The 288,358-nt window shown below is 43.9% G+C and overlaps 3 protein-coding genes across 7 annotated transcripts; 1 reads left to right on the top strand and 2 right to left on the bottom strand.

Moving 5' to 3' along the window:
• Positions 1–127,475: 127,475 nt before the first annotated feature.
• Positions 127,476–151,603, bottom strand: MKI67 (marker of proliferation Ki-67). The gene is made up of 16 exons (XM_075424399.1): positions 151,512–151,603; positions 149,816–149,897; positions 149,618–149,733; positions 149,052–149,121; positions 148,094–148,172; positions 144,048–145,562; positions 143,490–143,723; positions 142,330–142,758; positions 140,118–140,233; positions 139,721–139,892; positions 139,495–139,629; positions 134,956–135,605; positions 134,224–134,895; positions 132,989–133,064; positions 129,466–132,396; positions 127,476–127,972 (listed from the first exon to the last, which is right to left on the bottom strand). Exons 1-16 carry the CDS (start codon positions 151,601–151,603, stop codon positions 127,824–127,826), a joined length of 7,518 nt encoding a protein of 2,505 aa, XP_075280514.1. The 3' UTR covers positions 127,476–127,823.
• A 10,004-nt stretch (positions 151,604–161,607) lies between these two features.
• Positions 161,608–268,475, bottom strand: PTPRE (protein tyrosine phosphatase receptor type E). 5 transcript variants are annotated; one of them, XM_075423924.1, is made up of 20 exons: positions 268,395–268,475; positions 198,974–199,083; positions 190,679–190,781; positions 190,340–190,413; positions 188,287–188,423; positions 183,918–184,008; positions 183,318–183,394; positions 183,162–183,198; positions 182,238–182,335; positions 181,079–181,198; positions 178,543–178,703; positions 175,212–175,347; positions 173,895–174,044; positions 171,538–171,631; positions 170,639–170,715; positions 169,552–169,686; positions 168,627–168,752; positions 167,048–167,208; positions 166,074–166,209; positions 161,608–164,658 (listed from the first exon to the last, which is right to left on the bottom strand). In XM_075423924.1, exons 2-20 carry the CDS (start codon positions 199,074–199,076, stop codon positions 164,584–164,586), a joined length of 2,091 nt encoding a protein of 696 aa, XP_075280039.1. In that variant the 5' UTR covers positions 199,077–199,083; positions 268,395–268,475; the 3' UTR covers positions 161,608–164,583. The 5 variants fall into 5 exon arrangements, with proteins under 5 accessions (XP_075280039.1, XP_075280041.1, XP_075280042.1 ...); XM_075423926.1 differs by lacking the exon at positions 268,395–268,475 and adding an exon at positions 268,051–268,088; XM_075423927.1 differs by lacking the exon at positions 268,395–268,475 and adding an exon at positions 267,754–267,788.
• Positions 268,476–277,211: 8,736 nt separating this feature from the next.
• Positions 277,212–286,810, top strand: CLRN3 (clarin 3). The gene is made up of 3 exons (XM_009943907.2): positions 277,212–277,553; positions 283,211–283,390; positions 285,308–286,810. Exons 1-3 carry the CDS (start codon positions 277,325–277,327, stop codon positions 285,580–285,582), a joined length of 684 nt encoding a protein of 227 aa, XP_009942209.2. The 5' UTR covers positions 277,212–277,324; the 3' UTR covers positions 285,583–286,810.
• Positions 286,811–288,358: the final 1,548 nt, after the last annotated feature.

The following is a 288,358-nucleotide window of genomic DNA, read 5'->3' as shown; positions in this document are numbered from 1 at the left end:
TGCAAAAATACTCATTGCGTATTACCAGCATCCAGTGCTCCAAGAGAGACCACTTTGACTGTGACAGAAAATTGCAGAGTCTTACACGTCTGCTTATTCCATAAATTCTCATCTACATCCGCAGGGTCACCCGTTGTTCGTGGCACACCTGACGGGGAGCAGCTCCACGTAGTTGGGTATACGGGCTCTGCTCTGACCATTGCTGTGCTCAAAAAGCCGGCACGGTGCAAAATTGCCCACACCTCCTTGATGGCATTTCCAAAATCACCAACTACAGCCAGTTGTAACGACAGAGTCTGTGTGGAGGGAAAAAAACCCAATATTGTGATTGATTATTTGGTGCAAAAAAAGGAGGAAAATTATCACAGGTGGTGATGGCAGATGTGACAGCCCAGGATACTTGGCAAAATATGGAGTATATTTGATTACTGATCTGGATGCTTCTATGGTGTTGACCGTTCAACTTCTTCTAAGCCCTTTCAACAGTAAGCAGTTACACAGAATCATAAAAACCTGCAGTTACTGGGGGGGGATCTTTTTTTTTTTAAATACCTAAATCATTGCGATCAATAGCAGCTGCTGTGAGATATTAGCTGGCTAAGCAAGGCTATAAAATCCCTTCAGTAAAACAATGGCAGCAATTAAATGTTTAAAAACTGATCGTCACTGTCAGGTCTCAGAATGGATGCGTGGCCACATCAAAGGCAGCAGTCATACATATCATATCATGGCACGGGGCCAAAGCTACTATATTTCCAGGCAGTGATTCTAAATGGTATTATTACAGTAATTAGTAATTGCTAATTAATTTTAATGGATTTTTTTTTCCATGGTTCCCCAATACTTTAAGATTTTTGCTTGTTGGAGTTTTAGGGAGAAGGTGGTGGTCCCCTGGGAGTGAAACCCCCTCTGGGGAGAGAGCCTTTGCCCTGATGGTGCAGCCTGCCCAACTATCCCATTCTCAAATGAGTCAAGAATGGAGATGGTGGTGACGGCTTTGCCAACTCCATCTCACGACCTGAGGAAGCACCACTGCTGTCTGAGGTTACAAATTGCCATCCAGTTATGTGCAGAGGGAAGGTGCACAGTGACATGCATTTGCAAAGATGTTTTGGCACACACTGATCTCTAACATGACTCTTTTTGCCTATTTTCAAGCCATGGAAAATCACACTGCTGCTTTTCTTCCAAACCCATGAAGAAAAAAAAATGGTTGTGAGCATATGATGCAATTGCTGCTTGGAAAACAGAAGCAGCAGTGAAAAACCTCACCATCTCTGCAGCAGCAGGACAGACCCAGCTGAGCAAAGTGGCCTTTTTTCCAAGCAGCTTCCACCACACGTGCTCCTCTGCATCTGATAAAGGAACGAACAGTCCACTCTGACTTCCGAACAGGATGACCAGAAGCCCTTTATGCTAACAGACAGTACAGAGACAGTAACTAAAAACGCATTGTCTTTTTTTGGCCAAGGAAGCCTTCACATGTGTTCTACACCATGAAGCTGGGTAGACAGCATTGATCTCCACTGTGTTGCACATTTGGAAACAAAATAATCAATATAGACTAAGGTTGTTCAACCTTTCAAGTGATGCGTGGATAAAAAAAAAATAGTTGTAAGACAGAATGACGACACAAATTAATTGTTTTCAGTAACAAACCTTTTCAAGGCCAGCATGTCCAGGCAAATTAATCTCTCCCACACTTTTTGTGTACCTACAAGCAAAGAGTATGCAGTCACAGAATCACAGAATCACAGAATGGTCGGGGTTGGGAGGGACCTCTGTGTGTCATCTAGTCCAACCCTCCTGCCAAAGCAGGGTCACCTACAGCAGGCTGCACAGGAAGTCATGAAGGGTTTATGTTCAGAATATCTACATCATCTTGCAGCACCAGTGCAATTACTATTTTTAGGACATTTTACTGATCTACAGACAGAAGCAAGTATGGGAAGCACGAGAGCATCATGCAAACAGTGAAGAGGACTTGAGTAAGGGCTGCGTCAGGACAGGCACATGATGAGGTTTAAAAACAAATGACTGAAAGACCCAGAAGCTGTGCTCACCGGCTTCATCTGTCTTTGCCTTTGTTAAGAGCAAACAAATTGTTCTTCATATAGCTTTGGCTTCACCCTTAACCTCCTGAAAGATCACAAAGGAAATATGCCACCAGTACCCAGGAAAACTCCCACGGCGGTTTATCCGTACTAGGTTCAGCATTTTATTTTACCTCTCTGAAATATAGACCAAATATGAGCCCCTGCCTCATACAAATCTTCTACAAATCTCCTTTTGTTCAGAGCCTTTAGACAAAACGGGAAATTTAGTACAGTAAATCTCCAGGGAGAAAGGGGAGGTGGAATGGCCCCAGAACAACAAAAAAAGGTATTTCCAGGCCACATTTCCAGGCCTGTGTCCATTCCTTTGCCACCAAGGGTTGTCCACCTGGGCTTGAAGGAGACTGCTGAGCAGGACAGGCAGACGGCGGTGGGCTAATCACACTCCCACAAGAAAGTCTTCCAAGATACCACATTGGCCTGGACATCAGAATACCTCCAACTCCAAAGAAATGCTCCTGTTGCAAAGAATGGAAATAAATGCATAAATATTTCTATTTCAAAAAATTAAAACTTTCAAGCCATCCCTCCCCTTGCAAGCAATCAAGATGCTTTCTCTTTTATGCTCGGCTTTTCTTTTTTGTGCCATGAATTTTCTAGTCTGTCTAATTCTAGCTACATTTTTGTGTTTGTTTTTAATATAAAATCTCTATGGTTGGTGAAGAAGTAGGAAAGACAAGATGTATTTCAATCCTTCACATGTTTTCAGCATCCTTGTGGTGGTATTGGCTCCTCAGAGAGTCATCTTCTGAATTGCTACCAGTTTCTCTTCACAAGGAGAAATAAATAAGGAGCCAAAATGCCCCATTTTTACTGCATCACTCATTTGACCCTAAATGTGCTTTATTTAATTTAATTGTTTACAAACACAAGGACCCTCACTCCAGCCCACCTCCCACATTCAGCATTTACACCAACATTTATACCATTAAGCCATAAAAGATGCTTTTAAACCCCATCCTTTCCAACCATTACCTTTTTCACCCAGAGACTGAATCCCTATTACACAAGGACACTTGCAGGAGCTTGTCCCCAACCTCACCCACATCCCAGCCCAGATCCTTTGACAGCAATGCAGGTGGAAAGGGTGGTGTCTCCTGGAAATCAGTTTTTACCCACCAATTCTGGACCATCCTTTATCCTAGAAGCCACACATCAATATCATTGATATGAAGGGTTAGCATGAGAGAGACAAACACAGAAAAAATATCTACAAACAGGGGCTACAATACTGCATGAGCTATTATCTTTCCCTTTATTTAAGCACATCTGGAAACATTGCTCAAAACCACTGCATACGTTTCATAAGCCCCTGGTTCACCTCTTGCTTTGTTGCATCTGTGTCTTTCCTGCCAGCATCCCGCTTGCAACTCCATCTCATCCACGCACAGCCATTCGTTCAACAGACAAACATTTTGTGGTGCAAAAACAAGCTGTGATTTTAAACCAATTTGCTAAGAAGTATTTTCCGAGTGCTAGGTAGAGTCCCTGCGCATAGGAACGGTCACTGTTTCACCATTCACTGACAAACGGCATCAGATTAGCGGTAATCAAATCAGTGCTTCAGCTGGTACCAAACTGTCAACTACGCACCAGTACTGTACATCACTAAGGGATGGCCAAGACAAAGAAAAGGCAGAAAATAAGAAAAAAAAAAGAAAAAAGTGTTCATTTTCTCTGAATAAAGAACTATTTTCTCTTCAGCCTCCTGCCAAGCACAAACCTGCTGTAAGTACAGCATAAGCAACGTGTAGCATACGTTGTCTTGCGGGCAAGTCAAACTGGTTGAATTCAACCTGCCACTGCAATCTGTTTTGGTCAGCTTTCCTCTCCCTTTCTCAAGCATAAGATTTTCAGTACACCCATAGCTCAGCACACCTAATTTAGAGGTAGCAACAGCTACTAGATAAACCTATTCAGTAAGAGGGCATAAATATTGCTGTAAATTAAAATTCTTCTGCTCCTCATTATGCTTTTGATGCTGGAGGGAAAAAAGAAAGAAAAGGAGAGAGAAGCACCTTTTTCACTTTGCTACGCAGACCAAGAGCTTGCTGGCTCTGTCGAAGCATTTGGGGAAAGAGGAGATGCTCGTCATTGCCCCATAACTCCTCTCGCTGACTGCTCACCCTGATTCTTCTTAGGACACCTTGAGCAAATCCTTGGATGGATTAGCTGGAGTAACACACATCAACCTGGATGCTGACGTTTCCGGAGACAAATTCTTGTCTGATTTGTCACAGGACTGTTGCAACTGATTTTTTCCCCGTGTATTTGGGGAATAGTATCTACAGCTCAGCTGATCAAAATTCCTCAGAGGCGGGTAACAGCACACAAGGTAAAGCAAGGCCATTAACCAGCCACTGCTAGGAGGCATCCAAAAGGATTCGAAATCCTTAACACAGGGCTCAAAATAATGCAGTAACCCCAGATTTTGAATCGCAGCCTCCTCAGACAAGCAAGAAGGATTCTGTGTTTATTTTCCTGTATCCATGATGAAGAAACCCCTTTGTGCTGACCCTGTGTCACTTCTCTCCTTCCCCACGCTGGAGCGTGTCCGTGTTGAGCAAGGCGCTGTGCGTGCATCCAGGGATTATCGCTGGTGCATTGGTCCCTGTGCTGCACAGGAATCTGTCCCCTTCCACCAAGGCCACCTGCACAGCAAGGAACGAACAGCGATCGCTGTCACAGGTCCCCTTCCCACCCTGCCTGGCCCCAAAGCTCCCCATGCTGAGACAGAAGCCCTGATGTCACGTTTGCACCAACGGCAGGAGGAGGAAATAAGGAAGGGCTGAAGACGGGAGGCGTTTTCAAAAATATGAAGCAAGGTTTTCCAGTATAAACAGATTTCATTATAAAGTGCCCAAAATGAAGTATTCCACATAGAAATTCTAAAAAAAGTCATTCTTCTTTTTTAACACAGCCTCCTAACCTTCAGTTTCAAAATGACATTTTTCCCCACTTAAAAATGCCTAAATAGGAAGGAAAATAGGCAAATAAAAAGCTTAAATAGCACAAAATTAAAATCTGTGTATTTGTAAGGGTTTATAACAACATTTGTTTTTTTGCTTGTGGGTTGTTTTTTTTTAATTGCTGAACTCAATACAGTTGCATTTGCATCCACCAGCTCTGAAATGGGCTCAGGAAGAGTTTATGCAGGGAGCAGTCATACCTCAAAAAGTCCCCTGCTTAAGGCTGCAGGCAGAACTGTGGAAAATCTGCCTAGAAAAATACTTGCAAATATTTTAATAGTTGCCAACTTTCATAATGTTATAGCAAGTCTGACTGAGGCTGGAGATTTTCTTAAAGCCTCAGCTTTCACAAACAGAGATTAAAAGAAACTAGCAATTAAATGAGAATCAGGGCCTTCCTTCGGAGAACTAAGAAGGTCACTAGTCCCCATAGTTGCAAAAATTCTTATCAATGTGTTCCAACTACAATACATGGACTGAGAAAAAAAAAGTTAAACCTTAAAAAAAAACAAAACAAAAAACAAAAAACAAAACACACAACCTCATTTGTTATGATTAACCTGAATTATTTTTTTCTGTAAACTATTGTTGGCAGTCCTTTCCCCTCAACTTATTGTAAGCATTTTTGATTTCGCTTGCAGTATGCAATTATCCACATAGAAAATAAAAATCAGGCCAAGTACAGCAGTTACTTAGTAAAGAAACTTGTCCCCATGAACCAGAAATGAGAGATTTTCATCCCCTTGTTTCTTCTTCTGTGTACAGGGCTTGTGCTCTACCACTTATCTTGGGCTTTCATTGTCGAAGGGGAAAGGGGAAGGGAGAGGACTCTCTACAGAGCAAGATTCACAGCACCAGCAGAAGGAGAAACCTCCACCTAAAGCTGCTTCTCTCCTTCTCCCTGCTGACTGCAGAAGCAGCATCAATGAGAAGCTGAAATCACAGCTCTAATTGCTAACTTTCCAACTCCCAGCTGGAGGGACTGCGCCTCAGCACTACCTGGCACAAATTAACGAGGATTAAATTATCCAATCTGGGGCCAAGAAGTCGCTGCGCAGTTTAAGTAAACCAAGGCACAGCCCAGGCAACGACACCTGAGTTGGAATTGAGAAACACAGCTAATCTGAAATAATCAATAGGCAGAAAAATCACATAAATTAATTCTTCAGGCAATTTCAGTAGTACACAGCAGTACGCATAGCTTGGCGGATGACTACAATGACAATTAAAATGCCTTTCCCTTTTTCTCCCCCCCCCAATCTCTGTATTTATCAACTCAAAAAGTCCAAAGACCATATGAATTTGCAAGACCCCGGTGACAAGGGAACTTGGAGCAAGCTCTGCCATCCCGTCCCTGGTGCGGGCACTCGATGGCATTGGGGCGGGCTGGGGGGACGTCGGGGGAGACGCCTGGAAGTCATTGCCTTCTGGCTCACCTCCAGCCATCCACTAAAACTCAGCCCTGGTAAAGTTCACGCCGTGAGCACCGTGATGCGTTGTGAAGTGTGGGGAAAACAACACTGGAAATGTTACATGTGCAGGGAAGGGATTTAATAAATGTTTAAGGAAACGACTGCTCTCACAGTTCCGCTCTTCCCCATAAAATTGAGATCTTGCTTAGACGTCTGTCACTGAGCATGTTGTCTCCAAAACTGCAGTTGTCTCCACGCGTTTGTGGGGTCCTGTGTGATCTTCGCATGTTTACACGTCCCACGTTGCCTTGTGATTTACCTTGAATCTTTTCCAAACCTCTTTCCCTGCTCCTCCGCAGCAAACACAAAAAACATTTTTAGCAGGCGCCTTTATTTTCAGTTCAGTTTACGCTGAGCCAGTCTGATGACCGCATTCAAAATGCAAAGGGAAGAGTATTTTCAGAAACGCCTTTTGCAGCTTCTACCTCTTGCCACTGCATGTGAGTCCTTCTGCTCATTGTTAGGCAAAGAGCAAGGCATTTATGAGAAAACTTAAAAAGCACGATCTGAACCCAAGAGAGCACAGTGGATGGCCCTGTGTATCCCCAAGAAGCCGCATTGCACAGAGCTGTTGCACGGACCCGCGCAGCAAGCCCGTGCCACCAGCCAGCACCACGTTCTCCTACCACTCGTGTTAGTTTTCCAGCCAGAGAGGCTTACAAGCTGCAGCACTGATCTAAAAAAATCCTCTCCAGCTTATTCCTGTATAGTGAGTGTCTCCATTTAAAGCATTAAAACAACCCTACTGGATATCCTTCTATACTGCTAGTCATGGGCACAGGCTTGCGCGCGCCGCTGTGAACGGCCCTGAGCGTTGAGCATTTCCTTGTAGGTCAAGAGTTTAAACACAGCCCATGTCAGAAGTAAGCAAAAGTCGTTTACCTGCTGACAGTTGTGTGAATCGAGCTAGCAGTTCAAGTCCTGCTCATGCGAGAGTCCAGGTGACAACAACCGCTGCGGGGACTGCTGCTGTCTGCACCCCTGGCCAGCAGCCTCGGCAGGGAGCTCGGAAATGGGGAGCTCCCACCTGATCCCTAACGTCTGCTCCTTTAAGGAGCTAGCCTAGCCAAATTATTCATTCATCTTCTAAAGCAAGGAGACCAACTACTCTAAGCTACGACGATGAGATAGATTTCATTCCTGAATTCACTAGAAAAAACAAAAATCAGGGAAGATCCATCATTAAAGTTTGCCTAAAAGGTACAAGCATTGCAGCCGACAACTCAAGAACAGCCCTGACTACACTTTACTCCTGCTCCCAGAGCCAACCTCTGCAACCCACCTCCGGCCAAGACACCAAGGTCCCTGTCCACCCTGATGTCATGGATGTGTCTGAGGCTTTAGGACTTCATGACCTCTCTGGTTAGTAAAAACAGAATACCACGTCTTTGACTTGCATGCAGAGATAAAGCAATATTCGGAGCAAGTTGTGTCTGATAAACACAACAGAATACTACCAACAGCCAAGGAACGTGCAATCAGCAACTAGGACTATTTAAAGCTCCCAGAAATAAAGAAAAAAAATCTCACACAGAAAAGTGAGATTTATGAGGCAGTTAATTGCCAAGCATTTAAATTTAAGAGTTGGGAAACTGTAATTTTAATTATTACTGCATTATGCACTCGTACATTTTCATGCTCATGTAATATAAGAATCTCAGAATGACATGACACAGTTTAATTAAAACACAATTATTTATTGGCGATTAGATCTATTCAAATCGCGTCTACTTTTCATCACCTTTTGCTGTTTTCTTCAATAGCAAATGACACATCAGAAACAAATAGCTCAGATGTGACCTGTCTATTTGTTTTGACGCATGCTTTTTTTACATTTCATGTGATATTTGCTTTTCTTTGTGAGTTTCCTTTCTTAAAGTTGTCTCTCTGTATCTCTGGAATTACATAATTTGCTCTGCAGAGAGTGACACAGTAATGATTTTGTACAGCTCCTAAATAACACATGGCTTTCCTTCAGTCACTGTATAATTTGTGACTTAGTTTCCCTTTTTGTCACCTACACAAGGAAAAATCACTGCAGTCTTTCATTTGTTCATCAGACTGAGCACAGGAACCATCATAAACTTTCCAGCACTGTCCTTACACTTTTCCCAGTTAACCTTACCATTCATAAACCGGACATGAACCAATTTAAGCTTTTAGCAGGGGGACAGCTTTGAGCTGAAACAAAAGATCCGCTGTGTTCTGGAAAGACGTTTCTCCATAAAAGTGTGCACCAACCATGCTGGTTGCCCTTTGTCACCTTCCTTGGTGAATTCCTCCATCTCTCCAGTCAGAAATCTATTTTAGATTTTCTTCCTGAGCACACAAAAGAGTAAGTTTGAAATTTAGCAGCAAAACTAACCAAAACAGTTTTAAAACTATGTACAAACCAACATAACTTACTTGTTTCCTAGCTTTAAACATAGCAAAGGAGAGAAGCCATCATAATTTTAACCAAATTTTCCCACTTAATATGCTATAGAGTGCTTAAAATATCAAGATGGGAAAACCAAACCAAAACAGGTTACAGCAAGTGGACTTGAAATCCAACACACAAATGCAGTAGCCCTCTGAATCCCAAGGTAGCTAAAAGCTGGCCTTCACGTTGTCCACCATATTTTAAGGCTGCAAACCAAAGCTTAATTTTGGGGGTAAACAGGTGCTCTTTTCTACTAAAGTGTTATGTTTTGTTGTGAACTAATGAAAGGAGCAAGAATAAAAGTAACTATTTCCTCATTTACCTCTTGCACTCAGAATTCTCCCTGATGACAGCTGTATTCAAGTTCCACCACCTACATACTTGGGTGTGTGGTTTCCTCTAATTAAGGATTTGTTACCCCTAATTAAGGCAGGTTCAGGCTCCTAGCCATTCCCAGTCAATCAAGGTAACGAGCAGGCCCTACCCCTCTGCTCAGAGAGGAACACAATTTCAGTCTTGGAACAAAAACCTCAGGTCCGCTGGCTCTGAAGGGCTTTGTTGCCCCAAGCTGGGAGTTCATGCAGTGCACGGCACAAAACTCGGTACCAAAATAGACATCATCTACAGAGGGAGGTGGTATCCAAAATATTAATTTCAGAAGGGAACACTAGCAGCACATGTTGGATCAGCAGATCCACAAAACATGTCTAAAACACTGGGACAGACAGCGTAGATAAAGGTCTCGTGGGCAAGTGAGCTCCTCATACCAAATCCAGCATCTGTCAGGTCTAGATATCTTCAGATATTCAGGAACTGCGAATTGCACCCCTGCAGCAGCCTGGCAGTCTCTGAAAATACTGCCTGAAACTGCCCTGAAAATTGCAGTTGTGGAAAAATCTGATGTTAATAAAATCTCCCTTAAACCCATATTTTCCTAATGTTAGACTTCTCATCAGTTAAAAATCTTTATTTTCTTTCTTTGTTTCATTGTTTTTTTCATATGGCAACATGTTAGCCTGGCATATTGGATGGGTTGCTAGTATTCACAAAAGATGGCCTGTGAGAGCCTCTGGTCTTTGTAATTAAATGTACCCGGGATGAAAATAAACTATTTTTAATATTTTTAAATATGTTTTTTGGAAGCTCACACTTAAATTTCATCCCACCTTTCTTCACTTTTGGAAAATGAGATTTTTATTCCTTGTATCACTCTTTGTTTTAGACATCTTTTATGTGGTTATTTGCCAGATACTGTGGTGATCAACCCCTGCAAGGCCACCCCAGGCAGGAGACAGCAGTAAAGCAGCAGCCTCCGCCCTGCGCCTCACCTCCTGCACACCTGCTTCGAGAGCGGGACTTCTATGACCTCCATCATAAATTCAAGGTTTACTCTGTAGGGAAAACATTTATGAAACTGTAGAGCTATTCTGGGGTAAACGATAAAATATAACTTCCCAGTGACTCCTACAACCTCGGCCAAAGTTGTCCTAATTAGGAAACAGGTAATTGTATTTCCTTGAGAGGTGGCAGCTGTATCATAAGGCCAGAAACGCATCTTTCCTAGGTTGCTGCAAACCATTCTCCCCTACTCTTCCTGCTCTCCCAGAGAAAACTTGGGAAGCCACAATGCAGCCGGGCAAGCGGAAGACACGCACATTCCCAAGGCCCAAAAAGGGGATTTCTCCAAGACCATCGCAGGTCCACTGTGTACCTGGCAGCAAAAAAGTGCAAAGGGAGTGCAACGCGGTGGAAGCCTCTCAAGGCATCAAGGAGCAAAGCAGCAGTTTTCCAGGGTGATTGGCAAGAGGTAGGTTATCTTCAAGCTGTTGCCAAGGACTAGGACGTAATTAGATGTCAAGCACAATGCAGCGACTGCCACCAGCTCCCCTCACCGCTCCAGCCTGAGCCGCGCAGTGCTGGGCCCCTGGCTGGGGATCGTTAGGAGCATCGCACGGGAGCGGGCTGGGAAATTCTTTGCCTGTAGGCACTAATTTTAAACTGCTATCACCAATATCCAGGGGGTAGGCACGCAGAATTTAGGGCAAAGGGAAAAAAATAAATAAATAGAAGGTGGGGGAGAGATTGAAGCATATAGAATATATTAATTTTTAAGATTCACAAAGGGGGAGATGAGAAGACTATACCCTAGCTGTTTTCAACAGTGCAGCAATGCTTATCAATATGGTTGCGCATTCTCCATGTGCTAGTTTGCTGAGAAGGCCATTTCTAGGTGCAGAGTACGCACCATGAAATGATGTGTTTGTGGGGACTGCATTTCTTAAAGGAAGACAAAACCAATCAACAGTTAATATATAAAAGCCTGACAGTCCATATAGGAACAGAAAAGAAACGACAAGCTCCCGGTATGCAAAACCTGCGAGAAAGCTCTTCAGTCTCAGCAGCGTGAATAAACTGGTGTAGAATACTACCTAAAATCTGGTTACAGATATTTATTTCAAGCTCCTCTGAAAATTTTGATGCAGTCCATGCTCTTTTCCTGGGTTTCTTTAATTTTAGTGTCTCTTGAATCACTGATGCAGAATTTTCCTCATGTATTCTAAGAGCGGCATGGCTTGGTTGGGATCTGCACGATTCCCTGATACGACAGCCAGCTTTCAGCCCTTCTGCAGGAGGAAAGCCTTCCTATGGCAGTTGTGTGGGGTATTATTGGGATATTTCGTAGTTTTCAGGCAATTAATTTAATGCACCTGTAAAGAAAGGGTCACATTAATGTCGTCTGAGGATTCTGCCTGACATGAGCACGTGCAAACACACACACAATATTTTACTCAACTGAATGTTTCATTTGAAGGGATTCTAGACTTCATGTGTGAGAGAAATGGGATTACTGAAAAACGTACTTTTTGATACTTGAGGACAAAAATGGTTGTGCTAGTTGGGATATTACATCACAGCTGTCTAAAGGAGATGTGATGTCACACTTTCTCTTCTCTACACCCTACCATACTCCTGCTACTCCCTAAATTATGTGCCTTACTCAAAAGGAGCAACAGAAGATGGTAACTTTTTCTTTATTCACATTGTGCAAATGATCACAAAACTCCCTTTTGCAACCCACCTTGTGACAATAAATATGATTTGAGTGACGGTTCACCCGAGGTTACATGGTCTTTGCCCTTTTTTTGATAGGTGTTTGAGTTTCGGATAAAAGATATCTGGAGTAATTCCCCTGCGAGCAATCTCCAGAGCTCTCTGTGGAGACTGGGGTCTCCTGCCATACTGTTTCAGATAATATTACTCAAAAAAAGAATGAGACTTTATTTAAATTCAAGTGAAGAGATAGTTAAAGACCCTGTTCTGGGGGGAAATGGAAAGAGGCATTTCTGCCCCATCGATAGATCTGTTAGCTGGGAGCGCACAGGACACTGAGCCAGCAGACCCAGCTCCACGCTGCCTGGCTCTGTGACCCAGAAAAAAAGGAAAAAAGGGAGGGAAAAAAAGACCACTTTCTTCCTCCCTGCCTCAGTTTTGCCACTGATTAAAACAAGTGGATAAAATGACTCTTCCCTTTGCGTGGGATGAATGTAAACCATGGCGTAGCAGGCAGGAGGCAGCGATCTCTGCTGGTGGCTTGCGTGGCTTGGTGGTGCGGAGCAGAAGACCCTGGACCCGCCGCAGGCACCGCAGAGGCCGTGCATTGATTTTCACTGAGCACTGACCTGCAGCTCATGGAGAGTATTACGTCTGTGCCTCCCCAACAGCAGAACTTCGCCCTTTGTCTCTTTGTTATGAATTGGGTAAAAAAAATAAAACATTACCTGAAAGCACTGTTTTGGCTCTCCATCAGTGTCACCTGTGATCCCTTTCATATTCTTTGTCATTGATCTGGCCTCCAGCTCCCTCACTTTGCAGTTTGTAGGGAAAATAGTTTGCTGCAGCACTAGATGTAATAAATCCTTCAAGGAGACCGTTGCAGTGGGGGGGACTGACAGCCACCTTGGGCAGCACTAGGCGTTGCCACCACCATGCTGAGACATCACCAGAACCTCCTGGACATGGGACAGGCTCCAAACCTCACAGATGTTCACCTAAACCATTCAGGTTCAATATTCAATAGAGGCATGGATAGGAGAGAGAGCAGAGATGATCAAAATGCTTTGAATAAAAAAATTTGACAGCAAGAGTTAATATTTCTAATTGGATTTAATTAAAAAGGAGAAATATGTCCAAATAACCCCCCATCCCACTTCTGTACTGGCTGGGGAAGGGGAACATCACTCTCACTCACTTAGTGGATAACTCTTGGGAATGCTCTACCTGAGCAAAGTCTTTGAGAGATGCTTGCAACTATTCGCAATTTTCAGATTTTTCACTGTGCAGCCGTGGATTTGAGCGAGATCCTTCCAGAGGTTAAAAGTGGTCTCTAAGCAACCAGCACTAAAATGTTTTCAGATCTTTTTTACTTGACCCAGGATTTGTGCTGAGTTAGATGAGTAAATACTGGCATGATGTGACATTCTTGTTATTTATGTTACATCCAAATAAGTGGAAGATAACCAAGGAAAATTTCCATTATCTAATTATAAAAACCTCCTCATATTCCCATGAAACTAATTTTAATTTGATGAAAAACAGACAACTTGGAAATGGATTTCCTATGATTCGAGTGATAAGATTCTTTCTCAGTATGTTCTCAATTTACCAAGGACTCCAAAATTGGAGATCTCTATTAATAAACATTGCTGGTTGCTAATGCAGTGAGTTGATGTTATGACAAAAAAAGAAAAAAGGGAAAAATATTGCTAGACTGAGCAGCTCCTCTGCTGCATTCGGGGGAAAGAGGGAGGGTCCGCACTGTGCTTTTTTTAGGAGGGGGTGGTGAAGCAGGCTGAGGTGCCCCATAACGGCTCCTCAGATAGCAGGCAAAGCTCCTGCTCTCTTAGAAGCTACTTGAGCCATGTCATGGTCATGTGTGTCTAACATTGATAATCAAGACTTCGACCAAAAGTTGTCTTTGGAGCACTGAGAAAGCGAATTTCAGGGAATATATTATAATCATACTGCGCAGGCGATTAGCTGCAGTGGAAACAAAGTGTGCTTTGATCCCCATTTCCTATTAAAGGACAAAACCCTGCTATTCCTTACACAAGAAAACAGCGTAGGAGAATTCATTGCATGAGTGAGGGTTACTGTGAAGACTACCAGAGCCTCTCCTGAAACTTCTGACATGAGACAATGTGTAAAATGACCACGAATAAGGAACAGCACGAGAAACCTCAGCTCCGTATCTAACACGCACCAGTTCAGACCCAGGTTTGACCGCTTTTCCTGAAAACTAAGCCACACAACCCCCCGATTTCAACCAAAATCTAACAGGAAGATCAATTTAACTAATGATGTGGGGGTTCTGTGTCCCCGTGGACCTCACACATATTATTTATAGAATGCATTAATATTTCATTTTTCCCATCCCTAAACAGTCTTTGAGGGTGAAAAAAAGAGATAGCTTGAGACAGGTAACATTTTAATTGAAATTAATGGGATTGGTTTGATTTCACCTCTGAGAATATGAAAATCATTCATTTTTTTGTCATGAAAAGAATCTTGAAGTCTCACCGGTACCCTGACAAGCACGACGAACGGTGGATCACACTGAGAATCCACCTCCCGCCTCTCACTAACCTGTGCTGTCCCGACCATCGCCCTGCAGTTCATGACAAACTAGCAGGAAAAAAAACGCATAGATCATGAAAAGGCAGAGCTAAACCTCTGCTCTTTCTTCCTTTTTTACTGTTGGTATTGGTCTGCATGGGAAAATGCTGGCCCTTGGATCAGACGGTGCACGGGCAGCTGTATTGCCGTCTTTTCAACACTGCCTGTCGATGACTCTAACCTCTGACCGGGAGCAGTAAGGATAAGAAGCCTTTACGCTACCTCTGCGTTGAGCCAGACCTGGGCTGCTAAACGTGCCAGATTAATGCGCTGTACAGATTGCTGTTCTCCAAAGGCTTCGCTGGAGCGTTGTTGGACCGTTTACAAGAGGTTTGCCAAATCGCTGCAAAACTGAAGTAGTACCAAAACCGAGAGTGCCGGCCAGCGGCAAGAGTCGTTTCATTACTATCCTTTTATTCATCCGTTTCGTGCTGCCGAAGTAGGTGCATGAACCTTTCTGCTTTATTTTCTATTATTAGTATTTATTTTTTCTATAAAGCGTCAGAATAAGATTGTGTTTTCCAAAGCACCTAAGTTGCTTAGGCGCACAAATACACTGGGGTTTGTGCTTTGAACTCATTTCTGTGCTTGAAAAGCTGAGTCAATGGACCTCACGCTCCTAAGTCACTTCAGAGCTTTGGAAATCTCTACTAAATCCTTTCATAAGCTCAAAATGGAAAACAAATGGATCACCACCCTCGAGCCCAGGTTACCTTGCAGTTCAGTCCCAATTTTCCTCCGAGTGCCCTCCTTCTCAATGTCCATTACAAAATAATTTTCCTTTTTTCATGAAAATCTCTTCTGTGAAAGCTTCTTACCATACATTTTACAACCAAAGGCCAGAAGCTGCCTGGTGCCTTTGCTGAGATGCACCGCACATGTGAACTCAGTGCCGACACAGAGAAAGGTCTTGAAATTATTTATCTTTTATGGTGATTTGCAAATTACAAATGGGAAAGTGAAATCCAACTTGCAGACCGAGGCGAGGAGCGAGTAAAATCCCATAGAAGCTGCAGGAGAGTAGATGGACAAGTCAAATATGGCATTGTCCCCTTAGAAAGTGTAAAGAGGGCTGCAAGATTTACTTAAAATTTATTTTTATTGCCAGCAAATGACACTGAGTACAGAAAGGAATCCTATAGGATTTTCTGTTATCTTATTTAGACCTTTTTTTTTTGATTGGGAAAGCCCTTCAAATACACATAAAAGGACTTCAGGAATTCTGTGAGAATATCAGCCTGTCATTTCCTCAGTCATCCTTGGCTGGGTTTGCCAGCGTCGGGCCGGATCCGGGGCACACAGCACAGCGAGTGAAACACGCTGCCCGTGGCCTGCTATCCCAGAAAACAGGGTAAAAGGATGGTACGAAGACTCTACACGCATTTTTTTCGATTTCAAGCCAAGGAGCAGGTTAGGCTGGTTCCTTTCAAGGAATTCACAATAACAGTGAGGTGCCTGCTTCTTACGAGGAAAAACGACCTATATTCCAGGTAAGGGAATATCCCAATGACGCACGGGATAGATACTGGCACGAAAGGCTCTGCTAATAGCTACGGTTGTCTTGTTTCTCATCCAGGTGCCCAAAGGATCTTCCTTTCCTATTCATGCCCAGCGCAGGGCCGCCCTTTGTTACAACATTAAAATCTCCTTCATATTTCTTATCATTTCACATCACAGCCACAGTAATTGCACCCTCAGGAGCAAGCCTTCTTCCTGCATAGGCTTTTCAGTCTTATTGGCACCTTCCTCATTTGGGGACCTGGAATGATCTTTTTTGCATTTTCCCCGTGAAATGACAAACACGGCTGGTTGTGGCTCAAGCACTATTTGGAGCATGACCCCCTCGGCTCCTGGTGTTATCCAAATTAGATTTTGATCTTTGTCAATTAGGCTTTGCCACTGTGGACCTGCTGTGCCATTATCAGGAGAATCACTGTCAGGGTTGGTAAGTCAGTGAACTTTGGAAGCCTTTCTGCCACCTTCCAGGGATGCAGCTTTTACAATTAGCACTACTTTAAAAAATAACAATGAAAGAAAAATTTCCGTCTACCACCTTATTTCTGGCAAGCTTTGCACTGTTTGTCCTTAAACCAAGAATCACTTGCAGCACTGAGAACTCTGCCTTCCCGTGGCAAAATAAAAAAACAAGTAATCTTCATTTCTGCAAGAAATTTTGCTTTGCTTTTGCTCTGTTTAATGTCCCTGGCTTTGTAACATACCCTGTGACAGATTTGTCTGGGGGCTGGTTGTGCTTCTGGGGAAAAAAATAAAAGTGGCCAACCGAACAGAGGAGACAAACGCCAGGAAATCTTCGCCAGTTGTCGCACGGCAGGGCTGTGACGCTGCTCCAGCCCAAGTGTTTCGTAGCTGGGTTGGTCTGGGGCATTGAAACTGGGCAACTAATGGGAGGATGTTGGTCCTGGCGTACTTACTGGTCTTACATCTAGTCACCTCCCGCTACACGGTGTGCCTCGAGCGCCATGCCAAGTCGTTCAACATGAGTAGGTCGGCTGCCAAAGTCTTCATTTTCATTCTCATGTTTAAACTCTGGCTCAGCGTTTCAGCAAAGGTGCACTTGCAGAGTTTCTTATCAAATTGCACTGCGTGGGACATGGGATCCGCTGCATGGTCTGAGGGGAAGGAGGAACCTTCCTGGCGTGAAGAGAAACCTGGATTTTCCAGCGGGAGATGCCTTTTCATAGGTTTTAAGGCCAGGAAGAGCTGCAATGATCATCAGGTCTGACCCTGTGAGCACCAAAGGCCAAGGTCTCTGCTGAGTCAGTGCCCGTCTGAATTACAGCATCTCTCGACAAACTAGTTACGAGCAAAACCTTCCCAGGATGAAAAGTCCTGTATCGACCCACTCATAGCTTGCGGTGCTAAAGACTGCGGCACAGTTAAAGGTTGCTCCCGTTGCCTTGCAGGCAGCAATTCCCCCTCCTGCACCCCGGTCTCCGGTGCAGATCCGGGGCTGCTTCTGCCCCGAAGGTTTCCAGCACTCAGAGGTGCAAAAAAGCCCCCGGACTCCCAGGCTTGGCAGCTGCTCTTCCATATATTGCCTCCAGAGAAAATGCTCTCCTGCATGCAACTGGAAGTTGATAGGTGGCCTGTCTGGTTCCTACAACAACAGCAGCAAGAGAATAAAAATAACAGATAGAAATAATATACAAAAGGACAATAAGAAGCTATGGGGTAAAGAGAGAATACAGGTAAAATCTGAAGTCTGGTAGTATAAAGCGCATTAAGGAAAAAAATACAGGAACCTATATCTAATAGTTTAAAAATAATATCACGGAAAGGTAGGAAAAGGCACCACTAACACAGAAGGTAGAAATGTTACAGCGTACAGAATACAGCTCAAACAAGAGGAAAATCAGTAATTTTCAATCTCCAGAAAGATATATGATTTTCCAAACTTATCAAACTTACTATGAAACACTGGGAAAAATAGAAAACAGATATAGAGAAGCACATAAAACACTGCAGTATCACAAACACATAAAACAAATAAAAATAAATATGTCATATTACTATATTTACTTCCTCCTCCTTCTTACACCGGCTGGCTGAGTTATAAATTGAATATGGATGAAGGAGAAGGTAACATATCCTCAGATTTCAAATATAAATATGTAGCTGTAGAACAAGAACAACCCACAAGCACATATGCCATCCACCTGTCTCCGAGAAGTGCGTATGTCCTAGAAACACATGTACTTTTAGCACAAGTTATGAAACATTTATAGCTTGTGAGGGGAAATGGCATGAACCTTCCTTCTGGGGGCCAGGGCCAGCTTTGCAAGAGCGGGACCCACGCGCACTTCCATGTAAGCAGCTGGATTGTCACCCACAGGGCTCCTGAGCTCAGGATGTTTTCAGGGCACGTTTTGGAGACGCGGAAGTCGTTCCCCAACCCCGTCCCCATGTGATGTCCATGTCGGGTTATGAACCCTCCAGCACATCTATCTCCAACATCGGGGTGATGCAGCTTTTGGCAATTTTCCACCTGCAGCAATGATTTCGGAATTAGACATAACATAAGTGTTTGCTTTCTTTTACCACATCCGATTACTTTTTCCATGCCGGATCCAACATTTCCCCCACGCTTTTTTTCCAGGTGCTTGAAGTAAGAGCAAGGTGGTGGGAGCAGAAGAGCCGTGTGCAGCCCCAGGAGCTCAGCTTCTTTCACAGTGACTTTCTTGGGGATGCTGGTGTTAATCTAGCGACAGCAAAATGAGCCCAGGCAACTTGGATGGGTTTGGTCCCTTGCTGCTCCATCAGCAGACAACGCTGGGCGACTAAAGAGAGGAGGTCGGGCTCTCGGCTTGCAGCTCCTCTGACCGGCACACAGAGAATTTGTGAGGGTGGTGAGGACAGCAGAGTTTCTGATACCTATCAGGAGGGAACTAAATGTGGGAAGAGCCCCGAGAGTCCTTGCACACAGAAAGGCTCTGGATAAAAAAGGAGATGAGAAGGCTGCTAGGGAAAATGGTTGCCACAAGCTGCCTTGGATGGAAAGAATTGATTTTAGTAAGAGTATTTATAAGGCAGGTTGCAGGAATGGTTTGCAATGGTTTCAGGTATTCTCACCTCCTTGTAACTTCCTTTTTTTGACCAAGACAATTTCGCCTCAATTTTTCCGTATTTTGCCTTCAGTTTTAATCAGAACAAAACCTGTTAATCTTTCTGCAGGCACAGAGAGCAAGAAAATAATTTTTTTGAGTTATTTTTGATAATGAAAACAATTTATCAGTTCTGAAAGACCTGAGCTCTGCAAGGTAAAAATTTGGCATCACAGCAAACCATGCAGAGTAAAGCAAGGCCAGAGTTTGAAGAAACATGATTTCTAATTGATCAGCTTATTAGAGTTTGATTCAATGCACTTTGACACTGAAAAGTTTTGGGCCAAGTCCTTGAACACACTGCTGATAGTTTTCTATTTCTCAGCTTATTCAGCATGTTTAAGAACATGTACTAAGCTGGCTTGAACACAAATTAGCTCGCTAGAGAAAGCCAGTACTACATTTTTAGGATATTTTATTGTATAGCCTGTCTAAGAAGTCAGGCACAGATTATGAAGTTCATATATCATTTTGCAGGATTTATTTATTCTTTCTTGCCAATCCAGCTCCATAACCCAGAGGTCAAATCCTACAGATCTTGAAGTCCATAGTTTTGCCACTGACTTCACTGATGGCGTAATTTCAGACATGAAGACTAAGTTCTTGTTTGAGGATAATTTTCTTGTTTTAGCTGTGCTTCCAAAAAAATCTCTATAAAAAGACTGTAATGGGTATTCATTAAAAAGGCATTCCCAACTCATAAAACCAACCAACTATCCAAAAAATGTATCAAAGAAAATGACTGGAAACATATATACAAGCCTGACTTTGTCATCTAGTGCTCAAAGTTTATGGCATGTTTCTTCTAATCACCCAGAGAACTACTGCAATACACCGCTGTACTTTTCATTCTTCAGTGTTTTTAGCTACTTATGACAATGTGTGATATCAATAGTCATGCGGTAAGATTATACTGCTGCAAATTAAAGTATGTCTTGCCTTCCTAGCTAGCTCCAGCCAACACAAGCAATTGCACGGGATGCCAATACAAGACTTTTGTCCTGCTTAAATCCTACTTATGCCCCACACCATGCTCCAAAGCGGACAGCAGACCTTTTGCTGGCCTCCTGCATAGGACCACTGTCACCCAGTGTAATTCCCGCCCCACGTCCTGGCCAAAATAGCATTCATGGGGTAAGCATCTTTCCAGATATGGATGTGGACAGATGAGAATAATAAATGCAGTGTACGACTCATTAAATGTAAAGCTCATTTTCTCACACACCTGCAAATACTTGTGTGCGTAAAGTTCTGGAGAACAAAGCCAAGTTAAAGGCAACTTCCAAATATCCAAGTGGAACTCATTAATGTGGAGGCGAAGACTTTGCCCATGGTATGTAAATTGAAAGAAAAGCACCTCATTTAATGGAAATAATATTTTATTCTCATTTTACATGTGTTGAAGACATGTAGAGCTATTAAGAAATTGCATACTGCATAAGAGATGTTATATTAACTAATGTTATGAAATGAAGATTGGAGGTCATTGGCTACTGTGGCATGCACAGAACCTCCTTCTGACTTGCATTGATAAATGATATAGGAAGTTCTTTTAATGAGGTCTGATCTTAGATATTGAAATACACACCATTTTAATCTCCACAGGACTCTGCATGCATATCCATATGTTCCTGTAGCAGAGAGTAGGTGACGGCAATTTGCAAGGGCAAACAGGCCTGTCCACATACACACACACGTAACTCTGCGGCAGGAGGCACATGCAATTGTCACTTAAGCCTACCATAACTTCTACAAAATTTCACACTTGCTACAACAACTGAAGCTTTACAGCTGAATTCTACAGGACTGGCAATTTCTGGCCTAATACAAAAAACACAGCCAATTGTAGCAGAGCACTTGGAACACCAGCACTGAGCAGTGACCGATGAGTGCAGCAGCATTCACGCTCCCCGTTTCACCACCGCCAGTTACAGGGGCAATTTCTTGTCTCTAAAGCTGGCAACAACCCACTGTCATCTGCCCCTTTTGCCGATTCGCCTCAGTTTTCCCATCTGTAAAATGGAGACGGTAAAGACTTACCTTTCTGAACAGGTATTCAAAGAAAGCTTTGGATGCTAGTTTATTAATGAGCATAAAATAGTGGCTTTAGAGAAGGCAAGGTATTACACATTTATCTAAAGCCTTTGTTTACTAACAAAATTCTTTTACTAGAATTGCTGATATGGGTGCTTATGTACACACATACATGCACATTTAGACCCTAGTTAATCTAGGACCACACTAAAACATAGGGTTAAACTCTAGTTCTGATTCTATTTCTGCATTTTGCTGATAAACAGGGCTGAATCCACTTGTATCTGCTTGGTCTCAGTGGCAGGTCAGCAGCAAAACCAGTTGTAGAACTGCACCAGCACAGGCTACAACAAGCATAAAATGACCTAATTCTGTTCCCACTAAGTTCAAAAGACTGGATATTTATGACAACATCCTGACCCATGCTGGGTCAGTAGGGATTTTGCCACTGCCAGCAATGAAACCAAGATTTTGGAATAAGGACCTGATCCTGCCATTGATTTGTGTGATCTACAGGAACAATTACCTCCTGAGAAGAGAATGAAAGTTGGTGAACCTGGCTACAAGTCAAATTCTGCCTAGGCTGATCTGACAGCATAATCAAAGCTATGCTAGAAAGCATGTAATATTATACAAATATATATATATTTCCTCAAATGACTCTACGAACCCACAGGAAATTTTTTTACTTAAATGGGATAGAGAAAATCTATATCTTGGAGAGTGAAAAACAAATTAAAGGTTCTTGAAGGGTGTTTCTTAACATTTACCAGTGTTTTTCCCCACGGAAAAGATGAAAAATTAGCTTGAACCCTAGAGCTTTTGGTCTTTTGTAATCTTTTCCTTTTTTTTTCCCCCACAATGAATATAGATTTTTTAATCCTGTATACAGAGATTTCACATATTTAGATTTGAAAGCTTTGTTATTGTTAGATGAGATTGTTTTAAATTAAAAATGCATACGGGACTTACCTGTAAAACCAGAATGTACCAGCATGCAGGCACAAGCAAACAGCGCGTGAATCAGAGTAATTTTTGGAGTGTGCTTTTAGAGTCTATAACAAAATAATCCTGGCATCAAGAGAAATACTCTGCTGTCAGGCTTCCCGTGATAAGATAAGAATCTTTGCTGTCTGCTTCTATTAGGCTACATGGAGGAAAACATCAGCAGTCATTAAGAAGAGCTTTGCCATCTCCCATCTGGGTCTCATCACGGCCTCACGTATCGCAGAGGACCCTGGAAAGTGCAAGAGGAAATAACGCTCTGTGCCTCGGCACAGCAGCATCGCTCTGGGCCGGGGAGAGACATATTCTGATTTTACTGCTCTGTGCTGCTCTTCAGGGCTAGAGTTTGCTCGGCTTGGACTCATCCACTCGCCGTCTCATTTATGATTTTTCGGGCTTTTAGGTTTCCCTTTGCACACCTCCAGTTTAGGGGAGGTCATCACCGCGCTCACCGTGAATAAAATCCTTCCTGCACTTCCACGAGGGCTACAACACAGGGAAACCTGACGCTCCTGCTGCCCAGCGTGGGGAAAAGGTGCTACTTTCCATGGAACAAACCAGCAAATTCTAGAAAAAAATATTTTATTGCTTCCTCACCTATTTTAAGGGTGCTATCAGCCAAATCACTTCGGAAGTATAATCTTAAGGTTAAAACAATGAACCGGGACTCAAAAACCTGGGTTACATTTTTTCAGCATAAATGACTTAACCTTCAAAACACTCAATTCTCTGTTGCTAAAGCAGGGATGGTGTTATTTCCTCCCTCTCCCACCCTTTCCCTGCAATACCTGTTCAAATGTAAAAATCCAGAGGAAGAACCTTCTCAGTTTCTATGTTTGTGACACGTCACTTGTGGCCAAATGCTTATTTGAAGCCTAGAAACACAAGGCAAATAACATTAGCAAGGCAGATTTATGATGCCCCTGATTAAAAACAAGAGCATTGACTGGTTAGAATAATTCAAATAATCAAGCAGTAATAGCTAAATTAGCTAAAAATAACAAAATTCTTACTTATATATTTACTGTTTGCTTTTTCACACATTCTTGAACACCCATTTCAAACCCATGTTTTGATGAGAAATCCTCTTCGAGATTTCCTCCAGGGATATTTGTGGAAAATGAAGACCAAAAATGTTAAAAATTAATTCATTTAGAAAGATCTATGAACATTTGTGAAAAAATGCTTTACTTCAAATATTTCAGCTACAGGTCATTAACTGAAAACCAGGTATTCTGTAAATAGTTAATGAAAGGTTTGTTTACTTAGGAAAAAATTGAGAATAGTGTTTGTAATCCTAACTCGCCTAATTCCCTCGAATGTGTGACTGACTTCTGTGGTTTCCATATTTTTGCAATTCTGCTTTTGAGAAGAGTCCAGTGGAGGGCTTACGAGGATGGTGAGGGGACTGGAGCATCTCTCCTACGAGGAGAGGCTGAGGGAGCTGGGCTTGTTCAGCCTGAAGAAGAGAAGGCTGCGAGGGGACCTAATATATGCTTACAAATATCTGCAGGGTGGGTGTCAGGAGGATGGGGCCAAGCACTTTTCAGTAGTGCCCAGTGACAGGACAAGGGACATTGGGCACAAAATGAAGCAGAGGAAGTTCCGTCTGAACATGAGGAAGAACTTCTTCCCTCTGAGGGTGACGGAGCACTGAAACAGGCTGCCCAGGGAGGTTGTGGAGTCTCCTTCTCTGGAGATATTCAAGACCCGCCTGGACAAGGTCCTCTGCGGCCTGCTGTAGGTGACCCTGCTTCGGCAGGAGGGTTGGACTGGGTGACCCACAGAGGTCCCTTCCAACCCCAAACATTCTATGATTCTGTGATTCTGTGAGGAGTTCCTATTGACATTAAACAACTGGTTTTGTGAGTCTTGCCCGACACTCCAAATATTTGAAGAGAGCTACACCATATTCTTCTGCTAACCCTCAGAAATGCCCTCCTTGCCAGAGCCCCATCCCACAAACGCGTGAAACTGCCGAGGTTTCGCTGCTGCTGTGAACTGCAGCAAGGGGCCCACCCATCGGTGCCAGGATTTGGCACTACTCACCTCTGTCACCGGGAGCGCGTCACCGCGACTGGAATGATACAGGGGACAGAAGGTGCTTTGGGACCATTCACCAATGCAGAAAGAGACCTAAGATGAGACCTGGATGAAAATAAAGCTGAGATTTTGCATTTTTTCATGCATTATTAAAATGGAGGTTTTAAAAATTAAAACTTTATTTTTCCTTTCAAAAATGCAACAGATGTGTGTGAGGACAAAGCCGGTGCCTCCGCTACCTCATGGAAGCCGCTTTATTGTTATGTTAAGCAGTTACCGGAGGAGAGCACAGTGGAATGACTGCATGTATCTGTCATATGTTAATTAGGGGAATCTGTACAGAGCCAAGTTTTATAACCTTCTTCAATTTTAAGAGGTTTTCACAGTTACTGAATGCATTAAAAACCAGCAAATGTTATGGGGATTGTCCATTGAGTTCTACACACTGGAAAGCTCACTTGTTGGGCCTGCGGGGAGAGCTGATTCCGTTTTGCTATATAGCCACATGAATACAACAAGCAAAACAACGTACAAAGCTGTGCAAATCAGAGTTGGTGTAAACCACAAGACACTCAGCAATAAACCTTAATTTGACTGCAAAAAGCAACTTATAAAAGAGTGATCTTGAACAGCTCTTGTTCCTCTAATCATATCTAGTTATGGATAGATATGTTCTGTATGCAGAGCATCGGGAGAGACGCTGAATGCTCTCAAGCTGCAGTGGCGAGCGCTGGAGACCACACTCGGGCAGAATTCCCCCTGAAAGCCAGTCTGTTTTGCCTCAGGACTGCAGGTCAGATCCCAAGAAAAAGAGATTTTGGTGAAATGCCTTAGATAAGCAGAGGGATTGCCCTGTGAGTAACAGCAGCAGAGAATAAAATGCTGTACCTTCCATGTGGTGGTTTGGTGGCTGTAGCAGAACTGACCACATCCACTTTATTTTACAGATAGGAGCCATCTAATTAGCTTCAATAGGGCTACAGCACCTGCACACCTGCGGAGAGCATAAATACCCTCTCTCTTCTGCCTGAGCTCCTTCCCACACAGGTCAGTCCTGCAAAGTGCAGAGAGGACCCCACCTCCACAACCGCCACCACCACACAGGGCAGCAGATCCTCCGGAGTGCTGTGGGATACCTCCACAAATCACAGCCAAGGTGCCTGGCAGCTCCTGGAGTGGTTTCTTCTCTGCCTTTTCACCACCAGGCCTCCAAAATGATCATTTAATTCCCAGCCCGAAACTGTCTGGGATTTTGCAAGGAAGCTGGAGACGAGGGCAGGACCTTCTCCCCAGGACTGACTGCAGGTTGCTCTGATGAGCTGTTCAGGGACAGCAGAGGGGGACCATGTTGAGGGTCTTCATGGCCAACGAGGCTGGTGGAGGCAAGAGCAGAAAGGAGACGGTCAAACCTTGGGATTCACAACACACCCCTGAGGGCCACCCAGAAGCATGGGGCTGGTGGCAGCACGCACCATCAGCGAGGAAGAAAGTGGCCACGGTGTGAATTATCACTGCACAGTTCCCAGATAAATTGAGTTAATAAAGCTGTGGCCTAATTAAACCCTGTCATTTGCTCCTTCTCTTCTTCTCGAGACAGTGTGAATCCATGCAGTGTTTTCACTTCTGGGCAGAGAATCCTGGAGCCTTTTCCCAGAAAAAAAAAAGGATAATTCCCATTAAAGTGTAACTGTGTTTCTGCAAGCTGGGCCCTGCAAGACCTTCAGGTGAAATAGTGTGGATAAGCAGAGAAGGTAACAGCAAGCAAAATCAACACAGGATCAAAAATTTTTTGTCACGCAGTTCCTTAGTAATGATGTCAGAAACAGGCCAGGTTATCCCACTAAACCCACCGAAACTGTTCAGAGCAGAGAGACAAACAAGATTTGAATGAGCATAAATTTTAAAACGAACAGGGTTGAATGCACAAATCAGGGTAGTGATATACTATGGAAATTTCATATATCTGAAATATATTCCCACAACAAACACAACTAAGATGTGGCACACCACCCTTATTTCAGGAGACTTAAAACGTAGCAGCAACAAATAACATGTTTTCCACAAGAAGAATGTGAATCAGCAGCTTGATCTGTTCCCAGTTTTCACAAGCAAAGTCTCGTCTATTATAATCTTGTTTTTCTCAGCCATAAACACAGTGTGAAAAAAAAGATAAATTTATGTTGAATATGGTTATAGTTATTATTTCCCTTCTGGGGATTTATTAAGCATGTGTTAGGAGTTTAGGTATAAAATGAAATTGTTTTTTCGCTACATGGATGTCTTCTGTGGCTATCTGTAAAATTTCATTAAGGTGTTAGACTTGATATTGCAGATCAAAGTAATCCCACGAGATTAAGGAGACCCTGCTAATTGACTAAGGTCATGTACTGCACTTCCCACTGGCACTTTGGCCTACGTTGACAACAGAGGAGCAGTCCCATCTCAAAGGACCATTCTATAAAAATACCATTTTCTTTATCCGTAGTCCAGTTTTCACACCGCTGTGATAACAAGGGATTTCATAAATCCAGGTGGACTGATTAGAGTTTTGAGTATGTAACTTTCTGAGTAAAAAATATACATGATACTTTTGAACAATTTTGACATTTTATCTTACCCTTTAAAACTCGCGGGAACGTATTGCACGTTAGGTGTTTAAGAATAAAAAGTGTCAGCATCTATAGCAAGTTCCATCATTCAAACTTGGCACTAAAGAGGATGTTGAAAGCGTTGCTGCAGACCATTAAAACCAGCTAATTTACAACCAAAGACATTGTTGCATGAAGTGCCAACTTGGTCAATAATTAGAGCTTGGAACATATATCCAGCTTTGACAAGAGAAAGTTCCTAAAAACCTTTCCCTGTTGATCAAAACATACAATATATTACTCTCAATTGGACAGTCACTGTTAGTTCCACATTGTGATATTATTGAAAATTATGGACTATCGAGGGGGCGTGGTGAGGAATTATTACTGCTGCCAGCAAGATTTGTGAACCCATTGCTGAGATATGTGCTCCCTCTTGAATCCTGCACTTTGAAATGTGAATGCTGGAAAAGTTGGAGGGAATTCAGAAAAGAACTACAGAAATGAAGCACGATTTGGAAAATATGCCTCTTTTCTGCCTTCATCATGGGAGAAGTAAGGAACTCACAGCCAATTGACTAGAAGTTTAAGGGTAAGATTTACAGTTGCATGGAAATAAACAGGAGAGCTCAGATCATACAGCTCATTAATTTAGAAGACTTTGAATAAGGATGACTGACAACAGCAAGCTGAGTGAGAAAGGCGCAAATTAGAAATTAGCTGCCATTTTTTAACTCAGTAAGTTATATACCAAATGATTTTGCCAGTGTTCTTTCACTAAAAGTCTTAAAATAAAATGATTTTTTTTTCCCCCAGAAAGTCTGCTGTTTCCAATAGAGATTTTTTAGATTTGATTCAGTCATTGGTTTTCCTCAAGTTTATCCATGTTCTTCTTGAAGGGAAGCTTCAAACTTGAGGCAATGTCACAAGCAATGGGTTTACTGGGTACATTTTAACGACGTTAATGGATGTAACAACCACCCTTCCATTCACCGGCTGAAATCCCCATCTAAGCAGAAGGATAGTAGAAGGCTTATGACATACATAAAATGTGTGTCGTTTGCATGGAGATGAATTTCAGACTTTAGAAGCCAACAGAATCACATTTTCCATTATGTTCACCCAGCAGAACGGATTTCATTAATCAGCCTATCATCAAGGGCTCAGTCCTACCACATTACTCACACTAAGTAATACCTAAGATGCAAATAGGTCCACTAAAGCAAAGGACGCATCTGGAGAAGTTGTGTCGTTCTATAAGGTGCTTTAATGGACTTTGAGAAATCCCTAGTTTGCAAATGAAATTCTCATACCCTTTCAGCTCTTCAGAAAGGTCTTGAATATATAAGCTATTCAACAGAAGTATTTATACGCTTACAGCACTGGAGAACTATGAAAAAAGTGAAGCTGTTGAATGATGTACCTGATGAAAACAGGTAAAATTTACAATACACTACTTCTTTAGTTCAAATAGACAGTTTGAAATTCTTTTTCATTCAGCAATTGACGTTGAACTCTTTACGCCACCATATTGAGTAAGATGCAGGAGACAAGAAGTCCTAGTGATATGGAAAGACTTGGTATAGAGGAGGATTTTTTTTGATTCATTGGAATTCAGCACGCTGCCAGTATTTTTAATGTTCCATATAGCTGTTTAGCCATCCTATAACTAGGGGAGGCTAGGTTTATCTGTAAGTAATACCTGTCTTTATACAGAATAAAAGCTTTGGTTTTTGTCTCATTAAAATTTTCCTGAAGTTGGCCAGAAGCTATATCTTCCTTGCTTTATACGCTAAACAGTAATATAAAGTTTGAGTGACCAAATTGACTAAACAAAGCATGAGAAACCCCAGCTTTTCTATTTGCATTGCATTTCCCTTTGGTAAATTCCATGAAGTTCTTTGACCTTCCTTTTCTCCAAATGCAAATAAAATGTAAAATATTTTATTCTTCCCACTGAATCGAGTACCTGTGTATTATTCCTTGCAAAATGCCTAATAGATGTTAGATGATTTTTGTACCTTTTTGTATAGCTAGTTTGTTAGTTGTTTCCTACTGAGATCGGTGGTACGTGTATCATTTGAAAGACTCCTTGCAATAAAATGTGGAAAAAGAATGATATATTTGTTAATTGTTGTTGCCGTTCTTGCTATGATCTTTGGCAACACCTACTGGTGGTTGTATGCAGTGCTGTAGCCACTCTACATATATGCCTTCAACATATAGACCTTCAACTGGCTGCACAATCACTCTACAACTACAAAGAGAATGGACTCAGTCAGCGGGCTTAAAAACATCACGCCAAGTTCATGAAAGCATTTGCATAGGCTTTACAGGCTCTAACATTCTTTCATATTAAAATGTGCCTGATTTTGTTTATCAGTGAATCCTCCGTGATTTGTAAAAGTTGCGATTTTACGGTAACTTACTCCAAAGAGAATTTTGTACAGAACATCTTCTGTACGCTTTCAAGTAACAAGATATTTTGAGCAGTAAGATAAATAACATTTAGGCATCTAATAAAAACTGTCTGGGGTTTTTTGGTCTCAAATCCTCTTTTTTACATAGTACAGCAGCAAAGCCTTGTTTTGTAGGTGAAAGTCTGTAAATCTGCAGTAACTGAAAAATAACAGAAGGCGCAGCAGCATTCTTTATGTTAGTCTATATTGATCGGCTCTAATGAGCACCAGTGGAGCTGTAGCTAATGGTGGTATGTCTGGTGTTAAGGGCAAATGTGGGAGAAGATTATCAACCCAAGGGGTTTAACAGTTGCTGGACTGCCCTCAGCCCTCAGGGCAATGATGCACTTGAGAGGTCACTGTATCAAATGAGGGAAAAGATTCAGCTTGTGCTGCTGGAAGAAATGCAGCAGGAGCTGTATTTTAGCCGAGACTACAGGCATCAACAAAACAGTTACTATCTGCCATTCGTTTCTTCCCCTCTCCTTTCCCCGACCACCATCTACCTAGCGTTGCGTTTCTAATTAAGAATCATAACACCAGCGATCCGGTAAGGGATAGCGCAGAGCCGCTCTGAATTAGTCAGGCTTGAATATGCACACGGACAAAGTAGGCGCCTTGGCACAACCGGAGCAAGGGACCCGCTCAGACGCCGAGGAGAATGACAAGTTACGGGGCAGAACGCTGTTACACCTGATGCCTGTTTATTACCTGGGGGGGTCACGCTGCCATTTGATGTGAATTTGCTTGATATTTCATTCACTGTGTTGCTTGCCACCCCCTTCCGAGATCTGAGAGGGGCGAGATGAGTGACCACCAGAGCAGAGAAGGCCACTGGGCTTCAAGGGAAAGCTAACTGGCAGATACGAGAGAATGCTTGCAGTAAAATGTTAGTGCAGAGAGGAAGCTACAGGTATTCTAAAAGATAAAAATGAACTGAGAAGTGCCTTGAGGTGGATGGCATGTTGCACATTCTATGCTTTAATAGCGTAATGGAATAATTTTAACTGTGTGAGGCTCCAAAACATACCAAGAAGGTCTGTCGAGAACCGAGCAGTGAGATTTCAAATATTTATCACAATAAATACTAATATATACTCCCATAAAAAGAAACAGAATATTTTACTTAATGTTGTAAATAAGCAAATTAAATATTACCTTAGCTCCATTATGCCATGGTACCCTGTGGTTATGGCAAATTATTTATTAGGTCTTTAAAAATTCTAAGATATGAATTCCTCTTGTTCCTTAGAGACCAATGATGGGTCAAATTATTAAAAAAATCTTCACAGTTCTAATTTTTTTGTGGTGTTAATATCCAGTAAGGCTGAATCTAGCATTCTTTGTTCCAGGGATTTCAACCAGAGTTTTGCCTGAACCAGAATGAAACAAGTCAGGATTTGGTAAAAGAGGAACAAGATTTCCTACCAAAAAATGATTCTTTAGACTGTTATCGGGATGTTGACACAAAAATACCTGAAATAAGTGGAGCAGGCACTAAAGCTGGCATGCACACTCACTGGGAGCAATGAGGCTGGAGACGATAAGAAACATTTTCTGCGAAGAAGCAGAGGCTGACACATCCGACGCTCGCTGCCTGATGGGCTCCAGCTCAGGGGTTTTATGTCTGCCGGCTCCCACCACTGTCCATTAGACAGGCGCCCGCACCAGGGACACTGCAGCCACAAGTGACACTAATGTGCTCAACTGTCGGCACTGGGGAACCCACAGAAAAATGTGTTCATACCCGCGGCTGCGTGCGCTGTTAAAAAGTGAACTAGTCTGGCAAAACGGAACGAGGGAGTTTGCATCCCTCGCCTCTTCATCTGTCCCCATCCTCTCACCCTGGTAATGCTGAAATTTCCAAATATGCCAGCAAAAACACGACCCACGTTATTGTTAAAGTACATCCCAAGAAGTATTTCTGCATTTCCTGCTGTACTTTGAATTCATACCTGGTTTAGGCAACACCATGTTGTTTCTTTATAATGTGAACCTATGAGCAGACTATGTGCAAATTCATGACATTTATTTTCTGCAGACTTGAGCTCATAAGCAGCTCGAGTGGGCTTTCTCATTTCTACAGTTACTGAGATTTCTTCCAATTGGAAACTCTGTGCAGCCCGAGCAGAAGATTACCATGTCCGCTGAGCCTGCAGAAACGTTACTGTAGTGCTGACTTCTTGGCAAGGCCAAGGCTGGATTTAGAAGCTTCAGAGAAAAAATATTGCCAGCTCAAGACGAAGCAAAGAGCTAGACAGCATGTTTCAAGTGAGTGCTCATCCTCATTGAGTGTTTTTTATGTCAAGACATGTGTTTAAGTATGTGTTATTGTCCTGCTCATATTTCCGTTTTAAGAGCTCGTTACCCGTGTAGAACAGAAACACAAAGGACTGTTCAAGTTCGAGAGGTGGGACCTTGTTTTCCCTCATGGGCTCCTAATACTCCAAACCACTTCCACACCCTTTGTTATTAAATTTTAGTTTTGGACGTATTTGATCTTTAGAAGGTCATAGATAAACTTTCAGATGAATTTATTCTGCTAATGACAGAAGTCACAATCCAATTCCTGTCTATATAGTAGCAAACTCCATAGTACAGGAGGACAAGTTTCAAAATACATTTTAAAATCTCTACGCACCTAAGTGAAACATTTTGGTGAAATGTTTCTCTGAAAGGATGATGTGAATAATAGAAGAAGAACAGTTCTGTGATGACTTTTTTCTTAAGGAGACTTTACAGTTTTGCAATGCATTATTTAATTTCTTTCATACCTTTTGTTCGACACGATGTACCTTTGGACAGATGAATGTCTGGGATTTGAAATCAGCATTTATTGGCTTCGCTGAACTGGCAAGTGGTGTCCAGGAAGGAACAAGTGTTGTTGAATCATTTGATATTTCTCTTTCCACAGCTGCATCTCTTTGGCTAGAGGTAAGTATGGTGTTCATTAGAGTTCATCAAAGCCTGTGGAAGAATGAAGTGGAAATGTGCATCACTGCACTGGCAGGACACTGGTTCTATATGGGGCTTACTTGGGACCCTGCTATATTTACCCGTATCAAGGATGTTAACTCCAAAATCTAATTAGTCCAAAATGCCCCTTCCAAAGCAAATACAAAAATGCAAACGAGCACAAACATTAATGTTACCAAAAAGCTAAAACAAATAACTCAGTGATCATGACATTTAGATAGCAGCTTTAGGAGTGATTGTTTTACTCGGATCTTTTGCCGTGACAGGTGTATAATGGCAGGATCTTGCTCTGCAACATCTGCAACAAAACTCCCTCAGAGTTTAATGATGTGGGAGTCCAGCTAAGGGACCTATCTTTTTTTTTTTAATAGTTGGTATTGACTAGTCATTTTGAAATGTTTGCTTTGAAAAGGACATGCTATTTATTTTATCTTTCCATTTAAATATCAGAAATAAAAGATCTTGCTCTACCGCAAAAAAATAATCCATACAATGACTAACCACTCGGCAGCATAACAAGTTTCTTCACTCAAATGAAGAAATATTTTCAGCTCTGAGACTGAGTAGCCACAAAATTTACCCCTTACCCAGCAGTCCTCAAAAAATTCTACCAAGTCTTTATAACCTAGGCAGTAAACAAAATTTTTCTGCTTTATTTTTTCCGCTCATACATTTCAAGCACTTAAATGAAATGCAGCTATTTCAGGGATTTATAGGAAATGCACCTTATTTTCTTTGCACTGGAGGTTTTCAGTTTACAGTATCCTAGCCTTCACCCTTTAAACACCACTAAATCCCATAAGTGATCCCAAGATGATGCTGTTTAGCACAGTACTATTATTTTCAATGAAGCAGCAAGTACTGCTGCATGAGCACTTGAAAATACATGAGCCTTGCCAGGTTGCGAGAGGAACCCAAAACTTGAACCTTGTACATTTTAGAGAAAAAATAAGAGGGGAACACCTCCAAAACCAAAACTTGTGCGAATTTAAAGCCACTTTTGAAATTAGCTTGTATTATCATAGAGTCTGTTTCATAACCACAGAGCCCATGGAAATCCGCTCTTAAGGAAACAGCCCCTTTGCTACTTACTTGCTGACCCCCTCTTGGACAGCATTGGCTCTGCTCTCCTCATCCTAACTTCTTCCTCACATCTCCTGGAGAATAAAGCCGCAAGGATCCTACCGTACACCTCCCTTATGGAAATACATCCGTAATCCATGCCAGCCATGGTGGGCTGAGAAAGCTTCCTGGTCCTAACTGTCCTGCCTGGAGCATCTTGCTGATGATTTAAAATAGGTAAAGTGCCGATTAAACCTTTCAAACTGAGAACAGCACAGCTGGCCACAGCTTCTAAGTCAAGCGGTTCTGCCTTTTACTGCAAGAGGAGCTTGGCTGAACTTCCAGCACATTTCCCCTATCACAAGGCACTCTGTGAGACCTGAGGGTGGTGCAAAGCTTTGAACCTCAAAAAGTTCTCACGGGTCATTTGAAGGATATTTAATAACAACATTCTTTGCTTGCTATTGGAGTGAAATAGCCAAAAAATGCCGAATTGTCTCAGTGAAACACGACCCAGCCAACAATTTCCACTCCCTGGCTTCACAGGACTTATAGGATGCTCTTCTTTTTCTTTTTAACTCTGTGCATCTTTCTGTCTCTGCAGTTCAAGCCCAACGCAACCCAGAAAAGGAACCTTTGTGCTGTGGTATTTCCTAAGTATCAGAATATTACATTTCTAGGAATTCAGCTAGGTCTTTCCTGGCTGAATTCTCCTCTCTGGCTGATGGTTTCAGGCCAGGTCTGCAGGGGGTCTCACCCAGTGCAGCTTTTCTGACTTTAACAGAGCTTGACTAAATTACTTGAGCCAAATCTTAGGCTTCTTGTTTAAATAAAGCTTTTAAATTGCTTGAGAACAATATAATCACACGGTGGAAAAGATGCATTTCTGTAAGTATTCATTTACTGTCTTTAAGATCAAAATATTAAATGTCGTCTCAGCTCTGAGACTTCCAGGACTTCAGCCTTCAGTGGAGTGCATTATGTGACCAGACTTTGTGGTAAGAGGATGAGATATTCCTCTTTTCAGGAACTTTTTTTCCATTTTGACTTCTCATTGACAAAAGGACAAGGTTTAGCGTACCCGTTAAACCTTGTTGTGATGAACTCTGTTAGCAGATCTGTTAAAAGAAATTACTACCACTAGTTCCCTCCACTAGTTTAGACCAACAGCTTTCTGTCTTCAAGATTTATTCCTAAATTACTCCTTCAAAACTGTTTCTTTTTTTTTTTGGTGGACCATGCCTGCACTGCTTTTATCTCCATCCACATCAGCTCCATTTCCGCTTTTACCCTCTCCTTTTGTCCTCCATCATAATCTTTTCAGTCAATAGCCCTTCCGTGACTATTAATCTGCTTTTCTGGCAGGTTTCTTTACATCCTTGCTTCATATTTATGCCAACTGCCACTTGGTTTGGTCATTGTGTTACCAACTTCAACCACACCTTAATTTATGTTTATTTGTCCAGAGAAAGAGCAGATTAAAAACCATTTCTTTCAAAAAATAATCGCACAACATTCAAGCATGTACATGATGCCTTCGCACAATACAAGCCTGGTTCCCCAATACCGAAAGGCTGCTATGCCTAAAATTGAAGAGTGATGGTTTCATATTTAAAGAATTATCAACAGTGGGGTTTCTAATAGTGCCTTCACACAGAAGACAGCAAAACCTAATTCAATATGGAGAAAACTTTGTTGATTGAAAAACAAAGAAACATACCATTTCGTTACCTGATCATATAAAATCATTAGCAGTATAAGGACAGCAAGGAGAGAAAAATCACGTGCTGAATCATGAAAAGAGTCAGCAGATCAAGGTCTTTCTTCTAAAAAATATTTGGCAGGGAAAAGAAGAAACAGTGGATATTATTTCCAATTATTCCTCAAATTAGAGCAGAGAAAGGAAAATAAAAAATACACACGTGCACACACACACATACACACACAGAGAAAAAAATCCTGACTTGGTGCTACTGGAGTTTGTAGCTGGAAGGAAAGTCCGTGCTTATATTGAAGTAAAGTTCTGAAAATAAGCAAAGAACAGATTTATTGATTTTTGGTGAAGTCTGGGTGTAAAAAAGAGAAAGAATAAAGAAGTGCTCTTTGCCCGCTATGTCCAAATGACATCCCCAGTGGCCTTCTTAATGGTGGGGGAGGGGAGGGGGCAGGTGCCTACCCCGGCACATGGACACAACTGCCCTTAGGCTAGGGCTAATGGTATTGGCTGAGCCTGCTGTAAGCCTCTCTTTTCTAATAGCCAACTTTCTCTGTGCGAGAAGACAGACAGATATTGATTGGTCCAAATGCCCTTGAGTTGACAACATCTGAAATGAAAATCCACAAGGCTAGCACAAACTTTCTGCAAGTTCAATTTCTGGAATCTGATTATCAGGCTGGACTGCGAAACCGTTCAGACATGTAAAAGGTCTCCTTTTGTCGCTGCCTTTGCACGTGTCATTATTGGGAGGCAAGCGACTTCGTCAGATTTGCTAGACAAATGGCAATTTTAAGAGGCAATTTAAGGGTAATAGTGTTTTGATTAAAGGAAGAAAGCAAGCCAGCTCCGTCGTGAAGTTTAACGACAAAGGATCTAATTCGCAAAGACACGGGTCGCATTTCCTACCTCTAAGCAATAATTAGGTATAAATAAATAAAATATGCATTCCCTTTTCATCTGCTGCTACGAGGGGGGCTTTCAAAAGTTCCTGAATGGTGTTAGAGAAGGCTGTACATTTTAAAATGAGTTCAGCTTTCAGGGAAGTTACTTCATCCATGCAAAGTCTAAGGTTCAAACTAACATTGACTACCAGCAAGTCTGGTTTTATTTTCTAAGGACTTTGTACTCCAAAATTAAAATATTGAAGTCACAGTTTGCAAATGTTAAGGATGGGGAATGGAGGAGTTTATTTGTACCTTGTTAAGCATTCTTTTTTTATTCTACAAATTCCTCCTAAATCAATACATTGACTGCTGTATAAACCTTAAATAAAGCATTATTAAAGTGGAAGCAGTGTTCCTGTCTTAGTGGGTTATTTAGAAGCATAAAAGATACACTCTTAAGAATCAGTCTCATGCCAGGTTAAGTACAGCTGGAATACACATTAAATTTATTCAGTCATTGATTTGTAATGTTGATCCTCCATGGCTTCATGTTTCTTTTCTCATTAATCTTAGTTAACCCTCTCAAAACAATGCCAACATTGTCGTTTGATGTATTGAAGATCCAGCATGCAGAGAATGCTGCTTTCTGGACTGTGATTCCTGACATCAGTAGGGCTAAAGTCACAGAACCAGAGATTGTTTTCATGTTAAAAATTAAAAAAACAAAAAAGTTTTCTCTCAAAGGAAGAAAAATGAAATAAAACAGAAGCTGTCCTGAGACAGGGCATCTGAGTGGTTAGGTTGCAGATATTAATAGATCTGCTGGAGGTCTCCAATGGGACAAGGAGCAAATGGCTGCGGTGTTTCCACTAATAAAGAATCAACTCCAGAAGAAAATCACAACAGAGGAAGGCAGAAAGCTGCAAAGAACGATCTTAATTTAGAAATTAATATCTCTGCCTAGAAGGTGCCATTAACTATTTTAATTTGTGGTTCTACTTTTTAAAGTATTTTCATCTTCTACCTGCACCTCCTTCCTATCCACCTGATATTGGTGCTTTTGTAGAGAAGCTGGTTGAAGAGGAGGTTGAGAGGCAATTTTCGGAGGAACTGACAGCTAATATGCACAGGTGTGCAGACATGCAGGATGCTCGAGCATGTACCACCCTGCAGGAGGTGGCACTCGTCATTAAACCCTGTCCTTTCCTGGGTGGAATGAACTGGGCTCAACCCAGCATTCCTGTGGACTTCACGTTGAGCATGCAGAAACTGAACCGCAGCCATTACTAACCACTTCTGAAAATTTTGTCTGATGTCTCTTCGGCAAGTATAGATAACAATATGTTTGTCATCATAGGTCATGATGCATGTGACAAATGTTGGCTCTTCAGACTAAATGGCCTACTTATATCTTTCGCTGCGAAACCATAACAGGGTTCATAGTTGTTCCTGAGGATGCAAGTGCTTCTCTCACATGTTAGCTCTAGGGGCTTTGATTTTAGCATCCAGCTTTCTTTAAAATCTGTCTGTCTTTTAATTATCATGTCCAGCCTTCCCCATCCGACTTTTTAACAAGCTCTGCATCCCAACAATATATTACCAATACAGGACAAAAATCAAAAAATAATTCCCAAGCTTCCATTTTGCCCGTAATTACTTACAGACTGTAGGAGATCAAGGCACAGATAAAGAATGGACATCCCCTTTCATATCCATAGAAGTTACGTTCAGCATCAAGGGGGAAATGTTTTAGCTGATGATAGACTATGAAGTAAATGTTCGCAGGAAATGTGAGTCTTGTTTTCAGTAAATCCATCCCTTGAAACTGTTTCTTCCTTCAGCACCAAATAGTCTTTCTAATCTTTTGTCTTTTCAAATAGCTGTGATAATATTAAAACCATGCTTCACAGCAAACAGCATTTCTGGGATTTTCCTAAGAGATGTGGTTTTGGATAAGAAAGTGCAATTGAGTTAAAGCAGTAGGAGAGCCCAGAGTCAGTGGGGTTTGCTGTGATCAGTTGACCACTTCCCAGTAGGCATCTCTGCAGTCGCGGAGAGTTACTAAATACCATTTCTAGGAATATAGGTAATTCAGTCAACCAAAAAACCAAACAAAATAACTCCAGCATAAAATACATTTTAAAATAACCCTACTGGCATCTGAAAAGCGGAAATCTGCCGAGCCTGCTTTGAATCATTCCTGTTGTACTTAGCTAAGGAAAAATCAGATGGACATAATGTCAGAATGGGCACACAGGTTAGAAAGCAGATATTTCCACAACCACTGAAACACTTTTGAGATAGAGAAATGACAAAGCTGACTTTTTTTCCCCCGGTACTTAGAACATATCACTCCTGTCGCGCAAGTATGTCACAGCACTTTCGAGACCATAGAAGAACGCACTATTTGATATGACAATTCAGAGAAAACATTACAACCGAAGAACTTCCTTGCTGTCAGATAAAAGCGTGTTAGGTTTGCTCTGCACCAAGCACAGCTCTTTGTGGCATGGCCGTGATTTTTCCTGGGGTGCTTAGAAAAAAATCTTTGTAATCCCTGCCATATTTTCCTACAGATTTTCGTGGTGAATTGAAGCTGGCTGATAAGAGCCAGGACAAGCAACTGCGGAGCGCTCAGGTATTGCTCGCACAGTTCTCAGGCAGGTGTCTTTTCACTTAGAGTCCCTGATTGATCACCAAAAAAATTCTGTAAAAAATTCTTAGCAGGACTTTCACAGCCACTATTGACAAGTAAATACATGTATATATGTCCACACAGATGCCACACGCTTTTCTAAAATACCGGCGCATGCAAAACTGAACGAACGAGATCTGTTCGTATTTTATCATTATTGCACTTCTAAGACAATACTCTGCTACCTCTATAAAGAGTGATAGGACAGGCAGGCTGGAGTAGCTGCAGGGGATCCTACGCCTGTTGACTGCCAAAGCTGCTTACTACTTAACAACTGATCAACTGGCCCCCAAGGCAACAGCTTAACAAGCCCCAGTAGAAGTGGACTCGAGATTTCTTCCTCAGCAAAGAAAATGAAACCATTTACCAGGTATGACCAATATCTAGGAATCAAGGGTAGCGGCACCAGCAACACTTCAGCTCCCCATCTCTTTAGAAATAGCAAGGTACCTTTAGTCTGAAGTTGAGCAGGGCTTACTAACATTGCAAGAAGAGAAGGGAACGTGGTGCGGGGCTGTTTTGCAGAGACAGAGCTTGGCTTTCTGTGCCTTGCACACTTACTGCCTCCAACACCGCCAGCAAGAAGGGATGCTCATGGGTGCTCCAGGGCAGTACCATGTCGTATGTGTGTGTGAGAGAGAGAGAGAGAGCGAGCTTCAGTACTGAAATGCAGCAATTCCTCTGGGGTGAGATGTGGCAGCTGTTTACCAGCACAAAGCAATTCTGTACAGCAGTTTCGGAGAGGAAATGAAGAATACTGTACTCGGCTGAAACTACAGGGGGGATTTTAGGAAGGCAGAATTTAATTACCCGAGCTGGAATTCGGCCAGGACACCAGGGCTCACACCTCTGCTCTCGTGAAAAGTGCCAAGGGGTCTTTAATAGTAACAAACGGTCAAGATTTTGGGTTAGTGTTTCACTTGAACAACAACGCCTTCAATAACATTTTGCTCCTTAACAGCACTTTAATAAAACTTTATCCAAAAGTCTTTGGTTTTGCAGTGGACAACACTGTGAAGAACAGCTTTTCTTATGAAATTTCTGTTTATCTCAGGATCATCTAGAAAAAGCCACCTTGTAACACGTCTTCAGGTCCACTGCAGGAAATGAAAGGAATATTTGCCATTTTCAGGTGAGGTGGACCACAGAGACTGCCACCTAATATACCCAGATTAGCTGAATCAGCTCCATAACCCACCAATAGCCTGACACATTTCCTAAAGCATCCATACTCTAGTTCTCCTATCCCTCAAGTCAGCAATGTTCTTCTTAGGAGATTTTTTTTTTAAGCAATTTTTCAAAAGGAAACTTGAAGCTAGAGGGAAGGTTGGCATTTTTCAATTTGTTTCTATGACTTGCTTTTATACAGTTTTACTCCTGGCAGCCATCAGGAGAGGTGTGAAGAAAACCTGCAAGGACAGACCTTATTTGAAAATTGGAACAACCTGTTGACAACTCACCTTCCTGCACACAGATTTATTAGCATATGTTACTTGGCGTGTTTAGTGGGGCAGGTTACTTGGATGACTGGGTGAGCATTCTCCACTTCAAATTTCTCCTCTGGTTTCACTTCTGCCCTTTCTTCCTTAGCCATATTCTCCAAATTGAACTTGCAGCTTTCTAAATGTTGTTTGATTCATGCCTCCAACTCTTTATTTCTAGCTTATTCTTCACATTCTCCCTTTATGAATATATGAAAGAACTTGACAATAAGGAGGCTGCAGATTGCTGAAGCTACCCTGTATAAAGTTAACCAGTAAGTGTCACATCATTTCTTTGTATTTTCTACTTGTGATAGACTCTTCATGCTTCGACCGGAACAAGAACTGTTTTCTGCTCCATGTGTATGCGTTGCCCTGTGTAGAAAGGCCCATAAACATTTTTGTAATGACCAAATTACTACTATTAATGAACAAGATAGCAACTCCGGAAGCCTATTAAGTGCCCAGATGCTCTGCCATTTGAAAATGCTTCTTGGAAAATGTGAGGGTTCAAAAACCCTGGCTAACTCCAAAATGTTTGTGACAGCTGCTAAGAAGGTCAGAGCCCGCAAGAAGATGAAACTGTATAATCTTGGGGTCCTAAGTCTTTGGAAGAGCTGTGTCAGACCTTCAGAGGCAGCTGTCAGGTTTACCAGCAAGCTCCAGCTTTTCCCAGGTATGCTCAATCCTACACATTGCAATCAGGTTTGCAAATGCTAATCAATCACACATTACAGCACCCTCAATCTGTAGAGAGAAGGAAGGATGGTCTTTAGGACACACGTCAATGGGGTCTGACAAGCAGAAATTGAGCATCGAAGCAGGAAACCAGTATAATGTCATACCCAGTACCCCATTCAACACATGAGAAAATGGATGACATCTCATGCACATGTGACGTGATCTCTGAAATAACCTAAGTACAAAAGAAAGGAACAAAATAGTGTGGATTTTCTCAACAATAATATAAACAAAATCTTTTACTTGAAATTCTTGGCATGACTGCTCTTGCGACGCTGCAACAGTATGTGAAATGTGAGCTCCATGTCTGCCAGCACCAAGAGGATTTCAATATCACAAGTCCTAATGATTTCTATTGCCTTATTGTAGCATCCTCTGAAAGAAAGCACAGGACTGGATCAATGTAGTCATTGACTGCCTCAGTGTATGGATAACTGATGCACATTAATACAGTCCACATTCAACTGGAGTGTTCCTCAGAATTACAACTAAAGGTAGAGCAATGCAATCTTCTGGGATGCATATAGGATTTTCTCCAAAGCTATAAAACTCCTCATTCTCTCAACCACAACGAACTTGCCTGTAGCGCATAACAATTCTGCAACTTTACGGCATCCTTTTTTTCATCCCTTTGTTTGTTTTACTGACCCAGTATCACCCCTGTAACACAGAAACCCACAAAAACCATCAAGTCCTGCTTTCTGACACAGCAGAGCAAAGGGATTAGAGAATAACTGTTCAGCCTGTAAAATTAAATTACATATACTGTACATGCCATACCCCATTTTATGTGCTGCAGAAGAGATCTTGTCAGTGCAGCTGAGGTCTGAGCTGGGTCCTGGGTATTGCATTGTTTCCTTCAAGGGAAAAGTGACCAGAAGGAGGAAATCCCTACGACCAATAAAATTAACACCGTAGTTCACTAGTACCCAGAGGCCAATGGCAAACCGTAGGTTTTAGATGTTTTGGAGGATGAACAGCTAGCAACCAATACTTCGTCCAGCCAAGATAACTATTCAAAGTAAACAGAGTCCCACATACAGGCTTTACAAGAAATGAAGCCCTCATATCTTCCTCCCAAGTGTTCATCTTAAACACTGATTAGTATGGTTGGTCCATTTTTTTTGCACAGAAAACCAAGAATAAGCTAATTCTGTGCCAGGCAACTATTTTTAAAGAGAAATAAGAGGAAGTTTACAGAAAGAGTTTAATCTTTCAAGACCCCGAATTTCAGAAAACAGGATTACATATTCTGCTTCAGTGTGATTAAGTTGTATTTTTGGATGTTAGTTTGATACATTTCGACAGAAAAACTTCTGTCTAATGAACTGAGAGTGTAAATTAGCAGGGTAATGCCACACGTGATTACTCATAGTAGATCTGCTAAAAAAACTACTGTTGTAGAATTTCTTATTTGGTATATATCTTCTATGTTACTTGATGATGTCATTTAGAAATTAACAGGTAAATGCCTCAAAATAATGTTAACCTTTGAATATTTGAAAAATATTTCTGAATACTTTGAAAAAAATTCTTTTTTCTTTTTCCTGGTTTTCCTTTATGGGTTCCAGTAATTCTAATTTCACCATTAGAAAACAGATCAATCACGAAAGTCAATTCTACTACTTAGTTCATTCAGCATGGACTAGCTCTAAATTTGAGGCAGAGACCTCTACTTTTTTGATGCAACACAAAGTCTACCAGGGTTAAGCAAGAATACAAGACGTAACTGTGACTTCTTAGAAATAAAATAAAAACTTTCCCTGTGTTAACTTATTTAGCACACAGTCATCACAGCTCTTTGGGGAATCATGTTTTCATTTAGGTACCATTAGCCAGAGATTTATCAAGTAACAGTGTACACAGGGTACAAACTTCAGCTCCATTATTCTTTCTAAGGAATGCTGAGAAATAATTTATTATGATCTAAGCTATAAAAGCTTTTCTTTCTTAAAAAGTCTCCTCACAGCCCTTAATTTTCTACTTGATGTAATTTCTGAAGTTCTCAGTAACCATTTCCCAGTTATTAGCAACCCTCAAATGAGAAAAAGTGCAGTCACACATATATAACTGTGGTATCTTCAAGGCTAAAATACAGTTTAAAATCATATACTTAAAAATCAGTATCTAAATACTTATAGATATTCTTACATTTTTGCTTCTGTATCTTCCTTCACAATGAAAAACTTCCAGAATATCTGTTATTAAGTAGTCTAGACAAATGTTAGATATGTTGAAAACTTTTTGGGGATTTTAATTCTAGCCACTAAGAAAAGTTCATGAATATTTTCGTGTCTAGGACAACCAACAATTTCTCTTTTCCAGTGAAAGAATTTCGCTTAACATCATGGGTCAATCAAGTGGTTTAGTCTCAGGAGAAAGTGGAAGAAATCACTTGAAAATGGCTGGAAAAAAATCTTAGTTCCAGAAGGAGTTTTGAAAAGGTGGACTCAAGGTCAGTAAAGTGCTAAATGCTGTTTCTGACTCTCACCAATCCCTTGGTGATCCAGTTCATACAACAAGTTGATTAGAACAAGCAGAGCTGACTGCCGTAAAGATGCCTTGTAATTGGTCACGGTGCATCTGTTAGACTTGTAAAAATAAGGTATATCTTATGGAAAGCCAAGGCATACTTGTTTATACATCTTAGAAGAGGAAGAGCAGCTGGTCAGTGCCTTAAAAGACATAAATACATATGTTGTGATCTAAGTCATAAAGATGCATGGCACAAACACATATTTTTACACATCATTCTCAATTTCCCTTAAAGATCTGAAGAGCTGTGCAACTTCTACGTCTAACCAAAGTAGATAGCAGCCTTTCTATGATAAAAATATTTTTCAGAACAGAACTTAACCATACAGCAGAAGCATTTCTGAGTTGGGTTAGTCCTGTTCTGTTAAGCCTGTATGCGTGAAGCACGATGATCAAATTAGTGAATATCATAGTGTTTTGGAGGTGACTCTTCCATCCAGAGAACAAATACTATTATTGACCTGAATCCCAATAAACTGACATTATTATGTGCCAACCAGTCATTTTTATATTAAGAATAAGCTAGCACATGTAGAATTGATTATAAAAGCTAAACGCTCTTGGGATCTCCTATGCTGAAATTAAGCTCAACAAGCTCCTAGGAAAGCTAAACAAACTGTCCAAGCTTGTGAAGCTTTGTTTAGTCTGGGGATACTGAAAAAAAAGGAAAACAGGATTTTAAGATTTTTAAGCAGGTCTTCCAAACAGATCATCTTGCTTGTTAAAGCACCTGCTGGATTCCCTAGCTAGAAAGAGGCTTATTTTCATGTGGGTTTTTTTTTCCTTAACAATATATTTATTAATTTACTATATTCAGACACAGTTCAGAACATTTTAGACTGTAATAGCTGACCTAGCCATTACCTGACCGTACTAAGTCTCTGACTTTAACACCATCTTCTCTTCTTGTTTAACAACTTCAAGAATATTTTTTTTACATCTGTAGATCATCAAAGGTGAAGTCATGTACAGAAGACTGTGAGATAGAAGAGGTGAAATTTTTAAATGATAGCAACATAATATAAAATAACAATTACATTCAGGGAGAAATCTATATTTGTTTTACATCCATCCGTATATATGTTTTCTAGACACAATACGTATGTAGCTTTCAACAATAATTTCAGATTTTTTTGTCTTGTAAAGTTTCAAAATATATTAAGAGAATCAAATACAATAAAATTAAGTTTTTAACAGAATTGTACCTGTAGAAAGAAATTTATGGTTTAAACAACTGGAGTCACTGGGATTTACTACGTGAGAAATGGGATGCTTTATCAAAAATATAAATTAATGTTACTGCATTTTATAACTACTAATTCAAATGTAATAATAATCCACTAGAACTGTTTATCCGACTTTGTAACACAGCTGTCTGACAAACGAAGTCAAACCTCTATTTCAAATCAAAGTTCTGTGATCCACATACCATAAAAATCATACAACAGAGCTGTCACGGTGTTGGGTGAACCAGAAAAACAGAAAGTGGACTGGAAACCAAGCAACCAAGCTCACTTTTATAACTTTGTAAACTTGCACAGAGAGCCCTATTTTGACCCTAACAAGAAAGACAATTTGATGCTTTCCCTGTTAGCAGTACTAAAAACCACTTCACCAGGACTGCAAAAGTTCAGGAAATACCTCGGCAGCAGTTGTACTTGTGCAAACCTTATCTTATGCTCTGCTTAGAACTTCTCTACTTCTACAGATTTTCTATGTAATAAGATTACAAAGACTACAAAGTCACTGTAAGCTTTTCAATTTGTATGGATTTCTTCTAAAAATAGCAGTTGAATGCATGAATTACTTGGTGGAATTCCATGACCGCTTATGCAGAAGGCCAGACTGGATGACCATAATAGTCCCTGTTCGTCTTAAAATCCATGAGTCAATTAATATATGAATCTGATATAATTTAGAGGCTTGTTTTCATGGATCCACTTGAGATTAAATATAAATGGCTAAGCTTTAATTGTTTTAACATCTGATATTTGTCAAGCAAATTACTGCAAAATCAAACCATGACTTTCCATTCTGGTGAAAACATTTAATTACACTAACTACTAGTAAAATTAGTTCAATCTGGTCTCAAATGCTTTTGGTTAGTGTTAAATACTGACATGTCTATTTATCATCCCTCTGGGTTCTAACACTCAGCAACATTTCCCAGTTACACCAAGGAAACTGTTCACGCGCTCACCTGCAACAGAGGCAAGAAAAGCAGTTACCTGGGCCTGGTGATCTAGTAAGCGTTTCCAGAGAGCTGAAAAGTGATAAATACAGTTATTATAGAAATCATAGAAAGTTTTGGGTCGCAAGGGACCCCTAGAGGTCATCTAGTCCAACCCCTCCGCAGCGAGCAGGGACACCGCTAACTAGATCAGGTTGCTCAGAGCCCTGTCCAACCTGGTCTTGAATATGAATGTGAAAACATTTTAGAAGAGCGAAAACCATGGATTTTTGTATAAGCTTAAGAACTTCTTTTAAAAGCCCTCAAACCAGTAAAGAGGTCAATAACGCATTTGTCAGAGACAAGATACCTGCAAAGGCAGCTACTCCGTTCTAGTAGAAGGCAGGAGTTTGGGCACGCAACCAACGGAAGCTATTCTGATTACTGAGAAATCACCTTTCTGCTGAGGACCTGACAATTTTTCGATATCATGCTTCACATGGAGAAGATGTTGGAACAGAGAGAAACGTATTTTCATGCATTCTTTGCTTCGCAAATTTCTGTAGTAAAGTTCTCTCACATTGCAAAGATAATTTTGGAAGCGGACCGACAGTGAGCTAAGCCAAGAAACAGCAGAAGCAAATTGTCTGCTTCGAAGCAGAGTACTGTTTAAAAATGGAAAGTTTAGAAACATCAGCATTAAGTTTCACTTCTTGTTATCAATATGAGGGTGATCACAATAAGCTGAGGTAGCAATATTGCTTGCATTTGTGCATACTGCACATTTTCTTCCTGACAGTAAAAATGGTCCCCTGGAATAGCTCTAGCACTGTGATAGCTGGAAGTGGTAAGGCAAAATATGGCAGAAAAATAACATTCTGCCAAACAATGTGTAACTGAACACTATGACAAAACCAGAGCTTGATTTCAATAAGGTCACGTCTTTAAAAAATCACACATCCTGAACGCGCAACAACTCATTCTTACACTCTTGGGCTTCACTTATATGGGAAGGCGGCCTGCTAAAACCCATTTTAAATTCACAAGCTGCCAAAAATTCATGTTGTTGCTTTAACATGAAGAATTCTACAAACGCAAATCCTGCTCAAAGCCCACCATCACCTGAGCAGCTGACTCAGAGTGTGGACAATCGTTCGTGTGCTCATGCAGAGTCAGCTATAACGTATCCAACCACCTGAGGTGAGCAGGTCACGTGGAGAGATAGTTAAGCTAATTTGTACCTGTGTAGAACTGAACAATATTAAACGTGAGCATTTTAATACTGCAGAAAAAAACCCGTATGTTCTGTTTGTCCAAAACAAGTATGAGATAACTTCATTTAGGATTTTACGGATATATTAAAATGTATAAGGGTAGAGTTAAGGTTGCATACATAACCTCACCTTGAGAACTTCTCTCTGTGGAGATCGGAGCGGAAGCTTCTCCTAAGAGCTTATGTTTGCCTGCATGGTTTTTTTCTAGGACAATACACATGCAGCAGTAGAAGGGTGTCGTCAAATGCAAAATGCTCTTCAGGCTGGTTGTTCTGATCTCCTTTAATCTTCCTCTCTTGATTAACAGTAAGGGCTTCCGTGAAGGGCGATTGACATGGTGCAATAGGTCGTGTTCCAGTCTCAACCTTGACTGTGTAATCAGATACACGGCATGCTTAATAGAGGTCAGTTAATGCAAAGATTAAAATTAACTGGAAGTCAATAAGGGAATAATAAAGGAAAATGATCGCCCTGTTGCTCCTACGTCGTAAGAGTAAACCTTACATTGCAGGCCACTAGTAAAAAAAAAAAATTTACTCGCAAGCGATCCAATAGGCCTTCATAAGCCCTCCAGCAAACAATTTAATGATTTCAGGTACCCTTTAAACTAAGTGGCCAATCACTGTTAAATCCTTTGGTATTCATTGTAATAACATTGATCATGATGAACTCTTTTGGTATTAATGTGGATGTAATATATACCTTTTTAATTATAGAACAAGAAAATCCAATTACCCCTTTGCCTCATCAAAGTTCTTTGCTAGCCGCGACTATTTAAACATACATTATGAAACATTCAGACTGAAAGAGATTTTTGTGCAAAGCAAGGGCCAAATCCTGCCAGATGCTGACCAGCCTTAACTGGCAGGAATCACGGGAGAAAGCGAGTGTGCCGAGCACCGCTGAGGAGATGCGGGGCTCTTTGCAGGATCAGGCCTTGATAGCACACGGGAAGGCAGAGGATGCAGCCAGCAGCTTCAGGAAGACCCGGATTAAAAAGGCAGAAAGCATTTGTTTGATGGATGGAAGCTGCTATGAAGAGTTAACGTGTTTAGTAGTTGGGACACAGTTTATCCCATGGAAACAGGAAGAAAAAATGGTGAACTGAGTGAACGCATTTGGTTTTATTCTACGTGACACCAGCTGAACGCTCCACATTTTTTGACCTGGCTCCCGGAAACAAGCTGTATTCCAGCCCAAGTCAACTGGAAGCAGAAGCTCGTGTCCTCTGATGCCACTAGCCTACTTTGCAGCCAAGTAGCCCAGATGAGCAGATATGTCTTGCTGGCCTTTCTTACACAGGTAGAGATCTGCTCCCCAGTCACTACGCTGTGTGAGCGGGGACTATTTACATGGGTAAGATCACCAGGATTTTCCTCTGCATCAATAACCAGAAAGAATTATCTGGAGGAAAAAAAACAGCCTTCCTAAGAGATGGAGTCCTGCTTTCTTATTCTGTTCCTACTTTGGGAAAGCTCTGACCGGCTGAACATAGAGTTCAAAATTTAACTACTGGGAAATAAAAGCAAAAAAAATTAAAGTTCTAGAATTAAGTAGTCATTATGGAGCTGATCCTCTGCTGTAAATAAAGCTAGCTTCAGGAATACATAATTACACGATGTATCAGTCCAGTTCCCACATGCAGTGGGAGTCAACCTTTTTGAAGGACGAGATCAGCCTATGCCAAATAATTACACTTCATTAGTTAATCAAAAATGGGGGGTTTTCTCAAATACACTCATTGTTGTCCCTTCCTAGCAACTGGCCAAACAAACCTCATATCAGAAATGTAATTATTTTTTAAATTTTTTTTTGGCCACCCAGTCAGCTCAGTCCCATAAAAGCAATGTTTGCCAGGACAGTTCCAGCAGAACTTCATAATGTCACCAAGAATCGCGGAAATCTGCTATCGAGGGGAACCTGTTAGACGTTTTCTCTTAGTGCTGTTGAAAAAGACCACAAAATCACACAAAAAATGAAAATTCTAATGACACCTCCAGCAGATTAATCCAGGCATAGTTGTCCCAAATGGCGAGCTATAACAGAGGTAGCCCAGCACCCTGCTTGTAGGTGGGTGTACTGTCTGCTGGGGGGATCAGGGGAGTTCTGTACTACTGCGGTATACAAATATACTTCAACAATACATGCTTTTATGGCAAAATGGCACTGTAATCATGTCAGACTGTAATTTGTAAGGTATCACTGAACATTTACGAGATAATTGTCTGATTTCTATAGCTCCATTGCAACTAGAACCTGGTAATCTCAAAAGTAACATTCGGAAGGAACAATACCAAATTTTCACAATTCTTTAATGCTACATGAGGCAGTATAGGATTAATAAAGATGTTTTAAATTTATTAAATATTGCTCTTTCTTTAAAAACTACATTACAAAATTTTTTTCTTAAAGAGTATTTGAATAAAGCCTCATTACTCACAGTCCAAAGAAGTTCATTAGGAGAAGATCACTTTGGAAAGCATTCAACTAACTAGCCTTTCTTCTCAGCAGTGAATTACATTAGCTACTTCCTAGTTATTTAAATCTTGAAATAAAAGATGTAAACGCTACAGTGACATCTTAAGATCATTGGTAAGGCAGGTCTTGCATGCACAAAAATGCCCAGCTGGTCTGGAGATAAAACAGATTGATAATTAGTTGCAAAATGTAACATTTCATCAGGAATATTTTGAATAATCCAATTTATCTTTGTCAGATATGCGGCACATATTTTTCTTTGGAGACCCTTTGTTCTTTAACACAATATTATAATTTCAGCCTCCTAATTAAAGCGCCAGTCGGTCGGACCTGCCTTGATGTCACGCCGCGGATCGGAGGCTGACTGCACTGCGCGGAGATAAGGTGCCTGCCCTAAGCCACACGCCACCGCTAACTACCGCGGCGCCCGCTGCCTCCCACCACCCTACTGAGGCTGTGACTGGTTTGATACGGGGAAGATCAAAGCCAGACAGTTTGAAGGGAGGAGGGCCCGACTCTGCTGGCTGGTCTGCGCGAGCGGGGCCGGCGTGCAGCAGCTGGGACTGCTGTTTCTGCGCGATCTCAAAGCGGGAACAGCAGCCCGACAGCGCCGGCTCCTACCGGCTCGGCTTTCTAATTAACTGATAAAAATGTTCTGTACCCCCTCACTGCCCCAGCCGGCTCCGGCTGTGGAGGGGTCCCACGCCTGCCCTGCCACCACTCCCCGATTTTCCTTATCCCGGCGGTGCCGTGTTCACCTCCAAAACTATGGCTTGGTGTGTGAGGGCTCCCGGCGCCGTGTTCACCTCCAAAATGATGGCTCGGTGAGTGAGGGCTCCCGGTGCCCTGCTAGCCCCCAAAATGATGGCTTGGTGGGTGAGGGCTGTCGGCGCCGTGTTCACCCCCAAAACGATGGTTTGTTGGGTGAGGGCTCCCAGTGTCCTGTTTTCCCCCAAAACGATGGCTTGGTGGGTGAGGGCTGCCCGGTTTTACTGGGAGGAGGGTGGCAAGGAGGCTGAGTGGCACAGGAGGGGATGCGAACGCATCCGACGGTGCTGCCCATGCCATCTCCACCAGTTCCCCCAGCACGACGCAGCCCCAGCCTGACGTGCTGGTACCACAGAATCACAGAACTTTCGGGGTTGGAAGGGACCTCTGTGGGTCATCTAGTCCAACCCTCCTGCCGAAGCAAGGTCACCCAGAGCAGGCTGCACAGCACCGCATCCAGGCGGGTCTGGAATATCTCCAGAGAAGGAGACTCCACAGCCTCCCTGGGCAGCCTGGGCCAGGGCTCTGTCACCCTCAGAGGGAAGAAGTTTTTCCTTGTGTTCAGACGGAACTTCCTCTGCTTCAGTTTGTGTCCATTGCCCTTGACCTCTCCCGTCGTAACCTCACACGTCGCCTGTGGGAAAAGGAGGACTCTGCGTCTGCGCGGCTTGGACAAGCTCCTTCACATTTGCGATGGGAACGGCGATGCTTTTCACAGGAGCGTAGCATCTTCGAAACCGAGCTGCAGCTGGACCAGCTGGCGGCAAGCACAGGGCAGAGCAGAGGTAAACCTGACCATTCAGGTACCTTCTACCGCTCTTTTCAGTGGTCTTTCTGCCTGAGAGCAGGCTGCCATGTTGGAAACACAACGGCGCAGAGGTCACGCTGGCTCCGCTGCAGTCACAGTTAAACGCCCGCTGTCTTTCGCTGCTCCAGACTTCAGCCCCGAAGCAGATAAGGGCACTTCTTCAGCAAATGCTGCTTTTAAATGCACCCAGCGTGGAGGCCGGGATTACTTCAGAGGTATCAAATACACCAACAGAGCTGCTCCCACAGAGGCACCGAGTGCCTTTGGGACCGTCCTGCCCAGCACAGCCTCACTTCCCAGCCTCCATCCACACGTGCACGAGGGAGAGTTTCCAGCCAAATGTTTGCCGAGCTGTTTTCTCAGAAGCAATACAATAACCAAATATCTCAGAGACAAGGCTGAATGGTTTTCCATTAGCTCTTGTGCTAGAACAGCCCTGCTCCCTCCCTGCCTCGCAATTTAAGACTAGTGGGAAGTGCTTCGCAGCCAGCATGGCTGCATCTCGCCATGTCAAGGGCTGAACAAGCGTTTGTGACCTGCAGCCACAACAACTCATGCCCACCCCATGCCCTTCAAAACGTTCATCACGCCCTTGGCTATAACTTGTGCAATTCATGAATCGAATCCTTTTGTACATGCAACTCTTTGACTTTTTTAATTTCAGACGGCATTCATGAAAAAAAAATTAATTTGTGGACCTAGATTAAAGTTTCGTGCTCGTTCTTTGCCAAGCTGTCTTCAATAAGAGATGGAAGTCATGTAGTCTTATCAGACTGCACCTCTGATGTGATAATGATAGCTGTACCGCCCAGAAAGTAGGTCACACTAATTCTTCGTAGCAGTTTTTGTAACCTACTCAGGGACTACAAGGCCAGCTATTTTAAAGATAATTCTGCATTTCTTTAATAAGATTTTATTGGATTCAGATAATTGATCCGATTATTGAAACCTGGGGAAAGTGCTATTGACCTGAATATATACGTCAGTAATTCTCTTTTTTAAATGAATTTAGGTCATTACTAACTTTTTGTCTCTGCTTAACGCCAGGCACGGCGCTCACTACAGGCCTGACAAACAGACACAGGCCCCGTGCTTGCGCACGTCCCATGGTCCTCTCCTGTGTTGGCAAGCACTGCCCAGACTACGCGGGCAACTCCTTCCTCCCAGTCTCATGACGGGCCGGGAGTCTGGTAGCCGGAGTTACGCACATGGGGACTGGTTTCACTTTGACAATGAGAATCATGTATTTTTGCTTTCTTTAAACCTTTTTTCCCTTTTTTTTTCTCGGTAGGCAGCATCAGCACATGTCCAAACTTCTGCAGCTGCCTGTCATCTTGTTTCTGGTCCTCCAACTATTTCTGACCATTCAATGCTAGACAACTCCAATTTATTTTCCAGCTTATTCTTTGCTTAATTTTCATACCGTCATCGATAAAACTTTTTTCCATAACCTTTGAAATATCTGTTTCCACAGAACTTAGCCCAACCATCCCTCCTACACTTCTCCCCTCGAAGAAGGAGAACCACATCTTGGAAGCCATTTGTAATTACATCTCCTCATAGTCCCTTCTTGTTCGTTACCTGCCTCGTTGCCCACTCTGCTGCAGTGTCATGAAGAGGAGACATCAACTCCACCACACGGGTCCTTCTGCAGAGCCAGATGGTTCAGAGCAGATGGTCCACGGCGATCCCTCCTGCTCCAGGTGGGTGGAAGAGCTCTGTCTGCCCTCCCTTTCCCCACCTGCTCGATGCTCTGAGGACTCACACATCCAAGCAGATGAGGGCTTTACCTAGGTAGGAAAAAATGACATTTCTCCACTTCTTGCAGTTTATCAAGTCTCAGTTCAGGGCGGCCGGGCTGTGCTGATTGCCTGGGTATGCCCCACTGCTGGGCTGTTGCTCACCCTATTTCTTTGCTTTAATGCAATGCACTTGATTAGATCTCACACACCAGTTGCAGCAGTGATGGGCATGACAGAAATACGCACAGAGATAGAAAGCTGGAACAGTCTCATTCCCACCGGTCACATACAATATTACTGAAATTATTTGTACAGCCGTGTTGTGGACCTACCGCTATCATCGTGGATCAGTGCCTGATGACTGACCTTCCGCAGAAGCAGAGAGCTGCATTCAGGAGGACTTAGAACAAAACAGTCATGATTTTTAATTTTTTTTTTCTTTTTTTACACTGTGTACTTCTCAAAACAAAACTTTTCCTTGACCATAATAACCTCACTTTTAATTTGACTATGCTGAGAGCCTTTACTTGGATTTCGCTTTTTGCAAGTATATTTTTTCTTTCTCCTCTACAAACTCCAAGCCCTGCTTTTGCTACTTTAAGCATTCTTTCTTCAGCTAGTATCTGTCCTGAAGCAAAGGACTTCCTGCAAATACTACAGTTCTAGCCTGACTGCAGCTCCCAGTTGGTAGCGGTATTACCCTTCCTTCTTCAGCCAAACTCTTTGAATTACTAGAAGCTCTTCAACAATAGGAAGGCTTTGTCTATGTGGGGATGAACACCAACCTGTAAAGCAGTAAGTAATTACCAAGTTAAAAATAAAGGCAACTATCATGTCTTCTATTGCAAACAAATGGACAACACTCTCTAAAGCACGGTCCTCAGAGATCTACCAGACTGGTCAGCAGCTCAGCAGCTTCTCCCTCAGGTGCATGTAGTGCTGGTGGTGGAAATCTCTGCACAGCATTTGGGTACCTGAGCAGGAGATGACACTTCCCATCCACGTCAGAGACCAGATGGGGATCGCCAGCTGCTGAGCCGAAGCCACCCTGAGCTTGCAGCCTTGCAGGTCCACCAGAGCCTTACTCCAGTCCGTGATAACCAGCCTATTTTGTTGTGCCTTTATGTGATTTTTTTTCTTTCCTTTGTCGCTGCTTTTTATTTCTCTTTGGGTTGTTGTGGAATTACGTGCTCTAATTATGTAAACAAAGAGCCAGAAACCAACCCAAACCGCTGGGAGTCCTGAGGGGTTTCCCTTCCCTGCAGACACACTGTCCATTTTCAGATTCCCACTATCTTTGCTTTTCTCCTTTTATTCCTTCTTGTGCTGCCTAGAGGGGAGAATTCATCACTAAGAGAGAGCAAATCTCTCAAATTTCTAAGAAAATCGTAAACAGACTGCAGTCCCTTATGAAAGTGAAGAAAACAAATGTGTGAAAGGCAAAATCAACTATCTTTAATTTATTTATCAGTGAAAAGCTAATTGCATTCCTTCTCAGAAGCATCAAAATCGCCTCAAAGTCTTGCAAAACACACGAGTGTTTAGGCCATCCCTTGGGATTCCTCCAGCTGGCTCCTGCTACCCTCCGTCTGATGCTGAAGCGGATGGCTCGACCCCACAGGCTTCATCCCCCTAAAAGTCCCAGGCTGGGGTGCAGCTCCCCATCCCTCTCAGGTCAGGGAGTGGCAGAGGCTGTGTTCTTCACTAAGTTCCCATAAAATATAATTTCTTCCCCCCCCCCCCCCCCCCCAAGACACTGTCCGGTTATATGTGAAAAAAGAAAAGTCTTCAACATCGTAAGGGGATTCAAGATATTTCCAAACCTCTTCACAGAATCACAGAATGGTCGGGATTGGAAGGGACCTCTGTGGATCATCTAGTCCAACCCTCCTGCCGAAGCAGGGTCACCTACAGCAGGCTGCAGAGAACCTTGTCCAGGCAGGTCTTGAATACCTCCAGAGAAGGAGACTCCACGGCCTCCCTGGGCAGCCTGTTTCAGTGCTCCGTCACCCTCAGAGGGAAGAAGTTCTTCCTCATGTTCAGACAGCACTTCCTATGCTTCAGTTTGTGCTGAAGGAACTAGAGGAACTCTTGAGGAACTAGATTTGCACTTGGAGGAGTCCTGTGGCATTCAACAGGTGCGGCTCCTGAAAACACCAGAATAAAAACAGAGTAAATTCCGAGAGACATCACTTAAAAGTGGGACTGAACAGAAATGATAATGTTACCTGGGATTTTTACAAAAAAATTAAATTTCTACAGTAAGATAAAACCCTCGATTAAATTTTACAGTCTGGCATAAAAAGCGCTGTGTAAAGCTTGTTATTTTCTATTAACAAGAAGGTTGTTCTTGAAGGCTTTCAGATAGCTCAGCAGGCTTTGTCTCCGGCCCGATTTCAGAAAGCCAGAGCTGAGACCCAGCCAGCGAGGCGAATTTTCCTGGAAGCCGAGGGAAACCTCGGGTCAGCAGAGGTTTCCCTCTCCCTGTTCCAAGACACGCAGCACAGGGACGCGCGGAAGCTGGACCTGTCCGTGGCCGCTGCCAAAGGAAGGAGCTGCATCTCCACCGGGACAGCAGCCGGATTGCGGCCTGGAGCAACTTGAAAAAAACGTAATCAAACACATTTTGTGTCTTCTACAAATACTGGCGTCCAGCTATGAAGATTAGCAGGATTACTGTGAGTTCACAGAACTTTTGTTTGTCTTTGTGCATTTTGGTAGTTTAAAAAAAAAAATAGTTAAATATGTGCTGTACCAAACCATATCTAATACAACTAGCATAGAAATTCTGGTTTTGTCAGTTTTATCTACCTATCATTTTGCTGTAAGACTCCCTAGAAAGATATCTACAAATCTCTAAATCTGAAACTGGGATTTTTACTTTTTTTTTGTTGATCCTTTCCAGTGAAATAATTGCACGCAGAGTTAGTTTGTGTATAATCAATACCCTCCTGCCAGGTTAATGCAACACGTGATAACATAAAGACGGTCCCTCTCCAAAATAAATTACTGACCCTTACAATTAATCAGTTCTGAAGGGTATTTTTTTTTCTCCAAACCAGAGATAAGCAAGGAGTATGTTCTTTATATGCACAATCCTAAAGTGGTCATTTGAGAGAGCTATAGATTATCTGTGTATAACATAACCTTTCATCACAGGTTGAATTTGGATGGTCTGCAAGATTTTATATAAACTGAAAACGGTATCTAACTCAGCTGCATGCTGAGATGTGTTGTCAAGTTTGCAGATTAACAAAGTAAATGTATGAGTAGAGGAAAACACCCCTTTTTCACCAGACAGAAGCCATTCTCTTTTCATAAGCTGAATAAATACGCCATTTCCAGTCTGAAAACCACCACAGCAGCAAATTCTCCGAGCACAAACAACAAGATGCCTTCAAAAAAATTATCTGTAACATTGGGATGTCTTAGCTGTCCTCTTTCAAAAAATTCTTCTTTTCTTTTTTTTTTAACAAAAAAAAAGTTTCATCTACTTCAACAAAACCGTATTTTAATTCATCCATTTAAGAAACGGGAAAAGAAATATTATTTATGCGAAACAGAGCCGAGCTACTCCCTGCAATAGACACTAAACTTGGAGTCTTGAATTAATCCTAAAGCAAAAGTAAGTTAAAGTCAGTGTGAAAAGGACAAAGTCGGAAAGAAAACACCACCTGAGCTAAAGCGCTCTTTCTCTCCAGCAGTTTGGTCGGCAGCTCTGACTGTCATCAGGGGATAAATCAATTTGCAGCAGCCGCGGACAGCTGTGTAAGTGTGAGCCCCGAACAGCTTAGTTGGGGAGGGGTGTGCAAAGTTGCGGGCGCAGAGTCACGCGTGCGCTCGTATGAGGTCCTTCAGAAAGCCTCTTGCCCTGGATTCCTGGAGTCCGCAGTCACGATCCGCCTGTCTCTCTGCATCAGCGAAGCTCCCAGATATCGCTGTTACCTGATTCGCAGGGTTTTCTCAATGAGGGGAAAATGATCATGCAGAGGGGATTATGGGACTCATTTAAAAGTTAAATTTTAACTTCTAAACAGAGCTGGGCCTGTTGTCTCCTTTCAGGACGGTGGTGCAGGAGACAGGAGGGCTGGTGGTAGGGGGCACATCCAGCTCTGGCAACAACTTCCAAAAACCTTGGAAAAGGTTCAAGACACACCGCAAAGGGACGGTGGAACCCTGGGAAAGACTCTCCTCAGTCCTAGCAGCTACTGGAGAATGAGATTACGCATCCCTTAGCTTTACCTCATCTAATGCAAATATTGCTAGCCAAATCTCTGACTGCTCATTTTTTAAACCCGTGACCCTCCAGACTTCTTGAACTCTTGTTCAAGAGTCCTGCAACCCATCTGCAAAACGTCCTTCTCTTGTCGACAGCCTGAGATGAGGGCCCTGCCACGTCCTTTGGTCGTTCCTGTATTCTTGCATCAGCAGAAAGGGAGGAAGAAGGTATCCTCAACAATTTCCTGAGTGCTGTTCATTATTTGATGCCTCTTTACCGTTTTCATTCTTGTTAGCCACAAAATTCGTCCTCCAATCTTGACAGGCTCTCGTCACGCACAAATCTCGCCCTCTGTCTAATCATTTCCATCCACTGTCTATGAACTTTTTACATTTCAGCTGTACCGTTTCTGAAATGGAAATGAATACAGCGTTCAAGGCAAAGGCACATCACCTCTTTATGTAACAGCATTCAAATATTTCAGTACTATTTTCTCTCCTGTATTTGCATACATAGTATGCTGGTTTTTGCTTTTTATCACAGAGAAAATGGTTTCAATGAAGGGAGTGCGACGGGACGCTGAAGGGTTGGACTTGGTGGAGAGCCTTCAGCTGGTTATCGCTGTTGCTGACCTAGGGTGGGTCATCCATTTTCTCCACACTGCAATTATGACCCCATAGGTGACATGAAGATGAAACCTCGTTAGTAATGCACGCTAGACCTCTCTCCTATTGGGCTGTGTAGGATACACTCCTCACACGTCCTGAGGCGAGTAAGTTCCTCTACGCAACGTCAGCACTTACACTGAAGTCCTTGAGGCATTTGGCCAGGTGGGGATCGCAAGCCAAGGCTGCACAGTTTCTCGATTCAAGTACTCGGATCTTCCTCTCACGTGACTCCAGCATCCGAATGAATGTGCTGCACTGGGCACTGCAAGGAACCATTCAGACTGCTCAAAAATATTAACAATATAGCATAAATAACACTTACTCTGCTTGTTAGGAGACCATGCTTGCTCTGTCTGAATCCATTTGCTTTCGAATGTTTAATAACGGGACTTCAAAAGCTGGTTTTTTTTACTCATGAATGGAAGTGACAAAATGGTATTATTTTTGCAAATATTGGAACCTCAGTAATATATCACGCTAATCTCCTAGCCACAAAGGTATTTTATAACTAAAGCAGGGTGGTTTTTATGGGTCAGATGTTGTTGTCCTACTGTACCACAGCTTGTATCCTCCTGATACCACACATGTTTGTTCTCTACTTAATTTTTAATGTATGAATTTGTTTTTATATTAAAATTCAATAAAATTTTAATTATAAAACATAATATATCACACTGAAGTATATATATCTGTAGAGACACACATCTGTGCTTTTACAACAGATGCGTGTATCTCTGCAAATATTTAAGATGCAGATTTTACTGCTAAACCGAACACATATCCAGCTTGCCTACAGATGAAAATTTCAGGTAGGCCCAGGTTGAATGCACCTAAACAGGTCCCTGATCTCAGCAGAAGCGTAAAGTTGATAACTAGATACTGAATGTCACCAGGGACCAGGAGGAAAAGGCAGAATTAGAGTCACAAGGAGCCAAAAGAACTGGAGAACATCTAACATGCTGAACTAGTTTTTCCAAAAATGTGTTTTTATAGATCTGAATACTTTCTAATTTGTTTGGGTGTTGCTCTTTATCACTAAGAGCATCTTTCACCCCGCTTTTTCTGAAACGTAGATCTACTTAGTGTTCACTGGCAAAGGAAACATTTTTCTGTAGGTGTCTCACGTAAAGTATGCACAGCATATTTTGTGAAAGTGGCTTTTCGGCAGGACTCCGAATATGCAGAAATCCTCTGTTTCCTTTTGATTTGTAAACCAGAATTTATTCTGCTGCCATTGACATGAATAGGTGTACGCATCTGCCGTAGTACTCTAACTTCTTTCTTATAATCACTTCATAGATGCAAGAGCAGAGTGTAACCCACAGTTCAGAAGAAACCTGGGATGAGAGGGAGGGAATGAAAATAATAATGAAAGATCAAAATTAAAAGCTTGTTTCGGCGCTTGTTTAAAGTAGCCCCAAGTTTTGTCCAGTGGTTATGTGGATATAAATCAAGTAGCCCCAGTGAAAATAATAAATGTAATGGGAGGAGAAGTGGGCCATATGGAGTGCAGTAATGCAGAATTTATCAGATCAAAACTATGTCAAGATGGTTTTTTTCGCTTAAACACCAGCATTCCCAGTTTTGCCTGTGCAATTTCGGAGTGGCTCTTACGGTGTTGATGGAGCGCTCCGGGTTTGCACCGACATAAGCAGGTGCTAAATCTGGTTCGTGACATTCAGGGAGGCAGCCCTGGGACGTAACGTGAGCCCACACCATCGCAGCAGCCTGCAGAGCAGCCGTGACAAGCCCCTCGCACCGTCCAAATCACATCGAGGTTTGAAGTCGACAAAAAGCCACCACGGATTCGGGGCTTGGCCAGGACAGACGGGCCGTTCAAAGTTCCTCTCTCAGCTCCTTCATCTCTCTTATCTCACAGCAAACTTTCAGTTTCTCAGCTTGCACTTTCAAATGAGAATGTGGAATATTTAAATCCTCACCTGAATAATAAATAAAAACAAATCCCCATAAATTATCCAGAGGACCCTACAACAGCACGCTACAACTTGCTTTGCAGTACCTCGTGCACATAGAAATGCTTAAATGGGCATCTTCTACTTTGTGGCACTAAGCATTACCCACACTTTCTTTAAAGACATATAAAATTCAGTTCCTGAAATGTAGCATATTTTCCTATTCATTGCCCACATCATAAGGTTGACCCACATAATTTTGAGCAAGAAGCTGAAATCTTAACCAAACTCCACAGAGATTCCACACTATACTGTTTTAACTGTTTGCTGAACTCTTTCTAGTATTATTTGTCCTTAATTTTGGTTAAATGAAATGAATAAATTATCTTGTTTCACCTGCAAGTATGAAATTCTAACAATGTGTTCTTAGTAACGAAACCATTTTTTGGGAGGGATAAGAGAGAAATCTGAGTCTGAGAGCAAGGTCTGCAGGTTGTCTACGTGTTTAAAATATTAATCAGTTGGCAACCTTTCTCCTCTGGAACAAAAAAAAAAAAAAAAGAAGAAAAAAAGACATGCTGCACAGAGCCAATAACACTCACAACTTGAGAAACCGTAAGATGATCCTTTCCTCAGAAAAATCCGTCAGCAGTTTAACTCCTGAAACAGAGTTAGTTCTCAGGGTAGTTTTTTTTAAACAAACGAAATAGCTGCTCGTTTTCCTAAAAGTAAGAAGCAGCTGATGCTAATGATGAGTTTCTGTCATAATTGCAGCAAGCTGTCATCAACCAGAAAGGGCAACGAAGACCTGGAGTCGGCAGAACTCTCGGGAAGAGCAGCAAAAGAGCGAAACCTTCCGCGTCAGCCTCCTGCAGACGGCGCGGATTTATGCTGTCTGTTAGACTCCAGTATAACATGCTGTCTTTCACCCTTTTTTTATTAAAAAAAAAAATAAAGTTCTTGTTAATAATCTCCTTGGCATTTACCACTCTGAGATTCGCTTTTTAAAATGATGACTCTAAACTAAGTTTTTAACACCATAAATAAACCAAAACCTTTATGCTTCAGGAATGCCAGTGTTGTTTGTGCGGAGCTCTCCCTTTCCTCCTTGCCTTTTCCTTCTTTCGGACAAAGCCTGAACACACCATCTTTTTAGACTTCCAAATACGGCACACAGAGCTATTTTTAAGCTACTATTTTCAGATGCAGAAATAAACTCTTTCCTTATTAGTGTGCTTTTTTTTATTATTATTATTATGGGAAAAAAGCCTGATGTTACGTTCCCTTCATTCTCAGCACTCCCAGCTGAGTTCTTTGCTGTTCATACTGGAGACACTGGGAACTCTGAATGTGCGATGAGAGCACGTCAAGCCCAAAGTTCAGTCTCCCTCTGCCCTCACGGACTAGAAATTGAGTTTTGGTATCATACTTCTTGCTTCAAGAATCACTGTGTTATAGGTGCCTCTCTTCTGTAAACCTTCGATTTTGTATTTCTTTTGCTTATAAGAATGAAAACTGGACACTTCAAACTCTTTGTAATTCAGTCTAGCAGCCATGAACATACAAATATTTCCATAATCTGAGTATGAATTAAAAGTCAAATTACTTTATGGATTTATTTATATTTGTACACAAGGGATTTAATCAAAAGAGACCTCAAGAGCTGAAAAACAATTCTTTTTCTTAAGCACAGCTTTTCACTCTCGGTGTTAGGTTAACAAGTTCAACTTTGTGATATTCTAAAGCCAAAAGGGGCAAAGGAACTGCACTCTGTGAATTTAATGAATTCACCACTTGCGGTACAAGGCATCTAAATGCATGTGAAAGAAGCGTGAACATGTTACAACAGCATTTTAGTGACAAAGCTCTTCTCGGAGTCGTCTGGACAAGAGTGTAGGTGAGATTTGCGTGAGGCCGGGCCGTACATCCAGTTGGGTACAACCCAGTGGCCGTGCACCTCCAAGAGCTTGGTCCCCGTGGCAGAGGGACTGAGCGGTCAGGGTATGTTCCCCTTCTCTGCTGCATAGTGACAACGCGATTTTAATCATGGCTTTGTGGTGAGTTTGCTGCTTTTTTTTTTTTTCATTAGCTAGCCTTTCACCTTTGGGGGAATCTCGTCTTTTTACTGATTAAAATTTGGGATTCTGAAAAAAAATAGTGACCTTTTGATGCAGTCTACAAAGTACTCCCACTAAACAGGCAATAAGTGAATCTAATAGACACCCCAACCCACGCCAAGTCCCATAAAATCAGGGTGTGAAGCATAAGGGAGAGAGGGATTCATATTAATAATTCATTCCAAGCAACCCCCTGGAGCAGTTTTACTATGATATGCTATGCAGAATGCTTCAACACACTAATTAATATTTTCAAAGTGTTCCACGAGCCCCTTTTAAAAGCACTTTTGCCATTCATTGAGCATTCTGCATTTTATAAGGGAAAGATCAGTTCTGCCCCCCAAACCAACCGATGAACTGCCCTCTTCAACCGAGACTCGCGGAGCCGAGGAAAGCTTTGCAAACACCAACATACACAGCCCCAAAATTTTACATTTGCCAGATTAATCGCCTGTGCATCTTTGCTCCTCAAATCCAAAATTAACTGGAATAAATTATGCTCCCTTTGCAAGACATGTAACCGAAAACGCAGGTGACCTCAAGAGAGCTCTCGTAATTGCAGTGAAGAGTCTCTGCTGCATTCCTCTTTCCAGCTGACGTGGAAAGAAAAACGCTGTCAACAACTTGGTATTGGTACAACACTAACTACTTCTTATGCACGTATCTATTATTTCTTGCAAGAAGTTAGAGCATATCTACTACATATTTACAAAACAGCCTGATTTCTTACTCCTGTTAACAAGAGAATATAGTAAGGTGTGCCCGTTGATGCAAAAAAGTGGAGTTTTATGAGTAATGGACTTAACCCAGTATCTGCACATCAGTAAAAAAATACATCTGTAGCAATACCTCAGCATAGGTCTCTCCATCATATTTTTATTAAATGCACTATAATACTTAAAAAAAACAAAAAAAAAAGAGCCAGGGATGACGCATGACCTGCTCGTGCTCCAAAGTCATAACAAAAGAATTCCCTCAGTAAAAATGAGGCAGAACCTACTCTGTGAGCAAACTCTGCCCAGATGATTGTTTCCTGGTTTCTACAAATAATCTCTTGTCTAATTAAGCGCTGAAGAATCCAACGAATGAATTATTTTTAACCTCTGCCGTGCCAGGGAATGTTTTGCAAAGGTTGGGGGGGGGCTTCTAAAAAAATGACCCAGGACTAAGTTTCAGCAAAAATCGACTGGTTATAGATGGAACAGACAGAGAACTAAGCTGCCTCTGATACCTAGGAGTGCAGGCCAAATATGCACGGATCTCCCGCACCCATCTAAAATACAGGTAGGTCCTCCTTGTCCTTTGAAGATCCAGTTTTTGCAGGCTATCTGCAGAGGGATCACTGGATCTCATTCTGGGGCAACTGTCGGGATTTGACCGAGAAGAGGTGCTGTCAGCCAGCCACTAATACAGACTGCACATTAAACGATCTTGACATTTATGAAAAAGCAAAAAAAATAAGATCATCCACCATGTAGATGGATTAGCTGCTGCTCAACGGGCTCTGCAGACGTGCGGCAATAAGCAGTGGAGGGACTGTGTTTCTCCACACAAATCTACAGTAGTTCTGCCAATGCAAATAGTAATAATCAAGATAATCGTGTTGATTCTGGACACTCCCTTGAGAATGCCCTCTAACCCTAGCTTGGCAATTTTCAAAAGATGTAATCTAGCACAGCTTTGAGACCTCTCTCTCCCCAGCCACTCTCAAAACTGCCCCCGTGGGTGCTTGGCGATGGCAAGAACAGGACCCCGCAGCCCACCAACACCCAGAAAGCAGGAGAAATCATCAGCAAGAAGCCAAGGGCAGGTAGGGGCTGGGTACCACTGCTCCCAGCTCCTGCCCTGTCCCAAACCGCCTCACTTTGCATCCCCAGAATCACAGAATCACAGAATGGTCGGGGTTGGAAGGGACCTCTGTGGGTCATCTAGTCCAACCCTCCTGCCGAAGCAGGGTCACCTACAATAGGTTGTAGAGGACCTTGTCCAGGCAGGTCTTGAATATCTCCAGAGAAGGAGACTCCACAACCTCCCTGGGCAGCCTGTTCCAGTGCTCCCAGCCTGGCTGCCCTCGCCATCCCAGTATCCACCGGTATACCAGACACCCCAACAAGAAGGTAGGACATCTTCTGCCTGCAGAGATCCCAAGTCCAGTGCTCCCCCCTTTCCCACTGTGCTGGCACCTTTAGGATGTGCATTACATCGGTACCTGGGGAGCATCCCTGCAGAGGGCTCATCTGGTGTGCGAGGCGCCAGGAATTTGTCCCTTTTGCAACACGTGCTGTGGCTGCCCTTGGTTTTGCGACGCAGTGACCCTTCGCTACTTCGTTTTTAATAAGGGGTTGTTCACAATTTTGCAAGATTAAACCCGATTCCGGCAACATGGGCTGGTTGACGTGAGGATGGCTGCAGTGGGGGTTACACTGAAGGCCCTTGGAGCTTCACTCCTGGTCCAGCTGGACCCTGCCTGGTGATGATATAGCCATTTTTTTTTGCGTCAGTGAAATGGTGATGTGAAACTCTCCTCCCATGAAAAGCGGGTCGGCACAGGCTGCCCCAGCAGCAGTGGTGTTGTGAAGGGCTGGTGGTCAAGACCTGACGGAGAAGTTTGGAGCTCTGTATGCAGCAGGTAGATGATACCTTCAGGTGAAGAAGGGAACAAAGGAGCAAGGTCTTGTTTTCTCCCCTGCCAGGAAAACACATCAGGTCAGCGACCTGTACACAAATCCAGGGCAAGCCGCTGCCTGTGCAACCACCACGTACCCTGAGGCTGCAGACCCGGAAAATCCTGCCAGACCCCTGACCACAATACCCAAACCCACCTGGCAGGCGGGGAGAAAGGAGCAGAAATTGCTTCCACGGCTGTGCTGGTGTGCGGTGACGTGCTGACTTTCCCGACAGGCGCACGCATACCTCCCAGACAGGGTGATACAGCCACCGGAACAACCGCGCTGAGAAGGACAGGATCTGACCCCCCCACCTTCCTCCCCTCCCACACGCTCTTTAATGTGGAGCAAATTTAGCCCTCCTAGAACTTGCCAGATTTATAGCAATTAATTCCTATTTTTAAGACGCTTAATAGCTAAAACTGCTCAAGAAAACAGCCCGCACTCCTGATTTTTGTACAGCCTAGGCTGCACGAATAAGCTACAAACCAAAAAATATGACCTTTTTCCCCCATAAATGTCCAAACATGAGCTTGCTTTTGGGCTGCAGGGTTTCCAGCCTCCTTGCCACGCAGAAGGGCTTTTTTTAACAGGTTTTTCTGGTGCATCTAAAACAGCGTTTCCAGCTGCTCTCCATCGCCCTGCAGCCACCCAAGGGACTGAGCGCTCTCCCTGCTTGCGAGCGCGGTGGGTGCCCCACTCGCTGCCAGACCCGGCCCGTGGTGGTGGCACTTGGGGTGCAGCCCACAAGGTCACGGCGTGGGGTGGGCTGGGGACAACCTGGGACATTTGGATTTCAAGGGGGACACCGAGTTGTGTGTGCTGTGTGTCCCCCCCTCCTGCTCCGCCAACTCCTCCTTGGCTTTTGGCAGGGGAAAAAAAATAGGTTTCACATCAAATGAAATGAAATGAAATTATTTGAAAGCTTAAGAGTGCCATCGTGTGGAGAACGGACTCGGTGTCCCTGCTCCGTGGGCCTGGGGTAGGAGCGAGGTCCGGGTTGTCCCCACAGCCCCACTCCCGGGTGGCCCTGGCTGGGGCCATCAGGCACCATCCCCAAAAACCCAGGGACGAGGGATCCGGACCCCGGCTTACCCAACACGGGGAGGTTTTGCTTGGGAAACAGAGCGCTCCTCGGTGTTCTCAGTGTTCCCACACGGAGCATCTCAGGGCCGGTGGGATTTGGCAGCGGTCAAAAATGTCCCCAAGTGGCGGAGCATCGGCCAGACAACCCTTCTGAAACGGCCGAGGGATTTGTGAGCACAAAGCCCAGCAGCTTCCAAGGGAGCCTGTCAGCCCGGGAAACGCAGAAATGGTTCCGAAGCCTCTTCTTCCCCCACCAAATAGTTATCTTTAATTTCCTAATGACTCTAATTTGGGGTACCACTGACTCACCCACTCCGTACTTGCAATACTCTTCACCCTTCTTTTTTTTCCTTTTTTAATCATCACTTTTTTTTTATCATCATTATATTTTATTATCATTGCACTTCATTACTGGTTTAATCTTTTCCCTTTTTTTGTTTACAGAACACACTTTGTCCTGGCACAAATCACATGAAGCTAAATAAACCAGGTTACAGGGCTGCAAGAAGAAAATAAATGTCTTCATTCTGAAGCCATTTTCTTCATGCTTGTGAACTCCGGGGCTGTTTGCATCTCAGAGTTTCATGTTTTATGTGATTTTAATTGCCAAATTACAAAAAAAAATATATATATATAAAAACTGCTATTTGTGCCTGTGGTTTAGTAATATGCAAAAGATTATATTTCTAATATTAAAAATCTGTAAGGTTTTAAATTCCGTACATCTTTCAGTAAAAAATGGAAACAACTGAGATTTCCTAAAGCAGGTTTCATTTGCACAAACAAACCTACAGGTAAGGATTTTTCTTTTCCAGATTTGAATGGTCATGGGCAAGCAAAGACATTTTTCCTTGTTATTAAAGTAACTGATGTTAATTAATGAAATACTGTTAAGAAGCTACATAAAGGTATGGGACTGATCCTTCCCTGAACTTGATGGCCTAATTCCTGCTCAGCGCAGTAGGTCTGGGCTAAATATCTGTTTGTTTGGTGTTTTTTTGTCAGAGTTTTTAATCCAGGTCCATGGAAGTCAACAGAATGACTCACCTTGCCTTGACGAGGGTGGCATCAAGCCCCCAGAGAACATCTTGTCCTTATTATACCCATTATTAAACAATTCAGGCCCCAAATTTGACCTGCCTGCCTGGAAACTGCTACGCTCTGATACAGAGCAGCCTCCAGACCCCATGTATTTGCTTCTTTTTTAAAGAACTTCTGCGTTCAAATGCTGCGGGGGGGGGGGGGGTTAAAAAAAAACAACACCCAAAGCCACGTTCAGAAAAAGAAAAAAAGCAGCATTCTACCCAAAATGCTGGTGGGGGCTTATGCTCCCAAGTGTGAAGTAGCAGCTCGACGGCTTCCCACCACCCGGCTCTGTTACCAGGGCAGGTGAGGCACGTGGACCTGCAGATTACAACAACACGCAGCAAAACAGAAAGTGAGCACATCAGGGTAGAAAAATTGCCTCTAATCGGTTTAAAATTCACAGAAGTCTGAATCTTTTGGGATATATTTTTACTTTACATATTTGTGAATGCGAAATGTTCTCGTTGCCAAATATGCTTAATATGGGAGTGGAAACCAATTCTGCTTTCGCCTCCTTACTCTTCCTAAACAAAAAATAAATCTGATTTTGCATCGCACAGGTTTCCCTCGCACACCCACCCTTTAAAATGCCAGCTGAGAAAGTAGAAGCACAAATGTCACCGGGCGGGCGGGATTTTCCTTTGTGGTAAAAAATGTTGTGTCAGAAAATTCCTGTTTTCCTAAACCGATCTTGTTGTGGATTTGGGAGAAATGGGACAAAGCTTTCAGGCAGAGCACATATATTTTGAGTGTTAAATCTCCGCAACTGAAAGTGGTTCTTATAAACTTCATTTTAAAAGCAGACTAGGAACAGGCTATTACAGCCCTGAAATTGAATATTTCATATTATTCGCTATCATTTAGGAAAGCTGCTGAATGCGAACGAATCAATATTTTGAAAAGTACTGAAATCTGTCCTTCAGCGACAGGGGAAGAGAGACGTACCCGCAGCGAGGAAGAAGAGCAGCTCTGTGTCAAACAAGGGCATTCTGCTGCGCGGCAGCAGGAGTAAAGGGCCGCTTTAGAGATCATCCACCCAGCTCTGCCAAAGAAAAAGTCCGGTAGGAAATCCTCTCTGGACGATCTTAAATAAGTCTCCCTTCTCCAGGGGCCTGAATCAGACAGGGAAACCCCCAAGCAAGGGAAAAGGCTTCCCCAGGAAAAGCAGCAGCTGGCCTAAAAGGTCCCAGTGACCCCCCCACCACTGGTAAAGCTTTATCTGTGCAGACCAGTCCAAAGCACAAAGCTATTTAGGGTCTGGAACGAGCCCTCCCTAACAGGCATTACTTCTATTACTGCCTTTGTCATCAGTCATATGATGGTAATAAAATTTGTAACTGTTTCACTTACACCAGTGCTGCGATTTACCTAGTCTAATAGACAATGCAAATGCTAAAAGACACATATACATCTTCATTATATAAGCTGGTGCCTGAGTCATTTTCCTCCAGAGACAGTTTTATTCATTTTTATACAATTTGCCTACTGTACAGTGCAGATGGTTTCTATTAAGTAAAATATCTGTTTGCTTCCAAATTTTTAGTTTTCATGATTAAATTACTTTAAAATGATGGTACATTGTATTATCCTCTTTCATGACTTAATTTAGTTGCAAGAGCACAAGTACAAACTCTAAAACCCAGTTTCACCCACTCAGAAAATGGATATTTTGACCAAACGCTGAGAATTCCTTGGGTCTGGTTTATACGCGCTGCAGCGTTTTCCGTGTGAGCCTAAACTAGGAGAATTATTTACTAAGTATACATCTTAATGAAGGATTTAAACAAAAGCACTGGGCAATACGACAAGGCCGGGGGGGAAAAGCACAAACAAAATGTGGAATGATGTTTGGATCGTGGGGCAGGAGGAAGGCGGCGTCCGCCGCCATGCTGCCATCGGGTGGATGGCCGGGAAAGATGCACGCTCCCACCGGGGTCCACCAAGGACCACCACCACCCAGGCCGGCCCTGCGACCGCCACTTCCCTGCGAGCCGGGTCATCTCCCTCTGCAGCAGGGGTCTTGGTGTCTGTCTTTTTCCCCTCCCGAATAATGATGGTGTCCTGGGGTCGCGTCTCGCTGTCAAGGCACCCCCAGGACTCCTGCGCGAATCTTTACGGCAAGCCCTCGCGCCCAGGTACTGCTGCGCCGAGCAGACCTCAACGCACACGGCAAAGCCCATCACCAGGGTTTCTCCCAGGTCTCCCGAGCCCCCCTGCTCCCCCGCTAACACACAGCCGGGTTCAGGTGACCACACCGCAGCCTGGGGCTTTGCACAGGGCCACCCCACACATGCAGCTTCAGCGTGATCTCTCCAAAGGTCAGACCATGCCGGCACGTGCAGAAAGAAGCACCAGGCTCCTGTCAAACAGCGTAAACAGCAACTCTGGGACCTAAATCTACTGTGTTTCACTGCTTTTGAAATTCATAGAAGTGGAAAGAGGTGCAGGAACCCGACTGTGGGGTGGGGATGGGGGAGAGCCGTGCCCTGGCCAGGGTCCGCTCCCTCGGCACATACCCCCGCGCTGACTTTGGGGCCAGCAGAAAAGCCGCTGGCATGAAAGGCTGGCACAAACAAATAAATAAAAACAGATTACAGGGTGTCTCATAGCCAGTCCTTGATGCCAAACACAACCTTAAGCTGAGCTGGCAAAGCTTTCAGACGTACGTGGAGCTTTACTAAACGCTGGCAATGCAAGCAAGGAAAACTGGTAAGGGATGGAGCGACCCAGTGTCGTGATCTGGACAGTGACCCAGTGTCATGAGGTTGTGGAGTCTCCTTCTCTGGAGATATTCCAGACCAACCTGGACAAGGTCCTGTGCAGCCTGCTCTGGGTGACCCTGCTTCAGCAGGGGGTTGGACTGGGTGACCCACAGAGGTCCCTTCCAACCCCGACCATTCTGTGATTCTGTGATCTGCATTGGCAATAGAAGTTCCCTCCCCAGGACAGGAGGAGAGAAGCCAATCCTAAACAAGTGGCAAGCCCAAAGAAAACTGATACATTTCTGGAGGCTCGTGCAAACAGTAGCATAAGCCCTTCCTGTCCTCTTCCCAGCCCAAAACGAAAGCTTGCCATGTGTGCCAGAACGTACAAATCTTCTGGAGGAAGATAAGAGAAAGAAACACACTTCTCTAACAAGTCTCCGCAGCATCAAGTAAAAATCCATTATCAGTCCAGATAATCTACTGGTAATGGCAACACATACCCATAAATCAGACAAAGCAAAATATTGCTTTCATATCCTTTTGAGATGTTCAGGGAAATACAGATCTCATCTCTTCAGCTGACACAAAAATTATTTGTCATATCAGAAAAGGCGGATTTTGAACGTCAGCAAAAGCAAGAAGAGCATCTATTAAGTTCAGCTTGTCCACTGGCTTTGTCCTCGATAGCAGCCGGCAGAGAAAACCTTACAGCAACCCACAGCAGCTTCTGCTGCAGTCAGAGAGGGGCACGCAACAGACATCTCACCAGAAAAGTTCTCTGAATGCCCGCTCCGCATCCCCAAACACCAGCAAGGTAGCAGCACCCTGACACCAACAGCAGACCACTGGCTCAAAACACTGACAGTGGCCAGAAATACGATACGTCACAGGAAAGCAGAAGTGGAAGTCAAACCTTCACCTACATCTCCAAACTGGCAGGAAAAATTAGTGGCACAAATGCACCGATGGGTCCGGGAAACGCGGTCACACACGTACAGAAAGGAAAGCAACCACAAACACAGATCATGATACTGGTTGTAACCTTACCACTGTCTCACCTCTAAATTTTAGACATCTGTTGAAGATGGGAAGCAGGACATTAATGTATACAACATGCCACGTTTCACTGAAACATAAAATTCCTGGTTTTCCATCTGCCATCTCTCCTACAACACACGAACAGTCTTCTGTTTTATAGGTTTTTAATGGAAAGCAAATAAAAAGTCTCAAATTTAGAATTTATCAGAACCATCTTGAACAGTCTTTCAAAAGTCACCCTTTCCGAAAGTTGCACCAGCTGCACCTAATCATGCCAAATAATTCATTCGCAGACATCCAGTGAGCCTCGGGGAGTAACCAGAGCAACAGCAGTTCACATCCACCCGGCGATTTTCTGTGGCTGATAACACAGGGAAACGTGGATGCCAACTGAAACAACGCTGGGAACAAATTGCAGGTAACCAGTTTAAGTAAGGCAAACATTTTTTTCAGAATGAAGTCCCACCATCTGACAACCACAGAGTTAAACAATTTCCCGGCTCCTAACACAAGACCTCATTCTCCCGCTACACCGGATTTTTGCAAGTGCCATACTCATAACGCGCACCTGTAGAGTTGCCGTCGGAAGGACGATGTCATGGCTTCCACCAGCGCTCAGTGCGAACCACATCACTAAAGAGGAGGTGATTGTGCTGGGCTGATATGCAGTTAGCAAGAAAAAGCGTTGACCTCAAATTCCGAAGACACCACTTCAAGATTTTCATTTTTGAGCCTCTGTGATCTTACGACACATTTCCATTAGCAATTAAATGCCCTCCCAGAAGAGGACAGAACTGCAATGCTTGTGAAGGTTTCTGGTCCCTAGAGTCAGCAGCAGTTTGAATTTGAAGATCGCCGGGAAGTTTTGAACAGACTGCAAAAATGGATCCTGCAGAATAAATGGAATATACTGAGGTGCCACAGCAAAAGTACTAAAGCAAATGAAGTGTTCAAACGACACTGCAAAGAGTAGGCAAAACCAGAATCTTAAAGTACAGAGGTCTCAGAGAAATATCCAGTAATTTCTTAGGGCAAATGAAAGGGAAAGAGAGAGACACAGCAATTTTAAAAGGTACAATGATTTTCAGATAACAAGCAAAATTATGATGAACGAAGGAATCAGGACTATTAAAAAAAAAATGTAGAGGGTGGAAGATGGTGATCCACAAGGACTCAGCTCTTCCAGTAGCCCAACACCACCAGAGTCCCTGGGTAAGGAACACCACAGAAACAAGACCTGAGCACAAGTGTTGACAGGTGGTTCATCTAGAAAAGAAATGTCGTGTCTGTTCTGGAATCAATTTCTCTCTTGAATATGAGGGTACAAAATAAAAACCTGATGGCAAAAGGCAACAATGCTATCAAACCATCCAACCACGGGAAAGGCATAAGAAAAACACCCCAGTCATTCCCCTTCCCCACACAACCAGAGGACAGAGTCTCTCATAGCAAGCCAAAATTGGTACGGAAACAAACTCTTACCCTGAGAGTGCAGTGGGCTTCCGAGCAGCTTCAAGTCTAGAATGACCATAATGCAGTATCCAGTCGAACTTTAAATGCATCGAAACATGACCAAAGCAGAAACGCTCTCTCCTGCTTGGTTCAAAGGGCAGAGAACAAAATAGCTGGCGAAGTGTTAGTGATATAAAACACAGTCACCCCAACAAAAACTCTTACCAACAGAAACACTTTACACAAAGTTGCCTTCATGGTTGCTGTCATTTCATTTGAAGTGTTTTTAATGCACAATGGTTACTCATACTTCAGTGGAACGGGAAAGAAAAGGAGTGTTGGGGTTTAATATTGTTCATTTTCTGTTACGTCAGAGTGAAAGTCCATCTTCTAACGAAGCACGAGCACTTGTCCCAAAAACATTTAATTGCACAGACTTCCTATGGTGCTATATCAGGATGAGGCTTTGGAGTAATAATGCATAAATTGGAATGTAAATGTAATATTTCAGAGGTGGAGGAGAAAAACCGAAGAACAGAGGAAAAAGGAAAACTATTCTTTTTGTGGAGGAAAAAAGAAAAACTTTCAAAATATTTTAGTAAAATACATGTTTTAAACCAAACGAGTGCCGTAATGTCTAACAACTAGCACCAATGCAAATGGCAAGGCAGTGCACTAATCCTCAATTCATAAAAATCCTCAAACTAATCTCAGCAGGACCATTCATGCACCTTTGGGATCAAGTTCTTAAAGGGGAGGTAAGTCTTGATATTAAAGTACTGGAGTATGAGTCAAGAAACATACTTTTCAGGCTCTGCTTCAACATGACCAAGTCGCCTACACAGTCTGGGCATCAGTTAAAACCTTCTCAAACAATTCATCACTTCTGTGTTTGAGGATAAAACCGTGGAAGCTCTGAGATGGTCAGCAGGCTTTTAAGGCACCTGATATATGGAGATCCAATTTTGGTTGAAACTGCAACACAGATAATAGCTGCTCATAGATATTCACAGATCAAGGTAAATAGACCATTAGACCAGTTCTGCTATCGCATCCAGAAAACTAAATACGCACCTTTGTTCACTGAAGTTAACCCAGATTTATATCTCCTGTAATCAAAACCGTGATTTTAGCTTCAGCCAGGTGGCCAGGCCAGCCAGTGTATTTTCTGTATCTTACAGGGCAGCAGTCATTAAACCTGATGATGGACTAACGGTTCAACAGTAAAGAACTTGCCCCATCTGCTGAGTAGCTCAGGTTCCAGTAAAACAAGTGGATCCCTCCTGGCTGCAGGCCAGCTGAGAAGTAGAAAGATTTATGAAAACTCTGAAGAAAACATTTCAAACAGCTGTAACAGAAAGGAAATCCATGCACCATCTGAATCGCAGAGTTATTACCCTGCCACTCCGTACAGTACTGCCAGGGTCTCTCCAGCAAGCCCATTATTTAATAGACCATTTAATAGACTATTAGGTCCCCAGTCGTCTTCGTTACGGCAAAGAGGCAAATGCACGGATAACGGAGCTGTCTTGCGAGTGGAACAACTGCTCGGAACGAAAGGTGAGACAACACGCTGATAAGCAGAGAAGTCTCGCAACTGGTGGAAGTAAGAATGCATTACACAGGCCAAAAACAAAAACTTCAGATACTAAACATCTTCATTCAAAAATAAATACATCAATAAATACAAATGGGAGTGGGGAGGCACGTGGTGCAAATTACCTGATGTGTATCACGTTTTAAAGTGCTTGCACAGATGGTGAACATTTTTTAGGATGAGTCAAGACACTGACGTTCTTCAGGACAACCCCAACATCTGCAAACAATCAAGACGGAGACAAGGTCCAGCATTTCACATCTTTCTTACAGAACACGGTGATTTAATATTTGTAGAGTCATGATTCAATTCTGAAAGAGACCGAGTGTGGATGAGCCACGTGGTGTCTGCTCCGAGGAGGTACCGGACACATGAAGGAGAAGAGAGAGCAGCATGCTCAGGAGCAGGCAGGAGCGCTCAGCACTTCCCAGCATCAGTTCCTAAATCAGCCCTGCCCGCCACCCTGCTGAAGCATCGCTGGCGGGGCTGGGTTCCCTGGCTGGAAATCACCAGGAAAACCCACGAAAGCAGTGCTGAACCAAAACGCCTGGATAAGGCAGGCGGCTGGGGTAGGCTGGGAACTGTTCTCCATAATGCAAAAACTTCAACGTTTAAAAAAAAGGGAGTCTTTTCAAAGACCAAAGTTGCAGCACTTCTCACAATGAGAATTTTAAAGATTGTTGAGGAAATACATGCAAAAATACAAATTACTTCAGTTTTAGTACTTCATAAAGCACATACAAGTTTACCTTAGTATTTGCTACATTTTAATGAAGCAAAATTCAGGGAACTTACAGAACTCACTTGTTCCTACAACAAATGATGCAACTTCTTTTTCTAGATCTAAAATATTCACACATTTTATGTCTGAACTCTCAAGCTTTTCCAAGTCTAGGAGTAACCACTGGGTCTAACTGGGATCTCTCCCTCTGTGTTTTATACTGGGGTTCCTGATGGGTGCAGACCCATGCCCAGATGTCCCGGGGCTGCTGCCAGCGCAGATCCCGCACTTGAGGACAAAGCACGATTTTTTTGTCATTTTTAAAAAGCAGCGTTTCAAAAGAGTTCCAAATGGTTATGTATTGCTAGAATAAATTTAGCCACTAATCTTGCTTTTCCACTCTCCGTGGCGTAAATTCAAGCTGCTCGAAGACGGTTTCCTTCGGGAAGACTACCGGTGGTAGTAACAAGCCATTTACAGCCCCCAACCTGAAATAAACAATTTGGACGTTTTGATTCTCCACACACTTCAGCTTGAAAGGAAAGTCAAATAAGCATGTGGACTTGCAGCTCTGCCCATGTGCAAACAGTTTTAAAGACAATTAACCTTTCAGCTATAGGACTAAAATACTGCACTGTGTTAGAGCAACCTCTTGTGCCCGTGCTTAGAACCTACCACATCCAGCAGCTCTCACTTCTGGAGATAACTTCGGGAAAAAGCAAGTCCACTTTTCCAGAGCTCCTGGGGTGGCTTGAAACAAAAAGGAATCCACTATTATTCACATTAAATATGCTAATATAATCTGAACAGAAAATCGGATGGCTAGGAAAAATGCATTCGTATATGAAAATTTTACCACAGCCATCATTAACGCAGATCAGGATGTCTAATGTAAAGCGTGAGCTCCAGTGGTCTTAAATACAAGAAAAAGTATGTCTTGGTAAATTAGTTCTCTGGAGGCCAAAGTTGAGCACAGAATAAGAGCATCTCTTCATTTTCAGCAAACATCAATTCTTTTTCATGGTAATATCATTAAACAATCCTGTCAGTGCAAAGTTTCTCGGGGAGTGTTCCAGGACAAAAGTACTTTTTCCTCGGGGATTTTTATCCTGCCAAGCAATCAATATTTCAGCAACGTTTCACCCATTTAAGTGCGAGCCTTGCCACTGCAGGCAGATGATATCCCATCCACCCGTGGCAGAGTTCGAGGCGTTTCCAGGGCAGGTTGTTGTCACCTGGTGGGTCACTGCGATGGGGGCATGGGCTTTTGTTTTCAGTCACCGGGAGTTAGCACAGCGTAGGGTGCCAAAACTGGGTATGTAACACACAGGAATTTTTCCTGAGGTTATGGAAAATTTTAGTTCCACCAGCTTCCCTAGCAGGACTGGGCTTGGTCACCAGTTCCTGCTGAGGACTGGTGGGTGCGGCGTGACCTCATCCATGGGAAAGATGGGAACCCAGGGCTTGGAGTCAGATCTCACCATCGAACCAGGAAGCTATGTTCCCGTCTGGACACTAAATAAGGAAGCAGACCTCTGTTTCGAATGAAAACAACATCCAGATATTACTGCGCCAAGCAGATTAACTAAATTTTGCTTTTTCCAATTTTACAGAACATCAAAACAGACAAAAAACGATCTAGATTACCAACACAAAATTGTAACCTGCTCTAGAGCTGACGACAGAGCCCTATAATTTCCCAGGAAACACACAGCTTTCACCAGAACCAATAAAATGTTAAATTTGTGCCAGGAATTCTACCGGCATGCAGGGTGCAGGCACTGCCTAGTGGAGAGAGAGCAGTGAGAGAAGAAAAGATGAGAGGAGAAAATGGAAAGGTTTCTTTGCAGCTAGGCTTCAACCTCCACCAGTTGAAAACTATCTCAAGATTATTTCAAGAGAAAGTAAGTTCAGGAGACGGGCTTTGAAAAAAATAAAATTAAACTAAAAGTTATCACCACCTCCATGTAGCTAAATGAACTTGCTTACCTTGTGGTGCCCAATAAACGTTAAAACTTTGGCTTTTATTTGTCCCAGTTGTAATCCGCGAAGTGCTACCACGTTTCTTCAACATCTGGGACTCATCTTATCTCTCCTAATGACTCAGTGGTCTGCAGAAAAGGCATGCTGAGGCGCAGATGTGCGGTGTCACGCAGGCTTAATGGCATGCAAAGGGAACAAATAAAAAAGGTATGTGTTAACGATTAGGGTGGTAAGTGCAGGCGGTTCAGAAGGTGGAGGATTTACATTGGGAGCCTGGAGGCAGCCAGCAAAGAGGAGCAATCAAGAGCAAACAGGCCTGACTTTCTCACTTAGCCATGGTTATTAGGCTGGGTCCTGCTGCAAGCTAATGGGCTTCATTAGGGAGAGGAGCCGCTCAAGTTCTCCGAGTCTTCTCCCTTCCCGGCACCACCAGCCGCACACTGCCGGCGCTGCACGCGGCGCGAGGCTGCAGATGGGTTGGGTGTTTATAAGGCATTTATCGCTGCGGCGTGCAAGGACACATCAGTCAAATCCTCTTTCTGCTGAAAGAGAAGGCGGACTTGTTCTGGAGCGGTTTGCTAATAGAAATATGACTTTGTGGAAGACATGCATCTTTAAACCACGCCGCCGGAGAAAAGCTATTTCAGCAAGTACATCTTTTATAATAAATACAAGGAGATTCACAACCAGAAAGGAAATTGTATTTAAGAATAAATTCGTGTTAGGATTTTATTACTAGTTCATTACATTCTTAATCTGAAAAATCCTGAAGCAGCACAACTACTTTTGAATTATCATTAATAATTACATTGATACTGAATTCTTTTATGCAAACAGTACAGTAGACTTAGAGATAGGACTCTGTGTAAACCTCCTGAGTGTTTGCAGGAAGTTTAATTCATTTCATATCTCCTTTAATTTGCAAATGAGGTGTGAAACAATTGTCTGTTTCTAGAAGGTGTCGGCATTCAAGTGCCACACATCGTACCTAGGCAGCTCTGTTAAGCTAATGGATCGGCGTATACGCTCATCCAATATATCCAATGTCACGCAGTCATCGAGTGAGGTCAGCCAGATACTATTAATTATTGGAATTTATGGAGTGCTGACAGTGGGCTTGGCACTGTCTGGCTGGCCCGTGTCACTTTGCAGCCAGCCCTGGGTCTGCAGCTCCCCGTTGGTCCCGCCAGGAGAGCAGGCGACGCGCGGCGTCACCCGGGGGACGCGGGGCCGGGCTGCGGCCGAGCAGAACGACACCGGGACCCATCCGACAAACCAGGGAAAATCTCCGGCCCATCATTAGCAACTCCTCTGCCGCCTTCCCCAAGGAGGGAAGAGCACCGGAGCACGTAAACATCGGGATGGCTGATTAATGAGATGCTGTAACCTCCCAGATACTTTTTTTTTTTCCTAAAGGAAGGCACGCTGTTGCCAAACATTTCTGAGAAGGAAACAAAACAATTTTACTAAAGAGATTTCATTTGAGCATGTTGTGTCTGAGCCTCATCCTGGAGTATCTCAGCTTTCGTATCAGTCTCTGCTAATGAGTTTAGCTCCCTGGGTAGTATATGTCTGGTAAATTTTTCAGGAACCGATCATTAGCAATGTTTTGTATATTTTATTTTCTTGTTTTCACTGTATATAGAGTTGTCATTTTTAATTCATTGCCCACTGGAATTTTATGAAGGAAAACTTACATTCTCTTAAAAATAATATGAGCACGTTGGCACAGATTTTAATAGATGCATGCTATGCTGCAGGTGAAATTTTTCGACTCCAGTACAAGTACGTGAGAAACAACACAAGGCGGACCGTGCTGAGAAAGCACAACGGTTACAGAGATAAGCAACTTGCTCTTCCCATGGCAGAAGAAATAGCACGCTGATAGCTTAGAAAAAAAGTCCTAATTCTTCCCCGTGCATAATACGGCCATCGCCGTTTCTGAAGCGCATCGCTACTTCTGGCCTCTGGCTTGAGATTAGAGAATTTGAGCTCAGCAAATTGGGGATTTTGTTGGCACAAAAACCTGAAAAAGCAAGCTTAATCCTGATTTATGGGGAAGGGGGTAACATAATCTTCTTACTTTATGGCATTTAAAAGTGCATAGCAGAATCAAGTGGTTTAGCCTAATTTAGCTGTTTTTCTATTAGATTTCTAAACAAAAACTAAATAAAATTAGTGTGTCCACGCACAGCTTCTTTTCATAATGTTTCAAGAACGATTCTGGCAAAGAAAGTCCCACACTGTAACACAGTGTTACAATGTAATACAGTGCTCACAGTTAACGGACTCTGATTTTTTAGTTTTCTACGCCACGATGACATCGCAACACTGACTTTTTTCTGCATTAAGTCATACAGAAGTCGGTCTACACTTTGCTGCAGCGTCTCCCAAGTTGCAGTTGAGTCCCTGAAGTGGGCTCACGCTGTGGTGCCAAAGGAGATCAGCCCTTCAGTGACGCCGTGGTGAACCTCCTGTTCAGCTTACCCCCTCTATAACACTAATCCTAGGTTTTCTAGCCATTTTTAACATGATCAAGGAGGAGGAACTTCTCCTACTGCAGATCTGTCCCTTTAAATCAGGGTTGAAATAAGACACTCACCATTCTCCAAAGCCTGTCGTAACAGAAGGCTTTTCCCTCTCCTCTGCTTTCCTCACCCTTTTGGCCTGCAGAGAAACTCTGATCTCCATGGAAGCATGAAGAGCTCAAACCCCAACTTCTTTCCATGGCATGGAAGACCACAGAGAAGTCCTGCTGATGAATCCCATGTCTATAAAGCTCAGAAGGTGGTGGGACTCAGTCATATCTTCCTCCCCCTGAAGTAAACTTCATAACCAGAAACTTGAGGTCTCCTCCCAGGACAAACAGTTCCATTCGTGGAGAGGGAAGATTCCTACCAGCTCTGTAAAAATTATCTCAGAAACATACTGACATGCGTGAGTCGCTTAGTGGCCACCACTAAATGTGAAAATTAATTTATCAATCATTTTCCCTGTCTCCACACAGCAAGGGATAATGCAGCCTGGCCTGAGGATGTCAGTACCCAAAGCACTCCCATCGTGCAATGTCGATCTGCTCTTATCACATCTCATCCAAACGTCTTCCCAAGTTAAAGAATCCAATTTTTGCATCTCTCAAAGCATCACAAATTAAAAGAAAAGCGGCCACAACTTCATGCAGAGCATCTCCTGACTTGCTACTTGAAATCACAGCTGTATTTGCTATGATGCTCGTTGATCCTGAGGCCAAACATTTAAAATACTGCAACAACACACACTGACAACTCCAGTGTCTCTGAAGGAACATGCAGAGCAGAACAATACAGACATTTTGCTGAAAACCACGCTTATTAAACGACAGCGCGTTTATCTGCTTTTGTTCATCCTTTGAAAACACGCTTTATTGTGACTAAAGAAGATCGATCGGCAGAATAAGTTATTGGGTAACTAAGACCAGATATCAGATGACAAGGAAATATTTGACATCTTAGTGGTAAATTTTAATCAGAAAACCTGCACAAAAGAGAAAGGAATAAAATGATTCCACAGCAGAAAAATGTATGACTTCAGCCCTACCCATAACATTATAAATGGATTTTGTCAGCTTGCAGTCTTACAGGGCTCGTTGACAGTAAATTAAATTTGGTCAGTTTATAAAGGTATTGCTTTCATGTTTCTCTCATAAGATCTTACATTCCTCCGAGGTTTAGAATCACCTTGCTTCTCCTAGCTTGTCTTCTGTCTTCTATTCTTCATTACACAACAGATGACCTATCAGATATTCTTCTTCTACTCCAACAGATTTCCCGTTGCCAACCTTCAATGAGAATAAAGCCTGCAACCCTTTTTATCTTCATTCCGCTGCTGTTTCCATCGGGTTTGGGTTTTTTTTTTTTCCTAAAGATCGTTTGCCAGCATTGCTTTCTCAGTTTTACCCAGTGGAACAAGCAGTGTCTTCTGAACTGACAATTCTGACTTTTTGCTGCTTGTGATTTTTCTAAAGCATGACAACTACTCGCATGAAGACATGGTAAACCTTTTCAGATAAGGAACTCAAAAATGAACGGCCTTTCAAAGAACAGCAGTAGTTTCTGCAGAACGAAACAAGTCTCCTATGTATTAATTTAATTCAGTCATAGCTTTTCCATGGCAAGAACAATTAGAATCATGACTTTTTAACACATTAATTATTTCTTTTTTAAGAAAAAGTGTACCATTACACAAAACAAAATCTTCTCTTTCCTAGCAACATAAACCAGCTTACTAACCTTTGATATATTTTGTTCTGTATGAGAAATAAAAACAGAAATAAATTGGAAATGGATCACTGCCACTCTATTACAAGTAAAGGCAGGTCTGGGGCAATATTTAAAAAAAACCAAAATCATCCACTGTGTATATCTCGTCTTCCACTTTGCAAATTAATTATTGGTTTATGGTTAGTCACAGGAGACTACAGAGGGGTGTAATGTTTGTTACTGGCTGTTGTGGTTTTTTGGTAACTGAGCATAAAAGGGCCAGCCAAGACCCAGCAGCATGTTCGAGCTCTCCGTCAGACGCAGGAATGGATGAAGCTGCAGAAGGGAAGAGCATCCACCCCCATGGAGCGGCTTTTCTCTTGCAGAATACGTTTACTCCTGACTTCCCCACCCCAAAGGACTTCCACACAGGCTGAAATGGAGGGGCGACCAATGCAAAACCTCCGAGATTTTCACAGAATCATAGAATGGTTTGGGATGGAAGGGACCTTATAGATCACCTAGTTTCCCCCCTCTTGCTTTTAAATAGCAGGGAAATTAGCTCTCTATCTCATCAGGGCCTGCCGTTATGCAGCAGGACATAGTGTCTATTCTTCTAAAGACTGCCCCAAACTAAGTATTAAAAGAAAAGCAATGGTTTCTGAGTGGAAGACAAGGGTTCTTGAGTACATGCCTAGGAACTGTCTCTTTAAAGCTCTTGGTGTGTCTAATCTGAGAGTAACGAGGCCAGGAACAGAGCCGGGGCATGGGGGAAACGTGCTCGAGCTGACTCCACGGAGCTGCCTAAGGCAACAGTGCATCAAGAAGAGTGCACCAAGAAGAGTTTGGCCAGCAGGTCAAGGGAGGTTCTCCTTCCCCTCTACACTGCCCTAGTGAGGCCTCATCTGGAGTACTCTGTCCAGTTCTGGGCTCCCCAGTTCAAGAAAGACGAAGAGCTACTGGAGAGAGTCCTGTGGAGGGCTACAGAGATGATGAGGGGACTGGAACATCTCTCCTACGAGGAGAGGCTGAGGGAGCTGGGCTTGTTCAGCCTGAAGAAGAGAAGGCTGCGAGGGGACCTAATATATACTTACAAATATCTGAAGGGTGGGTGTCAGGAGGACGGGGCCAGACTCTTTTCAGTGGTGCCCAGTGACAGGACAAGGGGCAATGGGCACAAATTGAAGCAGAGGAAGTTCCAGCTGAACATGAGGAAGAATTTCTTCCCTCTGAGGGTGACGGAGCCCTGGCCCAGGCTGCCCAGAGGGGCTGTGGAGTCTCTTTCTCTGGAGATATTCCAGACCTGCCTGGACAAGGTCCTGTCCAGCCTATTGTAGGCGACCCTGCTTCGGCAGGAGAGTTGGACTAGATGACCCACAGGGGTCCCTTCCAACCCCGACTATTCTGTAATTCTGTGAACAGCTGTGTGTTGGGGTGAGACGAGACAGGCTTACAGTCATACCTGAAATAAATGAGCAGTTCTCAAGTCCACAAGTCAGCCTGGATGGTCAGATCACCTGCCTGCTGTGCAGACAGTGAGCTGTGCTGGAGCTCGGATGTGGATGGTGTGGCTGAAGGCCAGGCTTGGGGAGCCTCCGGCAATGCTGATGGAGCAGGGATGCTGCCAGGAGAAGACTTACTCAGGTTTGCAGCCCGAGAACTGTAAAAGACTGATTAATGGTGATGATAGAGGTAGCGTTTGTTTTGCACAGTCCTTAATACAGCTAATAGAAGTTCAAGGGGAAAAGCTGGGTTCCTTTTTAGTGCAAAAGGCATCCCCCATGCCTTTATCTCTGCTCTTCAGTGGGAGCTTCCATCAATACTCCACCTAGGTGAAACACTATTAAGACATACAGTACTGAAGACAGCAACTGCTACGAATGCATCTGAGGAGAGTAAGTCAATAGATCCTTACAGACAGAAACAAAACTATTTTATCCCTCTTCTATAATGGATTGGGAGAGCAGCTATCAGGTTATATTATCTTATTGTAAATGTGAATGGAGGCTAATAGCCTCCTCTCATGCTAAATTAAAAGGAGGATTGAATCAATATATGCAAGAAGATGAATCAAGGGTCCATTTCCTTGAACTGATCGCAAAAATAATGTGATAATGCATGAGAAGCCCTGCTCTAACATTGCTAGCATGTAAGTGCAGAGTTTTCACTCAGCGCCAGCGAGAGAATGAGGCTTTTCTGACTCGGGAAGTCAAAAGTAAGACGTGATGTAAAATTTATTGCAAAAACAAACAAGCACTGTGAATTCAACTACTTACCAATAACTTTTGGTCAGGAGCAGATCTGCCAGCTCATTTGTTTTTCTCTCCTGCTAGGCTGGAAGCAGTGCAAAACAGATCTTTTAAAATCATTTATTATCATATCTGCTATTGTTTGTTCGCGCTGGCAGCATCTCCACCGTAAGTGATGGTCCTGTAGCAATTCCAAATTGCCTTCAGGAGTTCTTTTGCAAAACTAAAAGGCAGCAATCAGAAATACATCAGCCGCTCTCTGCTGACTTTCCTAGGCCCAGGCAAGACAGTTTAGAGCAGCGAGAGCGTGCGATAGGACTCACTCACACCTTACCCCCTCACGGAGCATTTTCTTAATGCCATCAGCACCACTCATCACCTTAAATTTTCAAGAGAAATAAACTATAACTGCACAATGGTGCTGTTGCAACTGCTGTTGTGTTTTCAGCTGTACTGATTAATCTCACAAGCTTTTTAACGAAGTAGCCAGTTCCTCACTGAGGTAACGCGCAAGCGAAAACGAGGTGAGAGAGATGATCACGGACGTTATCAATGTATTGATTGGAGTAAAGAGATTGGATTCGGTTTCCAGCTCTGTCACAGACTTTCAATGTGACCTTGAGCTTCTCACTTTCTTCATCCCATTTCCCCAGCTGTACAATCCGGACAAGAATAATTCCTCACCCCTCACCTTTGTGCTCTGACGGGCAACGCCGATTATCTTTTGACAGTATGTTAAAGTGCCTTTCCTGACCCCTCTTTGGTATGATAGACTACAGATATAGCCTTTTCCTCCACTGAAAGCTTGCTTTCCTTCAAAAATAAACAAAAAGAAAGATCTATATGAGTATGGCCCAGAAGCTGCGGAATATTTCAAATAGCCTGACCATATACTTATATTATACTATCTGTAGGGGTCAGACAATAACTGAGGTTGGAAAGGATCTCTGGAGTTGGTCTAATCCACCCAGAGCAACAGTCTGAAGCTTTTGTTCCTAGACAACAAAACTGCACAGTACATTTGCCTGTTCATCTGAAATATAGCCCAGAATGGCTCAAGACGAGACTATCCTGCAGTACACCAGTGAGAAGACCTCCTTTCTTGGGGAAACTAAGGCTATTTCCCCAATTCTGTCAACAATTTAAATCTTTGGTTCAATCTTATTTTAGCAACCTCTACTCTTATTTGACTGAATCCCAGGACTCAGGAGCCTTGCTGGAAATTTCTGCTTCTCTTCCCCTTCAGTTGTCACTTTCCTCTTTTGCCCTCTTTGTCTTCTTCTGCAGAGCATCGTACAACGGACCTCCTGCTCCTCTTGACAGCAAGGTCAGTGTCTGAGCAGCTTATCCGCATAGACAGTTTCATGTCCATTTTTACACAAATATCTCTCCATTCTACCTCTCCGGTCACAATTTGTCTCCTTTCGTTCAGCCTTGTCTTTCACTCTCTCTTTTGACGCCTATTGCTGAATGTCACCGTGCAAATTCTAATTTAAAGTGACCAAAATTGGACTCCTGATCTTTCCTCTTAAGCCACCCTCCTTCCTGAAATCACCATCAGCCCTGTCAATACTCTTCTCTTTCCTGTCAGTCAAAACTATAAATGAAGCGGTCATCAGTGATGACATACTACCTTTAATATTTTAGCCAATTAATGGTGAGCAGAATGACAGAGATATGAAGATAATGAGTACCTGTGCTATTTTTTGTAAGTGTATCCATGAACTTCACTTTTTATCAGTAAAAAGTGTTATCTTCATACTGATGCATAGCCTTATCCCTGGATGTGCTAAACCTAAAATCTGAAAATAAAACGTAGAAACTGTTAAAGATTTTCTGTATATTCTCTGGAAAAATAAATCAAGTATTAGCAAGAAAAGCTTAAAAAAATCCCTAACTGGGAGAGGACGCTAACGGATGGTTTATAAGATGAAACGTAAAAATTTATATGTTAGCTCTGGACTTTTAGAAAGGCAATGTGTTCACAGTATCCCCACGTACATCTAATGCTTTCCCAGCCCAGTAAGGTGTTACAGAGTAAAGAAGTTCCAAGCTGGATCGTGGGTGAGAACGAAACTCCTGTAAATTTATACACCCCATAGCAACAGGGACCCAATCAAGGTCATATATGTCTTTCTGCTATATTAAATTCGCACAAATACTGTTACCCAGGACGTGCCCGGTGAGGCGGGTTTGCAGGGAGCGGTGTCAGTACAGCTCGGGCACGGACCTCGCCGGACAGCTCAGCGCCGCGTCGATCGGCAGAGCATCTGTTCACGCACCGCGGGATCCCAGCAGTCGGCGTGTTTTTCCCTGATCCCTGCCCATGTGGTGTTGTCAGACAGAGAGAGGGGAAAGAAAAACTAATAAATCAGAGAAGTGCAGGAGAGGGAATGTCAGACGACAAGAGACCAACGTGCAGAAGGAAGCTGGTGGCAGGACTCGCAGGAAGGTGCTAGCCTCTCAAGTCCTGCCATAACCTCGCTCACGCAACAACAGCCGCGTTCCTGGTCATCAGTGCAGAGTAAAGAGCAGAAATTCTTGTGAAAACTCTCATTTAAATACATTTCTTAAAAAATCACAGATACTCTACTATCTCCAAGGTTTTATGCTTCCCTTCCTACTTGCTACAACAGTTTTTTAAACATAATAATTACTGACTTTGACTGCCAGACTCTGTCATGTGGAGAAGCTACAAGCCTCTCCTCCCGCTGCAAGACTGTCGTCCTGCTGCACCTCGCACATGCCTTCTGGCTGTAGATGCTTTCAAGATCCCCCAAAGGCCTCTCCACCCTGTCAGAAAATAAATGAGCATCTTGTTTCTGTGCAAGATGTTGTTTTCTAACAGTTTTTTTTTTTTTTTTTTTTTTTAAATTTAAGTTCTGGAACAAACTAAGGCATTGTCTTAAAATGGAAAAAACACACACTCTGCTGCCTGCCAGGTCTTGCAGCTGCTCGAGGAGCATCATCTGAAGTTGTCCTGGCTGAGCTGTACTTTGGTTCGGAGAAGAGCATTCAAAGTTCACAAAAAGCACGAAACCCCTAAAGGCAGCTTTGCAGAGATTGTTTCCGCCCTGCAAAGCTACGTAACATAGATCAGACAAGTTAAAGTCTTCTACAACCTGAGCTGGCTCATTTAACCCAATGTAAATGCACTTGAAATTCTGGATGCTCAGATGAAAAATAAAGTAGGTCTTCTTAGATAACACAAAGGAAAATTGAGAGTGGAGCTGAACAACCTTTTCCAATCAAAGACTAACTTGGGATTCCAGCTATGTTGCCAGTGCAAATGAAAGCAAGGTTTGTCATAATATTTACAAAAAGAGACCATAACCCAGCACTGCTTGTTGCTAAACGATCGGGACGTTCATCTGGGTACAGGGACTCAGGTCTGTCCCCTGATCTGCCTGGCACAGGTGAAATTTCCTACATGCAAGGTGAATAATCTGACCGCATTTCTATTTTTGCACTCTCGTGCCTTCAGCATGAATTTCATTCTGAAATTAAGATGTGTCTTGGCATAGAAGTTTTATGAAAATTGGAAGTTTGGGCTTTTCTCACAGGTGAGACTTTACAAGGGCAAAAAGGAAAAGGCAGCAAATCATTTCACAGAGGCCAGTTCAAGGAGGTGCAATTAATAAAATAAAGGTCCTGTGCAGCCTGCTGTAGGTGACCCTGCTTCGGCAGGAGGGTTGGACTAGATGACCCACAGAGGTCCCTTCCAACCCCTACCATTCTGTGATTCTGTGAACTTCAGTAGATAAATTCCTCCAGCTAGTATCTGTAACAGTCTGTTAGACTTCTCTGAACAGGTATTGCTTTTAGCATTGCACACACATGTCTTTTCCAGAGTTCTGGTAAGACCACCTCATCATTACCATATCTCAGTATCAAGCATTTCTGTAAAAGTGACAACTTATTCATATTAAAAAAAAAAATAATAATAATGCAGAAATAAAAGGAATTCAAGGCCTACCCGGTGCACTAGCTATGGTCAGCCTGCAGCAGAAGCTGTGCCAGGCTGGCAGAGGCAAGGAGTGGCCCTCACGGGTTCAGCTCCTCCACGTTTGGGTCTGCTGGAGTTGGACTGAAGCGACGGCCATCATCACGGCAGCAGGAGGCTTGTTCTTCATCTTCCCATAAATCAAAAAATGTATACAGAAAAGCTGTGGCATCACTCATAAAACTTGCAGGAAGCAGCTAAGTAAACAGCTGGAGAAACAACAGTAGGTCAATCATCAAAAAGGCACCCCACCCAAAACCCAAAACCAAAAGAAGAGGGAACCATCTGCCCTGAGGCAATCCTGCGGTGTGTCAGTAAGAGATCTGCCTTGCAGCCTTTTAGCAGCAACCTACTTCACACCTGTTTTTGGTGAAATCTGCCTTAAAAGCAATGGCTTCACACCTTGGCTCAGCCTGGCCCGCAGCAGTCCCGGTTCCGGCCTTCCCATCACCCCAAGAGCAAGGGCAGCACAGGGTCAGTGCCATGGGTGCCTGGGGTGGGGGACAAGCACCGTCACCTCCCTCCATGGCCTCAGCTTCCCCCAAGCTCCCGTCCCCTCCGTCCTGGCAGAGCGATGGGCAGAGGAGCATCCTGGTCACAGCAGGACCGCAGCTCCCAAGGCAGGGGCGACAGGACAAGGGGCAATGGGCACAAACTGAAGCACAGGAAGTTCCAGCTGAACAGGAGGAAGAACTTCTTCCCTCTGAGGGTGACGGAGCCCTGGCCCAGGCTGCCCAGGGAGGCTGTGGAGTCTCCTTCTCTGAAGATATTCCAGACCCCCCTGGACGCGGTGCTGTGCACCCTGCTCTGGGTGACCCTGATTGGGCAGGGGGTTGGGCTGGGTGACCCACAGAGGTCCTTTCCAACCTCTACCATTCTGTGATTCTGCGACAGCGCTGTCAGGGTCTTACTAGCTGAAGCTTGAAATCAGACATCTACTTTGTGTGCTAGAGCAGCCCTCATATCTGGCTGCTTTAGGGCTGCTGCTGGTTGCTGCTATGCCCTGGAGTGGGTGCGATGCTCTACAAGAGCAGCCGAGAGCAGCGTATAAATACACGCTTGCAGTTTGCTCCATATCAAAGCGCTTTGATTTACTTCGGAAATAAAGTGTCTTCTCTTGCTCCATTCAAACGTTATATACAGATTTAATCACAAGCCCCGTGATACTTCGCATTACTCACAAAGCTGCGCTTTTGTACGTCTCGGGTTCCTTTCCTTTTCCTTTTTTTTCTTTAAGTACCCATAAGGTTAAGAAAAACAGAAGTCAAATAGAGGGATGCCAGTAACATTTTTCTTTTTACATTCTTATTCTTTAGGCAAACAACATGATCTGGGGGACTCACCTCATTTTCTGAATGCTTGGGACTGCTGGTGCGTTATGAGACACGCTCCATCACTGGCATAGAGCACGCCATAAAGAACTGAATGCCACAAGTGACTTGACAATGAAGTAACAAGAAGGTACACCATCTGCCGGGGGGAAAGAGGGTAAAACAAGCAGGGAGGGAACAGAAGCAAGGTCCTGGATTCAATTTAGGAGAAGAAAGGGGTCCCCTGAAAGCAACAGAAGAGTAGGAAAAGGAGTCAAGAGAAAAAGAACAGGAAAAGCAAAGGTTGAAACAAAGATTTGACAGGGTCACACCTTTATAAAGATACTTATCTAAACCACCAAAGATTTGTCAGGATTGAACTTCTGAACTTTCTCAGGTACCAAATGAATCACTCACTCCTCTAGACTCCAACCACGTCCCCACGCTCACCCCTCCTCCTCGTCAGCCCTTCCTCACTGAGCACAAAACCAGCTTCTCCGTCCCCAGGTGAAGGAGATGCTGCTCAGCTTCCCTTCTGCTGGCGGGTCTCGAGGACTCAGCGTGGGGAGACCCTTGGAGCAGGCCCAAGGATGGGAGGCAGAGCCGTGGAGGAGCCAGGGGCTGGAAGGCAGCACCGAGAGCGAGGAGGCAGCAGAAGGAAAAGCAGGTGCAGCAGCTGAGCTAAAATCTGTTCAGCCCTCTCTGCTTCAGTAGATCTTTAAGAGGGATTGCACTTACTGCCTCTGCTGTTCCTAAAGACACACTATTTGTATATACACACACATATTCTAAAAGCACGGGGGATAATTTATGCAAAAGACACAGTACCAGAAAAAGTTCTCACGTGCATTTAGTAAGATGCTGGTAAAATTCCTCCACCAGTCCCACTGCTGAACGGCACACGGCACTCGCTGAGACGAACAAATGTTACTGATGATGGGGCAGGTAAAGAGATAAAAGTAATAGCAAATCTTGGCTAGTCTTTTCATAAACGTCTTTAGGGTGTGTTCCTCTTTGCTGGGGGTTGTCTCTAATCACCTTACCAAGCTTCTCTGATGGCTTCGGGTCATTCCTGGACAACCGAACACCAACACCTTGTGGTTTCCTTGAATAAATGTCTTCTTCGGGGGGATCAAAAGTTCTTGATGCTTGGAAACCGTACTGACAACACCCTGTCTTAGCATATCCTCTGACCTTGGAAAATGACTGATTTTCTTCATAAATATTTTACATGAATTCTCACTTAAAACAAACTATAGCTCTGAGCTCTCATTTTCAGTTTCGTTCAGCCACCGGGACTACAGTTTCTGAGAGCATCCTTGGGAGTTATTTGCACTGAGGCCCCTGAAAACTTCTCCTACCCCTCCTCCTTCGCATGCTGTTTACATTTCTTAAATCGTATTTTTGGTGCTTTACACACTATGCCATACAAAAAAGCATTTCAGACATGCTTTTTTAAGGGTACAGCATCAGCTTTGTTCCCAGCCACAGGCACGCAAGCACAGCACCCGCGGCTCCCCGCACGCGCTAGTCGGTGAGCCTTGACGGGGGGCTGTGGGGGGGAGGAACCCTTTGATCCTGTCTTTTGCTGAGTTTGCCAGCACCGACTGTATCACCGACAGCCTAATTGCCACTTGGCAGGCTCCCACGTCGGCGGAGGGAAGTCTGAGAGCGGGCGTAGGAGCCAGCTCTCTCCTTGGCCGCACCGCAGGCTGGTGAGCAAAAGCGAGGTGGACAGCAAGGCAACGCCGAGAGCAGGTGATGACAGCACCACAGAATCACAGCATGGTCGGGGTTGGAAGGGACCTCTGTGGGTCACCCAGTTCAACCTCCTGCCCAAGCAGGGTCACCCAGAGAAGGCTGCACAGCACCACGTCCAGGCAGGTCTGGAATATCTTCAGAGAAGGAGACTCCACAGCCTCCCTGGGCAGCCTGGGCCAGGGCTCCGTCACCCTCAGAGGGAAGAAGTTCTTCCTCATGTTCAGACGGAACTTCCTCTGCTTCAGTTTGTGCCCGTTGCCCCTTGTCCTGTCGCTGGGCACCACTGGAAAGAGTCTGGCCCCATCCTCCTGACACCCACCCTGCACATATTTATAAACGTTTCTAAGGTCCCCTCTCAGCCTTCTCTTCTTCAGGCTGAACAAGCCCAGCTCCCTCAGCCTCTCCTCGTAGGAGAGATGCTCCAGTCCCCTCACCATCCTCCTAGCCCTCCGCTGGACTCTCTCCACGGAGACAGAGGGCTGAAATATCCATTAAGCAACTTAAAGATGGAAATGCAGAAGCAGCCTTTAAATTTAACTACCAGTAACACGCAGAACATATCTGTTGTTTTAAGTAGTTTTGTTTTTCTCGAATGTCTGGCGATAGCCAGATTTTGCAGGCAGATTCAGCCCTGCTTTAATCAGCATACTGCTTATCTATACATTTGTTTCTCCATATGCCATACTTGTTGCCATATGCCTATTCGTAGCCCAGTAATCATAGCTGTAGGAGGGAAAAAAAAAATAGAGATTTATGATTTTTACCTTGTGGCCATGATTCTTCCCAATACAGCTTTGTAACTCCCTTTACGCAGCTACGGCAAACATCACCCTCGCACTCTGCCTAATTTGCAGGTCAAATCTGTGTCTATAGGAGAGAAACGGACACTCACGTTTCCATCAAAATCAAAGCCAGCAGCAAGTTGGGAATGGTTGGAGCTGGAGGGAGAGACTGACCCAGTGCCCGAGGGAGTCTTTAGGAATACCACGTTGCCATCCAAGCTTTGCCAGACAGAGCCATTAGCGCCCAGGCGTCCGTCACCCTCCATGTCTTCTGGTGAGCTCTAGCTGAGCTTTGATGCAAGAACACAGTCATCTTGTGAAAAACATCTTCACGGTGGGTGTCAGGAGGACGGGGCCAGACTCTTTCCAGTGGTGCCCAGCGACAGGACAAGGGGCAATGGGCACAAACTGAAGCACAGGAAGCTCCAGCTGAACACGAGGAAGAACTTCTTCCCTCTGAGGGTGACGGAGCCCTGGCCCATGCTGCCCACGGAGGTTGTGGAGTCTCCTTCTCTGGAGATATTCCAGCCCCGCCTGGACGCGGTGCTGTGCAGCCTGCTCTGGGTGACCCTGCTTGGGCAGGGGGTTGGGCTGGGTGACCCACAGAGGTCCCTTCCAACCCCGACCATTCTGTGATTCTGTGAAAACAAGCAATAAATTGTTTCTGTGCCCTTCAGCAAAGGCGTTATAGGAACAAAATAATGGATCGTCAGCAAATATGTCAAAAAACCCAGAGCAGATGCCAAACTTGGGCCGTGAAGGTTTGAGTCTTTGCCTTTCCTGGAACCGCAGAGAGCCCCCATCACAAAAAACCCCTGGTGCAGGGCAGAGGGAAAAGGCACGGCAAAAGCCTCTGCGCTTGCAAAGGTGTCTGGATAAAACATAGCCACGCGACAGAGCCAGGTTCAAGGTATGAGAAAAGCCACGGATTGAAAACTTTGCTCATATATATTCTTCAAGTGGTGTTTAATACCGCTTCTTTTGTTTGTTTTGACAATGGATCTTATCTTTTGGTAAGGGCTGTGTTCAGGACTATTATTACCCTCTATAAAAGCCTCATAGTCTTTCTTTCCACTTGTTCAGCGCACCGGAGTGGCATAGCAAATTTAATCGAAGAACGCAGCTCCAGGGAGAGCCTTTGGAGACTCTCCCCTTTTTCATAATGCCGTTATCTCCCCTTCCTTGTGTCGGAGATGCATAAAAATCACAAAAAAGTCATTCTGAGTATATTCTTCCTGATAATTATTGTCAGACTCCGAGATAAGTACCCTACGTGATGTAATGTGTGTTAGACCCGGCTCTCTGAATGCAAATCCTGCAACACTTCTAGGCCCAAACAATGGTCGCCCTAAACACCAGGGCCCGGTATTTTGCCACAGACAAGAGAGAGCTTTGATTTTTTGTGTTTCGATAAGGCACAATCTGGGTGCCTTTATCTCAGCTGTTATATTTAAAGATGACATTCTAGCCTTGCAGCCTCGCCTATTGTTTTGACCCTGATTATCTCCAAATGTTGTTGTTTAGTCAAACTCACTGGTTTAATGAAAGGCCTGCTCCCAATTTCAGGAAAATTATTTAAATGCAGAGTATCCTATACACTGCGGTTTCGAAAGGAACTAGGCGGTTAATCAAAAGTTAATTGTATAATTCTCATGCAGATTAGGGCCTCTTGCAAATGAATCCCAGGTTGTGATTATTAAAAAAGGGGAAAGTGCTGGAGTAATGCACAAGGGTCTTCAGTCTGGTAAACAATCAGCTCAGGTTTAATTTGTGGTAAACAAAGTGCTGATACACTAGGGGTCTCCAAAGGAGACAAAAAGGTGAAAATAAATTAAAAAACAACATACAGATATGATCTTTTTGTTTTTAGGCATCTTTCAAAAACACAGGCTAAATGAATAAAAAGTAATCCATTAATATTTGCTGGCAGCATCCTGGCGATATGCAAATGAGAGCAGTTCCATAATTATACTCCAGCCCTCGGACAGGGATCCCGATCACGCAGTGTCTCCACCACCTCCAATAAATACCTATGTGGTGCTCCCATGTAAAATAAATGGTTGTAATGAACAGTTTGATTAATCACCAACCTTTTCTCTAAATGCCAGTTAACAGCCTTGGTGGAACAGGGCACAAGCGGTGCGTTTCAAGCCTATACGTGGGCCTCGGAGGCATCTGTTTGGGCAAAGGAATAAACTAGGAGTGATGCTCTCCACGCCATAAACATCATAGAGACTAAGAACATCACAGAGAGTAAGAACCAGCAATCTTTTTCTGTCTGCCCGTAATTAGTCGATTATTAGCTTATTTATTTACTGATGACAATATGGTTGGTCCCGTAAGAAACAGATGACAGCAGCATCCCCGACGAAGTCACAAACTGCTGTTTCAGCCCTCGTCTCGCGCGGGCAGACTGGCTACCCACCAACCCCTGTGCAGGCACCCCGAGAGAGGGACCCTGCTGAAAGGGGCTGCATTTTACCACAGGGTGCTACGGACAATCCCACTACCAGCCCCCGGCTCTTCAAACCCCAGTGGAGTGATCGCGGGGCCAGCCCCAGCAGCTCCATCCCAGGACGTGGGCGCTTGGTCCTCACCTTCTTGCTTTTCACTTCGCAGAGGGAACCGGAGTCACAACTTTTCAACGAAGAGACTCGTCCTTTAGCTTTAATGTAAGAACACAATCGTCAGCCAGATATGGGCGATTTAAGCAAAAACTTCATAGCTGGCCACACTCAGCAGTATCCTAGAAGAGGAAAAGAGGCTTATAGATATATTTGAAGAGTAGTATTCATATACACACAGACACACAACCATAAATATGTATGCATCTATCCATGTATATGTATAGGTACGCATGTATGTATATATATATACATGTATGTACTAAGCCATAAGACATATCCATAGGCTGGATATAAGGAAGAAATTCTTTACAATGAGGGTTGTGAAACACTGGAATGGGTTGCCCAAAGAGGTAGTGGAGGCCCCATCCCTGGAAACATTCCAGACCAGGTTGGACAGGGCTCTGAGCAACCTGATCTAGTTAGTGGTGTCCCTGCTCGCTGCGGGGGGTTGGACTAGATGACCTCTAGGGCTCCCTTCTGACCCAAAACTTTCTATGATTCTATGATTCTAACACTAATTTAAGGTACTCTACACAGAGCAGATTTTCAGGGAGCAACAGCCCTGCCAGGACCGCAGTCACCGTTGGATCCATGGTGAAGACATTAGCAAAACACACTGAAGTTGTACTGGAATTTGGCTCCGTTTCTGAATACGTGAAATTAAATATGGAAGCAGGGATGCAAACAGCAGGTAACTGCAAGGACCTATCAGTCTACCTTCAGTAACAACACGCTACCATCAGCTACAGTTTCAAGAAGAAAAGGATACAACTCACTTCTAAATACTCAGAAATTTTAAAAATAATCTGCAACATACAGGAACCATTACAATATTTCAAAGAGACTGTTTCCGTAAAACATAACCACTAAAAACAGCAAGCCTCCTATAGCTGATGTTGCAGCCTTCATCTGGAGGTGACAGGAATGCTATCAGACATTAATTAGTAATTACAGGCACACATGTTTATTTGCCAGTAAATTGAAAAAGATCATGAAGGATGAACAAATTTGTCTCTAAAGGGAGTTTGTTTTCATTTTTACAGTAATATTCTTACTTGGAACATCTTATTTCAAAGGAAAAGGAGGAAAAATGTTGCCTTACAAACAAAAACCTCGGAACTATTTACTGCCCATTATTAACTTGAAAAGTTTAGTTCCGTATATATAATATATATAATATAATATATATGTAATATATTCCATATTTATATGGAATATTGTTATATTATAATATATTATAATTCCATATATAATGTATAAAATATATAATATAATATATGGTCTAACATAATATAATATAAAATATACAATATAATATATAATAATTATATATAATGTATAACATATATAATAATTTTAATATATACATAATAATTTTCCAGGGACCTGAAGTCAGTCTGAAAACTTTTCACAACTCCACTGCAGTGCAAACATTTGCACCTATGGGCGCAGCTCACTACAATTCAGTAACTGCAGCAGAAACCTGCTGTGCTGTGTCATTTCTGTGGGGTTTGCTCTGCAGTGACTGCTGCAACCATGCCAGCAGGTCACCTGCCACCACCCGCCCCCTTCTTGTTGTTCGCAGGGTTCTGCTCTACGTCCATAAGAGCACAAGCAAACGCGATCCCCTGCGAAAAGCTGAGAAGCTGGAGCCACGATACCGGCTCCCGGGGCGGCAGCGGCAGGCAGCAGCCCCGGGCTTGTGCTGGGGGGAGATTTAAAAAACCAGGGAACGTATATAGCATTTATAAACTGAGCTTTGCTTCAGATGTGCAACACGCGCTGCACCCAGTTCACGATTACTGGTTCTTTTAGCAGAGGAACCCCAGCACAGCAGAGACCTTTACACAGCACTGCCCGGGGTGCAGGTAAGGGCAATGTTGACTTTCCACGTATTTCAGTCATACCATCGCGGATACCTAATAAATCTTACATCAAAGGAAGACTTTTGAAACTAAATTGTTCAGTAATATGCATTTTCGATCAAAACACATGGGAGACTTTAAAAATTTACTGCGCATAAATAAAATATTTGATCTTTCTGATTCTTATTTTCCAAACCCTTCCAGACACTTCATACTAATATTGACACTAAACTTCAATATCGATGTCGGAACGATAAAGCAGAACTGCGCTATGAATATTTTAATAGGATGCAGTAGGATGCTTCCACAAAAACGTTTTCCAAGGGGTTCTTGGGGTCACTTCTCTGCTAGTGCAACACACAAGTGCGTGGCCGCAAGCACCCGGCGGGGCTGTGTAGCAAAGGACAGCCAGGCTGATGAGCCCAAAGCGACAAAAAGGCACATCTGGAGGTCAACATTAGGTTTTGGGGCAATGTTTGAAAAAGCCATCAAGAACCGAGAAGGTTCCTACCTCGCCCAAAGTGGTCATGGTCCTCTGCCGTTGTCGGGCTCCAAGCGAGTCTGCAGAGATGCTCCAAGGGGTCCCTGGCCACCGCTCTGGGGCTGCAGCCTTCTCCTCGACGGCAGTGCGCACGGCAGAGCCTGGGAGCACAGACGCCCTGCAGACACGTGTCTCCGACGGGATCCAGTCCCACCCAGCCAGTGCCACCCCGTCACTACTCATCAGCTGAGAAAGCCACAGGAGGAGATGATTCTTCCTAAAGCACGTTGGATGCCTGCTTAGCGCAACAAGTAAAAACAGTCTCCACGGCATGTCTTACTGCTTCTATAATAGCATGGCATTCTTTGTTGGGTTTTTTCTCCTTTTTTAAGAACATTCAGTTATTTACATTTAGGTCTGCTCTTTTTTCATCGTGGAGAAAAACAGCAAGCAATCAGAGCCAACATCAAGAAACAGCATCTAATCCACTTTAAAAACAGAAAAAAAAATATTCAGATAATTAGAACAGGTTGCACGGGAATCGTTACAGAAATCGACATCCAGCACCAGTAAAGTATCTACAAAGTACCAGATGGTCACTAGTAAAACAAAGAACGTGAGAACTAAAATACTGTCTTTCAGGGAAAAAAAAAAAAAGGAGATTGTGAATTTTCCTTGGGGAACGACAAAACGAATCAAAATTAAATTCCTCTATTTTGTAATGAGCTTGTTTGGCTAATCAATATCTGGGCATAAAGACCGGGCTGCAGGCTGAGCAGCATGCCCTGGGCCGGCGGGCATCCGCACGGGGAGCTGGCCGGGGCTCTGCTCCTCTGGCTGGTGTGCCTGCGTGTGCCGAGAGCTCCTCCTGCCTTCACACGAGTAGAGACACCTGGTCTGGAGCTACACAGCCAGTGATTTCAAAGAAAGAATTGCTCAAAATACATGTTTGAAAAGGACACAGCATACAGGGTAAATACGGAGCAAAGGAAGTAATCACAGTCCCTCTTCTGACGTATCTCCTGGGCCAGGACCAAGCCACCAGCATCCCTTGGCTATGTGCCACTGACATGCTGCTGGAGCCCAGACGGCTGCTCTTCTCCAACCCCAGCAGAGCCAACCGAGTGACCTCGGTGGTCTGTTCTCTTCATGCTACGCGTTTCCACCACTCTTCAGTGCATGGCTCAGTTTACGGGGTCTTGCTTTTCGAAGCAGGAAGGCCAGGAGGCCTTTGCAAAGGCATGCAGACATTGCTCTGGTTTCCTCCCTTGGCCATGTCCAAAACATCCACTTTGATCAACGCATAGAGAGTGCAATCTTTTGGATTCAGCCCAGTGACAGGAAACTATGTGCAAATAAGCACATTTTAAAAAAAAAGAATCCAGGGTCTAATTTGGAGTTCAAATTTGTAAAGAACTCCCCAGTCTTATGCGGTTATTTCAAGTGAAGCTCAAGTAGTTTGTTCCCCATTTTACCTTGGATAACAAAATAAATTGAAGGGAACTCTTCTCCCATCCTACTAAAAATTTGTTTTCCATCCATGACCGTTAGTATCCTATGGTGTCTACCAAAAGAGTTTTCTTTTACCAGAGCTTCATAAAGCTGAAAATCTTGGGGGGGTTCTTGCCTTTGCTAGCCTTTCTGTTCGGTATGGAAGTGCATCCGTCTTGGAGTCTAAAGTCTCCATTAGATAAGTGATTGCATCCACTATAAATTAAAAAGAGCGTATCACCATAAATATTTAGAGATACACATCACACTGCTGCTACTGTTGCATATTTTTTAAAGTGGTCTTCTAAGGTAGGATAGAAAAGTCAAAGAACAGACCGTGGTGGATCCATCATGAACAGACCTATTCAGAGCACGCAGAGGTAAAAGCATCTTGGCTTGCTGAGGTTTTTCTCTTTGGTTTTGCTTAGCCTGTCTTGAAGTGATTACTATTTGCAGCTATGCAGGCAAACAAATACGCAGCCAGCACTAAGCGTGCCTGCAGAGGCAGGATTTAATCGCTAGTGGGAAAGACGAAGGCCTAAATGGAGACAACTAAGCAAGCAGCCTTGGCCACCTGAAGGCCATAGGGAAACCTCCCGGGCTTCCTCCCATGGGTTCTGCAGAGCACAGCGGCACAGACAGGGAGTGTGGGGAACTCCTGGGCTGAACACGCGGGCTCAGACCATGACCTGCAGGGCTGTGTCCTGAGCAGGGGCTCAGGAACTCCAGCCTTGAGCATAACAGGTGGGCTTCCCTTCTGCTTGACCTGAACGGAGGCCCAAGAGCGATGATGTTCTTACCCACTGATAAGAACATCCTAATTCAACCAAAGTGCCTGATGGGCGATGGCTATAGATGGCAAAAAAGCCAGTCACAGCAAAATCTGATTTTTAGATGAGAAGCTCCTCACTGTGTCAAATTTTTAGTAATCAAGGGGATAACAGCTGAAATAAAAACAAAAACCAAAAAGACTAGAGCCAACTGTCACTGATTTCCTCGAAGTCCATGAAATTCGGAGTATTATATCCAAATAGGTGTGAGGCTTGCAGCCCGGAGTCTGGGATACAGCAGTGAAGTGTGCCTCAGAGCTAGGTCCATGGAGGGTGGCCAAAAGAAAGCCAAGCAGCACATAGCAAAACCAGAAGTCACAACTCTTGCCTTATCAGTTAGCAAAGGGCATTTTTAATTCTATGAAGCCTATGTGTGACCTAAGGTTGAAGCCTTTGGCAACCTGTGAGCTCATTTACAGAGGATCACACATAAACTTGCTCAGTTTGGCACGAATTTTCAGTTGGCTTTGTATCTAGATATCCCTCTGAGCTGCCTGAACCAGCCTATATTACTGTTATTTAACGAAGGAATAACTTGATGACCTGGTAATTATGAGCTGGACAAATGGAGGAATGCTAAGCACACTCCCAATACGAACTGGGCTTATCTACAAAGGAGTGAGATAATTTTCACGATTTTATATTTATGTCAGGTTTTAAGGCACTGAGGTCACCTATGCAAATTCCCCTACCGTTAGCTTAAGTGCAGAAAATATGCAGAGGCATTAATTTGGTAATTTATACTCGTCCATGAATCAGTCATAGAAAGAGTCGATGGCTGTATTCGCGAATGCCAAAACTGTAGGAAAAAAGGTCAGACAGCAAATATAAATTAAAATTATAAAGCATGCAATGATAAATATCTCGAAGAAGATCCTGTTTTCAGTTGTACTTTATTTCTCCCATCTGTTAGATACCAGATCAGTATTTCTGCTATTGCAACAAAACTTGAAATACTTCTGAGCTCATACATAATGAATTTGGCTGTATAGCTTCATGGACGTTACACTTTGTGTAACAACCTACAGAGGAGTCGTATTTCATCTTTAATTCATTTAAAATAAAGTGACTGCATGACATCACTCTGACATTTCCTAAGATAGTAACAGCTAGCTGATGTCACACATGTTCTAAGTAAATATGTCAAAATATATTAGCTAATATTTTTATCTGGACAGCTATCAAATTAAGTCAACAGAAAACAAACTAGGTTGAAAGCAAACATTTCCATTTTTACAGTCAGTCTTGAAAGGGAAAGAACAAATTATTTATAACACTGCCATTTTTACATGCAGGCAAGACCTTTCTCTTTAGACTTTAGGAAAAAGAAAACGAGGAAAGTATTACAAACAAGCTTATTTTCAAGTCTGTACAAATTCCAATTTCAGAGGTGTACAAGCCAGCATTCCCAGAAGACCGTGATTCATAATTCTGTCTAGAAATGGGCTAAGTATCACTTGTTGTTTTAATGTGAACATTGTGAGAGCTTGGGAAAAACAGCACACGATTTTTTTGTGGTTGTTTTCACAGAGGCAGACACAGTTTCTGTCTCTGTCATCCCGGTCCCACTGTGAATCGCACACAGAAATACTGGCACCTCTCAAATCTGCATTTCACCCAAGCCTAAAAGGCAATGGCAGTGACTTTACAGGCCTGGAGAGACTCATTCAGCAGAGTCTGAACCTCTGTCGCGCAGCTTGCTGCAGCTTTAAATAATAAATAACACGTTTCCCACGTTATTGACACATCTGTCATGTATGCCAACAACGGCAGAGAGCAATGCCCATTGCCATCCCCGCAAGCCGTCGCCATCCATGTCCCCATCCCCACCTGTGGCACCGCAGTGAGACTCCACGCCAAACCTGACATCGGGTGGGAAGCAGCTACTGCAGTTTTATTTCCATTTCATCGCTGGCTTCACGCCCGGTTTCGTTTCCAAAGACAAAGCCTACTGGAGTCCTTGCGCTTTAGCGGGAATATCCAGTGCCATGCACAGATTGCAGCAGCGGCGGCAGCTCGAGCTGAACCGGAGCGGTGATCATAGCCCTCCTAACCCAGTTGCTCTTAATTTTCTCAGATTCCTGTGGGGCTGAAATTTTCCACGTTTGCTTTCCGCCCAGAGGCAAACAGTTGGCTCCTGGAAGAGTCAACAGGAGCTGTTTTGCTCTCTACAAATGTTTACAAAAAAGTTTGCGTTACGCCCACAATTGAGAAACATTCACGCACAGTTCAGTGGCAGAGTATTTTTGACCGTTTCCCAGACATTAATGGCTCCAAGGAACAAATAAAGTTCAAAGGAAATGATCTTTCCAGGTCGGGAACTCCAATCCTCACACATTTTGTCCGAAAGTTCATTTGCGCTATCGGATTTTCAGCTGGGATTTTGATTTAGATCACAGCTGTGAGCACTGGCTATTCAGAAATTCACTTAAATTGTTGCTTATGCTAAAACAGACAAATATTTTGGCCTTTCAAATCACAACCGAAGGAAGGAGAAGCGGGAAACACCACCACCAGTTTACCACAACGTCTTGCAGGGCGAGATCAGTCCATACCTCCAGCTGGCCAGACCAGACGACTGACGGCGAACGGGGCGCGTTTTTCAGAGCACACTGCGCAGACCAAAGCCTCTCCCGCTCCGCGGGCAGCGGGAAGCCCCCGGTGCCTTCCGGAGCAGGGATCTGTAGAAGCATCCTTGCGTGAAACAACCTCTGCTGCTGGGCAGAATCCCGCGTGTCCATGGGCTGCTGCTTTCTGCTGCCAGAAATGGCCGCGTCCGAACCGTTTCCTTTGTCATGGGTAAGGAAAAAGGAAACAAAAAGACTGTTAAAGTGCAAAATGACACTGTGCTAAACTTTGCTAAATTATTATTGGGGCAAACCCTACTGAGCTGAGTTTTATACTGAGGAGACTCCTCCTCGGACACGGATGGAGCTTAAACGACACCGAAAGAGAACGACTGTTAGTTAATCGCACCAGCACAACCACAAATTTTACTTAATGGAAATGTGTTTAGCTAGCGGCAAGGAGTTAACCAGGTATTAAATAAGCAGAAATTATCCAACCTTTAAACACACATTGCCAAACAAAGATGAAGAGATTTCCTGGGTCCTCACGAGAGGTTGGTGACAGGCTACCGAAGTTTCAGCAGTATCAAACCAAACAGCTCCACAAGCTGCAGTGTTAATTTGCAGTTCTCTCTTTAATTAGAGACAAAAGCAAAATGCTATGCCAAGCGTTTAACTGTACTTACAGTTTTAAAAAAATAGCCAGTCAGTGGTCAGGAATTGCAGAGGTAAGGCTCTTTTAGCACCACAACAGCTCTCCCTTCTTTATTTATTTATTTATTTTTAATTACCTCTGCCAGATACAGTCTCTCTTGATATCACAAGTCCTTTGTTAAATAATATAACACGAGCAAAATGATTCATCGTCATGTACATAGAGAAAAACTTCATAAATCGTACTTCCTAGCCACACTTGTGTAAAATGCCCTATTTTCATTGGGGTAGCCTAAAAAATGCAAATAGTAGTGGAACAGTTCTGAATGTCTATTTATAGTACCACAATTTTGTAATATTTTAACTTACTGGGGAACGATGGGAAAAAAAAAGAAAACCCCCAAATACTTGCTTTTAGTGGGTTCTTTGATGAGAAACGAGCCTTTTCTTGTCACAGGTCAACAGCCACACGTTGACATCGGTGTAGCTTTCTTATTTTCTTCTTTTTCTTATTTTCTTATTTCTTAATTTTTCTCAAGCACTTTCCAGGTGGAACATCTACAGTAACTGCCTTTTGCACAGGCCAGCGTGGCCCTGGGCCACAGGTCTGGCCGCATTTGAGAGTTGTGCCTTACTCTCCCACGCCATGGAAGCGATGCCACACGAGCGACGCTGAACACTGCGCTGGCCTTCATAGCACTTCAGTTACTCCTGGTCATCCAGTGTACTTCAATTAGCCATAACGAACGACTGCTGGTGGTCTCCTGACGCATCAACCAGATGTTTAGAACGATAGAGCTGAAGCAGGACAAACGTAGTTTTGATGCTGACTTGTAGGCGCTGCTCTAACACGTTACTGTTCTGCATCTTGTCTTACTTATCACGATATATTACCAGGATCTCATCTTCTACAAGGGCATGAAAACACCACGTATGGGACCAACTCCACAACATAATTTAACGACTAATTGTCCAGATCTGAGAGCCATGCAGAGGAACAGTGACAACAGCTTCACAATAGATATTTATTATGTTAGAAGTCACCTGCCACTTTCATATCATGTATTCCTTTCGCGTCCCGAAGCTGCTCTCCTTTTGCTATTTCCTGCATAGCTTTATCTCAGACCATGCCACATTTTGAGATGGCAAAACTTATCCATAGGTCTTATTCCTGCATTTTAAATCTATAGTATTTGTCAAGGCTCTTTTCACCTTTGAGAGTCTGAAACAAGACCTAGCTTTCATCCGCTAAGCTCAGACCAACCCCCAGGCCATGCAGGCACCGATCCTTGCACAGCAGCCCAGTCTGCGTGCACAATGGACTGGATCAGATTGTCACCTGGCATAATCGAGTAAGTCAGCAATATTTTCCAACTTTTCTGGGCACCCGTGTTTGTACAGAGGTTTACAAAAGCCTTTACCTCTATTGATAACCAAGGTTTTATTTAACACAGCAAAGCCCACAAGTCAGACTGAGCCAAGCTGACTTTCCGGAGGAATCTGCAAGCAGCCTCACTAACCAGGTGATTATTTTCTTCCACCAAATTTTTCCTTCAGTGGGAAGTTACAAGATTCATGGGTGGCTGAAAAACACATGATGTACAATAGAAGTTCAACAAAACAGATGCTGCTCCTAACTCTCTAAGAATTCTGCTCTGAATTGCATACATACAATTCACACACACAAAGTCATGAGCCTGACTGCACATCAGTGCGTATTTAGAAGGCTGTTCCAGTCACTGGTCTATATTACAGGCTCCCATGAAATCATGTCCTCATTCAGTCCTTCTGCCGTGGAATGCACTAGGATTTTATGGGTCTGGTACAGAGCCTGCTGGAAGTCAATCCATTGCCTTCATATTGCTTTGAATTAAAGTCATCTTGACCTAAAGCACTGACCCTTACTGTGGGTTACTCCCTGGAAATACACATTGTTCTATCCACTAACCACAAAGAAATTAACTGCTAGTTATGTATGAGATTCTAGCTCTCTGTCCCCATTATTCTATTTGCTGGGACATTTCCGCCACTGTGTTAGAGACAATGCATGGCACCGAGCGGAGGGCAACTGCTACCTAAAGCAAATGGAAGGCCAAATCTCAGCCCGCTTCCTTTTCTGGCTTTGAATTTCTGCTTTTGTGAGCAACCTGCTGGCCCCAGGGTATGTTTTTGAGGCTGAGGTGCATGGAGGCTTCACTTGAGAAGAGGTAATCATACCCTAGATTAGCACTAGGTGATGCCTGAACAGCATCATTGTAACGAAGCAACTAGAACAGGGGTTGAGAAAGGTGTCCGAGTATTACAGCAAGAAGCTGGACACCTTTGTTCAGCTTTAACATAAACCTACACACCAATTTTCACTCAGTGTTTCTGTGAACATAACCCTGAAGTACCACTTTCTGGTACCCACAAGCACAAGGTCACAAACTATTCTGATGATAGTAAAAAGTGTTTATCAAAGATCTGCTACAACCTTTTAATAAGATTGCCCAGGTTTAATGGTAAATAGCTGGTGAAGTTGAAGTATGTAGTATTTTCTTGAAAGATCAATAAACCATATAACACTCAGGCCACAAGATTTGACAGTTAATAGATTACAGTAATCCAGCTGCACAGCATTTCACAGACGTAGGTTCAGACTTCATCCAACATAAATTAACACAGACCCACTACTGCAAGTGGAACAACGCAATCACAGTGACCTAGACCAGATGCCAGCTTAGTTCCACACCACCACTAAAACGCAGGCTTGTGTGGTGTGGCAACATTTTAGTGCACAATGCTGTAACACACAAATTTTTTCCTCGCTGTTCCTCACAAAAATTAAATTCTACCTACTGTAACAACCCTACCAAGCATACCTTATTGTTCAGGAGTTCCCATGCACGCACATTTGACAAAAAATGAATTCTATGTAAAATGAACTTCTTCACTGACACTTGTGTCAACATGATTTTGGTAGATCAAGCGATCTAAGTTGTTCTTTAAGACATCAGACCAAGAACTTAGCAGATTCGCATATATAGCAGCTTGGAGAGATCTGTTTAGACAGATCTAGCTACTTCCCTCCATTTATCTTTTTGCGCTGTAGACCCTTTTCCTTCCAGACCGTGCTTTATTACCTGCCATCTCCAAGCACTGGAGTGCCATATAACAGCGTTTTGTAGGTTTGAGCTTGCCAGATAGAGCACCAAGATTCAAGATCTCAACCTTGACCCAGTATTTATCTCCCACTTCTTTCCAGGCAGCACTTTGGGCGTCATTCTCAAAGCCATATGGTCTCTAGTGACTTCTTCACAAGTCGCCACCACACGATCTGCTTAGATGTAATACGTAGGAACAGAAAAGTCTCCATAATAGCACCCAGTTACAATGGTAAAACCTTTAACTGACTCCTGATTGACCAATCATTTTGCACAGCTGCCAAGACTTTTAAGTCATCTGGTCTAATTCTCATTTAGGTGAATGTGAAAATACTAATTTACTCCTGAAGCGCTCTTTGGAGCACAAAACAATTAAAACAGATATTTAAAGATTAAATTCTGTACTGACACCCATGGATGAGAAGTATTTTTGAATGTCTAAAGAAATGTAGCTTCTAGATAAAACAGAGTGATCGAAAACTAAGTTCTGGCCACAGGAAGGATCATGCTTCATTTTTGCTACTGCTTTTGAACAAGCACCAAAGTGCAGCTCTCCGGAGATGAGTACTCAATATATGCTCAGAATCAATTTGTCGTCCACTGCGGAGAAGGACCGGACTGGAGCAGCTCCAGTCTATTGTGTCAACGTGTGTTTTGGGCAGGCTTTAATCTGAAGAGCCACTTGAGTGCCGTGTAACTATGTACATTAAACTCATTACATTTTTGATAAAACACAGTAACTCCCTATTCACAGCAGCCACTTATCAAAACTGTGACTTGACTATTTAATTTTTTTTTGAGTGGCAAAGGATGCATAGCCTGCATCACAGACAATATTAAGATTATTGTACAGAATAAAGTCATTTTAAGTTACAGCTGTCCTCTGAAAAGACTTTGGAGCCTGAAAATACCGTGTATGTGATCATGACTTCATTTGTCCCTTGCATAGCTATTTAAAAAATGAATACCATAGGGAAAGTGGGGTAGTTTTTACATTTAACTAAACCAATTCATTATGCATTTGTACTTTAAAAGGTCAAACATTTGCAAATACTGACAAACAAGGAGCAATGGAGAGAATGATTGGCTTGCGTCGAGAGAGAGAAACGGGAGAACGTCAGCGACTTGACACCATCTTCACAGTGGCTGTCCAAGACAACAACTGATGTCTGCTTACTCTTTGGCTCATGAATGTATGCGTGTTTTTTGCTGTGACTCCACCCTCTGCACCAGTCCTAAGGAAGAGCAATGGAGTTAAGAAACCTCTGCAAGCAAAACAAAGGACGTGTTTATTTGCCAAGACTGACAAAATCACCTCTTCCTCCCCACTTCCCCCAAGTCATCATGCTGTTCACAGCGTTTATTTTTCTTCCAAGTGACCCTTTGCCCCGGGAACACAAAGAGATCAGACTCTTCATGAATACCCATACCCACTGTGGCTGCAGTTGATAGTCTTCAGCCCTTACTGACTGCTAAAAGCAAGGCTAGGGAGGGACCACTGCCGCTATCGTTCAGTCCCCTGCTACCGAAATAAAAACCTACTGGCAAAAATTCCATTTAGCAGGGATGAAAGATAGATAGGAGAAACTGTATTAGCAACCCCACTCAACCGCAGCTCTGGGTTTTCTCCCTCTGAACATTAACCTAGGCTGAACAGGGTGCCTGGTACCTCCCCAGAGAAACATGACTAACCTCCCCTGAAGAACTGATAGTCAGCTTTAGCCCCAATGAACCAGACTTGGAACTGGGCTCTGAGGGTGCCTGGCTTCGCAATGAAGCTTTCAGCTTTCTCCCAAAACCAGTCCTGAATGAAAAACCTGCTAGGAATAAGCAACCTGACGCATTCATCTGAAAAAATTATGCATGCCTCGAATAAAGCACATACCCAAACATCACCAATATCACTCAGAAAAGCTAAAGACGTGCGCAAACATAACTTCAGAAAAGCTTTGGTCCACTTGAGTCAAAAGTAGGGAAAGACCACACGTGATCAAAATACCATAAAGGAGATAAAAATAATGATAAAGGAGGTCATTGCAAGGACACGTGCAGGCCTAGGAGAGAAAAAGACAACGTAACCAGCTACTTGTTTTCAATGTTTTCTCTCTTTTGCTGGGCACCTCAGAGGAAGCAGGGCATGAGACAGGCGCTTTGCAATACATCTCTGTCAAGTATAAAAAGAAGAAAGATGTCAGCAGACTTTCGGCATGCAGCGATGATTATGAAAATTCTGTAGGAATAATGCTTGCAACATGCAAAAATCTGATGTATAAACACGTATGTGAGCGTTGAACCTCCAGGTGACAAAGATGACTTAGCGACAGACATGTATACGATAAACAGATACATATACGTTATAAAGATATTAGATACAGCTAGGCCATGCTCAGAAAAAGATAAGACGGATCTTAAACTGCCAGGAATTACTGACACTTCTTCAGAGAGTGGATAAGCTGAGCCACCTGATGAACTTCTTCACCACTTCAGTAAAGCTAAGGAAGGCCGCCCTACCATATGGATGTCCTACGTCTCGGTTGACTGTTCTTTGTCTCCTGAATGGTGCCTGGCAAAGATTCAAGCGAAGCGTCTGCGAGTGGGGTTCAGGGTCTAACATCTGTCTCTAGCGCTGTCATGGGAGTTTGGAAAAGAATGAAAGGATGATGAGTCGATTGTCCAAGAAATTTGTCACTTTTAGAATCAGCACTGCTTGTCCTGAGCTGGGTTATCAAAATGATGTGGCCCGAGACCTGCACGAGCCTCCCAACGGTCCAGGAGATTATAAGAACTGGAAAGAAGACATAAAACAATGCCAGGGCCTAAGACAAGGTAAAAGCATTTGGCAGCAAGCCTGGTCTTGCTTTCTCCCTGGGGAAGATCTGTTGGCACTTGTACTGGAAAGGGATGAACAAAAGTTTCTGCTTGTGCAGCATTTCCAGGACAGAGGGACTGAGAAACCATTCTGCAGAGAGGACTTACTACGGGGTGCGTTTTGGAGATCCAGAAAGGATGGCATTTGAGATTTGATGTGAAATTGAAAATATCAAGCCCACAGACAAATCACATTCTAGCATCAAAGCGACGACCTTGTTCCTTCTGTTTCTACTCGTTGCTGTAGTATATAAGTGAAAGAACCTATAGCCTGCAGTCCTAAGGACCTACAGGGAGATCGGGTCATGGGAATTCTGCTGGCCCCTGGGAGTACGTATAGTGAGCTTTCTGTTGCAAGATGACAGTAACAAACAAACTTCAAGTTCCCAACTTCCAGTTAAGATATTTGTTATGACAGCCATAGCTGGCAGAAAACATGTATTATTTTACTTCAAGAACATTATATTAAAAAGGGTAGGATCTCTGGTGGAACCCCAGCTGGTTTCCCATAGGTAACCGCACGAATTTCTGCTCCCAAAGGAGCTGTAGATGATGTCGTTTGATCACTCCAGGACCTGTGGTGCACTGGTCAACACTGTTCTTGGATGTCAGTCTCCCCTCTCAGCTGTAAGAGCAGGGAGACTTCACCAACCTGGACTGCCAGCCTGTTCAAAGGCACACGGAGTGTGTAAGGATGAGAATTCTGGTGAGGGGTTTTTGGTAAGTTATCACACGGAGACACATTTGTGTTCACACCTTGTGCAAGGCAGCTGGAAACTGGCTTTCCAGAAGTCTCTGCATTGCTCCGACTCTTCTCCTACATGCTCATGATGCTTCAAAACATGTTCTGCTCCTCAAAAGTAACTAGATCAAGTAAATCTGAAGACTTGAAAATGAGTCCAGCCAAATCCCGACTCTCCCACTTCTTCAGAAAGTTGGTTGCTACCAATCAATTTGGTACCAGTACGGCCGATACTTAGCAAAGAACTGCTTTCCACTCTCTTGAGATGGCATTCAGTTCCTTTTCCCTCTGGGACGTCACCCAAATATTTCCTATTTCATTCAAATCCAAATTTAACATTCACTGTGGAAGCAAAGTGCAAGAAGGAAGAGTGTCCTCTGCACTCTGTGGAGATTATGAAGAGACTGGAATATTGCTACGGGAGGAGAAGTCTCTCCTGAGGTGCAGGATCTGTGCCACACAGCTCCTGCGAAGTTAGGACCATGCTCAGAACAGCTCTGGTATGGTGACTATCAGTCCAGAACCTCTGCTAACGCGGACATGGTGCCAAGCCCTACCGGTATCCCCTGCTCTGGAGGTTATGCACGATGAGGACACTCACAGAGTCCAGCCTGCACTTTGAAGACTTCGGTAAATATTTCAGACTCTTGTCAGTGCTGGGGATGTTTGCTGCAACAGAAGTGAAGAAACTGATTAAGCAATAGAAGAATCTTAAAACTGAAGGATGGCATAGGCAGGAATTTGTGCTGCAGAAACATCAACTCCTGTGCATGAGGCATTAAAAGACAACAATAAAAAAGAGGCAGACATGTAGACAAGTATATGAAGAAGAAATGACCCGGCTCAGGTATCCCTGCTGTTTTCTTTCACTTTCTTCTGAGCAGAGGAAAATCTTGTCAACTCTTCCCACACTACAGGAGGAGGAAAAAATGAAAAAGAAACAGTCAACCTCCTTCCCAATCCAGGGGCTTTATGCTGAAGATAACCCCAAGACGGGATGGCCCTGGAGTCACATGCAGTTTCCAAACAGCTGGTGGGTGGTAGTGCGACCATCAGAGCAGCTCAGTGATGAAAATGCTGGGTGGAAATCACAATGCCTGCTCACCTGGAGAAGACAAATGAGGGCTGCCAAGGTGTCTTACTTGGTTACTTATTGAGATACTGACAGCAGCCAGCCCAGCCCAGCCTTGCACTAGAGCGATAGAAGCCCTGGAGAACAACTGCCCTCTTCGGTAGCTCTGAAAGTACGAAACGCTCTTGGCTTTCGCAGACCCATGAAACAAGATTCCTGGCCTCAGCTCTATGAAACTTCTGGTCTGGGCTCCACTGAACCTCTGGAAATGAAATAACTTGGAGGGTACTCCAAAAAACCCCAAACTCTTGATCTGAACCTGAGACATTCTGTAAGAAGATCCAATGGGTGACGGTAGTATTAAGGAAAAGGGGAAAAAGCAACAGTTTATTGAAGGCAAATTGAGAATTTGTGGGGAGAGGAGCCACAAGAAGCCAAACACTCAATATTTAGAGTTGAGCTTTGCCCCTGCCTCACCATTTAGGAATGCTCTGAATTTTTCACTTTTCTGAAAGAAAGAAAATCCAAATAATAAAGCCTGGGTTTTGATGATGAAGAGGATGTCTATCTAGATCTTAATATAAAAATGGGAACATATTTTATTTGAACATTACGTGCTCAGTCGCTTATAAATTTTTAACCATAACTGTCTGCATTGCAGACTCGGCCCACTTTCGTTGGACTGGGGCTGATGGTGTCACACAGGGCTGAGCTTGCCCCACCTCATTGAGCTGCCCGGTGGCCTCCAGTGGCCAAACCAGCTTCTTCCCATTTACAACAGGGTCAGCAAAAGCCCTTTAAAGCTTGGGAGACAAAAATTCCTGCCAAATAGTCAAATTTGTCCATCATTATTGCAGACAGTGTTTTTCTTACGGAAAGCACAGTTTGTTGTCAGCTACCAGAGGTCTATTTCTATTTTGAAATCTGTTAAACTACAAAGATCTCCTGGTTTTAATTATGGGTTTACACACAGTTTTGTTTTTGTTTTGTTTTTTTTTTTTTAGGTATGTTCACCACAAAACCCGACTTAAATTCCTCTCTCTCCCACTTCTATCAAAATTCAAGCCAATTTACTGCATAAATTGATGCGACTTTGGAATCAAAAAGCTTTCCTCATATGTTATAAATGGAACTGATCAGGCTCAAAGTATCAATTCATATCCATATGAAACATTCAACAAAAAGGTCAGAAATCCTCTTTCCAGATGCAGAAACTGTGGATTTCTGGAGATGGGGAACAGTATTTTGATTTTGTTTGAAAACAGATACTGGGGACTAGCGCGAGGCAAAGCCATGTACAAAGAGACTGCCAGAACTGTGCTGGCACTACTGACCTTGACCAGGGCAGCTGGCAGTCCTCATCCCACCATGCTAAAAAAAAAAAATGGACTCAGAACAAAAATATCTGTTACAAAATGCAAGTTTACCATAAAGAAATGACAGAGCAGGAAAAAAAACCCAACATTGGCTGATCCCAGTGAGACAAGGACTTCAGAAAAACAGAAAGGAGCTGTAAACGCTTGACTGTTCTTAACCCATTTTGGTATTATTAATGTGAAAACGCCTGTAACAGCTAAGGGCTTCTTGGCCAAATGACAGACTCGGAGAAATCATATCCTACAATTGTGTAAGAAGAATAAAAGTACTATAACAAATACCCCCTTCACATTTAACTGCTTCATCTTTTCTAAAGCCAAATCTGCCGTTAACTCACATTAGCAAAATTGTATCCATATAGTTCATACCACTTTCTTGGAAAGCAGTATTTTCTCCTACTACAGTCTGTTTTTAAATTACTTATATATCTGTGGGCAGAAGAGATTTTTTTTTTTAACCTGACAAGAATAAACGCTTCTAGTTGAGGTAGCTGTAGGCATAATTAATTGTAGGAGGGAGTCTGTTTCACTTGCTATCTATATAAATCACAGATTCGAGTACATGTATTTTTAATAAGTGTACCTTAAAAGCACAGATGAAATAAGATCACCTCAACATTTCAAAAGCAAAATTGTTAAAGGTTTGATTCTTTTTCTGCCTAGACCGTGCATCTGCTTCGCTGAGTGATGGATGGGTGTCTCTTGACATCAAATACATGTGAAGCTAAGGGAAAAAAATGTCAGGAGAACAGTAACACAATCCAAAGCAGCGGTTACAGAGCACCGTCTGGGTATGTTTTCCTCTGCCACTCCATCAATACCTCAAGCAAACCAAAAAGCTTTTAATTTTTATGCCTTTGATTCTACTACTTCTCTTGCTTTGTTTTTTGGTTTTAGTTAGTTGATTTTACTATTAGTTTACAGCAGGACAGTCTTCATTTATGTCTATTGTATATCCAAAAGCAATTAAACTGCTAATGGTCAGGTATTTACAAAATCCCGTGCAGATGATATATAGCCATGGCTGATGCCAGAAAATATCCTGAGGTAGCAGAAAAATGAGTCCTGGTAAATTAAGGTTACTGAAGAGATTAATCTAAGAGCAGCAGTTTAAGTAATCTAATGCTATATTTTCTTTTCAAGATTTTCCACTAGGACAAGACAGACCTATTTTTTTTTACTTCTCGTTTACATTTTCAGCCTTCTTCACAGACTAATATTTACCTACCTATCTTAACACGATTTCTTTTCACTCTGAAAAGCCATTCGTGAAAACCATTCAAAGCAACTCATGCCTCGGCATAACAATAAAACACGTGTCTCAATTCTGAGCAACCAGTTAATCTACAAACCAGCTTCGCAAGGTGCTGGGCACTCAACTGTCACCGACTTCAGCGGATAACGCAGGCATCCAGCACCTTGCTGTTTCAACCACAAACCTTTCCTCTGCACAGTAAAGCAACCATCAACTACGTACATCCTCCGGCATTAGAGGCAAACGAAACCAGAAATGTTTCTTCTGCTAACATCCAACACCACTTGCTCATCAGCTGTTTTCCACCTCTACAATACAGTGGCACATTCAACGAACAGCAATGCATTGATATTTAGTCATGAGCAATAATTTAGTCACCTTGCTGCCAGAGTATATTACACACTTAAATACGCATATTTTGAGTAGGCACTAGGAAAAAAAGAAAAAAAACAAAACAACTTCTTTTTCGCCTTCTTCAGTTTTGCATGCTAATTGTCACGCTCATACAGCGGAGAAATTACATCAGGCGTCCTAGTGCTGGGAAAGCTCTTCCATGCTGTTTTGCCAGTACACTTCAGTCCTGCCCTTCTGCATCCCTGCTATTCCAGCCTTTGCCCTCTCTTGAGCAGACGCTGCCAGTTGTGCTAAATTGGGTAGTGGTTTTGGAAGTGAACAAATTGGGAGTAGAGAAAGACCCCAAGCTCATTTTCAATTTTGTTCTGAGCTCCTATTTGAACTCGAGTAGTTAGGAAAGCAATAAATAGGCCAGGGCCATAGGGGAACAGCACTTGATGTACATTTGGGTCAGGGGCTACCACTAGGATTTCTTTAGAAATCCAGATGAAATTATATTAAAAAAAATTCAAACCACAAAAAAGTTTCGTGTGGAACATCTTGGCTAGTCTCACACAAAACGCTCACGTAGGTACTACAATAACGGCGCCATCAGCACTGCAAAATAGACAAAAGTGATATTTAGAGCAAAGTTTGTTTTACCCAATCACTTACACATTGTAAACTTACATCCCCAATGTCTCAGCTTCGATTTTCAAATGGGTATTCTCCACTTTTACCAATAATTACTATGAAGAGGCAGTAATTGAAGGAGGCCTTACGCTTTTAGCACAATCTGTAGTTTAGTATGTAATAAGTCACTAACATTTTAACAGAAAAATTTCAGTCTTTATCATTATTGTATAGATCCTCAAACTACAGTCACCATTATACTATTCAAGTTGATTACAATTGAATAATTAAGCAAAATAACAGATCTGTCTGTCCTTTTTCTGTTCTTCTGCCTTGTCCTTCAGACGACTAACAAGCAACATGTTGACAGAAATTAGGTTGATTTTTCAGATGCAGACTTTCGTAGTCATTTGGAGTTTGGTGGGCTGTTTAGCACAAGTTCACTTTTGTGTCGTACACAGGCTGTAAAGAATTTGTGTTAGAATGGGCAAGGCTGCAGAAATAATTCTTGTGCTTAGACTGAAGGCGATCAGGTTCACGTGCAAACATGCTCCGCGGCAGCAGGGCACGCCGCGAAGTGTTCAGCCCATGGTGTGACAATTTAGTGGGGATTTTCTCCCACAGAAACTTCCTTACTAAATTTTCATGAAAAATATCAAAAATATAACCGTAACATCTTCAGCTGAAGTTCTTGGAGCCCCAAGAACAAGACTCAAGCCCCCTCTTTAACAGAGTAATAATGTGCTGCTATCACAGACACATTCAGGTTATCACGTGGGACAACGTCTTACATGAACTGATGTTCCATGTCCTAGATGTGGGGTAAGCCAAAGAACAGGATACCAGTTTTCCTTGTATCTTTGCAGAGATATTAAAATCTCTTTAGTTTAGAGGGATTCACTTGCTTCTTTCTTAAAGAACTTTTAATAATAATGCATAATTACTACTATGCGAAGCACTTTTATGTTTATTACTGTCAAGCTTTTTGAAACAACAGAGGGGATACTTTGGTATTCATAAAAGTAGACTTGATTAATGGGAACAACAAGCAATTGTTGTTTATCTTGACTCCTTTCATTCCTTCACAGTTGGACACTGTTTATTATCACTCACTTTAGAGCAAAAGAAAATGATAAAGTAGTTCTTCTAACGGAACAAATCATTCAAGGAAATGACATGAGAATACAAAAACCCAAAAAACATCCACCTTTGTTATTATGGAGACAAGCTCCTTCTCTCTTTATCCTTCAGGGACACCCCGGTGTTTTTCACTAACCCTAAATTTACTTCCAGGAAGAAATCTCAAATTATTTACAAAATTCATAAAATTAGTAAAATCGGTGACATGAAAACTAATCAGAGGTGCTTATTCTCATTTCTTTCAGATCCTGGTTGTATCACTTTAGCAGTCTGCTTGCTGTCCTTTTGATCATTCAAACCATGCACGTCAGATTAGAAAGAAATCAGAAAAACAGTTCAGGAAACAAGGATGACAAAGCTTGGAGCTACATTATTAAACAAGGACAGAAAGGTTAGTTTCAAAAATGGAATTTTTAACGGTAACATGATACATGATACTACATGGACTGCACGATGGGTTGGCACCTTGATGCACAGGGAGAAAACTGCAGAAAGGTAGTAATGAGGGTACCCAAGTAAAATGCTCCATAGCCAGCTCACACCACTAAACTTAAATAGCAGAGTGAATCTCCTGACCCTTGAAATCAATCTAAATAGTCACCCGCTAAGGAATTGACTAAGTCTTTCTTTAAAATGGGGACAGAAAGTTGGAAGACCCTGTCAGTATCTGCATCAACATTACTTGTTGGCATTTAAAAAGTCAAAGGGGAGCCTGAAAAAAACGAAGACACCTTGTCCACACAGTTCCAACTCCTGAAGCAGGTTGCCACTTCGGCACCTGCATGCAACCCCCTTCTCTAAATAGTTTTCATGATATTAAATGTAGAAGAGCACCAAGTTATAAAGTCCAGCATGTCTGTTTACTGATGGGTTTCATTCATGCTTATTCCAGTGAAATAAGACCTCATAAAGTTGTGACTTTTAAATTGTTTTTTTAAAAGAAAACATCTGGTCAGAAATATTGGACCAGGTTCTACATGCACGGTAAAAACCCTGAATGGCTTTCTCTCCAGCACTCGTGCCTATGGAGAGACCTTCAATGACTTTGTCAACGTAACTGAGTGAATCCGAAAAGCTTCTTCTACGTTTCTGCCTCGGTAGCGTTACCGTAGCTTCCGAGTACGATGTACGTCGAACAGAACCCTATCAGACCTTTGCAGCCCGTAGTCAGGAGCGGCAGGAGCTCTGCTCGTGGCACGGTACCTGCAGGCGTGCAACTGTCGGTGTCTCCCAGCTAGCAAGGCCTGCTGACAATCACCTCTTCCACTCAACAACACGGGCTCTGTCAGGTATGGTACGCAAAGAGGAACAGAAGAAGCACAAGAAGTTTTGGCGTAGACTCGCAGCCAGCACATTCCCCACCACGTACAATGCTGGGTGGCAGAGAAATGGCACAAAAACTTACCAAGGTTGGTAACTTCTTCCTAGTGATGATCAGTGAGTGCCATGGCAGCGGAGAAACACCTGTAACGAGACCTGCTGTGCACTTCACTCGTACTGAACACGATAATATAATTACCAAAAGGTAAACCCAAAATGTCCTAATTGCATGAAATACTGTTAATGGTTAAGATCACACCTTTGAATAATTAAGAGTACACAGGATGCACTGGTAAACATTCAACAGTTTAAAGTAGTACTATCCAGTTCTAACAATAACAAGACAAAAAATTTGGAGGAGAAAAGGCGAAATCAAGACTTTGTTAACTGTTACTATAGTTGTTTTCTGTTTCTTTGCACACAAGCGGAACTCTTCATTTTCACTCTCTCACCTTTTTGTGTTTTAATTTAAGCTTCAGTGTCGGCCAATTAAAAAAAAATTGATAACAACTAGGAACTGCTAATCAACTCTTCTGAACACGGAGATTTACTAATTTGAAACAAAGTCACTTGAAATCAGGTTATACAGAAAACACTAAAACCGCATCCGAAAGTGTCCTGCTCTCGCTGTAGCAGTTGTGCGACTGAAGCCACGTCAGGATTCAGACGAATTAATTTCAGTTTAACAAATCATCGCACAGAGTACTTACACATAAATGTTGCATGACTGGTTACCCACCTCATCTCTCAGTGACTTAGACAGAATTAACTCTCATTTCTCTAACGCCGTTTAAAATGATTTCTAGTAAGGGCTATGACGTGGTCCTGAGCCAGCGTAATATACGTGTGATTTTCTGGCTTCATTCCCCAAGGCAAATGTATTTCCTCTTTGCTTCCTGCTTTTCACAAGGAAACGAATCCTTTCAAAACATTAGGAAAAAAAAAAAAGGACCTGGAAAAAGTATATAACTTTCAAAGAGATATTGGAAAGTTCTTAACCTGCGTACTCTCATGACTTTTCTTAATTACTAGATCACCTGTGTCAACTTTCTGTTCTGTAGATGTGTACAGGTATAAGAAGAAGGTAATAAAAACCAGCCAAGACGTATCTTTTCAGTTTGGGATTTCACACGGACACCGAGGCTGGAGGGACAGACGTTGTGGAGGTGAACCAGCAGCCTGAGCCCTTCCTTTTTCGCGCAGCAGCAACATCGAACCTGGCGTTTTAAAAGATGATGCTCGCAAATACGGTTAAGTCGTGTATTCAATTCTGCTCAACTACTGGTGTGAAATTTTAATCAAAAAAACTAGAGAGCTCATTCAAAAAAGAAATTAGTGAAAAAACTTTGGTCGTCTCTCATCAGTGAAAACTGATTTAGTTATGCAAATTACTGCTATGAATATTAAACCACTGATGAAAGGTTTTTAATGAAGGGATCTTTTGTTTTGGAAATGCAAGGGTATATGCTTTAATTTCTTGCTAATTTACTGTTCTTTGATAATGTTCGCATTTTCCCCAAAGTGACTTCACTGATGGGTTTAATACTGTGAATAGAACTACAGGCCAACAATACTGGTTTTGACAAGCCTTCCCCTGTGTAACTATAGATCATGATTTGCAGCCCCTTATGCACAATTCTATTAGGGTGAATTTTGTCTACAGGGCTTTCCATGAAATGAATTCTCATTTTAATGTTAGCCTCCTGCAGTTTTTAATTTTTAATCTGTAATATGAAATTGCAAATTTTACAAACATCATTTGAAAAAGCCACTAGGACAGAACCGAATGCCAAAGTTTACATATTGCCTAATTAGACTGTTATGAGAAGCAGCTTATCAATGTCAAGCCAAAGATCATCAAAAAATCCAATTACTAATTTGAAAAACACATATATTTATAGGTTCATTTTGTTTAATTTGCATCCGATTAGCTTAATAATTGTTTAAAAATTGTATTAAGGTTAATAATTTTGGTTCAGTTAGCAACACACCTGGGCTGCCGAAGTGGTTTAGCAAATTCGTCGGCTGCCCTACCTAAAATAAAACTCCATTGTAATCTTTTCCATCATAAAGCACAGAGAACTCATTACTCCAATGACAAGGCAATATTAAATGCGAAAAGGTATTAAATCCGCTTACTTAGCTGTCTCTCTTTACAGCTGTATCACAGGTCAGATGCTGAGGAGGAAGGACCCAGTCCATGTGGGCTCTCCCGAACCTTTCTGGAGGACACACCTTATTTTACACCGCAGCACGTCGTGTCTTGTAAGAGACAGCCAAGATGGGCTTTGCTGCCCTAACACAGCGCAGAAGGATTTCGCCTTTTGAAAGTTGGCATTAAAAGGGGAACAACAGTGTGCAAAGCAAAGGGTCTTTTTCTTTACAGTCAACTTAAGCAAAACTTCAAAAGTTTACATCTGTAATTCTAGCAGTGAATAGGTCCGTGAAGTAGGTCTTATGGTTGGACTCGATGATCTTTTAAAGGTCTTTTCCAACTTAAATGATTGTAGGTGCCCCATCCAACATTACTTAACAATTTTAACTCATGTGAGAGGTTCATCATTCTCCCATTCCTCGCTGCTCTTGCATCGGTGAGGTCAGGCATGTCCTGAGAAGACATAACAACTTGCCAACGAGGGAACCATTGAGTTTATGGACAATAGCGATCCTGTGGACCAGCACAGCACAAAAACCAGCTGGGAGCAGTGGGGTGGGAAGGTGGTGTCTGTATTTCGTCGGGTGACATGAATGGGCCTCTTCCCACTGCTGCAGATGAGCGGCTCATGCCCTGAAACTCAGAAGATAAACTCGGTCTGCGGCTCCCGTTATTAAAACGGGAGCGTGGTTGAGCAGGGCCATCTTTTGCCTGGGGATGCTATTCCTTCCCTTTAGTTAATGGAAAGAAGCAGGCTTCTCTAGAGGGCGAGTGGGAGCAGAAACCCAAGCTCGGGTGCCCTGGAGGAACTGCCGTGTCTCTGCTGACTACACGGGGATCTTGGGAGGCAAGTCTCTGGATGATCAAATTATTTTTTTTGCCTGCCTCGTTCCCTAATTGGCATGAGGTGTACCAACTAATCAACGATGTACAGCGTAACAAAGGAAGCACACACTGGAAAAGGAGAAAAATTAGCTGAGGCTAATTGGTGGTCTTGACTTTGCTGATGGGAATCACACACATTTTAAGAAGAGGGCTACAAAGCAATGCACACACTCCAAAAGACACTCCAGTGTGTATATATATATACACACATATATATGTATATATACACACACATAATAATTACACAACTCTATCTTGGTAAATTCACAGACTTGAACTCGAACAGATAAAAGTCGACGTGTTTTCACCTGGGCCAGCCACCAGATTAGACTGATGGAAGTCTCGGTATTAGTTTTAAACTTCGTTGTAGGCTTTGACTGAAAACATGCTCTCAGTGGGATCAGTCAAAATTAATTTGGCCCTTAACTTGTCTTGCATACGATTTCTGACAAAATGATCTGGTTGACCCTCCTAGAGGGTTTTCTCATTTTCCATTATTTAAAAATAGGTCATTCAGAGCGTTGTGAACACATGCAAAATATTAATTACAAAGTTCACGCAACACGGTTTTGGTTAGCTTGCGGAATATCTTCTCTCTCAAAGAAAAGCAAGGATTTACAACAGTGTGTTTTGCTTCAGAGATTTACATGGTAAATGCTCTAGGAGATTAGTTGATTTTTAGGAAAATTTGTTTGACACTCTTAAGGGCAATGAAACCTGCTTCTTTTCCTGGTATTCATAAACACAGCATTTTAAAATACTTCTAGAGTTGCAGAACTAAGTATATTCAAGATGTAGATGCAACTCCTTCTGAAACTAGCCAAAGAGAAGATCATAAGCTCCTTTCTACCCCATACAGTAGCCATTTAGATTTCCTTCCATACATGTACAGCAGCCTGGAAAAGGCTTTTAACTGCACAACATCCCAGTTTCCATTCCACCAGGCCAGCATTTCCAAAACTATGTCTTATCCTAGAAAATGAGATGCGCTTACTGAAGGAAATAATACTAACAAAATGAAATAAAAGCTAAATATTAAAATTGAATTGTTTTACTAGAAATAAACTTATATTTAGAAATCATAAACATATTTACAAATAAACGTATTTAGAAATAAACTTATATTTAGAAATACTTTTCAGACAGCTGCAAACCTGTGCAGTCCTTTTATCTCCTACCATCAATGGCAAAAATCGGTAGGTTTCTGAAAAATGCATGCAAGTTTTTTGTTTAATGAAAGTGTCTTTGTCACCTTTATTGTTAAGAAGTGTCTCTTGCAGTGGAAAAAAACAATCTATGTGTGTACATTAAAACAACAACAGCCCAAAAAAATACGGTGTCTGTTCAAGCATTCACACTTGATTAAACTTCTTTCAAAGTGTGGCCGTTCAGCGAGCCCAGATCTCTCCCAACACTCAGACATTTGTGTTGAAGGATTTGTACCAGCAGCATATGTTAAACTGCTGTTCCGAAGTCAGAATAGATTTTTTTTTTTATTCCTAAATGAACAGATAAGAGTGAGACTTCTCTCACATAGTTTTTGTGCTAAATGTCCGTGCATCTTCAGGAGGTAAAACAAGCAATGAGGAATTTCCTGCCAAAATTTTTTGTTTTGATTACTTGATCTTAGTTTCATACTATAAGCTTTAAAATTTAGTCATTTTACTCATGTGATTCTAATTGTATCATTAAAAATTCTGCTTTGTTGCCAATGTTTCTTCCTCAATATACATAGACACAGGAACATTTGTCTCAAAGTGCTTAGACTTCTTCTGGCTTTGCCTGAAATATTTCTGTACAATCTAGAGTGACCTGGACAAAGTGATCCTGAATTATGATGCTTTAATTCAATATCCAACCACATCCAATTTTCTTCTTTTCCCTCCCTGTGTCTATACGTTATGCCTACCCTTAATTCTGAACTCTGACTGTAGATCTCTGCGTTCATAAGGCACCCAGCAGGGAATATAATTTTCAATTTACGTTCTACAACTGCTCTCAAAGAGTTCAGTTCCTTTTTTTTTCTAAGTATAAAATATGCCATGTATGACTTTTGAAGTTACACTGGTTTGCCTTTGTTTAGGTACTACACAACAGAGATCACAGCTTTTCCGTGAGGATCTGGCCACCTTTCCCCAAGTGGTCAGTACAGAGAGGCCACACACCAGCACGACAACCAGCCCAGCCCAGACTCGGTGAGCACCTTGCCTTTCCACAGGATCGTCACAGTTTTTCTGGGCTCTTTCCCCAGTTGGTAAAACGTGTGATGGTGCAAACTGAGTGCCAGCTCACATGAGGTTGCCCTAGCCTGGATGCTTACGCCTGAAAGACACAAAGAACTGTAGTTTGTAGTACCTTGTGGTTGCATTTGCAACAGGTTTAAAATTCTTCCATTAAAACTGATTATTTAAACACTTCGTATCCATTTCTTGTGAAAACTGATAACTTACAGTGAAAGACAGTAGAAGGTTTTACTCATTAGTACTTCTGCCATCTACCCTGTAGAAGCTGTGGCTACCAAACATCAGTTTTGGACTACAAAGGTGTATTTTAGCCACACACTATCCTGTGTTCTGCTGCAATTTAAAAAGTTGTTCTTGAAAAAACTGTACTACGTTAATACAGAGAACTTGCTTAAATTCATACACCAAAAAAGTCAAATTTATAATACTGAAGATCAGCTCACTAATTTTTCTTGAGTTTTCCAATACACTGATGTTTTTCCAAATTTTGGTGTTAACATCTACTGCTATTTTCTTTATCATACAGATGACAGTGAGGCAGAGTAATGACGACAGCGCTAGTCACAGATTGACAGGTACTAAAACGCCTGCTAGGCATGGGTACTCCAGTGAACCATAAAAACTTATGAGTATCTGTCTTGAGTACCATAAAAAGCTAGCAGATGACCCAATACACCTGACAGTTAAAATTCTAGTTGGGTTTTCGTTACCTTTTTTAGTACTATAAAAGGAAAGGTTACTTCACAAGATGTGCTTCAAGTTTATTGCCTCCACAAATCTAAGCCTTTGACTGCTTGTACCTCTAGTCACAAGCCTGAGAATATTCACTAAAAATGACTTTTGGAGTTGCACATAGCCTTACACGCAATTTTTAGGAAGGGTGCAAGTCCCACCTGCCTCCTGGTTTTTTAGCGACCTCCTCTGAGTGCCAGTCATAAATTATATTCTAAAGAAGCAGGAAAGGAAGCTGGAGTCTATGGAGACAACATCCTCAGAAGTCATCAATTACCTGATATCTTTTAATTGTTGAGAATTGTCTCCATCAGATCTCAGCCTTTGGGAAATTATCAGATCTGATAGTGTTTACAACTCGGCATCAAGGTTAACAACTACAATCACACTGTTCTCTCAAAATAGCATTCCACCTTAGTGTCAAGCCAGGAGAGGAATGCCATGGAACGATACAAATTAAAATGTGGAAAATTCAAACCAATACAAATTTTCTTTCAACGCCTCAAGTAATTAAGCAGCTGATCTTGGTGTCAAGAACCTCTTTCAAGCCAAGAACTTGCAGTACTCTGACAGAATATTGGGTATGAAAGAGAATGTCAAGAACAGACAGAATCGTGGCATTGATTACCATGCAGGTTTGAAATATTAAAATCCAGTTTTGTTGTCAGGAATTTTTTTGAAGGTTTTTAAATCCTCCCTGACAATCAAGTTGCTTTTTCAACCTTATTTATGTAATGGAAGTAGAGAGTCCATGTATCTTTAATAAGCGTGGAGATTAAATTCAGAGTACATACGTAGGTTCCCACAGTGAACTAATATAGGTCAGCAACAGTCAACAGCACAGTAGCGAAAATGCCGTCAAAGGATGTTCATACTAACACTCCTAGAAAAATAACATCTCCTCATCTCCTGCTTAAATAATGAATACCCTGGAGGTATTTAAAAGACATGCAGGTGTGGCCCTTTGGGACATGGTTTAGCGGTGGACTTGGCAGTATTAGTTTTATGGTTGGACTCCATGACCTTAAAGGCGTTTTCCAACCTAAACGATTCTATGATTCCAAATATCGTCAAGACTCAGCTCTCTCTATTGAAAGCAAGGTTTAAAATATTTTTTCTTCTTTCCTGCTGGTTCAAGATCACTTTAACAAATCTAAATACTGAGTTGACTAAAAGTCCAGCCTTAGAAGGTAACATTTTTGTGACCACATTTCATACAGTGTGACCACACTCTTCAACACAAAACCAAACAAATATTCTGTCGGTATGTTCACCGTCTTACTATATCCACGTAACATTTTATTTAAAAGTAATACAAAGTAACAGCCTTTTAAAGGGTATATATTACAGCATTCCTGAAAAAATTGTTGATCTTATATTAATATACTTGCGGGTATTTCTGGAATACTACTGTTTCTTCCAGATGGAAAAAACAAACATTTGTAATATTCAAATATATCAAACCGAAAAACAGTCCTGTGCACTATTTGGCATCACACAGTTTCTTATGCCGTTCTTTTTTCCCCCCTCTTTAGACCAAAGCAAACACGCTGTTTATAAAAGGCTGGCAGTTACGGTTTTGGGGTTTTCTGTGTTGTCTGACCATGGATGTTCACCACCTTTACTGACATTTTATTCTCTATTGTCTTTTTCCCTGTAGAATCATCTTTTAAATAGATTTGGAGATTACAAAATATAGAGAGATATATATACACAGAAACATGTAAATGTAATCATAGCCATGGATAACTCTAAGCACATTTTTATGCACCCCTGAAACCCAAAGTCATTATAAAAAGTATGAAAAGTAATATGTTTTTTACCATCATCAAACAAAAGCTTTCTAGGACCAAGGCATTAAAAGTAGTGAGGCACATATAGAAAATTAATTACATTCTTTCAAAATTCACAATCAAAACACCCACCTAGTTGGGTGGACAAGCAATGCAGCATCTGGGACAGCAACGCTTTACTGCAGACAAACACACTCTGGCAACATCTGCCTGACGCTTAGATCGCTCCTGATCCCAAGAATTGCAACAACTCTTCCAACACTAGAGGTCAGCTGTTTATCCATCTTTAATTCTCACATTATGCTCCTTAAAACGTCTACAGCTGTTTATTTAAATGACACACAAACTGTGTTCTTCCAGCAGCACGCTAAAAACTTTGTTGCATCTTTGCTGCAATCACTTCTAGCTCAGACTTTGGCATAGAAAATGAATCTGTAAACTCACATCCCAAAGGTAAACAAAAGTAGTTGGTAGAGTTATAAATATCTCCTCACAGAATATTTTACAATTCATATCAAGTATGAGCATTATAGTGCCTTTGAACTCTTTTAACATAGTTTATACTTTAACTTTTACTGGATTTCAATTTTTTTATCCAGAAGTTCCACGCACGAACCCTTGTTTTTCCCTGGAATATTTACTCATTATAAGACTTAGAACAACAGCCCATTTTCTAGACGACATTTTGGCATAATAAAAATATTGTAATTTGCATTGTTTAAGGACTCCAACACCTGTTTGGGGTTCATTTTCTGATTCCCAAGGAGTTTCAGAGAAAAGAAAAAGTCACAAGTGCTTTACCTGATTTCTGTAGTCTGCCCAGCTGGCTTCATCTCTTTTCCAGATGATCGAAAGCAGTTCTGTCAGAAAAAACACAAACTCTACCAGAAACAAATTTGAAAGAGAAAGAGTGAAATAGAACTATGGTAGCTTGGGAATTTTGTCAGCTGTTTTACAGCTCTACGGGTTTTCTGTTGGGTGGGTTTGTTTTTGTTTTGTATTGTTTTTAAATAAGGCATTCAGTTTCCTGAATAAGCAAAAATCTCTGGCCTTTAGTAGCATTTCTAACACACAGAGGGCATTTATCTTGGAAATACCAAGTTTCCTGAAAGGAATAGACTACAGGGGCAAATTCAAAAGACACATGGCATGGGATGACAACCACACACTCCTAGTTGCCAGTAAAGTGTTTGAGGAAAGATGAACGTAATTTGAGATACACATCTATACTTGAGAACAAATCACAAGATTGTTTTTGTGTGCTTTCTAGAAAATAATTCTAAATTTTGTATTTTCCCTGGTTACAAAACTGAGGCTCATGAGATGAAGCCATTTCCCTCTCTGCCCACCTGAATACTATCATACTACAGCGGTTATTTATATGGTAAAAGTAGTAAATGAGCTCACCAAAACACACCGATATCAAATGTCTATCGAGTATTAATTACACATTGTGTTTACAAACTGGTAAACTGAAGTAACAGAAAACAATATTTACTGTTACTTGTACTGTAACAGCTCTAAAAAGCGAGTTTCATTCAGGTGCATTTCATTCAGCTAGCAAACAGCTAAAATATTCCAATAGCTCACACCTTAGAATCCACAGATAAAATCTATCTAAATTTGTATTTAATGTTGAGCAACGCTTTCACTGAAGGAGGTGTTGACATGGGAATGTAAATCCTTATTTAACTGTTTTCTCCCTAAGGTCACGTACACATCAACTCAAAGCAATCCTCCCAGGACTTCTGAAGATTCACACACTCCCCACTTCACCTCGATAGCGGGTTCTAGCACTTCTCCCAGAGGTTTGGGGAGTACTCCTAGTCTGCCTTGAGAAATGCTGCAGGTCGCTGGACACCTCCAGGCAGAATCTGGGCAGAAAGCAATCTTTCCCCCCTCTGATAACTGGCCTATTACTTAAATAACTATAAATAAGCAATTAACGTACTGTGAAGGAAATGTTCTCTATATATCAGAAAGGCAGAATCTGAACTTCTTTCTACACTGAAAAAAATATTTCAATATGTAACTTTGATAATCACTCTTTACATACTCCAAGAAAATAGAAAGGATTTAAGGGACTTGAGGCTGATGGAGGGTTTGGGATGAATGAATGGATTATACCGCGGCGATCACACACCCTCCATTCAGAAAGACCATTCTAACGATCTTTAGCACCAACGAAGTGTGCAGCATGCAATGATGAAGTCAAACATTTTTAAATACCAGTTATGCCAGAATAGTTCACCATTTCCATTAAAAACAATTTAAATAAGATAGATACTGGGGATGTAGGAAGGTGCAGATGGTTGCTTTGATCATTCAAAATTCTGGCAATGGAAGCTGGAGAATGACGGGTAATCGGCAATCTAAAATTCCCTTTCTCTTGATCACCCACTTTACTGCAATGAAGCAGGTTTAACTTCTACTGATGGTATCCTTCCGAGATACAACACAAACACCCAGCAAAGCTACTGCCTTTGAGTTCTTCAATAAAAGCACCACCTCTGCTTCCTGACTTCTTTATTTTATGTTCCATTCTTTTCTTTATATCATTACAAGAAAGTAATCTGCCCAGACTAAAAATCAGAAAGAAAGAGGATTGCTTAGAGCGGCTAGGTTTGGAAGAATACATAATGCTGTCCTTTGATGATATGGAAAAGTTAGCAATGAACTACTTCTACTCTGTTTTCTCTTTTTAAATTTGTGTTGGCACACTACCGACAATGAAGAAGCATCGTTATAGAACACAGAGAGATAAGGTCATTTGAAAATTTTATAAGAAAGAAATTTTCTAGAGGAAAGAGAAAACTTGTTTCTTTCGTCAACCCCTCAGTTAAAACCTTTGTCTCAATCCTTCCTGGGAAATTCATTAACAAAACATTGGAGATGCATTTGAGACAGTCTTGCCATTTCAAATTTTGAGTGGAAATGTAGTTTCCAAGACGATATATCTTTAAAGAATTTGAGTCAATATGAATTCAAGTAAAATACGAGTTCCACGAAAGAGCACTAAGTAAATCTACTTCGGAAATGTTCTGAACAGAGAGCAAAGCATCGGTCTGTATGCATATAGTACTTTCACAATTAAAAACCTATTTATACAATAAAATACTTCAGTCAGTTATCTTATTCTCCTACTATAGTTCCTGATTTACCAAGATCATTTCTACAACCGATATGACAACATCACCTACTAAAAGACTTCTGCAGACTAACTTTTTTGACAGTAGGGACATCCCATCCTATCTTGCTCATCTCCTCATGAAACAGACCTGGACTTCCACAGCTCTTCAAAGGACATGTGTGTTCCTAGGACATGTGTGTTCCTAGCATTACAAACAAACAAACAAGAAGTCAGTCTTAGACCAGGATCTAACTTTAGAGATCTCTCCTCTTTCTAGAAACTACAGGGGTAGACTCCTTAAGGAGAGACTCTACTGCCTACCTTAGAGAAGACGGCACCTAGTATTCCTTACTAGCCTGCAGACCAAACCTGCATAACAGTGAGGCAGCCTGTGAAAGCACAAACGAGAAAAGTAGTAAATTCCTGAATGACCATTTTGGCTGGAAGGCTAGAAACATCAGCCACGGAGGAAGATTCGCAGTCATTTCATCTGATCTGGCCCTCAGTCAAGACTTCAGACTAGAACTGAACAGAAAAAATTTTTTTACGCTGAGGGTGGTGAGGCCCTGGCACAGGTTGCCAAGAGAGGTGGTCGACGCCTCATGCCTGGTAACATTCCAGGCTAGGTTGGACGGGGCTCTGAGCAGCCTGATCCAGCTGAAGGCTGGGCTAGATGGACTTGAACCCAATCCACTCTATGATTCTACTTCATGGCAGAAGCAGACATTTCCCTACTATTCTTCTTGTGCCAGCATACCACAATGTCCCCGCACAAGGCTTACTTCTCCTGTGGTATGGAGGATGCTTCACCACCAAATGCTTACTATCCAAGTTACAGAAGCTGGTGTGACCCATTGCAATTTTAAGAAAGAGTTGCATATTATGCAATTAAAAATGGACCGTTTTCTCACAGAGCAATACCTGGAGCACTGTCTTCTGCTGTTCTGGAAAGATAGCCTTGGCCTCTACCTTAGGACTTTGATTTATCATCAGGCCAGAAATGACTGCCTCAAATAACCACAGAGTGATACTGAAGACTGAGAAGAGAGGTACAGCCACCACTTACAGGCACTTGATTCTTTACATGAGAAGAGAGAAAATTTACAGATGTGAGCTCATAAACCAGAAGCCTGTGGTGCTCACGTGGAAGAAGGGTACTTACTTCAAAAGTGACAAGAGGTCAAAGCATTACTGTATTCCCTCTTTATATCCGCATTTCAGAGCGAAGGCTGCCGAGCCAAGAGAAGGAGAGTTTGCTGTATTTACGCAATCAGATCAGACAGCAGGAAAAACTCCTTCTGGCTCAGTGGCACGTACACGTGAAAGCTGAGCAGCAGGTGAACAGAAATGCCAAGTTCTGAGCAGAAACCTTCATTCAGATGGATCGAATAGCGAACAGCGCAACATCACAACTTCATGCGCTCGCCGGTCCCGTCTCTCTTACCAGCGCTCCTTACGCACGGCAGGGCTGCTCAGCGCGGCCACCTTTAGAACCGGAGTATCTGCGCTGCAGAAAACCCACGGTAGCCTTGCAAGTGCCACTTGGCTAGGAAGGATGAATCTCTGAAATATGCTTCTAAGAGGACAGTAGTAATTACACATTCCTAACAGTTTTAAAGAACATAGAACACACTAGTCCCAAATTGTTTACAAATTTAATGTCTTACAAATCTGCCCTTTTCAGTAAAATGAACTTAAGTTTTTAAAAAAATAATTATAAAAATTTCAGCACAATAGTTCTACTAATACATCTATAGTTTTTTAAAGAATATTTACAGAACTGTAATGAAAAATAAGACTTAAGCACACGAAAGTTTAAGAAAATAGCTTACAATTACACTGGCAGTAAAGTAGTACGGCTTCCTGACTGCCGTACTAGCAACAGAAAAAGGGGGATAAATGCTGTTACAGAAAGACTCATTTTATATTTGCAGTTCTGCACAAGCACCCCATGGTTTAGGAACCACCACATATAGACAAACCTATTAAAACAGTTATCTACGCTGTATCTGTAAACTGTTGAGAAATACATTTTGATCATATAATTCAGTGATTGTTTTACAAAATCTGAGTTTAAAATCTAAGTGCAAATCAATTCACATTAAAAACCTGAAATTTCAATTAATGAATTTATTTAAAAACTGGTTCTGTGACTGTTGACACTATTTTCTTGTTCTTGCACTTGTTCTTGTGCTTGATCTTGTCCTCCTATCCGTCTCTCCAGCACTCCGAGTAGCCCTTACGTTTTCGCGAAGTCCTTCTTTAGCTTTGTTTCTTTTTCCTTTTTGTAGCGATCCATGTTCATCATTCTCTATTTGTACACAAAAAAACAACTGTAAATTTGTATCATAAACCAAACATTTTATACAAAATTCAATCTTCAGTCACATTGTTTTTAAAGGCAATGCCCCTGATGACTACATTCCAAAGATTACATCTATGAATTCAACAAACCAGTTACAACCCCGTACTTCTGTACACCCAATCTCCTTTAAGATCGATCCCTGAGGACTTACAGCTATTTCTGAAAGTAGGTTAACATTAATGAGAGCACCAAAACCAATTAGCTACCATTTTAGCTAAAATTCCTTCTACTGATATGTAAAACTAAAACATACCAAACATCAAAGAAAAGCCCTGCAAAAATGAATATATAGTAACTGCTTTATGGTCCAGACAAAGCTGGAAAGTCAGGCTTTTCACTGTAAAAAAAGACTAGACACCTATTTAAGTATCTCTATAGCACAAAAAGTTCAGCTGCTCCAAGAGGTAAGTATCAACCAAGCACCAGACACAGAAACCATCATGACTCAAATCCACGTGGGGAAAGGCGACCTCCCCGAAAGAGAAACTACCTGGGCAGGCAGTAAAGGATCAGAAGAGATCAATCATTTGGCAAGTACGTATAGCAGTACCAGGAAGGAGGAACTAGTGAGTGTGTAAAGTGGAAAAAAAAGAAACCTCAATAAACCAAGACAGATACATGGCAAAATAGACGTACACGTTCTACGAGGATAAGCAGGTGCAATAGAAAAGGGAAAGAGCCACAGATGAATGAAACAAAGGGCTTGGTCAAATCACGACAAGGCTTTTAACACAACTGGGAAGGAAATTCCTCAATATGCAGCTCTAAAGATTCATTGTTATCTCCATTTGCATATATTTATTTGGTAATATTTTCTACCAGAGAATATTTTAGATGTCTGCAGCGAGAGTTTTACTGGCCTGGGAAAAGCAGAACAGTAAAGGAGGAAATAGGAGACCCAAGGAACTTTTGCTGTCTTTTTAGGTCAAAAAACAGCTTCAAGCCCTTCTAGCAGGAACTTCAAAAAACAGCTGCTGACTAGTCAAGGTCCTCCAAAACTTGGAGATTCAAAAGCGGGAGCTTAGATGGTATGTAGGAGAAAACAAGATGAGCAACAGGGATACAAACACGTGACTGTCACTGCCACCTTCTTCTGCATGTCAATTAGTTACTGTATTTACTCTAAACTACAATTTAATGTCATGCATTGAGTAAGAACGTATTACAGAAGAGCACAAAGACATCCAAATACCCCAACCGAGGAAGAATACATGTCATATCCCACAAAACCAATCCCTTCTACCCAGGAAAACCTTCTTGTTCACATAAGGTGACACAGACCCTATTTATTTAACTCTCCTTGCTATACTGAAGAGCTACTGTCCACCTGTATTCGAGCATGGCAGCCCATCGCAATACTAGAATTTTGTACTCATAATTGTTATATCCACAAATAACTTTGCTATACTCAGAAAACAGAAAGCAAATTCTTGCCTCACCTGATTTTAGGGTTTTGGATGGCAAGTCATCTGCTGGCAACTGACATTTTCTTCTGCAAGAAGTGGAAGTTGCCTGTTGCAGAGGGTTAAGCTCTTTTCCTTTTCCAGGCTGTTCAGTTTTTTCAGGGCCAGTAGACGTCACACGCAGATTTTGAGTTTCCAAAGTGTTACCATTTCCTGGCAAGTTGCTGCTTTTACAGATGGAAGTAGAAGTAGCTGCTTCTGATGTGAATTCTACCTTTTTCCTTGTATTCCTCAATTGCCTTTTTTCCTGGGATGAATTATTTTCTAGAGATGTATCTTCATCTTCTTTAAGAATCCTCTTTTGACCTCTATCTTTGGGCAAGCCAAGTTTTCCCCTGAGAAAAGTGGAACTATTTTCTTCAGATTTGGAAGAAATTGTTTTCTTTCTGCCCGCTCTCAATGGGTTTTCTTTTGCAGACGGAGCTGCTTTCAAAAGCTTACTCTGTTGTTCTTTAGCAGTTTTGTTCTTACCATCTTCTGGCAAACCTTGCAGTGAGGTGGAACTGACAGCCAGTGAACTGATTACTTCACTCCAGTTGCCTTTTGAAAGATCATTTTTGGGGGGGGAAATAGAATTTCCCAAAATCAGGTTTTTTGCTGCCCCATTATTCTTTCTAGCACTTTCTTTTGACAAGCCCTGTTTTCCCTGAATAGAACTTGTGGCTTCTAACAAGAAGGCATTTTCTATCCTTCTGCCTTTTCTCAGCTGATATTCTTTTACCGATGAATCAGAAGTTTCTAATGGAACATTTTGATCTTCCTTAGGAGCTGCTTCTCCACCACTTTTTCCTCTAAGAGCAATGTAATTAGTTGTGTGTGACGACAGAGCAGTTCCTCTACTCCTGCCCCTTCCTACCGGCTTCTCTTTCGCACAGGACACTGTTTCCAAAGGTGTATTTTGTTCTTCATTAGTACTCTCCATTTTATCATCAGTTTCTGACAAGCCACATTTTCTCTGGAGAGAAGATGAACTTTTTGCCTCTGCTGTTAGATCAATCTTTTTCCTTTTGTATCTTGCTGAAGCATTTGCATTTGCCTGCAAAGCTGGATTTTGCTCTTCTCTCTCAGTCATCTTTTTATCATCACCTTCTAGCAACCCACGTCTTTTTCTGATAGAAAGAGATCTAGATGTTTGTGACGCTGTAGCAACCTCTTGTCTTCTCCCTCGTCTCAATGGATTGTCTTCTGTTGAAGAGGGAGTAGCTTCCACAGCCGAATCTTGCTCTTTTACAACAGCCTCATCTTTAGTATGATCTGCAATTAATGTTTGTTTTCCCAAATAGGTAGAACAAGCTGTTTGTGGAATGGAATCAGCTTGCTTTCTTCTGCTCCTCCTTACTTGTGAAGAAGGATTTTCTGAAGTCTCATGTTGACTATGTTTATAAGTCACCCCTTCGTCATCCCCAGGTAAACTCCTTTTTCCTCCCATCACCTTGGAAACAGCTTCTTCCAGTTTAAAATTAACTTTTCTACCTCTGCCTCTTCTCCATGCAGTTCCATTGTTCTGTGCTTGATTCTCTTGCAGCATTTCAGCTTGCTTTGGTTTCAGTATTCCCTGGGCATTTCTCGTCCGCTTTTGACGGCTAGGAGCAAGGCTGTCACTGTTTGCTGCAGGTACTGATGTGCCAGCTGGGTTGTTGTGGTCCTTCGGGACTTGGTATGTATTCTCGACACAAACAGAGCCCAAAGAATCTTTGGGAGAAGATTTGACCATTTCTGTTTCTGCCTTAAATTTGGGAGTAATTGGTTCTATATTGTTTACAACTTCAGGAAATTCAGTCTTTTTCTCCAAAGAGTCTTTCTTGCCTCTCCTGTTTCTAGGTCTGTTTGTTTCTTGTACTGCACTTTTGTTTGCTTCCAAGTTCAGAGCAGTAACTGGCATTTTGTTTGTCTCTCCGGAAGGTGACTCTGCCTTTAATCTTTGAGATGCCTCTGTGGTATTTTCCTGAGCATCTTCTGTTTCATCTCCCTGAGATATTTTAATCTCATTTTTGATGCGTGGTTGTGTTTGAGTATCAGTGGCAGATGAAGTTTCCTTAGTTTTATGAATGTTTTCTGTATTTTGAAGTGCCATCCCGCAAACGTCTGATTTCACTTCAGCTGAGGGCTTTCTAGCACTTCTTAAAGACTTAACTCTTTTCTCTGTTACCTTTATTTCAAGTTTAGTTCTGCTTTCAGATTCTTCTGCTGTGGTAGTCTCACTGTCTTTGTCAAAAGCCTGTTCATCTTTTTGTATCTTCTTTGCCGAAGAGTATTTATGAAGCTTCACTGTTGTCCCACGATGGTCTTCTGAAGAAGCTTGTTTAACTTGGTCATTTCTAGCTCTTCTTGCTCTTTTAGGTGGAATCAGTGCTTCTGGGTCTTCTACTGTTTTTACTCCTTTAGACCTCTTACCAGTTAACAGAAGCTTTTCTTCATTGTCTTTCACACCACCTGCATTAGGTTTGTTTTCAGGTTCTTTCAAACCTGCTTCCAACTGATAATTTTCATTTTGAATGCTACTTGATACACTCGCTGTCTTTCTGGTTGGATCATCACTGGTGCCATACTCCTGCAAAGCCTGTTTCATAGCTCCATGCGGTTCCACAAATGAAAGAGTTTCAACTTTTTCCTGATCGGGGCACTCTGAAGCAATTTCTTCTCGTATGCAACGATTTGTTCTCCTTCCTCTTCCTTTGTTTTCAGGTACTGAAGCTGAAGTACTGATCTCTCCCATCTCCTCTTGAGTGTTGTTTTCTTCCAGACCTTGCAAATCTTTTAAATCCAAATTCTTTTCACACTCCTTTGCTGAAGCAGTATGTACTGTTTTCCTTGATCTGCCCCTTGTTGGTCTCTGGGTAGACTGGTGTTCACTAGTTGATTCCTTCTGTTGAGAATCTTCACGTTGTGAAATATTTCCTTTATCTTCTAAAACAAGTTTTTTTCCCCCATTCAAAGTTTTTACATAGAAAAGAGCACAAACAAAAGTTATGTATTACTATGCCTGAACAAAATATCTGAGATTTTCAAGTTTCCTAACAGTCATCATGCTAAAAAACAAACAAACAAACAAACAAAAAAACCCCACTTAATATTCTTAATTTTAAAATAAACCAACAACTATTTTAACCAGCTCCTAGATTAAAGCCCAGGCTTCCGATCAAAGATGATTAGTTTATTTGGTATGTAGCATTCATAGGCTTAAACTATGTTCTTAAAATTATCTTTCTTTGCAAACACTTTCAAGTGGAGACCTTAACATCAGGCTTTTTTACACTGGTATGTTTGGAGATGCCAACATTACTGCACCAACAAACTACCACACTGTTACTTCAGCACCAATAGAATTCCAGCACCTCGTGTTTACTAGGGATGAATGACTGCACAAATTCCACGAGCTGTGCACACTTCACACTGTGTATTTTGGAATTTCTAAAACATATGTTAAAACTTCCTCATAGCATATATTACCTTGTATATTCATTGCTCCTCTAATTAAAGCAAAAGTATTTGTACTTACCATGTTTATGACTGGAATTAGTACAAGGAGGTGCAGCATCTTCTTGCTCAGAATCCATAACATTTACTGATCCGACCTAATGGAATAAACAATAATCAATACATGCATGTCTGGCAGGACAAGAAATAATGGAGACAACCAATAAAAAAAACATATAGTAATTGTTGAAAAAAGTCTTGTCAAATACTTTTCTCTAAAAATGAAATCAACTTAATTTTGTAACTGCATCCATGTATTTTATATTAGCACACAAATATAATCAAACTTAATACTTGCCATCTGAGCTAGCATAGCAGTTTTTAAAGTGAAATATTACAAACACTACATAGAGTTAAAGTATTCATTACATTGGCTGAAAAGTGTCTAAATGAGTGCTCTAAAGGAATCCGGATTACTGAAGCCAAATCATTTGAGTATTTTGTAGTGTTTTATTGTAGTTCTACACTGATGAGCGTTAAGCCCAGTGATACTCGACATTTTACCTATGGATCTCAGAATGAACATAAAAATCAATACTAATAAAATTCACAGATGACAAGAGTGATGAAGCTGTGAATTATCAGGTCAGAATGGTAACCCAGAGCAACCTCAGCACCACTTAGGTTTCCTTCAAAGCAGACACATGTGAACGCAGCCGCAAGTGCAGCGATACAGCTACCTCTGTCAGACTGGCAGCCACTCGGGAAGCAATGAATGAAAGACTTAGGGGCACAGTGAGGCACCAACTGATGCACAGTAACACGCTTTCTCAAAAGCTCAGCACTTCTGGACGCGCAAAGAAAAAAGACAGCTTAAAACTTCATCTACAGGGTAGGAAGCATCTATACAAAACAAAAACCACAACCATACGCCTTGCTTATGAAAAGGAGGGCCGAGAAAGAATTTGGTTGTAGTTTGTAAGCAATTTAAAGGGTGTTTTAAACATAACAGAAACAGATGATCAGAATAAAAACACAAGTGCTCAGATTCACATTTGTAATAAGCTATGTCTTCTAGCAGGCAGGCATTCACCTGCACAAAGCTACCAAGGAAAAACGACTGCCATCTTTACAGTTTTCATAACAACACGAGGTGTTTTTCTGAAAAGTATCTTTTCCTCCAGAGGTTATGGGCATGACATATTAACTGTATTGTTCTGTAACACACAAGGTATCATACTAGGAGGCCTAAGAACTCATTTCAACCACAGGCATCAAAGTCTAAGCAAATTCCTTCCAAAAGCTAAAGTATTTTACCTTAATTTCCTCTGGTATATCAAACATTTCCGCAACTCCAACATAGTCCACTTCATAATCAGAACATTTCTGCCTGGGTTCTGCCATAAGCCTTTGCAGACCCACAAAATCATCAACTGGTTGATACTTCTCTCTCGGAGTCTTCACTAGTCTACTAACACCATACATATCTTCCAGAGGTTCAACTTTCTGGTGTGGTGTCTTGAAAATACGGCTGACCCCAATCATGTCTTCTACCGGTTGATATTTCAGCTTTGGAGTTTTCTTCATTGAAGTAACACCTGCCACATCTTTTACTGCTTCTCTTTTTTGTACTGGAGTCTTCGGCAATCTTTTAAGGATAATTTCATCTGTAACAGGTTCCAACTCTTCCTGCGGAGTCCTGAAGAGCTGCTTGATGCCCGACAGGTCCTCAGCTGGCTCCGGCTTCTGCTTCTGCTTTGGGGTCTTCATGAGCTGCCTGATGCCTGACAGGTCCTCAGCTGGCTCTGGTTTCTGCTTCTGCTTTGGGGTCCTGAAGAGCTCCTTGATGCCCGACAGGTCCTCAACTGGCTCCAGCTTCTGCTTTGGGGTCTTCATGAGCTGCTTGATACCCGACAGGGCCTCAGCTGCCTCCGGCTTCTGCTTTGGCGTCTTCATGAGCTGCTTGATACCCGACAGGTCCTCAACTGGCTCCGGCTTCTGCTTTGGGGTCTTCACGAGCTGCTTGATACCTGACAGGGCCTCAGCTGCCTCCGGCTTCTGCTTTGGGGTCCTGAAGAGCATCTTGATGCCCGACAGGTCCTCGACTGGCTCCGGCTTCTGCTTTGGGGTCTTCCGGAGCTGCCTGATGCCTGACAGGTCCTCAGCTGGCTCTGGCTTCTGCTTTGGGGTCCTGAAGAGCTGCTTGATGCCCGACAGGTCATCAACTGGCTCCGGCTTCTGCTTTGGGGTCTTCATGAGCTGCCTGATGCCCGACAGGTCCTCAACTGGCTCCGGCTTCTGCTTTGGCGTCTTCATGAGCTGCTTGATACCCGACAGGTCCTCAGCTGGCTCTGGCTTCTGCTTTGGGGTCCTGAAGAGCTGCTTGATGCCCGACAGGTCATCAACTGGCTCCGGCTTCTGCTTTGGGGTCTTCATGAGCTGCCTGATGCCCGACAGGTCCTCAACTGGCTCCGGCTTCTGCTTTGGGGTCTTCCTTCTACTTGCCAATGTCACCCAAGATGCTTGTTTTTCTGGAATTATTGACAAACTATGCACACTACTATTTTCTTCCAGTATACCTTTTCTTTTTTTCTTTGTTGTGGGTATTGCATCAAGAATAGAAAAGTGATAGATGCCTGGACTATCTTGTTTCTGTTCTGAAGCATCTGAGCTATTTAACGGTGACACCATCATCTCTCCTGAAATAAGAGCAGATTAGGAAATATGTAATTTGGACAAAGAATTAAGCAGAAAATCCAAGCATTCTAATTGTTGTATAACTAAGTAAAATGAATTCAAGCAGCCAGAGCCTTCTACACATGAAAATCAAAAAAAGTGCACCAGCAATCGATTTGGTAATTAGCTTCTACAAGATAAACATATATTTGAAAAACTGACTAGCAAAATATTGATTATTTTTTGTTTAATCAGATATAAAAATTAGAATTTTCTGTTGTCCCTAAAATTTCGAGGGTCTTCTTGCAATTTGTGTTTTGAAGCAATACCAGATATAAATGAGAAGTTTTCACATTAAAGAACATACACTTGACTCTTCTGACACAAAGGAAGAAAAAATGACAAAAGATTTTAATAAAATTTATATCACAGAATCATAGAATATCTCAAGTGGGAAGGGACCCACAAGGATCACCGAGTCCAATTCCCTGCTCCTCACAGGACCACCTAGCACCAAACCACATCACTAAGAGCCTCCTCCAGACGCCCCTTGAACTCTGTCAGGCTGGGTGCCGTCACCACTTCCCTGGAGAGCCTGTTCCAGTGACCACCAACCCTCCCAGTGAAGAACCTCTTCCTTGTGTCCAATCTGAATTTCCCCTGATGCAGCTTCGTTCCCTTTTCTCATGTCCTACTGCTGGTCACCAGATAGAAGAGATCAGCATCTCCCCCTCTGCGGCCCCCCTTAAGGAAGGTGTAGACAGCGATGAGGTCAACCCTCAGCCTTCTCTTCTCCAAGCTGAACAATCCAAGTGACCTCAGCTGCTCCTCCTAAGTCTTGCCCTCAAGACCCTTCACCATCGTGGTTGCCCTCCTCTGGACACACTCAAATAGTTTGATGCCCTTAGTTTGAGGCACCCAAAACTGCACCCAGTGCTCGAGCTGGGGCCGCACCAGTGCAGTGGAGAGTGGGACAATCGTCTGCCCCGACCGGCTAGCAATGCTGGGCTTCATGCACTCCAGGACACGGTTGGTCCCTTTGGCAACCAGGTCACACTGGGGACTCCTGTTCAACTGGCCATCAACCCCAGATCTTTTTCTGTGGGGCTACTCTGCAAGCCTCTCGCCCCCCAGTTTGTACATCTAGCCAGGACTACCCCGTCCCAGGTAGAGAATCCAGCACTTGCTCTTGTTAAATTTCATACGGTTGGCGATTGCCCAGCTCTCCAGTCTATCCAGATCTCTCTGTAAGGCCTCTCTACCCTCAAGGGAGTCCACTGCTCCTCCTAGTTTCATATCATCAGCAAACCTAACTTAATGTACATTCAATTCCTGTGTCCAGATAATTTATAAGAACGTTAAAGAGCACTGGCCTTAAAACTGAGCCCTGGGGGACCCCACTGGCGACTGGCCACCAGCCTGATGTAACCCCATGTACTATAACTCTTTGAGCCCAACCTGTCATCCAGTTGCTCACCCAACATATAACGAACTTGTCTAACTGTCTGCTGGACATTTTATCCAGAAGGATACTGAGAGACAGTATCAAAAACATTACTAAAATCCCAAAACACCACATCTACTGGCTTGCTTCCCTTCGTTGACCAGATGGGTGACCTTGTTATAAAAGGAAATGAACTTGGTTAAGCAGGACTCTCCCCTCATGAATCCATACAGGCTATGACCAATGACTGCGTTGTCTCGCAAGTGTTTTTCAAGAACTCCCAGAAAAAAAATTTCTCCATAATTTTACCAGGCACTGAAGCGAGACCGAGAGGCCTGTAATAACCAAGGTCTTCCTTCTTAGCCATCTTGAAACTTGGGATATTTGCCAGCTTGCAGTCAACCATGACCTCTCCTAACACCATCAAAAAAATAACGGACAGAGATCTCGCAATAACATTCGCCAACTACACTGTTTGCATGTGGCTTGTACTCGGAAAGACACTTTTCACAAACACTCATTATGGTCCTTGGAGAGGAACTGACTTTTGGAACTCTTGGATTCTTTTGCGTCCTGCTCATTACGCATAGCAGAAAAGGATAATCAAAAGGAAAGCTTGGGAAAAAGTGAATTTCTCTGGCTGTTTAGTGCCAGCTTCTTAGTTTCCTTCGTTGTTTCCTAGCGCAGTACGCATGCGAATTAGAACAAGCACAACCACGCTGTTGCTCAACAGAAGCAGCCACCATTCCTCCCACTAGTCAAAAAGAATTGAAACAAAGGAAAGGTTATGGAAAAACATTTGGTCAGACCGATTTACCGAAGATTTTGGAGGAAGTTGTATTTTCTTCCTGAAACACAATTTAGACCAAATTCATAATGCCAGAAATGCTATTTCCAGGATAACATACTCAAAACCGAGCCTTGAATACTGAAAGGCTAGTCTTGCTTTGGTCCCTGCCAAATTAGTGGAGCAGGTCCTCTTGAAAGACACTTCTGGGCACAGGAAGAGCAGGGTGACTGGGAACAGTAAGTATCAGTTTATCGGAAGCAAATCATACCTGACCAATGCAACTACCTTCTACGACAAAAAGAACGGATTTGTGGATGAAAAGAGAGCAGTGGGCATTATTTAATGCAACTCTAACAAGGTTTTCAACACTGTCTCCCACAATACTTTGGTATTCAAACAAGAAGATCAGAGGCTAGATGAATGGGCAACTGGTTGAATAAAGAACTGGTTGGATGACCAGGTTCAGAGTTGCAGTTAATGAGTCTCTACCTGCAGGCCAGTAACAACTAAGAGTACTACACGCTGGAGGAACCGGTTAACTCGGGGAGTCCCTTATCCTTAACTACAACAATAATCTCAGTCTTAAAACTATCTCCCTGTTCATTTTAAAAACATAACCCTCCTATTTAAACTAGAAATAAAGTACTGCTGGTGTCAGTTTTGAATCGAGGCTTGTAGGATCTAGCAATAATTTGCCTTTGTAGTTCCTATCCTGTCAAGTCCCCATCATAAGATGGTTTAACTCCTTCCAAATTCCTGGTCTAGCAGGATTAAGAAATAAACTAGTTTTTTCGGTCCACACTCCCTAAATTATGAAACTAAAGCGTTCATGACAGACAGGATTGATGCGTATAGGATCTAAGATTAAGGGCTTGCCCACCAACTTAAGGAAAGCACTAAATATAACTGGTTAAATAACAGCTGATAATAGACATCTTCAAGTGGATGAAGACCACTACCAGTTCTTCTTTTCAAAGAAAACACTTTTTACCAGACTCCCTTCTGAAGTTATACCAAGGTTCGTTATACCTAAGCCTATCTTCCTCAACATCTGAAATAAATCAAAATACATTTCAACCCTTATTATTATTTTAAGTACTGGAAGATTTATTCTTGATTTTTCTTGGTGTTTCAGTAGATGCTCAGTTTTGCTAAATTCTCAAGAAAACAGAATTTTAATTTCAAGAATTCCGAGTTATACAAGGACACAATAACTGGTATGCACGGTTCCTAGCAAAAGATGCACAACAAAGTAATACAAATCTTTCTAACCTATCTTTTTTTTTGTTTAATTAAACAGGCTTTTTCCACAACATTACACAATAATTTCTCCCTACCATGACGCTTTGTGACTGGATTTAGATGTATTCAGAGACAACTGTTTAAGAAAGTGCCATGCCTCAGCGCAAGATTTGCCTCAAACAGTACCTCAACATTTTGAAGTTTCACACCAAATAGAACGAATAAGAAAATAACACCTACTCTTAATTGGAACTACAAAAATGTCTTTTAATACATGATACAAATCAATGGTTCCTTTTATGAGCTGTCAGATGCTTCATCTCAGTACGTGAAGTCTGCCTAGGCTGAGGCCACTCATTGTGTCAAGCAGCAGACACACCACTACCCCTAAATACACCTAAACACTTCCTTTTTTTTTTTCATGTAACAAACCTACCAGATTCCTCAGGAGTGTGCAATTCAGAAATTTCTGCTGCTGTACACATTGGTGTAAAATCAGTCTGCTGATCATTGTCCATAGGTGACGTTCTTCCACTCTTATTTTCTGGAGTTTTAAACATTTCAGTCATTCCTACAAATTACATTCAGAAAAATGAGCAAATACTTTGACAAAAGAACTACGCAGCTGGCAGATTGAGCAACAGAATTTAAAAAAAACTTACCTGTGAAGCTTTCATCCATTTTCATGTTCAGCTTCATGGTAGGATTTTTCACCACTTTAGGGACCTGTCCAGCCATTCCGACTCTGGTGGAATAAGCTCTACCTACAACTATTGTAGCAGGTGACTCTGCATGACCTGTACTAAAATGACCTTTTATTTTTCTTTCTGGAGTCTGCAGAGGGGAAAGAAGGGGCAGAGGGGGGGGCTGTTAGTAAACAAAGATTCCTTTTATACTAAATCTACTTTTCTTGTATGTTGTGACAAAGACACCAACACCCATTTAACACCATACTAGAAGATGATAAGCTTTCAGATTCTGTAGCTAAATACCTACAAGCTGTTATGTGGTTATAAAAAAAAAAAAGAAAAAGGAAACATGAAAAAAGAAAAAGCATACCTTTGGTGATTGGGTTATCTTCTTAAGGGATCTTGCTTTTTGGACACTTTTTTTAACAGTCTTTGACTGTGGTCTGGCAACACCTAATTTTACCACTTCTGCCCAAGATTTTGCCACTAGAAAGCAAAAGAGAAATAACCACTTTAATTATCAGCTGTATAAATGGAAATTCACAATTATTTCTTTACGCTTCCAGTGGTTTTGCTGCAGTCAGGCATAGGAAAGTGCTTGTTGTATGTCTGACAACACCTATATTAAAGTGTTCTGTGAAACGCTTTCAGTTGAAAGACCCAATTTCAGCTGAAGTTTAACAAGTGTCCAAGCACCCAGCGCAGCAACTTTCCACAACACCAAAAAGCTTCATGCAGTGTCAAATAGCTGTTAGATCCTAGAACTGAATGCTGACCCAATTCTGCCCTCATTCTTTTTGTAAGGAAATCATTTTTCCCAATAGAAACTTGCCATGCGCCTTTCAGTCTCGTTCATCCTTATACCTGAGCTGTTCCCTAGTGGGACATGAGATTTAACTTCAGAGAAACAGCTTCTAAGTGAAACATATCCAGTTTTTCTTTCATCACTTTCCCAAGGAATTTTGTAGTCTGGAAATTATTTCTTTATACTGCTTACAGCATTTAGACCTACACAGACTTTCCATAATTTTTCCTACCTTCACCTTATACCATACTCTGAAAAGTCCCAAAGCAAGGCTGTCTTTATCAGAGCATCATTCTGTACACAGCAGAGAAATCAGGGAATCAGTTACAGCTGTGTAGTAAATAAAGCTGTAAGTTGGTAGGACATCTGCCTTGTTTACTTCAGAAACAGGTTACGAAAACACGGGGGTCATATAAAAGAAACGATTATATTTTTAAATAGAGATAAAAAGGGGAATGCCATTCCTGAAGAAAAAGATATTATTCTCTTGTCAGAATTGCTGTGCAAGTTGGGGACAGTCTGTAAATAAAAAGAACTTTCAAAAGCTGTCATTGCTAGGGTGTTCAGGACACTTAGCAAAATGCCAAGTATGCAGGAAATGATCTAAAAAGCACTGGAAACACGAAGAGTTTTATTTTGGATAGAAAGTAGACAGCCAAAACTTAAGAACTGTCGTGTTCTTTTCATATTATGTGAGAAACTGATGCATTGATATTAAAAAACACTTGCACATTACAGAGTGGTGGTGAAAAATGGTATGTCACTAATATTTGTGAAGTACCCAGCTGCTATTAAAATGAATGGAACAACCAAAGCCACGGAAAAAAAAAACACCCACCACTTGTTTTGCTAAAAGATTAATACCATTTTAAGCTCTATTAACCAGGAAGTATTGTGAAGGCCTGTGATTTTATGTCATCATGTAATAATAATAATGAGGACACCATCACTGAGACACTTTATGTAGCACACTGCTCAAAACTTTAAAGTAACACTACAAAAAATGGAGATAGTTAGAATGTGATAAAAATTCCTGGGTGAGTGGTGGTGTTGCTGGGAAGCTTTCAATTTGGCTTTGAAAGTTAAATTGCTTTAATTTACAAAAAAAGATGACAAACATACCTTATCTGAAAGTTTCTTCAAAGGAAAAAATTTCAAGAACCAGAGCTCCCCTATCATAATGTTTCCAATGCTATCAAAACTATTTCAAATCAGTGTTCAACATTTAAATTCAAATGTTCAGCCTCAAATGTTCAAATTAACACCCAGTTATCATCCTATTTTTTAATCATATCTGTTATATACTACTGTCAACAGTTAAGTGCAGTCAAGTCCCTGGAGAAAGGTTGTGAACTGTGTATAAAAAAAGGCAGAAAGAAAACAAACTGAAGCTAGATTGCTATAAAGTGTTCATTTTCAAATCAAAAACTGATGTAATTGATACAACTTCATTTAGTTCAATACTATTTGACCTTAAAGAACTTGAAGAATCACTATTGTAAACTAACCTTGCAAATACAACCTTAATTCTACCATTTTTCAACTTCTGAACATAAAGATTTGTGTTCTAAATACAGCTTTACATATTCTTTAGTAATTTGCTTTATGAATACAAGAATGTAACACTTTGCAATACCCAGTTGCTTCCAACAACCATCAGAAGATATGGTCAGTCGTTTGGTGGCCTCTGCATAACGAAATAATAGGCTTACTTCAGTTTTGTTCCTGTATTTTAAGGCATTAACATTAAAATTAAAAATTAATTGTTGAAACAAACCTAGCAAATTGGCTCTAGAGGCACCACTTCTTCTTTTTGCTTTGATAACTGCTACAGACTCACTTCTCCTCTTCATGGGAGTGACCTTCAGACCAAGCTGCGCAGTTCTTGTTAATTTGTCAGGCATAGCTGTTAAAAAGGTTTTACCAGCTTGGTTAACCTGAGAAGATTTAGGTGTTTCCACTCGAGCACCATTTTTCTCCCTTTTTTTCCTCTTCATGTCTTCTGCAACAGCATCGTTCTCTTCTGCAACTGGTAATGGTGTCGTGACGAGAGAAATAGAGAAACGCCCTTTTTTGTCAGGTGCTGGAGAGCCTAAAGTAAGTTTAGGTGTTGCCTTCCCAGAGGCAGGGGACGAGGCAGCTGGGGACTTCTGGGATGGCAAATTTTTTGGTGACATTTTTTCTTTCTGCAAATGTTCAGAAAGAAAATCCATAAAGATAAAACGTTACCGCACATAGCTGAACTACAAATGTTCATCTACATCCCTGACAAGCAAATACAATAGTATAAATATCATCAGATCATCTGAACAAGCCTTAAATGTTATTAAAATGTTATTCTCTGAAAACAAACTTCTAACAAGTTTTAAATTTCAAGTCTCAAAAGACACATGCAAATTCAACTGAATAAATTAAATTAATTCATTATTCTACTTCATTCAAACATTTTGTTCACATCAAGTACACTATATACATTTTACCTAGTTTAAATCAACAGCAAATGTTTTATAAGTCCTAGCCAAACCACATGGCAGTAGCTTGCAGTCTGCCAACAAACTACTGTTCAGTTTTCTGTTCTTTATGGTAAACTGGAGCCTGTAGACACTGCTGCTACGCACAAACGTACAGAAATATGCTCCCGCATATGCATGAGAATGAGCAACAGCATGCGAGGTGAATAAAAACATACCTCCTGTATCAAGACAGACAGATTTAAAGAGTAAGCTGAGCCCTCTCCTACAATCAAGAAGTTACAAAAATGCTGACTAAAATTTGCCAATTTCAAATACCATTCTAATTTGCAATTAAAATATCCACTTCCCAACATATATCCCAACAAGGCTTACTACTAATTTTTAGTTAATTTTTAGAAGTCTTCGCATTTGTAAATTCTGCTCACACTAATTGTCTCAGCAACTTGATTAGTCTTAACACGTACCTGGACTGCAAAATGCTTCAATCCCTGAGCCTTTTTCAGAACAGCACGTGGAGAGTTTCCAAACGGTAAGCTCAGTCTCGCAGGAATTGCACCTCTTTTAAGGGGCGAGTTGGGAGGCAAACTTTTATCAAAAAGTTCTGGACTTAGATGACCACCAAAAGACACTCTCTTTCTTTTTCCTACAGGCTGAGGTAACAAGTTGCCACTTCTCTTAGTTCTTGTCTTTGTCTTGCCTAAAAATAACAATTGAAAACATTTCTGCATATCTAAGAATCCAAGTTAACATTTTAACCAGCATAAAAAACAGTGCTTACTCATGCATTTTCAAGTTGGAAACATATCAGAAGGTAACTTATCTTAAAGAGAAATAGATTGAGTAAACTTTCATACATATTATTGTGTATTTTTATGGTCAAATATAACTACATAACAAATATTTTAGAATTAATACGTCAGCAATGAGTTCTACATCTTATGTAAATGGAAAAATTCTCATAAAAACGCACGAGAATTTCTCAAACACAAAAACAACAAGGCAGGGGACTAAACATACTTACCTGATTCTTCTTCAGCAAACAGGCCAGAAATATTAATTTCTGAGACAGCCTCATTATCCTTCCGTACAGAAGTGCTTCCAGAAGACCTTCTTTTTGATGACAATCTACCAGGTCTTTTAACACTGGCATCTTCCAAATCTTGTTTCTGAGGACACCCCTTCGTGGCCAGCTCTTCTTTAGCTCCACTGTCTTTTTGGTCTGCAGTCTTCTCCTGATGCTCCTGAACGGCACTTGTCTCCACTGCTTTCTCAGTCAGCAGTCCAGAGGTCCTTGGCCTACCCCTTTTTCCTCCAGAGCCAGATTTCTGACCAGCAGGAGATGCCAGTTCTGATGGTGACTCCTGTGAAGCCAGTGTCTGTGAATGGACGCTTTTGTTTGATAATTCAGCGCTTTGCCTGTTCTTTCTTCTAGGACTCTTGGAATTAGAAAAAGAGGCAAGAGTTTCAGAACGTCCCTCTCCTGAGGTAACAAAGTTGGGCTGTTCACAAGTTGCTTTCAGCACTTGTTCTTCTCCAGATTTTCCTGGTGTATGTTGTTTAGTTGTTTGACTTTGTTTTAAGCATTTATTTCCTGCCAAGGGCAGTTGTTGGAGGCTATCATTTCCGCATGCTGAATCTTCCCTTTCAGTTTCAGCTAAAATTTCTGAAAAAGACTTACATTTCAATGACATAAGTCGTCGAGTTGTTGGAGTATCAGTATTACCAGGATTCATTCCACTTGTTTCTCTGGCAGGCGACATGAAACAAAGCAGAGGAACCTTTCTTCTGGGCGTTGGTGTAGACAGAACATATTTATCTACTTCAGAAATATTTGTCGTGTTAGTCGTTTGTGCTAGTTTATCTCCTGCTATTGCAGAGCTGTATGTTTTCATTTTATCTGCATAATCCAAGCATTTTATAGAGCACGGCTTCAGTGAAAATGCTGCATTTCCATCATTCTCCTTACTGGTATTGGTTGTAACTTCAGTACCTTTAGATCTGTCTGCTGTACTTAGCTCCTTATCATCCTGCAAGGGACTTCTTTGACAAATATCTGTTGACACCTCCTTTGAAACAGAAATTCGAGGACTTCTGGTAGAACTCTTCTTGGTAGCACTTCCTACAGCTGAGATCCCACTAAGTTCTGAACTTATTACTTTTTGCTTTATTTTTATGGTACATTCTTCAGTATTTTCACTTCTGCCTACTTCTTTTTCTTTAGGCAGGCTTCCCAGATCATAAGCACAACCTGATGATGAAATTCGAGCACTTGGTTCTAGCAGAACAGTCTTGCCATCTTCCTTTGTAGCTTGTTGAGACACATTTCCCTCTTGCAGAGGTTTTTTCACTTTAATCTCATGTTTTAGTTTTTCATAGAGTTTACTAAAGGGAGACATTTCATTTTGCTTTTTACTAAACTGACGTATTCTCTGTGAAGATTTGGGTGTTTGTAGTTTGATGGGTAAGGCTTTGGAAGTATTCTCCTCTGTACTTGGTTTATTTTCCTTGGCCTTTTTTTCTTCATAGTCAGCATTATCTACGAAGTAAGTAGAGCAAAACAAAAAGTAATACAGATGCAGTTACTCAAAAATTGCAAACTGCAAATATGAGTTTGATAAATACAGACAAAAATCCCTTCCTTTCTTCTCCCAAGATGGTCAACCGGGGTCCAAGACAAGGTAAATAAAGCTCTGTTAATAATAACAATTTCTCTCATAATAGAAACATTAGTATCTACATGTTTGACCTAAAATTTAAGTTGTAATCTGGAATTTATCCCATATTCAGGTAAGGCACTTGGCATTTCACACTTTTGTTTTTCTTCATCATCAATGGCTCATATTCATCTTTCAGGGCTGCCACAAGACAAATCCACGAGCACAGAATTAAACAACCATTTAGACCGGCTTACCACAATTCAGTTTGGTTTTTGTGCTGCGTTTACGTGGCTGCTGTATTGCTCGAACTGTGGCAACGCTTCTTTAGGGTAAAGCCAGACAATAAAGCAGAGCTGCCACTTCCCAGATGAGACACAGTGAGCGACTGCACATGTGCTGCCGTTCCACTGCAGCCTGTAAGCTGCATCCAAGGCAGGCTGAGGCAGCATGCTTCGCTTTGCTTTTTCCACAAGCAAGGGCTATACGCAAGCTAATAGAGTTCATCCCATAGAGATGTCTTTTTAAGACCTCGTGTAGATCTCTACATCTACAAGGTCTATTTCTCAGCACGACTTTACATCAGCATGAATGCTCGCCAGAACAAATACTGACACATGTTGACTTTACTTAATTGTGGTGGGAACTAATTCATGTAAAGATGAAGGCAGAGACTCTGACATACAAGGAAAAGCCTGTCAATTATCTTCTAGGAAAGGGGAAAAAGAGTGAGAGGGGCGAAGAGAAACGGAAAGAACAGGAAGTTAGATCTTTCTATGAATGCTTTCACCCAACTTCAGACATCTATATATTTTTTTTTTAATGAGCTCGCAAGTTGTTCTGTTAAAGTTGGTAGAACAACAAAGCAAAGACTGTTGTACCGTAGGAGTGTTGGGGAGCCTATCATCCTGTGAATACAGCTGCACTCACAACCCCCCACTGAAACAGAACACTTGGAAACAGCCTAGAGTTTTTGCAATGGAACAAACATTTGTCACAAAAATCAGCTGTAGCTAAATAGCCTCCATCTAACAAACCTTGTATCTTCCTATGAAAGTAACGTAACTTAAGACAAGCATGGGAAGGTGCAGTCCTGGCATTTAACCAGTCTATAACCACCCAGACTCAGCAGCTCTAGCAGATTTTTACCAGGTCTACACGAAACAGCTGGTGCAAACTGTTCTTTCTTAGAATCACAGAATGGTTTGTGTTGGAAGGGACCTTATAGATCATCCAGTTCCAACCCCCCTGCCCTGGGCAGGAACCCCTTCCACCAGATCAGGGTGCTCAGAGCCCCGTCCAGCCTGGCCTTGAGCACTGCCAGGGAGGGGGCAGCCACAGTTTCTCTGGGTAACCTGGGCCAGGGCTTCACCACCCTCAGAGTAAAAAATTTCTTCCTTATATCTAATCTAAATCACCCCTCTTTCAGTTTAAAGCCCTTACTCCTTATCCTATCACTCCATGCCTTTACAAAAAGTCCCTCTCCGCCTCTCTCGTAGGCCCCTTCAGGTACTTGAAGGCCGCAATAATGTCTCCCTGCAGCCTTCTCTTCCCCAGGCTGAGCAGCCCCAGCTCTCCCAGCCTGTCCTCCCAACAGAGGGGTTCCAGCCCTCGGATCATTGCTGGGGCCTCCTCTGGCCCCGCTCCCACAGCTCCAGCTCTGTCCTGTGCTGAGGGCTCCAGAGCTGGACGCAGGACTCCCGGTGGGGTCTCAGCAGAGCGGGGCAGAGGGGCAGAATCCTCCCCCTCGCCCTGTGCCCACGCTGCTGGTGATGCAGCCCAGGGCACGGCTGGCCTGCTGGGCTGCCAGCACACACTGCTGGGTCATGTCCAGCTTCCCCCCCCCCCCCCAAATTATACCTGTTTCAATTTCATATTAGGAAGATATAATGCAATATTTGCTCAAAAGTGGTCTAGCTGTATTCCAGGTTAACATGAGAACTGCAAGTTAAATTGTAATCACAGAGCTGAATTTTTCATGTCATACTTGTTCTATGCCACTGAAAAGTAAAACGTAATAGGGAATTGTTTCACATATCATTTTCAACAGACATTTGCATTGCATTTGCAGAGCTGGTGTACTGAGCTCCCTTCTTAGCTATAAACTTCCTAAACGGAATTTGCACAAATCACTTAAAGCACTATATATGAATTTTGCCAATTCTAGGCTGCTACTGCCTATTTGTCTGGATGCAATTAAATGGATTTCTCCTGGCAGGACTTAGCTTTGGTAAATCACAGCATTAAAGTATGATGAGACAGTACACTGACGCAGCAAAGTGTAGTCTACTCAGGTTGAAAAGTTTTAAATACATTTCATTTGCTCTTTTCAACCTTGTTTTTCCTCTAATGCTAAGAACAAATGCAGTTAAGAGGGAAGAGAAAACAAAGCCCCCATAAAACAGGTACCAACCGCAAGCATGAAGCGTTTTAGATCCTGAAGTTTGTTTGCGTAGAGATTCCACTTCTGCCACCTGCTGAACATGAAGAACCTGTAAATTTGTACAACATTACAGCAGAGCAACAAATATTTTACAGTTTAGCTTTCAACTCTACATTGAACAACACTAGATTTATAAAAGTATATGCATTGTTTACTGAACAGACTTAAAAGTATTTGAAATACTTTAGGATTTGAAATTTAAGAACAATAACCCATATTCATTTCAGGCCCTATATAGCAAGCGCTTAAGTCTTCTTTTATCATGAAGAATACTAGCTGTAAAAGCAGCTGTAGCATAAGAATATATACAAGCACGTTTGAATCTCACCTTCTTTCCAGACCTAAAGGAAGATTTTTATTTAAGAGAACTTTAATATTAAAATAATAATAAAAAAAAAAAATCTTTCAAAAGCTACAGTACTCACAAACTAATACCGTTCCCTTTAAGGGAGAAAACTTTGCTGAGAACAAAAAAGAACAAGCAGCTCATGAAAATAAATTATTAAAAGATAGCCTTAGTTTGATATTTATAAATTCCAACAGTACATTAGTGTACACAGAACACCAGATTCTTTTTGAAAAAAAGAATGCTCATTCTCTAGGGTAAAGTTCCCCATTTAAAGCACAAGGATTACCAATGCCCATATTCTGCATTTCCTGCGCCCCATCTTCCCTTGAAAGGATTAATTCTGAATAGCTTACCTGTATTAGTAACATCATAGATTATTACGTGTCTATTACCAGAAATAAACAAGTCTAAAATTAAAGTATTCATCTGAAGGAGTTTAATTGTATTTTCAAGCAGAAAGGTAGTATATGGCTAAAAAAAAATTATTCCTAATCAGAAAACAGACCAAGGAAATAGAATACCATATCACTACTAATACCGATGTGCTTGTAATAAGTAATCCTATGGCCACAAAACTACCTGCAGTGTTTCATCTTTTGAAGCTCTGGAACGCCTCTTTCTTGGAGTTGATTGGAGAGGATATTCAAATCTGGAAGAAGAATTTAAAAGGGTAACTAGTTTTTGTCACATAGCTGATGACTAAATTGCATTAGGATAAATGACCTAGCAATAGTTGTCTGCTCCCAACAACATGCACATACTGCTTTTAAATGCTTTAACTACATCAATATACTTGTACATTTTCCCGTAAAACTGACTACCCTTGAAACAAAATCAAAACGATCTCTCTAGACAATTCTATCTTTACTGGTTTAGCTTAACATAACATAAAAGTGACAAAAAATCTTTAAGCAATCCTGTCTTCTGAAGTTCTGCAAGACATTGTGAAGAAATATGAAATAAACTACATTAACTTCCATCTCTGAAGACGGTAAAAGGACATTTTAATTTTTCCCATTTATTTACAGCCACGTTCAGTATCTTCACCCAGCAGTACGAGCCCGCATCCACAAAGCTCTCTGCACTGGTTGCCTGCAGAACACATTCTAGGACCGAGGCATAAACACTTTGTCACTGGCACTTACCTGAAAGAACGATCAATAATCGTTAACACATCACCGTGCTTCAGCAGTACAGGTTGCTCAAAACAACCACCATTCAGCTGCGTAGGATTTACTGTACTTAAATTAGTCAATATCGCCTAAAAATAAAACAAACATTTCAGCAGCCTGATGAGATGCAACAATGCAATGCGTTATGTCATTAAAATACGGGTATCTTACCTCCTTGTTTTCATTTACTTCAATTTTACAATGTTCTTTCGAGACCTGAGGCAACTGGATGCGAATATCACATTCTGTTCTCCTGTGGATGAAAATACAATTTGAGTTTCAGGAAACACAGAAGACAGGAGAATCTGACTGCTACAGAATTAGGCAATTTCCCATCTTTTCAGCTAACAATTGTACAGCGGCATGACGCTTCCTTAAATTTGCTAACATGAAGAAAATGAACTACCCAAGTCTTTCAACCGTGGCAAGAAAATAACAGGAGCTTACACTTCTAGAATCTCTATCAGGAAAAAAAAAAAAAGGCAAAATACCCAAATTCTGAAAAAAGCAGTTCACAACAAGCTGAAAGAGGCATTTCTACAACAGATATCCGGTGGTTTGAGATTACTTGTTTCCTGACTTGCAAGTTGCTGAAGACTTGTGGAATATTTTTAGAAAATACCAGTGTGTGCTCTTAAGCTCTTTCTTAGGCATTCGTTCCTGATCGCTCCGAGACAGAACACGAGGTAGCTGGACCTTTGGTCTCACCTGGATAGCCACTTCTACCTTCTTAAAACCAGTGAGTAAGTGAAAGCTCTGTTTCATTGTACAGACTTTCTCTTCCTTTCTTTCTAACCTAATGTCTAATGCTTCTGACACGCTGTAGGTCCTAGGCAGCGAACACACCAGCTACCATACCAGAGGTACTGCTCACCCAAGTACCTGACGCCTCTCACCGATGCAGCTGCCAGAAATTAATGTTTGTGCCAGTAAGTACCGCCTGTCCGGGCAGCTCTGCCGGAGACAGCGAACGGTATTATTGACACTGGAGTGCTTCCCATAGACTTTCACTACGGAATCCAATTCTGGACTCCATAATTACAGTTATTTAAGATATCTAGCAGCCTGTAAAGTGCTGAATGGACCTAGATTAAGGGTAGTAAAAAAATTTTTTTTTTAAGCTTATTTATAGTAAGATCATCTAGTCAAGTCTTCACATACACCATTCAGGTATATTAATTTTATCTTTTAATGTAAAATAGCTGGATCAAGCTCCAAACTCACTATCACTGTGTAACACAACGCGAGTTTCAGGATTGGAGGAAGAGGTTCAAGTTCTTACTAACTTTTAGTGTTAGATCTAGATATTGGCTGACATAGCCCATGACTGAGGTTTTAGAGAAAAAAAAAACAAAACTGAGAAGAGCACTGATGTAATGAAGATGGTTGAATCTAAGCCATGTACCTTGCTTCTCTTCACTAGCCAATTATCTGGAAACTGCCTCTGGATTAAAGAATACCATCACTTGCTTGTCAGCTGTGTATTACTTTCAATCCCCTCCCCAGACTTCCTTTGGCCAGGAACTTTAACAATAACAACAATAACAACAATAACAACAATAACAACAATAACAACAATAACAACAATAACAACAATAACAACAATAACAACAATAACAACAATAACAACAATAACAACAATAACAACAATAACAACGTAGTTCTGGCAAGGAAAGGACAAAAAGCAGTAACAATATTTAGGTCCAGCTTTTTAGTCTTACAATTAATATTACTCCAATATCACCTTCCTCCCCTAAATGTCATTCACAAATAAACATTTATTCTTGCAAGTACTAAAACATGTAATCTACAGGAAAAATATCAGTAATATTACTTCAATGTATGCAAGTCCTCAACTAATTCTCACCTTCCAAATAAACAAGAACTTGCAGTGAGTGGAAAACAAATTCCATCAGTCCCATTCCGTTTAATTACAACAATATTCCCAAGGAGCGGCATCTTCAGATGTAAGGAATGTTACCTACAGAAAAACATCAAAATTACTCCTCATATAAACAACGCCTTGTGTATTTATGAAAATAAATCAATTTTTTTTTTTTTTTTTTTTTACTTCTGCTCAAGAGACATTTTCCAACACCGAGCAGAAGAATCTCAGTGCCACTGACACACGCTTGCCTGCGTGGAAAGCTGGGAACTATTTCTGGTGAGCAACCACTGCAATCGCACACGGGAAGCTGAAGGCAGGGCACGTTTGGAGAAACTGGTGTTTACACAGGGCGGCAAGAGAAAGCGTAACCCCAGTTATGCTGCTTTTATATCTGCTACCGGTACACACTACCCACCAGAGCCTTCACAAAGATTCAGGCCCGACAGACGCTGCGCTCCATCCCACACGCAACTTCAAACGGTTCTCATGCCAACAGCCGCTGCTCCTCACCTGGACCCAGGCATTCCGCCTCCCCCGACCCACACGGAAAGCCTGAGGCTTAATTCTAAAGCAACCGGAGGCCGAGCGAGCAGAGCTGCGTCCTCCCGAGCAGGGCGGCGACAGGACGCTGAGCGGCTGCCAGGATATCGCGACAGGCACGATCCAAAGGGCGGCGCCTCTCCGCCCGCGCATACACAGCGAAGGGAGAAACGGCCTTTCGCTCGCAAAAGAAAAAAAAAAAAAGAGAAAAAAACCCAAATCCCCGGCGTTTGCACAGCCAGACAGGCCATTCCTTTCCCGTATAGACAGGAGCCACGCGGGACAAGCAATCCTCAAAAAAGCGCGATTGAATATCGCACGTTTGAAAGCGACAAGCGAAGAGGCAGGGAACCGAGCGGAGCTAGGAGCGACCCTTCCGAACTTCCCGGCTGCGTTTCACTCGATAAAACACCCGTCGAAAAAAACCCCCAAAGCCAAACGCACCGCAGGGCGAGTGTGACAGCGGCCTGAGGAGCAGCCTTTACCCGCAGGCCACGGGCAAGGGCAGCCTCCGGTTTCCCTCACCCCAAGCGCCCCGATCGCGGTTTCCACCAGCCCCTACGAGCGACGAACGCCGCAGCCGAAGCTGACGCCGGAGCTGCGAGCCCGGGCTCCGGCTGGGGTGTCCCGGCTCCCGGCGAGCAGGCGGCCACGGCGGGGAGCAGCTCGGCCCAACTGCCCCCCCCGCAGCCCCAAAGCCGCGCCCGCCCGGCCCGCTCCCCCGCTCCCGGCCCTTCCTCCCCGCCACGCCGCGCTCCCGGACGCCTCTTACCTCACGCGGCGCGGGGGCCCGCCGCGGTCCCCCCTCCCGTCAGCGCCCGGCGCCGACTGAGCCTTCCCGCGCGCGGCAGCGCCTGACGTGACGCACCCCAGGGTGTATCCCTGCGCCGCGCCGAAACGAAGCGCGGGAGCCGCGCTGACGGCCCCGGAGCAGCCGCCGCCGCCTCCGCCCTCACCTGCCGACAGCCGCCATGCCCGGCGGGACGCACCGAGCCCGGCCGACAGGGACAAGCGGGCCTCGGCGGCCGGACTCTTTTAGCTTTAACGGCCACCGCCTCGGCGGAGGGAGAAAAAAACACTCCAACGGGACGCGCGGGAGGATTTTTTTCGAAAAGGCGCGCGATAGCCGACGATTGGTGGAAGGGCGGCCACGTGAACCCGCGGCGGAGCCAATGGGGTGGGCGCAGGCTGTTTGATTTCAAACGGCGGCACCGCCCCTGGCGCGGCCATTCCCCGCCTGAGGGCGGCTCCTCACGCCCGCGCTCCTCCCTCAGCTTTGGGCTCCTCCCTGAGCGCCTCCGCTCCTCCCTGAGCCTCTCCGCTCCTCCCTCAGCCTTGGGCTCCTTCGCTCCTCCCTGAGCCTCTCCGCTCCTCCGTCAGCCTTCGGCTCTTCCCTCAGCCCCGCCGCCCCCTCAGCCGTCCGCTCCTCCCTCGGAACAACAGGTCTGCTCGGCAGGTTACCTCAGCCCCTCTGTGAGGAGAGGCAGGCACAGCGGGGCTCAGCCGGGTGCCAGGCGTGCGGCTCTTTAGCTGATAATATTGCCTGAGCCTCGTCAGGACTCCTCGGGTCAGTAAGAAAGGTGCAGAATAGGTTGCATCGCTTCAGTTGAACTTAGGTTTTCTATACTAGTTGAAGCATCTGTATCGCCCTTCTGTGCTGGTCTTTCGGTAATTAGATTAAAATATTGTCAACAATAAAAAAAAAGGCATTAAAGGATGATGAGGAGAAAAAAGGAGGAGCAAGGATACGAGCAGCAGTAAAAACTAAACTGGCATTTTAAGTCCATTTTAATCAGCCATTTAGTTACCTTCATTTACCTACAGAAACTGATTCCCATCTCAGCTCCCTGACAGGAATTCATTACGAAGGCTTGAATTCGAGAATCTGTAAGACAAACAATCCAGAATCAAGACAAACACTTTGTGCTGCTCTGTGTTTGAAGACAGAAGAAAAAAAAGACCAAACAACTAGCAACTAATCAGAATTTAGTTCAGTCACAGAACGGAGGCGAGCGCTGTTCCTAGACAAATCCAATATCACAGCCCTCCTCCGCATTGATCAAGCTTATATTTTTGATATTGCTACCTGATGTTTGTATAAACCTAAAAATTGATCACTAATTAATGTGATAATCTCCAGGTATTAAAAAAGAGAAGAAGCCCTAGTTTGAAAATAGCCAAGGAGAGGAAGGTACCTTTGAGCCCTTTGAATACAATCTCAGACGAGAAACATTTTTCAGACTGGACAAGCTTTTAACCATGGCCGTCTCCAGAATACACCAGATATCTTTTTTTAAAATGCTTTTACAAATTTCTGCAGAAAAATGCAGATTATGCTGAGACTATGCAACGTCCATCATGAAGTTCAGTTCTTCCTGCACTTTGAACGTTTGCACCAGTGGTCTGAAATGACAAAATACAGACCCCCAGCCACCTCATCTTATGCTCCAGAGTCTCCTCTATGTGATGCACAATATTAAGCTTTACAAGCAAGCTACCTGCTTGCTTTCTCATTCTTTTTTGATGTCCAAGGGAGTCATGAAAGCTTTTGGACTTCTAGAAAAGAGCTTGGAAGGTGCTGGTTTTGCCTCCATGAAGCAGTATGGGAAAGTGCTTAAAAACCGAGGGAACGGAGATTTGCCAGGCAGCACAGGAAGATACAGCGGACTTCACACTCTTCCCCTCCCTGCTAGGCCAGTACGCGGGGGACAGGGAACAAGGCTGTTCTTTTGGCATCAGTTTGCTCAGACTGCCTGAAACCTCAATTTCAGGCTGTGGTTCCACAAAAATCTAAGCCAAATTAACCTCTTTTGCTGGAGAAGTAAATAGAAATTTAAAACAAGCACAAACCCAAAGTACTTCCAGAAATTATGAATAATTTAGAATAAAAGGGAGAACAATTTACTCTTACAGATTATATTTAAAATACACCCAGCATAACATACACAAGTTTGAATTTCTGGCGTTTTTTCCCCTCTGTTTCCTAGCCACCAAACATAAACTGGTAACTAACACTTAAGCCTGGTTGTTGTCTTGTAAGACGATCACAGGAGAAACATCCTGAAGGAGCGATGTGGGTTCCAGCTTGCACAGTATTTTTGATACACACCATATTATCAAAGACATATAAAGCTAAAACATTTCCATTACCAGACTCCTTCAAAAAGTAAACCTTATTTTTACCATAACTAATTTACAGCAAAGACAGCATCGCTCATTCCCTTTCTTTCTACCCCAACATCACGCTTTTACAGTTTTGCCCCCCAAAATGGCTGGGGAAACTCCAAGGGAAAATAGACAGGTTGTTGAGTGATGCCTGATTATTTTTTTATTTTTATAATAAAAATGCATTATTGAGATATGGAATCTGGTGACCTTGATTCCAAGCTAAAGTTCTATGCATGCATTGGTGGGGGAAAGAGATACGAAGCGGGAAAGGACTTTTACAAGGTCATCCAGTCTTTTGTGCTTCGGGGGGTAAAATTCTACTATTCAGATCTTTCACAAAGCAGAAGTCCTTTTGATATAACTACTATTTTATTTAATTATCTAGTTTGCCTCAAGTACTATTTTATGTGGTATGATGATTTTAGGGTACTTTAGATGTGACACAGTCAGATGTAAGCAGCTTTTAAAATATTTTTTTTCCTTTGAATTAAATTACTCTGAAGTCTGTTTTATAAGCTTTGGTGGGGTTTTAATTTAGTTCAGCATATTAAGTCATGGCCTTATTAGCATACCGTCAGCTTGTCACGATAGCTTTATGCTACTGGACAATCTTGTATTTAGATGTAAAGCATTCAAAGAAAATCAGAATTCTAACACTGGGTATCATTGCCAACAAACACATGTTAAAGTCAGATCCTTCCTGGAGGTCTTTACAAGTGCAGTCATACCTGAAGAATGTATCCAAAACAGTTTATACCTGTAAAACTCTTGGAAAGCCTAAGTCATTACAGTCTCTTCAAGCCCACACCTGATACAGACTGAGCTGGACAGCAAAAGAGGAATTTTGCTGCTATCGTTACATGGGCATTGTCATGTTGACAAGGGCTTGGGTGATTTTAGGAAAAAAAAAATACTGCAGTATGCCAATGATTGTACATTCTGGCATGACATACAGTGGTTTATTAGTGCACTTACTGCACAGAATCCTGTCACATCCTTTGTGATAAATGTCTCTGCAAACACAGCAACACTTGCAGCAAAACACAAATTATAATAAAGATTGTAAGCGTGCCTTTAAATCTGTCTTCAAGAGCAGCAGTGCTCTCTTAAATAGTGTATCTACAAATATTTGCAAAAGCAGATCTATAGGAGGGGAAAAAATGACATTTTCTTCAAGGTTTAAATTTTCCGTTAGGTCCATTTGTATCTGTGAACATTCAATTTACTAGGAGTAGAAGCTGACAACTACATCTGCATACATGTTGAAGTAAAACTGTCAGCTTTCAAAACTGTGTTGAAAAATAGTTTCTTTTAAATCAGTCCTTGAATTTCCTTGTTAGTTATTTAGACATTTTTAACTTATGTGACCAAACAAATGAGGAAAAAGCTACTTCACCGAGATCCTTCAGTATGGATCTGTGAGCCTTTCCAGGGCTTCACGACCAGGCTTCTCAGCGGAAGACGGGCGCCCAATAATACACAAAGGCCCCTAATCACCAGAGCATACTGGGGCTGAGGTCTTGAGCCAAGAACACCAGAAGAACAACAAAATAAAGAGAATTAGAAAAATCAGCATCTTCATTCCTCACATGAAGATCTTTATACAAGGTCAGATGTTCTAGTTTCTGAGCAGGTGGTTTGGAAGCCCTCGAGGCTTATTTCTCACAGATTTGTACTACTGTTGTTTTTTAACTGAAAGTCTAAGAAAGCATAAGTTCTAGTTTAAACTTCTGCTAGATTAAGGCTTTTATAAGGTACATAGGTGTTAGGGAAACAAGGCACTGAAGTCACGCAGCAACCTCAGCCCTGGTGAAACGCCACCACCACTGGTCAGCCCCCATTTTCAGAAACCAGAGTTACCTTTCCACACACCGGCGCCCTCTCCGTGCAGCTGCAGTTTGGCCAGTGGATCCAGCAGACACAGCACGAATAAAACCACTGCAAGCCTTGCTTCTAGAACAGCCCAAACTAAAAAAGTTTAGACAGCGTTACACCTGGTAAGTGATGATTAAACCGCTAACTTCTAACAAAAAAGTGTTAATCTGGATGGGATTAGCAGAAATTCAGTTGCACTGACAACATAGATGAGTTCTCAGTCTGATTTAATTTATGAACTTTTATTGGGTACTGAAAAATATATACTTCAGGCTATTCACACTGTGTAAAGCAAAGTCTAGAGATTAGTAAGTTATTGCATGATCAATCTCAGAAAATTTAATCTTTTGCAATAACTTCCTCTCTTCAAATGATAGTTTATTACACTGACACATTATTGCACCCAAGATCTTTTTGAATGATTGAATTCATACACAGAGCTGAATTTTGACAAATTTCTTTATGTTTATGCAATGTTTGCCAAAATGGTTTCCATTCACCTTTAATAAATGCTTTGAAATAACACATTTTCTTTTAAATGGTGAAAGAACACAGCGTAACAAAATACTAAGGGAAAGAAATTGTGAAAGATCAAACTTCCGTATATGATGTGATGCTGGAACAGTTATTTTAAAGCAAAAACTTCTGTATTTCACGAAATCAAAGTTAACCTCAAAAACTAGCTTTCCAATAGGCTGTTTTCACATAAAGCCTTCAAAGCCATGAAAGATGACTGGAAAGCAAACTATACAGCATCATGGTGAAATAAACGGTATTTTTAAAGGTAAACGAATACTTTGTAGTCCATGTCTGGGCCTGGGCACGTCTTTGCTCTGTGTCTGTGCGACGGACTTGCCAATTGCCAAGTTACAGAACAACTGCTCGCCAGCGAACGTGTCGTTGACAACTGCACGCTAAAACAGCGAAACCCCTCTCATCTGGGAACAAACTCCAGGCAATTCTGCCAGTAACTTCACCAGCTCACTCGTAATCCTAAAGGTGACCGTAAGAGGGATTTGCATCGCCCAGTCAGTCCTTCTGTGCATCTGCTACTTGTGTCAGAGTTGGTGGCTCCGACACTTGCTCATTACCACCAGGGCAAGACTCCACTGTACTGAGCAAAACACATCAATCGCATTGCAGTGTGCAGTACTCTGAGAAGGAAGGAAAGCAATTCCATGTGCTGCTTCCTCGGACATGGCTTCTACTCCATTCGCAGGCTACCACATGGTTACCATAAAATATCTCAGCTGGAAAATACTTGTATAAAATTTTGAAGCAAAGTAACGTAGAAGCAATAAGAAATTATGTATTTCACAAGGACTAAGACAGTAGTGGTGTCTCCAAGCAGAGACGAACACAATCTTCTCTCACAGAGGCGGTGAGCAGGACAGGGAGCCCTCGCTGCTCCCTCACCCTCGAAGCCCACGGGGTGCGGCCGGCAGCCGCCCCGCTACACCCTGCCTGCTGGTGCCAGGTCACTGCCGCCCCAGCACCAGCCTGCTTTCAGGATCTGGTAGCGTCGCAGCTGTGCCAAATCACTCCTTCGCAAGCGCTGCCAGGCTGGTACGGTTTTGCTTTCTGTGTGTCTGCCCAGCTGGCAGGGAGTCACAGCTTAGATCTTTTGTTCAACGTTTATAAATCATTTGCATGTGACGTTCAGGAAAACACTAGAGCAATTTCTAACACAATGGAAACAGGTGAAAGAAAAAAAATTATTATTTATGAAAAGAACTTCCTTGGCAAAGTCTCAACCTGATTAATAATTTAGTAATTCTCCTACTCTGTGCAAAGTAGCACAGAAAACGTGTAAAAGTCATTAGAAGAAAGCTCTTATTAAAATATCTAAATTACAACATAATCCCTTTAATACCTAAGACGAAGAACGTTCATGCTGAAGTTCAATTGCTTGAAAAATTCTGAGACGCATTGAACAATTTCTGTACTAAGCAAAGCGTAGCTCAGACTTGACATATATGCCCTACACAGAACAAACATGTCTTTGATCTTGCTTAATTTACATTGTTTAAATAACCTATTAAAATAGATACATTTCCTGAACAGTCTGCAATGACAGTGTGTTTTTTCTAAGAGCTGAGTTTATAAAAGCATAACCATCTTCAGCATCACAAGACGTAAAATGGTCTTTATGGTATTTCTTTGCAGTGCTTTGAAGTAGGAAAAAAACGTGCACATTCTCATCAGATGAGCCAAGAAAAATTAATCACTAGAGAAATGCACTATGGTAAAATTCAGTTCTTACATGTAATTAAGTAGAATCTGTATATACAAACATGACTGAAAAAGCTACAGGTTTCATACTTTCTGTATGGTTTTATTATTTCTGTATTCTGGTGGAGTCTTATGATTCTTCTGTTTGTTACAGATTCATCATTAAAATGGGACATAATAGAGAACGGAGGGTTTCTGCCTTGAGAAAAACACTTCTGCTCATTAAGGACGCTGTCACCTTCTCGCTGAAATCTCTTTTTACAGGATGTTAGAGCCAAATACAAAACATTTATTATAAACACAGTACCGAAACAGCCATATCTTAGCTGCTTGACGGAGGATCCAGTGATCCCAAGCCCCTTCTACAACTTTAGATTTGCTGTGTATAAACGCACTGTGACTGGCGGCACGTTAACAACGATGCTTTCTATTGCTGATCTTTAATATCGCAGCCGACCAACAGAAGTGCGCTAAGATGAACACAGGAAGAAAGTTCTTCTTCGCCTCGCTGTTTGTAATCCCCGGTATACAGCGTGAATGATACAAAAACAGTGATTTTACTATACTGTAGCCAGAACCTTATTATACTAGAAAATGTGCAGAGCTGTAGTAATCAATAATTAGGAATATAATTATTTAAATTAACTAATGATTCATTAATAACTGATTAATAGCTGAGATTCTTCTGTTTTCTGAAACCACACAAAGGCATCTGTCTACCAAAGTTAACCTCCAGTGGGCTTACAAGCTGTGAATCTTGGTATCTGCTAAAAGCATGCGATCCACACAGAATCACAGAATGGTCGGGGTTGGCAGGGACCTCTGTGGGTCATCTAGTCCAACCCTCCTGCCGAAGCAGGGTCACCTACAGCAGGCAATCTGATCTGAATCTGAATTATATTATATTCCATCAGCTCATCGGGAACTCTTAAAAAAAATACTAATAGCTTTTACATATAATGGAAAAGATTACTCTTACCTTGATACTATTTAGTGTCACAGTCAGAAACAGCAACGTTTTCCTGCACCCTGAGTTCCTGCAGGCTCTGTGCGGTGTGCCCCTGTGTTTCACACTCCGCAGGCAAACTCCTGACTCGCAGACCCGTCTTCCGACGCAGCCGAGGCTTCTCTTCAGGACGCGCCTGGGCTGTTTCCGCAGAGCCACACTCCAGTCAAGTTACCGCTGGCAAACATCTCGCTACAGTTCCCCCTGGATGGTGCCACTTCTGTCGAAAGCAGCGCGATTCCCAAGCGCAAACGCTTGGATGTCAGAGCAGCGCACGAGAAGGACACGCAAACTACAAGTTTTTCCAACCAAGTTTGGAAAAAATCCTCAGGAAATTACCTACACTGACAAGGTACCTCCAAGCGTTAGGTGTCAGGTGCACGAGATGAAACGGGGCTGAAGGGGTCAAACGCGTGAATATTGCTTCCCTACATCATACGTGACAAAATAACGCTCAGTCCCTCCAAATCTCAGCACTATTAGCCTGACATTAGGACTGCAATCCTTTGGCAGTTACTCCTGGTTTACACAAATCTCCCCCAACGCCCCGTACAGCAGAGGGCCGTCTTGACTATGTTTGGCACGTGAGGTCCAATATAAAGCCCGTTGAGACTGATGAAGAAGGTGCTGTCAACTAGAGTGGGCTTTTGATTAACGAGGGGTGACACAGTTGAAAGTGAAGCGAATACTTTTATCTTGGTACGAGACTGGAGTGTACTCTTAAAGCTTACTGAGAAAAGAACAGCAAGGTTCCACGTGCTGTGGGCCAGCCCTCTCCCCTCTCGCCAAGCTGCCCGTTTCGTGAAACCCCGTCCCCCCCGGAGACCAAACCCCGCTCGTGCACCCCACAGACGTAAGGCAGCACGGCGCTGGGCCCCCGGCTCCCCTCGCCGGAGGAGAAACAGCTGCCAGGACTTGGAATCACCCCATTTCTACTCAAAAGGGAAGGCTGCAATGGGACGAGCGTGCCAAAGCTCTGCCTTCCCAGGTCTTACTTGTTAATTTGTTTGGGAAGACGTTGCCTTTCCGTCACCACCGTCAGTTTATCTGCATTTTATATGCACGACGCTTCCGCTCCGACAGGAATCAGAACATTACTTCCAAACAGCTTCAGATAAGCACTGCAAAATTATTTCCCTGAATAATGGATTTCAACTCCTTTAGAATACTTGATTTAAATGAACACACAGTGCAGGAATGAAATTAAAAGATTTAAAGAAAGTAATGCAGTTTGAGAATAAAAGCAAAACTTCATTCTTGCATCAGAATGTATTAGATCTTGCAATTTGCATATACAAATAATTCAGCAACGTTCACCGGCATTAAAAACACAGCGAGATCAAATTATAAATGTAATAAAAGAAAATAATAATAGCTGAAACTGTATAATACATACATATATTATAAAGATTTGACAAATTAAATACAATTTGGTTATACAGAAAAGTTGCAATAACTTTACATTACAATGGTACGAGGGAAATGAAAACATTTCCAAATACTGAACACAGGTGGTCAGGCTCATTTTAAAAGTTTAAAAAACTGATACGTAAAAATACCCTAAAAACCACTGGTAATTACAGTATGCATTCTTCATTAAGGCCCAATTCAGCAAAGCACTTAAGGGATTGCTGCAGGAACAAAGAACCTACGGGTGCTTAAATGTTTTGTGGAGGTGATGTTGTAAAGCGAATGCTTAAATGCTCAGGTGAACTGGAACCTATCTTAGCACATGAAAACAGTCAAGTCACACAGTGACCAAAACCACACACCGATCAGAATGTACGACTTCCAATCAACCATTTGGCATCTTAAAGTAATTCCATGCAACAGAGGAAAATCTGAAAGAAAATTCGTATTTATCTAGATCGAGATACAGCTCCCCAGCTCCCAGGCTGCCGCAACCAGCAGTCCAGTGACTGAACACGAGAACTGGAAAGCAAGCTTTTCAAACTATAAAAGAAGTCATGATGCAGCCATATTTGTGACTTCTGAAATATATTACAGGTATTTCTGTTTCCTCCTAGATACCTTACTATAGTTAGCAAGTAAAATCTTGAGTACCCCCTCAGCATCTGATGCTTCAGCTGAGCTCCATCCCACTGCCTGCTGCCTGGCAGCTCTGAATCCGCGCTTTTGTCTGAGGGACCCACGCGGCTGCCCAACAGACAAACTCCGTTTCACACGCAGGCTAAAGGTCCTGACGCTGGGATCCAGCGGGGCCACAAAGCACGCTTCTTCGGAAAACGGGGGGAACTGCTTTGCATTGTTTCCTATCCTCACCTAACCTCTCTGAGTCTCCCTGCGCTACAAAGGATCATACCGAAAACCCCACTGTATTGGCTTCCCTACGGAATTTATCTGATGGCTTCTTAAAGTTTGATCAAATTTCAACACGCAGTTGTAATGTAAACTTACTTAGCATTCATTTTCATTACTCAACGCCTTCTGCAGCTTGAGTGTATCTTCTCATAGCAACGCACAACAAAGGTTTATTCTTTAAACAATCTTTTTTAAGTGCATAATTTACTGTACAAATAAATACACAAGTGCATCGATGGGAAGACAAGAAGCAGTAAATGGCGGCGCTCAGAACAGTGTGCTTAGAAATTTCTAAACTGCGCCTTTCCCGGTCAGCACGAAATGAAAGGAGAGGCCTGAACACCTTCCCGTTCCCTTGCCGCGGTACCAAGTATAATGCCATTTGTCACTGGGAATGAAAAATGGTCATGGGATAACATAGTGCAAGAGCAATAGCGAAATGGTCAGTGTAAGCCGCTTATTTTAAATAAGGCCTTTATGTTTGCATTGAAAAACCCCAACCAACCGGACAAGAGAGACCTATTGCATATTAGTTATGTAATTAAAGTACATACTTGCATACTTTGTGCTCATTAATTCATATATGCATTTTAAGGAGTGGAAAAGATATACTTTTTAATTGTTCAACATTCGAATGCCCTCTGGTTTTTGGATTTTCTAATCCCCGAGCTTATCCTGTTCAGGGCTACGATAAAGACTTCTAAACTTCATTTCACCAATGACATTATCAGTAGTACTTTCATTAAAAATATATCTATATACACAATCTTACACCCCTTTTAAATAAAGGAAGAATTCCTTTTTTGATAACATATATGGGAGGATAAGAACATAGAGGAGATTTTGCTACAACGCTTAATGTTGCTAGCGTTACACTGTTAGTAAAATGTTTTTTCAAAATTTTAGCAAATACTGTTAATTATTCTGTTGAATCTCATCAAAGATTAAGAGTTCATCTTCATCTCATTCACCTTTTCTCAAATAAGTGCTAAATTATGAACGTGTGTATAGAGAAGCTTTATATCCATTTCTGACAAGGGCTATAAAGCCTCTTCAAGTCGACAAGTTCAGGTTCTGCAAAATATACTCTTCTGATATGCAAAATATTCTCAAAATAGTGGTAAACTCACATTATTGTCTTTCTAAATTGATTTAAGCTGGTGTAATAGTTAGGAAAGAACAAAATAAATGGACTTTGAAAGCTGCATTAAATCAAACATTCACATCTGTACTTACACTGATTATATCTTATTGACAGTAAGACTCAAAATAGAACTGCCATCAGCCTGGAGGCTCTTAAAAACAGACTTTAAAAGCAGTTCTATTTTTCCGTTGGACTGTACATGATTACACATGAAGGGCCACACTCTGCTACCTTCACCACTAACAGCACTTCACTCGCAGTTGCCTTCAGTGAGACCATCTGTGAAATAAATTACAAGTAAGCGCGAGCAGCTTCTCAGAACGTGTCCCCAGATCAACATCTCTCTTCATAGTGAAGGACAGTTTGTGGCCAAAACACATGGAGTTTAAACGTATGTACCACAATACACTTTTTTTTTTAGTATGAAATGTAAATCACGTGTAAAGTTTCAAGATTTGGGAGCTAATATTATTAATAAATATTTATAAGTGGAAAATTCAAAGAAATAGACCCTAAAGAATTAATTTACTGTTATTTAGAATAAAGATTTCTGTGCCATCTTATAGTGATATACTGTATATGAACATTATACTTCGCTTTAGAAGATATTTATATTTAAGAAATAACTTTATACAGCAAATGCAACTTTTAGAGCAAACACAAGGTCGTATTTACAGTAAAGTCAGCAATCAAAATGACATGGAATAAATTAACAGAATGTACAACTATTTATACAGACAAACTAAAAAATAAGGCAGGAATTTTCATTTGAAATTAGCGTAATCAGAAAATATGTCGATGAAATCTTGTACCACTCTGTAGCAGAATTCATACTGTTCCTGAAAAACAATAAAAAGAGATCAAAAGCTGCTTTGGTTGCATCGTACGATTACATTGGAGAAAACCATACGTATGCAAATCTTAGCGGTAAATGCAGCACGTTCTGACGTGGACCCTTACTTGGACCGGTAGCTGAGGACCGGTCTGTTCTGATTTGTATTTATGTGGTTTTTTTTTTAAATAAAAGCAATGGCACATCACTCTTTTGTCAAATACAGGCTTTTTCAGTTAAAATGACTTCCTTAAGGCTTCCTAGGTGATGGTTCTCAAACGGAATCAGTTCTCAGACCTGTCTTCTCATCTCAATTTTGCAGCTTGCTGTGCCTGGCTGCCACCCGGCTGACGCTGAAGCAGGCAGCTCCTGCTCCCGGGGAGCCTGGCTCTGCGACTTTGGGCTCCATCTTCTGAGCTTGAAATGTAACTGTAAACGTACAGAGCACTAAGAAACCTCTACATTTAATTGTCTGAAATGGAGTTCCCCTCGCAAAGGCCGTCCACAACGTGTTCAGCCACTGCCTACGTCAGCCCGCTGGCTCGTCCTCTGCAGCCCGAAGGCGGGACACATCCTGGTCCGCTACGCAGTGTGCTGGGTGTGCTGGACTACAGAATCTGCGACAACGCTGGTAACAAACGCAACTGGCATCTGAACTCACTCCTGCCGGAAAGCAGAGTTTAGCAGCAGCCTTTCCGCAGGCTCGGCTGGGACTATCCGTGGCAATGACACCCTTAACCAACGTCACAAAATCACAGAGCCAGAACCCCAAAAGAAATCGTTCATCCCTGTCTCGGCATGATGGCAGATAATCCGATTCTACTTTGTCAACCCCTTTCTTCCTATCTGTAGCACAGAGAAAACATCTGCCTGAAAAAGGTGTTTTGGGATAATTGTTTCTAAAGAAGTTTCAAATTACTGTATGGAAGCTGCTAGCAAAATACAAAACATCAGCATTCTAATGTATTTTCCGATAATAAGTCTCACAAAAACCTTTTTATTGTTTATGCCACAGGGAAAAGTGTCTGGACCGAGCTTCATACATTACTTGTAGATGACTTCAAAGAAGTCAAAGACATTCTCCCTCAGTGATCAACTGCAAGCCAATTTAAGAAAGAACAACTGATACACAGCTGAAAAGGCATTTACTTCACATGTTTGGTCACCTGCAACACTCAACAGATCTTGGTTTAACTGTATCCAGTTCCTAAAGGCACAGAATGTTTAGCCAAGTCGCATTTTTAGAAATGCTACAAAAAAGAAAAACCCTGTAAAAATACAGATTTCTGATAATACCTTGTACATACACAGCTTTCATACATAATTTATTTCAACCTGCAAAAAAACCCTTTGTTCTCCTCCCACAAGAGTATTTACAAACACACCTCCTTTGACAAAGATCCGGATGGTTAAATATCATACCAGTGTTTGCACCATATGTGGCCTTTGCAGTCTTAAGCTCTTCACAGCTTGAAACACATCCAAGAGCCCTTCAGCCTTCACTCGCTCCAGAATATTGCTGAGTGCGATGAATGTACCTGTTCTTCCAGCGCCGGCACTGCAACGCAAACACGCTTGCTTGACATACAGGAGGATTCAAATGTTAGAAATAATAGTGACACAGAATCTCCAAATACTACTATTAGCCAACTTCTGCTCATTTTTTGTGCTTAGTTCGTCAGCTCAGCTATGCTAGCAGGGAGACAGAATTAGTGGAAATTAGCTCGGAGCCGGGCTGGAACCGCTAAAGGCTCGCTGCCGACAGCTTCTGGACGGAGGTGGGAGATGCCAAGCTGGCTGCTTCCCCAAAGTGGAAACCTGGCACAGGACAAATCTATATTCTAGTTCTCATGTACCGAGTCACACGCGAGCTACCTCTCTGCATTCATGCAAACATTGTTTTCTCTGTCCTCTCAGCTCTCACATCTGCCTTCAAGGACAGGAGTACGTTTTGCCTTCAGCTTAGATGAGGGATAGATTTTATTCTCCTGACGGTTTGTAAAAACCAACAGCGTTTTGGTCTTGACAGAACGTTTGAGCGCTGCATTGGCGGGGCGTGCTACACATCACTACATAAACCTACGGCTCTACTTTCCCCATCACGGCGCTTAGCAAAACTCAGGTGCAAAATTAAAACACCACACGTGAATAATGCACTTATTTACTCCCAGCCACTCCGTGTATGCTAATTTAGCAAAAGACAAGTCACAAATCCTCTACGTCACCCTAGTTTTTTTTCTTTTCCTATCTTTTTCTTGTGTTTCTTAATTTTTTATTTATTTTTTAAAGGATGCAGACTACCCCCTCACGAAGAAAACCTGCCGCAAAAGCAACCAGACTGGAGAACCAGCAAGCCGGCTCCCTAGCCAACGGTGGGAAGGGGAGGCGATCCCTACCTGCAGTGCACCGTGATCGGGTGGTTGCCCGTTTGCTGCTGCTGCTTCTGGACAGCTGCAATCAGGTCGATCATCCCTTTCCCTTCGGCAGGAATCCCGATTTCTGGCCACCCGTGGAAATGGAACTGCCGAACGAGCCTGCTCTGCTTCTCCTGGTTACCCTGCATGCAGGAAAACAACAGATTTACCCAGCTGTTACTTCAGACTGGAAACACACTTCTCACCTTCGACATCAGTAGCATAAATTTTCCCCCCCTGTAGCAGAGGTTCTCAGCCTGCTCCATCACATATTGGCGATGCAACAGCTCAGACAGTTCTGCTCCCGAGTCCCCCATCCGCCGTGCTGACAGTTAGCCCCCACAATTCTCCTTTTGATCTGCACAGCTGTTTCACCTGGGTGGTACCAAGGACACACTGAAAGATTCTTCGTCCTGAGTACCGACGGTTGAAAGCTCTCCTCTCGCGTGGGCCAAACGCAAGGAGCCACCGAAACAGCCCGATCCACGAACCGCGCCCAGCTTCGCGCAACACCACCCTCGACAAGCGTTTGCCTCGTCTTTACGCACACTGAGCAAAAGCACCCGAAAAGTTCAAAGAGGTATCCACACCGTGCTGGCGCGGTTAGCTCTAGACAGCTTGGGATGCACAAAGACTCCTCACTGTAACCACCCTGAAATTTTTTCCCGCTGCTTCCCAGGACTGTGTTACAACAGCGGGCAGATGCAACATTGATATCCCGGCAGTTTTACTGCGTCTCATCGACTGTCGCAAGCCGCAGAGAGTCGAAAGCCCCAGCTCCCCGCTGATGCGAGGTGCTTTCAGCGCGTCCACCACAGGGACAGCTGGTGTCCTTTAGGCTACTGGAGAGTCTCCAGCGGAGGGCTACGAGGATGGTGAGGGGACTGGAGCATCTCCCCTACGAGGAGAGGCTGAGGGAGCTGGGCTTGTTCAGCCTGGAGAAGAGAAGGCTGAGAGGGGACCTTAGAAATGCCTATAAATATCTGCAGGGTGGGTGTCAGGAGGACGGGGCCAGACTCTTTCCAGTGGTGCCCAGTGACAGGACAAGGGGCAATGGGCACAAACTGAAGCAGAGGAAGCTCCAGCTGAACATGAGGAACAACTTCTTCCCTCTGAGGGTGACGGAGCCCTGGCCCAGGCTGCCCAGGGAGGCTGTGGAGTCTCCTTCTCTGGAGATATTCCAGACCCGCCTGGACACGGTGCTGTGCAGCCTGCTGTGGGTGACCCTGCTTGGGCAGGGGGTTGGGCTGGGGGATCCCAGAGGTCCCTGCCAGCCCCGACCATGCTGGGATTTATGTACTAAGCGTTAAAAAAAAAACAAAAAAAACCAACCAAAACTCCACACCCCACTTTGATCAAGGCCACGTTTTACTGACCAGAATTTTCATGGGGTTTTAAGCAAAAGAAGTTTCATCTAAGCTTCCCCTCGACTGATACAACGTCGGATGTTGATTAACCACATCTGTCTTTAGATTCTTTAGAAATTCCAGCCTTTAAGTTACATGCTGATATTTGCCAACGCCTTCAAATGCAAAAAGCCTCAGGGCGTGTAGAAGCGTACCTGGCTGTAGGTGACGAGGAAGTCTCTGACGCTTATGGCATCTAGCAGACTGTCGTGCTTTATCTCCACCGTGATCTCTCCGTGAGTTACGGAGCCCTCCGATGGCCAGTACTGGCAGCATTTTTCCTGCAAAATCGAGACAGAACTGTAAACGTTTCTGCGATTTTTTCCCAGCTATCTACGTTGTCATGAATCTCTGACACAGGAGGTGACATACAGCATAATAAATGTGTTCTGAACACTTTATAATGAAAAGGCTAATAACCAAGAACACAGTAGTAAAGTATTTTTATAATATCAGCTATTAAGATGAAAAGGGCTTAGGAGTCATAGATGGCAAATACTGCATTAAACCAGGTTAGAATAAAATATGTAACTCCTGAAAGCAACACAGTGTCACTAAAAAGCCTCCCAAAACCAACAACAAAAACCATTTCACAGCACTAAAACACCCTGGTTGCAGCATCGAACCCTGACTCTTCAAACCACAGCACACAGAGGTTTCCAGGACTCTCTTCGTTAGTTAATGATGCACTGGGAGAGGTTCAGAGTAAGACACTGGACCTTACACTGGCAGAACTGGGAGGGAAGATTCCATAAAAGCTTTGTCCAGCTGTTCCCAAATCCCATGCTGCTGGTTCCATCTCAGGCATCCCGATAAAATTTGTGCTTTTAATGTGAACTGGGCCCTCTCGCAAAGCATCATTTTCAGTAGTTTTGTTGGGTTTTCAGACAACTCAAGCGAAAGCAGCAACCCTGGCCCACACCAAATAACGAAGCAAGCGCTCATTTTGGGGAAGGCACAAAAATCTCACGTCACTAGAATTTGCAGGCAACAAATAATTTATCTAACATTAATGCTCATATTTTAGAGGTGTCGACAGCAAGCGCTTGGCTCTGGAGCTGGCGGCCGCAGGACACATACCTGCTCCCTCTCTTGAACTTCGGTGAGCATAACGATGGTGTGGCACTTCCACTCCCACACCATCCGCCAGAAATCCTCCACCGTGTGCGGGAGCGGTCCCTGCGTGGCAATGAAGTAATCCTTCTGGCGATAGCCCTGCGGAGAGACAGCAGGACGCGCTCACGTCGCGAGCGAGGAGGGACCGGACGGGTGGTGGTGGTCGGAGAGGAGATGGCTCCTTCGAGCGGGGCTTCCCGGGGCCGCTCGACGGCGCGATGGTTTATGCCAACCTGGCGACACCCAGCCCGCCCCATTCTCGCTGCTTGCCAGAAACGCAGGAAAAAATCCCCCATATTCACAATCCCGAGTTCTATTTTATGGCTTTTTACAGTCACGGCTGAAGGGATGAGATTCTGCAGTCACAGGTACCTGAAAGGACTTCTCAACGAGATTTCCATAACAACTGCAGCTATAAGCTTTACTACAGAACTAACAATTAATTCAATTTTTGAGCTATGGCTCTATTTACATGCTGATGTGATCTCCACGGCTGTAGTATCCACACTCCTCAATCGCTAATGGGCTTTTACTGCTTAAGGATATAATTAATTCTCGTATTTAAATAAAAACAAGACACAGCAGAAGGTGTCACCCTGGCTCCAGCAGGAATAAAGGTAGGAACTGATGCGGGTCTGCCCTGTTAAACCCTGGCTGCCAAACACTACCACAGCCTTTCCTCATGCTGAACCTGGACTTTTCCCTTTCCTAATAAGAGCAGATATTTACATCCGTTAACCTGAATGCAGATAATGGAATTGTTGGACGTTAGTTCTATAGCTAACCTGTTTTGCTGCCTGTTTGTTAGAATTTAATAAAAGCCTTTGTTTATCAATCTCACAGCAAGAAGAATGTTTAAATTACCCAACCATTTAAACCGAAATTGAAAACACCAGATATGAAATGCATTTGGAAACTCACAAGTGAAACCCAAACAAAAAAGCTCATGTTCTTCGTAAACCAAGTTGAGTGTGTCTCTTCGAAAAGACTTATCAGCAACAGCAAAATATCTGACTTGCAATTTGAATACATGGAAATTTCTGATACGTACATCTATGAAGGAAGCGTTGATGTAGTCTGTGTACTCTTGCCCTCTTTTCATTGACAGAATCACTCTGTTGAAATCATCTGGGGGAAAAAGAAAAAGCAGCCTGGTCTTACTTTTGCTAACTGTAGGTTGACCGTCCCACTCTTACATTCGCGAGAGGACAAAATCAAGACAAGCTTTTCTCTGAGAGCCAGAGATCTCATCCGGGGTCCAGGCAGCGCGTGGAGGAGGGTGCTGGTTTTTCCACTGCTGTTTTTCCTCTCCCAGAGGACACAGCCAGAAAGGTCTGGAACTTTCCTTTTCAGGTGCAAACACTGCGGGGCTGCTCCAGGCCACGCAAGCGGTCACACAGAAAATGCAGTGATTTAAAAGGTGAAACTGCTGAATTATTTAATTTAGTCCTGAAAAATACCTGATCATAAGATATTTTACATTGGTAAAGTAAAAAACCATCCATTAAATTGTTTGCAGACACTTTCTGTGGGCGTTACACTGCCTAAGGAGAAGATAGCACTGCTTGTATTATCGGGTTCTCTAGAAACTTTGGAGCAGTCGTGCCTGCGGAGAGGACAACACCAAGGCGACGGCTAACGGAAACACCCAAAAAAGTGTTCTAGCTAAAAACGAAGCAAACCCCAAAACTACCACGCTGGACACTACAACAGCTTTGGAAAGGATTTGAATTTCACAGGCAGAGACGTTAAAACTTTTTCTCTTTGAGACATTCGCAGTCCTTATTTGCAGAATTCCAGTTTCCAAACCCGGGCAGGGCCGCTGTCCTTGCGTTCTCCCCACAGAGCTGAGCTCTGCTACGAGGTGCGCTGGTGTCAGCACAGAGGTGCCCTCAGGGCAACCGGGTATTCGTAGCGCTTGTTTCTCTACATAAAAAGTTGACCTCTTACATGGGATGATCTGGATGACTCTCGCTTTCTTCATGTTGGCGGGAAGATTGCCGGTTCTCATGTTTTCTTTCATTATCCGAACGTTTGTCAGCTTCTGCAATAAAACACAGAAATGAGGGTGAGGACTCGGCGGGACGGAAGCGGTTCTCGCTCACCGTACCCTGCACCCAGAGGGTTCTGAAGTGACTCCATCGGGTACAAAACAGCAGCACAGCCAAAGCAAGACCAGCTTGTCACAAAAGTCACTTAATTATATTTTATAGACAGGACAACGAAGAATAAGTCATGTCATTTTTTCATACTGGTAAATATTTAAGAATCTGAACACACAACCAGAGCATATCAATAAAGTTTAAGGGCAATACCATGACAGCAGATTTTAACCTGTTGGGTTTTTTCAGTTTTGGTGTTTTAAAGATGCCTGTGGACAGCCCGAGCGCGGCTTTCAGCAGCACGGCAGTATCCGTTCCCTTTGCAAAGCTCCAAGTTCCTTAAAGGTGACATTTGGAAATTCAGTTCCGTAAAATCAGCTGCTTTTGAAAATACCTTTTCATAAAAAGTTCTGCGTGCCATTTTACAGCATTAAGTTTTATTTTTGCCTTTCCCACCTTTCCTAAGCGGAGGCAGACGGAGCAGCACGCCGCCCGCCGCAGCAGCCCCCGATGGGGAGAGCTGCCAACAGCCTTCTCGTTTCCACCCTGTTCCCAGGTGCCAAAAAACTCTGTCACAGACTTCACTTCCTTCACATTCAGATTCATTTCGTTCCTCTCACCATGATCAAAATCCGTTCAGAGCATTAAGAGCCTGCTCCCTCGGTCCCGGACGGTGCCTTCCCCGCGGCAACCACCCGCTGCCCGGCCGAGCAAGGTCACCCCGGCTCAGGGACCGCCGCGCACCAACTCCTGCACCTTGGCTCAAAACCCCAGCTTCAACGTTTTCAAGCTTTTCCGAGCGAAGGGACCCATGTTCCTTATTATTTATTCCGTATGCCCCGACAGCATTCCCAGGACACGGAAGGCAAACACTGCTCTTGCCCCAGCACTTTATTTATAGTACGGATCACACACCCGCAAGATTGTGCAAGGCAACACAACAACAACAGGCTGCTTCTGCTGGGGTGGCACTTCTCAGACAGCAGTCATAGCTACGCAGTTGCATGTCAGCAGCTATTTAATGTAAATTCAATTTAAATTAAAATTAATTCAATTTTCAAACTGCAAGCAGATTTTCAGGCATGTATTTACCATGTACTGAGTTCCAGGAGCACATCCCAGTTCCAGTAAAATCTCTAGTACTGCCAATAAACAATTAAAAAGAAATGCCTACCCGCTGAGAAATCACTTTTCAGCTGCCCTCTAACACTGTTCAGCAGAGTTTATGCCAGGGGGTCTCATACCGGGTACAACACGGCTCTGCCGGGGCTTTTTTGGTGCACGCGGGCTCAGTGCTCCTGGGCCATCTCAGTGCTTTTCAGAACACACAGCAGAACTAAACGTTGAGCTCTGCGCTTTACTGCAGCACTGCTGGCACAGCGGGCAGCAAAAACAAACTTGGGAATTCTGGAAATAGTAGACCAGTCAGCGTTCTCACTTGCCTCCTTCCCTCGGACGGACCAATCCTTGTGAGTTCTGAACTTGTCGCTATATCATCAGACTTATTTTTATGTCATTTTTTTTTTACCAGCTCCTAATTTCCGATGAAATTAATCATTTCAAGGCAACAGAGACTCTAGTTAATACCTATATGTCATTTAATGCTTTAGATCTATATATAGAATAAGTATTTTGGCACAGCAGAAGTCATAGAGAAGTTCTAACTATTTCCTCAGGACCACAAAGTCCACGTTAAACAAAGGTCACAACCAACCAGCATGACTGCTTGCTGCGTTTGGGGTTCTCCACTAAACAGAAATGACTTTTTTCCTTTTCTTTCTTGACAGGTCTGGATATTCAGCACAAGCTGCATACGTTCTCTGCAATCCCCTCTGCCGCCAGTCCTCACGGAGTTAACAAGCCCTCTGAGATGCAAATTAGGTGCACGTATCCCACCTCCCTCTTCCAGCATTATCTGATCAGGCATCTTGTACCAGACTGAAAGAATAATTCCTTTTTTCTTCTATAAACAAACAGAAGGCATATAGGAAAAGGTCCGAGCACCGCTGCAGCTTTGAACGAGCGTTTGCAGAACAGGATGTTAAGCAAGGCCCCATTCACCGACTCCGCAGCAAGCACAAAATCAAACCAGCTGCTCCGTTTTGACGGACCTTCTCCTTTAAGGTCACACTCTCCCTGCTTTTGAAGTGTCTTTTCGGCCTGAGTGCTTCCACGCTTAGAAACCCAACAGCCTTTCGTACTTACTTTAAATTCTTCCTCCAGCCCAATTTTGACGAGGTTTGGGGCCGCGTTGTGCGATGTCTGTAGATGTTTTTCTAAGGATGACACATCCAGCTCCGTGTCACCGTAGAGGTAGTATTCAAGTAAGGCTTGGTAAATGAAGGAGTATTGCATCTGGAACCGGGACAGAACAGCCGTATGAGCATACTGCAAAGCAAGGAAGTGGAACCCTGAATTCTGGCACTTCCATCTATCTCCTTTGGCACACAATAATAAATTTTAATAAATTAATAAATTCTCAAAATAGCCCTTAAGCTAGAACTGAGTTTGCCTGTTACATCGCTTAAATTCTCTAAGATTTCATGCTCTCGTGCAGGAGGAAACCTGGACACGATACCTAAAGATAACGTGCCTTATGGTGGTCCTCACATGCCTCTATCTTCTTCTCCAACCCCACCCTTCTTACCAAGCTTTGTTCATTTCCCAGTTACCCAGGTGTGCAACAGAACGGGACATACTGGGATGCACATCAGAGTGGAAATCACAGAATCACAGAATAGTAGGGGTTGGAAGGGACCTCTGTGGGTCACCCAGTCCAACCCCCCTGCCGAAGCAGGGTCACCCAGAGCAGGCTGCACAGGACCTTGTCCAGGCGGGTCTGGAATATCTCCAGAGAAGGAGACTCCACAACCTCCCTGGGCAGCCTGTTCCAGTGCTCTGTCACCCTCAGAGGGAAGAAGTTCTTCCTCATGTTCAGACGGAACTTCCTGTGCCTCAGTTTGTGCCCATTGCCCCTTGTCCTGTCACTGGGCACCACTGAAAAGAGCTTGGCCCCATCCTCCTGACACCCACCCTTCAGATATTTGTAGGTATTTATAAGGTCCCCTCGCAGCCTTCTCTTCTTCAGGCTGAACAAGCCCAGTTCCCTCAACCTCTCCTCGTAGGGGAGATGTTCCAGTCCCCTCACCATCCTCGTAGCCCTCCGCTGGACTCTCTCCAGTAGCTCTTCATCTTTCTTGAACTGGGGAGCCCAGCACTGGACACAGTACTCCAGATGAGGCCTCACCAGGGCAGTGTAGAGGGGAAGGAGAACCTCCCTCGTCCTGCTGGCCACACTCTTCTTGATGCACCCCAGGATCCCATTGGCTTTCTTGGCAGCCAGGGCACACTGCTGGCTCATGGTTAACCTGTCACCCACCAGGACACCCAGGTCCCTCTCCGCAGAGCTGCTCTCCAGCAGGTCCACCCCAAGCCTGTACTGGTGCATGAGGTTGTAATGCACAAGCGTATTCTTTTTTGACCGTGAAAAGATGTAACTTCAACCGATTAAAGCCCACTTACGTCAGTCTGAACCATCTGCGGCCGCTGATTGCGGATTCTTGAAACAAACTCAAACACGTCGACTTTCTGTTCCGCGTGCATCATGTCTATTATGGCATCTATAACGATAAAGGTGCCCGTGCGGCCCACACCAGCGCTTCAGAAGGAAACAACAACAAGCGAACAAACATCTCAGTTGAATTGCTGGGTCTGCAGGGACTGCTACAGCAATCGCACAGGTCCAGCTTGTGCCAGTTACACTGGAGCGAAATGCTCCCTGTGAAAAACCCAATGTCATTTTTTTATTTTAGCAATGACAGCAACAAAAAGCTAAGTTTTAAACATAAAAAGTCACCCTTTAACAGCTCTGAAAAGGTAAGATCAAAATTATATTAGAAAAGAACTTTGGAAAAAAAAAATCTGCTTGACCAGGTACAATAATTCAGTGTAAGATGGTATTTTAATTTTTTTTTCGTGATTTCTGCTCTTTTCTGCACGGCTGCTGTCACTTGCCAATTAGATAATAGTTACTTGTTGTGAGTTCTACGCTTCCTAACGCTATCATCCCGAAAGACTTTATTTTTTTTAATATCTATCCTTCCATGGCCGCGAGAGGGAGCACGATCGTCAGGAATGAGCCCGCTCCAGCGACTCCCGGCTCTCCCTTCCCGAGGAAAAGGGCACGGCATCCTGGGCCAGGCAGGCAGGGCTCTCCTCCACCCTCCCGGCAGCTGACTTCGTACCGCAGCTGCTGCAGCGGCCCCAGACACCTGCTGAAACGCGACAAAAACCTGTCCCCTATCCCAGCGTGCCCGAAGATACCATCCATTTCCAGCCAGGAAACATCAGGTTTTAAACAGCAGCAGAAAAAAATGATTGCATGAATAATAAGACTCAGCTTATGTGCAGGCACGCGAACTTGCAACAGCAAACGCTACGTGAAGGCAAAGCCCCCGAGCCCTCCTCTCCCAGAGGTCTGGAGGGACGATGGAGACAGGCAGACCCCACCAAAACTTCACCCAATGCCTTCCTGGTGAACAAGCCCACTACAACCTTCAGCCTCCAAATCCCTTTGTGTCCCACCATCGGTCTGGCAGGCTCCTCTTCAGCCTCCAAATCCCTTTGTGTCCCACCATCAGTCTGGCAGGCTCCTCTTCAGCCTCCAAATCCCTTTGTGTCCCACCATCTGTCTGGCAGGCTCCTCTTCAGCCTCCAAACCCCTCTGTGTCCCACCATCAGTCTGGCAGGCTCCCCACTCTCCTCTCCCAGCCACGTCCCCATGGCCCCTCTGCGGCCACTGACCGCGGGCCACCACAGCGTCCACCCCACGGTGGCCAAGGCTCCCTGCCCTCTCGCTTCCTTTCATTCACATTTGACCTCTGCCACCACGGATGAGTCCACCTCGAGTCCTATGGTCTCGCCTCTCAGTTTAGCGAGATTTTCCCTCTTCCTGACGTGTGCTGGAAACCACCTCTGGGCACGGGACACTCATTGACAGTCCACACTTGTCCTTCATCGCCCAGTCCTGGGAGCTTCTACCCACCCAGCCCCACACTCACCCTGTCCCTCGCTTCTCTCCCCTTTGCGGATTCCACCCCTTTTTACACATCCTTGTCCTCCCCCGTTACTTCAGATCTGCACTCAATTCAATAATCCTTCAATCCTTCACGTCTGCCTTGGAAGTCCCCTGATTCTGTCCACCCTTCACCTGCTCTAGGGTGTCCCTTACTCAGCCTTTCCTCAACGCAGCGCTCTGCTCACCGAAGAAATGTATTTCTGAAAAATTCTGGGGGAAAAAAATTGGCAGGACACCCCCCCACACACCTTTTATCTGCAATTCCTTACTTCCAAACACCGAATTAGCCCTTTACTAACTTCCAAAAAAATTCCAATTGAGTGTTTTTTTGCTCAGAATGACTGGGTGATATTTTATAAACGCTCACTAAAAACGGACGGTTACTCACTATCACTGAGTTTCCCTTTCCTTTTTTCAACAATTCAGTAGTGTCATATCCTGAACCGTAACGGAAATTAAGTGTCACCTCTCTTGTTCTGTATTTCTAAAGCAGGCTGCAGTACTGCTCTAGCCCCCCGCGCTGACACGTAACGGTGCTACTGCGTTCTCTTGGACCATTACATTTAAATTTCTGCAGATTTTTATTAAGATATTTTGTATTTTCCTTTATTTTGTCTTTAGTCCTGCTGATTAAACTAAGTACAGAATTTCCTACTGGTGCAAAATAAAGCTCAAATCCAATACGAGTCTCCACAGAACTTCGTGGCAAAAAAACATTGTGGGTTTCTCCAAGGAAAGACTACGTGAGGCTACTAAAATATATTTTTTTCCATTTAAAACTTTTCTTTAAGCCTCTTATAGATGACACCTGGGAGAGAAGATGAATCCTAGCAAGGGAAGGTCTGGATGGAAACGAAGAAAGGAAAAGGCTGGCTTGGTCAGGACAAACCTGCTCTTTTTCAGTAGTACACACTTCAAGGACTCTTGGAGAGTATTTGCAGTTGCCCGACACAAGCAAGCGGAAAAGAAACAAATACGTGGATCTACAACCATTTCCTTAAAAACAAACCCCAGAGAGACAAAGCTGCTATTTTTTCTTTTCATTCCAGCCTTGCTATGATAATTGCTCCCAAAAAGACACTTCTTGCTGAGTTCTGAGCTTACAGTTGCTATAGAGATTGCAATTATTCTTTTAAAAGTGATTTGGAGTTTGTTTGTGGTTTCATTAACAAAGATTTCAAACCGCTGTGCACCAGCCTTCAGCAGCAGGAAGCTCGTGTGTGTGTGTGGCCGAGGGAGGGGGAATCGGTTCCGTACCGGCACGCAGTACATTGTTCAAACTGCAGCATTTAAGTCTCTTCAATGCCAGTCTTTATTCAAAACTTTCCAGGCATTTAGTGGATAATTTACATAGCAAACTGCAATTTTATTGTGGGAGAAGTGGAGGATGAATTCTCAGCGGAGCATTTAGTGGCAAAGGCCGCAGATTTGTATTGCAAGTCTGTTTTTCTGACAAAGAACATATTGACATCAAACACTGGCTATCACTCCTGGATAAGAAAAAAAACAAACCAACAACTTCTGCTTGGGAATTAAAGTGACAGCAGGGACAGATCTTTTGAAATTGTTTTTACCCTGGGCTCTCAAAAAGCTTAGCACATTATTGCCCTTCATATATATATATATATATATAAAATATATGTATGTGTTCATATATATACATAAATACACACACAAACTTCATAGCCTATTAGCAGAAAATGAACATTTAGCCTTGGTACTCTACACCTACCTTCAGGCCAAGCTAAGAGCAGGACTTGCAGAGCACATACGTACCTACAGTGAACCACAATGGGTCCACCATGGGCAGGGTTCAACGTTTTGACTTTTTTCAGGAATTTCAGCATCCCAATAGGCGTGAAAGGCACCCCGAAATCAGGCCAGCTGGTAAAGTGAAGCTGCGTAACGAGCCTTGGAGCTTTACAACCATCGTGAAGCTGCAGGGAACACACAGACTCTGAGTCTGACATCTCATTTTTCCATGCAAAGATTTATAAACAAACTGCTGTGGTTATTTATGACTTTAATTCCTGCAACACTTAGAGCCTGACTGAAGGACTAGAAGTTTACAGCGTACGTAAAATATAAACACAGAGTAAAATTACCATATATTATTAGAATGCATCTTTGCAGTGAAAACTGGAATAATCCCAGGACAGGATTGCAAAGAGTATGACTCGCAATTTATGCTAATAATGGATTAAAAAAAGTCCTCGCCACACTTCTTTTAGCAGCCTCAGATGAGGCTCTCAGAACTCAGCCCAAATATTCCGGACCTGCGTCGCTGTGAGACGCCAAGCGCCAGCTTTAGCCGTATCGCGTATGAATAACGTGAGCAGGGCGACACCTCCGATGGTCAGCAACCAGCAGGTTCACGCTCTGCCTGCTCTTCAAGGACGAAAGAGAAGAGGCTACAGCAGCAAGGACTCGGCATCGTTTCGCCCGCATCCACTAACCACAACCTATCCTTCGGGTTAGAAAGCGTTCCTTGTCTCACAGGCTTTCAGTCCGTTAGCCAAGGTCATGGCCATTCAGCCAAACTGGAGAAAGCCAACTGGTTTTGTCAGGTTGCCTTGTCTCCGTCGACGGATAACCAAACCCTGCAAACACATACTCTGCAGCAGAGATCAACAAGTGAAGGGCAGCCAAGTCCGGTCGTCACCCTCCTGGCCCGTCAGCTTATCCAAGGTGCGCCCATCTCTGTCCCATTCCTCCTTTCCCTTTCCGAGCAGAGTTCTTCTGAGCATCCTTATCACAGAATCACAGAAGCACAGAATCCCAGCATGGTGGGGGTTGGCAGGGACCTCTGTGGGTCACCCAGCCCAATCCCCCTGCCAAAGCAGGGTCACCCAGAGCAGGCTGCACAGCACCGCGTCCAGGCGGGTCTGGAATATCTCCAGAGAAGGAGACTCCACAGCCTCCCAAGGCAGCCTGGGCCAGGGCTCCGTCACCCTCAGAGGGAAGAAGTTCTTCCTCGTGTTCAGCTGGAGCTTCCTCTGCTTCAGTTTGTGCCCATTGCCCCTTGTCCTGTCGCTGGGCACCACTGGGAAGAGTCTGGCCCCATCCTCCTGACACCCACCCTGCAGATATTTATAAACATTTATGAGGTCCCCTCGCAGCCTTCCCTTCTTCAGGCTGACCAAGCCCAGCTCCCTCAGCCTCTCCTCGCAGGAGAGATGCTCCAGCCCCTTCATCATCTTTGTAGCCCTTATCAGCGCTGCCTCATCAGCGATCGCCAGTCACACCCAGGCGAGCTGCACGCTCTGGCAGCAGAGGCTGCTTCACAGCGGGGAATCCGTAACTCTGAATGAACCCACCCGTGTTCTGCGGGGTTCTGCGCTCTCCATGTAGCTCTGCACAGCTCTGCGTGGTTTATCCCCGCTCACCAGCCCACACTGCCTTCAGTCTTCCATCTGAACTTGACGGTCGCTGCACTACGAGCACGGCAGCCCTCCCTTTGGGGGTGAGGATCTCTAGCAATTTGCTCCCGTACAAGGCTGCGCGCTGTGGACAAGAGCAAAGCCATCCCCACCACCTCTCTCCCGATCCAAAGCTCTTCCTTGTGCCAGAGACCAGGACACAACAGCAACCAAGCTGGAATGCTGGCTGACATCGGCCAACTAAGACCCATAGACTACTCCAAATACCCAAGCATATCCAAACTCACTCCTTTATTCATCTATGCCATTTGTCATAGAATCACAGAATGTTTTGGGTTGGAAGGGACCTTAAAGATCATCTGGTTCCAACCCCCCAGCCATGAGCAGGGACATCTTCCACCAGACCAGGCTGCTCAGAGCTCCATCCAGCCTGGCCTTGAACACTGCAAGGGAGGGGGCAGCCACAGCTTCTCTGGGCAACCTGTGCCAGGGCCTCACCACCCTCATGGGGAAGAATTTCTTCCTAATATCTAATCATAATCTGCCCTCTTTTAGCTTAGAGCTGTTCCCCCTTGTCCTATCACTACACACCCTTGTGAAGTCCTCTCGTTTTGTCCCCAAAAAGGTCACGACACTGCTCCTGTGCTCCCTCCCCGACAGTCACAAGGAAGGATTTTCTGTGGCCCTTGGCTACAGGTGAGAAGAAAAACGAGCAGAACCTCTTGCAATCCATGAAACAGCAGCGGGAGCAGTGTCTGCTGGCCCACGGAGCTTGCTCACCCGCCCAGGAGAGGTGCCACACACCTTCCACGATCTGCAAGCACCTTTAACGAACTCCTGCATTTCTTTGAAGCAATTGCAACTACTGACATTGAACCAATTTGCTTTAAAAATGAAAAGGAAGAGCCAGTAAGGGCATCACTGTTAGTTACCGACTGCACGCAGAACTTGCGGATGGTGTAGTCCACCAGAACGATGCAGTCTTCCACCGACACGCGGATACTCCCGTACGTCCAGCACCCCTGGTCCGGCCAATACTGGTAACATTTTTCCTGTACAGACACACAGTGAGTTTTATTTCATTTCTTTCGCTGTTGGTCGCTCATAAAACAACGCAGATATTTGAAAATAGTGCGCATCAGCATGCAGAGGAGTTTCTCACCTGGCACACTACAGCTTTAACACTGTGCTGGTGCTACTGCTGCTCAAATTTCTGCAGAGGAGGTGAGAACACCTTCGAAGTTGCTTTTTAACCTAGCCAGACCTAAACAGCTTTTGTTTTGGTTTGGTTTTTTTGTCAGGGGGTGCCTAACTGTGGGGACCCTGATGTCTTGGCTCTGTTTTTAAGCTTTAGGTGCAGTCACCAGGGAAACAAGGTCCGGTTCCTGGACACATGTTTTTGAGGACTTCAGGTATTTCAAATAAGGATGCAGCACGCTCAGCGTGGCAAACTGTCCCCCAGGGGAAAAGAAAATAATTTAAAAGCATCTTTTATGTTTCTGATAGTACATTTCCTTAACGTTTTAACTTAGCTTCTCCAGTCTGCGAAGCGGGAATGAAGTTAAAGCGTTTCAGGCTTGCTGGGTGCGTCGCAGCATGTGGCCAGCACACGTAGAAAGTCTGGCGCAACGGGGGGAGCGAGACGCGCACGAGGAGGGACGGGGCCAGGAAGGAATGGCATCGCTCTCACGAGAAAACAGTGTTCTTCTTTAATTGTTACATGCATGTGCCAGAAAGAATTCTGAAGCCTAACTCTCAGAAAAATGAATAAAGTTTTTATCGTCATTTCCGACCAAACCCACCCACAAGCACAGCCTTATGCCGGGACAAAAACACAGGCACGAGAAATTGCCTTTGGCTACGGGCTACGCAGGACAAAGTCAGCTATGGGAACTTTTTCCTTGAGATCTACGCCTATAAATTTATACTTTGGAGATGAAAATGACATTAATGAGCAGGAAGGCAGACGTGCTAACGGGACCTGGAGAAGGAAGTGGTCAGAAAGGCGACTGGGCAGACGCCGAGCAGCCACGACCGCTTCTGGAGCACACTCTCGTCGAGACATCCCGGAGCAAACTGAAAGCTCTTTACCTCTTTTCTTTCTTTCAGGTTGGTTAACATGACGATGATGGCCGACTTCTGCTCCCATATCATCCTCCAGAAATCATTCACTGTTTCTTGCTTCGGTCCTGCGGACGGAACACGGCTTTGCTCAGGAGGGCTGACGGAGACCAGCGTGAACACCCCCTGCCCCAGCGCGCCGGGTGCCCACCCAGATCCCTGCTTAGGACAGACCGCTCAGGTTTTGAATCCGCCACATATTTCCTAAAAATAAATATACCGTATTTTCTTCTACACGATCGTATGCACTCAAATCTACATTTCTAGCAGTTGCTTCCTCTCTTGAAGTATTATTACTGCTCTTTTGGGTGGGCTATGGCAGGAGCATTGTCTGGGGCTTCTACTCTGCAGCCCCCCCCCCACGCCAAGGTCCCGTGGCAGCTCGGGCTGGGCAGGACAGGAGCATTTCAGCAGGGCGGGGGCACCCATAGCTTTGTGTCTGGGATTGCGGCGACAAAGCTCCCCAAATTTACAACTAAATACAGCATAAGAATTCATGTGAAAATGCTAATTTCTGTCTCAGGATCGCTTAGACAGACTGTATTATCAGGAGACTTCATTTTTCAACCCCCCCAGTATGTAGATGAATAAAAAAAGAGAAGCTAAGCAGGGGTGGAGGAGAGCAGGTGAGCCTCTGCTCAGAGCACGACCTGCGGGTCTTAAGGCAGTGGGTTACAGAATCACAGAATGGTAGGGGTTGGAAGGGACCTCTGTGGGTCATCTAGTCCAACCCTCCCTACCTCACGCTCACTTTAATTTTGTTTAAACTGTAAGCTCTAAATCCCACCTCACATTTGGCCACCACTGGCAGCTGAAAATAACCTTTAAAACACGTCTGAAATTAAATATGTCTGGCCATAAGATGTACAGAATAGAGAAATGAGACTAAATTACCTTGCGCTGCTATAAATTTATTCTTTTCTTTATAACCCTATGGAAATAAAGATCATAGCAGTTAGAAGATGAAATGCCAATGCACGCTAGTGGAACAACACTTATTTAATTCACAAAGTTTGCCGTTTGGCCGACAATGGAAAATTGTCAACTTACATCTATATACGAGGCATTAATGTAGTCTGAAAGTGGGACTCCATCGATTTGGGTCAAAATCACTCTGGAATGATCATCTGGAAGTAAACACATCACGAGCACGTTTGCGTGTGAATCAGCCCGGAATCCATTCCTGCCTTGCTAGCAGCAGGCCAGGCCAAGCACGCCCTTCCCAACCAGCTCTCTCTGCATTGCCCCTCGTTCGCACCAAGAAGCTCTCCCCAAACATCTTGCTTTGCTCCCAGGTCACTGGGACTGCAGCTCTGCAATACGGGAAGCCAAACTTCGCCATATTTGATTGCCCAAAAACTAACCCGAGGCACTAAAATATCCACCTGCCACAGTGCAATTTGGTAGCAGCCCGTCAGAGCGACGGCGTTACAGCGCAGCACCCGATAGCCACGACAGGAAAACCTGCCAGGAGATGGTCAACGCCAGAGACACGCCATGGCAAAGCAGGTTTCGCATGAACAACATCTGAGGAACCTTTGTGACCAGTGAAATTACACTACGTGAACGTTACCAGCAAATGAACATTATTACCAGCAAGCTCAGTGCCAGAGTTAATTGTCGGATTTAAAAGAAAAAGTAATGTCTCACATGGCAGGATGTTGGGATATCTGTTTTTCTCCCTGTTCTCTTCCTTATTTGCCATTTCAAATGTTCCCTGAACATATCCAGGTGTTAATGACTGGAAAAAAAAAAAAATACAACAGTCAATGTGTTAGAAAACAGCTAATTATTGTCTATGCATAGCTTGGGGAAAATCTGCATTTATACATCTCGCCTTGCATCCAACAGGATTAAACATATTCTGGTTTTTTTCGCTATAACTTTCATTACTCTATAACAGGAAACCACGTCCTGGCAGATATCGCTACAGAAAACGAGTTCAGCAGTTTTTGAAAAATAAGTAAATTTTCCACCAGAGATGGCAGTTATTTAGGAAATTGTTAAACTCTGAGCCGCTGCTTTCAGCTGCCATCTGCCGCGGTGATTCACAGCGCCGTGACCCAGCCGCGCCGATCCGCCGCGCCCTCCGGCTCGGCTCCGACAGCTACTTTTAGCAATAACAGTTGGTTCAATAACATAAATAGAGTTTGATTGTTAAGAGCTCACTGCTAAGAACATTAAATATCAGGATCTCGCCGAGATCCACAGGTGAGGGCCCAACGCTAGCAGAAAGGGAGGAAGAAAAAAAAAAAAATCCCAATTTTTCAACGCTGAAAGTTGCTGTACGAGCAGAAGTCAAATTCTGCAAGTGATCAGCAAGATCGAAGACTGCAGATAAATTTAGTCAAGCTTAAAAAAAAAAAAGAAAAAGCAGTCTTGCAGAGCAATCAAATGAAAGGAAGAAACAGAGAGGAAGAGGGTGAAGATGAGAATAAGGAGGTGGAGCCCCTCCATCTCCAGGCAGAAGCTGCTGAGATACCACCACGGGGCCATGCGGCTGAGCTCGGGCTGCGCCAGGAGCCTGGGGCAAGGCGAGAGTCGGAAAAGGCATCGTTCGTCAAGAGATGCAGCACAAGGCTCCCGCCCCGCGCTTTTAGCTGCCCCTCACCGCGAATGGCACGACTGAGAATCGAGCTTCATCAAGTTTCTCGTATTGAACTCCTAAAAACGCCTGTGTCAGCACGTTGGATCCCACCGGGGTAAAACCCCAGCGGTTTGGGAACGCACAACCACCTTCTCCCACCCTCCTTCCACAGCCCAGTCTGAATCACAGAGAGGAAGGGAAAAAAATGGTAAGCGACCGTACAGGTCGCAGCGACTATCTCTGCTTGCCTGGCAGAGAGCAGGGCCTGGAATTTCCCTGTACGAGCAGCGATCCGTGTTGTCAGGGTGACCTAGGACAGAAGTGGGGGTACTGGGAGGACTTCTCCTCCACCACAGAGGGAACAGCAACTTGCATTTGTGGGTTTGGTTGGGGTTTTTTTTTTCATATATCACATCAACTTGTGAATGTAAGTAAAAGACAGGAGAGAGAAGGTTAAAAAAAATAGAGCTGAAAAAGAAAGCTGCTTTTAGCAAACTGTTAAATTCCTTATTTGAATGAAGACCATGTTTTTGCTAATTAAAATACATTTACGATTTAGAAAACACAGAAACTTAATTTGTTTTGCGCAAGAAGAAATAATTAGCACTTCAAGCACGATTTCTTCGAACTCTGAAAGTCAGGCAACAAATTCCCAATAAACAGTCATCCAAGTTCTGCATCTTCATGCGAAAAACACATGAAAAGCAATTATCTCTGGGAAAACAATCCCTCCATTCCCTGCTCCACACTCCTGCAAGGCCCCAACGTCTCCCTGTAAGCCTCCAAACGCCACGCCGCCCTGCTCGAAGCGGGGTTTGGACCCCAGAGCAAGGACAGGGCCCGGTTCACTGCTCCCACCCATCGTCGGCGCGGAGGATGTGATTCATCAGGGGTGCACTCCATCACGTCCTCTCCATCACCCCACGACTCACGAGGAACTGATGAGTCTCATCTGCTGCCACCGCAGCCTCCTCTGCTTCGCAGGAATCCCGGAATCTCTCGACTTTTCCGAGAGGCTCCACCTACCCCAGCATCACCGCTTTTTCTCTTTTTTTTTTTGTTCACTACATGAACCAGAGGGACGTCTTAAGTCAAAATTAAAATCTCAAAATCCAATTCTTAGAGGAAAGTTCTCAGCCAATAATCTGAAAATCAAAGCAATAAACCAGCCATCATAACTTCAAACATCCAGTTCATCTATGGATGGCACACAGAGGTAAAGGCCCACACACAAAGGAATACGGTGTTTTTTTCCTTCTTTTTTTCCCTTTTTCTTCTGTTTAGAAAGAACACGCTCTTCCAGGTGCTCTATGCTCACAAAGAAAACACAGAATAAAATGATGAAGCAACCGAGGGTAGAAGGAGTCGCTGCTATTTTGGTTAGTGTACAAGTGCAACAAGGGCAAGGTACTTCTTCAGGGTGACGTAGGCTTTAAGGATAAAATCAAAAGTATTGCAGAACACCGTTAGGCACACAAATTGAAGAGAAAAACCCTTTCTGTCTGTTGCGTTTCTTTATCTATCAGTGCTTCTCTGTTTTTCTTTTCAGCAGAAAAATCACTTGGGCCCTAACCTCTCTGGCTGGTGCGAGCCCCTGCTCACCACTGGCTCACAGGATCCGCCATTTTCGGCCTAAATCCATTCCAAACTCACAGCGGAGACCGCGTACGTGCGTTGCTGGAGACGCCTGACCCCCTGGCACGTCGGACCAGGCTGTGTGAGGCGAACACGGCAGCGGGCAGAGATCCCCCAGCGCATCCCCAGCCCAGGGCTGCGGTCAGGGTCCCCCATGGCTCAGCTGTGCCCGCCCAATGGCTTGGCAAGGGGGAAAGCTTTGGACCCATCCAAAAACCACAGGATTCGGCAGCTACGGCTTCGAGGGGCAGCCAGAGGTGTCACCTCAGCTGGTGGGAGGATGGAGCCGAGTTCAGGGCCTCCCCGTGCTGGGGGATGCTCTGAAGGAGAGGACATCGCCAGATGTCTGTGCTGAAGGGTCCTGATTTCTCAGCCCCTTTCCTTCCAGCTTGCCAGCGTTCCTGGTTTGTGCTACAATATCAATCACTCTGATTTTCAACTCTCTTCCACCTTTTCTTCCCCTCTCAGGCCTGAGCCAACAGCTCACATATCCACGCGAGCGGCCACAGGAGATGCAGCGAGGAAAAAAGCCCACGTCAAGCATCAGGCAGACCTCCTGCACCATCACCGCTCAGACTGCTCATTTTTGGGGACCGGACCCCGCTCCTCAGACTCGGCGCCTGCGTGCAGACAGAAACTTACAGGCTCCCAGCATGGCGCAGAATATGATCCAAGCCAAGCAGGTTTTAAAAATAAAAATAGATGGCTTGTTTCGCTCCTAACTGCAGAACAAATTAATCAGGAGAGTCACAATTCACAGGCGCGCATCCTGTCAAATTAGTTTTCACATTCATTTTGTCGACTTCAATAAATATCTCCACAATGCTCCCTCTCTGATAAGGCAGAGGAATTATGTGTTTTAAATATATCATCAAATTGCAGATATAAATATGCTAGCAATTAAGAAGGTAACTCAACAGACTGTCTAATCAATGCATGCATCGGCTTTGACAACTCCGTATTTGACATTTAAGCTTCCGCTCTGTGCAACTTGCTTCTGCTGTGACGGGAAGTGAAAAGAAATAATAAAAAGTATGGAAAAGGCCCCCGAACGCAGACGTGCGAGAGCGGACTCATCGCACCGGGCTTCTCCATAGAAACCGGCTCTGCAGCAGCTCGCCACAGACTCCGGTTAAGACTCATCTGCACGACCACAGGCGACCGAAGCTCTGCTTATGGGCAGAAAATAAAATCTTCTTTCTGACCAAAGCAATGCTTTAAAAAAAAAAAACAACCACCTTGACGTTGAGATACTTCACAGAAACGTATCTGCCTGGGCACAGGGCGCGGCAAATAGGGAAGTGATGGGATGATAGCAAAGAGCAGAAGGTCAAATTACCAAAAACCAAAATCTAGTCAAACCTCACCAGGGCAATATTAAAGGCTACATTGGGTCTTCTCCTCTAAGTACTTCCCACAGAGGTGAAACACTCAGACTCCCCAAAAAACCCTCCACCACCACCAAGAAAAATCAATGCTAGAGAGATTCATATTCCATTTTCCTCTCTTTCACCTTTCAGGCAAACACTAAAGAACTTTTTAAACGCTTGCAAGTGTCAAACTGTTTATACATTACAGATCTGGCATCACCATATCATCAAGCAGTTATCCTTCATGATTTTGTCCAGAGAAAGGGAACAAGCAGTACCAGCACACTGGCACAGCAAGTGCTGAGGCCCCGAGACGCCAGCACCCGGCACCAAACCCTTTTAGAAGAACTGTTAATGTCTGCAGGCGTTCTGATTCGCCACCCCCCTTTTCACCATGCGGCCGTCCGCTCCACACGCGAGGACTTACGTTAAACTCCTCCCGGAAGAGTTTCCCTTCGTCTGCTGATCGCATCCGTATTTCCTCTTCGAGATTTTCCACTGGAATAGGGAAATACTTCTTTGGGCCCGAGGGAGACCTGCTGAGCAGCATCACCCGTTGCTGTTCTGTCAGCACAAGGAAAGTACCTGTTAAAGACCCGTCCAGCGCAGCAGACAACAAGCTATTTCCAACTACAGATTTGATTTCTACGCTGGAAGATGCCAAAACATACTTCTCACATGCGACTTCCGTTGGTGATAAAGCTGATTTAAATGCAATAAAAACCCCAAACCACAGGCCAAGCGGCTTCTTTGAGAACATAATAAATTCAGGTAGAACCACGACTGGTAAACTAATGGTTTCTGTATTCAAATCGGATTAAAATGTGACGAAGTTTTATTTAGAAAAGGAGAAGGTTCCTTCTGCTGACAAAGAGCATATCACAGAATCACAGAATCACAGAATAGTAGGGGTTGGAAGGGACCTCTGTGGGTCATCTAGTCCAACCCCCCTGCCGAAGCAGGGTCACCTACAGCAGGCTGCACAGGACCTTGTCCAGGCGGGTCTTGAATATCTCCAGAGAAGGAGACTCCACAGCCTCCCTGGGCAGCCTGGGCCAGGGCTCCATCACCCTCAGAGGGAAGAAGTTCTTCCTCATGTTCAGACGGAACATGTTCAGAGCACCCAGAGCTGCTCTGCCACAAGGCAGGGACTGCAGGGACAGCTTTCAGTATCTCTCACTGAAGAGATACGCTAGATTATTTCACTTGTAAAAGGAGAAAAAAAAAACAACAAAACCCCCAAAACTTCAACCTGGCAGACAACAGAAACTCTGAGAAGAAACGCTGAGAAGAGCCGTTGCCCTCCGTCACCTCAGCTCACCCAGCACCAGCCCAGCCCCGCATGAAATCACTCTGCACCAGCGCAGTTCGGGGCAGGGACAGATTGTTGCAGGCGCTTCTTGCCACCCAGTCCTCGGCTGGCACAGGGACACCTCCACCCCCCCTCCAGACCACCACTGGCCACCTGGAAACCGAAACGAGCACCCCACGAGCTGCCCGGCAGCACGGCCGGAAGAAGCGGAGGGATTCAGCCCGCCGTTTGGCGAAGGCAAAGCTTTATTTGCAGCTGTCAGACAAGCCGACAGGCAGCCCACTTCCCTACAGGCTGACGACGACGGGGCGACCTCCACCTGCAAACGCAGACTCACCAGGGGCTGCGTTCAGCACCGCCGGCCCGCGCTCGCTGGGGTTCCTGCGCCCCAGCGCCGAGGAACAGGAAGCCAATGGGTATATTTAGAGGTTTGACTTTCTCTCTGACTGCCACCGCGCTCGTTAACCCACTCGTCAGTTCGCACCCGGCGAGGCGGAACCAGCATGAAGATGTAATTCTTTTTGTCATTGAGTTTTCCCTCTTGGTTACGGCTAAAATAGTTTATAAGCAAGATGGCTCCTCCATGTTTGATAGGTTGGAGCTGAGCCCCACCGAGAAACCCACCCGAGGGGCTCCCCGCTAACAGACGTAAACCCAGCACGCCAAAAAAGCCAGCGGGAAACATTTTCAGCTCCTGAGAGCGTTTTATTTTAGTGCCGCTGGCTTACAGTACTGCCCTATCTCGTCCCCACGCTTTATGTTCAGGAACCAGCCCATAATTTCACAAAGAGTTAAGGAGGCTTTTTTCCCCTTTTAAGGAGAAATATTGCAATTCTTTCTCTAAATACAAAGATTATAGAGCCAGAAACCTGGATCTCAGCTGGCATCCTAATAAAATATACATAAAGAGCACAAGAAATATTTACAAAGACGCATGTGCTGTATTGCAACTTAAAGTGAAAATTACTTTAAGCCAACAACTGAAAGTTAAGATAATACATACATACACTTAAATATGGACCTCTATTTTTTTTAACTATTTTCTCTATAATAAAAATCCTGTAACTTCTATTATCAATAAATAGCAAACATAACTGAATAACTGAATTCTTAGCTGGCGAATGAGCGTGTGCGTACACAGCGAGAAGGAAAGCAAATCTCTCCGTACCTTGTTCTTCTAAGATCCCGTTCGGCATCTTTTTGTCCCCGGAGTTGACAACAGCTTTCCTGTGTCTTCTGAACCTGAAATACAGACAGCACATTAATCTGAGCGACTCTGCTGCAAGGGAACGCGCACTTTCCCAAAGCAGTCTTCACCAACCACGTAATTCTGGAGAAGCTCTTTCTGTTCATCTTCACCCCGAGGAGCCACCGCCGCCCGCGGCACCCTGCCCTACGCTGTGCTGGAGGCTCCGGCCTCACCGTAAGTACGCGCTTCATTTCCTTGTTAGATCATATCGAAACAAGACCGAGCTCGTTCTGCACGCAGAGCTCCACACAGACCTACCTGAAGAAATAGCCAGCCAACAGAATGAAAATGATGAAGACCAGGAGCAGAATCAGCATCGAAGTCAGCAGGTCCTTGTGTAGGTTGTTCTCCTCTGTAGAGTCTGCGGATTGAACACAGCAAACGTCCAACCTTACAGACACGGATTGCCTAATCTGGGTCAGAAACTGTGCTTGGTGTATCAAAAATCTGTGGTTCTCTGCTGGTACTGACTAAAAGCGTCGCAAATTATTTCACATAGGCAAAGCTGAAAGTTCAATTTTTTTATTTCTCTTTCCCCTCCCCCCCCTCAAAAGCACAACCAAACTACCTGCTGCTGAGAACATCAAGGATATCTTTTGGAATGACTGGCCAAGCACAGAATTTACTTGTAGTTAGACTAACAGGCACAAGATACTAAGCTAAATTTGAAGCTGATTCACAAGGTTGCCTGCAGTACCCTCACGCGCAGCAGCTGTTTCTCAGCCAGACAGAAACCACCCAAGAATGCCACCCTTCGTACAGGCTTTAGTGACTCCAGAGAGACTTTGCGTGTTCTAAACAGATCTCGTTCACCCGTCCAAAGCACCGCTGCTGGCGGCACTGGGCTGCAAAGCACAGGCTGAGCACGGCGCTGGGGAAGGCAGGAGGGCTCAGTGCAAACTCCAGTGTCTGCTGTGGCTTACGTTACGCATAATATATATATTTTATTATATGTAAGTACAAGAATGAGAAGGAATAATGAGACTTTTAACAAACGCTCAGAACAGAGATTAAAAAAATAAAATTTTCTTATATCTGGTATAAATTGCGAGTCTCATCCTTCCGTTAAGTGTTTTTATACATGTGACTGCATTTCAGTTTCATTATGATTCTGTAAGCTTTTAATTCTACTGAACAATTCAATACATAGCACAACAAATCATTAAAAAAAACCAACGTGTTTTATTTAAGAAAGCAAAACTCTCAGCCTCAGCCTTCAGCAAGCAAAACATAGAATCACAAAAGCACAGAACGCTTTGGGCTGGAAGGGACCTTTGGAGGTCACCCAGCCCAACCCTGCCACCCATTTCTCCTTCCAGCCAGACGAATAAACCCAGGCTGGTGTAACAGTGGTGGCAGAGACCTCGCTAAGAGGGAAGGATGAGGCCTTCACACCAGGAATTTATGGCCGAGGCAGCAGTCCCCACTTTGGGCATCCTCCAGGATGGCTACCCTGGGTGCCCAGACCACCCCGGTTTCTCCATCATCACACCAGCCTTCCTTAGCCCCCTTTATCTGCACTTCTTGTAAGTCCTCTACCAATGTACACTCTCCCAAAACGAAGGCAATTTTTGTTGCTGCTGGTGGGTTTTTCTCTTTTTAAACTACATTTACACGCCTTTAACAGTTTCTTCACCATTCCTCCAGCGGTCTCGGAGACCTGCAGCAGTGGTGCTGCTAACACCTCCTGCGTTCGCACCTCCCGAAACTCTTTATTTTCGCGTGCTCGCAGCAAAGGCTTTTTGAAGAGCTCTTGCCACAAGCCTCGACATAAAACAGAATGAAAGCACAAAATTACAGTAAATATATAGGCGTACATCACACCTGCGATTTTATACAAAAGAGCTAATATGGATAAACCGACCGTCCAGAACTGATCGCTGCAAAACCATGTAAGTGTGGGTTTGTATCCTGTGAGCAGCTGGAAACTCTCTGGATGCTCAAACAGGTTATCAGGGCACGGAAAAACTTCTCAGAGGCCTAGGTGCACGAGGGGCACATCAGGAAAGAAGGTATCTCAAGGCAACGCAACAATGCAAAGAAAGGGAAGGCAATAAAATGCATGAAACTTGACATTTAAGTGGTATATAAAGAAAAAAGTGAAAGGGATGACTGCAATCAGAAACCATCACTTGACGGGGTTGCAGAAAATCACTGTTGGAAGGAGTATCTGGAGGAACTATTCTGTGATTCCATGAATGTCCACCACCAGAAACAGCTTAACAAGCTCTGTGTGGTATTTAGCAATATTACACACTACACAGGAACCAAGGTCTGATAAACAAACAAATATCTATTTTCGCCCCTCACAGGCAAAAAAAGGAGCCATTTTAGCTCACTTTTGCAGTTTAGAAATTCCAGACGTGGTATCTCGGAATCCTGCAGGATTTACAGGTTTTGTGTTAGTTCTCATCGTTGGCTCGGTGGCAAGACCCATGACACAAGTGGGGAAAAACAACAAGTTTGAGTCACGAGGGAATGAAAATTTCCCTCAGTTCATTACACAACACAAAAATCACCCGTCTCTTCCTTTCAGAAGAACTGATGTACCTCACGCTGCATTTTTGGGGTGTCTTCAGAAAACTGATTCCCAGACAGACACCGAAAGCCTCAACCCAACCCAGAAGAAAAGCAACTCCACCTCCTGCCAGACCACTGCCTGCATGTCTTTAGTTAAGGACAGAGCCCCCCCTGCATCACCACCTCATCTCTCCTACCATTTCCCAAGGAAATTAGGTCAAAGCCCACCAACGGTCCCTTCCTCCTCGCAGACGGGCACATCTGTTTTCGAAGCCTTGCAGCAGCGCACCACCAGCTTCACTTCTGCAGAGCCTGCATGTTAGGCACGGTGGGGTTTTAAACGCTTTCATTTATCGCCTGTATTTTCTTCAATACTTTTCTTCAGTATATTTCATCGGTAGTTTTATAAACACAGCCCAAAAATTGTAAGAGGAAAGTTAAAAACAGGCTTGGGCTATCAGAGGCTCAGAGGCTGAAAGATCTTTGGCCAACAAAACTATCTACACGTTAAGCGGGATTTAAATGGGAGACTGAAAGACTGACCTGAACTATTTTTTTATCGGTGCTTCTTCAAAAATTGGCAACTGAAATATATGAGTAAATCCACGCAGAAGAGGCAGATGTCATTTAAAGCAGATCTGTACTGTGGCCACTGCCAGGGAAAATTTTCCCCTGCCCCAACACAAGGAGAGCCGTGGTCCAGAACCACAGGGCTTTCTGGTCGCAGCCACACGAAAAACCTCATCCCGAGGGTATTTTTCAGAAATATAATTAAACAGTGACTTCCATCCTGAGAAGAGAGGAGGATTTATCACCAGGAGGATGGTGGCAACCCCTCGTGCTTCCCCTGCCACCCACCAAGGCTGACTCACGGGTTCTTCCCAGCTCCATTCCCTGTGCTGCTGGGCCGGTTGTCTGAACGGCTCTTTCTGGAAATATATCACCATTTCCCTTCGGGTTACGATGTTCCTGCTTTCTGCATGTGCCAAAAACAAAACTACCCACAAGAAAAAAAGGAACTAACAGCGTGTGGATGCACATCAGTAAGTGTCCTGTGATCTTTCCTTCCCACTGTCTCCCAAACTTTGGTTTTCTTCATCCCTGGACCGGTTCCTTTGCATTTACCTGAACAGCAAAATGGCCCATGAATAAAATGTGATTAAAACACTTTTTTCTGCCTCCACAAAAGTAAGCTAACAAGGCACGGCGCATGGCTTGCCCTAGACAGCAAGTCAGGTAGCTGAAATTCTTCCAGTGCTTGACCAAGAACAGAGATCTTGTTCATCTGAGCACAGGATTTATTCACAGGTCTGAACTTCTGCTCAGACAACTGAGAACTTCACCCTCCACCTCTCCAAAGCTACAGCTAAACTGCTCTCACCCATTATTTGGGTTAGGTTTCAGGGTGCATCCTCCATTCCTGATGGCCCTTCAGCAGACACACAACTGTCCTTCAGCCAGTGCTCAGCCAAATCTGACCCCAGGGGCTTGTGGGCAGTGACACGCGCCTCTGGGTCGCATCAGAACTGTTGGCTCAGACACCCAGCCCTCCAAAGGACCCCGACCTCCCCTGACATTTATTATGCATGAAAAGTGGCTGTCACAGCATCTTGACACAGACCTTACCCATCACATGGCAAACACAGCGAGCGCCACGTTAAATAGTGCCACGTTATGAAACAGATGATTATGAACAGAAATCTGGTCAAACTTTAATAGAGGTGTTTTGTCACCTCTAGGCACAAACCCCAGTGTTTCCCAGTTTACCCCAGCGTTGGCACTTACACACAGCTCCTACCAGAGCACCGCATCCCCCAGGGCCGGATGCAGGAGCTGGCAGGCACGTCTCTGCTGCAGATCTCAGTCCAGCTTGCACCAACCTCCGCAGCCAACCTGCCTGGTGACCTCCCACATGAATTTAGGGATACTTCAGACGGAATAATCTATCATGCATGACAGCGTTGAGTATCTTCCATATCCCTCCTCCGCCCGTTCACGTTTCCAAGAGCAATGAAGCAGCTTCAATGTCTACTGCAGTCTCTCAGTGCTCCTCACCTGCCCCACAGAGCAGGTAGCTCTCAGAACTCACAGACGCACGTGTGGCACAGGCTGTCCTCCTGCCGCCCTTTGGACAGACACTAAGGTGAAGACACGCTCCAGTGACGTATTTTGGGTAGGCATTCCAACTTTTTGTCGGCATAGGTGTTTTTGAAATGTCTGGACTGGGTGAGTAGCAGAGTATTTAAATTAATTTTTTGTTATTGTTGTAAAAACTTCTGTTTGCTGAACTTTCTGTCCAGATGTAACAGTGATTGAGTTACTGTAATTAATCCTCTTGCACATCAGTGCGTGCTTCTACACACTGAAAACCTACAAGTTAACTCAATAAAAGGAGAACTCTCCTCCTTTCTCAGTTTTCATCTCACCAGCCTGTATCCCTGGGGTCCGGCTGAACTTCTGCTGCAATGACGGGGCAGGAGAAGACCACCTGCGCCAACAGGGATGTCACAAAGCCCAGACTAAGCCCTCCCACACTATTTTCGGAAGGGAATCCTGCAGAGAATCGCTGTGCTTCACCATGGCTGACTGCGGAGAGGAAGTAGATACACAGCTGACACCCAGGAGAAGAGTTTGAAAAACAAACCCAAATAAAAAAATATAAATAAGCAAAGGAAGGGCAAAGGAAAAAGAGAGGTTTGGAAGACAAGGCAGTGTCCACAGCCTGCAGTACCCAAGGCGGCAAGCGGCGGCAAACGCGAGAACTGCGGCTGTGTTTGCCATCCCAGAGCCGCCGCACCGCTGGAGCGAGCTCAGCCCTGCCTGCCACCGCACTCATGGAACCAGAGCACGGTTTGGGTTGGGAGGGACGTTCACAGGTCATCTAGTCCAACCCTCAAGCCAAAGCCACCAACTTCTGAAGTTCTGCTTTTCAAACTAATCCTTGACATTGAGTATCTACCAGCAAAGCATCCCTTTGGCTTTTAAATACTAGGTAAAATGAGCCAGCCTCCTTCTTCAAAACTCTGTTTTCTGATGATGCCTCATTTTCGACAGGAAAGAAGCACCACGAGTCGAGCGCGAATGACCCCATCTCCAGGTCCCGTTCCGGCTATCGTATCGCAAGACTCCGTTCTTCCTGTACATCGCTCCAGCTATCTTTAAAGACACCCACTAACTTCTTGAGAATTTAAACCAGCAATAAATAGGGCATCAAAAGCTGCACCCTTTGCTGCCTTTCAGTCTCCCGCTCTTGTGATAATTTCATTACCTCTGCACGTTAATCCATCGGTAGTGGAAAGAAGTTGTAAAGATGGGCACAAAACCCATGAAATATTCATGGAGTAAACACTAAAGAAATTTAAACATTTGGAAAGGACTTAAAAGCTTTACCACTGCAGCTCCCAGGCTGCTTCCACATTTAAACTATGTAACAAGTGAAAACACAAGAGCGAGTAAGAGAATCCTGTCTACAATTAATACCAGATAACTAATTACTGTTTGAGTAACCAGGAATTATTTGAATGCTATGGACAGTATCACATATAAATACTCTGCCCCACATCTCTGATAGCATAAAGTTTTATCTACTTGAAATCTACATTTATTTATGCAAATCCAAATAAATAAATACTGGTTTATATTTATTTACTACAGTTGCGTACTCTGAGTAAACGGCAGGGCAATTTCTCCAGTAAATGGCAGTGGAATAAACCGCAGCATATTCTGATTTTACGAAAGGGAAATTCCATGGTAGCAATTTCATGGTACTCTTGTAGGACGCAAAATGTCAAAAGTGCTGAAAAACTGAGCAACACAGAGCAAGTATCCATGTTTACAATAAGAATGAATACAGTATGTTAATTCAACAAATGTTCTAACAACCAAGTCAGCTAAAATAATGATATGCAATAAATTATAACTACTCCTTTCAGAATCAAAAGCATCTTATCTTTTTGGATCATTCATCAAAATGCAAAAGTAAAGCTGGATTATTTTTTAGATTCCTTCAGTTCCTTCCACATTCTTTTAAACAGAGTTTTCTTGATGCTTGAATAAAAACATCTTTATTTGTGTGTTTAAAAATACTGTATTAGTTTAGTGGCTATCAAATGTATTAGATGATCCTTTTATCATGGAACTTTCCATACCGCAACATATTTTCAGTGTGCACTTACTTGTCTATCAGACAAAACTGTTCTTTGCTTCTCACTGCAAAGTAATGAAGGCTTTCATATTTAGGAAAAAACAGTTTAGTCGTACTAATCACTTCTAAATCATATCCCTGAAATTAAGATCTAATTTAAAAAAGGATAGTAACATTACTCTTATCCATATTATCATATCTAAATTCAACACAATTTCGAATTAAGCTTTGAAGATAAACAGCACCTATGGAGAAACTCCCTTTTCACTAATTTTATTAAAATTCTGGGAAGTGATACAACTAACAAGTTACTTCCCTTACCCAGTTCCCATATTCTGATATACTCAGCTCAGTATTAGTAACTTGTTCTTCTACTGCTCCAGGTGGCAGGCAAGAAGCAGGGCACTGACAACTACCTGACGATATTTCAGCAGAGCCATTTATCAGAATCTTATACTTAGCTAAATTTTTATTTATATTAGCAATTTATTTATTTGGAAAGCCCTAAGCAAAAGAACACTCAGATGGGCATTACTAATGGCAGAGCCCCTTGCTCCTGCTGCGAGGTCTGTTAGAGCCCCGGCAGAGCCACGCTCTGCTGCTCCTCCCCTCTTCTCCAGCCTCGGAGCTCGGTGAAAGCAGACGCCCCACACCTGAACTACTGTGACGAAGGACCAAAACGATCCAAGTGGCCATCAGCCATGCCTGGCACTTGAGTCTTGCTTGGCTCTCCTTCCATAGGGGCGTAACGTTCACAGGCAGATTCAAAACCAACCAACCAACCCACCCACAAAAGCACCCTCCTACAAACACCGTGTCTCAACAACAGTCACCTGAAAACTTCTCAGGATTTCACCATGCTGTTGATACGGACCATCATCAGCTTTCTTTCACTGTTACGGAGCTGACGGAGCAGCTTTCCCTTCGGAAACCCCCCTCTGCCGTGAGCAGGGTTAAAACAACAGGCAAGGCTAGAATGTCACCTTTAAATATAACAGCTGAGATTAAGGCACCCAGATTGCGCCTTATCGAAACACAAAAAAATCAAAGCTCTCTTATTTGTGGCAAGCACCACTCACCAGCTCCAGCACAGGGGCTTCCAAGATAGCTGGGATTATGAAGCAAAGGACAATGTGCAAATAAAATATATCATCCCATCACATAACAGCATAGCAGAATCCGTGTCTTAAATAAATAAAAAAAACCCCAACCCTTATTTGACTTGCACGAGCCCCCTTCCAGGACTGCAATGTGTTAGGACGCAGTTGTAGGAGGGCCTGAAGCAAGAGGAAGAAATTCCGAAAATAGACATGAGGATGAACAAAAGATGCTGTGGTGGACCAGCGAGTAGAAGATTGCTCTCAGGTCTTTGAAAAAGGCTTTTCTGTTTTTTACTGGACCTAATCTTATGCAGGACACCTGCACTACCATCCACCTCCTCAAGTCTTACCTTAGCTCTTATCATTAGAAAACACAGTACACATATAAAGACCGTAGGTCCTCATGATGTTTAAATGTGTTCATCCTGTTGTCTATTTGATAATTTCTTCATTTCATACTATCTGTGTTCAGGTCTCGTCATGTTGGAGACCCACAGTGACAGCTCCTGGGGCACAGAGAGCTTGCAGCCCAGGCAGGAGAAGACATCCCATGCTTCTCCACCTCTCCCAGGGCTCTCCTGTGCATTTCCCATACATGGGAAAGAGAAAGTAAAGTGTACAGCGCCACTCACGTGGAGAGCAAATACAGAGGTCGTCTGGCAAGATTAGAAGCACGTTAGTGGGGTCAAAGTCCCGGAAAAATATCCAGGACTATGTCACCAGGAGGACCTTGTCAGAAGTGCCTTTCCCCACCCACTCCCATTCCCAGGCATGAAGTGACTTCCTTACTTGTGGTTGCTGTTGGCTTTGGCAATTCCGTTCCATTGGGTGGTAAAGCTTGCGCAAACAGAAAACTAACACAGAGCAGCAGGAGCGAGCAGGAATGTTCCATCCTGGACCTAAAAGAAAACGAAAGCAAAAGATAAATTTCCAGGTCAAATTACTATCACGTTTTTTCCTCAATGTCGGAACAAAGCTAAAAGAAAAAGCAATGTTTACTTCAGACGAGGAAAGTTTTTAAACTTGTTTTATACTCTCCCTTTGCCTTATCACTTAACTTTCAGTTTTGATGCAGAAGGAAAAGGAAAATACCAGTTGCGCGCACTAAGAATTCATTAAGAATGTTCTAAATCCAAGAAAAGGAAGGTAAAGCCCAGCCATCGTTCACAGATGATGACAGGAATCAGGCCAGAAAAGCCACTCTACATCAGTAAACACAGCAGCTGAGGACACTGAGGCACCGAGTCTGGAAGTCATTCCCATAGATAAGAAGAAAACTCAGAAGTACCAGCAGCAGGAATCTTAAGAGTAAATGCAAACCTTGAGAATAAATGCAAAAATCACATATTTGTGGTGGTTCCTGCCATAATTTCAAGTATTGTACCTTCTGCAAAGAGCACGAGCAGGAGAACCATGGGGTGCAGGGAGGAGAAAGCAGCCCAGAACCCCCGTGTGGCCAGACCCGGTCTTGAGGGTCCAAGTGACTTCCCTCCACAAGACCAATACTTCTACGCTGTGGACCTTCGACACGCATCTTTGGCATCACAGATGCCTGGAGACCGAAACAAAAAGGAAAAGCTTTTACCACCAAGGAGACCAGGAGCCATAAAGTTTAAACTACCTGCAACAAGCACTTCTCAGAGTTTCCGCACCCCACCTTGATTTCACAGAATCACAGCAAGGTCAGGGTTGATTCTGAACTCTGCCATTCAGCCAGTTCTCTATCCACCTCAGTCCATTCACCTATCCCACACTTCCTGAGCTTCCCTACGAGGATTTTATGGGAGACGGTGTCAAAAGCCTACAGATTTCCTACAGACATCCACATGGCGCTTCATAGAAACATTCCTTTGGACAACACATGTGCCACAGCTATGAGTCTGTGAGCTACAAAGCATTTCACCAAAGCCTTCCAAACACAGAGAATTTCAAGTTTTGTGAGACCAGAAGGTCATTTCCAAGGTAGAGAGGGTCAGAGAAAAGGTGTGATGAGAATGCACTGTTGCTTTGAAGACTATGGAGAAATTCAGGGAAATTGATAGTTGTAGATAAATGAGCTGGTCTAGAAATATTCTAGTCCCTCTAAATTGAGGTTTATGTGGAAAAAATAAGTGTTGTTATTAATTTGCTGTACATTTATCAAATCCCTAATGAACATGTTAGTTATAAGAGGCTGCCATCTCAGCCATTAGCCAGTCTTGCTTGATTTAAAAATATTTCCTTTGGCATAACACACAAACGTTACTTTCTGTATTTTCAAATGGCAGAACACGTCCAGAGGGTGGCTCTGCATCCACTGCTAAAATCATAACCATCGTAATGCTGCACAAGAACGCTCCCCGATGTTTTGGTACAATATATTTCGTGTTACAGCTTCCACAGGGTATTATATACTACTGCCTAACAACAGACTGAAAAAATCCAGGAACTCAGCAGTCATTCGAATCACCCCTAGAAAATCCCTCCTTTCAGTGTAAAACGGGATAATCCACCACAAATAATCTCTGGATAAGCTCGAATGTATAGCAAACCTCTGTAACCACAACTTTCACACCGCCTTTTCGCCACTCGGACGTGTGTCACTCAGGAGTGAACCTTCTCCCCAGCCCCTCTGCTACACCTAGGAATCACAGAATCCTGAAATGGTCGGGGTTGGAAGGGACCTCTGTGGGTCACCCAGTCCAACCCCCTGCCCAAGCAGGGTCACCCAGAGCAGGCTGCACAGCACCGCGTCCAGGTGGGTCTGGAATATCTCCAGAGAAGGAGACTCCACAGCCTCCCTGGGCAGCCTGGGCCAGGGCTCCGTCACCCTCGGAGGGAAGAAGTTCTTCCTCATGTAAAATGAGGAAATTTGACTAAACTGACTAAATGCAAACCCAGCACACACCAGACCTAAAAATGAATCCTCTCACGCTTCGAAGGGGTGCCCGCAGGAGGGAGCTGCCGGCACGGGGGCTGCTTGGCAGAGCCACTGCCCGGCCCTGGGGACCACGCGGACCCTGGAGGAAGGGCATCGCGCCAGCTCGTCGGACACGGCAGCTCATCACTTGTTTGCATTCTCCAGGCTCTGTGTAACACAGAGCAGCCCTTCTGCCGCCAAAAGCCCTTAAAGCACACCCGGTTTAGCAAGGTAACCCCTTCCAGGAGAGACTGCAGGATGCTCTCTAGCCATTGCCCCTAGGGTGCTGTTTTAAATTCTTCCAAGTGTTTTGAGAACACAGGAGTAAGAAAAAAAGGAACATGGAAGTAAAAAGACAAAATAATAATTTTTGAGAGGAAAAAAAAGGTATAAAACTTTTTCTACACGGGAGCACACGGATAATAGCATTTCTTTATTCTTGCTCCCCTTCTTACAGCTGGGAAGCTCAACGGATCTAGCTGGTTTTTTTCTGTAACATAATGAGCAAAGAAAAAATAATAAAATGTATTACTAGCATCAAACTTTATTTTCTTAAATGTCTTTTTATTTTCTAGTCCAGCTTCCTACTGACAGATTCACTCATTCATTTCCTTCTACTACTGTTTATAATTGAAGCAGACTGGATATCTTGCACTAACAGGACCCGTCAGCAGCCAGCTTAACCCTGAACGAGCCATTCTTAGGCTCAGACCACTAATTATGCATGATAGCTTCTTGCAAAATGCAGCGGCGTTACCGTCGCGTGCAGACCTGCTCTGACCACCATGACCCAGCTTTGTCGGCAGGAGACCCAGCCTCTTCGTCTGCAACGCTCCAGCTCCGAGAAACCGCTTCAGCCAGGTCTAACTAGATAAAATCAAAACCATTTATAGTTTTGTACGACAGCCACCATGGTAAGGGGCCATACGGCTACCAACTATATGAAGTTTTACACCTGGGCTGCTAGGGCTGAGTTAAACAAATATGTTTTCTCTAGTCTTGTCTAGCCATTGTAAGAGTTGAGTAGGAAGTTAATATTCAGGTGTTGTAGGAAAAAAAAACCAGGATGTATTTAAAATAAAAATTAAAACCCCAACAAATTTCAGACAATCACCTCCCCTCAAAACCTGCAATTCATCGTGATTTTTTCTGTTCAGCAAAACAAACACCCCCGGTGGAATTCAGTGTAATTTTGGAAGCAATCCACCTTATAAAACCTCAGTAAGGCTACACAGTATTTAGCACGACAGGTAACCTTCCAGACTGTACCAAGGCAGAATTACAAAGCCAAGCAACAGTATGCTGGAAGCTCACACACGCAGCAGCCGCTCACGTAAACCGCAGGGAGGGGAAAGGAAGGAAGAGGATCTGGAAATCTGGAATAGAGCCAGGATAAAAGCGGAATCGATAGGGAAAGGGCTGGCGCTGCCAGGGATGAGGTGCTGAATGCTGCACTTCAACTTCACCGCTCCACACCCTCGGCAAAGGCTGCTTCAATCCCCCAGAGCGTCGGGTTATCAATTCTGGCCGCCACAGCGAGCTGCTTCGCTGGGCGACTGCACAGAGCAGCGCTGAGCTCACCGGCTCGCCGTTAAAAGACATCCAGCTCTTCAAAACACAACAAAATAATTAAAATATCTGGTAGACTTCCAAAAGACTGGAAAGCACAAGGAACATCAATGTTTCCCACAGAATTACTGTTATGAGGGTTTTACAGACATCTTGTATCCATTCTCCTGAACGTGGTAAAGTACGACGTGAGTATCCAGTCGATGGCCCACAATCGATGAGAAATAAACACATCTACAAAGGTTATGAAAATTCAGGGATCTCATTTTCGGCCACACCACTTTGTATTTCTGCTTGCTAAAGAAAGCAGGATTAAAACTCCTCGCAAATCTAGGTGTCGCAGCACGGAGGCAGATACAAGCGACGGAGCTTAGCACGACTGAGCGCTTCACACGACCGCGCAGTGAGTGCTCCTCTTCCGACTGGGCTGGACGGGGAGCTGAGCCCGCTGCAGCGACACAGCAGCACTGTAAGCTTCACTGTATGAGTACGTCTGGAGAGCTGGGCACAGAGGAACCTGATGAAGTTCAGCAAGGGCAAATGCAGGGTCCTGCACCTGGGGAGGAACAACCCCAGGCACCAGTACAGGCTGGGGTGGACCTGCTGGAGAGCAGCTCTGCGGAGAGGGACCTGGGTGTGCTGGGGGACGACGGGTTGACCATGAGCCAGCAGTGTGCCCTGGCTGCCAAGAAGGCCAATGGTATCCTGGGGTGCATTAGGAGGAGTGTGGCCAGCAGGTCGAGGGAGGTTCTCCTCCCCCTCTACTCTTCCCTGGTGAAGCCCCATCTGCAGTGCTGTGTCCAGTGCTGGGCTCCCCAGTTCAAGAAAGATGAGGAGCTACTGGAGAGAGTCCAGTGGAGGGCTACGAGGATGATGAGGGGACTGGAGCATCTCTCCTATGAGGAGAGGCTGAGGGAGCTGGGCTTGTTCAGCCTGGAGAAGAGAAGGTTGCGAGGGGACCTTATAAATGCTTAGAAATATCTGCAGGGTGGGTGTCAAGAGGATGAGGCCAGACTCTTTCTAGTGGTGCCCAGCGACAGGACAAGGGGCAACGGGCACAAACTGAAGCAGAGGAAGTTCCATCTGAAGATGAGGAAGAACTTCTTCCCTCTGAGGGTGACGGAGCCCTGGCCCAGGCTGCCCAGAGGGGCTGTGGAGTCTCCTTCTCTGGAGATATTCCAGCCCCGCCTGGACGCCGTGCTGTGCAGCCTGCTCTGGGTGACCCTGCTTCGGCAGGGGGTTGGGCTGGGTGACCCACAGAGGTCCCTGCCAACCCCAACCATTCTGTGATTTATGTACTTCACATACAGAACCTCAACTATCTAATTTTCTGAACCAAAAAACCCCACCACCATAGACACAGCACCATCTTCCATCCTCAAGAAGGTAAAATGTCATGATACAGAGTTTAAAAAAAAAAAAAAAAAGAAGAAGAAAAATAGTAACAGCTCCTCTGCAGAGAGGAGAGACAGGTAGAAAAGCACTGCTGAACAAGAAAGGACAACCGCGTGCTACAGAAGAGGTCTCCTCTTGATAAAATTGGACAGGAGAAGATCCAGGCAGAGACATACACTGTCATTATTACACAGCTTTGCTGTCAGGCAGCTGCTGCCCTGCCTGGAAAGAGAAATGGGAGCTGCTTTCATAACCGTATGGGGATACAATGCATTTTTATCTACTTACATCCTACTACCTCCAGCCTTTATTTCCTGGATATGCGTGGGTAAATGGCTCAGGCACTTAAGCTTTAACTCCATGGACTAATATTTTTTTTGTAGTGAAGGATTCTCAGCTATTTCTGATTATCTGAAGCCTTAAAAAGGTGCCAGAGATTCCTGTTACAACCACAGTTTTAAAAGCCCGTATTGTTATAGATAAATCCTTCTATGTCCAACAGAGAACTTAATACTGTGACAAAGGAAAAAAGAAAATCGCTGTAAAATCGGACAGCCACCTCAAATCCTGCCAAGGAAGCAGAGCACTTGAAATCGAAATGCAACCCAGTACGGACCGGCTTAGAAATCCGTGAGCACAGAAGCCTGTGCCCAGCTCTTCCCAGCATCGGGATCGCTGCCACCGCTTCCCCAGGGCCCAAGGAGATGCCGCGGGGGACGGCTCAGCTCCCCGAAATGGGAGAAAATGGCGTTATTTTCAGGGATTACTGGACTAGTACACACGCATGATTTCTGTTTTCAGTGTAGAACTGAAGCCTCATCGGACCGAACAGCTTACGAGTAAAACGTGGGCTTTCAGAAAACAGGCCAGCAAACCTTTGTCCTGCTGCGTGGTGTTGCTAAAGCCGCCCGGCTTTCTTCAAGGAGCCCGATGCACAAGCTGCTTCAGAGCGGGTTCAATAGATACCTGCTCCCTGCACCCTCCTAAAGCAGGAATAAAGCAGCCAAACATCCCATCTAATACAGAGGACGGTGGAGAGACACTTGGGTTTTGGTTTTTTCCCCCAGGCTTTAGTATAATGCACCTCAGGTCATGGCCCAGATTTTTAGTGCTAAAAAAGTAATATTCTAAAGGGTAAGCACCGTCAGTTCAGAAAATACAATTAAAAATGAGACACGTGAAAGCATTGTCACTGTAGGTTGATGAATGCATGGGCACTTGGGATGTTGGCCACGCCAAGAGCAAGTGCCCACCCAAAAAGATCGATCGTTTCCAAAAAACCCAATTCCAAGAAGCGAAGAGGGGAAATCCAGCCTCTCTCCTTGCTCTGCCTTTCTCCTTTCCCTCTCCCTGTTTTTAACCCATAAACCCCCAAACCCAGCTGGTCTCGGGGAAGAGTCTTCAGCCCTACCTGGGGCAGGCGACCTGGCGCAGCGGTGGCTTCCCCAGCCGGGAACGCCGGGCACCGGGAGCAGCTGCCATCTCCGGGCGGGCTGACCACAGCTGCTTTCTCTTTCCTGCAGCGCTGGCATTGCCACCGCGTCTCGGCTGACCCATGTCAGCACGCCCGGCAGCACGGGGTTATAGTTTAACTGGAATAGCTCTTACGTGACATCATTTTTGGTTAGGACTTTATGGCACCATTATGTCACATGGCGGGTAAGAAAGCACTGCCGCAGCACTGCAGAGAAAATTACTCATTTGCATTCTGTTCTTACAAAATAATGAGAGAAAGAAGTGCTCCTTTCCGTTCCAAAGGAACAGGTGGAAAGCAGGAGTTTACATGAAGATGAATTAAAGACACGTGGCTTCAAGATGGTTGGGTTGCACTGGTTGGACTGGATGATCTGGAATGGTTGGACTCGATGATCTTGAAGGTCTCCTCCAAGCTAAATGATTCCATGATTCTACGATAACTCAATGAACTGTGGAGGGTAGCGTTGCGTCCTGGTGAACCCCCCGATGGAAAGGCCAAGCTCCCTGCTGCTGTCCCCACGTTGGGTGGCCAGCACCGAAGCCCGTGGAGCGGCAGGACCTCAGGCACGTCCCACCAGCACACTACTGCTCCATGGGGTGTCACCTGGAGCAGCTGTGCCGCGTTCCTCTCGTTTGGGGTCACCATCCAACAACAGTGTGTTACCTGGAGTCACACCTTCAGCTCCAAACCAAATTTCCAGAAGTTTGGTAGAAGTTACATGTTTGGACCTGCTTTAAGATCTAGGAGCTTTAGAAAAAAATTAATATATCTGGTATCTTCCTCTTTTCTTTGTCTGAATCCCTGTAATCCTGGCTCGGAGACTTAGGATTTCCTAAAATCCAAAGAAAAGGACTTGAGATATTTGTCAAGATGTTTCCACGGGCGTTCAGTGCAACCCAGTAAGCAGCAAGAAACTCGGGCAGGGACCTCTCTGCTGGGCAAATGTTCCTCGAAATTCAGCCACAGGGTCTGCTGCATGGCTGCTTCTCAGAGGCAAGGCAGAAAAGTTCTTCACTAAAGTGTATTTTTTATGGGACTGTCTACAGCACACTCACTGTTGGGCTTTGTGTACATACAAATACAAGCTTTGTTTCTGACCCCGTCAGGAACAGCAAGAGAATTTAAGTGATAAATATCTAATATTTAAAATCATGTGTAAGTTAATATAACCGCTCACAAAATTATATCTGACAATAACCGCTCCTCATGTATTCTGTATGAATACCTGTAATAATGATCATTTAAAGAGATGGAAATAATTAGATTAAAAAATACAAATTAGAATAATCACTTACAAGTGAGAGACTGAGGCAAAGTACCAACCAACTGAATAAAATGAATTTCCACTGAGACTAATCAAGCTTGATGGACTGTCTTACTTGCTTAGTCACTCCATCTCTAATCCAGGTAGACAAATTCCTACGTTTGCTTTCATTCTCCAGTAAGAGGTCAGCACAGAGTACGCATGCAACAACAAGTCACAGCAGGGTTGGGAAACGACCATTTCTGATCTGCCAGCGGCCAGTTGCTCCAGTAAGCACCTGAGCAATCTGCACGGCACACGCACGCGTGGACCAGACGCGGCTTAACAAGGATTTACAGAGAAAATAAGTTATCTGTTCAAAAATTCACGTTTAAAGACACACACCTTAATACAGACAAAAATTACCACTTTTGTAATACTAATTTTTAAATTTTACTGACCCGGTAGAGCTGGTGCTATCTGTCTTCCTCAGTATCACGAGCAGGTCTCAAAACCCAGTCTACCACGGCTAACGCTCGTTCAGATCCATTCCAATTAGCAACGCTGAGGTCTCCAGCGAAAGCAAGTCGCTGGTTGTCACCAGCAGATTAAGCGCTGCGTTAGCAGCTCTGCGCTGGAAAGGGCTCGGCGACGGGGCTGGGAGCGGGGCTGGGATGCCACCGTTACGAACCGACGTTCGCCACACTAAAATCCGTGAGGAGCTGTTCCATCAGTCGGATTCTACAAACGCGCCCCGGACAGAATCACAGAATAGTAGGGGTTGGAAGGGACCTCTGTGGGTCATCTAGTCCAACCCCCCTGCCCAAGCAGGGTCACCCAGAGCAGGCTGCACAGGACCTTGTCCAGGCGGGTCTGGAATATCTCCAGAGAAGGAGACTCCACAACCTCCCTGGGCAGCCTGTGCCAGTGCTCCGTCACCCTCAGAGGGAAGAAGTTCTTCCTCATGTTCAGATGGAACTTCCTGTGCCTCAGTTTGTGCCCATTGCCCCTTGTCCTGTCACTGGGCACCACTGAAAAGAGCTTGTCCCCATCCTCCTGACACCCACAGCAGAGGTGAGCACGACGGTGATCTGTTTTCTTCTATTTGCTTGAGTGTCCTTGGTACTACTGCTCCCCAGGATTAGATCCAAAGCAGTTATGGTATGTGCTAAATTGTATTAAAAAGAGGATTGGTTTAAATGTGTTTAAAACCAGGTATATAACGAACTTTGACTGCAGCCTTCGTTTTGGAAAACTACACATATCCTGCTCGTGTATTATGTACACAGCTTATCCGCAGCCCCACAGCTCTGTAGATGAAGAAGAAAAAAACAGAGACATTTTTCCACGCCGTGCTGACTGGCTCTCAACGAAGCAGTACCAAGGCTGTGAAGATTTTGGGACATCATACCTACAACTACACAGGTCAGACTTGGGATAGTCAGCTTTCACATCACAAAAATTCAAAATCAGGAAAAGAGCACACAAAAAAAGAGAAAGAACTACAACTTCAGAAGGAGTCAGAGATGAAAATTATTTTCAAATTCAAAGCTGTGATAAAACAGGTTAGGATGACTAATACATTCTCTCTCTCTCTCACAGATGTACATTTTTAAAGAACACTTTTTAAAGAACTCTTTGACAGTCTGCAGCTGCCTGACCAGCTTTTGCAGCAAAGCACAGCCTCGGTGGCTGCGTTTCTGCAGGAGCCGCAATCCCCCTCCTCTGGCTAGCACTCCGACCAACACTGATTTAAACTGAGCTAGGGTAAGGCAGTCCACGCTAACCAGAAGAAATTAAATAGAATTAATCAGGATGAAGCCAGCAAGCAAATTATAACTCGTAAAACAGCCCTCCACCTGACGCCGCAATGACCAGCGCTGTGTGCAGCTGGGGCATTATTTCCAGATGCGATGAGTAGCGTGACGGACATCTGCCTGTCAAGCCCCAACTGCTAGAACCAGGAGCTACAGTTCCAAAGTCAACACACCAAGGCCACTATTTCACAACTTTCTTACCCGATGCACAGAAAAGTGTTAAATTTTCAGGAATATTTTAAAAAAAATTCCTGTAGTTCCTTCTGTTAAAAAAAAAAAATCCAAACACTAATACCTATTAACTAAAACAAAATCCCCTAATAACGTATTTCTAAAAGATTCATACCTGTTATATCATGAGCTGAGGCGTTCATCACCAAGGAGGAAGTTAAAACAGTTCCTATCTAAAGCTAAGTGTAAAGTCCCATGATTTCAGTGTAATTAATTAAACAAGTCATGTTTTATTTAGGTGTTTACACAACTGCAAGGGGATTAGTGCTAAATAGAACCAATAGAGCTGTAAAATGTCTCCTTTGCAGCAGGTCCTGGAGCAATCCCTGAGGCCATTCCCTCACCATAGGCTGGACCAAGGACACCCACCCCGTTCTTGACATATCAGCCTGAAGTGTGCATCCAAGCCTCCAGTTCTTCAGCATCCCTCAGCTCTGTATATCACTTCTTCCGTTTTTAATTTACATTTTAAACTTATTTTCCTTGTGTAGAGTCTGCCCACCGCTCCTTCTCCCCCCATCCGGAGCGATGGATTACAAACTATTCCCGTTTGAGCTTCCCATGCTTGAAGACAGGCACCTCCCTTTAATCACCCCTTCTGCCAACTCTTGGAACAGCAGCAATTCTTTCAGCCTCTCCAAGCAGCTCGCTTCTCAAGCCCGGTAATTCACATGACTGTCTCCCGGACTCTCTCAGAGGATCTCAAGCTCCTTCCCAAAGTCCTGATGCTCTGGGTAAGGCCTCATCAGCCCAAGAAGCAGAGGCACGACCAGCTCATCATCTCAGCGGTTCATACACCTCCCACACCGTGGCACAGGCAGGATCAGACCGGTCCTCTCCTAAGCTCTCCCTTGCAGGGAAACAACTTCGGCAACTCGCACGGTGCAGCTGACGACTCCTGCTTCAAGCTTTGCAACTGCTCTGCCTCTGCATGCCATCCTCTCCACAATGTTTCCCTAATTAGTCAAGATTGTGTTGAGTGCCATTAACACAACACTTCCCATGCAAGCCAAGAGCCACGCCACTAACAAACACAATGCAGAACAACACCCAGGCTGCTCTGAAGGCCACACAACTGCACTCTCCAGGGTAGAATTTTTCCAACTAATAGCTGCTCCGAAAGCACCGGTTTCATCACATCCATCTTCTCCTTCTGAGCAAGCGTCGTCTCTCTGAGACAGGGGCAAAAGCCCACTACAACATCTAAAAGTTCTGCTGAAATCACAGAATCACAACATGGTCGGGGTTGGCAGGGACCTCTGTGGGTCACCCAGCCCAACCCCCTGCCCAAACAGGGTCACCCAGAGCAGGCTGCACAGCACCGCGTCCAGGCGGGTCTGGAATATCTCCAGAGAAGGAGACTCCACAGCCTCCCTGGGCAGCCTGGGCCAGGGCTCCGTCACCCTCAGAGGGAAGAAGTTCTTCCTTGGGTTCAGCTGGAACTTCCTCTGCTTCAGTTTGTGCCCATTGCCCCTTGTCCTGTCGCTGGGCACCACTGGAAAGAGTCTGGCCCCGTCCTCCTGACACCCACCCTGCAGATATTTATGGGCATTTATTAGGTACCTGCTCTAACGACGGCTGAACGCAGAACTTACCAAACAGCAAACAGAACATTTCACATCGCATCAGTGGCACCACGAGCCAGTCACGCCATTTTATATACAGAAAAGCTGATGATCAGTGGGGAGCTCGCCCTCCCCCGGCCCCCCTTCCCCAGCACCGGAGAGCATTAGATCAGCATTTTGACGAACATTTGAATAACCCCAGCTCTGGAGCATACAAAAAGGAGCCAGTCTATTCAAAGACAGCGTGGGAGAAGAGGCCTATCTTATTTTTGGCAGAGGAGGTTTCTAAATTGCCGGGGCGCTCACTGCTAAGCTCGACTCGCCTCGACAATCTCTTTCCTACCCCGAATCGCTAGAAATTCTAGATCAGAGGCGAGATCCTAAAAGACTCTTTAAAGTTTAGAGATTACTTCCAGATAACGAGTTACAACTTCAAAGCAAAAAGCCCAGGCAAATCCGTCGCAAGGGCGAGCCTGGAGTCACAGTGAAGGAGAGGGGCAGTGGTGGCGTGGGCAGGATGCTGGTGCTGAGTCAGCAGAAAGCCCATGCGCCGGCCTGAGCTGAGCCTCAGCTGAGATCAAAGCACGGAATATTATTATGATGAAAATAAACAAAAAAAACATTGGATTCTTTCGAAAGTACATGTTGTCTGCTATTAGGTCTATGCCACAGCCATTTTACATTCCTGTTTCATATCCAAATGTGTGTCTCGCTACATAAATATTCACTGTCCATCCTTTTCGGTCTCATTTTAGATAAATAAAGATCTCTGCAGCAAGGCTCTGCTTTGAATTATTTACTATCTTACCTGCAAGCTCACCAAACGAGTGAGTTCATTAACACAGAAACACGGAGAAGGAAGGGAGACTTACCGGACCAGTATTTTCAGGGCGCTAACCAAACCATTCAACACTGGCCAACAAAACAGTCCCAGGACTTCCTTATAAAATCTTACAGGATCAAACGTTTCAGGAAAACACCTCGACCGGTTTTAAAATCTCATTAGTATCTTCTGAACAACTGCTACCCATACCCCAAATTAATTACGTTTTACTGAATACGTACGGAGAACCTTTTAAGCAAACACAAAAATTTGCATTTATGTTTTTGCGAGTTTCCAGCATCCCCCTCTCCCACCGGGCCTGTGCTGAAGACTGAAGTCACAAATTAGGGTCACCTTTCCCTGTGCATCGTCAGCGTATCAATCTGCGACGCCTTGCAACCGGGGCTCATACATAAATTAGGCAGTCTGCAATTGATTCGGAGCAGCCCTCGAGCAGCGGAGTGAAACACCAATAAAATCTTACAATTAACTCGGGAAGTTGCCTTTTGTTCCATCCCGGCGGTCCTTTTATTCTTCGGCTGCAGAAAACACACCATCGTACAGATGCTCCCTTGTAACAGATCTGTATGAATATTTAAAATTGCTTCTTGAAAATGAAAGATAATTATATATGATGGAAAATACATACAGAAGAATTGTGTGCTGCATAACGGCCAGATTAAATGCTTGTGTTTCAGCAGCAAAGTAGTTCATTTTGGAGGGGAGGAGTGGAAAAACCAAAGCACAGCCGTGTGCCCTGTCCACATACTCAGACTACGCTGAAAAGGAGAACACGACATCTCGACGTTTGAGAATTCATTCCTAACACATCAGGAAGGTGTCACACAGCAGGGTTGCGGTGTCAAGCTGTTCAGCCCAGCAGGGCTTGGAAACCTTACGGGTATACCCAAAGCCCAGCACGGCCTTGCACTGCAGGAATTCAAAGCCAAACCACGTCCCTGCAGTGAACGCAACGCTCAAGCTCCCAAGTTCAAAGGTGGATTTCCCAGCGTGTCCAGACATGGGAACTCAGACACTGCTTTTGGTGCCTTGGCCACAAGGCACAGCCAGCGCAACAGCTCACTCCTGAGCCTTCCTCTGCTTCATTAATTCCAGCGTGACCCGAGCTCCCTCTACACCAGGTCCTTGGAGCTCCGTGGCCGAGAGCCCCGTGTCCCACTGTGAACCCCCCAGCCCCCCGGGCAGGAGGCAGCACCAGAGGCACCCTTCGGAGCTGACCTGGTAAACCCCCAAAGAACAGGTAAGCAGCCAAGCTTCGGGCATAGTATTCAGCGTCAACTCCATCGCTCGGCAAAATTTAAAGACAGACGTATTTTTTCAAAGCTGAAGATTGAAATGGAGCCTATCAATGTTCATATTAATAGCAGAAGTTCTCCTTGGCTGGCGTGGGAGGTCAGCTCACTGGTGAGACATGCCAGGAGCTCCAGCCCAACCACAAAGCCGGCATGGCTCGAGAGAGCTCAGAACTGCTCCATCCCCCCCGATTTACTGCTGGAGACAGCTCCAGAGCTGCTCAGACCAGCTGCTTCAGGCAACCCGGTCGTCCTCCCCCCTGCTCCGCATCCTCCCCGGGATTCCCCCGCTCTTCAGTTAACGTGTCCAATGTGTACTTTGAGTAGAATAAGTTCTTGGTTTTAAGTCTTCAGCTGCCCCCCATGTACAGCACTATAAATTTTTAGCAATTGCATAACTGGAGAAATAGTAATGGTACCAATGCGTTTCAAAGCTTATAATTACTCTCGTCAGCTCTGCACGTGGCTGACGCCCTCCGTCAGCAGGTTCACTGGGCCATGGAGCTGCCAAGACCAAAAGGAAGCAATTTTTCACATTGAGGGTGGTGAAACCCTGGCACAGGCTGCCCAGAGAGGTGGTCGATGCCCCATCCCTGGGAACATTCAAGCCCAGGTTGGACGGGGCTCTGAGCAGCCTGATCCAGCTGAAGATGTCCCTGCTCATGGCAGGGGGGTTGGGCTGGATGGCCTTGAAAGGTCCCTCCCAACCCAAAGCGTTCTGTGATTCTATGATTCTACGAAACCTCCTCCTCCCAGCACACAGAGGCAATATCAGAGGGGCTGTATCGGCCTCTGACTGCTGCTCTAAAATACAAAGGGTTTGACAGCACAAGGCTTTACACATTCTTGCACCTTTTGTCTTCCCACAGCCCCACTTGCTCCCACTCACTCCAATACATCATACTGCCAGCCGATCAGGCTGACACGTAGGGGAGAAGGAAGGAAAGCTTATTTCTTTCTTAAATCTGAACCAGTTTAACGACCAAACTCACAAGTGGAGCCCAACCAACAGCTGGGCCAGAGACACCGAGATGCCCATGTACTGCGACGCGGGCGCAGGCACGGGGCTGCGGAGCAGCCGCAGCAAACACCGGGCAGGGCGTCCCAGACTGGGAACAGTGTCCGACCCAGCCCGGCAGGAACAGCTTGCTGTGCCTGCAGATGACAGCCGCACCGCAGGCGGGTTTCCATCGCTCTGTTCGCTGACAGGGACTGCTTCTTCACGGCGTGGCAGAGCTTGCGCGGCTCTGGATCCTGACGATGTCCGACAGACAGACAGACAGACAGGCACCTGCTCTTCAAGCTGAAATAATGCCTAAACAGACATCATTCCCCACTCCTCCTGACACTCAGCCAGCTGCGTCCAAACACTGACAAGAGCACGAACCCGAATCTTTCAAAACCCAGGAGAGCAACACGATAAATGTCACTTTGGGGATTACTCCTAAAGCTAAAGCAGCAGGAGCCCTCGCTGATCAAACCAAGCCGCTCCTCACGCAAGCCGAGCAGAGGACCACGTTCGCTCCGTACGTCCCAAGCGCTCGCAGAAAGCGTCGGCTTCAAAACAGCACACACTGCAGTTTACAACAGGCAAAAATCCATACTCTTTGTAGCCTTTCTTCCTCTGCAGCTTCCACTTTGGAAATGTGTATATATCTCTCTTTCCAATTTTTGACAAAGAAGTGCTAAAATTTCAACTACTGAAAGCTACCTCATAATGTTTCCCCTTCACACAATCTGAGCTTCTCCCGAGACTGACAGCAGTCACGGTGAAGCAGCTATCGGACCAGACAGCTGTGTGGATGCTCCTTGTGCAAACCTGCAGCTTCAAACCCAAAGCCATTCCCACTGACCAGCCAGGCTACCTGGCAAATTAAATGCATAAGGAACAATCACAAAACTAATCAAGCAAGCTATGCCAGATGTTGAACTTCTGCCCCCGATAATGTCATGTAACACCTGTTTTGTGACTGGTGTCCTCTCATCATCGCACAGGGTGGAAACGTGCACATTCAAGGGTAACATCTGTTTTTAGATTCAGTTGCTCGCTGAGCATTCATCAAAAGCCTCATACTCCAATGATTTACTTGAAAGGCATCGCTGTCCTGGGGACAGACGGCAGCTCTCGGCTCTTCCAGCTCCCCTGAACCAACAACTAAAGCAATAACTGGGCCTGCGTTACACACATATTGTAGCGTCTGTCACCAGTGGTCGGTGTTTCTCTTTTCCTGTGACATTCACTAAGTTAGCAGATAGATTTACTTTACATAACTAAATTTATGGTATCAACAGCAGCAGCTTTAATTTGAAATAAGGCTTTGGGACATGAAATGCATCTGTTTTTCTCATCCATTATTAAGTTCTAGGCCTGCTAATAAGCCATTTATCTCTAAAAAAGATTATCATCAATGCAAATTCCTAGGGACAGTAAAGCTCTTTACAGCCTAGCGTCTCCAGAAATAAACAGAAACTGCATTTACTATTAAAATTAAACTACCAAGCCCCTGAGTTATTAGCAATGTAAAATCCAAGCCAGCAGCATGATTTGCGCAGGCAGCTCTCGGAGCCCGCACCGAGTCCCAGGGACGCAAGCACTCCAGCCCCAGCACAGGCAGCGTCCCTGGGATGCTGAGCACCCACATCCCTGGGAATCCCCCCGCACCCCGACCAGTGGCTGCGGAGGGCACAGATCCAGCATCGCCACGAGTGGTGCTGAAAGCGTTAACGTACGCGTTCTTCCGCATCGAGAAAACCAAATCCCTCCCGAATAAGCTATCAGCAACTTTTATTGGCATAACAGAGGATCAAGGTTTCTCAGCAGGGGGGAGAAGATTTATCTTTGCTCATCTGAAAAACAAAAATCGTACCATAAAAGAGGAACTACAACTAGGAAAAAAGTTAACCCCAAGAGGAAAATGCTGATGCAGGCTGGAAAAGCCACCAGATAGAAAAATTACATTAGTAACAAGCTCTCTAACACCCTGTGCTCTGCAGCAGTTGGGGGAGGTCAAACGCAGCAAAAACTCCTGTTTCCTCCCCACAATACCATCTCTGACAGCAAAACACTGATGCTAGACCATGAGGGCAATTCACCACCGAAACCACCTCGATAGGAACGCAGTGAGTTTTCCATCATTTCGGCTCCTATCAGCATTGAACTGGTAAAATACAAGAAAACCCAATAAAACAGTAGTGAGCTGAGCTAAGTCCTTGGAGCATCTTTCAAAGTCTGAAGCCTTCTCAAACTTTAAGCTTGTCCTGGATTTGGAGAAACGGAAATGTATTGGAAGATATTAAAACAGAAAACCAAATTACTTTCATCCCCTTGGAAAGGCATCCTCCCGGAGACACGTGTGACGCTCAGAGCCTGGGCAGCTGCTCCCCTCCAGCACTCTGCCAGAAATTAACCTTCTGCATAGAGTGAGAAAAATGAGGGAGAGGACAGGGCAGGAAGGCTCAGTTTAAATGTTTAAAATGTTTAAATTACCATTTAAAACACCTGCATACCTTTCAAAATTATTAATGGTGCACACGCGCCTAAAAAAAAATATCAGTAAGTGGGAGCTCAAAGAATATTTTTCAAGTTCAGATCATTGGACACAAGTCAGTCAACTCTGCTGATACAATAAATAAAAATATATTTGTTGATATAATAAATAAAAATTAAAACCTATTAAGACAGAAAAAGAAAACAGAGTCCACTTAAAAAGGTACTTAAAGATCTCTGAGGGGCAGCACATAGTGTGCAGCTGCTAATATAACATGACTTACTTCCAGGAGTCAAGACTCAAAATTCTGTTTTTTCATGTAGTATTATACCTTTAAAAATCTATCAATCACTTCCCAGAAACCCCCGAACCAGCAGACGATCTCTGCCCAGGCAGCAAGCGCACAGCGATCAGGGCTTTGCTGATAACCCCCAGGACCCGGCCCAGCCAAGGCAGCACCGCAGAGCTTCCCAGCGGCTCCGCAACGAAATGCCACCGAGCTGCAAGGAACGGGCAAGATTTTCCAGTTTTGTACAGGCAATCTAAAAAGTACAGTTTGACCACTGCACAATGGCAGTTAAAAAAGAGATTTAAAAAAATTAGTATTTTTTCAAATATAATTAATGTAAGAAAAAGGAATGAGAAGCTGGATATTTATTGTATTTATTGCAATGCCTTAAGTAGGGAGATCCAATGCCTGTACCACTAGGGAAAAACATCTTTCCTTTTCTCTAGCTGACCCAGGGTTACAGCTTGACTTTTACTACATGTATATAAATGTCACTAGGAAAGGAAAGCCACCCCCCCACAAATATAAATGTGCAGAGATTCGTGGCAAAGCTTTGCCTGGGGTGGGGGGGAAGCAACCCTTTCACAATGCTTGCGCTCTCAAAGCCTCCTCTGTGTGTCGTAACTCTGCTCTTCTCCTACCGAGACGTTTCACCCAAAACATACACCCCCCACCCCGTTTTCCTTCTCCCCGCTGTGTCATACAACTTGCCCTAACTTTGCAGAGGAGCCTCCACCCAGCCGAGCATCTCGTTTGGCAGGAGCTGGAGTTATGAGTCCCACCTCGCAGCTGACCAACCTGGGCTGTGTTCAAACCAACCACTTCAATCACTCCCCCTTTTCCCCCTGACTGCAATATACCCCCAGTGCACTGGCATTACACACGCCAAATGTTTTGTTGTGGTATCTAATTGGCTTCCAAATACTCTTGAATTAACCACCAGGCATAGGCAAGTATAGCTTTCACCCTGTTCACAAAGCTTCCTTGCAATGGGAGCGAGGAACAGGCAGCTGGGAGGAGGTGGGGCACTGATAGGAAAATAAAAGATTTTTGGGTCTAGAAACATCCTGCACTGTTATTTATCTTTTTCCCTGTACTTACCGATTACCAAAGGATACAGTTGCTCTTTAGCATAAGCTGCCTGATATAGACACTAAGCTTAAAAAACAATTTTACATTTAGCTTAGAAAAAAGGATAAAGCTTTGCACCACTACTTGCACAGTTAAGCTTAAAAACTGAGATGCAAATTTGTAGACACTTAAAAATGATGCCAGGTATCACCTTTAAATTACAGGACAGCTGACCACCGTTTCAGATCAATGATTCTGAAATCAAAGGCGCAGTGAGTTGGGGTAAACATCGCCAAGGAAGATGATGATCTCCGATGGCTGCACTGGTAACGGACACAGAGCTGCATGAACTGTCGACAGCAACACGGCTGGAGATGTCCTTTCCACCTGCCGAACGCGCCTCCCATCCATCATCGCCGCCTCACTTTTACAGCCCTACAAATTGATGGATTCATGCTAGTTCCTCGAGGCAATGACATTCCTCCTGCAAAGCCAGGCTCTTGATGAGCTATAAAAGGCGATTCGTCACCCCTTCAAATTACGGCTGGCAGCGCGGACTCCTCTCCGCAGTTACCACCGCAGCCATCGCGGGTGCCTCTGGGATGAACGCAAAAGCACAAGCACCTCTCAGGCAAGGCCACTCTGCTCACTTCCCACAAGAAACCGGATCGAGCCGTGGCTTGAAGTTGCTCTGACCACGCGGTAAGAACTCACACCGGGGAAAAAAACACACAAAGTTTAAAAAAAAATAAATATATATATATAACACACCCAACAAGCCAGTTAACCATCTCCCTTGTTCTTCGTGCTACAACAAATAAGAATGGTAAAGTGCCTGGTATAGAAACAGTCTGAGAAACCATTAAAAAAAAAAAAAAAAAAATCACAAGAAGATTAAAAAAAAAAAAAAGAAAAAAATGACTGCTGCCACTGTTCGCTATTGCCCCACAGAGTTACTTGTTCTTCCTCCTCGGTTCCCTTCCCCTCCTCCTCGGCTTGACCCTTCCCTCCCCAAGCACCCCTGCACCCCTTCTCCTCCTGCACCGGTCCGCCTCCCCAGCCGCTCTCCACCCGCGCTCTCAACCTCTAGCCTTTGCAGCAACAATTTTCTCGTAATTCTTTCAGTTTCACGCAATTTTGCTATTCTAATACAGGAATCAGCTCAAACCAAAAGTGAAGGTTTCCAATTTTTGCTTGTTTGCTTCATTCGCCTCCAAGCACACCACTGCTTTGGCTGAGTAATAGTTGTCATAATATTGGTCAGAAGCTGCTAAAACACTGGAAGACGGCCTTTTTATCTATCTAAAAAAATCACTACATTTTTGTACTCAGATTTGGTACAGAGGAATGACAGACATCCAGTTCTTTTTATGAACTCCAGGAGTTACTGAAGCAACAGCTCGCTGAGCTACCCCACACCAGTGCGCTGAACAAAATCCTTTAACTTCCACGTCGAGCATCCTGCTGAGGAAGCTGATGTTGCACATCTGCTCTTGGCAGAGGTAAAGCAATGCTCTTCAAAGACTAGCTTGGGGAAAAAGTGAATTTATCTTCAGAACAAACACTGTGATGGCATTTCCATTACTCTGCTAGTTGTCACGGAATACAGGATCATAGCGTCCAGGCAATGAAACCTCATCCAGGATCACAGTTTACACTGAAGAACTAAGCATATTTAAGGTGCTATCAAAATAATAAATACTAACTCCAGCCTATTTTCCAAGTAATTCACAAAAACAGGTACAGACCAATGCTTTTGTGCTACTGTTCACAAGGGAGGCACGCAAGACCTCACTGACCAATAAATATCAACTTACAGCACTATAATCACCTTTTAAAAATGTATTTTGGGGAAATGTATGCTGGATATCGGTCTCTTTTCTGAAATAACAAGTGATAGGATGAGAGGAAACGGCCTCAAGTTGCACCAGGGGAGCTTTAGATTGGATATTAGGAAAAATTTCTTCACCGTAAGGGTTATTAAGCACTGGAACTGGCTGCCCAGGGAAGGGGTTGAGTCTCCAGCCCTGGAGGTGTTTAAAAGACGTGTGGATGTGGTGCTCAGGGACATGGTTTAGTGGTGGGCTTGGCAGTGTTAGGTTAAAGGCCGGACTCAGTGATCTTAAGGGTCTTTTCCAACCTAAGTGATTTTACAATTCTTTGAAAATAAACACCAAAAATACTCGGTGTTTCTGGTCTATGAGGCAATAGGTAGGAGGAACCATAAGCAAGGAACTCTTAGCAAACCCCACCATCACCGAGTCCCGCATCAGCGCCCACGCCGCACCCCGCTGGGGCATCCTGCTCCATCCGCGGGGCAGAGCCCTAAGGAGCAGCAGCCCCGCACCCGCTCCTCTGCTTCTGCACGCACAGTGCCCTCTCCCAACACCTCTCATCCAGGAACTCTAATTATCTCTGTTTCCACTTCAGATCCACAGGTCTGCTACTACAACTAACTTCTTTAGCAGCAATTTAAATGCCGAAAAGACAACACAGCCTGCCCACAATTCCTCATGACAGCAACTGGGAGCCGGTGCGTGCCCATGCTGGCTGTCCTCAGCCGCCCAGAGCATCACCAGCAGGGCCTGCCTCCAACTCTGTTTAAACAACATCTGCTAAACCCCTCATTAAACTGCAGAGCACAGCTAGGTCAGCAACAGCAACAATTTTTTTCACCTTTTCATCTCAAATTTGCTAGAGGTGATGGACACTCCCGGATGCAGAGAGTCAGTGTGTAGCAATGTCCCTGCCCATCAGGAGCACCCGGACATCGAGTATCTCAAGTGAAGACTGGAAACCTTAAACTCTGTTAATTAGGAAAACTATTTACATTCTCAACTGCAATTCAAAATATACAGACAGATTCAAAATATAACTCAGAAAAGTCCATTTGACTTCTATAATTAATCCGCCCCAAAGCTGCGCACTTCAGGCAGAAAGCTTAAGGCTGAAGCCTTTACGCATCAAGAAGCACACAGATAATTCTTCTCCCATAACAACTTCTGTCTAACGTTCAATGGCTTATAATTTTTTCTTCTGAATGAGAATACAAATTTCATTACTGGAACATTATTAAACTTTTGCTTTTTTTCCTATTTGAAAAAACAGTATCACTGTCTGAGCATCCCAACTGTCAATGACAGCAGCCTTAGGCTGCGATCTGCAAGCACTTAACCACTTAGTTATTAATCAGAAACAAAGCTGAGGAGTAAAACACTTGGTGTATAGTGTGCTATAGTTATTATATCTGCAAAAATTAGGGTTGGGACTCCTGGTACCTGTGAGCAGCTCTCGGTGTTTGCGCTGCAGAGTACAGCCCAAGTTCACGATTTCTTACGCAAGTCAACAGAAAGCTTTCCTCAAATAAGGGCTGATGGCTGCATTGTTTTTTCCTATTTTCTCCTCGAAGTGACATGACAAAACTTCTGTCCCCAAACACACGTACCTCTTCTCCACACGTCTGCAGGATGACAGCATGCCTTGCGACAGTCAAAGTCTCTGACTTACACAGGCCTCTGCTCCTTTCCACTCACTTCACACTTACAGGAAAAAAAGTTACTCTGCTTCCGAGATCCTCTTCGTCCTTGATGGCTGCAAAAGTCTTTGCAGGCAGTAAAATTTGCTGAAATTATTATTTAATTTGATTTTCATCTTCACAAATATTTTATTAGCTGCATCCTACAGCCATGCCCTGAGCAACAAGGGGTCCTTCAGGTTACAGAGGGGAGCTCCCACCGGAGGGAGCGGCTGGCAGGCAGCCGCAAGCCAGTTCAAGTGGAAGAAAAATAAAATACACACCAGAGGGTACATTTGCAGCCTTTTAGTGCATTAAAGATGCCACCCACAAATGTGAGAACATTGGAAAAAAAAATAAAAATAACGGTTCATAGTATATAAAAATTATCGACAGCATCTCATGAGTAAAGAGGAATGTTTCTCTACCCAGTGCTTCCAAGCCTTAAAGAAACCTGAATTGTTACAGCCAGAAAATCATCATTAGGTATAATCCTTAGTCTTAAAATGGTGCACTTCAAATCTGTTCTATACCTTTGGGCTAAGCTCACATTACTAATACACAAACATCCAAGACAACAATAAATTGCAAGATTATTAAAGAAACTGTGCAGCAAACACAGAATAATGCAAGAGAAGTCCATCCAAATTTATCGGGCCCTGTAACCTCAAAAATCTCCAACCCCCTCCTGATTCAGAGAACTAAGATGAAGATCACTTTTATTAAAAAACCTCCCTGTAACAGAATAGTTCCCAGATAAATATCTATTTAGGTCAGTGCCTGCCCCGCCTTCTCCAAAAACTGTGCTACTTACCCAAAATACAGGAATCCCTGTGCCGGAGCTGCTGCATCCTTCGAGAAAAACGTATCGTTAGATCAGGCAACCAAGGTCAAACTACTTTGTTCTGATGGTTTTGCTAAATAATTACATCAGGATTTTTCTCTCTTCAATGCCACCTAAATATAAATAGCAACCTTCAATTCCAAAATAGGTTATCTGGTCAACTGTGGTATTTATTGTGACCTAATAATACTGCAACTTCTGCAGCAAGGTTCTTCTCAAAAACCGTCAGGAAAAATAATCCAGGTTATTCACTGCTGCTTAAAACATTTTTATGCCACAAATTTTGTGTTTGTGAGATCCGACTGGGTGCCAGAGACCTCACGGCTACAGAAGTCCCCCCGTATGCAGCTTCAGCAAGGGCAGCCCATCTTCTCAGAATCACAGAATCACAGAATAGTAGGGGTTGGAAGGGACCTCTGTGGGTCACCCAGTCCAACCCTCCTGCCCAAGCAGGGTCACCCAGAGCAGGCTGCACAGCACCGTGGCCAGGCGGGGCTGGAATGTCTCCAGAGAAGGAGACTCCACAACCTCCCTGGGCAGCCTGGGCCAGGGCTCCGTCACCCTCGGAGGGAAGAAGTTCTTCCTCATCTTCAGCTGGAGCTTCCTCTGCTTCAGTTTATGCCCGTTGCCCCTTGTCCTGTCGCTGGGCACCACTGAAAAGAGCTTGGCCCCATCCTCCTGACACCCAACCTGCAGATATTTAGAGGCATTTATAAGGTCCCCTCGCAGCCTTCTCTTCTTCAGGCTGAACAAGCCCAGTTCCCTCAACCTCTCCTCGTAGGGGAGATGCTCCAGTCCCCTCACCATCCTCGTAGCCCTCCGCTGGACTCTCTCCAGTAGCTCTTCATCTTTCTTGAACTGGGGAGCCCAGAACTGGACACAGTACTCCAGATGAGGCCTCACCAGGGCAGTGTAGAGGGGAAGGAGAACCTCCCTCCTCCTGCTAGCCACACTCTTATTGATGCACCCCAGGATCCCATTGGCTTTCTTGGCAGCCAGGGCACACTGCTGGCTCATGGTTAACCTGTCGTCCACCAGGACACCCAGGTCCCTCTCCGCAGAGCTGCTCTCCAGCAGGTCCACCCCAAGCCTGTACTGGTGCATGAGGTTGTTCCTCCCCAGGTGCAGGACCCTGCACTTGCCCTTGTTGAACCTCATCAGGTTCCTCTCTGCCCAGCTTTCCAGCCTATCCAGGTCACACTGAATGGCAGCACAGCCTTCTGGTGTATCTACCACACCTCCCAGTTTGGTGTCATCAGCAAACTTGCTGAGGGTACATTCTAACTCTTCATCCAGGTCGTTGATGAAGAAGTTAAACAAGACTGGGCCCAGTACTGACCCCTGGGGGACACCACTTGTCACCAGCCTCCAACTAGACTCAGCGCCGCTGATGACAACCCTCTGAGTTCTGCCATTCAGCCAGTTCTCTATCCACTTCACCGACCACTCATCCAGCCCACACTTCCTCAGCTTCCCTAGGAGGATATCATGGGAGACTGTGTCGAAAGCCTTGCTGAAGTCAAGGTACACAACATCCACGGCTCTCCCTTTGTCTACCCAGCCAGTCATGTCATTGTAGAAAGCTATCAGATTGGTCTGATTCTCCTCAACATCCAAGCTACCTGCACAACCTTCACAAGACGTACATTGTCCGAATATTCACAAAGGAGCACACTCCATCTATTTGAGGCCTGCTTCCAAAATGTTGATTGCTGTGCTACCTCTTACTTTTGACTACTCAGTGGCCCAGCCTATTCTGTTACGCATCCGTGAAGGACCAAGTTGTGCCAAAGGCTGCGAGTTCTCTGAAACGCAGGGAGCCATTAACGAGGAAGCCAGGAAGAGCGATCATAAGCAGTGAGCCAACCTACAGCGCTCGGGACATTTCGACATCTACATTCGTCTTTGCGCGACGGCCATCCTACAGCGCTGCCGGACCATTCGGCCCAAGAGACACCAAGAAAATGAAAGGAGTTGGCCAGGGCACATTGAAGGGTTCCCCTGTACAACAGCAGACCTTGCAGCTTATTACCGCCAACCTTCCCACAGGTTCTACTTCCACCTCAAGTGCAGAAGCAGCACACTGTGTGTTCCACTTGCAGGTTTTAAATCACTGAAAAAAAAAAAAAATCACTGTCTGATTTATTCAAAATGAGCGAATATTTAGATACACACGGCAAAATTTTAAATGCCAGCCATTTTTGCAAGAGATTCTTTTTTAAAAACTGGGTTTAAGATGCTAATGCACAGCACAAGGCTAAAGCCAAGTACCCATGAAACTAGCTGACCAAAAGGGAGCTTTCAAAAGTCAGATCCTGAAGGGGATTTGAACACGCAGCGGCGTTCCCCCAGCCACCTTCCTGCAGGCTCTGCCAAGCTTCCCCAGGTTCCTGCTGGCCCAGGTCCCTCTGGACAGCAGCACCGCCATCAGGTCTAGCAGACACCCTTCCAGTTGGGTGCTGGTGGCAAACTGGGCAACGGTGCGCCCTGCCCCACTGCCCAGCCACAGAACCACAGAGCATTTCAGCAAGGTTAGAGAACAGTAGACAAAAATGTCTACTGTTCTCCAACCCAGCCTCCATGTCTACAAATTACTTTCACTGCTGCCCACACACTCCGTAGTCACATTCACCAACCCAGAAACTTGAGGAAAGTGAGCTTTTCTTGCCCCAAAGAGGAGAGAATTACAAATTAAATATCATCTCTATATTTAGAAAATACACTCTTTCCACTGCAGTTATAAATATGCGAGTGACATAACATTTTGAGCTTCCTTGGATAAATAAGTATTATCTGCAGCAAAAAACCCCACATTTAAACATGGCACATTCTTGCTTACACCAACAGCTGTGTTGAAGGGATACAGCTTTAAAACCCCTTCGCAGGAAAGGCCAGCGTGAGGATTCCGTGTCGGTCAGTCCGTGCTCTCGCCCCTGGGCTGTCCCACTGCTGCACCCCTGCCACTCCTCAGCCCACCTATTTCCCAACTCTCACCTTTCACCATTCCTAGCCCCGGTAAATTCAGAGGCTCTTTTTTCGGTTGGTTTGTTTGCATTATTAAACAGAACACATTTTCCTCATCAGAGATTCGCAGAATGAAAGCTGGGAGATGCTGGGTGGCCTCCTTTGATGTGAGAGGTTTACACTTGACCTTCTCTTTTGCTTCCTGGATATTTATATCCCTTTGGGTCAGAAAACCGAACAACAGTACGCTACGCATAATGACCTGCTAAACTGAAGCCTAGATCCTCCTCCTAAAAGTGCATCTATGGCACTGGGTGCTAGCATTTTTTTCTTCGACGGTAACTACAGTGATAAACACTAAACCCTCAGTTTAGCTTTCTTGGCATTCAAGCTAGCTCAACAGATCCTTCCAAGCAAATTTTGTCACTTCGCTAATTCTAAGATACTGCCTCCAAAGGCAAGGATTAATATTTTAAATACACAAACAAAATTAAACCCAAAGAAATTACAGACCCTGAAATGCAGCAGCTGGAAAATCTAGCGCACCGCTGTTTTGAATTGCAATGTGCTGGACTCCACTTCGCTACAACTCCTGAAAAAGGGGAACGTTCACACATCATTTCTAAAATGCATACATGGATCTGAAAGTACTGCTTTATGGCTCATTTCTTCATCAAAATGAAAACTACTTGGAAAACAATGAGTCTTTATACATCAATAACTGTCTAAAAATACTTTTGTGATGCATGAATGCTCATTTCTAAGACATTCACAGGATTTTTATTTGCCTTTATGTGCCTGTAATCTTTAATTCCTTTTAATCAACATGAAATACATTGTTTATCTGAAAGCAAGTCCATTTTTATTTGGTAATAAGGCGGCACCACACATACGAGAAAAGGAAGGCACCAAAGAAAGCTGAGGAAAAGGTAAAGGATTACATTTTATATGAGGACAAAAACTTTGATCCAGGCAATGTGGTGCTCTCCAAGGAAGGTGAAAGTATGTGGCGATCTCCAGGTAGCTCAAACAGGAACACTTGCCTATGCATTTGCATTGCAGAATTGCTCTGCAGCCCAGGCTGAAGTCAGACTGGAAAGTAAATATCCCGTACACAAATTATTTTCCTTGTGACCACATTTAAACTACTTAATTATATTATTTTAATTGCAAATAACTTCTGAAAAATGGCAGCTGTGCAGAATTTTTGAATGCATTTGCAGGAATGCACTTAGATTTAGATATACCTAAAAATAGGGATTCCCTATATGCAACACGTACATCGACTTAGGGGAAAGACTGTATCACGTTGTGAAAAGCAGTCGAACAGGCGAATGCTCCTGACTATGGAAGCAGTAAGCCTATAATTCTTTTCTATTCCGTTCCTGTTAACCAAAGGATTACAATCTATTCCCATCACTGTGTTCCTCTAACCACTTTAGCTAATACAGCCAAGACATATTTATTGAAATTCTTCATGCAAACCCAGCAAAGCCCTTGACATTTAAGCCAAAAGCACTATAATTATCTTTAAGTCTTCTTCGGGACTGTTTTAGGCATGTATTTTTTATAGTTTACCAGTAATGTGATAATCCAGAATAATTCTGAGGACTCAACTGCAAATTCACAGAGCATTCTCAGAAATGTTCAAGATCATCTGAAGATGTCCTGTTTCGGTGTTATCTTGAGAACAGTTCTTTGAAAAAAATACAACTTCGAACACTAGAGCAAAGTCTAGTATCTACTGCTAACACACTTGTAAAGTGTCCTTGGAGACTTGCTTGTTCAAATGCAGTACAGTCCAAGATTACAGTCATCACTCAATAACTTTACTTTAGAAGTATGGCCAGAGATTCTTCTTCGTCTTTTAACGACAGGGAGCTATACTGGACTGCAAATGGGAACGCTAGGCAGGGTTCAACCACACAGATTTTAGATTAAAAAAAGGAAAAGGTTTTATGAACTTCAGTATCACTTGCCCAAGCAGTATCTAAGGCTGAATCTCTGCAGCTAAGCATGAGATCCACAAACTATGTACCCTTCAGTCAAACCACTCTTTTATCAAGCCCGAGAACTTTCAGTTCTGTATTTTTAAATAAAACAAATATTGACAATTAAGGAATAAGTGGCTGTTTATTCTGCAATGAAGGCAACTGGTTTTAGTATCACAGTAGAAACAATAATTTTTAAAATAATAGGTCTAATTGATCAAAATGATGTATATTCACTACTTGTCCTATCTACACATCCAGGAAAAAACACCCCAAACATTCCACTTTCTCAGGAAGGAAATGGCATATGGAGCTGATCGATTCCACTGTCAACTTGTTTCCACGTATAAACAAACAGAGGAAAACCATCACAGGCTTCAAAGGTGAATAATGGGAGGAAAGGGGTAGAGGTCAGGTCTTTACGGCCAACTCCAAGCTCTCCACCTTAGGAGAGGCAGATTCAATAGGCTGAAACATATTTCTTGACAATAACCTGATGCTAAGATTACACTTACAAAAAAAGTTAGTATGTTTTTCTAAGTAATGATTGCTCATTATCTTCTTGAATTCACAATAAATCTTGGAAACTCTTTTTCTACACTACAGTGGAAGCGGTACTTCCCCAGTTATGTAGAAGGCTAAAAATATTTCAGCAAGTTCCCTCAAAGTCTAATGTTTCTATGAGAAAAATGGTTTTCCCACAGATAAATTCACAGTATCCATATCTATAATTTAAAACCAGTTCATACTTACTTCTAAATATCCCATGTGCGAGACACCACATCAGCTCTTCAAATTGGGTGTAAAGGTACTTGTGGAAGGATAAAAATCCTGTCTCTTAGATCTGAGTCTGGTGCCTCGCTACTTCGGAAAATTTCATTGGGCAACTTTTGAGTGCCTTTAAGTACCTAAAAACATATGGATATAGGCTTTCAAAGCAAAACACACCAGTAGTTTGTGTAAAGCCAGAATATAAACCCAAGACTCCAACTATCCAGACCGGTGAGTACCAGTATCGGGAGACCCACGTATTGCCCCACACCAACATTAGGAGCTAGAATTAAACCAACTTTGATTCATTAAAATACCTAAGCCTTCATTTGTAATAGACACACAGAAATCCAAGCAGGGAAGTGTCTTCATATGTCACTCCAGTCTCCTGCGACTTCCCCATCTGCCGGCTCCAGGCTCTCGTGTGCTCTGCTTCTTCCTCCCTTTCCTCATCAACACTTCATAGTTATTACTAAGGATCAACAGTTAAAATGCAGAAGCCAGAAATGACATCAAAAGCTCCCTAATCTCCACCTGCACCCACGTTCCAGAAGGAGATGTCGCTAACTGTGGTTAAAGGGTGAGAAGGAAGGAGGCCGCCCCAGCACAGCCCCGCAGCTTGTGGGCACGGCACGGCACGGCGACCAGGCTCGGGAAGGGCTGATGAACGAAGAACCACGCTGATGGGGCAGCAGTTCCCTCATCGTACAGGACTCACCCTTCTGCTCAAAGAGAAAATAAATTGAGAAAAAACAAAAAAAAAAAAATATAGCAAGGTCTAGCTTGCCAAGCGAACCTGACTTTCCATTAGAAATGTCAAGATGTCTTTGAAATTTTACATTTCACATTTATCAGTGAGGCCAAGGAGAAGCTATGTAAAATACAAGTTATTAAAATGCCATATGTAATATCATATGGTATTTTCTTACATACTTCAGTTTCTTAGCTAAAGAGGACATGAAATGGTAATTCTATGCAAAATAAGCTCTGATTCAACAACACATTGCTTTTCTAATTATCAAATTCCCCATTTTTATTTGTCTGTTTGCAAGTTTTGTTAAATGGTTTAAATAATTTGATAAATTCCTGACTAAAAAAATACCAATTTCACACTTTTGTGTATAAAGAACTCGGGTGCACTGGTGCCTCGAGGACTGGCAAAGGAGCCCAATGTTAAAAATTGACTTTTCACTTTAAGAACAAGACTGGATGCACGACTTCTTCCTCCAATGTCTTAAAATAAACCCAAAAAACTAACCTCCACCTACAGAATCAAGGTGTTCTGATTTTATACAGGGCCTTATACACGTACGTACACACACTTCATCGGGGCTACAGGCAGCACTGGGGACTGGAGCAGACCTTTTAAAGTTCTTAATCTTTCCCTCAGTAGCTTTAGGAATGTAATTAATGCTGTATTTCTTCTATATTTTTTGGCTTAATCCCATTTATTTGTCTTGAACCAAGAGTACAGGCTTGCAAGTGCCTTCACCTGAGCATTACAGAAATAGCCACTGCAATTTGTTTTTATTGACGAGAAGCTTTGAAACAAGGAAGTGCCAGCACCGTGATCACACACTAACAATAATTCTTGGCTGCAACAAAAATTGAAATCTCTCGTTTTCCCAGAAGTGGCCCTTATTTGCGCTAGTTGCCATGGCGATGTCACAGTATAGCTGCTATGGGTTTCTGTAGCTTCCCACGTGGCCATGGTACCAACTGGGGAGAGGAGCCCTTTGGCTGGCAGGGTCCGGCTCCCTCGCCACGTCCTCTCTACCCAACATAAAAGCGACCCAGTGTCTTCTGCTGGGGCATCCAGGGCAGGACCATGGAGCTGCAAGCAGCTGGTGGTACCCGTGCTGCCAGGAGCTGGGACCCGAAACGGCCGGGGAAGTGCCACCACGCAGACACCTCCGCCCCTGCAGCACGGGTTAACAGGGTCTTTCTCTCCAGCGGCTCCATGTAGGCTCCAAGCAGGAACACTTTCCTAAACCTCTGAGGAGATGAAACTAACCCTCATGCACTTCTCACCCTCTAGTTTCCCACCGACAAGACAAGGTCTGCATCGCTCCCGATGCTCTGTGCAACTTGGACATATTAAAATATTTACCTGAGAACAGTCTCCATTTATTCCAAAGTCACTGCTGAGTCAGAACAAGAGATGCATTTATTCCCATTATTCACGTTACATTCACTTCCAGTCAGGCTTGCTTTTGGTGCACCCCAAGCAGCACCTGTGCTCCTTTCAGAAGACTTCGGACCATACCATTAGTAAACGTTCTCATGTAGGACAACAGGCTTCAACTCATAAATTCAGACAAAGGTACAAAGTCCCATCACCCACGGTGCTTTACTCAGGAGAAGCCTCATATAAGCTGTCTTCTACATTTATCTTCGCTTCCAGAAGAGTAAAACAGGGGTCTGCGCTCTCAAAACATGCTTTATTTTTTTATAAGAGACATAAGCAGACCGCAGCCTGACTTACCGACAGGTTTATCTGCTCTTAAATGGGAATATTCGGCGAGAGCAGCAAACCGCAGGTTACAAATCACAGCGGGGGCACACCTCCGCGGCACCCCGGCAGCGGCCTGTTCTGCCAAGGAGAGGGCTGCACCCCTTCTGCAACGCCCCAAGTCCCCAGCCAAGGTCAAGGTCTGTCCTCCTCTGGAGGAGCTGCTGCGGGGAAGCAGATGGGTCTCCAGAGGACAACAGATAACAAGGCTGCAACGGCTTTTTCTCATCCTGCACGTACGACGGCTTCCAGACCCGTGGGATATACGGACACGTACCTTTCCACCCAACTCGTGCAAATTATTTGTCTTTCAGACTATAAAGTCCAAAACGAAAATACAACTCACACTAGTTTACATCCTAGAGTCATACCTTTTCAATAGAAAATATTTCATTAAAGGAATGTCAGTGTAAGTGCTAACTCCTCCAGCAAGTCCTGATGCCAAACTTCAAATAGCTGTGTGCCAAGACGTACTTACAAATTTACAAGTCAGAAAAACCCCACAAACCAAAAAGCCCCCTACAAGCCCAGTTTCTCATTTTTGTTCCCTTCCTTTCACACCAGTGAGAAGTTGTATGAAACCAGTGGAGTCATAGGCAGAATATCCAATGTTTTTAAACCTGATCATATAATCTTAAAGAACTGGTTTGCACGTGCAGTTCCTTGCAGCAACGTGCCCCGTAACAAAACCCGGACTGTCTACCGTAACGCCCTTTGAATGCAAATGTGAGGAGCTTAACAGACAGTTTGAAAATAAAAACCAACAAAGCAAGCTGCTTCCTTCCCTTTTACTACTCACTTTTTAAAAAAAGAGGTCAAATCAATTCAGCTGAAGCTGGGTAAAACCGCGTATTTAGGTTACCCTGCGCATCCAGCACCATCAGCACGACGAGCAGACGCCTGGCTGCTGCACAAACCCCCTCCTCGGCTCGCCGAGCAAAGCGACTTCTGCACCTTAGCACGATGATTGAAGCAGCCTGCTTAGCAAGCAGGTTATATAGCAGTAATAATTAAATAATAATACATAAATTTATTATATATACAGGTACTCATGTGGTGTAACGAATGTCATTGGGAAAATACTAAAGAAGCTAAAGGAAAGGAACCCCCAGCCCTGGAACAAGGCCCCCCAAGGCTGCACCCGCCCGCAGCCGAGGCTCTCGGCGCTGCTGCTCCTCTCCTTCGCAGGGCCCACAAGAGCCAGCTTGTTTGAAGCGTTAAGGTTCTCATCTGCAAGCCAAGCTGACAGCAAACATATGTTCAAATACTGCCAACCCAGACAGTGAAGCCCAGTTATTTTGTAACAACCGTAACATTTTTTTATTCTGCATTTCAGCTGTGCACAGACGGAGTTCCAGTCAGCGTCCACATCAACGAACATCACGTGAACGTTACCGCTGCTTCTCTGAAGGAGACAAACGCTGCACAAGATCAGCATCACGAATAGCCACCTGGGAGGCAGATATTCCCTCATTTACAACAGCAAGCTCTTTTCTGACCCCGCAGACTAAGAGCAATAGGAAATGAAAGGCTCTGCTTCCTCCAGATCTTGTCCATACCATTTCAACACACCTGGTACCTTCTTCTGTGCGTGACATTCCCCTTTTCATCCCAAATTCCCTGCCAGCTGTAAAGCTTGCTTTACATCTTGGACCGCAGTCAGCTACATTCAATTATTGCTGCAGTTTGACATGGGGAACAGTGAGTTTCTGTTGCTGTTTTCTCGCTCCCTTCCATCACAGGGTCAGCTGTGACTGATCTTTGCTCCCATTCATTTCCCATATAGCCAATAGGGGTTTATTAACCAGCAGAGCAACCTCAAACTCTTCTGAAAAATTTTACGCAGAGAAAAAAAGCAAAAATTTCTTTAAAAATGGGAAAGATCATTGTTCTGTGGATTAGCCAGATGCAGGAATGGAGGGAAAAGGGAAAAGGTCAACCCAACCTTCCCTCACATCTGTGAATGCTCTCAGCAACCTCCTGACTCCTCCAGATACCCTCCCCTACGCTGACGTCAACACCACCATCTCCAGGTAAGCACCATATTCTTGCCTCGAGTTAACAAGACTCCTCAAGAACTAGCAGAATATCTTTCCAGAAAGAAAGATGCTCAGGAAGAGCTTTACAGCTTTTATATACATTTTCACTGTATACTCGTCCCCCACAATCTAATTGCTTCACTTAGTGCATTTAAGAGACAGACAAGAAGGTGGAACCACAGGAAGACCCATAACCAGGCAGTTCTTGGATATAACATTTGGCCTCACACAGCCAAGTTTTTAAAGTAAAGCCATTTTAAAGCAATTCCATCATTCCCTGGAAGCTGCCAAAAATGGTTTGGTTTGCCTGGACTTTCGGTAGCTACCCGATTCGGTACAAAACCCAGCAGACTGCCAGAAGATGGAGGCACATCTCCAGAGGTGTTACTTCATGTTTTGCCCAAGGCTGCAGTTCAGACGGAAGATAATTCAGCACAGGACATATTCAGCTGCTTATCACCAGCAATTGTTTGTTACTCCAACTCAGAAACCTGTTTAATACCTATCTAGTAAACCTTAACAAGTTGATACTCGGAGAAAGAAACATTACAGTTTTGCAATGGGAATAAGTATTCACCACAATAATTCCAAGAGCTCAAAATCCTGCATTTTCCCTGTATGCAAAAAGAAGCAAAAGAAATCCCATCTCCTCAGAACAGCGTGACCCTTCTGGAGAAAAGAGCTGCTGTATTTTCCCACTGGTGCCTGGAACAGACCAAAGTGGAAGCTGATGACTAAAGGGACAACTAAAAATATCTGAAGTAGTCTGGATCTAGAGAGTTGCTTGCCCTCACTGCAATTCCCAAATAGCATGTACGGTTTCACTGCTGCTAATGTGTGCAACAAGTTCATTTACACCTCAGTTAACTTCAAGAAGTGCTAGCTTTCCGCAGTTAATGACAGTTCCAGCTTCTGTTTCCTATAGTCCCTTTTTTTGCCTTTTAGTGCAGCAAACCACCACCTCACTTGTTTTGAATACGGTTTGAAGGGAGTGGGTGAAATAAGTAAGAAAAATGCATTTCCAACACATGTAAACAAGAGTGAGAGAAGAAAAACTTTGCACTGGATGGGAGCAGATGGATGCCAGACGGTTTTTGAGATACAGCTGTAACTGTGTGTATTTAAGCAAAATCAGGAAAACCCACCAAAGGCAGAGCCCAGCACAGCAAACGGGGCAGGAAGGCTGGTGGCTCCTCTGGGACCTTACCAGGTACGAACCCCACACTGCACAGAGGCTTAAAGGCAGCTTTCAGCTCAGACTGGGAGAAAAATTAAGCCTGTACAAGAACTCCCCACAGCAGCACTAGCAGATGGGGCCAAAGGGCTACAGTTTGCCATTGCTTGCTCATGAATAAAGTCCTCGGAAGTCCTTCTCAACTCTTTTTCTCTTTTGGAAGGAGACAAGAAAGAGGTTGATGAGGGCTGGACTTCAATCAAAAAATGGCAATGTAGCATTTAATCAGCAGATAATTTCAAGCAGTAAATCTCCAGCAATAAAGCAAGGTTGAAAGCGTCACTCACAAGCAAGGGGAACTGGCAGATGTATGGTAACTGGGAAAATACAATGAGAAATAAATCAAGAGATGACGAGACTTCTTCCCCACAGCACAAGCGGAGATGAGGGCGAGGAAGGCGAACCCTCCCGGATACCCACGGCTGCAGCACGCGGGGCTGGCAAACACTGACGCTCAGCTGTTAACACAAAATTCCCTTTTTCTTTTGCTCGGATATCGACACCTTTAATTAACAAAGAAGGGCGCAAGCATATGCTAATCTGAAGCGGTATCATTCCAGAGTAGCAGTTTGGCAAGAGGCACTGCCTGATGGAAAATCTAATGATTGATTTTCCTATAGGTTGCTGTCATCACTTCTGCTGCCTACAAATAAACAACCTAAATCATATCTGCTTTCCAGTGACAGCCAGTGTCAACAGCAATACGTATTTACTGTCATACTTCCTGCAGAATAAACTGGTATTTTCTCATTTAATGTGTTTTAAAATCATCACCAGAATTCTCGACGGCTTTACTGTTGATAAAACGTACCTGTATCTTAAATCCCTGGCAAAGCACTGAACATGCACTGCCTGTTAGCAGTCTAACTCTTACCAATTCTTTTCAAGACATGGTATTAAAAAGAATTGCTACACTCAAACATATTTATTAAGGAACAGAAGAAAAACTGTATGTGATTAATAGTACAGTAGTAATAGCAATAATATGGAAGCATACTCTTGGGAAATATTTAGCACAGGCGAATTTCTAGCGCTGCTCGAGGTATTTACAGCAGATTTCGCTATAGCTCACAAAAACATACTTTTGCAAGGATTTCTAAAACCATTTCTTTCTCTTCCTTACTCTACAAGTTGGATTTCTGCATAAAGGAATGTTTTCCTTCGCGGACAGGGAGAAAAAAAGGCAGTATCTTCCCACCAGCCCTGGACATCTGTCTCTAAGACAACACATGCAGAAAATACAGAAAAGGGTCCCATTTTGGCACCTCCTTGGAGTGAAACACATAACAAAGGTGTAGATTTGACCATCACGTTTAGAGGTGCTGGCCTATTTCATCCAAAAATATTACGTGGTGGAAAATCCCCCTTGGTCAAAAGTGCACTGTTACCATGGGAATAGCTTTTTGGACTGAGACTGTATCCTGGACCTAAGATCAAAGAGAATTATATTTCTATTTTGGAAGAAGTATGTTAACTCAAACAAAAAAAAAAACAGCATTTGTACAGGACACTGGGTTCCAAATCTGCTAGTTTTATTTCCACAAACACAGCAGCAGACAGCAGCAAGAGCAGAGCCTACAACCTGGCACTGCCCAGCAGGCACGCGTCCTGCCCCTGCTGCCGTCGGCGCCCAGCACCAGCAGCGTCCACCACAATAACTGGGCAGCAAATCCCCTCCTGTTGTAAAACCAGTTGTTTTCTGAAAGGGCAGGGGTTTACTTTTTTTTTTTTTTTAACTAAAAAATTCCTTTTACTTTTTTCCCCTGCCCCAGTGTTGTTTATGGCATCCTCCGAAACAAGGCGGCTGGCAAGAGCTCTGCGCCTGCCCGAGCCATCTGTCTGCTCACCGGGAACCGGCCGGGAGCCCGGGCGCAGGCGGAGAATGCACAGACACCCGCTCCCCTGCGCTCCAGACGGGCTCGGCCTCCGGTCGCTCACTTCACGTGACGCTTAGGTCGCTTATTTCACATTACACCTTGAGGATGAAACACAAGCAGGGGTGTGTTTGGGGGGAGGACGCGAGGACGGGTGAGAGCACAGGACCACAAGCCAAGGCACCACACAGAATCATAGAATCCTAGGCTGGAAAAGACCTCTAAGTTCATTGAGTCCAACCATCCACCCAACACCACCATGCCTGCTAAACCACGTCCTGAAGTGCCCCATCTACACGGTTTTTAAACATCTCCAGGGATGGGGACTCCACCACCTCCCTGGGCAGTCTCTTCCAATGCCTGACCACTCTTTCAGTGAAGAAATTCTTCCTAACATCTCATCTAAGCCTCCCCTGACATGGGGCTCCCAGGAACGGCTCTGTCCCTCCCCAAGGGATTAAGGGGACACAGAGGGGTCCCGAGCTCCCAGACACGGCGTAGCCGGGGTTGCTAATCCAACCTCGATGCTTGCATGGTGCACGGCTGCTGTCAGGCTTCTCCCAGGGAATATTACAGAAATAATTTGTTATTCCAGAATTCACCCCCCTCCATACTTCCACTTACCCGCAGAACAAGCGAGCACCTGCATACAGACACCACACACCTCAAGGCTCACTGCAGAACACAGATTCTCTTTTCATGTGGAAAAGAATTTGAAGTTTTCACTAGAAGTGCAATTTTACAAGTATCAAGCCAGATTTTTATGCATTGGAATAACATGTTCCCATTAGTTCTTCTGTCAATAAAAATACACTGCCGGTATGATATAGCTAATTAAACAGTAACTTTTTAATTACAACTACAAACCCTGCAGATAAGCTCAGATTCCCCTAGGCTACAGAAACATAAACACTTCATTTTAGTTTCTGCCAGACACAGGAGGACCCCAAAATTACTTCAATGACACGTCTAGCTTCAGAGGATATGAAACTAAACCGGCCAACCTTACTTCCTTCTAACAACCCTTTCTGATGAAATAGGTTTAAAATAGTATCACCAGACTCTCCAGTACGAAAGCAGTACAATTTACAAATGCACAGGTACTAAATATTTTTTACTTTGTTTGTTTGTCTTGCATAGCCATCTTATATCTTGAGTAACTGGTTACCATAGTTACAAATGAATTTGTCTAAAACAAGGAATCTGTCAAAGCAGTGAATATGTAAAATACCTTCGTGGTTCTCCAAGTCCATGGAACTTTATCTTGGTTTTTTCCCCCTGTACGTTCTAGACCACAATCACTCAAAGCACAAATACACACCCGTACTTTTAAGCCCAAGCCATAGTACCAGCTTCATAGAGACCAGTCACACACGTCTACATTTTAGGGTAAAAAATACAGGCCCAAGAGGCTAAGGAAGGAGATCCTCCAAATTATATTGCCAACTCTTTTCACCCATTTTGCTGTTCTATGGTCCTCCCTCTAATTTTTTTTTTTTTAATTTTTATATTTCAGTTCAATCAATTGACAGCAGACTAAAAGTCATTTCATTCACTTGCAGCCTTTCAGTCTATGCTAAACACACTAGTTGTGGTTTATTTCAGCAAGACCTACATCTCCTTTATTTCCCCCCTCCGGTCCCAAAGATGACACACATACAGAAATAGAGGCACACTTTGTTAAACTACATTATACAAACCAATTATTTGTATTTTCCCTTTTTTTTTTTTTTTTACCTGCTTTCCAAGTGATGCAGAGCTGCCCAAGAACAAACGCTGCTGCCCCACGGGATCCATTTCTTCAGATCAGTTGAATGCTGCTGTCTGTCAAATTTGTCTTTCAGAATGGATCAGCCAAAAAACAGGGTGAGCTGTTTTATACAAGCATGCTGAATTTATTCTACAGTCCCCGCCCTGGTGATGGAAATCCTGATTGCTGAATATTTTGCTTGTGGCTTTAGCATGTGATAACTGCTCATCCCACGGATTCAGCGGAATAACCTGAGAGGCTCCGGCCATGTTATCACATCAAAATTTTCCTCCTGTGACTGGAAAACGAAAGATTCAGGCTGATCGATGATCAGCTGCAGCCGCAACAAAGTGAAGCCCCCTCTTTTTTCCAACGGAGCAGCTACTGAGAACGTGGCCATGTACAATAAAATCTCCTCCTGATACAGGTAAATAAACTACTCTATATACAGTCCTCAGTCTTGTCACACTCTGCTTACAAATACTGGGGAGGAGGGAAGGGGAAGCTGCAGGAAGTATTTTTTCTGCAGTTTTTCCTCTTCCCTACAAGCACACTGTTAGCGTTCTCCCATGCTGGCCTCCTCCCTCCCACCACGGGAGAACCCAGCTTGGGAAACTGGGGCTCAACTTCTTCAAACCTAGCTACCAGCTGGCTTTGATGCTCTGCTCACATCACACGGGTGCCCCTGCTCCCTGTCCACAAAAGTGGGTTCCAGCAGCCTATTTGCAAGAGATTCAATTCAAAATCCCATCTCCAGCTACTTCATTTTTTTCGTACGTGTAGGGAAACACTTCACGAGAAGGAAGAAGGAGAGAAATTTCATGTGGGCAGAAGATGCGCAAGCCTGAGGTAACAGCTACCTTTGGAAAATTACCACCAGGTCAGGGTAATTTTGACTATGTTCTGCTTTCAGAGGCCAGCAGGGTCTGGAGAACTTTTCACAGGCATTGGAAAGAACCAAGAGTCGCACTGAGTGAGCTGGCAAAGCTAATTTAAAGCCTATTAGATGTCCACAAGCAAGGAAATCACTTTCTGGAAGCCACCCCGACTGAGGGTATAACTCACACACTCCTGAGCGGAGTGCTGGGAGGAGGACAGGTAAGAGTCCACCCATGTGCTTTGTGGGACGGCATGTTCCACATAACAATAACAGCAAGGTCTTTTTCTTCGACGTAATTAGCAATTGCTAACTGTGGAAAACTCAGAAAGGCAGCAGATAAACTTGAGTTAACGAAGTCTCAGGAAGATTCATGAAGAACTTGAAACCTCATTAGATAGAAGACCTGAAATGATTTTTCGGCAAGAAATCTTTCTGGCAGCTGCAAAACCAACAATGGGTAGCTCTGATTTTGCTAGATGCAAGTCAACCTCTTTTTCCTCTCGAGAAGAGAAAATCAGGATCATTTGCTCCTACGGCTCCAAGCACAGCATGCCCGGCAGAACCGCTCGCTCCTGCCATGGTAAGGATTATCCCCGAGACCTCTGCAGCAGGAGGCACTGCCAGGTGCTGAGGGCTTCTCCCCATCTTTTCAACAGAAAAAAAAAAAAAAAATATATATATATATACACACACACACACACACACCCCCCCTATATATGGCATACTGCAGTGATGGGGAGAAATGGAACCAAGCTGCATTTACAAGCAGCTCTGCAGCCTGTGACTGAAAGACAGCCCCTCCTTTCCCATCACACCAGGCATTAGCTACAAAAACCTGCCCCGTGGCATGCATATTTTGCGCTTATGATCTGCTTTTCCAGCTGAAGTCGTTAACGTACAATTTAGTGCAAGGTAGCTGTCTCATAAAACTTGTTTTAGCCTTATCAGAAGCAGCACCAGAGCAATTCTCAAAAGAAATCATATCCTCAATTCTTCTCCCTTCATACTCCAGTGTGCTGCGTACCCTTCCTGAACGGCCACCAAAGAACCATAGTTGTGTTGCCGAAAAATAAATGAGACAAAATAATGGGACTGTAACTCATTTCCAGGCTCCAACTGATTTTGCACCTATTTCACTGTCTTCGTTGTTTGGCCATATCACAGAACTAAGCTACATGAAGTTAAAAATGATCGCCGGAGACCAGAGAGCCAAGTCTAACTATCAACAAAATTGATGGTAACTAAACTTACGTCCATACTAAGTCAACACTACTCTGTAAAAAACGTGCTTCAAAACAAGAATGAAGCCCAACAACATAAAAAAATCAAACCGCAGTGGCTTCCAAGAGACCTTTTGTCCACAGGTCCGGTAAGGACTGCAAAGGAAAGTGTGTTTGTGGGAGAAGAGCAAATTAAGTCATAAACAAGCTATGAAATGAACCTCCCCATGTCTGAACAGAAGCTTTGCAGCCGTCGTCAAAACCACCAAGAAAGCTAAAAACTAAAAACAAAATCAAACCAGATCAGCTTAGATTGCTTCCTTAAAAATATATCCTATTTCACAGCATACTAATTAACAGAACAGAACCAATATCTCAATATCATGATTAAGAACAGTTCATTTTCAGCATTCTTCTCAACAGCAGTTCAATTTAAGATGCAATTACCACCAATGCAATTATCTAACAATTTGCTCACTAAATGACTTTCCAAGATGTGTTACTGAGATCAGGCAACGCCTCCTTTAAAGCACCTCTGAGCTAGTGAAAGATGAACCTCCAGGGAGCATTTTCTAAACCACGTACATCTCCACTCTTCAGTAACAAAGCAAAACATTTCCTTCAGGAGTAATGACAAAAAATGTGAAGTTAGGCAAGACACTAAGGTCTTGCTCCTTGTTTCACAACCAGTCATCACTAAGAATCACGTCACGATGGAGGACACATCCAAAAGATTGTTTTTAGAAAATAGAAAACTGAAGTTCCTGACTTCATTGTATTTTAACTACGGACACAGGTGAAGACCCACCAGCAAGCGAATCATTTATTTCTACCCTTTACTCTTTCTGCTCTAATTACTTACTGGTTGTCACAATGGTGTTTCACAAGGAGCTGTACTGGCACCTGGACAACGCTAATAAAAAAAAGACCATTCTTCAGAGATATGGGTAAAGGGTAAAGAAGGTGACAAAATCTGCAGGTTTAAAGTTCTTCAGTTTGGTCAAAGTTAATATTTCCTGATCAGATTTCAGGGAAAGGTATCACACCACTCGATCTCGACCAATGCAAACTGGTAAAATAGGGGAACATGCTGACTATACATGCAACTGGTGATCTCTAAACTTCATACAGAAAAAGATCTTGAGAAGATCTCGTTGGCTCTGAACAGGCCCCTGGCTCTCTACCCATCCCTGGGACCCACCCCCTGCACCCAGAGGCCCCGATGGCTCATGGTACTGCCAGAAACTCAAACAATCCACAAAGGTACCCGTGCGAGCCCCGACGAAAGCAAGGAGGTCTTCAGCAGAGACCAGAGAGTGATTTCCGACCGAAACGCAGAGGTTTTGGTGCTCGGTTAACCCACGTTCTGTACCCATGGGAGCTGGTTGTAATGGCCCAGAGCTACGGCTGTAGCCCACTAACTGTGTCCCTCCACCTCCCAGCACTGCTAATAGAGCAACTTTCTAAATATTACAGAATCACAGAATTTTGGGGTTGGAAGGGACCTCTCTGGGTCACCTAGCCCAACCCCCTGCCGAAGCAGGGTCACCCAGAGCAGGCTGCACAGCACCGCGTCCAGGCGGGTCTTGCATATCTCCAGAGAAGGAAACTCCACAGCCTCCCTGGGCAGCCTGGGCCAGGGCTCCGTCACCCTCAGAGGGAAGAAGTTCTTCCTCATCTTCAGCTGGAACTTCCTCTGCTTCAGTTTGTGCCCATTGCCCCTTGTCCTGTCACTGGGCACCACTGAAAAGAAAAGAGTTTGTCCCCATCCACCTGACACCCACCCTTGAGATATTTGTAAGCATATATCAGGTCCCCTTGCAGCCTTCTCTTCTTCAGGCTGAACAAGCCCAGCTCCCTCAGCCTTTCCATTACCCAAAAGAGGCCACGGGAGCTCTTCTAATGATTCCTTCAGCAGCAGCCTTTCTAAACCAACGTGACTGCCCCAGCAGAATATAACTTGAAACATATGTGCATACCTTTCTGTGCAGCTTCCCAACCTTCTCCTTCTATGTATATCTAAATCTAAATGCCTTTTCTGTTGATACTTGATGCCTGCAGAGGTTCCTCCTTCTGTTCTGTGGAGGGGAATCCTTCCCTGCTTCAGCAGAAAGGCCTGAGGAAAATCATTAAAGATCCATGACTTTCACCACTCTAGGACTTTTAATTAGTGTATGCTCACCCACCTACACAAAATGCATCAGTAAAAAACACAAATGTAGATGTAAGACACAACCGTACCAACTGGACCAATATTTTCAACACTGAAAATGGAAAACAGAGGAAAATTACATGTTAGCTATCGTATATGTATAGCTATGATACAGGTATGAGTATACTAGCATAGCTACGAGTATCCTAGCTACTACACGACGCTATACAGACACACAGCTTGCTTCCTTTGCAAACCGCTTCTGGGGTTACATGTCCCGGTTTAGCGAGCTGGGAACAGCACAATTTTTGATATACATACCACCATGATGGGATGGCTCATAAAAATGAACTCTTTCTAGAGGATGGGTGGTGGTGAGTGACCAGTATTGAAACATGTTGTCTTTTGATCACTGAAACATGGGTTCACTTCTTAGTTTCTTTAAAATCATAAACTGTGGACTGTAACGATGCTTCTGCTTCACTGAGTGAAGTATAGTGGTCAGATTCACACTGCAGGGAAACAGCCCTTTCCACATTTAAGCTGGGCTCTTGTTTTGCCCTGTAGTCTGTTATAAGCATTAATAATATAAGCATTGCATAAATGCAAAATTTTACTTTCCTCTGAATCAATAATTGTTTTTTGTTTTCCAGTATTAGACCAGCTAACAGCATGGCTAAAAACAGAAGCATAACAGTACACTTACTTCATGAAAATTAATTTGAAATGTAATCCAATGACCGACTGTAACCAGAGGATGTTTTAAAGCTGTGCAGCCCCACAGAACAGCCCAAGCACCTGCTGTGACAAGCTACGCCCTTCTGTCAATACCGACTCTGAACAGAAATGTTAAATATTTTCCTAGACTGATCACAATTATTAATAATAATAAACAAATGAAGCAGATTGATGATAAACACATACAGCTTCCCAGCAAGGATTTTAGGTGGGCATCAATCAGCTTGGAGCGAGATGATCTTGAAGGTGCCTTCCAACCCAATCCATTCTCTCAGCGCTGAAGGAGACAGCATAACGGAGGCCAAGAGGGACCTTTGGGGTCCTCCTGGCAAACCTCCTGCCGAAAGCAGAGCTGGGCTCCAGGCTGCCGGCCGTGCGCTCGCTCTGGTGGGACTCCAAGAAGGGGATGCTGCAGCCCCAGTGCCACACACCACCCTCATGGGGAATTTTCTTCTCCCCATATTACCAGTTGCAATTATCCCCCCGTGTAACCAGTTGCTTCTGCTCACTGCCTCCTGTCCTTGTGCTCCACACCTCAGGGTAGAGCTTGGCTCGGTCTTCTCCATTACCTTCCTCCAAGTAGCCAAAGATGGTAGTCGAGTCCCCAGCCTGCAGGCCCTCTCCTCTGGGCTCATACTTCATATCCTCATGTCCTTGCATTTGGCTTTGGCCAATGCCAGGAGGCTTCTTGATGTCCCTCTGCACAGCATCCCTGCCCTCCAGCACAGCCACCACTCCTCCCAAACGGGGGCCATCTGCCCATCTGCCCAGCATCTACTCCATGCCATCGTCCAGGCCACCAGCGGAGATGCTACACACGAATACATGGCTGAATCGTATCCAGTGGAAAATGATGTCTGAAGACCTTCGCCCTCATGTTTGTTCATACTAAATAAGGAACAGCTGCTGTGCAATTCAAACTTCAGAGTCTGCTCACTGCTAGAACACACTAGCAGTCATTGCATTTGCATCCCACATGTCTCCAACAATTAGACGAAGACATCACATGAAAGTGCTGAACGGTCTCCTGGAAGGCCAAGAACACACAGAACACGCCGAGTTTTACTGTCTACCTTACATAAGCTTCCACTGATGTGAACTTATTTGGTAGTCCTCATGACAAAATAAATATATTTTTTTTTAAGGGTCTTGGCCATCGTAAAAAGGAAAAAAACACTGTGTTCAGAGGTCAGGCTTTGCATTCCTTTTATGTTTTTGATGTACAAAAGATGTTTGCTAGGATGTTTTAGATGTATACAGAATACAAGATCAGAGCTACGTTAACTAATGTCCAGCTCTTGTACCGCATCTTAAAATACCAGCAAAAATTGCTTCTTGATGAATATAAAATGCTTTAAAAGCTGCAGTTATTTCAGCAGACTTCAACTGCTAACGTTTTGACCATTTGCCACAAGCACTCAGGAGAGACGAACTCGCAAATGCCACCACACCTCAATGTGGCAGAAATACACACAGCTCAACTCGGATGCTCGCTGATGGGTGTGCAACTGCATTTATTTCTGACATGCTGGTTACTCACCCTCCATTACTGCATGCATTAAAAGGGGTCTGCAACCCCCTCCTCCAAAACAAAAGAAAGAAAAATGCTTGAAACTGGTTTAGATGTGCCCCGCAAAGGCTTCTTTTAAGCACCGTTTTCCACCCAAAATTAATTAACTTCATCTACTGAAAAGGCTGCAAGTCCTGAAAGAAACATGCCAAGTGGCTTTAAAATTGATCACAGGAAAGCTGAGGTTGGCAAGGAGGTCTGGAGATCACCTGGTCCAAACTTCTGTGGAAAGCTGGGCCTTAGATTAGGTTTTCCACGGGCCGTGAAGCTAAGCCATGTGTAATTCCTAAATTTATTTTAGAACAGTAATTACGAGGTGACTTTTACCCTGTGCTCACTTAGGAACTTCCTTTCGTCTACAAATGAGACCACAACAACTTTGAAGCATTCGCTGCACATCCAGTCTTAGATAAACTCGCAGATTGACTCCTGTTCACAGCAGAGAGGTGAAGCTGCACCACAGCAGGCCAAACCCTCAGCAGTGCCACGGGTCGTCTCGGGAATGTCCCCTCCCCACGCCTTCCTCTCACCTCCAAAACTCAGCTGCACTCCCTAAAGAGCCGCGAACACTGCTTTGTGGGGAGCCTGTGAGGCTGTTCTTTAAGTCTGTATCAATGTACAGGCACTTCCCCACATGTTTTTTGCCCTGAAGCAGCACATCAGGACAGCAGAATAGGTCTCTCCAACTGGATTTCCAACATGAGGGTACTTTATTTGAGGCCAACGTCCTCCCACAGGCAGTGACACACGGCACAAATGCCATTTTCCTGGGGATCATCATTCACACCAGTGCCACATGGTGGTAGCACTACTAAGGGGATGGAGAGCAGCGAGCTCTCACAAAGCCTTTGGGTCACGCTCAACCACAGACAGTGGCATCTGATGTCCCGCTACGAAGCCCTTCTCATCTCACCTCCCTGGAGCCAACACAAGACGACACCATCCTCAATTCAAAAACAATGTGCACTGGACTTTTACATAACTCCATTCAGTCATTTCTCTAATGTCTGTGCCTAAACGAAACAACAAAGCACAGCAGATGCAATCCAGATGCCTTGCAAAGTCATTTCAAATACACAACTACCACGGTTTTCACCACAGATGCAGAAACCAGCCCTGAATAAAGCTGTACATGGATAGCTGCCACAAAGTCCACCATCTCCATGGCCTACAGTTTCACAAGAAACCACCCCACAGCATGTTTCTTGGTCTCAGATGAACACAGTCCCAAACCAGTCATTCATTATAATCCATTTACAGAGCAACAGGACAGTGCTTTCAGAAGATGGTTGTAAGTCAAGAGTCAACTAAAAACAAGTAAAAAAAATGAAAGGCCTTTGCAGCTTTACTTTGCAATTGTCATTTGTACTTTTAAAATATAGCTTCCCTACTGTGTAATGTGTTTCCAGAACACAGAAATCCATTGATCCTCAGGCCCAAGTTTGCAGGTGACGCCTCATCAGAAACAAGCCACTCCAGGCCTGAAGCAAGACTCAGCCACCAGAAATTCGCTGACACCATAAATGACAGAGGACAGACAAGGACGCGAGGGGAGGAGGCGGCATACCTGCCCTCAGGAGACACTTTGCCCTACAATATGTTGCACTAATGCTTCACCAAATTATCAGCCTTCACATGTTCAGTCACCTTCATTGACCAGAAAATAACACTGAGGCTTCATGGCTTTTGACTGTAGAGCAGGAGAGGGGGAACAGGTTTGGGAAACAATGGTGGAAGAAAAACAAACGCAAAAAAACCCGCAAGCCACAAAATGAATCACTGAAGTGTCAAGGAAGGAGACCCTGCAAGTTGAAGCTGTTCGCCGGGTTCTTGCTACTCAACCGCAGCGTCTCCACCAGCACCACCTCCACCCTACCTGGACAGCCTCAGCAGACGCCTGCCAACAAGCTACAGAACTGCTGTAGACTACTACATCGGGTTTTTTAAGACGTACATTAGATATGTTTTTAAAAATGTACATTAGCTATCCATGCAAAGATCCCAACCTTTCAACCCTTTTTTGGTTAACCCCCCAAAAAATCCCATGCTCAAAGTGCTGAGCACAGCCATCTACCCTCCTCGCAGACCCCGAGCAAGCTCTGTGAACTCCTCATGAAGAACTCCCCCGCAGGAACGAACACTGCTGTATTCATTCAGAAAACAATAATGGTATTATGAGAAAATATGCTGCTCACAATTCTGGTGTAATATCCTCAAACAACAGTGTAATGTCAAAAATGGCATTTTGCCTACCCTAACTTGAACAGTGAAATTTCTGGCTCTCTCTAAACAAGCAAAAGCTTCAAGTTTTCCTCTTGGACAGTAGAAGACCCATTTTTACAAGACACAATTTTATTACAAAATAAATATGTCAAAATTGTTTTTAAGGACTTTGTTCTGTTTTTCCATTTTAATTACCGCATATTAAAAACTCATGGTACAGTTACTGAATTTCTCCAACTGCCTACGCCATGCTAAAGCACACAGAGAACTTCTGCCTCCAGCAGACTGCGGGTCGTTACAAAATGTCCCAACATTAATTCAGAGCTGTCTAAGCTCATGAGCGTGAAAAAAAATTCTTAGCATCTCCACCACTATGGTTTATGCTTCTTCCAAAACAAAAAGAGCCAACATACAAGCAACTTTTCCAGTCTCTGGAAAAATTCAGCTTTTGTGCATCCTTGCTCCTGCCAGTCTCCTTCCTCTCTGCTTCTCCTCTCTCCCAGCCCTGGCTTCGTCACCGTCACCTCAGCCAGGGCATCAAATTCCCACCTGAGACTGCATTATCCATACTATTCCTTGGAATTCTTCAGGTTTCCGTGTTTAATTTGGATTTAATTCCACAGAAGATAACCAAAAAGAAAGAAACCACAACAAAAGTAATTTAAAATATGGATATTTCCCAGTTGATGACCCTATTTTTTCTCTTCTTTAGTAGTTATTTTGGAGCACCCAAACAAAATGTAGTGCAGTACAGTCACCTCTAGGAAAGGTTTTTCTTCATTCCTGAATGTTTACATTATATTAAGATCAGCTATTTAAAGGAAAATTAGCACAGCCTAACTTTACTCACGAGCTATGCAACAGTTTCTATTTCGTCATTTTCATAGAATTTTAGTTCGGACTTTTCTGCAATAGCTGCATTTCCTTTTTTTAAAAAATAAAGGTATTTACATGATTTTTTTTCCTCCAACTTACTGAGGTTGCAAAAATAAAACCTTGGCTATTTAAATATATTATTCAAATAAGATATTGATGGAAGGTTGATGCTTACACTTGGACTGCAATCTCACTGAGATCAAACATATACAACTACAGCGCTTGAAAAGCTGAACTGTCATGGGGCATTGAGGGTCTAAAAATACCAATAGAAAAAAGGAGGGTAAAACTCCTTCTCATCCTTAACTTGAACATGAAACCTCAGCACCGCATGAATATGGATTTTGCATTTCATATATATAATCACAAGTTTCTAAGGTGCCTTGGGAACTTTGAAGAAGGCACAGAATAAATGAAAATCATTTTAATTAAAAGCAAATTAAAGGGTATTCTAATCCAGGCAGCAGTAGCAAATCCACGGAGACTTTTTAGAACATGGATCCTTGAAATTGCATTGCTTATAACCCTCTCTAATTCCAGCTTCCTTCCCTCGCTTTCCCCCCAAAGGAGCTTCTGAATCTGTACGACATCAGGTTTATTATGAAAATTCTGCTCTAGTTTCTAAAAAAAGATTTTGCTCTAGTTTCTGAGTGGCCAGAAGCACTAGCATCCACATGGAGCAAATAAAAACAAAGAGATGAGAAAGGGAATGGTTTTCCTTACTGCAGGGAAGAAAGATAAGATTCTATTTTATGCTGTTAAGAAGACATTTCAGCACCGATTAAGAAAGTTGGAGTTCTCCTCCTTGACAGGAGGCTTTTCAAATGCAGCTCAAAAATAAACTATGCAACCACATGCTAAAATGTTATCACAGAAATGCTTCATATTAGAAAACTCACAAGGTAGAAGAAGGTGTAGAAGTAAAATAGACATTATTACTGTAATCTTTTTCACTACTGTTCTTACATGAGGAGGACATTACTGGTGAAGTCTCACAGGTCTCCCACGGACTGTCCCTAGTCCGCCATTGCCTATACCGATAAATATCAGAACAAATTCACAAATACTACTAAAAGTGAACAGGAATCTAAACCCAGCAATATTACATTTATTTCTGACTAAAAGGCATTTTTACATGTATTTATCTCATCAAGCGATTGAATTCCTCCATTAAGAGAAAAGAAAAAAAAAATCCCAACCTTGAGGAAAAAAATCCAAAAAGCTGAACAAGAAGAACAAAAAAAGAAAATGGGCAAGATGCCTGGAGAAACGCGGCTTTGATTTTGACACATGGGAATAAATGGAAAAAAATATTCAGCTAACCCTTTTTTTTTTTTATCAAAACATCTTCCATCTCGTGTGCAAATTTCAACAGCTGAAAAAGCATCCTACTCAATCTCCCCAAAGCGTGTCAGCATGTTTTATGTAAATACTAGTTAACAAGGGATGTGTGTTTGCTGCAAACATTTTAGGGTTCTGCTTTAGACGCTCTGGATTTACTCTCTGTGTCAGAGGAGAAATTGTAATTCCGAAGGAGGTAATAGGAGATAGACACAGAGGACATCGGAGATGTTTTTTCCCTTTAAGTAGCCAAGATGTATTTGTTATTGAAGAGCTTTAAATAGTTATTTAACAAATTAACCAGTGAAAAACTCGATGACTAAGCTCTGCATCAGTATCTGGCAATATGCATCTTGAAAACAACTTTTTTTGCAATGTCTGGAAATAACGTTAGGGTTTGGTAGCACGCGCATTCTGAATGGATTACTGACACCAAGGCAATTTCCCCCTGGGACTATCGGAGAAGTGTCACACCAAGCACAAACACGGCTAGCTCAGTGGTACAGGAGCGTGCTCGAAAACCAGGATATCCGGGGGGGGCAACAGAACCATGGGTTATTGGGCAAAGCCAACTCCCTCTACCCTACGAGCAGTACTGGCTACGGCACCCACTGCCACCGCCCGAGGAAACACAGTTCTCCTCGTCGAGCTTCCTATTGCGTTAGTAATAACTAGGTCATTATTCTTCCTGTCCAATTTCTTTACTTTTGTCTTCATGTGGTGTCTTTTAAGACATGACCACCAGTTGTGATGTAGCCATCTAAACCACCATATAACCACAGGGGATCTTCTTCTCTACATTACGCTGAAAGGAAGCACAGCTCACAGCACTGGAAAAACAAGCACGAATACAAACAGCAACAAAAACAATGTCCAAGATCGAAGGCTCCTTTTTTCTTTTCCCCTTCATCTCATCTCCCCTCCCTCCATAGCTGAAGACCACTTCAGCTGCTCTGCACCGCACCACCAGTGGTGCTGGCATGACTGTTTCTTGGGCTGGCCTACAGCAAACTATCTGGGTTCAACTAAACAAATTAATTTTTACAATGCAAAAGCAAGAGCCCTCCGGAAGGAAACATTTCCCTGATCTGATTTACAGCCCACAAATAACAACATTATACATCTTCAGTGAGTGGCAGCTCAGGGGCATGAATAAGGAACCAAGGACAGGCAGAAACCTATTAAATTTCTGCTGGAAGAAGATATTCATATAACCACAGCACCCTTCATTCAAATCGAGAAAACAAGAATACTGTTAGTTCATTCATTCCAGCCTTTGTCTGTCTTCTCTGCTTAGTTTGTAACTTTTCCTGTCCAAAGATCTCCTTCACGTAATGGCTCCCCGTGGGCGAAAGGAAGGATAAACAGACCAGCAAGCGGCTCCTCCGAGCAGCCAGGCTCCTGCAGTCACCCCCGCCTCATGCTCAAGTAAATCGTGAACCATTTGCACGGGCTTCAGAACAGTTTTTTTCCCAGTGTAATGCAAACAGAAGCATTAACTCCCTTCCCATCCCAGAGACCGGGGGTGCCACGTCAGGTCTGCTGCGGTGGACGCTCGTCTGCAGCCTGGGAGCAGGATCTACACCGTCAGATCACTGGTAAGAGTTAACGAGGTGTTTCCTCCAATTGCCCCTTCCATAGCCCATATAACACAACTCTACTTCACGAACATGATAGATTGTATTAAGTATTATTTAAAGAACATGTTTGTCCATCAACTAGAGTGCCTAGAAAACCTGTTCGAAATGAGGTGACACAAGTCAGTGGATGGCAGTTTCTAGTTTTATTCTCCTCAGAATGTCATCAGCTTGAAAGAAAGGTAATTTCCAGATAAGTACACACAATCTTCCATTTCTGAAGCATTAAATTTTATCACAAAGGGATTCTCCCAATCACATACCTCAACAGCAGGAAACAAAGTATCGCCTCCATCTTCATTCCAGCACCGCCTTGCCTTAGCCCTGACCATTCCACGATCAATCAGTAAGAGTCAAGTAACTATTTTGTTGTCTAACATTGCAGTACAGGAGAGGTGACTTTCTTCCCCTTGCAACTGTCAGTTTTCAATATAAACGTGTACTGATGGCAAGTTAACCTATAGTCTTTTCTTCCTTTCTGTTTAAGAACAGACGTGATGTGAATAAACTGTTCCTCTGCCTTAGTGCAGAAGAAACTTCCAGCTTCACGTACTGAGCCAACTGGAGAGGACTCTTCCTTGGAGACCTGCAAATGTGCAGGAAGGAGGACAGCATCCTCCAGAGACTCGCAGTGATGCTTTGAAGAGCAGAAATTGGTTCCAAGTTTGCCTGCTGTAACACTGAGGGGATAAATAAAAGCTACTGCCCTCAGGGAGCATTTCATGTTCGCATTTATACAAATTTCCCTTCATTTGAATATACTGGATACATCCAACAGGGACTCGACCTTTTTGCTTGGCCGCTGCTATCCTAAGTCCTTCCTGCAGAAACTCAGAACCACTATTTGCCTAATGTGGTAGATGAAAAGTAAACTTGTATCAGTTTTTCCTTATTTCAGCTATTCTTCCATACGATTATCATAAAAGCAACAGTGAACTTCATTCTTTCTTAAGTCATTATTACTACTAGCTCCAGAAGCACGTCAGATGTTCATGTTTGAAGACTGGATAAACAACCAGAAATCCAGATGCAAAACAAAAACTGCTGGTGGGAGGGTGAAATGAAAACAGATAAATCTCCTTTCAAAAATACGAGATTTTGCATGGACTCTCAATATTTGGCAAAATACAATGATGAAGGAGTTCTGCAACTCCAAGTGAAACCCATAATGAACACCAATATATCTTCTTGGGATCTCCAGGAGTTGCTCAAGGCCACCCTCTCCTGCCACCTCCAGAGTGCCGTAACTTCCAATGCATATATTAACACACACATTTTTCAGAGTGAAGTCCACATACGACAGGGTTTTGAAATCAAGAGGTAGATTTGACTGTCCATGGGCTCTACTGCTGTCCCAGTCTGTTCCACTCCTTGAACTGTGGAGAATTATGCCCAGTTGTTGGCACAGACTCTGTTTTTCCACTAAGACACCCTATGTGGCTTGGTTGCCTTCAAGAGGCTGAAATAACAAAGCCTTTCTTTCAGATGAACCTTTCCCTCCAATACTGGTGGTCAGATAGGCCTACACGGACGAATCCAACTATAAACACTGCAGGGCTAGAAATCAACTTAGAAAGCCTTTGTACTCATGTGCTCTTCTCTCCCATTCGCTCCGAGGTTGAAGCTACAGGAGGGACAGAGATGGTGATGGGACCTGGCAGGCAGGTCCGCAAAGCAAGAGCCATGACATGAATTACCCAAGAGACTGATGGGCCACACCAAGAACAAGTGTCTGCACTCCAGGTGCATGGCAGAAAAATCAACATCCAGTCCCTTGGGTCATGCATATTCCTTTGTAACACAGAATCACAGAATGGTTTGGGTTTGAGGACCTTGAAAGGCCATCCAGCCCCACCCCCCTGCCATGAGCAGGGACATCTTCAATCGGATCAGGTTGCTCAGAGCCCCGTCCAACCTGGGCTTGAATGTTCCCAGGGACAGGGCATCGACCACCTCTCTACATCTTACATCTCCCTTTGGAGTGTCAAGGGCCCCTTCTGCAACCACAGCTCCCAGGGAGATCCGTTTCAGAGGGGCAGCAACCGAAAGGATCTAGTTTTAAACACTTCTGACTATTCTCAACTTTCAACCTAAAATTCAGGGCCCTCAGGAAGCTGAGCCCTCAGAGCTATGACCAGTTTAGCAGCTCCTCACTAGATAAACCACAGCTGGTGGGGAAAACCGAGAGAAGAACCACACCCCAGCCCAGAGCCTTCAGAAATTAAATGATAGCACGAATGCTGGAAGATGAGGTCTATTACCAAGTTATCATAAGCTCCTCTAGTTATCACAATTTTTTAATCTTTTTGAGACAGTACGCAGAATGTTTGAGTCACCTTTACTGATGGCAGCAAATACATCTGTGCATTTAAGGAAGGATTTCTCTCTCTTCATTCCTCCTGCGTTTACTGTAAGGAGAAGCACCTTTCTGTAGCTCCTCTTCTCCAAAACCTGCATTTGCCAATGAGATTTCTTCAGCCATGTGCAAATTCTGTAACGATCCTGAAAAAAAAACTTTTGACTGCAACTCTTACCTCTGCTTTTGATGGTAATTTCCTATGTGACAACTACCCTCATCCCTCTAACAGACATGCGCTACAGAAATGTCTTTTTGTTACCAGGAATGATCGCTTTACGCCTCAGATCAAGATCTAATCAGGCTCCTGCACGAACCATCCCCCCCAGGTCGGCATCGGAGGCACTCTCCAAAATCACACAGCCTAAGCCTCGAAAGCAAACAGCACGCGAACGCCACTGCATTAGCCCAGATATCTATCCCTGTCCGTGTCTTCATCCCGTGCAACAATATACTTGGTATTTTCACAATACCATGCATTATTTCACAATATCATTAAACTTTTTATTTCAAGGGTAGCAGAAGCACTGCTGAAACGCGGTTTGCATAGACCAAGCTGGCTCCCGGCTCATCGTTGTGGGCTACTGGCAACTGAGGTTAACTCAACAAGACTATCCAATAAATGTGTTGCATTTGTTATGCAGAAACATTGTAAAAGGGAAATGAAAACCAGCAGAATCTTTCTTCTCGAAATGCTAACAGTAAACATGTTATTGAAGACATAAATGGCGAGAAGGTATCCCCCGAGAGAACAACTGAAATAAAGTGTAACCGCGCGCACACAGCCCACCCACACACAGCAACAACTGCTCAGCACTGCCAGCAAGAAAGTCGTTCCTTCTCTTTTAAAAATAACCCCAGAAAATGCCCTGAATCTGCTAAATTAAACCCAGACAGCATCAAACTGGACTGTTGTGTTGAAGTACCGCTCGAGTGCTTTCCTTCGGGCTGGAAAGAGGCATCCCTGCCCGCTCCGGGGCGTTCAGCTAACATGAAACAACATTATAAAATAAAGTTTTAACACATCTAAGGAATATACATCTCCTAGTATTATTATTCAAGGGTGGAAGGAAAAGTAGTTTGGATTCAGATCTCTGGACCACCAGGCCATGACATAATTTTAGTCCCCTCCTGGATACAATACTACAAAGGCGCCTCGTTCATTCACAGCATCACAGAATCACAGAATGGCAGGGGTTGACAGGGACCTCTGTGGGTCACCCAGCCCAACCCCCTGCCCAAGCAGGGTCACCCAGAGCAGGCTGCACAGCACCACGTCCAGGCGGGGCTGGAATATCTCCAGAGAAGGAGACTCCACAGCCTCCCTGGGCAGCCTGGGCCAGGGCTCCGTCACCCTCAGAGGGAAGTAGTTCTTCCTCAAACTCAGATGCAAGTGGAAGATCTGCAACGGTTTTTGAGAGACTCGATCCTACCTGGCCAAAAGCTCACGGACTGGCACTCCAGACCATCTCAAACAACATCTATCATCTAATCCCATAACTCAATGTTCCCGCTTGCAATGCTATTTACTTGCATAATTTGTTCTCTTTTTTTACTTTCTGCTTTACCTTCCAGCAGGACACTGACATTACATTAGCTGGTTTGATTTGTGTTCAGAATTAATTTCTGCTGAACTCTTCCAATACAGTGATGCACCACCAGCAGATCAGCTGTTCCGACATCAAGAAAATAACCTGCAACCTATGTTTAAAAAAAAACAAAACCCAAAAACCACACATGGAGGAAGCAGAGATATTTCCAAAATAAGGAAAGCTAGCTGTCCGCTTGGAATTTTCTTACATGGCTCAGGATATCAGGTCAGAAATATTAAAGTCTATTTCAAAATAAAATGCAGCAGCAGAGTCCCAGAGGCTCAATAACAATATCCTTTCTCCATTGTCCTGACTTTGTTTGCTTGGAAACAAAGCACGCAAATGAATCTAGCGTTCCAGAAACTTTGTAAACAGGCAATGCCTCGTTTGCCCATTCTTCCTACAGAAAGAAATGACAGCATAAATGTATTCACTACCTGCTTGCATGCCTTGGGAAACAATAAAATAAAATGAACAGCTGCCAAATAATCCAGAAGCAACAAGGGCTACAGGATTCAGTACAGAGAAATGTCCTATTTCAGGGCCCAGAAACACCAGGGAATTGCTGCCACAAACATCATCGTTGCTCAATTATTTAACTTTGGTCATAATTAAAATCAACTGAAAAAAAAAAAAAACCCTCAAACAAAAAAAAACCACAATAGTACTGCTGTCCCAACAATCCCGGAATTCATTTTACTACAAGAACTACCAATTGCCACTACTTACTATCCTGGTACAGCTTGAATTTGATTATGTATTTACCATGACCTAGGCATCAAGCTATTTTAAGGACACACTATTTCACAAATTCATATTACCAAACAGCGTGTGTTGCAATTAAACGAGGGTTTCAGTATTTAAAGACTCTGAGCAAAGAGCAGGCATGTGATGCAACTGTTTATATGTTTCCAGGGAGACCTAAAATGCTAGAAAACAATGAAGACCCAAAAAGCTAGAAAACACCTGTTGGTTTTAAGAGGTTCCTATGGGAGTTCTTAACCACGGAGTTAGAAATCACACAAATGCCTCTGCGGTTTCCGAGTTTTGTTTCTTCTTGGCCCTGCAAATTAACAGAACCTGTTTGATACTTTTGAAAATTTCTTAGCTACCGCTTGACTGCTGCAAATCCCTAAGTGGCAAATCCTGACAGGCCACCAACTCCCAGCAAATGCAGCAGAACTTCCGACGCTTGCACGCTGTACCATATCTATCTATTGATTTCAGACGCTGAAAGAGTTCCCTTTTCCTTCTCACCAAGATCACAACAACATTTGGAAGGTGCATTTATATTCCATAGATACAATTCACCAATACACATGTAATCAACACAGCATTAAAGAAAACAGACCAGTACTACGAGGAATCTTTAGAAAAAGCATTACCCCCTTCCGACCTAATAAGATTAAAAAAAAACAAAACAAATAACTCACATAAGATAAAACACAGCCATAAGCCCCAGACACTGAAGAGTTGGTAGCACCTGCCTTCGGCCCGGGGAAGGGGAGACTTCCCTACGCTCCCGCCTTGCCGTTGACAGGATGAAACAAATCGGTGCTGAACGCGGTCATTTTTCCCCTCGAGCTTTGTTGCTCCTGTCCCAGAGGAAAATTCTAGTTTCTGTGCAGAGATAAAGCTTGCTGTCAGCCCCTTGAAGGGGACGCCGTGAATAGCCGCAGTGTTGGGCGCCGTACGACGGGCGCGCTCCAGAGCCAGCCGCGCTGCCCAGCACAATGGCTGTTTGTGGTTCCTCACGGCAGGGCTGAGCAGCAGCCCACCAGACATCTACAGATGCGCTTGCGCTGCCTCCGCTGAAAAATACTCCAAAGGAATACAATATTTAATTAAAAATTTCAGCCTTTTCCTTTCGTTCTTGCATTTTGAAGCAATTTTCAGTAATACCATCAAAGCCACGCAGTGTCTCGAAATGAACAGCAATGGGGAAATGTGCTTATCTAAGCCAAAGCTACAGCACAGCCAGATTCAGTTCATTAAAAAAACAGGGTAGATCTTGCCACAAAAATAATTTTTATGGCAGAGTCTCTAATGTGCATAAGGATACATTTGCAAGGTGTGCTTTGGATTCAGGTTCTCCTTATTCAAAGCAGGAACAGGAAAGCCCATCACCCTTAACTCCTGCCCTACGCCTGGTTATACCGAGCAGACGACGGCCAGCAGAGCCAGGAACTTGCGAGCCCACTTCCACATTCGCAACCGTGCCCGTTCCGTGGGTTTTTCATAACCTCACCCACCTGCCACTCACCCAGGCATCACCACAGCCCTCTCTTCAGTTCACATTATCTGTTCTTTTCACCTTGTCTTTCCCCACACCACTCTTCCCTGCCACAAGACACCTCCACCCCTGGCAACTAAATGTCAACAGGCTGAAGTTTCACTTCAAGTCTTAAAAACACACCTCGTTTTATTCTCATTCAAACTGGCCATGAGCCTTCCTTACCAGTATTTTATCAGGTTATCATTGTTATTTGTATACAAGACATAATGCATCAAAAATATTTTAGTCTATTGGTCTTGTTCTGTTGGCTTTGGTAAGTTTCTTTCAGCTGCTAAGAATCAATCTCTGTACCTGCATGGACACAAATAGGTACATAAAATGTACCTCACCCAACACTGCAACTCCACCAGTTAATCGCCCCACGCTCCCTTCCCTCATGACAGCGAGGGACAAGGTAGGACAGGTGTCTGCAGACAAGAAGGGCCCTCAGCACAGGGCAGAAGCCCACAGCTTGGCTGAATGATCCCTGCAGAAGATTCTTTGTAGCGACTAAAGACAGAGCTTAAGTCAACCAGCCTGCTAGGTTAGGGGTACAGTGCTGGGGAGCGCATAAACCCAAGTTTATAAACTGGGAAATACAAGTTTTCAAGTTTCCAGTAATATTAAAATAGCAATGTATCTAGGTTCCTAGAGGCTTTAATTCTGTGACGTTCACAAACAGTTTGCCTCCAAAAACACAGCAATACCCTAATCTTGGATAAAACACAGTGTTACACAGGGCACTGGAGGCTGGTGAGTGTATTAACAGCAGCACACCTCACTGACAGATACAACAGCTTGAGAATTTACCCCGCCATCAAGTCTCCATCCTGACCACGGCAGAAGTGTTAAAATACAGCCCGCGTGAATACCCATTTCTCACACACATCAGCGCAGCGTTCTCTGCGTGCAGACACCCAAGGAGCGTCCCGTGGCAGTCCCAGAAGGCAGGGGCACAGCCCCCCTCCGCCCCAGCAGCCACCGGACCTGCTCCCCAACACAGAACACCCCCGGTTCCCACCGGCACGCTGCGTGCCAGGACCAGTTCTCCGAGGGGCTGCAGAGCGGATTTCATTCTCCTTGTTATGAGAATAACCCGACTACTGGGAGGCAGACGGAATATTCTAGCTCTGACTCCGCACTGCGATTCAGCGCCCATTCTGCGCTGAACTTCAGTCTGTCCATCTACCTAAAACGGGAGCATATCAACCTGAGCACTAATGCATCATCAAAGAGGCGTATCATTCTCTGCAGGACAAGCTTTTAGTTTGTTTTTTGGGGGATTTTTAGTGTTTTTAAAAGTAAAACACAATACAAACTTTTTCCATAAATGTACTTTTATAAAAGGAATGCTTTCAAAGTGATCCTACCACCAGTTTTACTAACGGATAAGCTACTAACACACCCCACCGGTCTGCCCGTCCCACTGACCTTGGATCACCAGCCTCTACTTCTCAGTTGTAACACCACATACCTACAGAGAGCAGTAAATGCGGAAACGCTGTTTTCTGCAACACAGTCCAGACACTCAAAAACCACTTGAACCGCATCAGGCCCTCGCTCTGTGTTTGCTACAAAGCCGACGTTGCTGTTACCAGTCACACCACGTTACCACGGGGCTGAGCACCACAGGCGAAAGCCCCGGGATGGGGACGAGAACGCAGTTCTTCCCTTCCAGGCCGAGCACACGTATTTTGGGGAAGTCACCGTTACGTGTCCAAGCCACCGACGCCTTCAGAAATGTATTTTGCAAGCAACTGAGTAAAAATCAAACCTAGTAGATCCAATCAGTGCTCAGGAGATTAATTACTTGCAGGGAACAAGGGTTGAGAGCCGTGAGACGGAGCACTGGCAGGGCTCCCGCGGGCCAGCCCCACACCAACACCGCGAAAAGCATGACTTTGTGTTGAGCAACTGGTTAAATGAATAAGCAGGAACCCGCCAACCTTTCAACATGTCTTTGTGGAGTAACATCATCATTTAAGATGTTAAAAGTGCTGCTGGCTAGATATGGGGCTGTGTAACAGCACAGGACTACAGCTCCATGCTCAGCTGTAAGAGACCAGGAGAGTCTGGAGGTTTTGAAGATGATGACCATGTTTAGCAGAAAACATTAAACTTACAGAGTTTAAAATAAATACATATAAATTCGGGTAGAAAGTCAGAAATAAAAGCTTGTAACACACCTCTGAAAACTGGTACACAGCTGTGAAGGCATTTTCTAGCTGAAAAGCTGACAGAACCTGGCTTTCCCCTGCGCTGGGCCCCTGACAGCTGGGCACGCTCCTGCGAGCCCCGGCCGGCGGGACAGTTCCTTCCTTTCCCACGCTCCAGAGCCGGTTCCGATCACAGCTCCCAGCGATGGCAGCGTCCCGCGGGGCAGCAGCCACGGCCCAGCTTTCGCTGCGAGGTGCCCTGAGGACACAAGCTCAGGGATGCTCTGTCACCAGAGCACGCTGTACCGGTTTCAAGGGGCTGAAGGGTTTCTCTCCGGAGGGGTCAGATCTCGGCAGACCAGAGCCAGGCTGGACAGGACCAGTGGATTCTCATTCATCCATCCTCCAAGAACTCCAAGATGAGCTTTGTCTCCAAAAAATACAGAGTCGCTTGAGGGTCCTACCTTGCCACGAGGGCTAAGGTAAATAAATGCATCGTCTCAAAAACCAAAACATTTTTATTTTGCTAATCTGTCACTGAAAGAGCAAGCACTGCGTGCCTTTCATCTCATTTTGCAAGCAAGATAATTTCTCCTTTAAAAAAGTAAAAATCACAGCCCTCCCCCAGAGGGAATTTTCTAACATAATCTTTTTTCCTCCTTTCAGCATTTCATAATCAATCACCTGTGAGTCCAATTTCAAGAAAAGTACATAGAGCAAAACTGTCCTTAAAGAACACCTTCAACACCAAAGCACCCTGCACAGCATTAATTAGCTAAAACACCGGCGCTGTAGGGATTACAGGGGCAGGCTGGAGATCAACCAGTCGCGATTCCCCGGCTCCATGCTCCCATCCCTCTGACAGCCCCTGTGTTTCAGTTCTCTTTTACACAATCCCCGAAGAGGAACAGAAGCTACCTCCACTTCCCACACAGGCTGACAGCTACAAACATAGCTGCTGCAGTCAAGTCTCAGTCAGCACGTGTAATGCCCCAAAGAAGTTGTTCTATTCTCAGGGAACAGTACAGTGCAAGCTGCTCCCTGCTTTGCCAGCAGTATTTCACTCCGGTTCTCTCTCCTTCTAAGATACAGAAGATGCTACGGAGGTTCGGGCACTGCAGGATCTTTCTCTTGCCTTTTTTTTGAGCAAAACCAACACCAGGGATTACATTACAGCTGCTAAAACTGAAGTGAAAGAGCTGAGTAGATGAGGGAGGACTGAGCATCAAAAAAAAAAAAAATCTAAAAGATATCATGCACAATTAATCTGCTACAATTTATTATGTTTAAACATAAATTCTATTTAAATTTAACACTACTGAAAGAAAAAGTATGCAGACCTGCTGCCAGGACAGCGGCAGAACTGAGCCTGAAGATGTTAACTGCACACACAGAGCTAGGTTAGACAAAATACACAACCTCTTTGGAAGGCATTAAGCTTTCATTTCAAAGAATAAATTGCTAACCAAGGGCCTCTGGAAATGGAAACCACTGTTTACAGAGCAGGCTTTGAGTGTTCAGTGATTTTTCAAGGAAATTATTCAAGTTTCTTCCTCTGCAGATCGTGGTGAATGAGGTCAAATTTGAAGGGCCAAATTTGAAGTTTGATGTAGTACAGCAATTCTCAAGCTTTTTCAGCACAAATTTCAACTCAGCCAAGTCACACGTACACAGAACTTCTAAATAGCTTCTGCAGTTTGCTGCTAAAAGATATCAAAATAAAGAAAAGGTGAAGAAGCTGGCTGCCAAGAGCTCTCCTGCACATCATTCTGGGTCCCAGGTGAAGCCACGGTATGCTCAGGTGCACCACAGAGGGATCTCAGTGGAATCACAGCAAGTCTTCTTAAAAAAATAAAAATATCACACATTGTGATAGCACCAATTATCTCAACATCACATCTTCCTAGGTTTGTCTCTAGTAGTTTAAGTAATGCAAATAGGTCATTATTTAAATATAGTTCCCTGTTTGCATCTTTTCCTGTCCTCCCCGCGTTCCCAGAAATATTTAAGTCACTGAAATTTCCTCTCCCCCCAGTTCTGCCGGGAACTGGAGAGGTGCTGGAGGTGGGAGGTTAGCCTGTAAAAAACAGATTAGAATGAAGTGTTGTATCTGTGGCCTTGAAACGTGCCCTCAGCTGAGTTTTTAATTTGGCTTTTTAAGATTGATCAGCACACGTGTAATTTAAAAGCAATTTGAAGCAGCAAGCTAGGTAGTTTGACTGGAAATTAATGAGCTTTTGACAACTGCAAACAAAATGATAATGTGAATCCATTTAAACTCATCCCTATATTTAACAGGAAAGGCATATATCATTTTAACTTGGTTACACAAAGGCTTTTCTTCTGCAGCATGAAAGCTATTTCACTACAATCTCGCTCCCAGTAGCAATTTGCAAACTTTGCCCAATTGTACCAGATCAGCAGAAAGATAGGCAGCAGATAAATTAATATTGTCAAGTAATTAAACATTTTAAGTGACATTGTGCAATATGATTGAATAGGTTCGTGAAATCTAAATCTAAATCAAAAAAACCTCGGAAAGTACCCGAGACATCTAAACCCGCAGAACACAGGATACAAACAGTGTTCATTGCCTGTTTAAATCAATAGCCTACGGCTCACGAAAAAGCACAGCACTGTAGCTCAAGCAATATACAGCATATTACAGCAGAAATCAAGGCTAGGAATGCAAAGAAAACAAATGATCAAAGGACAGAGAGCAAAGACGACAAGATTAAAGGGCAAAAGACAATAAAAATAGAATTTACTAAAAGAAATAGTAAGCAAGATGAAGGAAGGATTAATCGATAAAGTTGTATCGGATGAAGATTGGTTTTGTTTATTCTTTAATTTGCACAACTAGTTTGCAAGTCATTTGAGAAGCAGTTACAGATGACGAAACTGGCAGGTTCAGCAATAAAATCTGTTACGAGAAAAACAAATTTTAAGTATGCTTGGAGATGTTCCCTGTCTTACAGCAATGAAAGCCTAAAAATCCCTAGCATAGCCTAGCATACTAGGAGTGAGAGCAGATAGAGCACTAGTCAGGCAAGTGAGACAAGAAAGTACCCTTATAATTTAAGGTAAATTCTCTGCAGAGTTTACACACGGATATGTTTACAAATTTCCACATTTTACCAAACTAAATTAAAAGACAGAAACATTGGTCAAAAAGTGAGCTTCCCCTCTAGGAAACAAATTAAAATGCATCCCATGTACTCGTGAAAACTGCTCTGAAGCTACAGAATTACAGTGCTTGGTGAGGAAATATTGACAGGTCCTTTATCAAATATACTGACAACTATAGGGTCTTCGACCACAAATTCTCATCGTTGGCTTAAAGTCATGATTACGCGGGCTTTCTCTCATTCACCAAGGATTTATCTGTTGTTTCTGATAAAAATTTTCATTAAAAGAACCAAGGGAGGTAACAAATTACGGGAGCGAACACCAAGATAAAAGAGGACAGAGCATGAACCTCATGGAGCGTGGTCCCAGCCCCGGGAACACGTAGACAGGACCCCAGCAGAGCATGGGGCACCATGACCTCTGGCTTGAAGGACCAGGGGCCAGGGGAGTATTAGCCCTATACAACCAACCACACTATTCCGTCCTCCTTGCAATCTACATTAAACATCACCTTCCTGTGGACGCGATGGCAAAGCATCACGCTCCCATAGTTCACCTCCTTCCGGTTACGCTGGCTGATAATCAAAATTACTCTGCTAGCCTTCAGCCCATCCCTTGCGAGGAGCACCATCACGAACTACAGCAGTGCTCCATTTTATCTGAGCTTTCTTTAAATGTTATTGCGGATGAGAGAGACACTGATTTTACTGAAGAGGAAAAAAACTCAAGAACCACAATAATTAAAGAAAAACCCAACCATCAGGAAACCTGAAACTCCTTGGTCTCAAGAGAGTAAGTTCTTGTCAGGAAAGTGTAGTTGCATATTTCATTCTGAAGTATCTTATAATGCCTCCAGAGCAACAAAACATAGAAGAAGGAGACCTCTTAGTCCACCTAAGTCCCTTACTTTGGCAGAGAAGTTAATCCTCCAGCTTTTCTAATTATTTTGTCCCAATCTTTTTTAAGTGACATGAGTAATACACTTCACTTCCTTCCAATGTAAATCATCTGCTACTTGCTTTGTCTTAAAAATTCAGAGTGCTATTGACCCAAAGACTTTCAGAGGCTGCATTCTTCCTGGTGATTCTGGATGTTGCTGCATCCTCGTTTGTGTGCGTTATCTCCAGAGAGCAGCAGTGCGACTGGTACGGCTTCCTCCAGCTGCTGGGGCACGGCACAGCTGCCTCTTCCCAACAGCAATAACCAAAACCTGTCACTTCCATCACCCAGGTATCATTTTTAATTTGTATCTCGTCGCACCTCTACCTGATTTACAGTTTTGTTTTCTGGTTTTACCTGCTCAGATCTCTCATTCTTAGCAAAAATTATTACTTTACGCTAGAAAAAGAAAATCTCTGATAACCTCAGTTTTCAGGACTGAGCACTTTTTCCTTTTTACAGCGGCGATAAAAAAGGATAGAAAAACCCACAGCTGAGTTGTGCCACATTTTCCAGCAACAACAGGCTGTCACTGCAAGCAACAAACTACCCCAACAAATCTCCTTCTAGTTTTATTCCTTCCTTTATGCCTTTGAACACAGATACATCACTTCTGCATGGGCAAGCACTAGATCTCTGCGACCAGCTCTTTTTACTTTGCCGCTTCCCCAACCAGGAGTCCGAGAAAAAGGGGCATTTTTAGGGCATGGCTGTTCGACAGCAGACGGACTCGGTGAGCAGTGGCTGGGGCTGCGCGGAAGCAGCTCCCCTGTGCCCGACAGCCACAGCACCGGGCAGGACAAGGGCTCCAGTCTGCAGATGCAGGGCCAGCACCGACTGCTAGCGAGGCCACTCGGCCCCTCGCTCACTGGCAGGACCAGGAGCATATAAAAAAGCAGCCTTTAGTGCTGCACTTGTTCAGGGAGCTGTTTCACTGGAGTATTTTCACTGCTGCGTGCTCAGATTTTACCACCTAGGTAAGCAGCAATGAAAATACAGTCCAAGAGTATCACCCTCTCCCATCAGCAAGAAAAGTCTCCCATCAATTCTTCCACTTCCCAAAGGCGTCCTCTGCAGACAACACACAGGATTCTGGCAGGCAAAAGAGTATCATCGATGGAATTACTACACCTGCAGTAAACCGGCTGAACTAAAAAGCACAACACTCTGCACATGCCTTAAAAATAGACTGCATGTTGCGAAAAACTCAAAAATAAGTACTGTACAAATACCTCAACAAATTGCTGCTGCTGACTTTCTCCTAATCTCCCTGTTATCAGTATCTCATTTCAGTTCTAGCTTACACAAGTTTTCTGATCTATTGTACATATATATTTAAAAGATACCTATATTTCAGCAGAAAGTTTGGAATAAACACAGGTGCTTTTTTTTTTTTAATATTAACCCTTACACCATTTGGGATTATACAATACATATTGTTATCAGACAGGACAAAGAATACACCTGCACAAAACCTTGTGCAGAAGGGCACAGGCAATGAGAAGAAAAAAAACAGATAAGACTACAGTTAAAAAGGATGCAGAAAGCCTGCGCAGAGCAGCCTGTGCCTACAGCCACTTTTCATTCAGCTTGAATTCTGCTGCATCACATTGCGAATCAGTTCGAGCAGTACCTGAAGCATTCCCTAAGACAGCTCTCAACCCATAAAACCAGCATCACACACAGGGTACCCATAAACCATTCTCCACAAAGAATAGGTAATTCAGGACTCTTTAATAATGTATCCATTCAATTTACAATACTTCCGATTATGTAGCACCAAATTATATTTTAGATTACTGAGGGATTCTGCTTTCATTAATATTGTATCAAGAAATTAATAATGAAATGCCTATCAAGAAACAAAGCCCTGCTCATGGCAGGCATCACGACGGCAGCCCCGGGGTTCGGCTCCTCCGCTGCCGCTTCCCGGGCCATGAGGATGCAGCGCTGGAAAGCTGCAGCGTCCCGGCACGCGCTGGATGCGGAGCGAGTGACCAAGTTTAAGTCTGCACACATTGTTCACCGGGAACACCACGTTGTGCCACTCTTACTACACTGTTTATACATTAATCAAAAAAAACCCCAAGTATTTCTTTGACATGCAGCGTACGGCTGACATTGCAGGATCGGGCAAACTGCATGGTTATCTCTAAACTCAAGCACGATGATTACGGTAACAGGCCTTCCATCTTTCACAAGCAGCAATTTCTTACGCCTCTCCTCATCTGCTCCGAACACACCACTCTGGCTAATCCTGACAAAACCCCTAAGAGCCCTTTACACCTTTCAGCAAGCTCAAACACAGAGCTGTTTACTCAGCAATCTCTTCTCCTTGCCCCCGACTGCTGGGTTTTACGAGATCCCAGCTTGCCCCCACACCAGCCCCGCGCAAAGCTCAGCCACTAGCACCCAGCCGGTCCCTGCGTACCAACCCCCCAGTGCCCATGGAAGAGCAGCTTCTGGCAAGAACATCTGTTATCTCACCAGATGGTTTTGCTGAGAAATTTTCAGGGTACTGCCAGGTAGAGAGTCGTTCACCTTCATGTTTCTATGTAAAGGCAAGATTTTTCCACTAATCGTAGAATCACAGAATCATTAAGGCTGGAAAAGACTTCATCAAGTCCATCACCCCAGCAACACCACGCCTGCTAAACCATGTTCCGAAGTGCCACATCCACACGTTTTTTGAATGCCCCCAGGGATGGGGACTCCACCGCTTCCCTGGGCAGCCTCTTCCAACGCTTGACCACTCAGTAAAGAAATTTTTCCTAATATCCAATCTGAACCACCCCTGAAAGAACCTGAGGGGCCATTTCCTCTTGTCCTATCACTAGTTAGCTGGGAGACCAACACCTGCCTTACTACAACCCCCTTTCAGGTAGTTGTAGAGAGCATCTTCATTCATTGGCGATGGCCTTCAAGCCCTCCGACACGACCTTCAGACACAGGATCTCCAGCTGGTGTCAAGCCCTGTCACAAACCTACGCTGAAGAGTATTTTGTAAATACAGAGACTGAAACTTAGTATCACATTTACAAAATAACAATAACGTTCAAAGGTGGCACAAACACAGTCCTCAGGGTCTTCAAATAACTGAACCATCTCTCCCGCAGAACCTCCCACTCCTCTGACGAGGGGGGTGGACTGCGCTCACATCAGCAAGGCAAACGTTCAGCATTCCTTTTTATCTTTCTGGTTTTCATCCTGCACAGCGTTCTACACTTGCCTTGGCTCCTTTTTTGTTCCTCACTACAGTGCAACTGACCTGCTACGAAATCTCGGTGAACACGTTGACAGGACATCATCAAACATGAAGAAGAATATAAGCACTTTACTGATAACATCTGTAGCTGGCTTCTCAGAAAACACCAACGATAGCTGTGACAAGGCAGCACTGCACCACAGACTTCCTTCAGCTCTTTGTCACTTCGCAGTTTGTCAACCTATGTCCACTCATTTTTCTTCATATAACCTCTTAAATGAAAAAGGCCACCACGTACACCAGTCGCAGTACTCCGACAAGGCGCTCTGAAACTAGTTCGGTCAGTAACACAGCTCTGCAGCTTCGGTCCATCAACCAACAGCTCCAAAAAACCAACGTAGGGCACAACTTGCCTTACAGAAGAATCAAAAAGCCCACAACGGGCGCAGTGCGAGGCAGGCTTCCCGCAACCAACGAACTTCTTTAATGAGCGCAGGCTTTGCTGTCATGAAGCACACACCATCCTGTGAGACGGACGCCAAGGAAATACAAACTTCCACATCCCCGTAAGCCACCGCTGTCACCCTCCCGTTGGGAACGTGCAGGAGGCCACAACGCAAGGGCCACAGCTCTGCCCGTCCTCTGCCTCAGCTTCACGAGGTCCCATGGGGCAGAGGAACGTCTTGCACAGACCTCGACCCTGCAGAGCCCCCAGACCGTCGCCTCCCAGCCTCCCACAATCTCAGCCCCCACAGTGCATTTCTGACATCAGCCGGGCCGTATAATCCGAGAATGCAACGGGGGGTCAGGGAAGAAAAATCAGAAAAGATTCAAGGCAGCTGTTCTGGCAGAGACTGGCGCTTAACTCACATAGATGAAAAAACCCAACTGAGCTAGATGACAGACAGATAAACATAAACACATTAAGTGGAAAAGGGGAAAGAAAGCAAGATATAAAAGCGAACTAGGACCCAAATGTGCCAAAAATATCATCTTTGCACCTGCACTTCACAGGCTGGGGATAAATTACTGTAATCCAAACAGCAGCGTCACACTGATTCGAGGTATATAAAGATGTCTGGGTTTATTAAAGGTGTCGGGAGCACAGGAAGCTTTTAAACCAGGCATTCAGTTTTTACCTTTTACTTGGAAGAACACGTTAAACGCGTTTAAGGAACACGGAGTGTGTTAGTCGAAGCACAGCAAGCACGGACGGTTGGTGTAACGCAGCTCCTCCGCAATCCTTTCATTTGCGAGCAAAGGCAGAGCAAATTAAAGGAACGAAACACCACACCCACACCATTTTGTTTCTCGCGTTATTTTCTTTCCCTTCTTCTCCCACATTTCCAAAACAACCGATTCTGTCCCTTGAGAAAACAAACGTTTTTAGCTTAACTCCCTTCCCCTGCCCTAACGCGGAGCCCCCGTACGTGATGTTGGCACCCACACCAGCACGGCCCCGCGCCGTTCAGAGACCTCAACCCCAGCTGGTCCCACCTCCACCCGCAGCCCCCTCCTTGAGGTCTCGGGGCACGAGTGCCACCAGCCCCAACCCAGAGCAGCGGCAGGCTGCCCCGCAAGCCCCTTCGTGCCATCTACAGCAATTAGAGACCGTTACCCCATCAGGGACTCCTCTCCTCAAGGCCCAGTTTCCACCTGTGGCGAGACCCAGACGGGGCCGGTGCCACCCGACCACCTGCATCTTCCCACACCAAGACTCACACGGTTTCATCCGCTACCCAGTAAAGCCAACTGGGAACTTCAGGTGTCTCCCGGAGACATTTTTATATCCACTTAAAAAATTCTTCTAACATTCAGCTGGAAACTGAATGTCATTTAATTTCCACTGAAAGTTACTTTTTTTCTTTTTTTTTTTTTTTACAAGCCCCAAAGCACAACATGCACATGAGCCAAGACTGCCATGCACATCATAAATATTTTTCAATTCTCAGCCTCTTTATTTCTACTTTCCAAGTTTTCTCACAGAGCTTATAACATCTTAGGAAAAAAAAAAAGCTCAATAAGCAATGTAGTTTATTTTAACTCAGCAGTCGCTACCCCATACAGATCAGACGCAGGCGGTGGTTTAAACGCTACGCTGCTGAAGGCACAGCAAATCACCTCACGCTATGGAAATACGCCACAAGGAGAGGGACCTCGCAGAAAAATCTTTAAAAAATCTGAAAAAATTAAGAGACACCCTTTGCCAATTAAAAAACACTGTGCAGTCACAGCTGATATCCATTAACCCTCTCTACAATCCACGATTAAAGTGAAAAACAAAAATCCAATGATGGGAGACAGTTAAAAGTTGTCGTTATATTACTTTTGTGAGGTCAGTCATTATTTTTCCCAGTATTTTAAATGAAACCATAAGCTGGGGGGGGGGGGAGAACACAATACCTTTGGGTTTGGAAGTAATAAATTTGAATTTTTTCCACGAAAGCCTCATTTGCTTTCTCCCTCGCAGCCCGTATAAGCAAAATACAAAGTTCTCCACCAGCTGCAGGATCCGCACCGACCTCCCCAACACCCGCTGCTCTCCCTGCCCGCCCGGAGCCTCGCCATGCCCCACGCCTCTGCCGAAGGGATGAGGCCACTGCTCACCATGCCCCACGGCTCTGCCCGAGGGATGAGGCCAGCGATGAAGGGACGAAGGGACGTGGTAGCACGGGCAGCAGCCCCGATGGCGGCTCCTCCGGTGACCCCCTTCCTCCGGTCACCGCTCGGTGCCGAAGCGCCGGCCAACATCACCAGAACCCAACAAACACCACAAATGGAAGCGTACGTTTTTCTAAACGACGCTCGTCTTGCCCAAGGGAGAGGGGGAGAGCTTGTGCCCAGCCCTGAGACCCCCTCGGCCCCGGACACCCGGCCCCCTCGCACGCCGCCGGCCCCGCTCACCTCAGGAAGGGCGGGAGGGAAGCGGCGAGGGGAGACACACGGCTCCTCACGGCCCAAGCCCACCCGGGAGCCCCATCCCGGGAGACGGCGGTGACCCCCGAGGAAGGGCATCCCACGGAGGGAGGGAGGGACAGCCGTGTCCCCGGGAGAGGGAGCGCGGCGGGGCCGGCTCCGGGAGCCCCGCGGGAAGGGACGCGCCGAGGCCGGGCGCTTCCCGCCGCCCACCCGGCCGAGGGCACCGCCGCGCTCCCGGCAGCTGAGGAGCCCAGACCGCTCCGTCCCCGCCGCCCCCGCCCCGCTCCCTCCCGCCCTCCCTCCGGTTCCCCCCGCGGGGCTACGCTCACCTCTCGGCCCCAGGGCGGCTCCGCGGGCCCCTCGGCGCTGCCGGCCGCGGGGCCCAGGCGGTCTCCGGCCGAGGCGGCGGCGGCCAGGCAGGAAATTTCCCTCAGCCGCCGCCGCCGCCGCCACCTCCCCCCCCGCCCTCACCCCCCCCGCCGCCACGGCGCGGCGCCCCCTGGCGGACACCGCCCGCATCAGCGGCGCCAGGGGGACCCCCTGCTCCACCCGGGCTCCTCCTGAACCGTCCTTAACCCAGGGGGGACCCCGGCTTGGAGGGGGTCCGAGGGGCCCCGGCCAGGGTCGCAGAGCTTCCCGGGATCCTTCCCCCTTCACAGGATCACAGAGTCACAGCGTGGTTGGCAGGGACCTCTGTGGGTCACCCAGTCCAACCCCCTGCCCAAGCAGGGTCACCCAGAGCAGGCTGCAGAGGATCTTGTCCAGGCGGGTCTTGAATATCTCCAGAGAAGGAGACTCCACAGCCTCCCTGGGCAGCCTGGGCCAGGGCTCCGTCACCCTCAGAGGGAAGAAGTTCTTCCTCATCTTCAGCTGGAACTTCCTCTGCTTCAGTTTGTGCCCATTGCCCCTTGTCCTGTCTCTGGGCACCACTGGAAAGAGTCTGGCCCCGTCCTCCTGACCCCCACGCTGCAGATATTTATGGGCATTTCTAAGGTCCCCTTGCAGCCTTCTCTTCTTCAGGCTGAACAAGCCCACCTCCCTCAGCCTCTCCTCCTAGGAGAGATGCTCCAGTCCCCTCATCATCCTCGTAGCCCTCCGCTGGACTCTCTCCAGTAGCTCCTCATCTTTCTTGAAGTGGGGAGCCCAGCACTGGACGCAGTACTCCAGATGGGGCCTCACCAGGGCAGTGTAGAGGGGAAGGAGAACCTCCCTTGACCTGCTGGCCACACTCCTCTGAATGCACCCCAGGATCCCATTGGCTTTCTGGGCAATCAGGGCACACTGCTGGCTCATGGTCAACTTGTCACCCACCAGCACACCCAGGTCCCTCTTCGTCAATGGTCAACGTGCCGCTGCTCTGCTGACAGGTCTGAGGCCCTTCACGCCCACCTCTCCCTCCAGGAAAGCTCTGCGGTGGCTCAGCCTCCACAGGGCCGGCGAAACAAGACGGTGAAACCCAGAACAGAAACATTGGGCTGGAAAGTAGGGCAGGGAGGAGGGGATTCTTGATGGAGAGGTGAGAAGCGGGGAGTCTGAAGGCGCATCTTGCTTGCTTTTGTCTCCAGTCCCTGGGATCCCACCTCCCGCACACCGAGACGAGTCTCCCCGCCCGAGATGTCTCTCCTCAAGGAGGGCCTCGCGTAGATATTACTTTCAAAACCCCATATCTGGGCACACTGTATTTATTGTAAGTGTAGCAGAGGATGTCAGACAATTAGGGACTGGAGGAAAAGACCACCACAACAAGACATTAGAATATTTGTGAGTATTTCTGTCTTCTACAGCAAACTTGATCGTAGCCTAATGATGTCCCTTTGGCATCGTGTTGACTAGGAAACAGCAGTTCAGGAGAACGTTAAAATATTTCAGCAGACCTGGCGGTGCGAGGGGGCACGTACCAGGCAGGCGTTTGGGTTTAACGACCATGTTTGCAGATCAAATGACTGCAAGTCAGCGATTTTCTCACCAGGAACCGTTTGCAAGAATTTGGGTATTCGTTTAAATGACTGCTTCTATCCAAGCAACAAAATAAAGGGAATTATTATACATGTCGGATAAAATTACCACATGTTCTATTAGCGCAGAAATTAAAAGTACTATTATACCGTGGTTCCAAAATTAATTAGTCGTGAGACAGAAATGCAAAGCCGAAGCTGTGCATTAAAGAACCAAAGGAAATGCACATTATAGTCATTAATACATGATTAGGGGGAAAGAGATTGCCTGTAGATCAGGGGAATATCTAAATAAATTGTACGATTGCAAAATAAAGCTGTAAAATCGGCTTCATCCAACCTTTCTTGTTCCTTCATCCTGTACTCGAGTGCCAAGCATCGCTGTCGACGCAGCATGGTGGGAATTTGGCCTGGCTCATCCTCATGAGCGGTCCCAGCTCCACGTTCTTGCAGTCCCATTCCGGACACTCCTGAGCCCAGTTTTACGCCGTGACGTGTCTCGGGACACGCCGGTGAGCCGGAGCCAACAGGAGCGGGTAAGTCCATGGCTGGATGTATCTTCAGTTGCTGGCTAGAGAAAAACAACACAGTATGATGTTCTCTGACATTGTGTTTTCTCCAGAAAACCACATTAGCACTCCACAACGTCTAGGAGCTGGGGATCTGAAGAACGGGGCCTCTTTAAACCCATTTTCAGTTCTCTCCAGACAAGGTCTGAAGCGTATTTACGCTGTTGAGGAAGGGGAGAGGATGAGAAACGAAGATGCTATGGGGTTCAAGGCTATTTAGCTACATTAACAGAGCTTACTCGCTTCATCAGAAAACAAATTTAAGAAATTGGAAGCCTGAAGTGCTGTAGCAAAAATAATAATGGGTAGATGTTGGTGTGTTTGGCCCGACAGAGCTGCAACAGCGGCTTTTCTTTGTCCGTCTCACAGTCCACTGGTCATCTGTCTCTTCCCCTCTTCCCATCACACCTCAAATACGTTCTCAGAAATGTCAGCTCTTTGGCAGCCGTCTCACCCTTGCTCCCAGTTTGCTGGAGGAGCTGCAGGACCTCCGGCGGGTTCTGGCAGGACCCAGCACCTGCATCCCTTGTTTCGCACTGTGGGGGTAACGTTGTGCCGGTGGAAGAACGTCCCCGTGAGCAATTACAGCCACTTTGCTGCTCCCTGTGACAAAAAATTTCTTCTCTGCTGCAAGCTCAAGAAACAGATCAGAGGAAATAAATAATATTTGCACACCAAGCATCTATTTCAGGTATTCCAGCATGACAGTGAGCCTGATAGCACCGACCAAGATAAAATGATGTTTCCTTCCTTCAGCACCACGCCTGTAAAAGCAAAACCAATAATGCCCACGGGCCATCCGCCTCTTTACTGGTGTGCTGGAATACACATTGTAAACGGGCTGAGGAAGTCGGAGAATCAGAGGCAGCGGAGCAAAGGGCAGATGCAGACACGTGATTTCTGTAACAGCAAGTGTATCCCAGCCTAAAAACTACAGGAAAAACACTTTAAAGTACAGATAATTGGGCAAAAGCAGGAGAATATGTAACATCCCAGCGGTAGCTAATTTAATGACTTCAAAGGGGTATTTGTCTAAGATTTTTACGTTTGGACTCTAAAACTACGAGTATCTGGGAATATGTTTAAGTATTCAAGACTACATATCTTTATAATTGTTACAGAAATTGCAGTAAATGACAGCGTGCCCTGCCAGCTCTTCTCTCCATCTCCATCTCCAGGGTTTGTTCTCAACATCACAAACCTTGATGCAGCTTCAATGCCACATTTTATTAAATTGAAATGATTGCAAAGGCCGTATTTTCTGCTCCTTACAAGGCTAGAGGGCTTTTTTCCCCCCACTCTTCTACAAACTGTACTTGACCATTCAACTTGCACTACTCAGTCACGAATGACAGAAGCTATTTAATGCCTAAACACATTATTCTGAAGTTTTGCAAGTCGTCTTTTGGGATATGGAAAAAAGATGCCCCCGGATACCTTGGAGGCTTCAGTGGAGCTCAGCTGTTTTAACTGCGGTCGCTGACCTGCGGGGTCAAAGAAAAATGGAAAACATCGCTATGCCTTCAAAACCTTATTTTAAAAATCTCTTGTTTTACCAGAATGGCCCATGCTGTTCTGTTTAACTCCCCAAAACCTTTTACAACTTGGAAATGGAGAGAGACGGGACAAGGGAGAAGTCAGACGCTCCACCAAGGTACGGCTCTCCTTCACCTGCCTTGGCATGTGTTGCGCGAGAAGGTTTATGAGATGAACTTTCCAACAGAAAAATTAAATCCCTATCAAAGCTTAATGCTGGTTATTTCTTCATCTCAAAATCTTCAAGAAAAGGCAATTTCAAGGGCTGCTCCTGCAGCCTCCACACAAGGCAAGCGGTGGTCCTGCTTGGAAGGAGCGCTCACGGCAAGCGGAGGTGATGCCGAATGTGGCTTTTCCTCCTCTACCAAGCCCGGCCATTTTCGGCCATCATCTCTTCAGGTGTCTGAGCACAAAACACAGTTGTACTCTCTGGAGGAGCACAGGTTGTTCCTCAGGAGTTAACAGGCTGCCCAGGGCAGTGGTGGAGTCACCATCCCTGGAGGTGTTCAAAAAACGTGTAGATGTGGCACTTCAGGGCATGGGTTAGCAGGCATGGTGGTGTTGGGTGAACAGTTGGACCTGATGATCTTAGAGGTCTTTTCCAACCTTAATGATGCTGTGATTGTATAAGATACCAGAACAGACACTGGCGTGCTTACTCGGACGGTACAACTGAGGAACGCTCTTGCAGCAGGCAAGCGTTTTAATTAGGATTTTTCTCATTGCATTCTCATTGCTGCCAGCATGGTGGTTTGGGGATTTTCTGCCTTTTTCTTTTTCTTTCCAGGTAGAAATGAGCATCACTGTTCCTGCTGAGTGCTGGTGTGGAAGGCTGCTGCTCCGGGGTGGCTGGTGGCAACATGATATTCCGGCTGTCACCCCAATACTTACCAATACGCTCCAGCGTCCGAGCTCAGGAATCGATAACTGTCTGGTGATGGAGTTCTCAGCTGAGATTTAGTCACTTTCTGGGAAGAAATCCAAACAACATTTAAAATGGGTTTGAGTCTTTTTCAGTAGTGCTGTAAAAAAAGGTCAGAAGCAAGTGAAGAATGAAATCAGGAGATGGAATAGCACAAATCCACCGCACGAGGTATGGGTACACAAAAATTGTTGTGATCGCATCCCTCTCACTTTCCCAAACAGTTGTCGCAGTAATTTTGCAGTTCAGTTGAGCTTCAAATTTTTCATCTCCAGCTACAATAAAATTCATGATCCTTTATCTGATTTCCCTCACCCAGTCCAAAAGGCATAAACAAATCCCTTTTTCTGTCATCTCTCAGAATGCTGGCTGCAAAGCGACCAGAGAAAAAAATCAATCTCGTTTTTAGCATTCTATAGTACATTCGTAATAATTTGTTTCAATTCCACTTCATCCACCTCAGAAGAGGTTGAGGCAAGGTTGGGAATGCGTGGCCTGGTCCTGCAGTGCGCATGCGTCTGCCCTGCGTGGAGACTTATCGGCTCCTTTCGGGGCCAAGCGCAGCTCATGGATCTTGCCATCCCAGATGCTGAGCTCCTCTACAATTAGATGTGGAAAACAAAAAATAAAAGGATATGAAAGCTTTGTGTGATATACAAGGGTGTACCATAAAGGTGGTGTCCAAAGATAATCACAAACATCAGCACAACAGCCAGCCAACCACACTGCTAAATCGTCTTGCCACTTGTCAAGATGATTTTTAAAATGAAAGATTTAACTAAATATGGATGTTTTTAAACCACCAGTAACCGTCACTAAACATTGTGGTTGCAGCAGAACAGAAAATAATTTGCAGTGGCTTCACCTTGAATATCCCCGGCTGCTGCTGTGCGTGGCTGAGCACAAATACCTGCGAGCGAGCCCGTGAACCCTGCCTGCCGCAGCCTGGAGATCCCATCCCTCAGGAGATGATGGCATCCCTTGGGACAGTGCATCCCTCGGGACAGTGCATCCCTCGGGAGATGATAATGGCATCCCTCGGGACAGTGCATCCCTTGGGAGATGATAATGGCATCCCTCAGGACAGTGCATCCCTTGGGAGATGATGATGGCATCCCTCGGGACAGTGCATCCCTTGGGAGATGATGATGGCATCCCTTGGGAGATGACGGCATCCCTCAGGAGATGATGATGGCATCCCTTGGGAGATGATGATGGCATCCCTTGGGAGATGATGATGGCATCCCTCGGGACAGTGCATCCCTCGGGAGATGATAATGGCATCCCTTGGGACAGTGCATCCCTCGGGAGATGATAATGGCATCCCTCAGGACAGTGCATCCCTTGGGAGATGATGATGGCATCCCTCGGGACAGTGCATCCCTTGGGAGATGATGATGGCATCCCTTGGGAGATGACGGCATCCCTCGGGAGATGATGATGGCATCCCTTGGGAGATGATGATGGCATCCCTCGGGAGATGATGATGGCATCCCTCGGGATACTGCATCCCTTGGGAGATGAAGATGGCATCTGTCCGGAGCTGTGGGCAAAGCAACAAACTGCTGTGTGCTTCTTTTTTCACGCCCACAAATGTGTTTCTAACGTAGAAAAATAAATGTATAAGAAATGTTTGCAAATAAAAGCTTTCATTACATATTTTTAGGTATCTGGTTGCTTAAAGCAAACTAACTTGTACATAAACAGAAGCAAAACAGTCACATGCTTTACCTTGAAAAATACAGGGCGATTGGTAATTTTATGTAATGAAGGATTCCAAATCTCTCTGGTGTCCATCTGGTTCATAACCAATTACTCTGATTTTTCTGTTTGACCGTTGTGCAGGGCTCAGTCTGTACTAGTGGGGGCAGAGTTGGTAAGCTGCTGGGAGGAAATGTTTTCCCTGAGTCGGAGGAAACCCACCCCTTTTCTCTCAAGTGATGAGGTGTATCGTGTCAAACTACAATTTTCATTGCAAGTTATATGATGCTTTTTTAGGTAGCTGCAAGAAAAAAAGACATAAGGAATTGTACCATTGGCAGAGAACAGATTAAATTCAAGGTGACAGAGCAGAAAAAGGCAAATTATGGTCTCATTTACAGAGCAATTCTCCTGGGCACAGGAGAGTTTCAACGATTTGAGCCACAAAAATTTGAGCTGAGTCACTGAAAACTAAATATAATTCAATAAGGTTGCTTAGAAAGGAACTTCTGACTGTCCACTACAGCTCTTAGTCTCTGTTATTTAGCGTTTTTAAAGGTGTGGATGCTCATTTAAATTTGGTTCTCTCAAGTCTGCCGAAGGAGGACCACTGAGCAACAGCTGAAAATTTATTCCCTCGAAGTTACTACCAAGACAAATATCAATTCTTTAATATATCTATTTTTAAACGTATTTCATAGGGAAGAAGTGGCACAGCTAACAGCACAGTCTGATGGCAGCCTGGCAGATTTTTGCTTCGATTTATTAAAAAATATCCCTGGACTACAAATACTTCGACTACGCCCTTTGCATGCAACTAAATGGCGAATAGAGCTGTTGGATTAATAAACCTGTGGAGGTGAATCAGTCTAATAAAGTTTACCCGTATTGCTATGGTTAAAATTCAACTGACATGCTGGACAGAAAATGAGAGGCGGGTCTCTTGGTTCTTCTTTCTTTTGCAGGGCTGGAAATCTTCCCTTTGCTCTGCAGGGCTGAAATTGTATACTGACGCATTTCCGCTACGCTGCGTGTGTTAACTACACGCTTGAAGCGTATAAACTGTTTATGAATAAAATACACAAACTCTTCAAAGCAATGCCATCAAAAGTATCATCAAAGCCCCATATAATTTGGAAAAAAAATACACCAGGCCATATAATGTAAAAGACCAGGAATAAAATACATTGATTTCAAATGCGATTACTGCCTCGAGGTTTTGAATCGAGAAACCACAAGACTAGAACAACTACAGTACAATAACACTGCGTTACAGAACAGGTATTTTCTCCTCCCAAGAAATTCTTTGCCATTTCAAATTCATAAAACTTCCATCTCTCACCGTCTTGACAGTACACACCAGCCGAGCCTCAGGAAGGCAGCTCAACGGGTTAATTTAGCAGCACTGTCATAACAGACTGCTTTCCAAAGATTAATTAAACAACCCCTGGATGATCCAGAAGCATGGGTTTGGTGTTACACAGAATAACGACGTTATAATTAATAGAAATAAAAACTAATCGAATCTCTGTTATTTTATCCTGACAATGAACTATTAAATTAGATTTCAGATTGCACACAAACAAAATGGGGACCCTGATGCCTTGTTTCCCTCAAATTCTAGAAATTTGGCTTCAGTCTTATTATTAAGCAATGCATATTCTATTTGATATCACGTCACTGTCTTTTGTCTTTGTTTAGGTCAATCTGGAGAGAGCAAGAGAATATATTCTCTTGCTTTATAGTCCCAAACAGATTCTGCGGTATTGCTCCCTTTACATATCCACTACTTCATTGAAATGAATCCCCTTTTCAGGTATTTGTTTCCTCCCTGTCAAAAGAAAGGTAAAAAAAAAAAAAGGGAAGGAGTTATTGCACGAAAATACATGCAATTTAATGAAGAATTATAGCTTTCCCTTAGAAAATAATGTACTGAGAGTAGACAGAATCTCTTTACCCCCAAAAGCCGAGACCAACCCGGTGTTTTCACAAAAAGCATGAAGAATTTAGCAGAGGTCTCAGAAGAGATCGCTGGGTAGCTGTTCAGCAAGCTGGGAATTCGAACAGAGAAGGAACATTTTATCGCTCTTTACCATAACACGTTGGATACAGGTTAGATACAGATTTAGCAAAAATTCTTCCGAGCCTGGTTATCAGCCTTTCAGGAGGAAAAGGCCAGAAAATTTGCTCAGGTAGTAAAACAAGTCTCTGAGGCTGCAGGCAGGCAAGCGGGGAAGCCCGGCCCCGCAGACGTCGGGCTCCGGAGGACATCTCCAGAGCCATGGTCGGAAAGGCTACGGGTCGGCAGGGCCACCACAAATCACCCTCCGGTGACTCCTCCCGGCCCGTGCCAGGCTGCTGGTGGTGTAACTATGGCAACGCCTTCTCTCCAGACCAAAGTTCAATTATTTTACATTTTTATTACCACTGCTGTTTGCTTAAAGTTTACCAGGATAACTTTCTGCTAGCACAGCGAGCAGATCCCAGATACCGAGGAGGAGGAAACAGCCTCATGCTAAGCAGGACTAACGAGAAGAAAATACCCTGAAGCGGTGGGAAAGCCTCTGGCTGACAAAATGCCGTCCAGAAAAAAAACAGCCATGTTCGCATCCGCTTTTTTCACCTGCGTTTGCTCTTTCGTGGTGATTTGCGTCGTGCTGGCGACTCAGCACTGGATGAGTAGCGAGGTTCGCTTTTCCGACACGAACTCCAACGTCACGGTGAGCCTCACCTACGGCCTTTTCAGCGGTACCTGCGAACAGCTCGTCGATCCGGGACTGCAGGTTTCCCAGATGACGTTCCAAGGTGAGTGGTGTTACGCCTGGAAACGGATGGCGTCTGCTTGCTGGTGCAGGTGATGGACGTAGGAACCGCGGCTCGTTCTTTTATTCATCTGCCACTCTAATACCGTGAGGGAGAACAAGAATAGCTGTAAACCAGTCTGGGGATTTAAGAGGTATAAAATAAGACCCCCAAAACCACACAGAAATGCCAATAGCAACTTCTTCTAATTACCTGTGATCTTAGCCTACACCTTGGAACAAGGAAAAAATACCAAATAGGAACTGCATGTAAAATTCATTTTAATTTTCAGAAGCTTTCAGTGAGGAACAGAAAAGCAACACTCAATTATCATTAAGGGATTACAAACCTCATTCACCTTCCAGGATTTTTTTTTTTTAAATTCTGTTAATTTTTTCATTTCAAATATTTTGCCACCTACTATCAGATTAGCATCATCTTTACCAAAGAAGGTTTTATGAGGCTGCGGAAGGCAAAAGAGCAGAACATGTAGAGCAATGATTTAGACAGATGTGGTGTTTGTACGTGCGCTGGACCTACACATTCATGACAGTATTCCTTGGGTTTCTTCCTTTAAGAGTACACCGTTCCTTTTTTAAGTACTGTTATCAAACTTACCCATCTGGTTAGTATTTTCAAACCTTATGCATGCTCATGTCTCTTTTTCTATGCTAGACTGAAGTATGGATTACAACGTAGCTTGTCATCTTTTATAAGGCCCTTCTTCCCCCACTCAGTGTGTGGTTTTCAGGTGACTCCTCATCATCATGACTTTCCAAAAGAACTCTGAGATGAGCTTTGGAAAGAAGGTTATTAGAATAACATTTCAGCAAACATCCAGTAGATTGAGATTGAACTGTGTCTTATGTTGATACGCAATGGATACGAAAGAGAAGCAGCATAGGAGAAAAAGCGAAACAGAAACAAGAAATTCTGCATACCGAGTATGAACTACAGACTCGATACTGATTTCACACAGTTCAGCAAAGATTTACTTAACTCTATGCATGAGTATCTCTACTGATGCAAAGAAAAGCATTCACCAAGCCCAGGGGTAGAGAAGCCTGAAAGCTGTTGCAAGGATCGGGGATTTCTACTCATTTTATGCATCTTGCTGTCTCACTGGGTTCAAAGCAGTAACGCCGACGTACACGTGTGAAGGTGAAAAAAGTCAATCAACAGAAACCTGATGAAAATTGGGAAGTATAAGCCAAACAATTCCGAAACATGAGATGTACTTTAAGAATCTCTCTTTTTTGGTGGGCTGTTGTAAGCTGTCCCATCACAGAGAAGCCCCCAAGGCAGAGCACAGCAGACCTAGGCCTCCACATGGTTCCCGTCTCCTGGCTCTTGCCCACCTTAATTTAGTACAGAAATTGTACCCAAAGTCACCCAAATTACCACTGTGGCAAAGCTGTATCACGTAAGCCAGTTCACATGATAACATTTATATTGCGATGAAAAACCTGAGCACAGCAGTGCTCCCGGCAGAGCATATGGCATTTATGGAGGCCCTTATAACAAATCCAAAATCACAAGTCATTCAAACCAGTTCATCTACAGTTGTACCAGAATAATCGGAGTAATGTTTAGAAGAGTAAATATGCATTTCTAAGAATAGCTTATGTATGGTTGTATCTCCCCATGCCAGCTGGCTCAAGTCCCAAACCTCGTGCCATGCAGGCAGAGTCTTGCTGATTTTTATAGGGCTCCGTGTGAAACCAGGAGTCCACCCATGGAGAGCTGATTGCAGGGTGAGGAGGCAGTCCGGTGGGAATTCAGAACATGTGTCTTGCCCTTGTCTGCACGGCAGCTAACGCAACCCCATCCCAGGGCCGGGGCCCTACCTTCGGATAGATTTTAATTACAATTAATGACAAGCACTCACCGAACACTTGCATCAGTAGAGGAATTCAGTTCTTTGCATTGTCTGCGTGCATTTTGGTGGTGGTGGTGGTCTTCCCCCTACCAGATTTAGATGTTTGTGCTTATAATTTAAAAAATGTTGTCTCAATTCTCAAGTATCAGCCATTTAGGGATGAGCAAAACGAGCGAGCTTCAGGAGTTGCTGGTTGCTTTCAACAGCTGCTAAAAGAAAGTCATGCATTGTGAATAGTCTAAATACGGATTTGCCTGCATCCCTCACTAGTTCAGCTGGGCATATATCCAAGATGAAATGAACTGATTTTAAATTAATTCTTAGGCTCTATACTAGGCATGATTGTCACTTTTTACATTAAGTATGATTCCATACATCCTTGAAATAAGAAAAATACTTCACAGAATCACATACATACTATTTCTAAATTCAGATAGTCGGGTCCTCCTAAGACAGTAGATGTCTTGCATTTGATTACATCCTTAAGCAAATGGATTGCCTGTGCCGTGCAGAAATGAAGTGCTGTTCTTTCCCCACCCTAACACTTCAGGTACCAGCAAGAAGAGTTATAAACATCCTTTGACATCTCAGCACGATTTGTCGCTCAGCAAGTGTGCCCCCAGCTTGGGGGGGAGCTCTGCTGTGCACCCCGAGTGTGTTTCTCCACATCGTCATATTTGGGTGTGAGCAAAGGAGAATGGAAATCACGAAAGAGTAAATGAAAGATGGTAGCTTGCGGATATAGATTACTTGTTAGCAATAGCCCAGGATGAATTTTATTAATGACGATACAAAAGCAGATTATCAACAGCCTTTACAAAGACCGTAACTACTTCTTCTGGAAACCACGACATTAAAAGAGATTTCTGAGCATAAAGAAGGCACACAAAGGAGCTCGGTTTCAGCGAGTGTACAGTGCGTGAGCTGCCGAGCCAGGGCAGCCTCTTTAAGAGACCACCACGACTGACCTTAATAGAGCAAGAAATCAATACAGCTACTTCAGAGGCACTGGGGATGAGCAGAATGATCTGGCAGAATGTACAAGTTATTAAATAGCTTAAGTCCTTAGAGTCTCCATCAGCTGTTCTAATGATTTGTCCTGGAAAGGAACCGCCTAGGAATGTAATAATCTGTAAAAGAGCTTGTTTACAGCTTTGCTTGTTTCCAAGGCGAACAGGTGAAAATTGTGAGCAAGGTGCAGGAAGAGGCACGCCCCGAGAGCCCGGTAAACTCGGGGTAGATCTGACTACCGCAGCCAGCAAGGCCAACCGCACACGAGGAAGTCTCTGACATTTGCTGTAGCAGAGAGGGATCGATTAACTTTCTAACTTTTAAAATACATGAAAAATGCTTGAAAATTGCTGGAATGTCATTAATGTTATCATCAGTTTCTAGGTGTGCTATGGGATGTCCCGAAAAGTAGAAAGCTGGGTTGAACTCTACTCTGGGGTTTTTTTTTTAATTTCTTTTTTTTTTTTTAAAATGAGCAATTCACTATGTGTGATAAGTGATCACAGACCTCGTAAAAAGCTGCCAGATAAGCAGTGCTTAGCAAAGACCTCCTGGATGTCAGCTAGACATCATTCACACCCAGGTCGGTAAAAATTTGGGAAATTCTATCCGACCACACAAGAATTAAAAATGAAAAAAAAGAGATACCAAAAAATAAGGAGAGACCTGGCAAAGGCCCACACCTCTGCTTTCACTCTGCAGTTAGGTTATTTTACGCTGATGCAGCGGTTATCTGTCTGTAGGTTACTATCAATTCCATTCAAGTAGATCCGCTACTGTAGATTCCTCCAGTTTCAACAGACAGCTTTACTGAGAAAAAAAAAAAATCTGCTGCCACAAACCCAGCATTTGATTAAAACCCTTTAGTCTTGTGCTGTTGCACAAGACCCTTACAACAGGCAGGGTCTGACAAAATTACATCCCCTAAACCGTGGACCGCAGAGATAAACAAGATCAATTAGGGGGTGCAATAGGGGTAGCCGGTCAGCTGGGGATGTTCCAAGTGATAAAATTAAGTGAGGCTACCGGAGGGAAATTACACAAACCTGTCTGATTCGGCTCCAGACCTATTGCTTGCAGTCAGCAGCGCCCAAGCAGTAGGGTGGCTTCAGCGTGCGGGCACGGTGCCACCGGCGTGTGCTCACTGCCATTTCGTGGAGTGATGTCGCCTGTCTTTCCTATGCTTCCAGGAGAATTGCTGCAATTTGCAGCTGATTTCCATAACACATCCTTACCTGCCATTTCCTCAAACAGAAATTAACTTCTACCGGGAACATGTAAAATGAAAGAGAAGTCCTCCTTTTCATTTATTTCCAATAGCTCTTCTTTTTATTATGAATGTTTATTTTCTTTTTAGGGGGTTTTTACTGTTTTTTCTGCTGTGATTTCTCCAGTTTATGCACTAACTGAATACTTTGCAGCAATGGCATTGTATTAAAAGCAGCACAGAAAGAAGTTTTCCTACAAACGGCTGTCTATCACAACACCCATTTGAACAGAGCTTGAAAATATTGTTCTCGTATTTGTTATAGGGTAAGGCAGCCACAGGCACATTCTAGTTACCTTTTCAATCTTTAAACTGAAAGGAGGAAAATAATATATTTCAACGCAACTAGACTGCAATTACACTTTGAGTATATTGCATTCACCTTTGAGTCTCTTATGAACAGCAACATATCAAATAACTAGAAGGATTTAGGCAAAACCAATAAAACTGATTACAGTCCTGGAGGGGTGGGTTATATGTGCCATGTGTAGAGGGCCAGCATGCACATAGCTACAGCAGCTACACCAGGCAATGATCGGTGAGTACCAACTGCAGCAGGCTGGGGCAAAAAGGAGCCATGCCAGGATGCTCGATGTTAAGATGCACGGCTCCTTGACCTGTGGCCTCAGGAGCGGAGACGCTGAGCGCTGGAGCCCGAGGGCAGGGCTGAGCCAGCAGCTCGGGAGCCCATGTTTGTCCCCTTGCCGAGGCCAGGGCCACCACCCCTGAGCACGAAGCGCAGCCCCTTGGGAGCCACTGCACGCCATGCACCCAGTCCTCTCGGTGACAAGGAGGCAGGAGCTGGTCCTTTCTCTTAAAAGAAGGGAACAGGTACTGCCTCCACCAATTTTTTTTCTGCAGGACATGGCAAAAGACAGATCTAGTCAGGATATGAACACCAGCTCAACCATGTCTCATCTGTCTGTGAATGACCATGCTCCGTTACATTTGTCCCACAAATGCACCTGACCCTTCCAACCTAAACTGCTTTACTGGACTTGGAGAAGCTGTTCCCTTTGTCAGATTTATTCCTCCTGAGGGGATGCTGCTATATTAAAAAGAAATAACCTACAACTGGAGCCAAGTTTCAAGTCAGGTAGCTGCAGAAGTTGCCAGACATCTCAGGAGCGATGGGCAGGGGAACACCTAGTTTTCTGATCCGATGTAGGCATAAAATTTCTTTCTGGCCATGTCAAGAGGAAATATTTACAGAAGTATTAAGAAAGAGAAGTTTACTACCCAACCCAATGCCTGGGAAGTTTGTGTGCCTGCAGGATCAGCAGACAGGCACTTATTTCAGACTAATGCACCTTCATCCCATTTGGGCTTTGGGTTCACGTGTTGTGTCCAAACTGTTCCTGGTACAGCCAGATCTCTACAGATCAGCCAAATCTCTGGTTATTAGCTTTTAATTACAACCCTGTCAGTAAGCCATCAGGTCGTCCGAGCCCATGGGACTGTGCTGGGAAGGCTGATTGTCAGTGCTGAGCCGCTCTGTTTCAGTTGCAGATAACCTGAACTCCACCGGGGCGAAGAGCACCATCACCGCGATCATTGTGATTTTGGTTCTCAGTTTGCTGAGCTCCCTGCTGAGTTCTGGGTTCACCTGCACTAATGCTGTCAGTAATCCCTACCAGACGTTCTTAGGACCCATTGGAGTCTACACCTGGAATTCCTTATGTGGTGAGTAGCGCGTCCTGTGCTGACCACTTTCTGCCCACTATATGGATGAACGCTGTGTTCTCTTCGATTCCAAAATTAAAAAATATGTATCTGTAAAAGGAAACACTTGGAAAAGTATTCTGTTGGTTTTGTTTTCTAAGCATGTCTGCTGGGATACCTGAAAACCAACATTTAAGGACTGGTAAAACAGTATTATTTACTTGAAGTGGCACCATTGATCAGTAGGAGGCTGGATTCAACGGCAGCAAAAATGGAAATGAAAAAGCCTCAGCAGGCGTAGCATCATTTCATGCACAGTGGACATCAAGAAGAACAGACTAAGCTGGCAAATACAGAATGAAACAGTCACAGAAAAGTATGCCCTGGATGCGACTACAGTGCAATTTGTAACCTCTTCAAGACCTTACGTCACTATTTTATGGTATTTGTAGCATATTTGTTGCTGGGTCACCTACATACCAAATTAGGCCTCCAAAGTCTAATCTAAAGGATAGATTCTATCTTTGTTTCCGAAAAATGTCTTGAATAAATACATCCACAACAGTATTAGCAGGGGGAGGCAGCAGTTGGGAGGACTGAGTCATGGCAAAGTTTGTTTCCTCCTCTAAAAAAAACACTTTCACAGAACAGAAGAAATTTTAACATTCCCTAAGCAGAAAAACCGGTAGTGACACTGAGCTGGTAGAGGGGTGGACTCTGTCAGACAGCTCCCTGAAGGTGTAATCCCTCGGTCACCTGGTGGGCTTGAGCCTGGCTGCTCCTAACGCACCTTGCTACCCTCTACATCTTGCTGTAGGAATGGCTCCAGCTCTCACACTCACTTTGTCTCAAGAGCATTATGCGTCCCTCTAACAAGAAGTTTGCACTGGAAAAACTTTCTTTAAAGACATCTGATTACAGAGTACTCCAGTATGGGCGTTTTGCCCTTCAAAAGCTCTTCAGGTCCAAAGATGCTCTGCTGGTGGAGCAGGAGCTTGCCTTCCCTTGAGCAGTGTCCTGCCCTGGGGCCACGCTCTGCGAGCAGCCTTTGCCAAAATCAGACCTTGGTGGAAAGGTGCTATGACCTAGAAGTCTATTTTGCCATGGGCATATTTTTATGAAAAAATCATGCATCATTTGATGTGTATCTCAAACATTCCCAATTCTCTTACCAGATGTGCTGAAAGTCCAGTGTCCTCCCGAAAGAAACTGAACCTGTTTCAGTGGGAACGTGTGTAGGATATTGTACCTAGAGGGAAGGAATAGGAATATTACCCCTAGTGTTCCGAGATTATACCTCCCTTCGCACTATGAAAGCAGAGCTGTAAAAACATTGTTTAGCTAAATGTCAGAGTAACCCAACTCCACTTATATTCAGAAGGCTAAGGAAATAGATACAGATCTAATAAGATCTAATAAGACATCTCATTTTGACTTATCACAGAGTCAATGGAATAATTTGGGTTGGAAAGAACATGAGGTCTCTAAGTCTAAGCTCTCGAGCCAAGCTGGGTCAACCCTGAACGCAGACCGGGTTGCTCAGGGTTTTATCCAGTTGTAATAGTGCACACCCCATGAATTTGGGCTCATATCAAATAGGCGTTCTGCACATCACCCAAGGGGGGAATATTTTACTCATCAGCAATAAATTCAGTGGAAAAAAAAAAAAAAATCACATTAAATGGCCTTATTTAAGAACAGTCAGTGGGAATCCATTAATTTTACCAGAAGATACAGCTGCCAATGTCAAAACACCTGGCAGGCACTATTAGATGGGACAAAAATTCTTTAAATAGCCTCATATTTTACTAATGGAAAATATTAGGTTAATCTTTGTCCTAGTCCAGGTACTCTAACCGATTTAAGTAGACTGTTTACAAGTAGCTACATAAACAGCACTGCAGTTTCACCTCTAATATTTGTATTTATATTTTCTAGGAATCTTCACACTTATAGCCATGATACTTTTTCCTGTGAATATAGAAGAAAATGAGCTGTCTGAAAAATTGGCCCATGGATGTTTTTCTTTTCTGACGACACATACCAAATCTGAACACACTTATGGATATTCATATTGGATCATGCTACTCATCGTTTTTCTGAACATTGCTTCTATCATCATCATATATTTCTATGACCATGCCAGATATTCCAGAAAGAAACAACAGGAAAGACCCATTGAAAATGCACCAAAAGATGTCATTCTCTTTTAAGGATACCACTGAAAAGAGGGTGTAGAGGAAAAATGACTATTTCATGTGGACAGTCATGGCTGATCATTTCCACACAAATCAAAGCTGTGTGTATCGTTCAACTAAGAAAATAGCACATCGTGTCTTCAAAGCAATTTAATTGTATCTTTCTGCTAGTGTATTACTTTTACATTTCTGTTGGTACACGCGCTGCCTAAACACCTCCGAGTAGATGTGACCCGAAGTGCCTGGTGCACCTACGGTGCACCGTACCGTAGGAATGGGCCTCATGTGCCTTATGTCCACTGGAACAGGCTGCCCAGGGAGGTTGTGGAGTCTCCTTCTCTGGAGATATTCCAGACCCGCCTGGACGCGGTCCTGTGCAGCCTGCTCTGGGTGACCCTGCTTCGGCAGGGGGTTGGACCAGATGACCCACAGAGATCCCTTCCAACCCCGACCATTCTGTGATTCTGTGTGCCTTATGGCTCCACTGTTCCTTGGAGAGATCACCATGAAAACCAACTCCTGGAAGTGTTCCTTCTCTCCGTACCACCACCATTCCAAGAGGACTGCTGCCCACATTCCCACTTTCTGGATTTGCTGGACCGCAGGACCAACCCGCGGTGACTGCCATGGCTCTGTGCAGGTGTGCACCAACCTCGGCACCTGCGAATGCGTTTCTGATTTGCCCTTTGGGTCTCTGAGTTGGAAGACCAGAGACCTTGTTTCGGTTCTGTGTGTAATTTGGGATCTCAAGGGGCAGAAACAGTGCAAACCCCAGGAACTCTGGAGATGATAAGAAATGGTCACCAAGGTATTGGTGCTTCATTTCGTCCTGCGGTTCTTGCTGCTGTCCTTTCTCTGCCCAGGGATCTTCTCCTGCAGGTCCCTACGCGCTGCCCCAGTGACGGTGGGCAGGCTTGCAGATTCCCACTTATCAACAGGAGCGTGAATGCTGGGACAAACTCGCTTGCAGTCAGTCACCTTCACATCAAACCTCCCAACCGCAGCAGCACTGACCCCTTTCCATGCTGCCGTTGCTCAGGACGTTCGTTCGTGGTTGGGATGGCAGACAGGGCAGCACAGGAGCCCAGTACCCATAAGTTACTAATTTGTAGATATATCACCAAATGCTGTTTCAGGCTATTTATAGACCCTTGATTACTGTCAAGAGCAAACGGCAAAGCCACACCTTGAGCAGGTGTGGCCATCTGCTTTCCCACCCACTATGCCAGACTGTCATTTTGCCCCAGCAAATGCCAAACAGTGGGCTTTAGAGATGATCATTTATGGCCAATACCATCCCTATGCCCAGTTTAATTAGTATTTAATGTGCACACAAAGACCCATAACTGTAGAACTGCACAAAAGCGGGGAGCTCCCTTCCCGTCCCCCCAAGGGGCAGCGAGGAGGTCAATGTGACCTTGGGACAGAAGATATTGTGTAAAATCACGCTTCATGCACACGGCTCAGGAGAAGCGCACCGTGCAAAACTGTGGCCAGCACCTTCGGCTCCCTTGCTCCTTCCCTCTGCAGCTGGCAGAACAATTTTTTTATAGTGTGGTTTTCCTTTACAATATGGTTTTAGAAGTCATGCTTGATGGCTGTCCTGTGATGCAAGAGATTCTCGTGGAGAAAAAAAAGCATTTCTGAAGAGGGGATGAGCAGGTACAAGAGGTGACTTCTACGCTATTTATGTAAAAAAATAAAGTTTCAGGATTAAAGCGCCCGATACTTTAAGCAGCTCTGCTCTCTCAAAGGCATCAGAGCAGAGGGCTTCTCCATCCTGCTCAAGCATTTGACTAAAAGTACCATGAGGGCAGAGCGGGGTGGGGGAAAAATAAAAGAGGGTTTCTAAGACTTCTTCCCTCTGAGGGTGACGGAGCCCTGGCACAGGCTGCCCAGGGAGGTTGTGGAGTCTCCTTCTCTGGAGATATTCCAGACCCACCTGGACAAGGTCCTGTGCAGCCTGCTGTGGGTGACCCTGCTTCAGCAGGAGGGTTGGACTGGGTGACCCACAGAGGTCCCTTCCAACCCCTACTATTCTGTGATTCTGTGACTTGAGGGGCGGCACAAGTCAACAAAAGAAGAGATGTTATCTGCTCTCCACTGCTGACAAGAACCATGCCTAGAACTGCTTTTCAGGCCTGTAAACATTGCAGTTAAACCCTCAGATATTGTGCACCCGCAAGCGAAGCTGGCGGAAAGTCAAATCTTTGCCAGTTTTGCTTTGGCTGCAAAAATTTTCGCACAGTTTCAGCATGCATCTGTCGCTGTGGTGCTCCGCCAGCATCCATCACACCGTACAATTACACTTCTATCAGGCACTCGCTCGCAGAGAAATAAAGTCATCGTAATAGAATAATACCAGAGGAGCGGTGGCTCCTGCTTTGAAAAGCAGTGGCTTACCATTGCTTGGGCATTCTTATTGCACTGAAGTACTAATTCCCATGGAAGAGCTGGAAAAAAAAAACAAACCAACAACATTCCCACTTCCATGTGCCTATGGGAACCACCTGGCTCTGTTCAAAATCAGACTGGAAGTCTCAAGGGATCTTCTGCTCAGCTGCTGGCACATATGGCTGCGAAGGCGGAGGGACACGTGTTGCCAGCAAGTCAGCGGGTAGCGAGAGCTCACCTGCTTTGATGAGTACTACGGATCAAAATCATCACAATACTAAAAAGAAAAAAATCAAATTTATATTGTAGTTGAAGTTGCAGGTGGCTAACAAGGCTACATTGATATTCTTAGTCTGAATGGTTTTTTCAAATTAAAGACAAGACTTTCCTTCCCAAG

Source organism: Opisthocomus hoazin, chromosome 6, assembly GCF_030867145.1.
Source record: "Opisthocomus hoazin isolate bOpiHoa1 chromosome 6, bOpiHoa1.hap1, whole genome shotgun sequence".
Classification (NCBI taxonomy): domain Eukaryota; kingdom Metazoa; phylum Chordata; class Aves; order Opisthocomiformes; family Opisthocomidae; genus Opisthocomus; species Opisthocomus hoazin.
Note: the sequence above shows the minus strand (reverse complement) of the source record. Positions and strands in the feature narration are given on the sequence as shown.

What these genes read in the sequence shown, in the direction of transcription:
- PTPRE (XM_075423923.1), bottom strand. Translation starts at nt 254,895, where the DNA reads ATGGCTGTGTTTTATCTTAT. An exon ending in TCTTCCGGGAGGAGTTTAAC is followed by an intron (nt 184,009 to 188,286) that starts GTAAGTCCTCGC and finishes TTTTTTTTCCAG; the next exon opens with TCATTAACACCTGGATATGT. An exon ending in GCAAGTTCTGCGTGCAGTCG is followed by an intron (nt 178,704 to 181,078) that starts GTAACTAACAGT and finishes TGTTCCCTGCAG; the next exon opens with CTTCACGATGGTTGTAAAGC.
- CLRN3 (XM_009943907.2), top strand. Translation starts at nt 277,325, where the DNA reads ATGCCGTCCAGAAAAAAAACAGCCATGTTCGCATCCGCTTTTTTCACC. An exon ending in TTCCCAGATGACGTTCCAAG is followed by an intron (nt 277,554 to 283,210) that starts GTGAGTGGTGTT and finishes GCTCTGTTTCAG; the next exon opens with TTGCAGATAACCTGAACTCC. An exon ending in CACCTGGAATTCCTTATGTG is followed by an intron (nt 283,391 to 285,307) that starts GTGAGTAGCGCG and finishes TATATTTTCTAG; the next exon opens with GAATCTTCACACTTATAGCC.
- MKI67 (XM_075424399.1), bottom strand. Translation starts at nt 151,603, where the DNA reads ATGCCGCTCCTTGGGAATATTGTTGTAATTAAACGGAATGGGACTGAT. An exon ending in CAAAAGATGAAACACTGCAG is followed by an intron (nt 148,173 to 149,051) that starts GTAGTTTTGTGG and finishes ACAAATTTACAG; the next exon opens with GTTCTTCATGTTCAGCAGGT. An exon ending in CCCCAAAGCAGAAGCCGGAG is followed by an intron (nt 134,896 to 134,955) that starts GCAGCTGAGGCC and finishes CAGAAGCCGGAG; the next exon opens with CCAGTTGAGGACCTGTCGGG.